The sequence below is a fragment of the Oncorhynchus kisutch genome, linkage group LG6, assembly GCF_002021735.2.
Source record: "Oncorhynchus kisutch isolate 150728-3 linkage group LG6, Okis_V2, whole genome shotgun sequence".
In the NCBI taxonomy this organism is placed as follows: domain Eukaryota; kingdom Metazoa; phylum Chordata; class Actinopteri; order Salmoniformes; family Salmonidae; genus Oncorhynchus; species Oncorhynchus kisutch.
This window is the reverse complement of record NC_034179.2, coordinates 15,303,922-15,592,279: the sequence shown is the minus strand read 5'-3', so window position 1 is coordinate 15,592,279 and position 288,358 is coordinate 15,303,922. Positions and strand designations below refer to the sequence as shown.

The 288,358-nt window shown below is 42.7% G+C and overlaps 1 protein-coding gene across 2 annotated transcripts; it reads right to left on the bottom strand.

Moving 5' to 3' along the window:
* Window positions 1–67,541: 67,541 nt before the first annotated feature.
* Window positions 67,542–284,071, bottom strand: cntnap3 (contactin associated protein family member 3). 2 transcript variants are annotated; one of them, XM_020484881.2, is made up of 24 exons: window positions 283,841–284,071; window positions 253,279–253,389; window positions 228,904–229,097; window positions 217,827–217,974; window positions 203,143–203,352; window positions 183,566–183,747; window positions 180,316–180,456; window positions 178,124–178,424; window positions 177,766–177,915; window positions 174,019–174,190; window positions 160,184–160,290; window positions 156,982–157,101; window positions 156,088–156,285; window positions 154,506–154,662; window positions 151,438–151,565; window positions 149,739–149,909; window positions 121,842–122,063; window positions 111,533–111,772; window positions 94,488–94,712; window positions 87,768–87,901; window positions 76,082–76,169; window positions 72,411–72,629; window positions 71,684–71,755; window positions 67,542–70,661 (listed from the first exon to the last, which is right to left on the bottom strand). In XM_020484881.2, exons 1-24 carry the CDS (start codon window positions 283,962–283,964, stop codon window positions 70,462–70,464), a joined length of 4,014 nt encoding a protein of 1,337 aa, XP_020340470.1. In that variant the 5' UTR covers window positions 283,965–284,071; the 3' UTR covers window positions 67,542–70,461. The 2 variants fall into 2 exon arrangements, with proteins under 2 accessions (XP_020340470.1, XP_031682127.1); XM_031826267.1 differs by lacking the exon at window positions 71,684–71,755.
* Between the last annotated feature and the right edge of the window lie 4,287 nt (window positions 284,072–288,358).

Genomic DNA, 288,358 nt, shown 5'->3' with positions numbered 1-288,358 from the left:
CCAAGTGACAAAGAACATAAAAAATAAATAGATTTAAATAGATTTTTCCTTGAATGAGTGTGATCCCCTCAGCAGCAGGACTCTCACAAGTGGGAGAACTTGCACAATTGGTGGCTGACTAAATACTTTTTTGCCCCACTGTAAATAAAGGTAAAAAATAAAATAATAATAATATTAATAATAAATAACTGACACACAGACAGACTTAAAGGTAGACTCAGTGACATGACGTTGCCATGAGCAGCACCGCAGATATTGAGATGAGCGAGATGTAAGAATTCGCTCTCACACAGTATCTGCACATGCGGAGGGATTCCCTTCACACTGTTAGTGTGGTAGGCATGGGACCAAAATAGCGGAGAATTTGAGCCTCATGCTTCAACGATCTTAGTTGTTGTGGAAATTTACCCACTATGCTGTTTACTTTCTGCATCTACATAATATTGCTGAGGTTAGGATTGAAGCTAGGGTTAGCTTTGCGGTTTAGAGTAAGGGTTGATGCTATTGTTAGGGTTGAGGGTTAGCGATGAGGGTTAAGGTTGAACCGGGAATTGGACATGAGGTTAGGGTTAGTGTTAGCATTAGGGTGAGCGTTAGCATAGGGCCAACTAGGGCTATTTTTATGATCAACAAGTTCTGGAGTGACCTGGCTGTTTATGGTGCAATACAGTACAGTACACATTATAGGTGCAATACCATTCACCCAGAGCTCCAGACCGTGGGCGTACAGTTTAATGGCTTCCTAACAGAGTATCTTTGGAATAAGAATGAAATGGCTGCTAGCAACTAGCAGGCCCGTCCCAGTTAACCAAACCTGCTACTATGGCACTGTGCTTTTGGCCAAATTAATAAGGCAAGGTGACTTTATTTTTTTACATCAAAATGATGATATATTGGCCCATGCAGTGCCACCTAATTTTCTGTGTCCTGGAGGCTTTGAACAATGATACAAAATGGTAAAGCAGTTAGCTTATGTAAATCCCTAATCTTAATGTTAGCCGCCTCAATACGTCTTGAGAAAATACACACACACACACACACTAGCAGCCAGTACACTGATTGATTAAAAATAATTTATTCCCTGCTATTTAGCTGAATAATGAGAGAGAGAGTGATTCCAATGATTACAGCGCTTTTGGAGATTGTGCTCATTTAACACGGTCAGAGATAGCAGATGCTATTTATTAGAGGTGTGCCTAGTAGTCAGACAAAACAAATATCATAACAGATATGGTCAATTTTCTAGATACGATTATGATTCAAGTATTTTTTGTAATTATCCGTGATCAGAGAAAATTATATTTTCAGGTGCCAGCAAGCATCTTTCTCATGTCAGTCAGTCAAGTGAGGTACTACGTGCTCTAAATAACTCAACTGGCTAGTTTGCCTGTCTGTAAAGAGAAGGGTGGGCTGTACGTTGATCCTGCTGCTCTGATTGGATATAGTGAAGCTGTATATCTCTATTCACTTCCTTCATAATTTCACCCAGTCACTTTCACTTCTCTGTTAAGGTCTTATCATTCAGACTGCTGCAGCCTCCTGTTAGCCTGCTACTATGATAAATCACATGGCAAGGATGTTTGCTGTCAAGCTATCAATGTACATAATATCAAACAAGCGGGGCGATGGTAGGGAAAAAATATGAAACGCAGACTCTGACTGATAACAAATTTGTCTGCCCACTGCAAGTTGAGGACACACAGACACAGGTCACACACACACAGACACAGGTCAGATGAATACACAGACACAGGTCAGACACACAGACACAGGGCAGAAACACACGGACACAGGTCAGATAAACACACCCCTCCATGGCTCCTAATCTGCAGTTTGTTGTGTCTATAAACATCTACTTAGGCATATTAAAACTTCTCAGTTTTTTCCCTTCACGAATGTCATCTGATCCGACAATCAACTGTCAATTTAGGGATACGATTACAAATATGAGTATGGCCATGTCGGCACACTCCTACTATTCATTCAAACATGAATTCATGAATTCATTCTCTGTCTGTGTATGTATGTATGTATGTATGTATGTATGTATGTATGTATGTATGTATGTATGTATGTATGTATGTATGTATGTATGTATGTGTGTGTGTGTGTGTGTGTGTGTGTGTGTGTGTGTGTGTGTGTGTGTGTGTGTTGGAATGCTTCAGGTTGGTTATCATCTTGTTTGATCAGTTTGTTATTTAAGTCTCTCTGGTCTGACTGTGAATGGTTCATCGCGACTGTTTGATCATGTCAGTGTACACGTTTCTGGGTATCTAGATGGCTTGATTTATTGTTAAAGTGTAAAACAGATAAGGTGTTGTGTTTCATCCCATGTAGCATCACATTGGTATAATCATTTGGGTAAATAGAAATATGAAATATTCAAAATCCTTAATTCCAAAGTGAAATGGGATGATTTTCTTGATCTGAGGACTTCAGAGCTCATATGAATGGAATATTATATTGCCTTAAATGTCTGTTTAATTTACAGAGATAACATAATGTTTGCTCATTCATGATTGTATCATTGCTCATTCCACCACACACACACTAATGCAGGCATGGACGCACACACACGCACATCCTCGTGGGGACCAAACATGTATTTCCATTTAAAATCCTATTTTCCCTAACACCTAACCCAACCCTAACCCTAACCGTAGCCCGTAAACCAAACCCTAAACCTAACTCATAAGCCTAAGCCTAAATCTAACCCCTAAACTTAAAATAATCTTTGTCTTTAATTGGGACTTGGGAGTTTTCCTTGTTTTACTATCCTTGTGGGGAATTTTGAGGATTTTAGGTCAAGAATAGAAGTACCCCCACACACACACACACACACACACACACACACACACACACACACACACACACACTCTCTCTCTCTCTCTCTCTCTTTCACCAACAAGATATCACAGTCTGACTTCATTCCCAAATGTCCTTGGACAAACATATATTTTTTTACAAATAAACTAATCTCTCGTGTTCCGACGTTCTGTGACAGTCATGTTAAATTTTGGCACACAGAAACTACTCTACAGTTAAGTTTTAATTCTGAATGAATCATTCAGATAATTATTAAGGTTTGGGTTAGGGTTCAAATAGAAAAACAATTGCATGGTTGAGTTTAGCCATTCATTCCGACTGGGCTTGCTAAATCATTGTGGACAGATAGTGAAGTGGTCTAAGCCGCTAGTTCCTGCACCGTAGACGCGTTCAAGGCCAGTGTGTGGCTGGTTTTGACAGCGTCTCCCAAAACGTTGAATTTCGCCTTCAATCTAGTGTGATCTCTCCCTCCACATTCTCCTCACACGCTCCAGAGGGTGCCATAATTGAATAAAAAATGTCTATATCGATCTATAAAGTTGCCAATGATGGTTTGCTGACACAAAGTGTCAGGAGAGTATTCACCTGGGCTTCACCCTGGGAGCGGGTGTCACATTACTGTAAAGTGTTCTCCAATTTCAGTACTGTGGGATCCTCTTACTGCTTAGAGGGAATGGGTGAGAATCAGTGAACTGGTGAAGCTTGAACGATCAAACCCTGATGATGCAGCTGACTGGCCTCTGTCCAGAGTCAGACCCATGCAACACACACACACACACACACACCTGACTAACTCAACACTGCCTTTCTGTCCAGGCATCTAGCCCATCTCTGTCAAGGCATCTAGCCCATTTCTGTCAAGGCATCTAGCCCATCTCTGTCAAGACATCTAGCCCATCTCTGTCAAGACATCTAGCCCATCTCTGTCAAGGCATCTAGCCCATCTCTGTCAAGGCATCTAGCCCATCTCTGTCAAGGCATCTAGCCCATCTCTGTAAGGCATCTAGCCCATCACTGTCCAGGCTTCTAGCTCATCACTGTCCAGGCATCTAGGCCATCTCTGCAGTGCAGTGAACCAATAAGTGAAAGTCAGCTCAGCAGCCAAGTAACCTGTGATTACAAGTCAGTATTCGACATCCATCCATGTCTGAGGACGTTGGGAGATGATGTGGAAACTGGCCACTAGGGGCAACAGTGAGCGCTGTTAACATCAATTAGGTACCTTACTAGGGTTTTGCATACAGGGATGGTGGATGGGTATAAGCATCTGCCTCTGATTCCAAAGATTGCAAGTTTGAGTCCAGCGATAGATAGTTGTTTTTGATATTTTTGTTTTCAGCCTATCCCAAACCTTAACTTTTACCTTCACCATTTGGAGTTAAGGCCCAACCTTAACATTTCGTAGTTAATGCCTAAACTTAACCCTAACCTTAAACATTCAGAGGTAATGCCTAAACTTAACCCTAACCTTAAACATTCAGAGTTAATGCCTAAACTTAACCCTAACCTTAAACATTCAGAGTTTATGCCTAAACTTAACCCTAACCTTAAACATTCAGAGTTAATTCCTAAACTTAACCCTAACCATAAACATTCAGAGTTAATGCCTAAACTTAACCCTAACCTTAAACATTCAGAGTTAATGCCTAAACTTAACCCTAACCATAAACATTCAGAGTTAATGCCTAAACTTAACCCTAACCATAAACATTCAGAGTTAATGCCTAAACTTAACCTTAAACACTTTGAAATCTGATGTTTGGAACAAACTGAAAATATGATGTTTTGATAAACATGGATGAATGTCTAACTATGAAGTGAGACTGTGAGAGCTAGATGACCTGGACCAAAGTTTTAAAACAAAGTTTTTTTCTCACCTCCACAAACAACAACAACAATGTAAAAAAACAAGTGTTTACTTTGTCCTCTGTCAAAAGACCAGAGACTGGGTATAGAGGATACGGAACAATAATTGTGCATCTCAACTTTCATTTGTCAAAGTATGTAGACATTAATTGACTCGTTTTCCATAATTTAGATATCCCTGAGTTCCAATAACAGTCACACGACACGGAAATGAACTACAGAGTATATCACAGACTTCCCAAAATGGTGGCTGTGAGCCCCAAAAAAGTGCCCCCAATGTATCAGACAGTAGTTTATTTGGCGTTGTTCTTAGCAGCATTGGCTTTACTTGGCTATTTGTGTAGATCATCATGTGTTCTTGAGTGAGTCATTTTTGCTTTTTGACGGCTTTGCTTTTGTTTGTAATGCAAGGTTAAAGTTGAATGAATAGAATAATTAATTGTTGTCCTTGGCCGCACCAGATGAGTGAATCACAGGATCCATCAATAATTCCCACTCCACACCTTCTGTTAATGTTGGAAAGCAATTAATTAGAACCAACTCAATATTACCTACTGTAATGTTCTGTACACTCAGTGTATATATCCATGTGCTTCGCTTGGCTAATGGGAAATTGTAATTATAAAATGCAAAGAGAGAGGGAGTGAGAAAGAAAAAGAAGCTTCCTTTTAGCCAGTGTCTTTTTTTCTATTCTTACCGACTTGACAGACAGACGGCGGGGCTGGAAGGTGTACTTGTTAAGAAGGACATAGATGGCCAGTCAGTCCACACAGTAGCCAGCCGTACAGATAAGGGGGAATTGGAAGGGATTCAGAAAGCCTGGGAAATAAGAAATGATATCAGCTTGAATGTTCTGTCGCGTGATAAGAGGTTCATCGTTCGGGCATTTTAAGGCTTTTTTTCCAAAGGTGATGGACAGGTGTGTCTCTTTACCTGAGGGGACTTTGTTTCTTCGGGGACAGTCCATCCCCAGCTCCTAATCGCCAGGCCAGAGGGAATGAAATGGCTTTTTATGGTATGGGAAAGCAGGAACAGGCTATTCTATAGCTATATCGTTCCTGGCGTGGACGTCTGTGATGGGTAATGTTTTGTAAGATTACAGATTTGGTCTGTCTGATTGCATTGCACCGTAAACAAGGGAAATGAAGAGTGGGAGAAAAAATTATAATTCAAAAACAAAGAGGATAAAGAAGGTATTGACTGAAATCGCACACACAAACACACATGCACACACGCACATGCAGACACGCACTTCCTCACAGACACTCACACACATTCACACAAACACACACAAACACACACACGGTTACGTCATTAAAGGCCTCACAGCACGTCTGCACATTAAAAACAAAGACCAGATAAATGATGGGGATAGAAAGCTGAATCCTTGGCGAGGAGATGGTAGCTGGATCAGAGAGCCTGTCAGTGAGCGAGCTACAGTACATGGACCAACTGCCTCCTGAAATCCTAGAAGCCTCAGGAGAACAAAGGAACTAGAAAGGAAATAAGCTCATAATTTCACCTTGAATGCATTTTATCAGGCTTCTTATCACGGGTCCTTCTCTCCCTCATCTCACCTTCTCTCTCGCTCTCTTCCTCTCTCTATTGCTTTCTCTCTCCATTCCTCTCTCCCTGTCTATCTCTCTCCCCCTTTCTTTCCCTCTCCCTCTCTGTGAGCAGCGCTGGCTGTTTGTCACTGAGGGGACAATGTGGGCTGTCACAGCGTGAGTGGTGCCCACTGGAGCCTGACTGTCTGATTGTCAATGCCTGTGGAAAAACAAAGCCCTTACACTGGAAAAACACTGGCCTGTCAGACATGCACTGTATGAAGCATCTACACAGCATTCCACAAGGACACTGGCGTAGTGGAAACCCCCACAGCCCCTGCAAGGCTCTGGGGGCCCATGCACCCGTAATCTACAATAACCCACCTTTTTCATGTCCACACATAGTAAGTGAAGTGTTTGTGTTGTCCAATCTACATGGTAGTAGGTGACTCAGACAGACGATGTACAGTATATAGTTGTCAAGCATCTAGTTAGCCCATTTCGTTCAGCCCGCCTCGGCCTACAAATTGGCTATCAAATTCCCAAAAGTTACGTGAATCAGGTCGGACTCGGATGGAATGAATGCATTGTTCAAGATGGATAAACAAAAGACAAGACCAAGTGGTACAAAAAAACACATCAAGAAAAGCTGTATCTGATCAAGCTCGTGCCAAATTACCGAAGATAACCACATGAGCAAAGCTACAACCTTGGCAGGTGGAAGCTAGTAGGCCTTATGCAGCAGGTAGCGCTAGCAGCCTCCTAGTCCCGACAGAGACATCACTGCCCCAGCCCAGCCATGACAGTTGCCTTGCTCCTCCTCTTCTTCCACCCCTCGAGAATTGTGACAGTTCCTCTAGTGAGTGTGCTGACCCTCCTTCTCTTCTCCTCCTCCTCTCCCAGAAAATCAAGCTGATGACTTCCAGAGACCCAGCGGCACTCATGAGAATGACCCCGCCTTCTGTGAACACTGGTAAGCTTACGAGTGACAAGACGGATAGCCCCAACAGCATGGAGTCCGAGTTCAAACGTTTAATATAAATACCAGCTAAATACTGTATACAGTGAGGGAAAAAAGTATTTGATCCCCTGCTGATTTTGATGTTGGTCCACTGACAAAGAAATGATCCGTCTATCATTTTAATGGTAGGTTTATTTGAACAGTGAGAGACAGAATAACAACAAAAAAATCCTGAAAAACGCATGTCAAAAATGGTATAAATTGATTTGCATTTTAATGAGGGAAATAAGTATTTGACCCCTCTGCAAAACATGACTTAGTACTTGGTGGCAAAACCCTTGTTGGCAATCACAGAGGTCAGACGTTTCTTGTAGTTGGCCACCAGGTTTGCACACATCTCAGGAGGTATTTTGTCCAACTCCTCTTTGCAGATCTTCTCCAAGTCATTAAGGTTTCGAGGCTAACGTTTGGCAACTCGAACCTTCAACTCCCTCCACAGATTTTCTATGGGATTAAGGTCTGGAGACTGGCTAGGCCACTCCAGGACCTTAATGTGCTTCTTCTTGAGCCACTCCTTTGTTGCCTTGGCCGTGTGTTTTGGGTCATTGTCATGCTGGAATACCCATCCATGACCCATTTTCAAAGCCCTGGCTGAGGGAAGGAGGTTCTCACCCAAGAATTGATGGTACATGGCCCCGTCCATCGTCCCTTTGAAGCTGTGAAGTTGTCCTGTCCCCTTAGCAGAAAAACACCCCCAAAGCATAATGTTTCCACCTCCATGTTTGACGGTGGGGATGGTAGTCATGGGGTCATAGGCAGCATTCCTCCTCTTCCAAACACGGCGAGTTGAGTTGATGCCAAAGAGCTCCATTTTGGTTTCATCTGACCACAACACTTTCACCCAGTTGTCCTATGAATCATTCAGATGTTCATTGGCAAACTTCAGACGGGCATGTATATGTGCTTTCTTGAGCAGGGGGACCTTGCGGGCGCTGCAGGATTTCAGTCCTTCACAGCGTAGTGTGTTACCAATTGTTTTCTTGGTGACTATGGTCCCAGCTGCCTTGAGATCATTGACAAGATCCTCCCTGGGCTGATTCCTCACCGTTCTCATGATCATTGCAACTCCAAGAGGTGAGATCTTGCATGGAGCCCCAGGACGAGGGAGATTGACAGTTCTTTTGTGTTTCTTCCATTTGCAAATAATCGCACCAACTGTTGTCACCTTCTCACCAAGCTGCTTGGCCATGGTCTTGTAGCCCATTCCAGCCTTGTGTAGGTCTGCAATCTTGTCCCTGACATCCTTGGAGAGCTCTTTGGTAATGGTCATGGTGGAGAGTTTGGAATCTGATTGATTGCTTCTGTGGACAGGTGTCTTTTATACAGGTAACAACTGAGATTAGGAGCACTCCCTTTAAGAGTGTGCTCCTAATCTCAGTTTGTTACCTGTATAAAAGACACCTGGGAGCCAGAAATCTTTCTGATTGAGAGGGGGTCAAATACTTATTTCCCTCATTAAAATGCAAATCAATTTATAACATTTTTGACATGCGTTTTTCTGGATTTTTGTTGTTGTTATTCTGTCTCTCACTGTTCAAATAAACCTACCATTAAAATTATAGACTGATCATTTCTTTGTCAGTGGGCAGACGTACAAAATCAGCAGGGGATCAAATACTTTTTTCCCTCACTAAATACAGTGCCTTGCGAAAGTATTCGGCCCCCTTGAACTTTGCGACCTTTTGCCACATTTCAGGCTTCAAACATAAAGATAAAAAACTGTATTTTTTTGTGAAGAATCAACAACAAGTGGGACACAATCATGAAGTGGAACGACATTTATTGGATATTTCAAACTTTTTTAACAAATCAAAAACTGAAAAAATTGGGCGTGCAAAATTATTCAGCCCCTTTACTTTCAGTGCAGCAAACTCTCTCCAGAAGTTCAGTGAGGATCTCTGAATGATCCAATGTTGACCTAAATGACTAATGATGATAACTACAATCCACCTGTGTGTAATCAAGTCTCCGTATAAATGCACCTGCACTGTGATAGTCTCAGAGGTCCGTTAAAAGCGCAGAGAGCATCATGAAGAACAAGGAACACACCAGGCAGGTCCGAGATACTGTTGTGAAGAAGTTTAAAGCCGGGAGCACTGTGCAAGCGATAATATTGAAATGGAAGGAGTATCAGACCACTGCAAATCTACCAAGACCTGGCCGTCCCTCTAAACTTTCAGCTCATACGAGGAGAAGACTGATCAGAGATGCAGCCAAGAGGCCCATGATCACTCTGGATGAACTGCAGAGATCTACAGCTGAGGTGGGAGACTCTGTCCATAGGACAACAATCAGTCGTATATTGCACAAATCTGGCCTTTATGGAAGAGTGGCAAGAAGAAAGCCATTTCTTAAAGATATCCATAAAAAGTGTCGTTTAAAGTTTGCCACAAGCCACCTGGGAGACACACCAAACATGTGGAAGAAGGTGCTCTGGTCAGATGAAACCAAAATTGAACTTTTTGGCAACAATGCAAAATGTTATGTTTGGCGTAAAAGCAACACAGCTCATCACCCTGAACACAACATCCCCACTGTCAAACATGGTGGTGGCAGCATCATGGTTTGGGCCTGCTTTTCTTCAGCAGGGACAGGGAAGATGGTTAAAATTGATGGGAAGATGGATGGAGCCAAATACAGGACCATTCTGGAAGAAAACCTGATGGAGTCTGCAAAAGACCTGAGACTGGGACGGATACTTGTCTTCCAACAAGACAATGATCCAAAACATAAAGCAAAATCTACAATGGAATGGTTCAAAAATAAACATATCCAGGTGTTAGAATGGCCAAGTCAAAGTCCAGACCTGAATCCAATCGAGAATCTGTGGAAAGAACTGAAAACTGCTGTTCTCAAATGCTCTCCATCCAACCTCACTGAGCTTGAGCTGTTTTGCAAGGAGGAATGGGAAAAAATGTCAGTCTCTCGATGTGCAAAACTGATGGAGACATACCCCAAGCGACTTACAGCTGTAATCGCAGCAAAAGGTGGCGCTACAAAGTATTAACTAAATGGGCCTGAATAATTTTGCACGCCCAATTTTTCTGTTTTTGATTTGTCGTTCCACTTCATGATTGTGTCCCACTTGTTGTTGATTCTTCACAAAAAAATACAGTTTTATATCTTTATGTTTGAAGCCTGAAATGTGGCAAAAGGTCGTAAAGTTCAAGGGGGCCGAATACTTTCGCAAGGCACTGTATATATATATATATATATATATATATATATTTCAGACTACAAAATAAAACGGGCTATCTTCTGTATACAAGTTAAATTGTTGTGACAAGGTACGGGTGGTATACAGAAGATAGCCCATTTTATTTTACAGTCTGAAATGTTTGAATTTCCCACTTTAATAACTGAACAAGTAAATACATTATTGCTGTAAGACAACATTTTAAATAGCAGCATTGCAACAGTTTAGGCCTATGGCTTCGTGAAACATAAATGTTAGACTTAACATGAGAAAATTACTATAAAAGCAAAGCTATAGGCTACTACAAGCATTAGCACTACATAATATGATATGCAGCCTCGTAGACATGGCAATTTCAGAACCATGGACAGCAATCGGTTGTCTATACTTGGCTGACGCATTAGATTCTTTAGGGAGGGGAGGGAGGTGGACCAAACACAGGAGTGTAGAAAGGATAGTAGTATGGTAATTTATGGACACTAAAGGAGTCAGAGGGGAGTGCTGATGATTTGACCAATCAATGTGCCTTATGGAACATGAGTTGAGACAGACTGGATAAAGTTCGACCTATCATATTCATGCCAGAGGATAGGAGTGTAGAGAGAATACTAATATATTTGATAGGTCAAATTTTAAAATAATAGCAGTGAGCAGCCAGATCGAGGAAATTCAACTAGTCAAGGCACTAAATTAAGCAGCAGAAAAGAGAAGAAAGTATCATCAATATAAGTGTGGTTCAACATAGTGAGTCACGAAGGCTTACAGCCCAAAACAAATGCATCTATATTCTTTCTGTATATTTATGTGAGACATTTTTTAAACACACATTTGTGTTTTGTGTGTGTTTTTGTGTGGGTGCGTGTGTGTGTATGGATGTTGTTAAGTATTCTTGTGGGGACCAACAGGAATAGTCTTGGGACATTTTGTTAGTCCCCACAATGTCAAATGCTATTTCTAGGGGGTTTAGGGTTGAGGTTAGAATTAGTGTTAGGGTTAAAATTACGTTAAGGGTTAGGGTGAGGAACTAGGGTTAGGAGCTAGGGTTAGGTTTTGTCACGTTCTGACCATAGTTCTTTTGTTATGTCTTTGTTTTAGTATGGTCAGGACGTGAGTTGGGTGGGTTGTCTATGTTCCTTTTTCTATGTTGTGTTTTGCGTTTGTTCTGGTATTTTTTTTTTTTTTTTTTTTTTTTTAACCTTTATTTAACCAGGCAAGTCAGTTAAGAACAAATTCTTATTTTCAATGACGGCCTAGGAACAGTGGGTTAACTGCCTGTTCAAGGGCAGAACGACAGATTTTGTACCTTGTCAGCTCGGGGATTTGAACTTGCAACCTTTCGGTTACTAGTCCAATGCTCTAACCACTAGGCTACACTGCCGCCCCGTATGGTTCTCAATCAGAGGCAGGTGTCTTTAGTTGTCTCTGATTGAGAATCATACTTAGGTAGCCTTTTCCCACTTGTGTTTCGTGGGTGATTATTTTCCGTTTCAGTGTTTGCACCATTCGGGACTGTTTCGGTTCTCATTTTGATTCTCTTGTTCTTTTGTATTTTGTATTCAGTCTCATTAAATTATATTATGGATACATACCACGCTGCATTTTGGTCCTCCGATCAGGTTTAGGGTTAGGGTAAGGTTAGGTTTTTTGGGTTAAGGTTAGGGTAAGAGTATGGGTTAGGTTAGCTGTACAAGACTCGTGTGTGTGCGTGTGTGTGGTAAAAGCAGACGTAAGGCTAATGAGCAGACAAATAGCTTAAGGGTATTGTATGGAGCACAAACCCAAGGCAACCAAAACTACTCTTTTACTACGATTTATGGATTAACACACGCTTAAGATAAACAAGTCGATACGTCACCAGCTACCTCTTTCTGCTGCGAAAATACATCTTGGAATTAATTAGGCATTCCACTCCTAATAAACCCACAAGAATAATCTCTTACTCAATACAAATGGGACGCTTTTACCTTGTAATTTTGCCACACATCAGATGGAAAGCCAAAACCAGAGAGAAAATGATGGAACACCGCAGACGAGGAAATAGACAAAAGTAGGAGGCAAACAGACATTGACAGGAGGCATGTAAACATAAACAGAACAGAACGGGATGAGCCTCAGGGCTAGCACAGAGAAGAGAGACAGAAACAAGGATCCAGCCATTCTTCCTCTACTCCTAAAGAAAGCCAGAAGCGGTTCTGGGATGCATCCCCCTATGGCACCCTATTCCCTATGGGCCCTGGTCAAAAGTAGTGCACTGTATAGAGAAGAGTGTACCATTTAGGATGCATACAAGATGTCTCCAGATTAATGTTTCCCATGGGGGTCTCAGTTTGAGCTTAGTTATAGCTGCATCTTTCTCAAAGTTCATTATGAAGATTACCCTGTGTTAGAGTAGTGTCTCCCTCTTGGAATTGAATTCCTTCCCCGTCACACTTAATCTTGAGCGAATCGATCAGACGTTTTCTAAAGAGCGATGGTATCAGTGCAATCAAGCTATCGCTAAATCTTTGGTTGCTCACTCAGTCATATGCCATGCTGCAGTGTCATATCCACTCTATAGCTCTTCTCCCTTCACCAACCACATGATATTGGATTAGGATTTTAGGATTAAAAGTTTCATTGAGGATTCAGGAGTATTCATTAGCCAGGTAATCAACGAGCATCAATGCTGTCCCATAGTACAGTGCAAATGAAGACACTATGCAGGGGCGGAATGAGACCAGAAATCAGCCCTGACAATCCACTCTTAGCCAGATAATAATAATTTTGTGCAAAAAACCCAAGTTAGACAGGCCCACTAGGCAACAAAACAACTGAACAAAAATATACATGCAACATGTGAAGTGTTGGTCCCCTTGTTTCATGAGCTGAAATAAAATAGCCCAGAAATGTTCAATACACATAAAAAGCTTATTTAAAAAAAATGGCTCTGTTAGTGAATATTTCCATCCACTTGACAGGCGTGGCATATCAAGCAGCTAATTAAACAGTATGATCATTACGCAGGTGCACCTGTTGCTGGGGACAATATTTCTCACACAACACAATGCCACAGATGTCTAAAGTTTTGAGGGAGCGTGCAATTGGCATGATGACTGCAGGAATGTCCACCAGAGCTGTTTCCAGAGAATTGAATGTTAATTTCCCTACCATAAGCCGCCTCCAATGTTGTTTTAAAGAATTTGGCAGTACGTCCAATCGGCCTCAGATCACGTGTAACCACGCCAGACCAGGACCTCCACATCTGGCTTCTTCACCTGCGGGATCATCTGAGACCAGCTACCCGGTCAGCTGATGAAACTGAGGAGTATTTATGTCTGTAATAAAGTCCTTTTGTGGGGAAAAGCTCATTCTGATTGGTTGGGCCTGGCTCCCCAGTGGGTTAGCCTGGCTCCCAAGTGATTGAGCCAGGCTCCCCAGTGGGTTAGCCTGGCTCCCAAGTGATTGAGCCTATTCCCTCCCAGGCCAACCCATGGCTGCGCCCCTGCCCAGTCATGTGAAATCAAAAGATTAGGGTGTAATGAATTTATTTCAATTGACAGATATCCTTATATGAACCGTAACAGTAAAATGGTTGGAATTGTTACATGTTGTGTTCATATTTTTGTTCAGTTACAATATTTCATTTTTTTAACCACTAAGCAGATTCAAATGAGGTTGCACACTCCCATCAGTGGCAGGCTGGAATGGGGGCATTTGTATTCATTATTGTGCATTAGCATGTATTTCAATATATTATTATTGAGTGCAGCGTTGCACGGAGGTGAAAGGGGACTGTAGTGGAACAACAGGAATGAACATGTTCCACACACAGCTTTTGGGCCTTAGTGGGTAACAGCATTGTAAACCAATGCAGTTCAGTGGAAAACACTTACAGGGACATAACTTTCAGGGCAATATCTAGTTATAACACTTCACAAATAACTAACAACAGGAACATACTTTACTACAGCCACTGGGCCTTAATGCATGACAGGGGGAACAAACACAGTTCAGTGGAAAACTCTGACAGGAATAGGATGCTGTGACTCGTTTCAGGAAACTAGGCAAATGTCACGCGTCACTACCTCACAGGAGAGCCATTTTAACGTAAAAAAAAATAATCTAAATAATTTTTTTGTCAGAAATGCCTTCTGGAACATGTGAACTTTCATGTGCTTTAATAACAAACTGTAAATATAAATGAAATTGTTAAATTATGAGTCTAGTTGGTTTAGCCACAGAAAAAGTCAGCAACCTTCCCGCTAGCCATGATTAGCTGATATAATGAGTGGGCTGGACATGCCAAGAGATGAGTTCAGATTGGTCTGCCATGTAGCGGGCTTCTGTCTATATGAGCTGCTCAGAATGTGTAGGTAATCCTTTCTAACGCAGCTTCTTTTTTTTAAAGACATTAAGTAGTAGAACTGCATAAGTGTTGCTTTCCACTTTCTGGAGAACCAAGTATGATATCTAAGGCGATGGAGAAAACACCTGTCTAAGGATTACATCTTCAAACTAAGGAAAACCATGGCATCCGTGACAGAAGCGTCCATCCATGTATACAATAGTCTAGCTAGCTACATTTTCAGATATTACACGTTTCTAATTTTGCCTTGATGACATCTTTGCACACGCTTGGCATTCTCTCAACCAGCTTCATGAGGTAGTCACCTGGAATACATTTCAATTAACAGGTGTATCTCAGAGCCATTTGCTTTGCAGAATCATGCAGGGTAGTAACGTCATGAGTTGAGATTATGGTTCAGTGTTTAGCTGGCTTGCTAGCTACATATCTTAACAATAGACTCCACTATGCAAGTAACCATTTCAATAGATTGTTTATGATGTCACTGCGACAACTGTTGATAGCCAGAGTGAATTTACTAGCTATGTCTATCTACTCCGATTTCAGAGCACTCTCGTCTGAGTGTGCCAGAGAGCAAAATAAATGATGAATTTACGAACGCACAACACCTGTTGAATATGGCCGGTGTCAGTAAACGTTGGCAAAAAAGCGTAATAAAGTTGTTGCCAGGAGCACAGTTGCAGTCACCAACGCTCTGGATAACATAAAAACAGCCTAATCAGCTCTGCTAGGGTGAGTACAATGGTCAGCGTGAGCTGTTCTCTCATTTGTGTCTGGAAGTAGCTAGCAAGCTAACCAATGTTCGCCAGTTAGCTTGGGTGCTTGACTGCTGTTGTTAGGTCAGCTACTGTAGCTGACCTAACAACAGCAGTGTATAATCTTTGTAGTAATATTATTCGTATCTCAGAGCCAATTGCTTTGCTAGTTATAACATAATGTTAGCTAGCTAACATTGAACCTGGTTGGTAGACTACCTGCAGATTCATGCAGGGCAGTAACATCGTGAGTTGGGATTATGGTTCATTGTGTAGGGTGCTTGACTGCTGTTGTTAGGACAGAATGCTCGGAACAACCCTACTCCTCGGCCAGAGCGTCCAGCGTGCGCTCTGAACGCTCCTTTAGCGAAATGCTCTGAATTTATGAACGGACAATCTGACAACGTTCTGAGTTTATGAATGACCAGAGCATTCATAAATGACAACACAATTTCAAAATTAGCTACATGGACAAAACGAGTCGGTCGGTCACTTATGGACAACATAGGATTAGAAAGCTACTGGTTATAAAAGCTTCATAAACATGTTATTACTATGTAATAACTATCACCTGATCAGTTTAGTAAAAACACTGACAGGAACAGGATTTGTTTTGATGGTAGCTAGTTCAGAGACCATTTCAGATAATAGCCTACTAGCACAATGCTACTACTATCCCATGACTACCATTACTATTGACAACTATAGGGCTTGTTAAGATAATGATAGCATATACAATTTATACCACAACTCAGTGGCAGATTGGAGTCCATTGGAGTGAATCATATAGTAAAATAACAATATATGTTTAAACAACTGATTGGCTACAGCAATGACAGGCTTTATTTCCCTGAGAACTAGAAGGGGCTAAGAAAAAAAAATAACTGTCAGGTATCTGGCTGATAACTGCCGTTGTCAGATAAAGATCATTGTTTACAGTCATATCTGCTTTAGATTGCCTCTAATTGCAACATTCTGCATGGATCCCAATCTGCTCCTTCTTGAAAACACTTCAATGAATTGATGAGGTGCACTTCAAGCCATTTCAGGTTAGTTTTCAGTCGTAATGCATAGAGGTAATCCATGTCTTTTGCAGCTGTAATGGACATAATTGGACACAAAACTATACTTAACTAAAGTGGATTGGTGTCACTCTCTCATTGCCGATGTGTGTTCAAATGATCCCTGTCTCCATGTCTTCTGTAGTTTCCAGACAAATATGTCAAGGTAAAAAGTCACTTGCTGAAATACCGGAGAAATACAAATGTATGTGAGATGATGCTTAAAAGACCATAATCCTAGCAACTAACACATGTTCATTCATAAAGACAGAGTATACAGAAAGAGCTGACAATTTGTCAGTTAATCCTTTCCTGGATTTGTACTGTGGCCATTTTAATGTATTGACAATACTTTATCGTATTGAGTTTGTATACTGTGGTTAGCTACCTCATCCACTATGCTTTTTCCAAAATGTAGAACAAAGAGAGCTTTATCTTTAAGCACATAAAAGGAAAGCGCTGTACTTTGTACACTGCAGGCTAGACCAGAGAGATATGGTTGGAGAGAGAATGAGGGAACATGGCCCATCCAACTTCAAACTCTTAAAACTTAAGACCCCTTTTTTAAACCCACTTACTTTCATGCACTAATTCAAAACGTTTATGTTAAACAACTATCATTAGGCCAATGAATTTCACCCGGAGCACTCTATTCCTGTCAAACTCAACACTCGTTGATTGGCAAGTGGTGCTTTCAATAAGGGAGTCTGCCAAATAGAAAAATAATGATGATATTAGCATTCATTGTGTGGTCTGATTGTGAGCAATTAATTAAGATTCAGGGTGGTAGTGTTGTGTTGTGTTAGGGGTCTCAGCCAGCAGGGCTTGGTGGAATCAAAGGCCTGATCATGACACTGGTGTTTACACAGCAACACTGGGAGATTACCCAGGAGGCAACAGAACGAGGCCACTGCAATCTGGCATGGCACTGAGCTGACAGAGCTAGCTGACACTGACAGAGCTCAGTAACAAGCTCTTTGCTGTGAACTGGAGACCTGCTGGGACCACAGACTCATAAAAGACTGAATTCGTAATGAGAAGCGAGGATTAGTGTGATAAGTGCTTTTAAACTTTTCACTAGGATGTGAATCCTTCTATGTGTTCATTTTATCAAGAAAAGGCTGAAAATTCTGATAGAAATGCCCAAATGCTAAATATTGGTTTGTTATATTGTTATTATTATTTTTTGGGTTTGTTCCATCATTTCTAAATGGTGTTGAACTGACTGAATAAAGTAAATCACTTGTATCCCTTTGCTATTCATAAATCATATACCGTAGTTATGTCAATGGTATTGCATCGGGACAAGTAAACCAAGATCTTGTATTTTCCTAGGATTCAAAGCCCATTTTGAGACTTGGCAGTGACCGCTGAAGTGACTCGTCAGTGTAGCCTAGTGACTGGCTGTTCTCAAATGAACGGCTCTTTTAGGTGAACGGAACCTAATCGCAACAGGTGCAGGTCCATGAAAGGACACAAAACATTCAGTCACTTCCGTATGAATGTCTTGGAATAAAAATGTGGTTATTTTTGTTATCTACTCCAAGAGATAAAGGCTATCAAGGTGATTACAGACAAAACTAATCAGAGACATTGATATGCTTCAAATTATGCTCAAATGAATATGTATTAGATGTGTAATGACTACAGGTGCCGTCTTTTAATGAAGAGTGAATTTCATGCCCCTAAAAATGTAGGTGTTAAATACATGACATGTACATGATGATATAGAGATGGATTTACTGTCAACCTGTTCTGCTTGCTGTTGTAGATCATGGGATGTAGGAACCAGGCTCTGCCTCCTGATCTGTCTCTCTTTAGTCTCTTCCCTCTGACGTCACACCAAGCCAGAGGAGGCAGAAATGTTCCTACTTTTGTTTGTATCTCTACAAACTGCCAGATCACATAGGATGATTAGACTACAGCCGGTAAAATCACAGGGTCCATTTTCAGGCCAACATATTGTCTTTGTATTAACTTATCAGACTATTGTGCACACTGTCAGAAAAATCCTGTCATTTCCACGGTAACTTACGGGCAGCCAGTTACCTGTAAGTTACTATAAAAAAGATACAGTACAGCTGTTACCATACTGGCTGTACTAAGGATTTTTTTAAATATTTTTTTTTACAGTGCACCACAACAATTTTACCATTCAAAATGCAGTGTCACAGAAGGGGTAATTCAGACCAAATCTAACATGCCATTGTCTGGAACATTGGGAAATTGTTGCTAACAGTGTTGAATAGAGTCTGTCTGGCCAAGGGAGGCATTTATTCATCAGTAAGAGAATATGCTAGGTAGGGGAACTAGACTTCCTTGATTGATAAGTCCTGGAACTTCACATATTTTACAGAAACACTGAGTCAGAGTGAATGCCCAGCGGTGCCACAGTGACCTTGGCTGAACTGTGTTGAGTTAACTACTGTACAAGTCAAACTCCAAACAAGTAAGCCAGGCCTAAATCTAGGGCAGGTCAGGATGGAATGTGAAAATAATAATTTAATCTAAATCTAAACTACCCAACCTAATCCATAACAATGCCAATATTGAAATCATAAGCATTTGCCAAGATATAAATAAGTTATATTATTATCTGAATAACCTTTAGTCCCTGAGAAAAATGGTTAATTGGAAAGACAGGTACAGTTTATGCTCCTCGTGAGCAGTGGTATCTCTTAATACGGCTTTCTCTTCCAAAGGCAAATAGACCAAACATATGCTTAATCAAATTCTCATGGTTTCTCCATGGCTATTGTATAATGTGTTTTCATGGAAATAACTTATATTAAGAATCAGGCCATCACAACATTTAGTTTTAGTTCTAACTATGGGTAAATGAGAAAATGGTTTCTAAATCAGAATCAGAAAAGATAGGGAAGCACTTGCACTTTTGAGTCACTTGCAATTAACTTGAGGTTGTTCTTTTCCTTGTCTTAGAACAGCTGCAGATTTGGAGTTTATGAAAAGGTAGGAGGATCAACAGTAATGTATAAGCTTATATGAGGTTTTCTGAATCTGGTACTTTTGATCCTAGCTCTGTGTTTAAAGTGCTGTAGGGAAGTCTTACCCAGAGGACCCATGACGTTTTCAAACTCAGAATGAGGCCCTTGAGAGTAGAGTTAAAAGAACCTCTCCAAAGCTGAGACATATCAGAGAGAGATAGTGGGTGTTGATTTAGCAAGCTCCTTGTATGTGTGTAGGTGGGTTTGTGGTGAACTGTGACTGAATGGATGCCCCACAGCAAACATTTCATTGAAGGTGAATCCCGAGAGATTACTCATGTCTTTTTGAAAGTTTGTAGCCCAAGAGAACAAAGTCTGATTGGTGTGACTGGTTTACTTTTTCTCTCTCTTTCTGTCTCTCTCTCGCTCTCTCTCAAACACGCATGCACCCACAAAGGAACACACAGACACACGTCGTACTGAAATGGCATCTGCATTTCAAAATGAGACATGAAACGACCATGAAATATCTCTTCATCTCCACCATGCTGTGTGACTGTCTTACGCCTCCTGATAACAGCCAGTCATTAACAGATGAGAATGGCTTAGTCTGCACAACACGTGTAAAAAACTAATTTATTACTGTAGTCTGCCTATCAGGAGAACACTTGGTACAGTCCCTAGTTGGAGAACTAGGGACTGTACCAATTCAAGGACACAATGTTTGGGCATGACAATTCCCCTCAAATTATTAAATGCTCAGGTTACAGACATTTTGAAATGATATAGGCTCTCATTGATTCCTTCTCCCAATAGAATGTTTGTGTGAATTCACTTTGGATTGTTACCCACTTGTTGCTACCAAGGTCATTATCACCACTTGGTCAGTTAGAGCTCTTAGCTCCCCTGCTTCATCATTCTCTGTAGTTGTGCATTGTTAACATATTTTAATGAATATAGTCATACACTTTATCTTCCTGTCACGCTCAACGAATTGACATTCCATGGAAGATACAATCATAGAAAGAGAATGAATCATTCTATTTCTATGGATACAACCACAATCAACTTAATTCAAAGGTTGATGAGAGTTGATTTTTTATTTTATTTTTTATTTCACCTTTATTTAACCAGGTAGGCTAGTTGAGAACAAGTTCTCATTTGCAACTGCGACCTGGCCAAGATAAAGCATAGCAGTGTGAGCAGACAACAAAGAGTTACACATGGAGTAAACAATTAACAAGTCAATAACACAGTAGAAAACAAAGGGGGAGTCTATATACAATGTGTGCAAAAGGCATGAGGAGGTAGGCAAATAATTACAATTTTGCAGATTAACACTGGAGTGATGAATGATCAGATGGTCATGTACAGGTAGAGATATTGGTGTGCAAAAGAGCAGAAAAGTAAATAAATAAAAACAGTATGGGGATGAGGTAGGTGAAAAAGGGTGGGCTATTTACCAATAGACTATGTACAGCTGCAGCGATCGGTTAGCTGCTCAGATAGCTGATGTTTGAAGTTGGTGAGGGAGATAAAAGTCTCCAACTTCAGCGATTTTTGCAATTCGTTCCAGTCACAGGCAGCAGAGTACTGGAACGAAAGGCGGCCAAATGAGGTGAGATACACCTGCTGGAGCGCGTGCTACGGATGGGTGTTGCCATCGTGACCAGTGAGCTGAGATAAGGCGGAGCTTTACCTAGCATGGACTTGTAGATGACCTGGAGCCAGTGGGTCTGGCGACGAATATGTAGCGAGGGCCAGCCGACTAGAGCATACAAGTCGCAGTGGTGGGTGGTATAAGGTGCTTTAGTGACAAAACGGATGGCACTGTGATAGACTGCATCCAGTTTGCTGAGTAGAGTGTTGGAAGCCATTTTGTAGATGACATCGCCGAAGTCGAGGATCGGTAGGATAGTCAGTTTTACTAGGGTAAGCTTGGCGGCGTGAGTGAAGGAGGCTTTGTTGCGGAATAGAAAGCCGACTCTTGATTTGATTTTCGATTGGAGATGTTTGATATGAGTCTGGAAGGAGAGTTTGCAGTCTAGCCAGACACCTAGGTACTTATAGATGTCCACATATTCTAGGTCGGAACCATCCAGGGTGGTGATGCTAGTCGGGCATGCGGGTGCAGGCAGCGACCGGTTGAAAAGCATGCATTTGGTTTTACTAGCGTTTAAGAGCAGTTGGAGGCCACGGAAGGAGTGTTGTATGGCATTGAAGCTTGTTTGGAGGTTAGATAGCACAGTGTCCAAAGACGGGCCGAAAGTATATAGAATGGTGTCGTCTGCGTAGAGGTGGATCAGGGAATCGCCCGCAGCAAGAGCAACATCATTGATATACACAGAGAAAAGAGTCGGCCCGAGAATTGAACCCTGTGGCACCCCCATAGAGACTGCCAGAGGACCAGACAGCATGCCCTCCGATTTGACGCACTGAACTGTGTCTGCAAAGTAATTGGTGAACCAGGCAAGGCAGTCATCCGAAAAACCGAGGCTCCTGAGTCTGCCGATAAGAATATGGTGATTGACAGAGTCGAAAGCCTTGGCAAGGTCGATGAAGACGGCTGCAAAGTACTGTCTTTTATCGATGGCGGTTATGATATCGTTGAGTACCTTGAGTGGCTGAGGTGCACCCATGACTGGCTCGGAAACCAGATTGCACAGCGGAGAAGGTACGGTGGGATTCGAGATGGTCAGTGACCTGTTTGTTGACTTGGCTTTCGAAGACCTTAGATAGGCAGGGCAGGATGGATATAGGTCTGTAACAGTTTGGGTCCAGGGTGTCTCCCCCTTTGAAGAGGGGGATGACTGCGGCAGCTTTCCAATCCTTGGGGATCTCAGACGATATGAAAGAGAGGTTGAACAGGCTGGTAATAGGGGTTGCGACAATGGTGGCAGATAGTTTCAGAAATAGAGGGTCCAGATTGTCAAGCCCAGCTGATTTGTACGGGTCCAGGTTTTGCAGCTCTTTCAGAACATCTGCTATCTGGATTTGGTTAAAGGAGAACCTGGAGAGGCTTGGGCGAGGAGCTGCGGGGGGGCGGAGCTGTTGGCCGAGGTTGAAGTAGCCAGGCGGAAGGCATGGCAGCCGTTGAGAAATGCTTATTGAAGTTTTCGATAATCATGGATTTATCAGTGGTGACCGTGTTACCTAGCCTCAGTGCAGTGGGCAGCTGGGAGGAGGTGCTCTTGTTCTCCATTGACTTCACGGTGTCCCAGAACTTTTTGGAGTTGGAGCTACAGGATGCAAACTTCTGCCTGAAGAAGCTGGCCTTAGCTTTCCTGACTGACTGCGTGTATTGGTTCCGGACTTCCCTGAACAGTTGCATATCACGGGGACTATTCGATGCTATTGCAGTCCGCCACAGGATGTTTTTGTGCTGGTCGAGGGCAGTCAGGTCTGGGGTGAACCAAGGGCTGTATCTGTTCTTAGTTCTGCATTTTTTGAACGGAGCATGCTTATCTAAAATGGTGAGGAAGTTACTTTTAAAGAATGACCAGGCATCCTCAACTGACGGGATGAGGTCAATGTCCTTCCAGGATACCCGGGCCAGGTCGATTAGAAAGGCCTGCTCACAGAAGTGTTTTAGGGAGCGTTTGACAGTGATGAGGGGTGGTCGTTTGACTGCGGCTCCGTAGCGGATACAGGCAATGAGGCAGTGATCGCTGAGATCCTGGTTGAAGACAGCAGAGGTGTATTTGGAGGGCCAGTTGGTCAGGATGACGTCTATGAGGGTGCCCTTGTTTACAGAGTTAGGGTTGTACCTGGTGGGTTCCTTGATGATTTGTGTGAGATTGAGGGCATCTAGCTTAGATTGTAGGACTGGCGGGGTGTTAAGCATATCCCAGTTTAGGGATCCATGTGGCTGACACGGGATCCATGTGACTACACAGCGAGCTGTGCATCACTGGTCTGGTAAGTCGGGCTTGTAAAAGGGGAGGTTAGCTCAAATTATGAGCGACTCTGAGCAACTTTTGTATTGGTTCTCATGTCAATCAATCAACTGTAAAGCCCTTTTTACATCAGCAATCAGAAAGTGCTTACAAAGAAACCCAGCCTAAAACCCCAAAGAGTAAGCAATGCAGATGCATAGTGGTTCGAAAAAACTCCATAGAAAGGCCGGAACCTAGGAAGAAACCTAGAGAGGAACCAGGCTCTGAGGGGTGGACAGTCCTCTTCTGGCTGTGCCGGGTGGAAATGATAAGAGTACATGTTGGCTTTTCATAGCCGAGCATTCAGTCGAGACAGCAGATGTGGAAGAGAGGGAGAGAGAGGGGGAGGGAGAGAGAGAGGGTCAAAAACAGCAGGTTCGGGACAAGGTAGCAGGTCCGGTGAACAGGTCAGGGTTCCACAGCCGCAGGCAGAACAGTTGAATCTGGAGCAGCAGCACGACCAGGTAGCATGTCCATTGAACAGGTCAGGCTTCCATAGGCACAGGCAAAATTCAGCAGAAACTGGATCCGCAGCACAACCAGGTGGACTGGGGATGAGGACAGCCAGGAGTCGTCAGGCCAGGTAATCCTGAGGCATGGCCCTAGTGCTCAGGTCTTCCGGGAGGGGGATAAGAAAGAGAGAGAGAGAGAGAGAGAGAGAGAGAGAAAGAGAGAGAGAGAGATCGGCGAATTTGAGGGAGCATACTTAAATTCACACAGGACACCAGATAAGACAAGAGACTTACACCAGATAGGACAGACTGACCCTAGCCCCCCAGCAAGTAGACTATTGCAGCATAGATACTGAAGACTGAGACAGGGGGAGTCTGGGGACAATGTGTCCCCGGCAATACTCCAGGACAGGGCCAACCAGGTGGGTTAACCCCACCCACTTTGCCAAAGCACAGCTCCCACACGACTAGAGGGATATCAACAGACCACCAACTTACAGTACTACCCTGAGACAAGGTTGAGTATAGCCCACAAAGATCTCTCCTATTGCACAAGCCCGAGGGGGCAAAAAACCGGACAGGAAGATCACGTCAGTGACTCAACCCACTCAAGTCGAGTATAGAAAAAAATATCCTGGCACGATGTGACGCACCCCTCCTAGGGACGGCATAGTAGAACACTAGTAAGCCAATGATTCAGCCCCAATAATAGGGTCAGAGGCAGAGAATCCCAGAGGAAGATGGGAGCCAGCCAGGCAGAGACAGTAAGGGCGATTCGTCACTCCAGTGCCTTGCCATTCAGCTTTGCACCACTGGGCCAGACTACATTCAATCATAGGACCTACTGAAGAGATGAGTCTTCAGTAAAGACTTAAAGGTCGAGACCGAGTCTGCGTCTCTCACATGGATAGGCAGACCATTCCTTAAAATGTATCTCTTTACGAGAAAGCCCTGCCTCCAGCTGCTTGCTTAGAAATTCTGTGGAAAAATAAGGAGGCTTGAGTCTTATGACCATAGCTTATGTATATATGGCAGGACCAAATCGGAGAGATAGGTAGGACAAGTCCATGTAATGCTTTGTAGGTTAGCAGTAAAACCTTGAAATCAGCGCTAAACTTTAACAGGAAGCCAGGTTAGGGAAACTAGCCCTGGAGTAATGTGATCACATTTTTGGGTTCTAGTCAAAATTCTGGAAGCAATATCAACACAAACTGAAGTTTATTTGGTGCCTTATCCTGGTAGCCAGAGAGTAGAGCATTGCAGTAGTCTAATCTAGAAGTGACAAAAGCATGGATTATCCTTTCTGCATAACAATAAAAATATAGGCCTATAGTAAAAAAAATTATAATCTGGGTCAAGGTTTGGCTTTTTCAGGAGAGGCTTTATTACTGTCACCTTATTGAGTTTAGTACACATCTGGAGGACAGGGAGATGTTTATTATATTCAACATAGGCGGGCCAAGTACAGGAAGTAGCTCTTTCAGTAGTTCAGTTGGAATAGGGTCCAGTACGCAGCTGAAAGGTTTAGAGGCCATGACTATTTTTGTGAATGTGTCAATAGATACACGATTAAAAAACGAAAGTGTCTCCATTGATCCTAGGTCTTGGCAGTTCTGTGCAGACTCAGGACAACTGAGTTTTGGAGAAATACGCATATTCAAAGAGGTAATTTGCTTTCTAATGATCATGATCATTTCGGCAAAGAAGTTCATGAATTCATCACTGCTGAAGTGAAGGCCATACTTCTTAGTTCACTTTGCAACAGTATAAAAAATCTATTTTGTATTGTTTTTATTCTCCTCAATCAGGTTGGGAAAGTAGGCTGATCAAGCAGCAGTGAGGGCTCTTCAATATTGCATAGTACTGTCTTTGTAAGCTAGCTGGAAGACTTCCAGTTTGTTGAAGCGCCATTTCCATTTGCTTCAGGGCTCAAGTATTTTCTGTGTACGAGGGAGCTAATTTCTTGTGACAAATATTTTGTGTTTTTAGAATTGCTAGTCCTGCGACTGCATCTAGGTGCATCTGCATCTATTACACAAGATTAAGTTTAGAACCTCAGTTAGGTGGTTAACTGATTTTTGTACTCCGACGTCCTTGGGTAGGTGGAGGGAGTCTGGAAGGGCATCTCGGAATCTTAGCAGATTATTTGTTGTGATTGTAAACGTAATCAGGTGGTGGTCCGATAGTCCAGGATTATGAGGAAAAACACTTAGATCCTGAATATGTATTCCATGGGACAAAACTAGATACAGCCTATGATTGGAAGTGATGTCCTATTTTGAGATGTGAGATACTATCATAATCTCTTTCAATAAGGACAGGAATGGAGGTCTTTATTCCAGTGAGATGGCAAAGGCGTACACCACTAGGTTAAGCAGACTCCACTAAGCTGGCAGGATGTCTAAGAGCCTGCTGCCTGGTCTGCAACATATCTCATTGTGGAGCTAGAGGAGTTAGACACCTGAGAGCACCCCTCCAGCTTGGATGGAGTCCATCATTCCTGAGCAGGCCAGGCTTGGTCCTGTTTGTGGGGGAATCCCAGAAAGAGGGCCAGTTCTCTACAAATTCTGTTGGGAAGGGCAGAAAACCGTTTTCAACTAGCGATTGAGTTGTGCGAGTCTGCTGTAGAACTCATCACTCCCCCTAACAGGGAGGGGGCCAGAGACAATCACTCAATGCCAACACATATTTCTAGTTAATGAGTTTCCATGGCCAAAGAGCCACACGCACACAAGCTTAAGATAACCATGTGCAATGCCAAGTGGCATTGGTGTAAGATTGCTGCCATTGGACTCCTGAGTGATGAATCACGCTTCACCATCTGGCAGTCCGATGGACTAATCTGGGTTTGGCAGATGCCAGGAGACTCTACCTGCCCCAATACATTGTGCCAACTGTAAAGTTTGGTGGATGAGGAATAATTACCTAGGGCTGTTTTTCATGATTCCGGTTGAGCCCCTTAGTTTGAGTGAAGGAAAATATTAGCTCTACAGGATATAAGGACATTCGAGATGATTCTGTGCTTCCAACTTTGTGGCAACAGTTTGGGGAATGCCCTTTCCTGTTTCAGCATTACAATGCCCACGTGCATAAAGCGAGGTCCATACAGAAATGGTTTGTTGAGATGGGTGTGGAAGAACTTGACTGGCCTGCGCAGAACCCTGACCTCAACTCCATCGAACACTTTTAGGATGAATTGGAATGCAGACTGCGGGTCTAATCGCCCAACACCAGTGTACGACCTCACTAATGCTCTTGTGGCTGAATGGAAGGAAGCCCCCGCAGCAATGTGCAAACATCTAGTGGAAAGACTTCCCAGAAGAGTGGAGGCTGTTTTAGCAGCAACGGTCGGACCAACTCCATAATTTTGAGATGAGATGTTCGACGAGCAAGTGTCCAAATACTTTTGTGGACATGTAGCGTACATCTTCACTGAATCTACATCTTCAAATTTCAGTCATTCCATGTTTGCGTCATGCATTATCTCATCCTGTAAAGTAAAGTACAGTGTGTACATGCTCTCTCTTTTCTTTATCTTTACATTAGTAATTGTTGCAGAGGATAGACAGGTTTACTTGGTTGACTTGATGAAAGCTGATTCATATCTTTTGTTTTTGTTGGTCATACTTGCTGTAGTTAATATTTAGGGTATTTCATGTTCATGTATTGCCAAAATAAGGGGGCATGCAGGAAACTTGCCAGAAGTGAGCATGGTTAATACAATAGCTAGCTAGCCATGGGCGATCGACATATTCACAGCTAGCTATGCTAGCTAACGTTAGTTGCTACTTGCCTAGCCACAAGATTGTAACTTTTAACAGGGTGCAGTTGTCTAGTATGTCACTCGGTTTAGTGTAGAAGGGTTGTTATAACATTAAATATACATGTCTGATAATCTATTCCCCCTATTCATGATGTTAGTGGCAAACGATGTCAGAACTCCACAGGTTTTACTAGCTAGCTAGTGTATCTGTTTGCTTATCTAGGAAAGGCTTGCTGGAAGAGGAAGGGCTGGGGCAGTCCTATGTAAAACAATCGATCATGATTCATTAAATTTTAAATGGGGATATCCAACCAGCGTAGAGTGCAGCCTGGAAGTCTGAGGGTACACCTTCTTCATTATCGATGCTTCATGCTGACACATGAAAGCAGCCGTTCCAGACTCTCAAGTCAGGAAGAGTTTGAGAGCTGGTGTCAGTAAGGAAACGCAGAGGGAATATTTCACCAACCATTCGAAAGGGTCTGACAGCATTCCAGTGAAAAGTTCATTTGCTTGATTTTTAAACACAACATTTTCAATGTTTAATCTCTATTTAATTCAATGTTCAATCTCTATTTTTCACTTTTTCCTTCTGTCTCTCTCTGTCTCTCTTTCTCAGTCTCTCTTTCTCAGTCTCACTTTCTCAGTCTCACTTTGCTAAGCACTGACCTTGGGCCAGTAAACAGTGTTAGTGATGTATTACAAGAGCAGAGGGTGAATAATTATCCTGAAGCGCGGTGGCCCCTCAACACAATGACTCTGAGCTGTAAATTTGGATTGTATTTATAAAATATGGATGCCATCTATCTCAATAAAGGTGTGATTTGAATATGGATATGATTATTAATGTGATTATATGGTTTAACATGGTGATCATGTACATACATTAGGGTCCGAAATTATTGACACCTTTGATAAAGATGAGCAGTAATGCCTGTATAAAATAAATAATTCAAATACTGAGCTACACTGAGAGTACAAAACATTAGGAACACCTGCTCTTTTCATGACATAGACTGACCAGGTGACTCAAGGTGAACACTATGATCCCTTATTGATGTCAAATGTTAAATCCACTCCAATCAGTGTAGATGAAGGAGGGGACACAGGTTAAATAATTATTTTTAAGCCTTGAAACAATTGAGACATGGATTGTGCATGTGTGCCATTTAGAGGGTGAATGGGCAAGACAAAATATGTAAGTGCCATTGTACGAGGTATGGTGTAGGTGCCTGGCACACCATTTTGTGTGTGTCAAGAACTGCAACACTGTTGGGTTTTTCACGCTCAACAGTTTCCCGTGTGTATCGAGAATGGTCCACCACCCAAAGGACATCCAGCCAACTTGACACAACTGTGGGAAGCATTGGAGACAACATGGGCCAGCATCCCTGTGGAACGCTTACGACACCTTGTGGAGTCCATGCCCTGACGAATTTAGGCTGTTCTGGAGCTGTGGAGTGGTTTGGGGGGTGGGGAGTGGAGGGGGAGTGGAACTGTGGGGGGATCTTGGATAGTTGGTGGCCTGGCAGTTGGGAGCTTGGGCCGGTGGCAAAGAGGTCGTTGGTTCGGGTCCCCAATTTAACTTGGGAGATCTGCTCGATGGGCGGGGCGTTTGACCCTGGTCGCTCCGGTGGGTCGCTCTGGATGGGACTGCTGCTAGATGACAATGTAATGTAAATGTTGAGCGGCTTCACTATATGTTTTAAAATGTAATAAATAAAAAATAATCATAATAAAATCCTACATCTGTGTGAGTTTCAAATACTTCTATGTTTTCAAAGATTGTTATACATGCAACCAACTAAATCGCTTCAATCAACCAATCGGTAGAGCCTAGGCCACAATTGATGATTTTCGATAGAGACCTCAATTTAAGACAGTGGTTGGTAGTGGCTGAAAACATACACACAAAATCTACAGGCACATTTAGAGAGTGTCTTCAATCAGCAAACTGAGATTCCTTGCTGAAACCTTTGTATTCTGAACACCTTGACAAGCTCAAAAGCAAGCTGCTGTAAAGGACAGATGTAATGCCAATCTATCGAAATGCAAATGCAACTGCCATATTCAAATACGTTTTACAGTCTCGGCTTTAACTGACTAATCCCAGGTTAGACATTAATCACAAGCCATCTTGCTTTTCATAATGGTTTATACAGAAAGGGGGAAATTGAACATTGTCTGCCATAATGGCTACAATGATTGCCATTTACTTTTCTTGCCTAGCAAGTCGCATTTCAATCATATGAAATCATCAAATATAGTGAAAGTTGAAAGAAAAAAAAAATTGAAGAGTCTAGATGGATAGAAGATATTGAAAGTGACAATTAAGTGAAGTTACGCCAGGCAAAATGCCAACAACGAGGGTTGGGTTTGCCCCCACTGTACTGCTGCCAGGTAGCAGATAACAACACATCTAAATCTCCATTCTAAATGTCAGGTTGCAGATGTGGCAATCTGTGTCGTGACATGAGGTAAATGAGAGGTTTAACAGTGAGAGCCAGGTAAGATCCACTACAATAGGACAGCTTAGCGCCAATCTACTGTTCCCTTTTGATAAATGGTGAGCTATCTATACGATAGCTCTGTGTAATTGATAACGTGTGTAATTGAAAACATGGCTCTTGGATGAGTTTCATCTCCAACACAGGAAGGAAGCACATTTGCCTGTGATAGCTATCATGATGATCACCTGTCCCAGACCTGCTGTTTTCAACTCTCTAGAGACAGCAGGAGATTAGAGATACTCTCAATGATCGGCTATGAAAAGCCAACTGACATTTACTCCTGAGGTGCTGACTTGCTGCACCCTCGACAACTACTGTGATTATTATTATTTGACCATGCTGGTCATTTATGAACATTTAAACATCTTGGCCACGTTCTGTTATAATCTCCACCCGGCACAGCCAGAAGAGGACTGGCCACCCCTCATAGCCTGGTTCCTCTCTGGGTTTCTTCCTAGGTTTTGGCCTTTCTAGGGAGTTTTTCCTAGCCACCGTGCTTCTACACCTGCATTGCTTGCTGTTTGGGGTTTTAGGCTGGGTTTCTGTACAGCACTTTGAGATATCAGCTGATCTAACAAGGGCTATATAAATACATTTGATGATTCGATTTGATGATGATCGTTATTAATCTCGGGCAGCGAAAAGCTAGAAGCCATCTCGTCTCCCCTGTGTCACCCAGGCAGGTGAAAATAGATCCTTTAAGATTCCAGGCACATTATTTTATTTAGCCTTAATTTAACTAGGCAAGTCAGTTAAAGAACAAATTCTTATTTACAATGACGGCCTACAAGGCCTATTGACAAACCTTTGAGGAGCAGAGGGTTCCCTGAGACATAAAGTTCACCTTATATAATGCCTGGCCTGGTTGCTATCAGTCCTCTCATCATCTTTTTACTAATTTGCGAAAACTTTTGTGGGTAAAAGGTAACTGGAAACATGTTTTATAACGCTCAAGTTTAAAACACCTTAGCATTCATTAAAGGCACTACAAAGGCGTTTCATATACAGTCAGCGTACGTCATCCTTCAAGGAATTGTGGGTTTGAAGCTGCCTACAGATGACGCATCAACCGACCCTCTGACATGGAAGGAAGTATGGACTCAAGGTGTTGTGGACATCAATAAAACATGAGGTGGAGGAACCTAACGTCTTTAAAAACCCTGTTATTTATAAATGTAGTCCGCTTCAGCATACTCTGAGATGTAATCTGGGGCATACAAAAGCCCATGATCTATGCCTTTAGACTTATCCGATCTCAGAGGGCTTAAGTCGGCGAAGGAGGAGAATGGGGGAGACGTTCGTAGTGTAGTTAATTAATTGCCCAGTTGTGTGGGAGCTACAACCATTTCCTGTACCCTCAGCCAAACCAGTGCCACTTCACTGAGCTATTCAAGGGTGAGGTGATATTGAACATTTTTTGGAAGAAATCCATTTATTATACGATTGCCAGGCCCAAGGTGGCTTAAAGGCCAGAAAATGTATATGTATTAGAAATACTAAACCCCTTTGTAAAGTCAGAGGGGGGGGGGGGGGGGGGGGGGGGGGTGTCTGGTCTGGCAACTCTTGAAAGGAGATGAAAGTAAGTAGGGAGCAGGACACTGTTTAAAGTCTCACTCTCATCTTCTGAGAAACCTGTTTCAAAAGTGTACAGATTAAGTGTGAATTCCTGTGTTATCGCACATTCATAAAAGATAAAAGATAAGGCTAGAAACATTCACAACAATTGACCTTAAGCCAAGGCCTACATAAGAGGCCAAGACTATTCCATCCCATAAGTATTCCTAGCTGACACTGTGCTTCCTTGCTTCTTTAAAACATTTATTCTGTTTCCCTTCATGTGTTTCAAGACTATTCCCATGGCAATCAAGAACGAGAGACACATTCACTGAAAGCATGCTTTTGTCAACTGATGTCTGCTGGGACTATACTGGGTGAGAAAACCGGAGCTTTCTCTTCTTTCAGCATAATGTACCCTGTACACTTCACACCAGTCAGATATTTATGAACAATATCTTTGGCTGGGCTTTAACAGCTTATCTGTATGCTATTTTGAACAGTTTAAAGTATTTGAAGGCTGTCTACGTAGGCTTACATTTGATCATACCAACAGTAATGGTAAGAGCAACAAATTCATCACACCCATATTACAGCTCTATTAATATGGAATTCAATAATATCTTAGATCCTGCAGCACAAGATGAGTCATTCCCTCCCATAGTGAAGCCTCTCTCAGCAGAGGCAGAGCCACAGGGAAGTTAACCAGTAGGAAGTAGTACAAGTCATTAAGTGAACTTTCTTTGAGGTACTGTTCAGTTTGAACATCTTGGCTCCTAACACCTGACCCCTGCCCACTGATCCCTGACAAACCCTCTCCCTGTTCTGTCACTGCATCCCAACTAACCCTGCACCAGCTAACACTCCAATGGACACGCCGACTGACACGCCGACTGACACGCCGACTGACACTCCGACTGACACTCCGACTGACACTCCGACTGACACTCCGACTGACACTCCGACTGACACTCAGCAAGGGGCCAAAAGCTCAAGAGAGAAGATGTCACGGCAGGACAGACAGCGTTGTGTTATTCAGCCTCTTTTTCATCAATAAACGTCACATTGATATTCCAGGCACATTGCGCAGCGTGATAATGATGGATACAAACTGACAACGGAGGTCTGTGGTGTCATTTGTAATTGGTCGGTGCGTGGAGATGTTTTCCGTTTACCGTTGGGTCCCACGAGATGGCTAATCAGATAGTGGACCAGCAGTAATTATGTCTGCCCACCTATGGTATGTAGAGAAACATGGCACTGAAGAATCAGCTCGCTCACTCTCTCTCTCATCTCATCTTACCAGAGAGGAGTGGAGATGCTGCTGTAATCAACTAACCTCATTCATATGTGACTCCCTTTATTCTGGGGCGCTTCGCCTTGACACCTGCCTTGACTGTGCTGCATATTAAATTCAATTACCATTCAACAGTGGTTACTGCAAAATCAAAGGTTGAGGAATATATGAATATATCAGTAAGTAAACACAAGTCTTAATGCTATTAGGGTATTAGGGTAATATCAATACCTGTAAGCTCAGCAATTATTGTTATACACGATAACAATGTCATGTTATTTTAAATAGGGAGAAGGGATATTACCATTTGGTCACTGAGAGGAAAACCAAGGACCATGTCTTTTGAAAGTAAAGTTATGTTATTAAAAACAGGGTAATCAATAAGCACACATTTTAAAGCAGCATTATGTAATATTTTTGCGTTGCCATTTCAAAAAAAGTCCTTAATATATCTGCAGTAATAGTGGAATAATAATGTTTCACAATATTGCATTCTGATGGTACAGCCTTCCAATTTGTCAACCAAAGACTGTCTGAATGGACAACTAAAATAGTGATATATCGCTGCTACTATTAAAGGGAAGGTGTACAGCACAGATACAGTTGTGAAGCTGCCTGCATGACAACCCTACACTGAGTATACCAAACATTACGAACATTTTGAGTTGCCTTCCACAAACTGTTTCCACAAAGATGGAAGCACAGAATTGTCTAGAATGTCATGTAGTTTCCCTTCAGGGGCCTAGCCAGAACCATGAAAAAAAGCCCCAGACCATTATTCCTCCTCCACCAAACTTTACAGTTGGCAATATGCATTGGGGCAGGTAGTGTTCTCCTGGCATCCGCCAAACCCAGATTCTTTCGTAGTACTGCCAGATGGTGAAGCGTGATTCATCACTCCAGGGAACGCGTTTCCACTGCTCCAGAGTCAAATGGCCGCGAGCTTTACACAACTCCAGCCAACCCTTGGCATTACGCATAGTGAACTTAGGCTTGTGTGTGGCTGCTCGGCCATGGAAACCTGACATGACAATGCTGATAAACAGTTCTTGTGCTGACGTTGCTTCCAGAGGCAGTTTGGAACTCGGTAGTGAGTGTTACACCCGAGGACAGATGTTTTTTTACGCGTTACATGCTTCAGCACTCGGCAGTCCTGTTCTGTGAGCTTTGGTGGCCTACCACTTCACGGCTGAGCCATTGTTGCTCCTAGACATTTCCACTTCACAATAACAGCACCTACAGTTGACCGGGGCAGCTCTAGCAGGGCAGAAACTTTGCATGGCTGTGTGCTCAATTTTATACACCTGTCAGCAACGGTTGTGGCTGAAACAGCGAATCAACTAATTTGAAGGGGTGTCCACATACTTTTGTATATATAGTAGCTCTCAACTGGATTCATCTGGTCATTCTATGTCATGGAAAGAGCAGGTGTCCTTAATGTTTTGTATACTCATTGTATAGTGCTGCTTTTCACATACAGTAATCTGATGGATCATTCTAAAAAGGTACTGTAGGCACATCACAGTATTGCTTGGTGCAGTAAGCACAGCAGCAGATGCCCAATTTTTGAAAAATATTCAACAAGAACAACCCATTAATGTTAGATTCATAGTGCACAGGCTTCCTTTCACATTTTCTGCTTGTTGTAGCAGAAAATACATTGGTATTAAAGCACCATTGGCACATTTACTCTCCATATGAAGGCACTTCAATGCCGCTCAGAGACCCATTTCATCAATTTTGTTCACAGTTTTACTGTGTAGGTTTCATTTTCCTGACACTTTGAATAGCCATTGCAGTAAATTTGATGCCTGGACTGAAATCAGTAAAGGTAGCAGATGTATTTGGTTCACTTTGCTAAATATTCTGATTGTAATTATTCTGCTTTTTAGGGGGGGCAGTGTTGATGTGGGGTTAGGATTACTCCTACTGGGTAAATTGTGCATCACAGACTCTCATCTGCATAATCTGACCGGTCTACTGGGAGAAGCTACTTTTCATGCGGATCACAGATGACCAAAAGTAATTCATGCAAAAAATATAGAGAGGGGGGGGGGGGGGGGGGAGCAAGGCAGAGAGAGAATTAGGGCTCCTTCTCACTGGGGTGGGTTTCTCTCACTCTAAATCAGTGATAAGTGGAGGAACATCAGAATGCATAGGAGGATGTTTCAGTCAGGGGGCCTCATATATTGAAATGATATATTCAACGAGTTTAAGAGTGTACAGTATGGGCCATCAGATTGCATTTAAAATGCAGGAGCAAAATATGCATTCCATAAAGCAGGTTTCCATCCAACCATTTTATGTGAGTAAAGTACGTCGGAGAGGCCTGATGGAAACAGGATATTCTTCAGTAAACTGTCCACAAAACAAAATACATTAGACAAGGTGGGGTCTTTTAGTGTCAGTAAAATGAATAATGCGAAAAATGGCAGTGGAAACGCTTTTTTGACATGTCTGGTCCTCCCACTAGTCCGGGAAAGCATGCAGTTTATTAGGCTACAGATGAGACAAGTTAGGAACTTCACAAGGTGGTGAAAGTGCAAGGTGATGAGCTTGACGCTCCTTTCCAATAAAAAAAATGGAGGCACTTATTCTGGTGACATGACCGTCGATGCTTGGCTGTCGTTAATAACCTCGTCATGTATGCTATACAGGCACTCTTGCCAACAGCATGGAAGAGGCCCTCGGCAGCGGTAGAGCCATGGCATCCGGGATGTTTACAGACTGCTTCTTGACCCCCCCCTTCCGGATCTTCTTCTGTAGCTAGCCAGGAAACAGTCCCGTCCAACAGCACTAGAGGCCTGCCTTTAAATGCCTCAGAGGCATGAGGGGAGAGGTGGTTCTGTAGATTGGCGGGATGGTGGAGGCCCCGAGCCGTCCATGCATGCAGAGAGGGAAGGCTGGTGAGCTCAGGCGTTCAGAAGATCGGCCTGGAGGCCAGCCACGGCATTCCGGTTCTTTGAGGCCTGGAATTGTGGCAGGGCACCAAGACAACAGACCGTAGACATCTGGTTAGAGTGGGTGTCCCCATGATAATGGTGAATCTGGGACTTGGTCTGAAAACATGGTGGAATCTAAGATGGTGAGATCAATCTCCATTGTAAACGAAGTAAGCTAGCTTAAGTAACTAAGTAAGCTTTTGCTACAGCAAGGCTTGTCACACTGTGTCTTGCATGCAACACAAAACAGAGAGGAGGAATGACTGTTTGATCAGGTTTAAGTAGGGTGGGAGTGCTGATTAAGGAGGGTGAGAACAGGTGTTAAGGCTGATTAGCAGTTAGTAGCAACTGCAGTTTGTTTTAGGTGTTCCGTTGAAGGCAAATAGTTAAGCGTTGCAAACAGTTGAGGCTGATTGGCAATGGTTAGCAGTTGGTGCTTGTTCAAGGCAACTAGTTAAATGTTACATTCAAATCTGGTCATTAACACCATTAATGGTGTTTTACTGTATTGCTGAGGGCATGAATATTACATTTGAGAGGTGATCTAAGCTTATCATTATCATTGGTCACATGCTTTGAGACCATATGAAGAGTCTATATGCTCTGTTTTTTGAGGGAAGTTCTGTTTAGCCTTTCCAGTGTTCCAAATGGCATCCTATTCACTTTATAGTGCACTACTTCTGACCATAGCCCTATAGTCCCTGGTCAAATGTAATGCACTATATAGGCAAAAGGGTTTAATTTGGGAAACACATGGAATCCACAGGGTGTGAACAACAAACAGATTCTTTATATAATATATCCAGCATTGTAAATCCTACTTATTTACTATGTAAATGTACTTTAGCTCGGCTCGTAATATGTTAGCTTAGGGAGAGTTATCACAAAGCTGCAGTATATCACGTGTGGAGATAGAGAGAGAGCGAATGATTAAGAACAATTGAGAATGATAGTGAAAGGAGAGAGGCAAGCACTCCACAAGAGTGAGAGAATCCCTTGACATGGGGTCCTGTCAGTCACTGGGGGTCTTTAGCAAACTACCTCATGAGTATTTGTATGAGTGGGGACTGCGGAGGAGAAAATAGAGGGTATGGGCCTCCAGATAGGTAACCTCCAGTTAAAATGTTTGCCATTTAACTGGTGTGGAAAAGTACAGTACTTACACTTAGCATACTCCTAGTTCATTAGCTGCAGGGACAAGGCAGGAAAGAGATGCCTGGCTTACTCACACATCATTATGATTGATGGGCCTTGCCTAGCGATTAGCCCTGATAGCGCTACAAGACTAAAGACATACCTGCTGCACTACATACTTACTGTACACGTTTTGTAGAACAACTGTAAGGTCACTTCTGGTAACTTTTTAAAAGGACGTTCTACTCCAAAATGCATAACAATTTAATGATGTTGACATCATCTGAAATATAACTGATGCTCGCCACTGAACTGTTGGGAAATGACGAGGAGCAAGCGGTGGCTGTGCGCTCGTGGCTCTCATTCAAGCCACTGTTCCCTCTGTTTGCAAAAAATATATGTTGTAACTTGCCACTCTGATCTTTAAGGGATAGTGCAAGATTTTGGCAATGAAACCCTTTTTCTACTTCAACAGTGTCAGATGAACTAACTAATGGATGCCATTTTTATGTCTCTGCATGCAGTTTGAAGGAAGTTGCGCCATTGCGAACTAGCGGTAGCGCTGATAGGTTTGGATTTCTGAACTTGAAATGTTATTAACTGGAAACACTTATCTCCCTCACTAGCTTTAAGCACCAACTGTCAGAGCAGCTCACAGATTACTGCACCTGTACATAGCCCACCTATAATTTAGCCCAAACAACTACCTCTTTCCCAACTGTATTTAATTTTTATTTATTTATTTATTTTGCTCCTTTGCACCCCATTATTTTTATTTCTACTTTGCACATTCTTCCATTGCAAAACTACCATTCCAGTATTTTACTTGCTATATTGTATTTACTTTGCCATCATGGCCTTTTTTGCCTTTACCTCCCTTCTCACCTCATTTGCTCACATTGTATATAGACTTGTTTATATTGCATTATTGACTGTATGTTTGTTTTTACTCCATGTGTAACTCTGTGTCGTTTTATCTGTCGAACTGCTTTGCTTTATCTTGGCCAGGTCGCAATTGTAAATGAGAACTTGTTCTCAACTTGCCTACCTGGTTAAATAAAGGTAAAATAAAATAAAAAAATAGAAAATTAATGATTAGCTGTAATAGAGACCTGAGGGGTGCCATAGCCGAGGGCTACACCAGACGTTAATGGTTATCTGTAGGAGGAAAGTATATAGTGGGTGCAATTAAGCATGGAATGTACTGAGTGTAGGGAAAGTGATCACGTAGCAGGCATTGATAAAGGGAGAGAGCCATGGATTAGTGATGAAAGGGGTCAAGGTCAGGTCAGGTCACGTTAAGGGAGAAAGAAACATTTATGGCCCGTATCACTTAGTTTTCTGCATAGCAATAAAGATGCAATGTTTGTTCAAATGTGTAGGAGGAGACTCAGCATAGAGAAAGGGTTAAATATCAGTGCTTGTGTGAATAATGTCTTTGTCTAATGCAGCTGTATTGATCCTCTGGGAAGAATAAACCTGGTTTGAGCTTTCATAGTGTCCGTTGAGTTTATTAGAACCTAACAGCACAATGACTGAAAGTGTTTGGTAATAGCTAGCATGCGTTGACTGGAAGTCTATGGGAACAGCAAGCATGCTAGGTGCTCCAATAGACTTCCAATCATTGCACTAGCTTCCTTTAAACTGCATTCAGAGATACAAATTGTATCCATTAGTTAATCTGACTCGAGGTAAGTAGAAAAAGGACTTCCCACTATCTCTTTAAAAACACATCTCGGGGGAGCACCGCTGGTAAATTCATCTAGGGGAAACACAACATGTTTGACTTAGTGTGGTCTAGGAAAAAGACCTATGTCAATAGCTTTATTCTGAAAATCCTGCTGTACTCTATCCTGAGTTAATGGCAATACGTACATTGTCAACATTGTGTTCTGGTAATTTAAGGCAGTGATTTATGTTTGCTAAATTACATAATGTTTTGGGATTTTTAAATATTTTTTCTTGTCCAGGACTTAACTTTTCAAGTTGTGGGGGAACCCTACATTATGGATTTCTTGGGAAGGCAAATAATAAAATATAATATTTTGTTTTTCTGTTGAAACAGATTGTTTTCTCAACAATGAATTGAATTAACATTAACATCTGTATTGTTGTTCCCTCTGCAATCATCCAGTCTCTATCTGAAAATTCTCCATATGCAGAATGACATTTTCATAGTCATTTATACGCAACAGTCTGTGGAGTCATGATAAAGTAACTGCCTATGCCTTGAAGCAGAGCACTGTGTGCCACAGGGACTCTAGACTGAAAACGGTTGACTAGTTTCCTGTGAAGACAGAAGTCACAGTCTCCTTCAGTTTGAAAAAGGAAATGCCAGTGATTACACAGCAATCTACTGCATGGCATAATCCCCTTCTGTGCTGAAATCAGTCGTGAAGTGGGGTCGAAGAAGTGACCAGAGAACTAGAAAATTAAATGAAACCATTTTCAGTGAGCGGAATGTGTTGTCTTTTACATTAATTGACACCAAAGTGTATTTATTGATTTGAATAAAGTTATTTCAACCAAATGTGAATTTTCAAAACATCCTTGCTAATTAGTATGGTTTATATGACTTATTCCGCATAAACATTTCAAGTCAGCCCTTCCTTCCTCATTTTTTTATCAAAACTTAACCTCTGACCTACAGGTAACTGCCAAAATAAAGTAAATACTTTAGCTACAAAGAATAATTAAAGCAGGTGCTTCCACACACAGGTGTGGTTCCTGAGTTAATTAAGCAATTAACATCCCATCATGCTTTGTGTCATGTATAAAAATGTCCAGTTGCCCATTATTTTGGCTACCATGGCTAGAAAAAGAGAGCTCTGTGACTTTGAAGAGGGATCTCAACGGAGCATAGGGGGTTTAAAGTGTGGGTGGGTGGGTGGGTGGGTGGGTGGTTGGTTGGGTGGGTCGGTCACCAGATCTCAACCCAATGGAACACTTACGGGAGACTCTGGAGCGTTTTCCACCACAATCAATAAAACACCAAATTATGGATATTCTCATGGAAGAATGGTGTTGCATCCTTCCAATAGAGTTCAAGACACTTGTAGAATATACAATAAATATATATATTTAAAAAAGTATGTGGACACCTCTTCAAATTTGTGGACTTGGCCATTTCAGCCACAACCGTTGACTCGAGTATAAAATCGAGCACACAGCCATGCAATCTCTATAGAGAAACACTGAATGGCCTTACTGAAGAGCTCAGTGACTTTCAACTTGGCACTGGCATAGGATGCCACCTTTCCAACAAGTCAGTTCGTCAAATTTCTGCCCTTCTAGAGCTGTGCTGTTATTGTGAAATGGAAACGCCTAAGAACAACAATGGCTCAGCCGCGAAGTGGTAGGCCACACAAGCTCACAGAATGGGACTGCCGAGTGCTGAAGAGTGTAGCGAGTAAAAATCGTCTGTCCTCGGTTGCAACTCTCACTACCGAGTTTCAAACTGCCTTTGGATGCAACGTCAGCACAAGAACTGTTCATTGGGAGTTTCATGAAATGGATTTCTATGGCCGAGCAACCGCACACAAGCCTAAGATCACCATGCGCAATGCAAAGCGTTAGCTGGAGTGGTGTGAAGCTTGCCACCATTGGACTCTGGAGCTGTGGAATGTGATGAATCACGCTTCACCATCTGGCAGACCGACAGATGTGTCTGGGTTTGACAGATGCCAGGAGAACGCTATCTGCCCCAATGCATAGTGCCAATTGTAATGTTTGGTGGAGGAGGAATAATGGTTTAGGGATGTTTTTCATGGTTCGGGCAAGGCCCCTTACTTCCAGTGAAGGAAAATCTTAACGCTACAGTGTGTGTGACATTGACATTCTGTGCTTCCAACTTTGTGGCAACAGTTTGAGGAAGGCCCTTTCCTGTCTCAGCATGACAATGCCCCTGTGCACAAAGTGAGGGTCCATACAGAAATGGTTTGTCAAATTCGGTGTGGAAGAACTTTACTGGCCTTCACAGAGCCCTGACCTCAAACCCATCGAACTCCTTTGGTATAATTTGGAACGCCGATTGTGAGCCAGGACTGATCAGCCAACATCAGTGCTGAGACCTCACTAATGCTTGTGTCTGAATGGAAGCAAGTCCCTGCATCAATGTTCTAATATCTAGTAGAAAGCCTTCTCAGAAGACTGGAGGCAACAAAGGAGGGACCAACTCCATATTAATGCCCATGATTTTGGAATGAGATTTTCCACATACTTTTGGTCATGTAGTGTATGCCAAGGCACACTGACAGAAGTTTACATACACTAAGTTGACTGTGCCTTTAAACAGCTTGGAAAATTCCAGAAAATTATGTCATGGCTTTAGAAGCTTCTGATAGGCTAATTTACATCATTTGAGTCAATTGGAGGTGTACCTGTGGATGTATTTCAAGGCCTACCTTTATACTCAGTGCCTCTTTGCTTGACATCATGGGAAAAATCTAAAGAAATCAGCCAAGACTTCAGACAAAAAAATTGTAGACCTTCAGAAGTCTGGTTTATCCTTGGGAGGAATTTCCAAACGCCTGAAGGTACCACGTTGTCACAAACGTCATAAGAACTGTAAATATACTCAGACCAACATGCAGCGTGATCTGGGTTCCACATCTTTTATTGGAAATAAGTGAACAACAAAACAATAACGCCTCAACGACACTTGATGACAATGGCGTGCTAACATGCAACTACACATAAAACAATATCCCACAAACACATGTGTTAAAAATGCTACTTAAATATGATCCCCAATTAGAGATGATTATCAGCTGCCTCTAATTGGGAGTCATACCAATCACCAACATAGAAAAACAAAACTAGAACCCCACATAGAAATAATAAATTAGACTAACCCCCAGTCACGCCCTGACCTACTCTACCATAGAAAATAAGGGCTCTCTATTGTCAGGACGTGACACACGTTCATCTGTACAAACAATAGTACGCAAGTATAAACACCATGGGACCACACAGCCATCATACCGCTCAGGAAGGAGGCGCGTTCTGTCTCCTAGAGATGAATTTAATTTGGTGTGAAAATTGCAAATAATCCCAGAACAACAGCAATGGACCTTGTGAAGATGCTGGAGGGAACAGGTACAAAAGTATCTATATCCACAGTAAAACGAGTCCTATATCGACATAACCTGAAAGGCCACTCAGCAAGGAAGAAGCCTCTGCTCCAAAACCGCCATAAAAAAGCCAGACTACGGTTTGCACTGCACATGAGGACAAAGATCATACTTTTTGGAGAAATGTCCTCTGGTCTGATGAAACAAAAATAGAACTGTTTGGCCATAATGACCATCATTATGTTTGGAGGGAAATGGGGAGGCTTGCAAGCCGAAGACCACCATTCCACGAGCACAAGGGTAGCAGCATCATGTTGTGGGGGTGCTTTGCTGCAGGAGGGACTGGTGCACTTCACAAAATAGATGGAATTATGAGGGAGGAAAATTGTGTGGATATATTGAACATCTGGAACAACATCTGAAGACATCAGTTAGGAAGTTAAAGCTTGGTCGCAAATGGGTCTTCCAAATGGACAATGACCCCAAGCATACTTCCAAAGTTGTGGCAAAATGACAACAAAGTCAAGCTATTGGAGTGGCCATCTCAAAGCCCTGACCTCAATACTATAGAGAATTTGTGGGCAGAACTGAAAAAGCGTGTGCCGAGAAAGAAGGTCTTCAACCTGACTCAGTTACACCAGCTCTGTCAGGAGGAATGGGCCAAAATTCACCCAACTTATTGTGGGAAGGTTGTGGAAGGCTACCCGAAATGTTTGACCCTAGTTAAACAATTTAAAGGCAATGCTACCAAATCCTAATTGAGTGTATGTAAACTTCTGACTCACTGGGAATGTGATGAAAGCTGAAATAAAAGCTGAAATAAATCATTCTCCCTACTATTATTCTGACATGTCACATTCTTAAAATATAGTGGTGATCCTGACTGACCTAATACAGGGAATGTTTACTTGGACTAAATGTCAGGAATTGTGAAATACTGAGTTTAAATGTATTTGGCTAAGGTGTATGTAATCTTCTGACTTCAACTGTACCTGTATATTGTCAAGTCCTAAATAAACTAAATTCACATAATGACTTTTACACAGCTCTTACTGCTGAACCTGAAAAGACTATGTGCCTGTGCTGTAAATGTCCAAGAAATACATGATCAACCAGCACAGACGAACAGTAACTTTTGCAATACAGTAACTTTCTTCCAAAGTCTTTCACAGTCTGGCAGATTGCTTGCCCATCACATTCTGTTGCCTATAAATACTGTAATGTATAATAATGTAATGTTGAGTAATGTTTTACATCTGCCATAGATTAAGTCTCGTTTAGCTGAGGTCAGTGACAGAGAAGAGTTCAACTGAGCTTGAAAGACGTAAAATGTCAAAGACATTGACAGTATGTTGAGAGGGGAAATAATGTGTGAATCATGAGAGAAGAAGGGGTGATGCTAGAACCCCCCCCCTCTCTCTCTCTTCATAAAGAGGTTTTCCAGAATGAGAAGTGGCATAATTATGCTATAATGGTCCCTTGGGGATTCCAGGGGTGACGTATAAGTGCCCTTATGGAAGAAATAGGGATAACACTGAGGAACACTTTGAATGAATTAACAATCAGTCATTATGCATACATTTCCTGAGGTGCACAGAAGCACACTACCCAGTTAACACACCATATTCTGAGAACCATACAGCATGTTTCTTAAAGCTTGGTGATAGTTTTGTTGTCTTGTGGTTATTTTGCATACATCCTTCACATAACTGTCTGGTAATGGTGCAGGATAGTTGCTTGACAAAAAAATGTATAAAAATCGTGTTATTTAATTACTTTAACAGAACGTTTACTAAAAGTCTTCCCAGCCTGGTGCAGGTCTACAATTTTTTTCTGGTGTCCTTTGACAGCTCTTTGGTCTTGGTCATACTGGAGTTTGGAGTGTGACTATTTGAGGTTGTGGACAGGTGTATTTTATACTGATAACAAGTTCAAACAGGTGCCATTAATACAGGTAATGAGTGGAGGACAGAGGAGCCTCTTAAAGAAGAAGTTACAGGTCTGTGAGAGCCAGAAATCTTTCTTTTTTTGTAGGTGATGAGTTGGAACACAGAATGAAGGAAAAGCAGCCAACAAGTGCCTAGCATATGTGGGAACTCATTCAAGATGGTTGGAAAAGCATTCCAGATGAAGCTGGTTGAGAGACTGCCAAGCTGTCATAAAGGCAAATGGTGGCTACTTCTTTATATGCTTTGGTAGGTTACTAATTAAACTTTCCACTGGCACACTGACTCACCCAATGATGAAGATTAAGCTATAGGCTATTCACCGGTGATGGCCAATGCACTCATTGTGGCAATAGCTGGTCTCAAGATAAACTACTTATTAAAACAGTGCTGCTGTTCACTCAAAATTGGGTGTTGTTGAGAAAATAAATATCTATCAATTCTCCACACAAATTTGTCTTTCCAAACTGTATGTTTATTTCCACAATTGTATTTTGAAATTTGCAAAAGGCAAACAGACAGCTGCAACAACCATAGAAATATAATCCATAAATGGCTGTTCCCGTTCAAGTCAGACTGGATGATGCTCTCTGGTGTATTTTGAACATTGAGAGTATTCTCCTGTGGTTCGATATTGATTTTGAATTACAAATGTTCCCACTTTTTTTTCTGTCTACAGGCATGGGCCCAGGGGCTTCAGCCATTGTAAGGCCCTACATTAATCAGTCCCTGAATACGACAATAATATAATATTCAAACTGACTCAATTTCCTTGTAAATGCTACAGACCCATGTAGGTTATATTTAATATTTTTATAATGTGATATATTCCCAGCATTAAATTATTGAGTTAACCTTCTCAGAGCTGCACAGTTAGAAGCCAAGCATATGCTATGTGTATTGTGAATAACATTTACCACTAGACCATACATCAAATAATAATTAAAGGAATATTACTCAGAAATATGAGAACTTGTCACGTTCTGACCATAGTTCTTTTATGTTTTCCTTGTTTTAGTGTTGGTCAGGACGTGAGCTGGGTGGGCATTCTATGTTGTGTGTCTAGTTTGTCCGTTTCTATGTATGGCCTGATATGGTTCTCAATCAGAGGCAGGTGTTAGTCATTGTCTCTGATTGGGAACCATATTTAGGTAGCTTGTTTTGTGTTGGGGTTTGTGGGTGGTGGTTTCCTGTCTTTGTGTTCTCTGCACCAGATAGGACTATTTCGGGTTTGGCCACGTTTGTTATTTTGTATTTGTGTAGTTGTTCACGTTATCGTCTTTTATTAAACATGTTGAACACGAACTACGCTGCATTTTGGTCCTCCGCTCCTTCGACGGAAGAAAACCGTTACAGAACTACTGTTCATATCCATTTAAAAGAAATCAGATGTATTACAGTTATGCAATAAGAATAGTATAGTATTTTATTAGGATGCCCAACTAGCCTCTGCCAAGGCAGTGGCTACTCTTCCTGGGGTCCAAACAGGAAACAATACAAAATACAGTACAATATACAGTACACAATACAATGCAAATTACAATACATAATACAATACACAATACACAATACAAATCAAATTTTAAAAATCGAAGCAAACTGTATTTGTCACATGCGCCGAATAGAACCTAACTGTGAAATACTTACTTAAAATGCAGTTTTAAGAAAATTGAGTTTCGGAAATAGCAGCAGTGTAAAAACTATCTTTCCACAGTCCCCGTCGTGCTGTAAGGTCTTCTTTTTTCTGGTTTTTGGATCTGGTTTTGTTGCTAGCTTTAGTTACCTGGAGTGGCATGTTCCATCCAGTATTCCATTTATGTAATACTGTGCATTTCACAGCCTCTGATCTGGGGACTGTGAAGAGACCTCTGGCTGCATAACCTTGTGTTGTACCGATGAATATCTTAACTGTGTGCCAACTGCTTGAACAGACAGTTCTGTACCTTCATCACATCAACACAGCCAGGAGAGATTGGCAGGCATACCACTGACATTAGTCCTCAGTGTACATCTAAATGCAATATGTGCTGCTCTGTTCTGAACCAACTACAATTTACCCATGTCCAATTATCAAATGGTACATACTGTACCAGAAGTCTTTAATGTCAAAGGATATAAAATATCCAACTACCTTTCACAGTCTTGCATCAGAATCAGAATCATCCATGTTTCTCAAATATCGAATTTAGAAGTTGTTGCAAATGTAAATTGTTGAAGTGTTTAAGGTAAGTTTAGGCATGAACTCCGAATGGTTAAGGTTTGGGATGGGCTTAAAGTACAAATCTCAAAAACACCTTTCTATTGCTGAATTTAAAATGGCAGACTTTGGAATCAGATGCTTATGCTCGTCCACAATGCCCTAGCAAATCCCAAACCTACTTGAACGTAACAGTGCTCACTGTTGCCCCTAGTGGCCGGTTTCTACATAATCTCCTGACGTCCTCAGACATGGGTGGATGTCCACTACCGACTTGTTTAGCTCTGTCCAGTACCTGTCTGTTTAGCTCTGTCCAGTACCTGTCTGTTTAGCTCTGTCCAGTACCTGACAGTTTAGCTGAGGTCCAGCAAATTGACAGGTGCTGGACAGAGCTAAACTAACAGGTACTGGATGCAGCTAAACTAACAGGTACTGGATGCAGCTAAACTAACAGGTACTGGATGCAGCTAAACTAACAAGTACTGGATGCAGCTAAACTAACAGGTACTGGACAGAGCTAAACTAACAGGTACTGGACAGAGCTAGACAGACAGGTACTGGACAGGGCTAAACAGACAGGAAAGTTCATAGTTACTAATGGGTAGGAGAAACATCACAGATTAATATCATTACTTCAGTATATTAGGAGCTAGTCACAACACCTCATAAGGAGCTGGAACTACACACCTGATAAAGTTATGGAACTACACACCCATAACCCTAACCGTAGCCCTTTTTAGCTAACCCTTCACATAACCCTAACCTTGACCTTAACTCTAACCCATAACCCTAACCCATAGCTAATGTTAGACACCTAGCCAACTAGCTAGATTTTGTAACATATCATACACTTAGCAATTCATAGCATATTGTACGTTTAGGAAATTCATGACATATAACGAATTGTAATTCGTTACATATCGTACGAAATGGGTGATGGACATCCACAAATTAATACATACAATACAAAACATAATACATCATACTAAATGGAGGGTCTCGGATTTAAGTACAGAATAATACGAAATGCTCTGAGACCAGATTCGATAAGGAGCTGGAACTACAAATCTGATAAGGAGCTGGAACTACACAGCTGATAAAGAGCTGGAACTACACACCTGATAAGTAGATTGAACTACACACCTGATAAGGAGCTGGAACTACACACCTGAAACTACAAACCTGATAAGAAGATGGAACTACACACCTGATAAGGAGTTGGAACTACACACCTGATAAGGAGCTGGAACTACACACCTGATAAGGATCTGGAACTAAACACCTGATAAGGAGCTGGAACTAAACACCTGATAAGGATCTGGAACTAAACACCTGATAAGGAGCTGGAACTAAACACCTGATAAGGATCTGGAACTAAACACCTGATAAGGAGCTGGAACTAAACACCTGATAAGGATCTGGAACTAAACACCTGATAAGGAGCTGGAACTAAACACCTGATAAGGAGCTGGAACTAAACACCTGATAAGGAGCTGGAACTAAACACCTGATAAGGAGCTGGAACTAAACACCTGATAAGGAGCTGGAACTAAACACCTGATAAGGAGCTGGAACTAAACACCTGATAAGGAGCTGGAACTACACACCTGATAAGGATCTGGAACTAAACACCTGATAAGGAGCTGGAACTAAACACCTGATAAGGAGCTGGAACTACACACCTGATAAGGATCTGGAACTAAACAACTGATAAGGAGCTGGAACTAAACACCTGATAAGGAGCTGTTCATCAAAAAAGTCTGCAAAGAAAACAATATGTCCCTTATTCAAAGACTGAAATCTGAACAAAACTCTTAAAATATTGATCAAAATGAATAAACTGTTTTTCTTCACTAAATGCTACAATGAATCACAAATATGTATACCCGTTGTATCTATAGCTACCTCATCCTTCAAGATGAAGTAATTAACCACCCCAAGAGCACAGAAATATGAATCCCAGCCCAGACAGGGCTGTGTCCCAAAGTGCACAACTTTTGATGGGTCTCTGGTCAAAACGAGTGCATTAAATAGGGAATATGGTGACATTTGGGACGTAGCCCTGATTAAGGGATTGGAATGTGTGACCAGGTAGAATTGGAGGAGGCATACATACGACTCTAATCAATAATTGGTCACAGTGTACTCTAACGGAAAATTGCTGTCTTGGAATGTGGAACGTAGCAGTCTTATCTGGCTCAAGGTAAACTGTGCTTAATTGCTGTTACACTTGATTATGCTCCAAATATTAGGCAGCCTAAGAAACCTGTAGTGTGGTGCATCTTAAGCAGTATGCTGTAACAGTGTATGCATAATATGCAGATTTCTGTTCACATTCCGGGATATCTCTGCTGACAATATACTATTTATATTCCAATAGCGCTCATCCATGCAAAGTCAATTTACTCATCTGAAATCATATTGTCTTTACACGCTTAATATGGGTTACTATGGTTATGAATTAAGGAATAAAACCACATATTTCTTTGTTTTGCATATGTGACCGACAGGCTCTATTCGCTCTTAAGTAGCAAAATTTGAAATAGTGTTTTTTACATTTTTACAAGCCATGAGGCCAAAGGAATTGTCTGCAGAGCTCCGATACAGGATTATGTCGAGGCACAGATCTGGGGAAGGGTACCAAAACGTTTCTGCAGCATTGAAGGTCCCAAAGAAGACTGTGGCCTCCATCATTCTTAAATGGAAGAAGTTTGGAAATACCAAGACTCTTCTTAGAGCTGGCTGCCCAGCAAAACAGAGCAATTAGGGGAGAAGGGCCTTGGTCAAGGAGGTGACCAAGAACCTGAGGGTCACTCTGAGAGAGCTCCAGAGTTCCTCTGTGGAGTTGGAAGAACCTCCCAGAAGGACAACCATCTCTGCAGCACTCCACCAATCAGGCCTGTATGGTAGAGTGGCCAGAAGGTCAAACACAAATCAAACATGTAACGTTAGCTAGCGATTCAGCCAGCTAATGTTAGCTTGCTAGCTAACAGTACGCTTTAACTTGAAAATAAAATGACTTCCTGACAAATTAGAAAAGTATAATATCTGAAAATCTAGCTAGCTAGACGATCTTACCCATATGCATGGATGGACGTTTCTCCCTCTCTGTCACGGATGCCATGGTTGCCCTTAGTTTGAAGGTAATACAGAGACAGGCATTTTATACGACATCCTTCTGTCTGTTCTCTTTTCGAGTCCCTCTACATATTTGCAATCAAATGCCATAATTTTCTCTTTCTCCTTAGCTATCGTACTCTAATTCCACTGGGCATCCCACTGATTTCAAAAGTCGGTCCTTTAGAAAGTAGAGAGCAACACTTTTGCAGTTCTACTACGTGACGTCTTTCAAACAAGAAGCTTCAGAAAGGATTACCTACACATACTGACCAGCTCATGTCATAGACAGAAGCGTGCTACATGGCAGACCAATCCCAACTCATCTCTCAACATCTCCAGTCCATCCATTATCTCAGCCAATCATGGCTAATGGAAATTAACTCTTGGAAGGAAGATAGTCGGGAGGACATATTCTTGGACGAATGTATACTGTATGTACCAAGGCTCAGACACAGACTGTGAATACTCGGCTAAAACTATTGCAATACAATTGGTTGATGCGAACAGATGTAACCACTGCTAAGTTAAATGCATTTAATAGTACAATTCCAGATATATGCTACAAGTGCAATCACTCTAAAGGGATTCTGTTTCATTGTCTGTGGGACTGTGAGAAAATGCACAATTTTTGGAAGGAGGTATCACATATGATATCCCAAATAGTATCAGTAAAATTGCCTCTCCATCCCAAAGTGTTTACCCTGGGGTTGTACCAAATCAATCCTCATCTAAAGAACCAAGAACAAACTCTTATAGATATGTGCTTGTTGCAAGCAAGAGGCTTGATAGCTCTTGCCTGGAAAAGTGTGAACAGACCTAGTATTGCCCAATGGCATAGGGAAATGTTGTCTTGCCCAACAATGGAAAAGATAACATACACGGTTAAGGGTAAACAAGACACCTTTGAAAAGGTTTGGGGACCATTTTGGGATTTTGTTGAGCAGCGTGATGTGGGTGAAATAATAAAGGAAAATCAGGGTAGTGTGTGCATGTGGTGTGGTGGGGAGAGATATCCAATTGGCTTCTGGCGCTGTGTTTCATCTTAAATTTGCACCAAATATGTTCTATCCTATTGGATCAGACCACTGTAATTGTGATGGTTTTATGCTTCTGTAACACTTTTGTTTCATCTGAGATGTTTCATTACATATCTAATCTAATAGATATCATATAATTTTTGCTGTTATATTTTTTTCATGTAATATTTCTTCTTATATATGTCTTGTTAAAGAATACAAATAAATAACTATATTGTTTAAAAATAAAATATAATGGCTAATGGGAAGGTTTAATTTTTTTCCGTGGCTAATCCAACTAGGCTCGTAATTTACCAATTTTATTCATATTTACATATGGTATACTAGTTTGTTATTAAGGCAAATGAAAGCTTAAAAAAACAACGTTCAATTGCCTGTCCTGTGAAGTAGTGATGCGTGACAGACAGTACCAGTCAAAAGTACTCATTCAAGAATTTCTCTTTATTTGACTATTTTCTACATTGTAGAATAATAGTGAAGAAATCAAAACTATGAAATAACATATGAAATCACGTTGTAACCAAAAAGGTGTTAAACAAATCAAAATAGATTTTATATATTAGATTCTTTAAAGTTGCCACCCTTTGCTTTGAAAAAGCCGGTGTGTGGAGGATATATTGGCACGGGTGTTGTTAGGCCCGAGACTAATATACAGGTTACCAACATATTCAAATAATTATATTTTCACAAAATTTTCATTTTGATGAATTTATTCATACTATTTCGTCCTTCCACAAGACATAGTCCCGATACTAATCTAGGGTTGCTACCAAAGCCGGCTGGCCTTTCGTTCTATGGGTTCAGTTGCTAGAGACGCCACCAAGTCGTTCAGTCTTTTTGTTCTGTATCTATCTATCTATGGACACAACCCAGTCGTTTGTTCTAAATGATCCATTTCCATACTGGCTGGCAACATTCTCATCCCTTGCTTGCTAGCTAACCAACTACAGCTAACTTAGTCAAGTAAAAAAAAAAGAAGTAGTTGCATTTGAATAAGTTGTTTTCTTCTGGGATTTATTTGGATACATCCAAAACAATGAGCTAATGAGGCGCAATTTTGCGTGGCATAGAAAATGTGCTTACTCGTCAGGACACGGCTAGCCAACCACACAGCTAACAAAATTACTTCAAATTGATGCTGTAAAAACTGAAAACTAGCTTCAGTTCGTTTGACCTTTTTTCCAATTTATATTTCTATGTATCCATAAAACTTTTGTCAGCTGATTCATGATTTAGACTGGCTGAGAAACGCTGCCCGTCACGTTCATTAGTATGGGACAGCTGGAGATCTAATTTTAATATTGAAACAATGTTGCAAATGTTGAAGAGACAGACAGCAAGGTTTATACAAATGTTTGCTGTTGAAAACAAAATGTTAGTCTTAAAGAAATGTGAGATAATGCCTTGATGCTTTTTATAGTGGAGATCAAGTTTTCACATTGCTTTGCTGATGAGACAGTGGATTGCGCAGTCAGATGGAACAGAGTAAATAGGCATTTTAACTTCATAGATTTAGCCGGTGGAATAGACACTGGTTGGAAGTCGATTTTAACCAATCAGCATTCAAGATTAGACTCAGCCGTTGTGTAATGATCAGATTACCAAGTTCTGATAAGTACAGGAATATACATTTGCTTAACAAGTCACATAATAAGAAGCATGGACTCACTCCGCATGCAATAATAGTGTTTAACATGATTTTTTAATGACTACCTCATCTCTCCACCCCACACGTACAACTATCTGTAAGGTCCCTCAGTCGAGCAGTGAATTTCAAACAGATTCAAGCACAAAGACCAGCGTGGTTTTCCAATGCCTCACAAAGAAGGGCACCTATCGGTAGACAAATAAACAACAGACAACGAATATCCCTTTGAACATGGTGAAGTTATTAATACACTTTGGATGGCCTATCAATACACCCTGTCACTACAAATATACAGGTATTCTTCCTTACTCAGTTGCCGGAGAGGAAGGAAACTTCTCTGGGATTTCACCATGAGGCCAATGGTGATTTAAAACAGTTACTGAGTTTAATGGCTGTGAAAACATCAAACTGAGGATGGATCAACAATGGGCTCCTGAGTGGCACAGTGGTGTAAGGCACTGCATCTCAGTGCAAGAGGTGTCACTACAGTACCTAGTTCTAATCCAGGCTGTATCACATCTGGCCATGATTGGGAGTCCCATAGGGCGGTGCACAATTGGCCCAGCTTCATCAGGGTTTGGCCAGGGTAAGCCGTAAATAAGAATTTGTTCTTACGTGACTTGCCTAGTTAAATAAAAATACATTGTAGTTAATCCACAATACTAACCTAGATGACAGAGTGAAAAGAAGGAACACCTTACAGAATACAAATATTCCAAAACATGCAGCATGTTTGCAATAAGGCACTAAAGTAATACTGCAAAAAAATGTGGCAAAGCAATTAACTTTTTGTCCTGAATACAACGTGTTATGTTTAGGGGCAAATCAAATACAGCACATTACTGAGTGATGGGTGATGGACATCCACAAATTAATACATACAATATGAAATGTAACATATCACTGAAAGTGTCTCAGATTTACATACAGAATAATACAAAATGCTCAGAGAACAGATGGGATTAGGAGCTGGAACTCACACCTGCAAGCTGTGCTCATCAAAACAGTCTGCAAAGGAAACATTGTACCACACACATGTCCCTTCTCCAAAAACTGAACAAACCTATTATGATATTGATCAACATTCTACACTAAATGCTTCAATGAATCACAAACATTCATATCCATTGTATCTATATCTACATCTTCCCTCAAGGTAAAGTAATTACCCACCCCAAGAGCACAGAAATATGAACGCCAGACCTGGACTGGGTCCCAAATGAATGTACTACTTAATGTACTACTTTTGATGGGTCTCTGGTCAAAACGAGTGCATAAAATAGGGAATATGGTGACATTTGGGACGTAACCCTGATTAAGGGATTGGAATATGTGACCAGGTAGAAATTGTAGGAGGCATACATACGACTCTAATCAATGATTGGTCACAGTGTACTCTAACGGAAAATTGCCTCCTCGGAATGTGGAACCTAGCAGTGTTATCTGGCTCAAGGTAGTCTTCGCTTAATTGCTGATACACTAGATTATGCTCCAAATATTAGGCAGCCTAAGCAACCTGAAGTGTGGTGCATCTTAAGCAGTAAGCTTTAACTGTGTATGCATAATACAGATTTCTGCTCACATTCCTGGTAATCACTGCTGCCAAAGCCAATATAACATTTATATTCCAATAGCTCTCATCCATCCGTTTTACATATATTCATGTGAAATCACCTTGTCTTCAAACGCTTAATGGTGTTAAGAATTTACTAAAATTCAGAAGAGAGGACCAGACTTGAATGCAACACTTAACTGGTTACCTTGAACGCAGCTCCCTACTAACTCAACAAGCACCAGCTGCTACTAACTTCCAATCAGCTTCCACACCTGATGCAACACTTTAACTAGTTGCCCTGAACGCAGCTCCTCAACAGCATCAGCTGCAACTCATTGCTAATCAGCCTCCATACCTGTCCTGACTCTCCTTAATCACCACTGCCACCCTATGTAAACCTTACCAAACTAACATTCCTCCTGTGAGGGGATACAGGAAATGGGTTTAATATTAAGGGGCATATTGAGTAGACCATGATTAGATTTGGTTTCAAATACTTAGTTGTCTTTTTATTTTTAAGAGAAACTGGGCTGGCAGGTAAGATGTAGTTTCTCACGGTCTCTGGCCCTCACTCCAGAACAGTCAGTGATGGTAATGCACCATAACGTTGGATGCCATCCACCAATAATCCCCACCGAAGATGCATTACTCCTGTGTTCCACAGTGCGTGTTGTAGAACACTGGCGTTACTAGCCTTGTCAAGTTCTGCTGAGCAAGTTTGCTGCACAGCAGGTTAATTGTAATATTTTGTTGAATCTCGCACCAGCTCCTCTCAGTTCTTGTTTCTCTAACCTTGTACTGTTTCTGTCTTTAACCTTGCTGATGAAGTCAGTTGGCCCTTGCTGCTTAATGCTTTAGTTTTATTTAGTTGTCAATTGCAATTTCTATCCCTTGTTCCTCTCATATTATGGCCCAATAAGCTGCCTGCTTTCCCAACGTTTCCTCCCCGACAAGCTGGCCAAGTCCGTGGTCCATTTCCATGTGCTGTTCCGAGTGCATTTCCCAAAGATCCTTGACCCTGCTTCACTGAACGTACCAGCACATCTTCTGGCCACATGCCCCGCTCCTCTGTGTACCTATTTACCATATTGGCCTCATCCATATCCTGCAGACTGACCTTCTCACTCTAGAAATGCCATCTTCATCTCACTGCATGGTCCAGCCATGATTGTTCTCACTTATGTTGCTACCTCCCTCATGCCCCCACTAAACTAATTCTCCCTCTCTCTGTTTGGTTGACTATGGCTGCCAATCCTGGTGGGACCACAACCAACTCCACCCATGTTGCTACGGCATGAGGACACCACGCATCCAAGGGCCACCATGTTAACATCCCCACACCACCAACTTGGTTTCCAAGTCTCAGATCAGGCCTCAAAGACTTCGACCCAGGCCCCCAAACCTGCTCCGGACCTGGCTTTTCCCTCAGCCTCAGATAACGACTTGACATTGGACACAGCCTAAGTCAAACAGCAGCTACCCCCAACAGCTCAGCAGGCCCATATTCCTTCCCGCCCTTTTTCTAATACCTGACACAGGTACACATCCCTCTCCCTTATCTCCTCCACTCTCCAGGCCGGCAGTGTACTACCTGCATCCAATGGCTTCTTTGGCCCCCAGACTCCCTTGCTTCTTGCAACTACTTTTTACTCTGGCCCAACTGATCGCTGCTCCGGAAGTGGCTCACCTTACCCACTCTGCCAGCGACAGCCGATCTCTCTCAGCATACTGCTTCCTCTACCCCCCCCCCCCCCCCCCACATATGCTCCGTCTCTGCCGCTGGTGCAACTTTTCCAGTTGCCCGCTCTGGCCTCCCGGCTCCCTTGCCAGCTCGATCTTCACAGCCTTTGGATCCTCTTGACCCCAGGTCTCACTTGTGCTTCTCTGGCAGCAGCTCACCCTCTTTCTCTGTCAGTGTTGACCGCTTTCCCTCAGGTCTCGCTGACCTCCTGGCTTCCTTGCCTGCTCCTTCTTCACAGCCTCTGGCTCCCCTCCCCCATGCCCAGGTCCTGCTGGCCCCATCTCAATCCAGTGATTCACCCTCTATCTGCCAGTGTTGACCACTTTCACTCAGGACCCGCTGCAACCACTGCAATGCCTCCTCTGCTCTCTGCCAACAACGAATCCTCACATCCCCCACCTACTCAGCCAGTTATGTGCCCACTGCCGTCTGGCCCTGGCTACAGCCACCAGAAACTCTTCCCCCCCTCAGGACCCGCTGGCCCATGACGGTGACACACAGTGGTGGATCATCCCCTCTGCCAGTGACGACTTCTCTTTTCATCGCTGGTCCCATAACTGCAATCTGTGCAGTGCATCACCTTCCATCCCTACCAGCCATGAAATCCCAGACAGTTATGTGCCAACTAATCCTGCAGCGGTTTGGCCCCTGGTTTTACCAGCTGAGACCCTCTCCTCGATCAGTGAACCGTCTGCCTCTGTTAAAGTCTTCAACTGCCCGCCACAGCCCAGCCGTGCCAATATTCCCCAATCTCCTTTTTCATCCTCTCTGTATGCATCCAGATGCTGAGGTTATATCTCCATCGCAGTCTCTATGCTGGGATTTGTTTATTTTGGTGTTCTTTGGCTTCCTGCAATGTTCTGAGTTTATATTCTCATTTTCTACCTAACATCCCTTCTCAGCATATCAGACAGACATCACCATCCTCGACAAAGATACCTTCACCATCACACAGGAAACTGACCAGTTTGGCAGAACCTCAAGTTTACCTGTTCTAGCTAACATCTGCCCTTACCAACCACTCACCTACTTCCTACAGCTCAGAGAATTTCAATATCTGATCCACCAAATGTGATTTCATCGCCTCCCCACATTCCCATCTGAGACAAATACGATCACTGTATGGCTATCCTGTTGATCAATTCTGCGGACACTACTTCCACATTGGCGCTGCATCCATGGAATCTCGACACAGCATCCCAGACCATACTATACAATTCCTTGCACGCTGGTCCTCTCAAGCTTATCATCCAATAGAGCACAAAGTGTTCTTCAATGGAAGCTTTGAGAACCTTTTCACGAGTGAGTTCCAAATCAAACATTTTATTTTATTTATGCAGAACATTTCAAACAGCGAATGCAATGCAGTGTGCTTAACAGGAAAAAACTATGAAAGTAAAAGCTGAAATATTTACTACACAACAAACATAAGATAAAATAATGGCAAATTGTACAACTTAAAAGCACCCAAAGGAAAAGCAAAGCTACAAATCTTAAGATTTTTTGTAAATATGTCCAGTTTCGGCCCCACTCGGGTTCTCTGGCTGGGGGCATAATAACTAAAGGCTGCCTCTTGGTCCTAGGCTGTGGGGTAGTTAAAAGGCCAGTGCCAGATGACCTGAGAGAACAGTAGCAGACCCAAAATGTAACCTTGTGGAAGGCCACATGATATGTATTTTCTGAGGTCCTAAAGCAATCTTAAAACTGGACCGGCGATGCCAACCCACCTCTCCAGTTTGTCCAGAAGGACATGATGGTCAACAGTGTTAAATGCAGCACTTTTTAAATCTGAAGACAAGGACAGAGAGCTGTTTGGTATCTAAGAACATTTACCACTTTAAGTAAGGCTGTCGCTTGGCTGTGATGGGCACAGAAATCAGATTGGAATTTTTCTGAAATACAGTTGGCACTTAAATCGTTTAGCTGTTTGAACCCCGGTTTCTCCAGACTTGTGCTTAAGAATGGAAGTTTGGCGATTATTCAGCTCTAAGCAATTTTCGACCAATCTAGATGACTTTTCTTCAGAAGGGATTTCACCATAGCAATTTCTTGTGCAGTGGGGAAAGTGCCTGTGAACAGGGAATGATAAACAATATTTTGCACTTCAGATATGTAATTAACCCCTTTGAAGGTGGTGGGGATATGATTGAGAAGGCAGGTAGAAGGCTTAAGTCGTGATGCCACTTTCCTGAGCATGTCTGTGTCAACCAGGGAAAATTAAATCCATAGTGCCTGTGTGGTAGACTAGGGCACATAGCAAACCTTTCATCAGGTCTTGCTTGACTGATACCCAGCCTAATGTTGGTTATCTCATCTATGAAATATGCAGCAAACTCATCATATTTAGATGTGGAGGAAAGTTCACAGGTTTGTGTGGGTAGGCTTTATCAGGCCATCCATGGTTGAGAAGAGCACTCTTGAATTAGTCTGATTAATAATGATCAAGTTAGACATCAACATCAGGAGAGCACACATGCTCATCTCTCAGAACCTGCATTAACTCAAGCAGTGTCCTCTAGTCCCTGCCTCCTATCACGGACATCATTTACCTCATGCACTGAATCCTACCCATCCAGCCAAAAGAGGATTGGCTTCCTAGCTGAACCTGGTTCCTCAAGGTTTTCTTCCTTCAAGGGAGTTTTTTTTCTTGCCACAGTCACTTCTTCTTGCTCTCCTGGGGTCTACACGCTATACTACCTCGACTATATTGCCAACCATTCAGCACCTGCAGTCCAGAATGGCTCACTTCCTCTCCAGGGTCAGAGTAACTTGGCCTTCTCTTCTTGGGGATTGGCACCGCATCTGCCTCATGCACAAATTCATGTTGGTCCTATGACCAGAAAATGTGAAATATTCCTCTATTAAAATGGACAAGACACCCTGTTAATAATAATAAAAATGCAGGGCTATCGATCGACTTGGCTACTCGTTCATTGCAACTGCAGCGCGAGTGGAAGCAGGGCGAAGTGTTTCTAATGTTGTAAGACTCTTGAATAAAAACTGTGACAATGCTGAATAAAAACGTAGACATGAACTCAATAAACACAGCAGCTGTTTGCTGTATTCTATTAGTCTCTTTCTCTGGTCATGGTTTTAAAAGTTACGAAATCTCACATAGGCTAGGGGTTGTGGAAGCTGTAGGAACAGTGATATGAGCTATCCGAGTAGGCACACTAGATGTCATTTATGTAGAAAAGCCTGGTCAATCTTCTATGAATGGTTTAGAGATTGACCAGTCAGTTGGTGACCACTGGATTAGTGTCCGCACTGAGATTAAAAGGTTGGGAGTAAGATCCCCAACTGAGTCATACCAAAGGCTGTAAAAATGGGACCTGGTGCTCCTCTGCTTGGCACTCAGTATTACGGAGATAGATTGGGGGTAGGGCCCTGCAATAGACTAGCGTCCTGTCCAGGGGCTGTACTTGTGCAGCAAGCTGCATCACACTACAGAAACACTAGATATGCTCCTGCTCCTATTAGCTCTTCCGATTGCACAAGCTAAGGCTCGTGCAAGGCTACTTAGTATACCTATTCTAGCCTTTGTCTTCAATTCAGTGCCTTTGAACATTGAATTAACTACTGTAGAATATTCTTTGTGTTCACAGTTAGCAATGCATATAGTAGTTGGTCCTACCAATAGAAGTCTTAATGCCATAGAGAAATTCATGTAGAGCATCAAAGAGTACTATTAAATATTTGTAGCCATAGAAATGCTGGGTAACTATTCTGTGATGTTGATGACAGATCATTTAAAGAGGGTTGTATTCTGGGAAATGAGTCCTCGGGGGAGGGTTGATCCCATGGGTTCAAAATTGTATATATAATTCAGATGCAAATCTCATATCAATTGGCTGTTCAATAACAGTACATACCGGTGGCTTAGTAATATTTTTGTAGGGGAGAGAGCAATTTTTCTCTCAGTTTGACAGATGTAGCCAATTGAATAGCCTATTATTATAGAAATCCAATCCAATTTTAATTGTCACGCTTCGTAAACAGGTGTAGACTAACAACAAAATGCTTACCTTTGGGTCCTTTTCCAACAATGCAGAATTAAGACGAAGATTTTTTTAAATATATAGGAATATGCATAAAAACATCCTCCAATTGCAACTTCTGACCATGCCTCCACATATTGTCTAAAAAAATGGTTTATATACGTTTAATACCCTCAAACACCAAGTTAGATATAGGCTAACTAATTTCAAAATAGGCTATCATCAATGCCAATCGTGAATTATAATTATAATTTTTACCGGTGAAATACTTATTTTCCACCATAATTTGCAAATTAATTAATAAAAAATCCTACAATGTGATTTTCTGGATTTTTTTTCTAATTTTGTCTGTCATAGTTGAAGTGTACCTATGATGAAAATCACAGGCCTCTCTCATCTTTTTAAGTGGGAGAACTTGCACAATTGGTGGCTGACTAAATACTTTTTGGCCCCACTCTGTATCAGTTGTTTTGCATGGGCTATGTCTCAATTGATCCACCGATGTCAGCCAGATGTCAGCCATCTGCATCTGTGGTGAAAAGGTAGCAAAGCTACAGCGGTGTGTCAAACCATGAGACATGCAAAAATAATTAGTCTTATCGCGAAAACGTCTATCGTTTCTGAGCAGAAAGATGAGACGCTCACGAACATGGTGGTGTTCTCCGTTTTGCTCTACACGCTGCAGACTCCCTAACTCTTCGCCATTGTACACGATGGCCCATTGCTCTGAGACTTCATTTGACCATTCTAACGCCCGCATGGGGCATCCTTGCCTTAATGGTGCTGACTTTCTGGTCTAACTCTTCGACTGACATATCAGATTAGCATTCCCTGACAGACATATGATCTATTTCCATCCTTATGAAAAAAGGCTAACGGTTACACTGTCATGAAATATGATTATATATTGACTATGAAACAAATAGGACATGGCCTGCTTATGAGTTGCCATGAAATAAAGTTTGTTTAATTCAACTGAAAATGACAAGAACAGGCATTTGTAGCTAAATGCTTTTGGTAAGCTTGAGAATAAAAATGGCATGATTTATCATTCTACGGTGTTTATGTGTGTAATATAGTAGAATGTTATGAACCGACACTGAATCGTAGGAGCTAACTACCTACTATGTAAAAGTTGGATGGAAGAACGCCCAGTGCTGCTTACCTGAGATGCCATCATCACGCAGTCCTTCTTCGTAGGTGTCCGCTATGACTTCCTTTGTGTTGGAAAAAAATTGCTTTCAGAAAAATTATTTTGGATTGAAAATAAAGAAGTTTGGCTCTCGACAAAAACACACAAATGTACCTCCATAGCATATAACAATTTGCCTGTGATTAACCAGACTGTCATACAAACTTGCTCTGCTGAATTCTGGACGCATAACTGAAGGTGCTTTCATAACCTGCCACCACACCCACAAGCGAGCCACTCAGGCACAGAATGACGTGTGGAAGAGGGCGAAGAACGAGTTGGGAGTAACAACAGTTTGTTGCAAGTTGGGGAGGGGGGCTAATAGCCGAACAATAGACTATTCAACCTTCAGTAGAGACCAGTCTCAACGTCAACAGTGAAGAGCCCTGTGCAACTGGGTACTGGACTTCCTGACGGGCCGCCCCCAGGTGGTGAGGGTAGGCAACAACATCTCCTCCCCGCTGATCCTCAACACTGGGGCCCCACAAGGGTGCGTTCTGAGCCCTCTCCTGTACTCCCTGTTCACCCACGACTGCGTGGCCACGCACGCCTCCAACTCAATCATCAAGTTTGCGGACGACACAACAGTGGTAGGCTTGATTACCAACAACGACGAGACGGCCTACAGGGAGGAGGTGAGGGCCCTCGGAGTGTGGTGTCAGGAAAATAACCTCACACTCAACGTCAACAAAACTAAGGAGATGATTGTGGACTTCAGGAAACAGCAGAGGGAACACCCCCCCATCCACATCGATGGAACAGTAGTGGAGAGGGTAGCAAGTTTTAAGTTCCTCGGCATACACATCACAGACAAACTGAATTGGTCCACTCACACAGACAGCATCGTGAAGAAGGCGCAGCAGCGCCTCTTCAACCTCAGGAGGCTGAAGAAATTCGGCTTGTCACCAAAAGCACTCACAAACTTCTACAGATGCACAATCGAGAGCATCCTGGCGGGCTGTATCACCGCCTGGTATGGCAACTGCACCGCCCTCAACCGTAAGGCTCTCCAGAGGGTAGTGAGGTCTGCACAACGCATCACCGGGGGCAAACTACCTGCCCTCCAGGACACCTACACCACCCGATGCTACAGGAAGGCCATAAAGATCATCAAGGACATCAACCACCCGAGCCACTGCCTGTTCACCCCGCTGTCATCCAGAAGGTGAGGTCAGTACAGGTGCATCAAAGCTGGGACCGAGAGACTGAAAAACAGCTTCTATCTCAAGGCCATCAGACTGTTAAACAGCCACCACTAACATTGAGTGGCTACTGCCAACACACTGTCAATGCCACTGACTCTACTCCAGCCACTTTAATCATGGGAATTGATGGGAAATGATGTAAATATATCACTAGCCACTTTAAACAATGCTACCTTATATAATGTTACTTACCCTACATTATTCATCTCATATGCATACGTAGATACTGTACTCTATATCATCGACTGCATCCTTATGTAATACATGTATCACTAGCCACTTTAACTATGCCACTTGGTTTACATACTCATCTCATATGTATATACTGTACTCGATATCATCTACTGTATCTTGCCTATGCTGCTCTGTACCATCACTCATTCATATATCCTTATGTACATATTCCTTATCCCCTTACACTGTGTATAAGACAGTAGTTTTTTGGGGGAATTGTTAGTTAGATTACTTGTTCGTTATTACTGCATTGTCGGAACTAGAAGCACAAGCATTTCGCTACACTCGCATTAACATCTGCTAACCATGTGTATGTGACAAATAAATTTGATTTGATTTGATTTGATTTGATTTGATTTGATTTGAGGCAACTGGCCTTCTAGGCAGAGTTGCAAAGAAAAATACATATCTCAGACTGGCCAATAAAAAGACAAGATTAAGATGGGCAAAAGAACACAGACACTGGACATAGGAACCCTGCCTAGAAGGCCATCATCCTGGAGTCGCCTCTTCACTGTTGACGTTGAGACGAGTGTTTTGCGGGTACTATTTAACCTGTTGCGTCGAGCCATCCCGGATCCGGGATCGTGAATACAGCCTCAAGCTCATTACCATAACGCAACGTTAACTATTCATGAAAATCGCAAATGAAATGAAATTAATATGCTAGCTCTCAAGCTTAGCCTTTTGTTAACAACACTGTCATCTCATAACAGTAGCTAGCTAGCGTAGCATTTAGCGTTAGCATTAGCGTTAGCATTCAGCAGACAACATTTTCACAAAAACCAGAAAAGCATTCAAATAAAATTATTTACCTTTGAAGAACTTCAGCTGTTTTCAATGAGGAGACTCTGTTAGATAGCAAATGTTCAGTTTTTCCTGAAAGGTTATTTGTTTAGGAGAAATCGCTCCGTTTGGTGCGTCACGTTTGACTACCAATAAAAAAACGAAAATCCAGTCATAAAAACACCTAACTTTTTTCCAAATGAACTCCATAATATCGACTAAAACATGGCAAACGTTGTTTAGAACCAATCCTCAAGGTGTTTTCCACATATCTCTTCGATGATACATCGTTTGTGGAAGTGTGCTTTCTGTCCTGAATCCCAGGAGAAAATGCCCGCAACTGAAGATTACGCACCAATTTAGAGAAAGGGCACCGGGCGGACCCCTGGAAAATGTAGTCTCTTATGGCCAATCTTCCAATGATATGCCTACAAATACGTCACAATGCTGCAGACATCTTGAAGAAACGACAGAAAGCGCAGGCTCGTTCCTGGTGCATTCACAGCCATATAAGGAGACATTGGAAAACAGAGCTTCAAAAATTCTACCCATTTCCTGGTAGAAGTTTCATCTTGGTTTCGCCTGTAGCATGAGTCCTGTGGCACTCACAGATAATATCTTTGCAGTTTTGGAAACCTTAGAGTGTTTTCTTTCCAGAGCTGCCAATTATATGCATAGTCGAGCATCTTTTTGTGACAAAATATTGCACTTAAAACGGGCATGTTTTCTTATCCACAAATTAAAAGAGCGCCCCCTATATCCAAGAAGTTAATGAAGCTGCCAGTTGAGGACTTGTGAGGCATCTGTTTGTCAAACTAGACACTTTAATGTACTTGTCCTCTTGCTCAGTTGTGCACCAGGGCCTCCCACTCCTCTTTCTATTCTGGTTAGGGCCAGTTTGCGCTGTTCTGTGAAGAGAGTAGTACACAGCGGTGTACGAGATCTTCAGTTTCTGGGAAATTTCTTGAATGGAATAACCTTCATTACTCAGAACAAGAATAGACTGACATGTTTCAGAAGAAATGTCTTTGTTTCCTGCCATTTTGAGCCTGTAATCAAACCCACAAATGCTGATGCTCCAGATACTCAACTAGTCTAAAGAAGGCCAGTTATATTGCTTCTTTAATCAGGACAACAGTTTTCAGATGTGCTAACATAAGAGTTTTCTAATGATCAATTAGCCTTTCAAAATCATAAACTTGGATCAGCTAACACAACATGCTATTGGAACACAGGAGTTGTGGTTGCTTATAATGGGCCTCTGTACACCTATGTAGATATTCTATAAAGAATCTGCCATTTTCAGTTACAATAGTCATTCACAACATTAACGATAAATACACTGTACAGTGGCTTGCGAAAGTATTCATCCCCCTTGGCATTTTTAGTATTTTGTTGCCTTACAACCTGGAATGAAAATTGTTTTTTGGGGGAGTTATCATTTGATTTACACTCCATGCTTACCACTGTGAAGATGCAATTTTTTTTTATTGTGAAACAAACAAGAAATAAGGAAAAAAAAGGAACACTTGAGCGTGCATAAGTATTCACCCCCCCAAAGGCAATACTTTGTAGAGCCACCTTTTGCAGCAATTACAGCTGCAAGTCTCTTGGGGTATGTCTCTATAAGCTTGGCACATCTAGCCACTGGGATTTTTGCGCATTCTTCAAGGCAAAACTGCTCCAGCTCCTTCAAGTTGGATGGGTTCAGCTGGTGTTCAGAATTCTTTAAGTCATACCACAGATTCTCAATTGGATTGAGGTCTGGGCTTTGACTAGGGCCATCCAAGACCTTTAAATGTTTCTCCTTAAACCACTCGAGTGTTTCTTTAGCAGTAGGGTCATTATCCTGCTGGAAGGTGAACCTCCGTCCCAGTCTCAAATCTCTGGAAGACTGAAACAGGTTTCCCTCAAGAATTTCCATGTATTTAGCACCATCCATCATTCCTTCAATTCTGACCAGTTTCCCAGTCCCTGCCGAAGAAAAACATCCCCAAAGCATGATGCTGCCACCATCATGCTTCACTGTGGGTATAGGGTCTCGGGGGGGATGAGAGGTGTTGGGTTTGCGCCAGACATAGCATTTTCCATGATGGCCAAAAAGCTCTCATCACCCCGAGAGTCTCCCACATGTCTTTTGGCAAACACCAAATGTGTTTGCTTATTTTTTTCTTGAAGCAATGGCTTTTTTCTGGCCACTTCCATTAAGCCTAGCTGTGTGGAGTGTACTGCTTAAAGTGGTCCTATGGACAGATACTCCAATCTCCGCTGTGGAGCTTTACAGCTCCTTTGTTATTGATCTTTGGTCTCTTTGTTGCTTCTCTGATTAATGCTCTCCTTGCCCGGTCTGTGCGTTTTGGTGGCTCTCTTGGCAGGTTTGTTGTGGTGCCATATTCTATCCATTTTTTAATAATGGATTTAATGATGCTCCTTGGGATGATCAAAGTTTCTGATATTTCTTTTATAACCCAACCCTGATCTGTACTTCTCCACAACTTTGTCCCTGACCTGTTTGGAGAGCTCCTCGGTCTTCATGGTGCTTGGTGGTGCCCCTTGCTCAGTTGTGTTGCAGACTCTGGGGCCTTACAGAACAGGTGTGTGTGTGTGTATGTATATGTGTGTATATATATATATATATATATATATATATATATATATATATATATATATATATATATATACTGAAATCATGTGACACTTACATTGCACACAGGTGGACTTTATTTAACTAATTATTTGACTTCTGAAGGTAATTGGTAGCACCAGATCGTATTTAGGGGCTTCATAGCAAAGGGGGTGAATACGTATGCATGCACCACTTTTCCGTTTGTAATTTTTTTGAATTTGTTTTTAAATAAGTAATTTTTTTCATTTCACTTCACCAATTTGGACTGTTTTGTGTATGTCCATTACATGAAACACAAATACAAATCCATTTAAATTACAGGTTGTAATGTAACAAAATAGGAAGAATGCCAAGGGGATGAATACTTTTGCAAGACACTGTATTTCTGATCAATTAGATGTTATTTTATGGACAAAAAATGTGCTTTTCTTTCAAAAACAAGGACATTTCTAAGTGACCTCATACTTTTGAACGATAGTGCATATATATAAATAAATATATATATAAATATAAAACAATTTGCTAATTAAAATAAACTGAATAGCAACTATAAGGCGTTAGCAATAGGCTAATATGATAAACATAGCACACAATATATACAGGGCCAACTAGGTAATAAGTTAGCATGCTAGACTAGCAGGCTGGAAAAGGCCATGGGAGCCGTTATCTTAGATTGCATAACAACAACACTGGCCGGCTGCTATCTTAGGCCGATGGCAGGAATGGCAATCAGATAGTTACATACTAGCTTACAGTACAACCAGACATAAAGTTCCCAGAGTGCTCCTCACTCTGCCACTCCTTGCTGAAGACTGTCCTGCCACCCCAATGATGGAACCAGCTTCCCCCTGAAGCTAGAACAGCAGAGTCCCTGCCCATCTTCGCAAAAACTTGTGAAGCCCTACCTCTTCAAAGGGTATCTTAAATAATCCCCCTCTTCACCTTGACCCCCCCCCCCCCCCCAATACATAAAAAAAATGAACCTCCCCCACCCCTTCTAGTTCTGACTTTGCTGATAGCTACTTTGAGGAAATGTATACTTACTATGTGGTGTACCTACTATGTTGTCCCACCTAGCTAGAAGATGAAGGCACTAACTGTAAGTCGCTTTGGATAAGAGCGTCTGCTAAATGACTAAAATGTAAAATGTATCAATGAGATTTATTCAATTGAGCACTTTCCATGTTTGATGAAAACCCAGAGATAAATATTGCCCCTCAAATACAATATTTTTTTTCGAGAACCACACTGACTGAAGATTGGGCATGATTGATTTACTGTGAATTGGGGTCTGTAATTTCCAATAGGATTTGAGTGTGCCCTGGTGATTGTGTGCCCGATGTGGTGGTGGTCAGCATAATGAGCAGATAAGGAAGTTCTAAAGGTCTGACTATGGCTCTGAGGGAATTGGTGACAGAGACCAAACAGAGACCTCATTTTATCAATGAGCTGCTTCCTTTGGCACACAGTTTCTTGCATATCAATAAAAAAGCTGATTTTCCTGCAATTGTAAAGATCAGCGCTATACATGAGGAACATATGCCAACACTATCTGTGTTTTCCTCTGAACAGACCCATCTGACTGGCCCTCAGTTTGTTCCCGGAGTCTAGCTCTCAGCATGTGGACTGGGTGACAAAGTCAAGCATTTAGCCATCTGTTCTTGGTTATTGTCTGCAGTGGCAGGCCAATAACCCAGCATTCAGCAGCAGATGTATGGGCGGGCCACAAGGCCTGGGAAATGTAATCTCACTGCTCAAAAGTGTGAATTGTTACAGAATGGATAAGAAAAAAGCTGTGAGGAGAATGAAGCCAAGATTTTTCCATCTGTGTGACACACCAGACATGTATATGGGCAGAGCTAAAGTAGCGGGTCAAATTTAGAAGGATAATTCCTTGAACAATGAGAGATACTGTTGAAATGCTTCTCAGAATAATGTTGCATTGTCATATATTTTCTTGCATGGACATATACATTTTTTGGAATCGATTTTACATACATAAAGACAAACACCAACATAAACAAATCCTTAAGCCTTGTGCCATAGGTTTCTCAATATTTAATTCAATGCATCTCGCCATAAAGTTACACAGAATGAGTTCTTCCATTACGGACAGTGGACAGGAGTTTGATATTGAATGGAAGCATTAGTAGTGACAGAAGTGGTGGATGGTTTCAATTGTCAACACTTCCTTACAATCCTTTACACATATATGGTGTATCATGATTTGTCTATAGTGCATCAAAAACATGTTTCTCATTCAACACTATTCAATAACTGATCAATTTGAATTTTATTGAACAGGATATACTTGTTAATCAAAACAACCTGAATATAATGAAAACAGTCACTGACGTTATACTGTTAATCACCAATAAGCATCATTCCATTATAGTTACATTGAGTAGTGTTCAGTTCAATCCCAACCATGTGTAATGTAAAAAAAAAGTGAAACTAAAGACCTCCAAAAAGATTAACCTTTAATACCCCTTAAACTTCAGTTATGCCAACATGCCCATTACTGTATAGTTAGCACTTCGTTTCTTCAAAATGACGGTATACACAGCGTGTCCCAGAAAGCAAAATGAATGCCTTCACACCTCCGATTGGATCTATTCCAAGGCATATTGACACTCTGCTTTGCATGACAAAATACCACAGGGATGTGAAGAGTAGGTAGTATAGGTTTTTATACTCATTAGGCAGACTCAATATGCTGTTTCTGTCCATAGGTGTTTTAGATTGGACTCTCTGTGGTCCTATAATCCATGAAATTGTCTAGTATCCTGCCCTAAAACATACCAACATGGGAGTGTGAGGGTTTTTAAACTGAATAAAGGGATACTAGGCGGAGACTCAATATCAGCTATCCATTTGTTTCTGTCCATGGGTATTTTAGACTGCACTCTCTGTGGGCTTATTATCATAGAATGTGTCCCAAATGGTACCCTAATCCCTATATAGTGTACTACTTTTTTTTACTGGTCAAGGGCTCCAGAGTGGCGCAGCGGTCTAAGGCACTGCATCTCAGTGCTAGAGGTGTCACTACAAAACCTGGTTCGATACCAGGCTGTATCACAACCGTCTGTGATTGGGAGTCCCAAAAGTAAGCGCACAATTGGCCCAGCGTCGTCCAGGTTAGGGAAGGGTTTGGCTGGGTAGGCCGTCATTGTAAATAAGAATTTGTTCTTAACTGACTTGCCTAGTTAAATATTGTGCAGCGGCATTACTGTGACTGTGAGGGCTGTAGAAAAACCTCTCTGTGGTCACCTGTCTCCAACCAACATATAGTAGATCCATACAATGATTCATACAATGTTTAATGCTTGGGAACATCTATTCTGACCAGGAAAAAAAGCACTGTGGAAGAAAAGAATTTCGTAGAAATGGTCAAAAGTCTTCCATTTAAAGTACTAGCTATGTTCTCCACGGTTCCAACTAACACAGAGAGCAGAGCAGTGTTTGTGTGATGAACAGCAACTGATGATGACAATCCTCTCCTCTTTACCTTCCTGATCTAGTCTGTACCGCTGTTTGAACCGAATGAAGACACGTATGCTGACAGATAGACAGGTTGGCATTCATCAGATCCATCTCCTCTTCTCTGACTCTGTCAGCGTGTCTCAGATGAACTTCCTCTGATTATCATTCTGCTTCCTATGAATCACCAATCCCACCAAACCTGTCTGTCTGTCTGACAAAGCAAACTGTGTATTCTCATAAAGATTAGCACCTTGTGAAAGGAAGGTTGTGATTAGCCAGAGTGTTTTAGAGAGAGCCTAATGTTGTGAGTTCCGTTCAAAGCTTTTCGGAGAATTCGGTCCGTCAAAGTGTTCTAGCTGTGGGTGGTAAGGAAGCAGTGTTTCAAAGAAAACCGTTAAATGGCTATGCTTTTATTTTTTATCAAGGATAATGCAGAGCAAGCACACAAAATTACAGGTTATGCTTGCCACGGAACTTTCTGAAGTACAGTGAAGTAAAAAAACGAAAAAAACATTTGGAACATAATACTGTATTTACATACGTTTTGTCAGTGGGATGTTCGATTCGATATGTTTGTTCAATACATGTTCTCATGTATTTTGGTCAACAGACTTTGAGATGTTATTACTGTAATACACAGTACAGTATATACTGTGTGTGCTGTAGAGGTAATCTCTATGGCTAAGACATCTAAATATCTCAATAAAGCAATTGCATCATCATAATACCAAAATACTTTCAACTCAATAATCCAAACATGTATTGTATCATCTTCATAACCGTACTGCAAGTACATACAGTATAAATCCATCCAGGCATTATTATTATATTTTCAGTACTTTTCCACCGGAGAGGAATATTAGACAGCGATTGTTATAAAGACATGAATTAATTCAACATTTACATTTTCAAAGAATATTTACACTCTCATGAATGACAGTATCAACACCTTTCAAAGTCTATCATCTACACTCGTGTCATATTACCAGTACAAACAGTGTGTACAAAAAACAGTAAACAATATGTGGTCATCACTAGTTACCACAGCCACAAAGACATAAACCCAGTCTATTGCTACAATTTCTCTAAAATATGATTTCAAACCTAACCCTAACCTTAACCCAATCCTTAACTACACTGCTAACCTTATGCCTAAACCTAACCTTAAATTAAGACCAAAAAGCAAACTTTAGTTTCCATTATTGTTTACGATATATCCCATTTTGGTTTTGTGGCTGTGGTAACTACTTGAAACCACAATACATGGATGCATTTACAGATTATTTGTTGTCCTCTTCAAATCTTGGTCAGCCATCTTGTTGACAGTTGCTGATGGTCTTTTACTGCATGTACTGTGTGTGTAATGTACTGTGAACGTAATTAACGTCTCTAGGGCTTGGCAAGGCTTGTCCTTCCTTAATCAGATTCATTGGATTAGTCCAACATCGAGAAGGTCGAGATGTGGATAGTTGGACTTATATGAAATACTCCTTTTGGTTTTCACTTAGTATGTTCTGTGAGTTGGGCTCGCTGTGGAAAGGGTATTCAGGACTGTCGGCCTCAGGTTTGATTCCCTGGGGTTCTTGGGTGTGGAATGTCTCTTTCCGTCGATACAGGAACCTTGCCATTATTGCCAACGCACACAGAATCACAAATATCACCACAGCAATCACACCTGCAAAGGAGTACAAAACATGAAGTCAGGAAACAACAAAACAGCACTCATTTGAAAACAGAAAGAAACTTTAACAGAGTGCTTTTTTAAGACGGAAAACACTGAAGACTTCTAACGTGAAACCAATTAACATCATTTCACATTGTGACATCTCTATGGGTTTCCTTTTTCAGAAGCAAAAATAGAGAAAGCACAGTGGCTTTCAGAACACATTAACTCCTTTCTCAGCATTCTCAAGTTTAGTTCTGCAACGTTTTGTCTACGGCATAGAAGCCTTAAGATAAATAATATGCCAATTTCTCTTGTGGGTATTTCATTGCTATTACCGGCCTGCCTAATTTCCGTTGCTAATCTAAACTCTAAAAGGCATTACACAAGCTTCTAAAAGCTGTAAATTCATCTCTGTACAAGGCACAGCACAAAGATCTCCAGTTCAATTCTCACAAACGTAGCAGGCATTCATTTCATAAACCTTAGCTACAGTCCTTGTACACTGCAATGCTATGTATGGTGCATTTCATTATCAAGAGAAAAGGATACATCTTATTGGGAAACCAGAACATACCCAGACTCAATTTAATGGTAAATTACAATGGTTCTAAAATGAAAATATATCTGAAGATAGCTGTAAAACTTCCTTAATCAGCAAATAATTTCTTTAAACGTTGAATTAGTTTTGGTGTCCTTTGTGCATTTGGCACTGAGTAAGCCTGTATAAGGAGGACTTTAAACTACTTTCTATATTCCAGCAACTGTACCAACTGGAACCTAATCAACCACCGCTTCAAAGCTTTGTGATGTGATGCTGCAAACATGCCATATCTTATGTTGAAATATTGTATATATTTATTTAACTTTTATTTATCCAGGTTTGTCTCATTCAGAAAAACATATATTTTGCAAGTGAGAAGTTTTGAACAGGATCATTTCTTGTCTGACATGTTGTTTTACTGAATACAATATAAGTATGGTTTATTATGACACTATAAGAGTGAAACACAGGAGAAACATGTTCCCGTTACCTCCAATCAATGCAGAGTCACTCTTGATTGCATTGACTATAAGCTCACCAGTACCTACTGTACCTAAATGATCTACAGTGGAGAGAGACAGAGATTGAGAGAGAGACAGAAAGACAGAGAGCGAGCAAGAGAAACACAGACAGAAAGAGAGAGATACACAGAGAGAGAGAGAAAGAGAGAGACACAGAAAGAGAGAGACCGAAAGACAGAGAAGATGGAGGGAAACAGACAGAAAGAGAGAGAGGCAGCAGAAAGAGAAATATAGACAGAGGAGTAGAAAGAGAAAGAGAGAAGAGAAAAGAAAGGGACAGAAGAGAGAGAGAGAGAGAGTCAGTAACATCAAGGGTTATCAGTCCATGCAGGATTCATTTAACACTACACCCTCAGTCCTAAACCGCATGAGGAGGACCACAGAAGTAATATTATGCAAATGAGAAATGCCTCTCATCCAAATGAATGAACTAATCTGTCACAATGTAATCACTTTCATTCTCATCTAATTAACAAGGAAGATGGTGTATGTATTAAATGGGCCCTTGATAAAGTTTGAAAAAGCAGTTTGGAAAAAAGTGTAGATTCTCAAGTGGAATTAAAGAAAAACAAAAGGCACTCAAGCAGAGGAGAGAGCGAGAGAGAGAGAGAAAGAGATGGAAAAGGGGTGACCATAAGTCCCCGCTATTACCACAGACTCCGCCCATCATGGGGAACTTGACACCTCCCCTCTTACCTGATAGGGAGTGTGTAGTTTCAGCTGGGTAGGGATTGACTGGAGATGAGGAGCCACAGGTGGACTCTGCTAGAGATCCAATCACTATAACTGGGCTGGTGTTGGGGTAAAGCAGCGCTGCCTTCAGTGGGGCTACGGAGTTAAACTGGACCACCGACAGACAGCCACTGAAACCTTGGGAGTTCAGCCTGGCAATCTCTGGATCCAGCTCACCAGACTCTAAACACAAACGCACACACACACCCATGCACACATCCAAAAATGCAGAAACAGTCAGTGAGATCAGAGGTAAGTCAGATCATTACGTACTGTAATGGATAATGGTATAGATTAAAATAGATCCCCTACATCAGGGGTGTCAAACTCAATCCATGGATGACCCTATTGTCTGCTGGTTTTTGTTTTTTCCCTTTCAATAAAGACCTAGTCAACCAGGTGAGGGGAGTGCTTACTAATTAGTGATCTTACTTCATCAATCAAGTACAAGGGAGGAGCAAAAACCCACAGATACTCGGTCCCCCACTAATGTGCAGTATACTGATCAGTCTAAGGTAAAATAAGTGGGATTCATTGCTCTCGGAGTAATATTGATTGATTAGGCAGAAAGTTCATCAACAGCTCACAATAAACAAAGTAGATAATGAGAGACCCCAGTAACACTGCTTCCATTTAAAAGTAGATAATGAGAGACCCCAGTAACACTGCTTCCATTTGAAAGTAGATAATGAGAGGCCCAGTAACACTGCTTCCATTTGGAAGTAGATAATGAGAGACCCCAGTAACACTGCTTCCATTTGGAAGTAGATAATGAGTGACCCCAGTAACACTGCTTCCATTTGGAAGTAGATAATGAGAGACCCCAGTAACACTGCTTCCATTTGGAAGTAGATAATGAGAGACCCCAGTAACACTGCTTCCATTTGGAAGTAGATAATGAGAGACCCCAGTAACACTGCTTCCATTTGACTGGCTAATATCCAGTAAAACCCTACATTTGCCAGGGTATCTGCCTCACTGGCTCTTCAGAATGACTAAGTGACTATGCATTTAATGGTATGAATTTGCATGGTTATCAGTACTCTTGAGCAAGGCAGTTAACCCACTGTTCCCCGAGCGCCCGAAGACATGGATGTCGATTAAGGCAGCCACACTTCAGTTGAAGGCATTCAGATGTACAACTGACTAGGTATCCCCCTTTCCCCTTTCCCTTTCTTAAAGAAGTTAGTGAGCCGATGGCATTGTACTGCATCACACAAGCTACTGTATCCTGACTGTAACTTTCCCTTCTTACAACAGGGGAGCTATTCCTCCTCAGTCAGGCCTCATCTCTCTGTCTCTCTCGGTCTCTCTCTTCAATTTTAATTTACAGGCTTTATTGGAATGGGAAACATATGTTAACATTGCCAAAGCAAGTGAACTAGATAATAAACAATAAAAATGAACATTAAACATTACTCACAAAAGTTCCAAAAGAATAAAGGCATTTCAAATGTCATTTTGTTTGCAAATAGTTCAAGTACAAAGGGGAAAATAAATAAACATAAATATGGGTTGCATTTACAATGGTGTTCGTTCTTCACTGGTTGCCCTTTTCTTGTGGCAACAGGTCACAAATATTGCTACTGTGACGGCACACTGTGGTATTTCACCCAGTAGATGTGGGAGTTTATCAACATTGGGTTTGTTTTTAAATCCTTTGTGGAATATTTGTGTAATCTGAGGAAAGAAATATGTGTCTCTAATATGGTCATACATTTGGCAGGAGGTGCAGCTCAGTTTCCACCTCATTTTGTGGGCATTGTGCACATAGCCTGTCTTTTGAGAGCCAGGCCTGCCTACGGCGGCCTTTTCAATAGCAAGTCTCACTCTCACACACACACACACACACACACACACACACACACACACACACACACACACACACACACACACACACACACACACACACACACACACACACACACACACACACACACACACACACACACACACACACACACACACACACACACATTATATTTCAATTTGTTAGCGTGATTGATGACAGGCGTCGCTGGGAATGACACATAATCCACTTTCATGCCAGCTCTTTGATCCTGATATGACACACATACTGTGGCGGGGTTAGAAAAGAGAGTATGGGGAGGACCCGGTCATGCTTTAACATGGTCCGTGGCATCTGAGATTACACAGAGCAGTTTGTTTGTGTGTATGTGCCGGATGACCGGAGAGCCAGAGGGCAGACCCCTTAGCCCCACAAGTCATTATACCCTACAGCTACTGGATTAGTCTGACTTTATACTAATGGAGCTTTTGGATTAGTCTGACTTTATACTAATGGAGCTTTTAGATTAGTCTGACTTTATACCAATGGAGCTGTTGGATTAGTTTGACTTTAGACCAATGGAGCTGTTGGATTAGTCTGACTTTAGACCAATAGAGCTGTTGGATTAGTCTGACTTTAGACCAATGGAGCTGTTGGATTAGTCTGACTTTAGACCAATAGAGCTGTTGTATTAGTCTGACTTTATACCAATGGAGCTGTTGGATTAGTCTGACTTTATACCAATGGAGCTGTTGGATTAGTCTGACTTTAGACCAATGGAGCTGTTGGATTAGTCTGACTTTAGACCAATAGAGCTGTTGTATTAGTCTGACTTTAGACCAATAGAGCTGTTGTATTAGTCTGACTTTAGACCAATGGAGCTGATGGATTAGTCTGACTTTAGACCAATGGAGCTGTTGGATTAGTCTGACTTTAGACCAATAGAGCTGTTGTATTAGTCTGACTTTAGACCAATGGAGCTGATGGATTAGTCTGACTTTAGACCAATGGAGCTTTGACTTTAGACCTATGGAGCTTTTGGGTTCGTCTGACTTTAAACTATTGGAGTTTTTTGAAAGTTCCTGAATAAGTCAATAACAATATCACAGTAGCTACTGTTTAACTTGTTATTGTGACATTCTTGACATTGTTACATATGGATAGAAATTAATTTGCATCTGAAATGAGTAGCAGTGCATTGTGTATTTTTGTATACAGGCATAGTATGGGAGTATTATTTCCACTTGACATGGAATATTTTGTTAATTATATTGTATCAGAATGTACTGTACGACTGTAACTGCTGTATTTTATGTGTCTGTTTCCTTTAATCATTCCTCATTACAACTGAAAGCAGGCCTCCTATTTTAAAACAAAGACATTAGCAATAGGCCTTCATAAAGTGGCCTATTTCCAAAGCAGGGGATAGACAATAATTACACATAAAGACGATATTATTCAGATTTTAAGTAAACAGACACACAACAACGCTCCGATGATAACATGTCATGTCGAACTGTGATTACCTGAGTGAACAAAAAAATAAACATAATAATTGATAATTATTACATACGTATGGGAGCAATTCTATCTCTATTTGAGCTAAAGAAGCCCTGTCATCATATTTTCATTTGAATAATCTTTATATCATTTTAACAAGCTTTATGTTATTTTAACAAGCTTTATGTAAAAGCTTCAGACAGGAGGGATCCTCACAAGCTCTCCAGTTCTGTGATTGAAACATACAGCGGAACACCTCTGAGCTCTATATTAAATCACAATTTCTTTGCAAGTTTTAACTTAAACGGCCCTCTTCGTCATTTGAATGCAGTCTTCTATAACTCACCATGCACTTTCCCCAGGACAACTGACTTGATAGCATTGAATTCTGCATCAGATGTGAGATTGAAGTCTTCCCTTTCGTGCTGGTCAATCTGAAACAAATTGCAGAACAGGACCTGTAAACACTTTGTCGAAAGTTCAAATTGGGGATTTAAAAAAAGACCATTAACACTTTCAGATGATGGAGAATGTACTCTTTCATGTAGACTGTTTAATTAAATCCTACTCTTCAAAGTACTTTAAACACATTATCACTTGGCTGTTTAGTATCTGTCATTCAACTAAAAAAGGAAAGTAGTGAAATAGCTTGGAAAGGTTTTCTCGTTCAAATCAAATCAAAGTTTATATGTCACGTGCGCCGAATACAACAGGTGTAAATCTTACAGTGAAATGCTTACTTACAGGCTCTAACTAATGGTGTGAAAAAAAGGTGTGTGTGTGTGCGTGTGTGTAGGTAAGTAAAGAAATAAAACAACAGTAAAAATACATTTGAAAAAAGAGTAGCAGGACTATATACAGACACCGGTTAGTCAGGCTGATTGAGGTAGTATGTACATGTAGGTATCGTTAAAGTGACTATGCATATATGATGAACAGAGAGTAGCAGAAGCGTAAAACGAGGGGTTGGCGGGTGGTGGGACACAATGCAGATAGCCCGGTAAGCCAATGTGCGGGAGCACTGGTTTGTCGGGCCAATCTAGGTAGTATGTACATGAATGCATAGTTAAAGTGACTATGCAAATAAGACAAACAGAGAGTAGCAGTAGCGTAAAAGAGGGCTTGGGGGGTGGGGGGTTACACAATGCAAATAGTCCGGGTAACCATTTGGTTACCTGTTCAGGAGTCTTATGGCTTCGGGGGTAAAAACTGTTGAGAAGCCTTTTTGTCCTAGACTTAGCACTCCGGTACCGCTTGCCATGCGGTGGTAGAGGGAACAGTCTATGACTGGGGTGGCTGGGGTCTTTAACAATTTTTAGGGCCTTCCTCTGACCTCTGTGTAGAGGTCCTGGATGGCAGGCAGCTTTGCCCCAGTGATGTACTGGGCCGTACCCTCTACTCTCTGAAGTGCCTTGCCGTACCAGGCAGTGATGCAACTGGTCAGGATGCTCTCGATGTTGCAGCTGTAGAACCTTTTGAGGATCTCAGTTTAGTTTCCTGAGGGGGAATAGGCTTTGTCGTGCCCTATTCACGACTGTCTTGGTATGTTTGGACCAATCTAGTTTGTTGTTGATGTGGATACCAAGGAATTTGAAGCTCTCAACCTGCTCCACTCCAGCCCCGTCGATGAGAATGGGGACGTGCTCGGTGCTCCTTTTCCTGTAGTCCACAATCATCTCCTTAGTCTTGGTTACGTTGAGTGATAGGTTGTTATTCTGGCACCACCCGGCCAGGTCTCTGACCTCCTCCCTATAGGCTGTCTCGTTGTTGTCGGTGATCAGGCCTACCACTGTTGTGTCGTCAGCAACCTGAATTATGGTGTTGGAGTCGTGACTGGCCATGTAGTCGTGGGTGAAGAGGGAGTACAGGAGGGGACTGAGCACGCACTCCTGGGGAGCTCCAGTGTTGAGGATCAGCGTGGCAGATGTGTTGCTACCTATCCTCACCACCTGGGGGCGGCCTGTCAAGAAGTCCAGGATCCAGTTGCAGAGGGAGGTGTTTAGTGCCAGGATCCTTAGCTTGGTGATGAGCTTTGAGGGTACTATGGTGTTGAACGCTGAGCTGTAGTCAATGAACAGCATTCTCACATAGGTGTTCCTTTTGTCCAGGTGGGAAAGGGAAGTGTGGAGTGCAATAGAGATTGCATCATCTGTGGATCTGATTGGGCAGTATGCAAATTGGAGTGGGTCTAGGGTTTCTGGGATAATGGTGTTGATGTGAGCCATTACCAGCCTTTCAAAGCACTTCATGGCTACAGACGTGAGTGCTACGGGTCTGTAGTCATTTTGGCAGGTTGCCTTTGTGTTCTTGGACACAGGGACTATGGTGGTCTGCTTGAAGCATGTTGGTATTACAGACTCAATCAGGGATATGTTGAAAATGTCAGTGAAGACACCTGCCAGTTGGTCAGCACATGCCCGGAGCACACATCCTGGTAATCCGTCTAGTCCCGCAGAGTTGTGTATGTTGACCTGTTTAAAGGTCTTACTCACGTCAGCTATGGAGAGCGTGATCACACAGCCGTCTGGAACAGCTGATGCTCTCATGCATGCCTCAGTGTTGCTTGCCTCGAAGCGAGCATAGAAGTGATTTAGCTCGTCTGGTATGCTCGTGTCACTGGGCAGCTCGCGGCTGTGCTTCCCTTTGTAGTCTGTAATAGTTTACAAGCCCTGCCACATCCGACAAGCGTCGGAGCCGGTGTAGTATGATTCAATCTTAGCCCTGTGTTGACGATTTGCCTGTTTGATGATTCGTCGCAGGGCATATTGGGATTTCTTGTAAGCTTCCGGGTTAGAGTCCCGCACCTTGAAAGCGGCAGCTCTACCCTTTAGCTCAGTGCGAATGTTGCCTGTTATCCATGGCTTCTGGTTGGGGTATGTACGTACAGTCACTGTGGGGACGACGTCCTCAATGCACTTATTGATAAAGCCAGTGACTGATGTGGTGTATTCCTCAATGTCATCGTAAGAATCCCGGAACATGTTCCAGTCTGTGATAGCAAAGCAGTCCTGTAGTTTAGCATCTGCTTCATCTGACCATTTTTTGTATAGGCCGAGTCACTGGTGCTTCCTGCTTTAATTTTTGCTTGTAAGCAGGAATCAGGAGGATAGAGTTGTGGTTGGATTTACCAAATGGAGGGCGAGGGAGAGCTTTGTACGAGTCTCTGTGTGTGGAGTACAGGTGATCTAGATTTTTTTCCCTCTGGTTGCACGTTTAACATGTTGATGGAGATTTGGTTTAACTGATTTAAGTTTCCCTGCGTTAAAGTCTCCGGCCACTAGGAACGCCACCTCTGGGTGAGTGGTTTCCTGTTTGCTTATTTCCTTATACAGCTGACTGAGAGTGGTCTTAGTGCCAGCATCTGTCTGTGGTGGTATATAAACAGCCATGAAAAGTATAGCTGAGAACTAGTGTGTGGCCTGCAGTTTATCACAATATACTCACATTCAGGCGAGCAAAATTTAGAGACTTCCTTAGATTTCGTGAACCAGCTGTTGTTTACAAATATGCACAGACCCCCCGTCCGTCCGTCCGTCTTACCGGAGTGTGCTGTTCTATCCTTGCCGGTGCAGTGTGTATCCCGCTAGCTGAATATCCATGTCGTCATTCAGGCACGATTCCGTGAAGCATAGGATATTACAGTATTTGATGTTGGTAGGATATTCGTGATCATGCCTAGTCTAGTTTATTGTCCAATGATTGCACGTTGGCGAGTAATATTGACGGTAACGGCAGCTTTCCTAGTTGTCTTCTGCGGGTCCGGACGAGGCAACCGGCTCTTCGTCCTCTGCGTCGCTTCATTTTGCGAATAATTAGAATGTCTGCCCTGTGGGGTGTTTGGAGAATATCGTGTGAGTCCTGCTTGTTGTTGTGGTTGTTGTTGTTGAAGAAGAATTCTTTGTCTAATCCGAGATGAATGATCGCTGTCCTGATATCCAGAAGCTCTTTTCTTCCATAAGATACGGTTGCAGAAACAATATGTACCAAATAATTTACAAATATCGCGAGAAAACCCCCACATAATAGCACAATTGCTTAGGAAAAAGTACTCAATTCTCATACTCAAGTAAAGATGACTTGAGTAAAAGTCATGAAGTAAAATACTAGTTGCGTAACAGTCTTAAAGTATATGGTTTTAAATGTACTCAAGTACAGCGATAGAAAAAGTACTCAATTGTCATACTTGAATAAAAGTAAAAAGTAATTGTTATATGTCAAATTCCATATATTAAGCAAACTAGTCAGCATGCTTATTATTATTTGTTTATTTATGGACAGACAGGGGCACACTCCAACACTCTATTTGTGTTTAGTGAGTCCACCAGATCAGAGGCAGTTGGGATGACTGTGTTATATTGATAAGTGCGCAAATTTAACCATATTGGAAGGGAAAGGGAGATACCTAGTCAGTTGTACAACTGAATCACATCAACTGAAAAGTGTCTTCTGCATTTAACCCAATCCCTCTGAATCATATTGCTGTCCTGTCTGAGCATTCGAAATGTAACAAGTACTCTTGGAAGTCAGGGAAAATGTATGGAGTAAAAAGTACATGTTTTCTTTCGGAATGTAGTGAAGTAAAAGGAAAAATTGTCAAAAATATAGATACCCCAAAAAACTACTTAAGTAATATTTCAGATAGCCTAATGGTTAGAGCGTTGGGCCAGTAACCGAAAGGTTGCTGGATAGAATCCCCGAGCTGACAAGGTAAAAATCTGTCGTTCAACCCTGAGCAAGGCAGTTAACCTAATGTTCCCTGGGTACTGTGGATGTCTGTCATGTATTGTCATATTATGTCTTGTTCCTGTTCTTTCTCTTCACTCCGTTTCCCTCTGCTGGTCGTATTAGGTTACCTTCTCTTCCTCTCCTTCCCCCAGCTGTTCCTCATCTTCTCTAACTACCTCGTTCACCCTTTTCCCACCTGTTCCCTTTTTCCCTCTGATTAGGTCTCTATTTCTCTCTCTGTTCCTGCTTCTTTCTTTGTCAGATTCTCGTTTGAGTTTCTCATGCCAGAACCAAACTATCGTCTCGTTTGCTTCACCCTTGTCCCATCCTGTCGGAATCTGCCTGTTCTTCTGATGCTACGTGTGATCAGGTACCTCTGTCCGCTACGACCCGCGCCTACCCAGAGAGACCAGCAGTCTGTCGCCGCAACCCAGCTATTCTCCTCTGCTGCTAAGAAGGGGACTCTTTTGTAAATATCAGAAGGACTTTCTGTTTCATTTGTCGCCCTCTCTGAGGGTTGTCTATTTTTGCCATTTTCTACATCTGAAGAGGATCTATGTCTTCCCTGTGTTTTTACATTAAAGGACTCTGTTTTTGCTAAACCGCTTTTGGGTCCTCACTCAAGTGCACAACAGAAGAATCTGACCAAGAATGGACCCAGCGATTTCAGATCCTTTCCACTCAGCCGTCGAGATCCAGGGAGCGATGCTAGGCAGACACGAGCAGGAATTGTCTGTTGCTCGACATGCCGTTGAGACCCTGACCGCCCAAGTCTCCGACCTCACAAGACAGGTTCACCATCTCCGCCTCGATCCACCGGCCACTTCCAGGGCTTCCGAATATCCGTAGCCCAGAATCAATAACCCGCCGTGTTACTCTGGGGAGGACACTGAATGCCGCTCGTTCCTCACCCAGTGTGATATTGTGTTTTCTCTCCAGCCCAACACTTACTCCAGGAGCACAGCTCGTATCGCCTACGTCATATCTCTCCTTACTGGACGGGCTCGTGAGTGGGGCACGGCTATCTGGGAGGCGAGGGCTGAGTGTACTAACCAGTATCAGGACTTTAAGGAGGAGATGATACGGGTTTTTGATCGTTCTGTTTTTGTGGAGGAGGCTTCCAGGGTCCTGTCTTCCCTATGTCAAGGTAATCGATCCATAACAGATTACTCTATTGAGTTTCGCACTCTTGCTGCCTCCAGTGACTGGAACGAGCCGGCTTTGCTCGCTCGTTTTCTGGAGGGTCTCCGCGCGGAGGTAAAGGATGAGATTCTCTCCCGGGAGGTTCCCTCCAGCGTGGATTCCTTGATTGAACTCGCTATTCGCATAGAGCGACGGGTTGATCTTCGTCACCGAGCTCGGGGAAAGGAGCTCGCGTTCTCCGTTGCCCCCCTCTCCGCATCACTACCATCTTCCTCCGCCGGCTCGGGTGCTGAGCCTATGCAGCTGGGGGGTATCCGCATCTCGACTAAGGAGAGGGAACGGAGAATCACCAACCGCCTCTGTCTCTATTGCGGTTCCGCTGGTCATTTTGTCAATGCATGTCCAGTAAAAGCCAGAGCTCATCAGTAAGAGGAGGGCTACTGGTGAGCGCTACTACTCTGGTCTCTCCTTCAAGATCCTGCACTACCTTGTCGGCCCATCTACGCTGGACCGGTTCGTCAGCTTCCTGCAGCGCCTTGATAGACTCTGGGGCGGAGGGCTGTTTTATGGACGAGACCTGGGCTTGGGAACATGACATTCCTCTCAGACAGTTAAAGGAGCCCACGGCCTTGTTCGCTCTGGATGGGAGTTCTCTCCCCAGGATTCAGCGTGAAACGCTACCTTTAACCCTCACTGTCTCTGGTAATCATAGCGAAACCATTTCTTTTTTAATTTTTCATTCACCTTTTACACCTGTTGTTTTGGGTCATCCCTGGCTAGTTTGTCATAATCCTTCTATTAATTGGTCTAGTAATTCTATCCTCTCCTGGAACGTCTCTTGTCATGTGAAATGTTTAATGTCTGCTATCCCTCCTGTTTCCTCTGTCTCTTCTTCACAGGAGGAGCCTGGTGATTTGACGAGGGTGCCGGAGGAATATCACGATCTGCGCACGGTGTTCAGTCGGTCCAGGGCCACCTCTCTTCCTCCGCACCGGTCGTATGATTGTAGTATTGATCTCCTTCCAGGAACCACCCCCCCCCCCCCCCCCGGGGTAGACTATACTCTCTGTCGGCTCCCGAACGTAAGGCTCTCGAAGATTAATTGTCTGTAGCTCTCGACGCCGGTACCATAGTCCCCTCCTCCTCTCCCGCCGGAGCGGGGTTTTTTTTTGTTAAGAAGGACGGGTCCCTGCGCCCCTGCATAGATTATCGAGGGCTGAATGACATAACAGTTAAGAATCGTTATCCGCTTCCTCTTATGTCTTCAGCCTTCGAGATCCTGCAGGGAGCCAGGTTTTTCACTAAGTTGGACCTTCGTAACGCTTACCATCTCGTGCGCGTCAGGGAGGGGGACGAGTCGAAAACGGCGTTTAACACTCCGTTAGGGCACTTTGAATACCGGGTTCTTCCTTTCGGCCTCGCAAACGCTCCAGCTGTCTTTCAGGCATTAGTATATGACGTCCTGAGAGACATGCTGAACATCTTTGTTTTCGTTTACCTTGACGATATCCAGATTATTATTTTTTTTCACCGTCACTCCAGATTCATGTTCAGCACGTTCGACGTGTCCTCCAGCGCCTTTTAGAGAATTGTCTTTATGTGAAGGCTGAGAAGTGCACTTTTCATGCCTCCTCCGTCACATTTCTCGGTTCTGTTATTTCCGCTGAAGGCATTAAGATGGATCCCGCTAAGGTCCAAGCTGTCATTGATTGGCCCATTCCTAAGTCACGCGTCGAGCTGCAGCGCTTTCTCGGCTTCGCGAATTTCTATCGTCGTTTCATCCGTAATTTCGGTCAGGTGGCAGCTCCCCTCACAGCCCTTACTTCTGTCAAGACGTGCTTTAAGTGGTCCGATTCCGCCCAGGGAGCTTTTGATCTTCTCAAGAATCGTTTTACATCCGCACCTATCCTTGTTACACCTGACGTCTCTAGACAGTTCGTTGTCGAGGTTGACGCGTCAGAGGTGGGCGTGGGAGCCATTCTTTCTCAGCGCTCCCTCTCTGACGACAAGGTCCATCCTTGCGCGTATTTTTCTCATCGCCTGTCGCCGTCGGAACGTAACTATGATGTGGGAAACCGCGAACTGCTCGCCATCCGCTTAGCCCTAGGCGAATGGCGACAGTGGTTGGAGGGGGCGACCGTTCCTTTTGTCGTTTGGACAGACCATAGGAACCATGAGTACATCCGTTCTGCCAAACGACTTAATGCGCGTCAGGCTCGCTGGGCGCTGTTTTTCGCTCGTTTCGAGTTCGGAATTTCTTATCGTCCGGGCTCTAAGAACACCAAGCCTGATGCTTTATCTCGTCTCTTCAGTTCTTCAGTAGTCTCCACCGACCCCGAGGGGATTCTCCCTGAGGGGCGTGTTGTCGGGTTGACTGTCTGGGGAATTGAGAGGCAGGTAAAGCAAGCACTCACTCACACTCCGTCGCCGCGCGCTTGTCCTAGGAACCTTCTTTTCGTTCCCGTTCCTACTCGTCTGGCCGTTCTTCAGTGGGCTCACTCTGCCAAGTTAGCCGGCCACCCCGGCGTTCGGGGTACGCTTGCTTCCATTCGCCAGCGTTTTTGGTGGCCCACTCGGGAGCGTGACACGCGTTGTTTCGTGGCTGCTTGTTCGGTCTGCGCGCAGACTAAGTCCGGTAACTCCCCTCCTGCCGGCCATCTCAGACCGCTTCCCATTCCCTCTCGACCGTGGTCTCACATCGCCTTAGATTTTATCACCGGACTGCCTTCGTCAGCGGGGAAGACTGTTATTCTTACGGTTGTCGATAGGTTCTCTAAGGCGGCTCATTTTATTCCCCTCGCTAAGCTCCCTTCTGCTAAAGAAACGGCACAAATCATCATCGAGAATGTTTTCAGAATTCATGGCCTTCCGTCAGACGTCGTTTCGGACAGGGGTCTGCAATTCACGTCTCAATTTTGGAGGGAGTTTTGCCGTTTGATTGGAGCTTCCGTCAGTCTCTCTTCCGGCTTTCACCCTCAGTCTAACGGTCAAGCAGAACGGGCCAATCAGACTATTGGTCGCATCTTACTCAGTCTTTCTTTTCGTAACCCTGCGTCTTGGTCAGAACAGCTCCCCTGGGCAGAATACGCCCACAACTCGCTTCCTTCGTCTGCGACCGGTCTATCTCCTTTTCAGAGTAGCCTCGGCTACCAGCCTCCGCTGTTCTCGTCTCAGCTCGCCGAGTCCTGCGTCCCCTCCGCTCAGGCTTTTGTCCAACGTTGTGAGCGCACCTGGAAGAGGGTCAGGTCTGCACTTTGCCGTTATAGGGCGCAGACTGTGAGAGCCGCTAATAAGCGTAGAACTAAGAGTCCTAGATATTGTCGCGGTCAGAGAGTATGGCTCTCCACTCTCAACCTTCCCCTTAAGACAGCTTCTCACAAGTTGACCCCGCGGTTCATTGGTCCGTTCCGTATTTCTCAGATCATTAATCCTGTCGCGCCCCCGCTCGTCTCCCACCCCCCCATCCTTGTCGAGGGCGCACCTATCTACAGGGTCCGTAAGATTTTGGACATGCGTCCTCGGGGCCGTGGTCATCAGTACCTAGTAGATTGGGAGGGGTACGGTCCTGAGGAAAGGAGTTAGGTTCCCTCTCGGGACGTGCTGGACCGTTCGCTGATCGATGATTTCCTCCGTTGCCGCCAGGTTTCCTCCTCGAGTGCGCCAGGAGGCGCTCTGTGAGTGGGGGGGTACTGTCATGTATTGTCATATTATGTCTTGTTCCTGTTCTTTCTCTTCACTCCGTTTCCCTCTGCTGGTCGTATTAGGTTACCTTCTCTTCCTCTCCTTCCCCCAGCTGTTCCTCATCTTCTCTAACTACCTCGTTCACCCTTTTCCCACCTGTTCCCTTTTTCCCTCTGATTAGGTCTCTATTTCTCTCTCTGTTCCTGCTTCTTTCTTTGTCAGATTCTCGTTTGAGTTTCTCATGCCAGAACCAAACTATCGTCTCATTTGCTTCACCCTTGTCCCATCCTGTCGGAATCTGCCTGTTCTTCTGATGCTACGTGTGATCAGGTACCTCTGTCCGCTACGACCCGCGCCTACCCAGAGAGACCAGCAGTCTGTCGCCGCAACCCAGCTATTCTCCTCTGCTGCTAAGAAGGGGACTCTTTTGTAAATATCAGAAGGACTTTCTGTTTCATTTGTCGCCCTCTCTGAGGGTTGTCTATTTTTGCCATTTTCTACATCTGAAGAGGATCTATGTCTTCCCTGTGTTTTTACATTAAAGGACTCTGTTTTTGCTAAACCGCTTTTGGGTCCTCACTCAAGTGCACAACAATGTCAATTTAGGGCAGCCCCCCCAACCTCTCTGATTCAGAGGGGTTGGGTTAAATGCGGAAGACACATTTCAGTTGAAGGCATTCAGTTGTACAACTGACTAGGTATCCCTTTTGATGTATTTTACTTAGTTACTCTACACCACTGGGTGTGCGTTATCATATTCCTTTTACTAGACTAGTCAGACTAGTACATGTTGGGTGGTCGGAAACATGGAAGTAAACACCTCGAAGTGTGCGGTCCTCTAAGTGATTACTATGGAAGGGAAGTGCATTAAAATTGTCCAACATATTGGACTCGCCCCCTTCTCTAAGAGGTTCATAAATGGGGTGTCTAAATGTGGGCTTTTGTATGGCCTTGCTGTTATAGTTGGGTTGCTGTACTGTAGTTCAAATTCTCAAAGAAGGGTTAATACAGGATGATCCCAGGCGAAATAGACTTTACCTTGCTTCAGCAAATACCCAGCAAGCCATGACCTTCCATTTGTATTGCAGAGCACTTAGTTAAGAACATTACACTGTAATTAAAAATAGCTAAGGGTGATGCGGTGGGGTTAATATCATGTTAACTAGTGGCAGTGTCAGATCACATCAGGGCAATGCTAAACAGGAATTCAGAATGATCTAAATAATAGATTTTACTATATGGGGTAAAAAACGCAACTTGCTTTCCATGTGTCTGTCGAAGAATGGCTGAAAAGAAGAATGTCGACCACCTTTGTTGTTACAATTCTTGAAATATGTGTTCAGTCTCCTCACAGATTTCAGTCCCTTACGCTAAAACTTTATCGATTTCTCTCTACTGTTCTCTTGTTTGCCATCCTATTCCTTTAATTATTTAGAATCATTCATGTTGCCTGAAATGTCTCTGAATTGTGAATGAGTGGGCCTACTTAACGACTGAGAGTTGGAATGTGTCTGTGCATTCTGAGTAAGTACAGCTCTGGAGCAAGGCCTGGGTTTGTGTCCTGCTGAGTAAAGGGCTTGGACTTGATGATAGATACATATGTAGGATCTTAATTTGATGACCCTGTTGCAGGAGAACATTCCTGCAATGCAGGGAAAACGTGTAGTGTATTTGAGGTTTAAAAAGTATCCTGATGTTTTTCATCAATGACCATTACACATAATCTGAATAATTATTTCCTGTTGCTGTAGGATTATTTCCCTGATGTCGCAAACTGGCTCAAATTAAGATCCAACATCTGTAGGGTTGGCTTCTCATGTGAGGTTAGCAAAGAACTTGGACTCCATGATATATACAGAGTCCCAAGAGGTAGAACTACACTATAGAAAGAACCTGCATCACTCTTTATCCACTATCCTCAAGTGGTATCACATCTCACTGTATATTTAAATCTGTTGGGAGTAATGTTATTTTCCTTTTGAATTAGTTTTACTCACCATGATAAATATCCCACAGCAGGTTAGTTACATTACATATAGGCCTACTTGACTTTAAATACCCCTTGCTGACATTCAAGGCAGTGATTCTCAATATTTTTACGTTATGCTACACCCAATTACGTTTTTTTTCTGCCTGCAGAACCTCCTCATGTGCAACCAATTTTTAGGCCTATGTTTTTATTAATATTCCCAAGTACCCCTTGTGGATAGGCCAGGTACCCCCAGGGGTACTAGTACCTAAGGAAGAGATCCACTGCACCAAGGTAACTGCTCAGCTTTACTTAATTTTGAATGAGAATAAGTTACCTGAATAGTGACAGAATAAATGACATGAACAGTGGCAGAATAAATTACCTGCACAGTGACAGAAAAAGTTACCTGAGCAGTGACAGAATAAGTTACCTGAATGCTGACAGAATAAGTTAAATAAGTTACCTGAACAGTGACATAATAAATTCCCTGAACGGTGAGGGAATAAATTACCTGAACACTGACAGTCTCTGAAAGCCTTCTGATGGAGACTCTGTGAAGTTGTCCGTTGGCCAGGTTCCTAACGCTGGTCCTGAACACCTCAGCATCTCTACTGTTCTGCAGCTTGTATTTAACATCCAGGTAACCTTTGAGAGATATAGAGACAACTTTAATACCAGGTAACTTTCAGACACATTATGGGACAGTTGTCCAGAAACAGATTAAACAGACTCCTGCACTGAAAACATTCTTAACTGATATTCTCATTTGAAATACCCTTTTAGTCCAGGACTAAAGTTAACTGAAACTCCCATAGAGATGAAACTTGAACAATAATCAACACCATTTAAATGCAGACAGCCACTGAACAAACTCACTTCTACATGTGCAGCATTCACAATGAACCCAGAAAATCTTTTATTTTTTATTTTTTTACAGCAGTACAGATGTAGGATCTTAAATTGAGCCAATTTGTACATCAGGAGAATAATCCTGCAGCAACAGGGTATGGGAATTATTATGTTGATTATAATTACTGACATTTTATGCTAGGGCAAAAACTAAAATGTGCAGCCTTGGGGTCCCCAGGACCGAGTTTTGAAAACCCTGTACTAAGCGGATTAATCTTTAATTCCCTATCAATAACAGAGATAATAAATCAAATTAATTTTCATAATTTGCAGGGAATTATGTATCTGAGGGGCTCTGAGTAATACACGGTTGTGTTTGTATTGTCAGTCAGCACCAAACTAATCATTCACATTCAGATGAATGGACAAATTGGAAATGTATTACATCGCTTAAAAAACACATTCTCACTGATGCTGCAGCACACAAATTATCACTTCATACAAAGGTGTCTTTTTTATCATTAAGCCAACATGAAAGCCCTTCATGATAATTACAATAACATAATTAGAATTCTTCATGGAGGGATTGGGGGTACAAATAATATACTGAATGAAAATACAAATGCAACATGTAAAGTTCATTTCTCTACCATAAGACACCTCTAATGCTGTTTTAGAGAATTTGGCAATATGTCCAACCGGCCTCCCAAGCACAGACCATGTGTAACCATGACAGCCCAGGACCTCCACATCTGGCCTCTTCACCTGCGAGATCGTCTGAGACCGGCCACCCGGACAGCTGATGAAACTGTGGGTTTACAGACAGTGACTGACAAGACCCTGGTGAGGACAACGAACAAATGCTCTCCATCCAACCTCACTGAGCTCGAGCTGTTTTGCAAGGAGGAATGGGAAAACATTTCAGTCTCTCGATGTGCAAAACTGATAGAGACATACCCCAAGCGACTTACAGCTTTAATCGCAGCAAAAATTGGCGCTACAAAGTATTAACTTAAGGGGGCTGAATAATTTTGCACGCCCAATTTTTCTGTTTTTGATTTGTTAAAAAAGTTAGAAAAAAAAGTTAGTTCCACTTCATGATTGTGTCCCACTTGTTGTTGATTCTTCACAAAAAAATACAGTTTTATATCTTTATGTTTGAAGCCTGAAATGTGGCAAAAGGTCGCAAAGTTCAAGGGGGCCGAATACTTTCGCAAGGCACTGTAAATAGTGTTGGTTATTGTTGAAGTTGACCTGACTGCAGATCGGCATTTTAACTGACTTCGGTGGGCAAATGCTCACCTTTGATGGCCACTGGCAGGCTGGAGAAGTGTAAAAGGTTGGCACGCTCTTCACGGATGAATCCCTGTTTCAACTGTACCGAGCAGATGGCAGACAGCGTTTATGGCGTTGTGTGGGCGAGTGGTTTGGTGATGTCAACGTTGTGAACAGAGTGCCCCTTGGTGGGGGTCGGTTATGATATAGGCAGGCATAAGCTATGCACAACGAACACAATTGCATTTTATCAATGGCAATTTGAATGCACAGAGATACCGTGGCAAGGCCCATTGTAGTGCCATTCATCCGCCGCATCACCTCATGTTTCAGCATGGTAATGCCCGGCCCCATGTCGCAAGGATCTGTACACAATTCCTGGAAGCTAAAAATGTCCCAGTTCTTCCATGGCCTGCATACTCACCACTGAGCTTGTTTGGGATGCTCTGGATCGACGTGTACGACAACGTGTTCCAGATCCCACCAATATCAAGTAACTTTGCACAGCCATTGAAGAGGAGTGGGACAACATTCCACAGGCCACAATCAGCAGCCTGTTCAACTCTATGCGAAGGGGATGTGTCGCGCTGCATGCGGTAAATGGTGGTCACAGCAGATACTGACTGATTTCCATATATGAACTGTAACTCAATAAAATCTTTGACATTGTTGCATGCTACATTTATATTTTTGTTCAGTGTTAACAAAACATGAACTAGTTACACACATCCAGGTGAAAGAAAATAATATTTGAGAGGGTAAGAGTGTTAAATAGACATTAAAATGATTTGTGCCATAGGACAAATTAAACAACTATTTTATAAATGAGGGAGAGGGCCCATTCTTCGATTAAAGCAGAGGGCCATCATATCAGAAAGTCTACAATTACTGAGGCACTGTAAGGTACAGGAGTATTTGAGCCATTTTATGATTTGTGCCCTAGGTAAAAGAAACTCTTATGTAAGTCGAAAGGGCCCATTCCTATATTCAAGTAGAGGACCATCACATTAGATAGGCCACAATTACTGTCACACATTGACATGGGCAGAGTGTAGACTGTCTGCCAGTGGGGCGTCGCTGACCACTCGGAGAAGAAGCTATCCAGGGTTTCCGAGAGCAACCACTCACTGAGCTCTAATTGGACGATCGTTCAGGAAGAAGTGCGTTAACTAACTGGATGACTGTACACTCCACAGTAACACACTTGACAGTCCATCACAATTCTCAGGACCATCAAAAAAAATGATCAGAAGCAACCTTTTTGAATTGCATATTCGTTAGACATACAGCATAGCAGTGGAGGCTGGTGAGGGGAGGCCGCCTTATATCGATGGCTGGAATGAAGTGAGCCGCCCCCTCCCTCACCAGCCTCCACTGCAGTACAGTACATGGTAATGTAGAGGCAGTCTTACTGCAACTTCTATACAGTAGAGAATATCAAACTTCTTAAACACCCACTACACTTTGAGTTTCTTTAACCTCTGCAGTTAGTTTTTGAACATGTTGTAGCTAACAGTATCTACTTAACCCTTGCATGGTGTTCATGTTTTTGTTATTCACACAATGTTCACGGTTTATTTTTGATAAAATTAGATTTTTGTAAACAAAAATATATTATAATCAAGACACGGGTGGAATAAATCATGTTCATCTCGAACAAATATAAATAAAACAAGGTTTTCATCACTATTGATGTTTATTGTTTTGAGCTGAACAAATTGGAAGAACAAATTTTACATTCAGTATTTTATGGAAATGATAAATGAGCCCCCGGTCTACAAAACACATGAGGGACAGAGTTTTACTGTGTGTGTGTTGTAAATATATTTCTTGCACTTGATGCATGTGTCCTTGTTTTCCTGTCCTTCTTGAGTACACACAACGCTTCTTCTTGTTGGTACCGGCTGCAATCTAGAATGATAAAAACACTTAGTTCAGGAATTTTACTAACATCTCACTCACATATATAGTTATAGCAGGCCAAGGTAGGAGAATCAGACACACACATGCAACAACATCACTTACACTTTCTTCCGGTATTGAAGTTGTTGGTCCTGTGGGTCGGGCAGATGGGGCACCAGCATCCCCCTCACAATGGCTGCAGAAGCTGGGGTCCTTGGGATATGTTGCCTCATCTGGATTTAAGGTCTTACCAATGCATTGCCCAGCTCCTCAAGAAAGAGCCGTCTCCTCTAGAGCTTCCCTCTGTTCCAATCTGGGTTCAATGCCATCCAGTTGACATATGCGTTGTACGCCGAGATGTCCAAGATGTTGAAGAATATCACAAGTGGCCAGCATAGGGTTCTTCTTTTGCAGCTGTAGCCAGTCACCAGCTTTTTGAAATTGTCCACCCCTCCTTTTGTGGCATTATGATTTCTGATTTTATGTTCCTGGCCACAGATTCTCCCATCGATATGCAGCGTACTCATGAATACCAAATTTTTGCCTTTCTTTGGCATGTAGGACACTAGGGACGTGTCCGCCGTGAACACAAACTTAGAGGAATTGATAGGCCTGTTACGTATATGCAGCCGCTGAGGTGGGAGCTCTGACTTGTTTTTTCGTACTGTTCCTACCATCGTCAGCTTCCTCGAGGAGCTCCTGTCCCAGCTTGTGCGAAGTAAAAAAGTTATTGCATGTAATGTTGTGGCCACGGAGTCCCTGTTACGTCCAGGACAAACTGCATCCCTTGGTTCTTCTCAGGGGCTCCTACATCTGGCTTCCCTGTTCTTAACTGACTTGCCTAGTTAAATAAAGGTCAAATAAAAACTGTATAAAACAATACACTTGCAAGTTCCACGATTGTGAGGAAGCAGCATCACAGGCAGCCCAGATCTTGAATCCATATTTTCCGGGTTTAAACAGTTTGCACTGCCTGAAGGGGCAGCGGCCTCTAAATGGCATAAGCTGCTCATCAACAGTAACGTTGGGCCCAGGGTTGTAAAACAGGGGAAGGCAGTCCACCCACTTGTCCCACACTGACCTGATTGCATCTATCTTGTCTCTCTGCCGCCGAGCTGGTCTGGTGTCTTGATTATCGAAGCGCATAATCCTGGAAATAATGTGGAAGTTTTCCAGAGACATTGTTGCATGGAAAGGTTCTGTGCCAGTTTCTGCATCCCGCAGGGATTCTGTGGATTCCCCATTGGATCTGAAAACACCAGCAAGGATAAGAACCCCAAAGTATGCATGTAAATGAGTTTGGTCCATCTCCTTCTATTTCTCTCCAAAAACACCAGTCCAGAATGATTTTCTGGATGGTGTCTGGGATGAACAGTTCAAAAGAAGACTTTATGTCCTGCACATTTGTAACCACCATCCATGTCGGTCCTGGTTGCATCCTTATCACATTGGAAGCCATGCGGGGTGGCTCACTCCTTAGGCAGGCAGACTATTCAATTTCACAATTTTTTGACATCCATATTTCTCCTCTGCAGGCTGTTGATGAGCTGGTTGCTGACGGGCTGGTCCTGGGGCTGGCTGAGGGTCAATCTCATCCTCTTCTTCAAGCTCACTGTCAGACTCCGAATTGACAGGGACGTTAGCTTCTCTCTCCGCAAAAAAATTCTAAGGCCTCTCTGAGTAGAGATTCTTTTTTCCATACTGATTGATTGTTGTAAGGAGCCACACATGCAAAGCTATTTATTTTTTGTGTCCCTCCCCCAATTTGCACCTGGCTGGGGTAGTGTGGGAAAATACTTTTTTTTAAAGTATTGAAATAATGTATTGAAATAACATTGTGCAGGTTCCCACACTACAAAGGGTACAGAGTCCGAGAAAAGCGGCAGACAGGCAGACAGGCAGGGAGACAGGCAGGGAGCCACCATGCTTCTACACCTGCATTGCTTGCTGTTTGGGGTTTTAGGCTGGGTTTCTGTACAGCACTTTGAGATATCAGCTGATGTACGAAGGGCTATATAAATACATTTGATTTGATTTGATTTGATTTTGAGACAGACAGGTTCTTGGTGCTATGTTGAAACAGCAGGGCCAGGGAGGAGGACGACAAAGTGAAGGCACACAGCAAACCTTTGTTTCATTTTTACTTGCTTTCACCTACACACACTTTTCTACACTTTTATTACGAACACCACATACGTAATATAAATGTGTAGGGGCGTGCACAGTATGCACTTAATGAAAATGTGTTCTTCACAGAAAATGAGCCAAGGCCAATGAGTCTCAAGTCTCAAATAATGAATTGTGTCATTTTTATTTGAGTAAACATTGAAAATGGGTCCCACAGACCCGAACACCAGACAAGGGTTAAAGGAATTTACTGTGTAGCTGGAGACACTAGTAGTAGCCTAGCTACCAGGCAAAATATATTCATTTTATATTCAAACGCTCCTCATTAATATCACATCTAACACAGGACAAACAGAAGATCTAAATCAAATCAAAAAGAGGCCTGGCAAGTTGATAAACTGTCCCTTTGTATTTAGATATGTTGACTATATTTACTATCAAGAAAGACATATTTTGCACTTTCTTACTCTTACTGAGATATCTTGCATGTGCTCTCTTAGAACAACCGACAATGCCACACATGTTACTGTGGATGAATTAAGAGGCAGTGGTGTCTGACAAGCCTGGTGTCTACAGGGACTTGGAGACTCATATTAATCCAAATGAATCTGCTAGTGGAGGAAAATGAGCAGCGAGATGAGGACCTGCTCAGTTCAGCAGCTGTTTCCAACCATGCTCTCTCTATCCCCCCCTCTCTTCCCCATCCCCCCTCTTTCTACCCCCCCCCTCTCCCAACCCTCTTCAGCCCACCCCCCTCTCTCTCCTCTCCCAACCCTCTCCCCACCCTCCATCTCTCTATCTCCTCTCTCACTCCCCAAACCCTCTCCCCACCCCTCTCTTCCCCAACCCTCTTCCCCCCACCCCTCTCTATCTCCTACCTTTCTATCCCAAACCTCTCCCCACCCCCTCACCATCTCCCCCTCTCCCAAACCTCTTCCCCCCACCCCCTCTCTCTATCTCCTCCCTCTCTCTCCCCCAACACCCCTCCCCCTCGCTCTCACTTACAGTCATTGACCTTTCTAAATGTAGTAATACAACATAACTAATATCACAGGTTTGAAATCCCTCCGCCTCTTACCATTCCTATTGAGCAGCACAGCCAGGTACTCTCTATAGTAGGAGCTGACGTAGAGGAGCAGCGCCGGACTCTGGGAGCTACGGAAGCTGAATGACACGTTCTCTCCCCGCAGCTTGAGGTCAGAGTAAATGGAGGAGGACTGGGTGCTGATGTTCCTGTTCAGCTCATACGGCTCCTTGAATGTGTACTGGACCGATGTCCCAGGTTTGAAGTCAGCCGAGACCTCTGGAGGACAAGGAAGTAAAATAGGGGGGGGGGGGTGGTTTTGCTGTTACTCTTATGTGGATGATGTAAAAAAATACTTGGTGGTCTGATGTGATTAACAAGGAGCATCCAAACGATGCACTTAATGAATTTATGAAATTGCTTCTTCCAAGTATTGATAAACATGCACCTGTTAAGAAACTGACTGTTAGAACTGTTAGGCCTCCATGGATTGATGAGGAATTGAACAACTGTATGGTTGAAAGAGATGGAGCAAAAGGAGTGGCTAATGGGTCTGGCTGCACATCTGACTGTCTAACTTACTGAAATTGAGAAATGATGTAACTAAACTCAACAAAAAGAAGAAACTGTATTATGAAGCAAAGATCAATGATATAATGAATGATGGAGAAAAAAAAACTTGAGTACTTTAAATTTAATTATGGGCAGAAAGACAAATTGAACTCCATCTTTCATCGAATCAGATGACTTATTAATCAAAAAAACATTTGATAGAGCCAATTATTGTAATGGTTACTTCATTAGCAACATGGGCAAACTCAGGAAGGAAATGCCAACAACGAACAGTGAGCCATTCTACTCATGAATAAAAAAATATATAATGAAAGAAAAGCATTGCAAGTTAGAATTTTGTAAGGTTAGGTGGACAGGTGGAAAAATATTGTTATCGATCAATAATGACAAACCTCCTGCCATTGACAACTTTGATGGAAAGCTACTGCGAATGGTAGATGACTCTATAGCCACTCCTATTTGTCATATCTTTCATCTGAGCCTAGAGGAAAGTATTTTTCCTCAGGTCTGGAAGGAAGCCAAAGTCATGACGCTACCCAAGAGTGGTAAAACGACCTTGATTGGTTCTAACAGCAGACCTATCACCTTGCTGCCAGCTATTAGCAAATTGTTGGGTAAATTAGTGTTTGATCAAATACAATGCTACTTCTCTGGAAACAAGTTAACAACAGACTTCTAGCATGCTTATAGAGAAGGGCACTCAACATGTACTGCACTGACACAAATGACTGATGATTGGCTGAAAGAAATTGATAATAATACGATTTTGGGAGCTGTACTGTTCGATTTCAGTGCAGCCTTTGATATTATTGACCATAACCTGCGATGAGAAAACTTGTGTTATGTATTTTCAACATCATGCCATATCATGGATTCAGAGCTACAGTTGAGTCGAAAGTTTACATACATTTAAGTTACTCATTAAAACTAATTTTTCAACCACTCCACAAATTTCTTGTCAATAAACTATAGTTCTGGCAAGGACATCTACTTTGTGCATGACAAATAATTTTTCCAACAATTGTTTACAGACAGATTATTTCTCTTATAATTCACTGTATCACAATATTTCCAGTGGGTCAGAAGTTTACATACACTAAGTTAACTTTGTCTTTAAACAGCTTGGAAAACCCCAGAAAATTGTGTCATGGCTTTAGACGCTTCTGATAGGCTAATTGACATAATTTGAGTCAATTGGATGTGTACCTGTGGATGTATTTCAAGGCCTACCTTCAAACTCAGTGCCTCTTTGCTTGCGGCAGGGTAGCCTAGTGGTTAGAGCGTTGGACTCGTAACCGGAAGGTTGCAAGTTCAAATCCCAAGCTGACAAGGTACAAATCTGTCGTTCTGCCCCTGAACAGGCAGTTAACCCACTGTTCCTTGTTCTTAACTGACTTGCCTAGTTAAATAAAGGTAACATTTTTTTTATTTTTTTTATTCGGGGAAAAAGCAAAAGAAATCAGCCAAGACCTCAGAAAAAGAATTGTAAGTCTGTTTCATCCTTGGGAGCAATTTCTAAACACCTGAAGGTACCATGTTCATCTGTACAAACAATAGTATGCAAGTATAAACACCATGGGACCTCGCAGCCGGCATACCGCTCAGGAAGGAGACACGATCTGTCTCCTAGAGATTAATGTACTTTGGTGTGAAAAGTGAAAATCAATCCCAGAACAACAGCAAAGGACCTTGTGAAGATGCTGGAGGAAACAGGTACAAAATGCACTTCACAAAATAGATGGAGTCATGAGGGAGGAAAATTATGTGCATATATAGAAGCAACATCTCGAGACATCAGTCACGAAGTTAAAGCTTGGTCGCAAATGGGTCTTCCAAATGGACAATGACCCCAAGCATTCTTCCAAAGATGTGGCAAAATGGCTTAAGGACAACAAAGTCAAGGTATTGGAGTGGCCATTACAAAGCCCTGACCTCAATCCTATAGAAAATGTGTGGTCAGCACTGAAAAAGAGTGTGCGAGCAAAGAGGCCTACAACAAACCTGAGTCAGTTACACCAGCTCTGTCAGGAGGAATGGGCCAAAATTCACCCAAATTATTGTGGGAAGCTTGTGGAAGGCTACCCTAAATTTTTGACCCAAGTTAAGCAATTGAAAAGCAATGCTACCAAATACTAATTGAGTATATGTAAACTTCTGACCCACTGGGAATGTGATGAAATAAATAAAAGCTATCCTTTTCTTTTTGTACCAATGACCTGCCACTGGCATTAAACAAAGCATGTATGTCCATGTATGCTGACAGGTTTGGATTTATGAACTTTAAATCCTTATTAATCATTACTTGTAATAGGGTAATGAGGGGTGCCATAGCCAAGTGGCTACACCAGAGGTTAATAGTTATCTATAGGAGGAAAGTATATATATATATTTTTTAAATTATTTCACCTTTATTTAACCAGGTAAACTAGTTGAGAACAAGTTCTCATTTACAACTGCGACCTGGCCAAGATAAAGCAAAGCAGTGCGACACAAGAACAACACAGAGTTACACATGGAATAAACAAGCATACAGTCAATAACACAAGAGAAAAAGTCTATATACAGTGTGTGCAAATGGCATGAGGAGGTAAGGCAATAAATAGGCCATAATAGCGAAGTAATTATAGTTTGGCAAATTAACACTGGAGTGATAAATAGCAGATGATGATGTGCAAGTAGAAATACAGGTGTGCAAAAGAGCAGAAAAGTATATAAAAAACAACATGGTGATGAGGTAGGTAGATTGGGTGGGCTATTTACAGCTGCAGCAATCAGATAGCTGCTGAGATACCTAATGTTTAAAGTTAGTGAGGGAAATATAAGTCTCCAGCTTCAGCGATATTTGCAATTAATTCCAGTCATTGGCTCAGCAGAGAACTGGAAGGAAAGGGCAGCCAAAGGAGGTGTTGGCTTTGAGGATGACCAGTGAGATATACCTGCTGGAGCGCCTGCTTCGGGTGGGTGTTGTTATCATGACCAGTGAGCTGAGATAAGACGGAGCTTTACCTAGCATAGACTTTGATGACCTGGAGCCAGTGGGTCTGGCGACGAATATATAGCGAGGGCCAGCCGACTAGAGCATACAGGTTGCAGTGGTGGGTGGTATAAGGGGCTTTGGTGACAAAACAGATGGCACTGTGATAGACTACATCCAATTTGCTGAGTAGAGTATTGGAAGCTATTTTGTAAATGACGTCGCCGAAGTAGAGGATAGGTAAGGATAGTCAGTTTTACGAGGGTATGTTTGGCGGCGTGAGTGAAGGAGGCTTTGTTGCGAAATAGGAAGCAAATTCTAGATTTAATTTTGGATTGGAGATGTTTAATATGAGTCTGGAAGGAGAGTTTACAGTCTAGCCAGACACCTAGGTATTTGTAGTTGTCCACATATTCTAAGTCAGAACCGTCCAGAGTAGTGATGCTAGTCGGGCGGGCAGGTGCGGGCAGCGAACGGTTGAAAAGCATGCATTTGGTTTAACTAGCCTTTAAGAGCAGTTGGAGGCCACGGAAGGAGTGTTATATGGCATTGAAGCTCTATTTGAGGTTACTTAACTTCTTTGGGGTACCCCACCTTTTTCTCAATTTCCACCTAAAGACATACCCTAATCTAACTGCCTGTAGCTCAGGCCGAGAGGCAGGGATATGCATATTCTTGGTATCATTTGAAAGGAAGCACTCTGAATTTTGTGGAAATGTGAATTGACTGTAGGAGAATATAACACAATAGATCTGGTAGAAGAAAATACAAGGAAATAATATGTTTTCTGTTTTTTATTGTTGCTGCATCATCTTTCAAATTACCAAGAACAGCCAAACATACAGATAGGATGCTGTGGATGATTTGAATGAAGAACATAAGATGGCAACAATAGTTGAGCAAAGTTTTGGACAGAACTTCAAAAATGAGCTACATGACATTGAGCATGAAGTCACCCAGGTGTCCAAATGTACCCAAATGTACCCAAGTGGCTTAATTGGTACAGTGATACATTTTGAAGGAAATAACTATATACAAAATACATAAATGCTATTCTAACACAACTCCCACCAAAAAATATATATATAAAAAATAATAATAAAACAAACAATTAGCAAGGGTAACTATTTACATATTTTCTATTTACAATATTGCGAAGACCCTCAGTCCTCTACACAATGTTGTGCTGCTGGTGCCATGGCCCATAGCAGTCTCTTTCTGCTGTAAAGCAGAGGCTTACTGAACAGGTGGTGCAGGTGATGGGGCATTTCCTGTGACAAAGGGCACAACGACATCTCCCTACTGTGCCCTTTTTGCCCGAGGCACATTCATGCCTGCAGAGATGAATCTGGGCAGGTGAACACCACTGGTTGGAGCAGAAGGGACAGAAGGTGCTGCAGTGGACTTTCTGTAGGTAGCAAGCTCCTGGATGAGCAGCTCCCTGAAGGCTAGCTGTGAGATGGGGGGCTGTCCACAGCTCTTGGCCATTTCCTTCTGGAGAATGAAGGAATTCACCACAGCAATGTCAATGAAATGATAGAAAAACGTCTTGTACCATTTCACGGTCTTGTGGAGAACATTGTAGTATCCTATCAGCGCATCTGACAGGCCCACACCTCCCATGCTCTTGTTGTAGTCCTTCACAGCAGCTGGAATGGGGCCATTTTTTTGTGGTCCATGCCCCAGCACCATCCTTCACACGCCTGATGACGTGATCTCCACTGAAGGACTTGTTGATACTGGAGCACATGACCTCCTCTCTGGTATCCATCCACTTCACATAGATCAGGCCATCTTCACGGATCCATCGCATGGTACCCCGCTCAGCCCGCTTCACCTTTGTCTTTGGAAAGCCCACTCTGTTGGTCTGAATGGTGCCACAAACAGTTTGTAGCCCTTCCCCAGCAGTTGAAAATCCATGTATTGTTTGAGGCTGATTCTCGCCTTTGAGGCTACCATCCTCTCATCGATGGACAGGTTCTGGGTGGGCTGAAAATAGGTCTTGCAGGCCTCAACGATGTTGGGGTAGAGAGGTTTGATTTTGCACAGCCTATCAAACCTTGGTGTGCCTCTCTTCTTGTCATTCTCTCCATCAACTTCTGGGTCACTGAAGCGCCCGTGAGATAGTCAGAAACATTTTACAAGACATGACAGTCATGGGGAAAGGCAGTTGATAGAGAGCTGACGTTGCCAGTAGCCCCTTAGAGTTTTCAACTTCACCAGCCCCATGTAAATGACCAGTGAAAAGTAGCAGAAAAGGTCTGACATGGAAATAGTCTTCCATGCCTCTTTCTTTCCTGCCTGCTTCTTAGCACCGTACTTATTGGCGTTCGACATCAGAGAATCAACAACTGACGGGGTGAAAAACAGTTGAAAAAGTTGAAGGGGGCTGCACTTTGCAGTCATGGTTAGTTGAGGTCCTGGCTGCCTTTTGGGTCTAAAAACTGGTAGATTTGGTTCCACATAATCTTCTAACACAGAGTGCCAACGACCCTCTGGCCCTCTGTCTGCAGGTTTCTCTCTTCCCTACCTTTGCTTCTTTGTCTCTGACTTCACATCTCTAGATGGCCAGGTAGGTGTGGAGCCAGAGACAGCGGGGGTCCGGCTGGATGAACCAGCTTCAGAGGGAGATGGACACCTAGACATTGGCGGCTCATAATCAGAATCACTGCCACTGTGAAAGATTTAGAAAAAAATCAGTAACAATACTTTCACGTATGAGCTCTGTATCAACATGTAAAATAAACAGATATATATAGAGTACATGGAACATAATCACTATGGTGGTGGTGAAGGGTTGTTCCATCCAATGTTTCCAATGTTTACACACACACACACACACACAGTATAGCCAATGTGTACTTTACACATTTCATTACAGATGATATATTTATATATTGCAAATAAAATAAAATGTAAAAAAATCTCAAATGAATAATATTTGATATTATTAATTTCAAACAATGACATTAGCATTAGAACTTACCAATCCAGCATGGCATCCTCGCCATGCAGAAACACGTCTTCTGCCTGGGAGTCAAAACTAGCTTCGCTGAAAGATTCATATTCCTGAAGCAACTTGGTCTCGCTGTATCTATCCATTTCCTCTATAATTTGGGTTAAATCTGTATACCTAGACTTTGTTTTAGCTTTTCCTGATTTATTCGCCATAATTTAAATATATAAACTTGTTGAAAATGCTATTGAATATGTACTGCTATGCGTAACACCCGTGGCTCCGTCAAGTAGGATTTGCAATTGCGAATGAACCTATTTTACGCCAGAGTTTACGAAAAAGGCTGGTCTTCAAGCGTATAACCATTCCATATTGCCGTTTCCCTCAGCACATTGGCTATCTTGCCAGCTAGATTTCAAGATGATCAGTGGTCATTGGGCCAAAATACAGTCAATCAACGATAGACCACCATTGGTGCGCAATGAAGTCATTGATAGGCGTCTTCAAATCGGTTTGTTTCGGTCAATACGTCCTGGGAAAAGAACCATCAAGTATGGTTGTGTTAGTAACAACCAGAGGATTGCAACCATGACTGGATAAACGTTTGTTTAGTGTGTGTAATTACCACGAACGCATCGTCCAAAGTTGGATGAGATGGAAATCACGACGCAAGCGGTTTACAAATGTTTTGTGTTAGGCTATAAAAATGGACTTTCATGACGCTAATGCTTGGTTGGTAAATGCTAGTAATACTTGTGTGTGCGTGGCGCCGTCCCCAGAGAATAGCATGTTTGCTTTTGCAGTAACGGCTTTTTGAAATCTGACACCGCGGCTGGATTAATAAGACGTTCAACTTTTAAATGATGTAAGATTCATGTATTTACAAGAATGTTTACTATAACAAATGGTGTATTTAGAATGTTAGCTCTCTGCAGTTTCACCGGATATTGGCCTGGTGGGACGTTAGCGTCTCACCTACCCTAGAGAGGTTAACACAGTGTCCAAAGGGCCAGATGTATACAGAAAGGTGTCGTCTGCGTAGAGGTGGATCCGGGAATCACCCACAGCATGAGCGACATCGTTCATATATACAGAGAAGAGAGTCGGCCTGAGAATTGAACCTTGTGGTACCCCCATAGAGAATGCCAGAGGTCCGGACAACAAGCCCTCCGATTTGCACACTGAACTCTGTCTGAGAAGTAGTTGGTGAACCAAGCGAGGCAGTCATTTGAGAAACCAAGGCTGTTTAGTCTGCCGATAAGAATACGGTGATTCACTAGGTCGAAAGCCTTGGCCAGGTCAATGAAGATGGCTGCACAATACTGTCTTTTATCGATGGCGGTTATGATATCGTTTAGTACCTTGAGCAAGGCTGAGGTGCACTCGTGAGCAGCTCGGAAACCGGATTGCACACCGGAGAAGGTATGGTGGGATTCGAAATGGTCAATGATCTGTTTATTAATGTGGCTTTCGAAGACTTTAGAAAGGCAGGGCAGGATGGATATAGGTCTATAACAGTTTGGGTCTAGTGTCACCCCCTTTGAAGAGGGGGATGACCGCAGCAGCTTTCCAAACTTTAGGGATCTCGGACGATACAAAAGATAGGTTGAACATACTGGTAATAGGGGTTGCAACAATGGCGGCAGATTATTTTAGAAAGAGACGGTCTAGATTGTCTAGCCCAGCTGATTTGTATGGGTCTCAGAGGTTGTATCTCTGGACGGGCTAGTTATGCTGGGTGAGGTCACCACATGTGTGGGAGATGGGACAAAGGAGGTATCTGAGGCATGTTGAGTGGGACTAGGGGCTCCGCAGTAAACTGAGACAACAATAACTATCCTAAACAACAGTGTACAAGGCATACTGACATTTGAGAGAGACATAAAGCGAGGCATAAAGCAATCACAGGTGTTGATTGGGAGAGCTAGTTAAGGCAACAATGGGTGTTACGAATCCCTTTTGGCCCGACAGTCTAGGGGGGATGGTAATGAGACCCGTAACATAACTCATGCAAATTATTATTGTGACAAAGTAAAAGTGTGAACGAAATAACCACGACAACAGAAATCTACCGTCAAACTCCAGGTTTATTTATAAACACACGGTAATGGGGGGGAAGCAGGAAAAGGGGCTGAGCTGGACCCAAGGAAAGAAACAATAAATATACAAAACACCCCTAAGCTAGACTAGCCTACTTTAACAACAGCTAACTAACTAACCAAAATTACAGTGGGTGGTCCGCCCAGTTCTAAATAGTGTATTTAACAAAGTTCACCTACGGGTAGTGTATGCCCATGGGCGACTTGTCTTGGTTTCCCCCTTTTCCCACCAGCAACAAACAAACACCATAACCAAAAAACAATACTCACAGGTGATGATAAAGTGCTATGGAGGTGCTCAAACAAAAGGTTAAGGTTAAGAGGTTAAGACACAAAGTGAGAGTGAAACACAGAGACCTACAGACATGGCATTTACAGAGAGATTGAGCTCTAGAGCAAACAGATGATGGGGTTTTTAAACCATGGGGAAGGAACTGTGATAGGGTAGGAAATAGGAGGAGGTGTGTCTTCTGATTGATGATTGATTGTTGACTGATTGGGGAGTGACGATTTTCACCTGTGAGGGGAGAAGGAGAGAAAAGAAACATACACACAGGATACACACACACACAGGATAACTGTATCCGTAACAATGGGTAAGACAACAGCTGATCAGCTAAGACAACAACAACAGGTAAAATGGCGATGAATGGGCAGAGAGGGTCGGTTAACTACACACAGGGCCTGAGTTAGGGCTGACAGATTAACAAAAAATTAACAAAATGAAGTACCGTGATTAATGAACAGTCCAGCAGGCATCAGCTATGTAGCCAAGTGATCATAGGGTCCAGTGAACAGCAATAGATGGAACAGGGAAGCCGTGGGGTAGTCGTTACTACACTAGAACGCTGGACACACAGAGTTTAAAGTTAGCAGGCTTGGATAAGTAGAAGAGTCTGCTCTGACATCCGGCAAAGGCCGGTTGAGGGTACAGCGGATGGAGTTAAGTCGGCGGACCAGTCGTGGTGGTACGGCGGGGTGCCGTGTCGATAAAGGGTCCTGACCAGATGGCGAAAGAGGTAATTGAAGTTGTAGTAATTTAGTTTGCTAGCCGGGAGATGCGCCTGGCTCGCGGCTAATTGGTGCTAGCTTTGGGGCAGGGGCGTTAGCCACTATAGCCACTTGGTAGCAGCTAGCTAGCAGTGATGATCCGATGCAAAGGTCCAGAGCTTACGGCAAGGATCCAGTGGAGTGGTGAATTCTAGCCATGTTGGGATAGAGTCCGGAAGGCATCGGCTGAGTAGCTGGGTGATCGCAAAGTAGGCCGGGAGGTGGGCCTGGCTCAGGGCTAGCTTCGGGGCTGGGTCACTCGGTGGCAGCTAGCTAGCTGTGATGATCAAGAGTAATGCTCCAGGGTTTACGGCAGGAATCCGGCATTGTTGTGGAGAAAACAGTCTGATGCTGGCAAGTATTATCCTGGCAACAAAAAAAAAACAGCTGGTGTCTGTGCAGAAGGAAAGGCCGCTAGCAGTGGCTAACAATGGCTAAAATAGCTATTAGCTAATGGCTAGTCTCTGATGGAGGTTCTGGCTATTAGGTCTAAAACAATAGCGGATCCGTGTCACATTGGGTGAGGCGGGTTACCGGAAGGTATATTTAATTTAAAAATGGAAAAGAGATTGAAAAGAGATTGAAATATATACAAAAAACTAAAAATACAAAAGTCCACGAGAGGACAACAAACCACGTCTGCACTGCTATGCCATCTTGGATTTAAAATCCCCCATATGGTGGGAGCAATTAAGTTTGGAATGTACTGAATGTTGGGAAAGCAATCACGTGGCAGGCATTGATAAGGGGAGAGAGCCATGGATTAGTGATGAAGGGGGTCGAGGTCAGGTCAGGTCACGTTAAGGGGGAAAGAAAAGTTTATGGCCAAACATTGTATCATTACTTATCTTGACTAAGTGATACACTTAGTGTCCTGCCTAGCAGTAATGATACAATGTTTGTTCAGATGGTAGGAGGAGACTCAGCCTAGGAGAAAATGTTAAATATCAGTACTTGTGTGAACATTTCTTTGTCTAATGCAGCTGTATTGATCCTCTGGGAAGAATAAAATTGGTTTAAGCTTTCATAGTGTCCATCGGGTTTTTACTCTGAGAATTAGAACCATGTGGATGATTCAACCATACATGCATCTGCAATCACAGCTGATGAAGTCACTGAATCATTAACAAACAGTTGCAGTCTGTTTTGGAATGGGTGGCCAGTAATAAACTGGATCTGAACATCTTTAAAACTAAGATAATTGTATTTGGTACAAATAGTTCCCTAAGTTCTTGACCTTAGCTGAATCTGGTAATGCATGGTATGGCTAAACAAGTTGAGGAGACTAAATTACTTGGTGTCACCATAGATTGTAAACTTCCATGGACAAAACATATAGATTCAATGGTTGTAAAGATAGGGAGTGTACCGCCCTGACCTTAGAGAGCCTTTTTAATTCTCTACTGGCCAGTGACGATCCATGGCCCGGAGCCTCCAGTGATGATCCATGGCCCGGAGACTCCAGTGATGATCCATGGCCCGGAGCCTCCAGTGATGATCCATGGCCCGGAGCCTCCAGTGATGATCCATGGCCCGGAGCCTCCAGTGATGATCCATGGCCCGGAGACTCCAGTGATGATCCATGGCCCGGAGCCTCCAGTGATGATCCATGTCCCGGAGCCTCCAGTGATGATCCAAGGTCCAGAGTCTCCAGCGACGGTCGGCAGTCCAGAGCCTCCAATGACGGTCGGCAGTCCAGAGCCTCCAGCGATGGTCCCCAGTACGGAGCCTCAAGCGACGGTCTCCAGTCCGGAGCCTCCAGAGATGATCTACGGTCCTGAGTTCCCGGCGACGATCCCCGCACCAGAGGCGCCACCGAAGTGTCACGCCCTGACCTTAGAGAGCCTTTTTTATTCTCTATTTGGTTAGGTCAGGGTGTGACTTGGGTGGGCAAATCTATGTTTCTATTTCTTTGTTGGCCTAGCATGGTTCCCAAACAGAGGCAGCTATTTGTCGTTGTCTCTGATTGGGGATCATACTTAGGCAGCCCTTTTTCCCATCTTAGATTGTGGGATCTTGTTTTTGTGTAGCTGCCTGTGAGCAGCCCAGAATGTCACATTTCACTTTTCCTCTGTATTTGTTTTGGTGAGTTTCATTGATTAAAAGATGTGGTACTCAAAGTACACTGCGCCTTGGTCCACTCATTTCAACGCACGTGACAGGGAGAGGTCTTTTCGTAATAAAGAGATGCTCTGCTTTATTGATACCATACTCCACAAAACAAATCCTGCAGGCTCTAGTTTTATCTTATCTTGATTATATTATCCAGTATTCCTGTATGGTCAAATGCAGCAAGGAAATACCTAGTTAAGCTACAGCTGACCCAGAACAGAGTGACACATCTTGCTCTTTATTGTAATCAGTGGGCTAATATTAATACAATGCATGCCCGTTTGTCTTGGCTAAGAGTTGAGGAAAGACTGACTGCGTCACTTTTATGAGAAACATTAATGTGCTGGAAATTCAACTTACACACAGCACTGACACACACACCCAACCAGACATACCACCAGGGATCTTTTCACAGTCTCCAGGTCCAGAACAAATTCAAGGAAACGTACAGTATTAAATAACCAAGAGTGCATGTAACCCCCTTCTTATATAGCACAAGTGAAACGCAAACCTGGCTTCAAAAACAAAGAAAGCAACACTTCGTGGCACAACACCTCTCCCCTTGTGACCTACTTGTGTGTACAGTGGGGCAAAAAAGTATTTAGTCAGCCACCAATTGTGCAATTTCTCCCACTTAAAAAGATGAGAGAGGCCTGTCATTTTCATCATAGGTACACTTCAACTATGATAGACAAAACATCACTGCTCTAGAGGAGATCTGCATGGAGGAATGGGCCAAAATACCAGCAACATTGTGTGAAAACCTTGTGAGGACTTACAGAATACGCTTGACCTCTGTCATTGCCAACAAAGGGTCTATAACAAAGTATTGAGATAAACTTTTGTTATTGACCAAATACTTATTTTCCACCATAATTTGCAAATACATTCATTAAAAATCCTACAATGTGATTTTCTGGATTTTTTTTCTTCTCATTTTGTCTGTCATAGTTGAAGTGTACCTATGATGACATTTTTTTAAGTGGGAGAACTTGCACAATTGGTGGCTGACTAAGTACTTTTTGCCCCACTGTATGTACTGACATGTACAGTATCAGTCAAAACTTTGGACACCTAATCATTCATGCATTTTTCTTTATTTATACTATTTTCTATAGTATATTATACTATAGTATTTTTTATACTATACAATTTTTGTAGAATAATAGCGAAGATATCAAAACCATGAAATAACACATATGGAATCATGTAGTAAGTGTTAAACAAATCCAAATATATTTATATTTTAGATTCTTCAAAGTAGCCACCCTTTGCCTTGATGACAGCTTTGCACACTCTTGGCATTCTCTGAACCAGCTTCACGAGGAATGCTTTTTCAACAGTCTTGAAGGAGTTCCCACATACGCTGAGCACCTGTTGGCTGCTTTCCCTGCACTCTGCAGTCCAACTCATCCCAAACCATCTCAATTGGGTTGAGGTCGTGTGATTGTGGAGGCCAGGTCATCTGGTGCAGCACTCCATCACTGTCCTTGGTCAAATAGCCCTTACATAGCCTGGAGGTGTGTTTTGGGTCATTGTCCTGTTGAAATACACATGATAGTCCCATTAAGTGCAAACCAGATGGGATGGGGTATTGCTGCCAAATGCTGTGGTGTGCCTTGAATTCTAAATAAATCAGTGTCACCAGCAAAGCACCCCCACACCATCAACCTCCTCCTCCATGCTTCACGGTGGGAACAATACATGCAGAGGTCATCCGTTCACCTACTCTACGTCTTACAAAGACACGGCAGTTGGAACCAAAAATCTCAAATTTGGACTCATCAAACCAAAGGACAGATTTCTACCGGTCTAATGTCCATTGCTCGTGTTTCTTGGCCCAATCAAGTCTTTCTTATTGGTGTCCTTTAGTTTTGCAGCAATTCAACCATGAAGGCCTGATTCACGCAGTCCCCTCTGAACAGTTCATGTTGAGATATGTCTGTTACTTGAACCCTGTGAAGTATTTATTTGGGCTGCCATCTGAGGTGCAGTTAACTCTAATGAACTTATTGTGTACAGCTGAGCTAACTGCTTAGATTTGTTTAACAATTGTTGGTTACTACATGATTCCATATGTCTTATTTCATAATTTTTTAATCTTCACTTATTATTCTACAAAGTAGAAAATAGTAAAATAAAGAAAAACCCTGGAATGAGAAGGTGTGTCCAAACTCTTGATTGATACTGTATGTAAATTGTAAATTATTTGGTCTGTAATGCATTTTTTGTTATATGTCGGACCCCAGTAAGACTAGCTGTCTGCATTGGCATCAGCTAATGAGGATCCTACTAAAGCAAATCAAATAGCAATCAATGGTATTGTGTCTTTCACTTTGCTTTGTATTCTTTACAAAGATTTTGTCAACTCTGTTAACATTCTGTCCTTGCGTTAACTATTATTAAGCCAATGCAGAGTTTTGAACATGTATTTAAAACGTCAATATATTTAATAACCCACTTTGTTCTTCTATAAAATGTTCTTCCTACAGACATAATTAACAGTATTATGACCTTGTTACTTACAGAACAATACACTCTTTAACTGACAAGAGCTAGACTGTGGGGTAGTAGAGCATCTATAACAAGAACACTAATTAAGAACAGTCTTCAAGTGTTGTGACCAGCGGCTTGGCATGCGGTAAAGAGGTCAATGGAACTCGACCCCAAAATGTGTAAATGCCATGGAAATGTGTGGGGGAAAGGGCCATGAGGGAAATATCACTTATCTCCTCATTGCCTCCCAGTAAAATCTGCTTACATTTAGGCTATTGTTTATATGTCTATTTCACGCTATGTTGAGGTAGAAATCGGAGTACAATGCCTGTATGGGTATCAACCCCAATACATGTTCATGCAATCGTTACCAATCAACTGCATAATAGTTAAAAACGACTTTGACTACCATCAATGATTTCCGTATGCTAGCTTTACTAACCAGCTTATGAGAACAGGTTTTAGCATTTAGCAGTCACTTCTTTTAAACCTGAAAAAGGGACAACTTCTAAATGCTATGCAGTGAAAACAGCCAAATATATCCAAATTGGACTTACACTACATGGCTAAAAGTATGTGGACACCCCTTCAAATGAGTGGATTCAGCTATTTCAGCCATACCTGTTTCTGACAGGTGTATAAAATCTAGCACACTTCCATGCAATCTCCATAGACAAACATTGGAAGTAGAATGGCCCTTACTGAAGAGCTCAGTTACATTCAACGTGGCACCGTCATAGGTCACCACCTTTCCAACAAGTCAGTTCGTCAAATTTATGCCCTGTTTGAGCTGCCCTGGTCAATTGTAAGTTTTGTTATTGTGAAGTGGAAGTGTCTAGGAGCCACAACGTCTCAGCCGTGGAGTGGTAGCCCACACAAGCTTACAGAACGGGATGAGTGCAGCACGTGTAGCACGTAAAAATCATCTGTCCTCGGTTGCAACACTCACTACCGAGTTCCAAACTGCCTCTGGAAGCAACTACAGCACAAAAACTGTTAGTCTGGTTCTTCATGAAATGGGTTTCCATGACCGAGCAGCCACACAGAGGCCTAAGATCACTATGCGCAATGCCAAGTGTCGGGTGGAACGGTGTGAAGCTCGCCGCCATTGGACTCGGGAGCAGTGGAAACATGTTCTCTGGAGTGATGAATCACGCTTCAACATCCGGCAGTCTGGTTGACCAATCTGCCACAATGGATAGTGACAACTGTAAAGTTTGGTTGAGGAGGAATAATGGTCTGGGGCAGTTTGCATGGTTCGGGCTAGGCCCTTTAATTCCAGTGAAGGGAAATCGTAACGCTACAGCATACAATGACATTCTAGACAATTCTCTGCTTCCAACTTTGTGGCAACAGTTTGGGGGCGGCCCTTTTCGGTTTCAGCATGATAATGCCACTGAGCACATAGCGATGTCCATAAAGAAATGGTTTGTTGAGATGGTGTGGAAGAACTTGACTGGCCTTCACAGAGCCCTGACCTCAACTCCCTCGAACACCTTTGTGACGAATTGGAACGCTGACAGCGAACCAGGCCTAATCGCCCAACATTGATGGCTGAAGCAAGTCCCTGCAGCAATGTTCTAACATCTAGTGAAAAGCATTCCCAGAAGAGTAGAGGCTTTTATAGCAGCAAACTGCATACGCCCATGATTTTGGAATGAGATGTTCGATGAGCAGGTGTCCACATACTTTTGGCTATGTAGTGTAAGTAACCACATTGTTGGCCTGTTACAATGCATACATCATGACAGATTTGACGAATATCGTCTTTGTTAGAAGAGATTTGAATGTGCTCAAGTCTGGTCAATGGAACCTCTGTATTCCGTTGACTACGTTACCACATCTACTGTGTCAGTCAGCACTGCCACCATAACTACTGACCGCTTCTACCAGGAAGTGGTCCAAGTCATTCTTATTAATTATTCAACAAATCCAATTTTCCAGCCTGCGTCATACAGTTGACCTGCTGATGGCGATGACTCAGAGACATCAAAAGGTGTACAGAAAACACTCCTATATTATTAAGCTCTTGATGTAGCTAACTCACACAGCTGGTAAGTGCATGTTAAGTCGTGTTTTAACTCAAGCTCGCTAAGAGGGTCCTCAGAAATAATATGGATTCTTCACTTTTTGATAGTCATCGTTTAATATGTAACAATTCTAAATGGCTGTTCTGGAAAGAATTGGAGCCTCTAGAGCATTTCAGACAGTTGCTAGGGGACGTTTTTACCAAATAATGTGTTTTTTATGATTGTGTTTTGCTTTTCGTGTACTGTTGTGTATAATAACGTGCTATCTTATTGTGTATGTGAATGTATGTGTTTATTGTGTTTATTGTGTTTATTGTGTTTATTGTATTTTGATGTGTATTGTGGTGCTATACAAGGCTCATCTGGAAAAGAGACCTTGGTCTCAGCATGGACTCCCTGTCAAAATAAAGGTTAAATAAAATGCCCACTCCTTGGTAGGAAGCTACTAATGGTCAAAATCAAATGACTACAAAAAAAATAAAAATAAAAATATATATATAAATATGTTCTGTAGAGCTAACCGTATGTTACAATAAAGGAATTAAAAAGAGTAGGCTAAACCTCATTAGTTTAATACGGTCATATTTTTCAAATTTTTATTTAACTTTTATTTGACTAGGCATGTCAGTTAAGATACTGTAACCATGGCGATGGTTTAGAATAGATTGTAGTGTAATAACATATAAACATGTCCTCTGGTGTTGTGTTGACTGCATCAACATGAACACCACATCCTCTCATGTGGCTGATGAGATGATCACCAGAACCTCAGAGCTTAGAGGTCGATGTGATGCTCATGGTCTATTTACCTCTCTGGCAGAAGGGGCCTGCATAGGCTGAGAGGCCACAGTCGCAGGAGAAGCCGTTGTACATCTCCACGCACCTCCCTTGGTTCTGGCACAGCTCCCCGTAGCTGCTGCAGTGTCCCGGGCAGCCCGGCCTCACCCCGGGCGTGATCTTGGCCCTCTCCTCCAGGTCCAGTGTCCTCCCGTTCAGCTGCAGCGAGCGGATACACCCCAGGAAGCCTTTCATTCTGGAGGCTGTGCCACCTGTCAACACCCAACACAGCACACAGTAAAAACCCATTGTTCCTGTTTCTCTATCTGAAATTCCAAGGGTAGTGGATAAGTAAGATCTCCTATAGGTTATGTACAGTACATGTCCTGCCAACACACAAAGCAGAGCAGTCAACCGCTTTGTTCCCGTTTCTTTATGCTACTTTCTCTATTTCTTCTTAGTCTGTGTGACGGGGCACGTACCAGAGCTATGTGACACGTCACCCAGCCGCCCTGTGACGGGGCACGTACCAGAGCTATGTGACACATCACCCAGCCGCCATGTGACGGGGCACGTACCAGAGCTATGTGACACATCACCCAGCCGCCCTGTGACGGGGCACGTACCAGAGCTATGTGACACGTCACCCAACCGCCCTGTGACGGGGCATGTACCAGAGCTATGTGACACGTCACCCAGCCGCCCTGTGACGGGGCACGTACCAGAGCTATGTGACACATCACCCAACCGCCCTGTGACGGGGCACGTACCAGAGCTATGTGACACATCACCCAGCCGCCCTGTGACGGGGCACGTACCAGAGCTATGTGACACATCACCCAGCCGCCCTGTGACGGGGCACGTACCAGAAAATACATTCAGAGAGCTGACTTTTATCAGCTGTCTGTCTGTTGCTACTGCTCTGGCTGCTAACCTCCCTCTCCTCCTTGTCTTTTCTTTCTCTTCTCTGGAATCTCCCCATACTTCAGAGCTGGCAGTTCATATTGTTCTTGGAGTTCAGGCAAGGCTTTTCACAACAAAGAATCAATGAGCCTCTCCCCCTGCAAAGCAAGACTCTGGGTCTGTCGGAGTTCTCTTCGAACTGAAAAACGTTTTTTTGTTTTGTTTACAAAGCAGTAACACAATGTTGAAGCATTTCCTAGGCAGGCTGTCAAATCTTTAGTCAAATATAATGTAAGAAATCTTTCCTTTCAGGGACCGTTGAATAAAATGTCACTTTCTCATTGTAGACTAACTGATGCTGCAACTGAAAAACATTTTTTTAAACAAAGAAACCTTACAAAGAAAAATAATATTTACCCAGATGAGTCATTTAAGAACAAATTCTTATTTACAATGACAGCCTGGCAAGTGTGCTACAATGTTAAAGCATTTCTTATGTATGTGTCAAATAAAATATTATTGAATACTCTTATGCTACAGTAGTAACTGTTGAGTTGGAATAAACTGTAATTTGGTCATTGCAGAGCGGACTTTGGGTAACTGCCCGATGGGATATAATCACGTTTGGGTAATTGTACATCAGAATGGGCTCATGATTCTGAAGTACTGAAGTGTAGAGAGTGTCGAGAGAGAGAGTGTAGAGAGAGTGTAGAGAGAGTAGGGAGAGAGTAGGGAGAGTGTAGAGAGAGCGAGAGAGAGAGAGAGAGAGCGTGCTAGAGAGCGAGAGAGAGAGAGAGAGAGAATGATCAAATATACAGACAACAAATTCCAATTGTCTATACTAAAACTCTTCAACATCAGCCTTAGCACTATCATCTTCCCCAATATTTGGAACCAAGGACTGATCACCACAATCCACAAAATTGGAGACAAATTTGACCCCAATAACTACCGTGGGATATGCGTCAACAGCAACCTTGGCAAAATCCTCTGCATTATCATTAACAGCAGACTCGTACATTTCCTCAATGAAAACAACGTACTGAGCAAATGTCAAATTGGCTTTTTACCAAATTACCGTACAACAGACCATGTATTCACCCTGCACACCCTAATTGACAACAAAACAAAACAAAGGAAAAGTCTTCTAATGCTTTGTTGATTTCAAAAATTTGGCATGAGGGTCTGCTATACAAATTGATGGAAAGTGGGTTTTTTTGCACAACAAGTGTGCAGTTAAAGTTGGCAAAAAACACACACATTTCTTCCCACAGGGCTGTGGGGTGAGACAGGGATGCAGCTTAAGCCTCACCCTCTTCAACATATATATCAACGAATTGGCGTGGGCACTAGAAAGGTCTGCAGCACCCGGCCTCACCCTACTAGAATCTGAAGTCAAATGTCTATTGTTTGCTGATGATCTGGTGCTTCTGTTACCAACCAAGGAGGGCCTACAGCAGCACCTAGATATTCTGCACAGATTCTGCCAGACCTGGGCCCTGACAGTAAATCTCAGTAAAACCAAAATAATGGTGTTCCAAAACAGGTCCAGTCGCCAGGACCACAAATACAAATTCCATCTAGACACCATTGTCATAGAGCACACAAAACAACTATACATAGTTTGGCCTAAACATCAGCGCCACAGGTAACTTCCACAAAGCTGAGAACGATCTGAGAGACAAGGGAAGAAGGGCATTCTATGCCATCAAAAGGAACATAAAATTCAACCAACCAATTAGGATCTGGCTAAAAATACTTGAATCAGTCATAGAGCCCATTGCCCTTTATGGTTGTGTGGTCTGGGGTCCGCTCACCAACCAAGATTTCACAAAATGGGACAAACACCAAATTGAGACTCTGCATGCATGGAGACTTTTATCTCCCTCACCAACTTCAAACATCAGCTATCTGAGCAGCTAACCGATCGCTGCAGCTGTACATAGTCTATTGGTAAATAGCCCACCCTTTTCACCTACCTCATCCCCATACTGTTTTTATTTATTTACTTTTCTGCTCTTCTGCACACCAATATCTCTACCTGTACATGACCATCTGATCATTTATCACTCCAGTGTTAATCTGCAAAATTGTAATTATTTGCCTACCTCCTCATGCCTTTTGCACACATTGTATATAGACCCCCCCTTTGTTTTCTACTGTGTTATTGACTTGTTAATTGTTTACTCCATGTGTAGCTCTTTGTTGTATGCTCACACTGCTATGCTTTATCTTGGCCAGGTCGCAGTTGCAAATGAGAACTTGTTCTCAACTAGCCTACCTGGTTAAATAAAGGTGAAATAAAAAAATAAAAATAAAAATAAATGCAGAATTCTGCAAAAATATCCTCCGTGGACAACGTAGAACACCAAATAATGCATGCAAAGCAGAATTAGGCCGATACCCACTAATTATCAAAATCAAGAAAAGAGCCGTTAAATTCTACAACCACCTAAAAGGAAGCGATTCCCAAACCTTCCATAACAAAGCACCTACAGAGATGAACCTGGAGAAGAGTCCCCTAAGCAAGCTGGTCCTGGGGCTCTGTTCATAAACACAAACACACCCCACAGAGCCCCAGGAGAGCAGCACAATTAGACCCAATAAAATCATGAGAAAACAAAAAGATAATTACTTGACACATTGGAAAGAATTAACAAAAAAACAGAGCAAACTAGAATGCTATTTGGCCCTAAACAGAGAGTACACAGTGGCAGAATACCTGACCACTGTGACTGACCCAAACTTAAGGAAAGCTTTGACTATATATATAGACTCAGTGAGCATAGCCTCGCCATTGAGAGAGGCCGCCGTAGGCAGACATGGCTCTCAAGAGAAGACAGGCTATGTGCACACTGCCCACAAAATGAGGTGGAAACTGGGCTGCACTTCCTAACCTCCTGTCCAATGTATGACCGTATTAGAGACACATATTTCCCTCAGATTACACAGATCCACAAAGAATTCGAAAACAAGCCCAATTTGGATAAACTACCATATCTACTGGGTGGAATTACACAGTGTGCCATCACAGTAGCAAGATTTGTGACTTGTTGCCACAAGAAAAAGGCAACCAGTGAAGAACAAACACCATTGTAAATACAACCCATAAATACAACCCAATCCCTTGTGTACATCGTTGCAACACTGTATATATACGTAATATGACATTTGTAATGTCTTTATTGTTTTGAAACTTCTGTATGTGTAATGTTTACTGTTCATTTCTATTGTTTATTTCACTTTTGTATATTATCTACCTCACTTGCTTTGGCAATGTTAACACATGTTTCCCGTGGCAATAAAGCCCCTTGAATTTAATTGAATTGAGAGTGTGTAGAGAGAGAGAGAGAGCGAGAGAGAGAGAGAGAGTAGAGAGAGAGTAGAGAGAGAGAGAGAGAGAGTAGAGAGAGAGTAGAGAGAGTGTGTAGAGAGAGAGAGAGTGTAGAGAGAGAGAGAGAGTGTGGAGAGAGTGTGTAGAGAGAGTGTAGATAGAGAGAGAGAGAGTAGAGAGAGAGTGTGTAGAGAGAGAGTGTAGAGAGAGAGAGAGAGAGAGAGAGAGAGAGAGTGTGTAGAGAGAGAGAGTGTAGAGATAGAGAGAGAGAGAGATATGAGGGAAATTAGAAATGAGAGAAATTAGGGAAATTAGAAATGAGAGAAATTAGGAAAATTGGAGAGAGATAGAGACATGATCAGATGAGCTCCTGCATTTTTCAGCATTTTCTTAAAAAAAGACAGATTTAGAGTTAGATAAACTTTGATTTTTTTTGTCAGGAACATATACAGGATGCTACCCTCGACAACATAACCTTCACTTCACTTCAAATCAAAACTCAAAACCTACAACCTGATTTTGGATGGAATTACGGAATCACCTGGAAGATTTACAAATACCAATGATTATTATTCTATACATCAAATTCTCTGGAAAACAACAGAAACCTGAAAACACCATTCAACCTCGAATTGAGTGGGTAATGTTTAGTCTGAAACTGTTTTTTATTTCAAAAAGCCAATAAGAAAAATACACTACATTACTTTATAAGGACAGAATGCTAAATGAAGACTACCAAACTTGATACAACTTCAACTAGCACTGACGCGTCAAGTGAGAGGTGTCAAAGACCTTTAGCACAACAATGGCAGGGGGGTCAAGCAGTCTACTCCAACCAAATGGAGAGGCCTTAGAAGCTGCCTCCTTCTGTTCAGAGGTAATTAAAATACAGTACCCTGTGTATGTAAAGAATGATAAGGCAAGAAAATATTAGAAAATGAAGCTCCTTATGAAAAATCAAGCAACATTTTTTGCTGACTATTACAAAAATGGGAACATCAGCAACCTTATCTTCCACACAAACATCCCCTGGCATGGCACAGTGCTACATAAGCACACTACCCTTTTGTTAAGAGAGGGGGGGTTATAGAGGCATGGAAACTCAGGGTACTTGACAACGAGGACTCTGAGTCAGCTAATATAAATCTCTATAAGTCTGGAACAGTAATGGTACAGGGTAAACCCAAACTGTCACCTAATCAAAGAATTAGCCCAGCAGGAGAAGCTCTCCCTTGAGAAAGATACCCCCTCTCCGAGCGGGTCAGACCAGACCTCTTCATTATATAACCCCACAGACGAGCCAACCCCAGCGGAAAGTCAACCTCCCAGCACAGAGTACTACCCTCTCATTGAAATGAAGGATACATTTACCCAGCTGGAGGTAAGGCAGGTGAAGCTGGAACAGCAGGTGATTACACGCCAGTCAGCACAGACCCAGACAACAGTCCAGCACAACAACACTCTCCTAACCAGACCCGGAGTGCTGGAGGTGGAGAGAGACATATCTGCACTCTGGACAGTGGTGAGACAACTTCAACAGGAGAAAGAGCAGGAGCAGGAGAAGAACAGAGCACTAGAGGAGAGGATGAGACTGCTGGAGGAGATGTTGAGGGGGGGGCGGGTGACAGAGAACAACCCACTAGAGAGGTGGCCACCCCAGCAGAGAAGCCAGCAGAACAGCCCACCTCAGCACCCGACAAAAGTCTCAACACCACAGCAGAACAGTCCACACCAGACCCTGACCATAGCGTCGACATCACAGCAGAACAGACAAATGAAGAACCACAAGCCCAGCGGCTCTCACCCCCTCTGAGCACCCCCCCTGGCAGCCACCCTGATAGCCCTTCTGACCCCCCCCCCCCCCCCCCCCACACACACCCACTGAGGACATACACAAGACACAGATTGTTCTCCTTATAGACTCAAATGGGAAATATATACATGAAAAAAATGTTTTTCCCCAAACACAATGTGTCTAAACTCTGGTGTCCAAACACCCAGCGCACCCTAGACCTTCTGTCTGAGGACCAACTAGCCACATAATAATACACACAGGCACAAACGACCCGAGAGCACAGCAGGAAAGGGTGGCCACAGCACTTAAGGGAGTGATTGAAAAATCTTCTTCTACTTTCCCCAACGCACAAGTGGTTATCTCCACCCTGCTACCATGAAAATACTTCCACCCTGCCACAATACAGCGGGTAAACACAAGTATTTCCCTTGACTGGCCCACCACTCCACCCTGGACTTGAACAGCCTTTATGACCAGGTCCACATATACAAGGCAGCATTGCCCACCACTCCACCCTGGACTTGAACAGCCTTTATGATCAGGTCCACCTATACAAGGCAGCAGTGCCCACCACTCCATCCTGGACTTGAACAGCCTTTATGACCAGGTCCACCTATACAAGGCAGCAGTGCCCACCACTCCACCCTGGACTTGAACAGCCTTTATGACCAGGTCCACCTCTACAAGGCAGCAGTGCCCACCACTCCACCCTGGACTTGACCAGCCTTTATGACCAGGTCCACCTATACAAGGCAGCAGTGCCCACCACTCCACCCTGGACTTGAACAGCCTTTATGACAAGGTCCACCTATACAAGGCAGCAGTGCCCACCTTTCACCTTTATTTAACCAGGTAGGCTAGTTGAGAACAAGTTCTCATTTACAACTGCGACCTGTCCAAGATGTGTGTGAACAGACTGCAACACAGAGTTACACATGGAGTAAACAATAAACAAGTCAATAACACAGTAGGAAAAAAAAGAAAGAGTCTATATACATTGTGTGCAAAAGGCATGAGGAGGTAGGCGAATAATTACAATTTAGCAGAATAACACTGGAGTGATAAATGGTCAGATGGTCATGTGCAGGTAGAGATACTGGTGTGCAAAAGAGCAGAAAAGTAAATAAATAAAAACTGTATGGGGATGAGGTAGGTAAATCGGTGGGCTATTTACCGATGGACTAAAGGACATCGCTCTCAAATGTAGCCCCAACACTTCACACAGGAGCAACAGATCAATAGACACAACACCCAGACCAGCGAGATACCCTCCCAGACCTGCGGGACCCCCCCCCCCCTGGACCTACACATAGAGGACCCACACCAAGAGGACTTACATCCAGACCACAGCACCACCAGCCACATCCCACCCCAACCAATCAACGCCCCCCCACGTCAACCATGCCCACACCCCATTTAGGCCCCCTCAGATCAGACCTATACCCCGCCTGCCCACCCCATGCACCCCACCCCCGCAAAGAGGGCCTCAACATGGAAGTCACACATGCGCCCAGGCAGTGAGCGGGCAAACAGGCCCAACCCCCACTCTTACACTCGCCCAAGCCAATGGCATGTACCAGATGCTCAGCAGGCTTTGCTCATACTTACTGGCCTGAGGCCAAACCACAAGACCAACAACATTTTTACACGTCATGGAACACAAAGCCTTCACTATATCATCCTGGAATATCCAAGGCCTGAGGTCATCTGACTTTGGCCTAAAGAGCAGGAACCCAGACTTCACCAAAGAAATCGGTAATACAGACATTGTCATCCTGCAAGCAACCTGGTATAGAGGAGACGGACCCACTGGTTGCCCTCTAGGTTACAGAGAGCTGGTAGTCCCATCCACCAAACTACCAGGTGTGAAACAGGGAAGGGACTCAGGGGGTATGCTAATTTGGTATAGAGCAGACCTTACTCACTCCATTAAATTAATCAAAACAGGAACATTTTACATTTGGCTAGAAATTCAAAAGGAAATTATCTCATTAGAGAAAAATTTTCTCCTGTGTGCTACCTATATCCCCCACTAGAATCCCCATACTTTAATGAAGACAGCTTCTCCATCCTGGAGGGGCAAATCAATCATTTCCAAGCCCTGGGACATAAAATGCTAATTAATTACTTAAAAATCATACAATGTGATTTTCTGGATTTTTGTTTTAGATTCCGTCTCTTGCAGTTGAAGTGTACCTATGATAAAAATTACAGACCTCCACATGTTTTGTAAGTAGAAAAACCTGCAAAAACGGCAGTGTATCAAATACTTGTTCTCCCCACTGTATATACAATAGCAGCTATAAAGGTGTTAGCAATAGGAAAATAAGATAAACATAGCACAAAATATATACAGGGTCAACTAGCATAGGTAATAAGTTAGCATGCTAGGTTAGGCTAGGCTAGCAGGTTGGATCAAGCCATGGGGGCTGACATCTTAAGGCCTATGGCATGAATGGCTGTCAAATAGTTACATAAAAGCTTACAGTTCAACCAGACATAAAGTGCCCTATCCCAGTGCAGTTCACATAGGTCAGAGACGCACTAACACTACAGTGTGTTGGGAGAGTCCAGGGCTGCAGGATAATTGGTCCGTGGGTTGTGGCCCAGATGTAGGGCAGAGATTTATGAGAGAGCTCCTCACTCTGCCACTGCTTGCTGAAGACTATCCTGGCACCCCAATGGTGGAACTAGCTTCCCCCTGAAGCGAAGGCTGCAGAGTCCCTACACCCCCAGCTCTGACTTTGATGATAACTACTTTGAGGAAAAGTGTACTTACTATGCCTGTGATATGGTTGTCCCACCTAGCTATGTTAAGACGAAGGCACCAAGTGTATGTTACTCTGGATAAGAGTGTCTTCTAAATGACTAAAATGTCAAATGTAAAAAAGTAAGACTGAGCCCAGACTGGGTTGGACTGTGCTTTTATACATGTCCCGGTCCCACCTGCCTATTGGATAGATGCCCTGAGGTCACTGCATGTGGCATGTAACTAAAGAGCCCCAGAGGGGGACACAGAGTAGCCTGTAAACAATGGGGATCCTTCCCCACCTCTGCGCTCTGCAGGGTCAGGGAGTCAGGCTCAAGGTGTCCGCATGCTTCCCAACCGAAACGGTTTGGTAGAGTTTGTGCATATATTATGACAAAAAAATGATGTTTTTGTTTGTTTTGGACTCCCATGAGGGTTTTTGAGACTGTTCAGACACACCCATTTTTTCTGGAGGCAAGACGGACTTCAGAGCCGAAGTCTATGCACCTTTGTCGGAGATTGGTCAACAGTAAGGATTTTTCATTCAAGTCTTTGTTGTCATTCAACGAGAGAAGACTCGTTTTAATGCATGTTTTTTAATCAAAAAATACTGCGCAAAACATCTTAGTTAGATGTAAAAAAAAAAACGTCAAAATGAATGACAGATTTCTTGAGTTATCTTAGAAAAATTTTGACTATTTTGAGGAAGTGTATACTGGCTACGACACACTAGCCTAACTTAACCATGCTGACACCTTGTTGGGGGTAGGTAGGCTACTTGTTTTAAGAGTTAGAGAGGGCTGGAAGTGTTCAGGAGAGGGGCTGAAAGCGTTTTCTACATATCTGAAAATAAATCATAAAATGTGTATTTATCAAACCGTGACACATAATACCAATAGAGGCCAACTTCCTATGAACCCCATGACAATCTATAGGTTTTACATAGAGTATGGTCCCTCACAAGCACTGTAAGGGATTACTGGCTAAAGACATCCAACATATCAATATTCATTCTCTCATTCTGACTCTGCCTGCAACCACTGTTTGTTTGTTTTTCCAGCAAAGTGGATGTTTGTGGATATAACAGACCGAAAGAAGCATCCTCAATATTTGCTTGTAGATAAAGTGTTATACAACAGCCTGTTTTTCCTAGTGTTTTTCCTAGTGTTTTTCCTAGTGTTTTTCCTAGTGTTTTTCCTAGTGTTTTTCCTAGTGTTTTCCTAGTGTTTTTCCTAGTGTTTTTCCTAGTGTTTTCCTGTCTTTAAATCATTGGAATAGTCTGGGGCAAAAACAAACTGAAAACCAGCACAATGGTACTGATAGGCTCTATATGGCAAAGAATTTTCCCAATATAGATGTCTGACGTAGGTGCAGAATAGATTTATTAAACCTAGCTTCAAGCAAATGCATATCAATGGACAGATGGCCGGAGAGCAAGGTTGTTTGAGAATGCATGAGCAGGAAAACACTGCTGCAATAGTATTTGAACCCGGTTCTGGTTTAGATCTGTCTCGAATGAGGGAGGGATAGGTAGTGGTTGAAGCAGCAATGTTTTCCTACCTACAAATAACTGGCTGTTGAGCTGCAGATGGATGTGACCATCGGCAGGGGCCTTCTGTGTGGCGTTGGGGAAAGCGTCCACACGCAGCGAAGCCTCTTTTACATTCCGCTCCGCTCGAACACGGTGCCACCTGTCGTCGTTTAGTGCCACATCGCCTGTCTCCACCCGCACTTCAAAGGGGCCGTTGCCCACGTCAAACGAGAAGACCACCTCTGTCGGCGCTGTAGGGGGAGGGAAGGAGGAAAGGAGGAGGGCGGATTGCGGAGGGAAGGAGGGATGGAAGGAAGGAGAAAGAGATGGTTATACACACCAGATAAGTAGCATTTGGATAGGCAGGTAAATATCCCAAAATGCAGAGTGCCAAATATTTTTTTTTTACCTCCAGACATCTAGATAATTTTCCTCCCCTTGTCTTGACATTTTCTTTCCAATCTTGTCTATAAAAACACTCATCTGACCCATGTAACTTTCACTGCTCGGACAAAATCACATTTACACTTTTTCAGTTGTATATCTGCCACAACTGTGAAGCTTTTTTGATGGTTGCTGTGACCTTGAGTATCAACAGGAATAGAGATAGATGAGGGGTTGTCATGCCGATACCAGTACAAAGTGGCCTGACAACATTGTGTTCCAGTTATTTTCCCCCAGATCTATCTCACACACTACATCAAAAACGTCCACTGCTGGCCTGGCACTAAACTCCACTATATAGTAGCTAGCTACAGGTAACTGCCAAAATAAAGGATAGACCAAAGTCTTAAAAGGGAGTTGGGCCACCATGAGCCAGAACAGCTGCAATGCCCCTTGACATAGATTCTACAAGTGTCTGGAACTCTATCGGAGGGATGCGACACCATTCTTCCACAACAATTTCCATCATTTGGTGTTTTGTTGATGTTGGTGGAAAACACCGTCTCAGGTGCCGCTCCAGAATCTCCCATAAGTGTTCAGTTGAGTTGAAATCTAATGACAGACGGCCATGGCGTATGATTTACATTGCTTTCATGCTCATCAAACCATTCAATGACCACATCAAATCAAATCAAAAATCAAATCAAATTTATTTATATAGCCCTTCGTACATCAGCTGATATCTCAAAGTGCTGTACAGAAACCCAGCCTAAAACCCCAAACAGCAAGCAATGCAGGTGTAGAAGCACGGTGGCTAGGAAAAACTCCCTAGAAAGGCCAAAACCTAGGAAGAAACCTAGAGAGGAACCAGGCTATGTGGGGTGGCCAGTCCTCTTCTGGCTGTGCCGGGTGGAGATTATAACAGAACATGGCCAAGATGTTCAAATGTTCATAAATGACCAGCATGGTCGTATAATAATAAGGCAGAACAGTTGAAACTGGAGCAGCAGCACGGTCAGATGGACTGGGGACAGCAAGGAGTCATCATGTCAGGTAGTCCTGGGGCATGGTCCTAGGGCTCAGGTCCTCAGAGAGAGAGAAAAAAAAGAGAGAATTAGAGAGAGCATATGTGGGGTGGCCAGTCCTCTTCTGGCTGTGCCGGGTGGAGATTATAACAGAACATGGCCAAGATGTTCAAATGTTCATAAATGACCAGCATGTTCGAATAATAAGAAGGCAGAAGAGTTGAAACTGGAGCAGCAGCACGGCCAGGTGGACTGGGGACCACATGTCATTGTCATCCTATGGGGGCATAGCCATGGTAGCCAAAATAATGGCCTGCCCAGCATTTTTATATATGAACCTAAGCATGATGGGATGTTAAAGACGCACCATGCAGAAATCGCTCTGCCATTTCCTGGTTGCAAAAATTCTAAATGTTTGCCTAATTTCAGTGTATGTGACAAAACAAGCAAGTGTAGTGTAGATGTAACAGTATAACTTTAGACCGTCCCCTCGGCCATACCCGGGCACGAACCAGGGGACCCTCTGCACACATCAACAACTGACACCCACGAAGCATCGTTACCCATCGCTCCACAAAAGCTGCAGCCCTTGCAGAGCAAGGGGAACCACTACTTCAAGGTCTCAGAGCAAGTGACGTCACCGATTGAAACGCTAAATAGCCGTTTCACATCCGTTACATAGAGAATCATTGTACCATCTAAACCGCTGTGAAATATATTTTCCATAACAAAATATTATATTTTCAGCTGTTTGAAGCTAGTGTACAAAAACAGGAAGCATAGAAATAACACATAGAACAGATCTTACGCTTCTAAGACTTCCTTTCAATGAGAATGACAGATCTATAACTCACATTTCTATGTGAATTTGGTCAGGTTCCACATAGTTACATATTGCCGCTTTAATTGATTTTAACTCAGGGATCACACCTATGTGGAAGCACCTGCTTTCAATATACATTTTATCCCTCATTTACTCAAGTGTTTCCATCATTTTGGCAGTTACCTGTATGTACAGTATTTTATTCCCTGAAAATATTTTTCTCTTTCATTTTGTCACGCCCTGACCAAAGAAAGCTTTTATTTTCTATGGTGGAGTAGGTCGGGGTGTGACTGGGGGGTGTTCTAGTTTATTATTTCTATGTGTAGTCTAGTTTTGTATTTCTATGTTGGCCTGATATGGTTCCCAATCAGAGGCAGCTGTCTATTGTTGTCTCTGATTGGGGATCATATTTAGGTAGCCTTTTGTTGTTTGTGGGATCTTGTTTTTGTATTGTTGCTTTTGATCCCTACAAGGCTGTACGTTTGTTTGTTTCTCTTTATTATTTGTGTTGCTGGTTCACATTCTAATACATTTTGATCAACCCAAATCACGCTGCGCCTTGGTCTACCCATTTCAACGAACTTTAAAACATTTTTTATTTCACCTTTATTTAACCAGGTAGGCTAGTTGAGAACAAGTTCTCATTTGCAACTGCGACCTGGCCAAGATAAAGCATAGCAGTGTGAACAGACAACACAGAGTTACACATGGAGTAAACAATTAACAAGTCAATAACACAGTAGAAAAAAAGAGAGTCTATATACATTGTGTGCAAAAGGCATGAGGAGGTAGGCAAATAATTAAAATTAAATGATCAGATGGTCATGTACAGGTAGAGATATTGGTGTGCAAAAGAGCAGAAAAGTAAATAAATATAAACAGTATGGGGATGAGGTAGGTAAAATTGGGTGGGCTATTTACCGATAGACTATGTACAGCTGCAGCGATCGGTTAGCTGCTCAGATAGCAGATGTTTGAAGTTGGTGAGGGAGATAAAAGTCTCCAACTTCAGCGATTTTTGCAATTCGTTCCAGTCACAGGCAGCAGAGAACTGGAACGAAAGGCGGCCAAATGAGGTGTTGGCTTTAGGGATGATCAGTGAGATACACCTGCTGGAGCGCGTGCTACGGGTGGGTGTTGCCATCATGACCAGTGAACTGAGATAAGGCGGAGCTTTACCTAGCATGGACTTGTATATGACCTGGAGCCAGTGGGTCTGGCGACGAATATGTAGCGAGGGCCAGCCGACTAGAGCATACAGGTCGCAGTGGTGGGTGGTATAAGGTGCTTTAGTAACAAAACGGATGGCACTGTGATAAACTGCATCCAATTTGCTGAGTAGAGTATTGGAAGCTATTTTGTAGATGACATCGCCGAAGTCGAGGATCGGTAGGATAGTCAGTTTTACTAGGGTAAATATGGCGGCGTGAGTGAAGGAGGCTTTGTTGCGGAATAAGAAAAAAAGCTGACTCTAGATTTGATTTTAGATTGGAGATGTTTGATATGAGTCTGGAAGGAGAGTTTACAGTCTAGCGAGACACCTAGGTACTTATAGATGTCCACATATTCTAGGTCGGAACCATCCAGGGTGGTGATGCTAGTCGGGCGTGCGGGTGCAGGCAGCGAACGGTTGAAAAACATGCATTTGGTTTTACTAGCGTTTAAGAGCAGTTGGAGGCCACGGAAGGAGTGTTGTATGGCATTGAAGCTCGTTTGGAGGTTAGATAGCACAGTGTCCAAGGATGGGCCGGAAGTATACAGAATGGTGTCATCTGCATAGAACATTACACATTTAGTGTATATGTTTATACAAAGGTCTTCCTAACTGCCCATCTTGTCTGAATGGATCATTTTAATTAATTAAAGTTGTAAAGTTGTGGGGCGCTTGCTTTAGCTCTTTAAAAATATTTTTGAGGTAGTGGAAGAAGTTTAAAAAGTTGTACTTTACTATTTAAAGCAAAACAATTACATATGGTCAAAGTTATATTTCCTAAAATAATTGGTCTGATTATTTTGATATACTATTTGTCTACATGTAGTCAGGTGTGCAACTTTGGGCACTTTGGCCCTGCAAGCTTTCAGAAATGAAAACTTATTGAAACACCATTTTACCAGTATAATTGTTTTTGATAATGGCTGCGATCGTTAAGGAATGTAAATATTTTAGAAAATTTTCTCAGACAGCCATAGCCATAGACAAATTCCCATCTCATCATTTTAGTTGAAAATGAAATATCATACAATTTATTTATAACACTTTTCGAATACATTTGTACATGAACTTGTATTGAATATTATTTTAAGTGATTTTTAAGGTTTTCCTAATCGTAATAATTCAACACAACGCCTGAATGTATAAACTTGCCTTTGTGACAGCTGAAAACATGTATTCATCATAAAAACTAGATTTTTCCAAAGGGAGCAGTCCATGTACATGCACTCTTTCTTCAGGTTCTCACAGCACAAAACTCAATAAGGTTCTCAATGTTGCTGCAGCTGATCACTTTGTGATACCGTAGTTTGTCCGCCATGGACTGGAGGTTGGTGCGGGTTTTGCAGAGGCGTGTGTCCCTATCCTGGCCAGTTGGCTTGACTCAAAAAGGACATATTTAGCAGAATTCAGTGTAGGACATTTTAATCTCTGAATATTCCCTCTTAAAATTCTGATAAAGGTTCTGAATTGTGCCATTCAAGAGGCACTTCTGCTTTTTCTTCTTGTTCCTCATTAGTGTGTTCTTTTTCCCTGTTGGTGCTCTACTGTTGGCATCACGTTCATAGAATCTAGTGATTTTCTCTTCTGTGGCTGTGCTAATTATGTGACACTGCTTTTTCCTGGGGTATTGAAGACTTGTTAGCCTGTTTTCATTTGCCCTTTGACCAGACCATACTTTCTCAGGATGTTGCCTCTGAGCATTTTTGAAGCTACTTGTTTGTCCAGTTGAATTGCTAGGGTTAGAGATTCCAAAACCCTTCTATGGATTATATGGCAACAACACAACAAACCAAATGTTATTTGTCACATGCGCCGGATACAACAGGTGTACATTAGAACTTAAAGTGAAATGTTTACTTACAAGCCCTTAACCAACAATGCAGTTAAGAAAATATGAAAGAAAAAATAAATGGCGAGGTAATTGAGGTAATGTACATGTTGGTGGAGTTATTAAAGTGACTATGCATAGATAATAATAAAGAGGAGCAATGCAACTGTTCTGGTTAGCCATTTGATTAGATGTTCAGGAGTCCTATGGCTTGGGGGCAGAAGCTGTTTAGAAGCCTCTTGGACCTAGACTTGGCGCTCCGGTACCGCTTGCCATGCAATAGCAAAGAGAACAGTCTATGACTAGGGTGGCTGGAGTCTTTGACAATTTTTAGGGCCTTCCTCTGACACCGCCTGGTATAGAGGTCCTGGATGGCAGGAAGCTCGGCCCGCTGATGTACTGCGCACTACCCTCTGTAGTGCCTTGCCATCGGAGGCCGAGCAGGTGCTATACCAGGCAGTGATGCAACCAGTCAGGATGCTCTCGATGGTGCAGCTGTAGAAACTTTTGAGGATCTGAGTACCCATGCCAAATCTTTTCAGTCTCCTGAGGGGAAATAGGTTTTGTTGTGCCCTCTTCATGACTGGCTTTGTTGTGCTTGGACCATGTTAGTTTGTTGGTGATGTGAACACCAAGGAACTTGAAGCTCTCAACCTGCTCCACTACAGCAACGTCGATGAGAATGGGGACGTGCTCGGTCCTCCTTTTCCTGTAGTCCACAATGATCTCCTTTGTCTTGATCACATTGAGGGAGAGGTTGTTGTCCTTGCACCACATGGTCAGGTCTCTGACCTACTCCTTATAGGCTGTCTCATCATTGTTGGTGATCAGGCCTACCACTTGTGTCATCAGCAAACATAATGATGGTGTTGGAGCCGTGCCTGCAGTCATGAGTGAACAGGGAGTACAGTAGGGGACTGAGCACGCACCCCTGAGGAGCCCCTGTGTAGAGGATCAGCATGGCAGATGTGTTGTTACCTACCCTTACCACAGCCCATCAGGAAGTCCAGGATACAGTTGCAGGGGGAGGTGTTTAGACCCAGGGTCCTTAGCTTAGTGATGAGCGTTGAGGGCACTATGGTGTTTAATTTCATGGCTACAGGCATGAGTGCCAGGGGTCTGTAGTCATTTCAGCAGGTTAACTTAGTGTTCTTGGGCACAGGGACCATGGTGTTCTACTTGAAACATGTTGGTATTACAGACTCAGACAGGGAGAGGTTGAAACTGTCAGTGAAGACACTTGCCAGTTGGTCAGCGTATGCTCAGAGTACACGTCCTGGTAATCTGCCTGGCCATGCGGCCTTGTGAATGTTGATCTGTTTAAAGGTCTTACTCACATCGGCTGCATAGAGCATGATCACACTGTCATCCGGAAAAGCTGATAGTCTCATGCATGTTTCAGTGTTACTTGCCTCAAAGTGAGCATGGAAGTTAGTAGGCTCATGTCACTGGGCAGCTCTCAGCTGTGCTTCTCTTTGTAGTCAGTAATGGTTTGCAAGCCTGCTACATCCGACGAGCGTCGAAGCCGGTGTAGTACGATTCGATCTTAGTCCTGTATTGACGCTTTGCGCTATTGACGCCATGTCTAACCAGAGTCTAACAAATTCTTTGTCCAATTCGAGGTGAATAATCGCTGTTCTGATGTCCAGAAGCTCTTTGAAGTCATAAGAGATGGTAGCAGCAACATGATGTACAAAATGAGTTAAAAACAATGCGAAAAAACAAACAAAATGGCACGGTTGGTTAAGAGCCAATGAAACAGCAGCCATCTTTCACAACAAGCTGTTCAGAAGGAGTGATAGGAGTGGGGAAAATGTGCTCATGCAGTAATAAAATAAAAACGTCACTTCTCAAAGCCTACTTCTTAACTCTTAACTCTTCTTTTATTTTGATTTCGACACAAATGAAAATGTGCCCATTTATTGATGTTTCAGCATTCTCTCAATTAAGAGTTCAGTGGATGAGTAATATCTACCATCTTAGTATGGATGAAGCCTGACCTGAAATATGAACCTAACTGAAGCTGGCTAGCTGTATAATATCCTGAGTAGATTTAGCTTGCTTCATAGTATACCACTCTGATCTTGTCCACATTCTGACTCTGCCCACATTTTCCCGAAATATGTCTACACATGGTATTATTAAAATGTGTCTCATACTCATACTCCACTGTGTCCGCATTGTGACCAGATTTCCTGGTCCATCCCTGTATGCAAATTATTTTGATATTCTTTTAAAATAAATAAATAAATATTAAGACACATATTGATTCCATCAGTCAATTGTGCCACCTGTCAGTGATTTTAGAAAGTGGAATACCAGAGAAGTAGACCATGATTTCATACCCTTTAAATTGATGTCTAAAGTGCTGGAAAAGTGGTCAAAATTGCAGTTGTTTGTAAAAGGTTTGGGGGGAAAAAATGTTAATGCGGTTACTTAAACAGCTGTATCGTTAGATTAGAAGCAGATATTGTTGTTCTGATTCGAATAGCAGATAATAAAAGGAATATTTCATACGCTCTAACTTTTTGTCTAATTTGTTGGGAAATTGGTAAAAATGTCAGTTATTTATAAAAAGAGAGAAAATTATGCGATAAAACCGCAATATTTTGATTCGTATGTGTTATTTTTGTGCAGATTTGATTATCAGAGACATAGAGGACCTTCCTATACTTTTTGTCTAACTGCTTGGGAAAGTGGTCAAAGTAGCTGATTCGTCTCAAATTTTGCATTGTTCACAGGGAATGGGAGTTGATGTCACAATGGGACCTTTAGAACGTTGAGGAAATCCCATGAAAGAGAATGAAGATGTACAAAAAAAGGACAAAAAGCTTAGGAATAAAATATATAAAAAAGTTGTATCAAGCACTCTGGTCCTGACCACTCTGCACGTTTTAAAGTTTGAATGATTTATCTAGCTTAAACAGTGTAAGAGGTGTAGTGTTCCAAATAATAACAATAAGAAGTATTCGACATGGGAAGAGCTTGATGCACCACACACACACACACACACAAAGCTGAGGGTAGAGTCAGCGAACACTTCTCTGTTCAAGCAGCAAAAAGAAAATGCTGATCATCTGTTCTTATTTCTTTAGTATTCAGTGCACAGATTCCCCCCTCCTGTCTCTTATAACACACACACACACACACACACACACACACGCTCGCATGCACACAAACAACTTCACTGTGCATGGGGCCCTGTCTGAGTAGGGATAAGCATTTGACATTTTTTAATAGCATGATTTGTTTTGAATGGCCAGCACTGTAAAAATAATACGTGTGAATTTATCTATATGCCAACAGATATGCCTAATTTATCATAACCATTACAGATAACACATCTTAATAGCTAAATTGCCCCATATACACTACCGGTCAAAAGTTTTAGAACACCTTTTCATTCAATGGTTTTCTTTAGTTTTGCTATTACATTGTAGAATAATAGTGAAGACTTCAAAACTATGTTATAACACATATGGAATCATGCAGTAACCAAAAAGCATATGTGGGAAATCCTTTAAGAATGTTGGAAAAGCATTCCAGGTGAAGCTGGTTGAGAGAATGCCAAGAGTGTGCAAAGCTGTCATCAAGGCAAAGTGTGGCTATTTGAAGAATCTCAAATACAAAATTAATTTTTATTTGTTTAACACTATTTTGGTTACCACATGATTCCATATGTGTTATTTCATAGTTTTGATGTCTTCACTATTAATCTACTATGTAGAAAATAGTAAAAAATAAAGAAAAACCCTTGAATGATTAGGTGTTCTAAAATTTTTGACCAGTAGTGTATAATGATATATATATATAAAACAAGCAAGTGCCATTCCTTCTAGAGGTCGACCGATTATGATTTTTCAACGCCGATACCGATTATTGGAGGACCAAAAAAGCAGATACCGATTAATCGGCCGATTTAAAAAATGTTTTGTAATAATGACATTAACAACAACACTGAATGAACACTTATTTTAACTTAATATAATACATCAATAAAATCAATTAGCATCAAGTAAATAATGAAACATGTTCAATTTGGTTTAAATCATGCAAAAACAAAGTGTTGGAGAAGAAAGTAAAAGTGCAATATGTGCTATGTAAGAAAGCTAACGTTTCAGTTCCTTGCTCAGAACATGAGGACATATGAAAGCTGGTGGTTCCTTTTAACATGAGTCTTCAATATTCCCAGGTAAGAAGTTTTAGGATGAAGTTATTATAGGAATTATAGGACTATTTCCCTCTATACCATTTGTATTTCATTAACCTTTGACTATTGGATGTTCTTACAGGCACTTTAGTATTGCCAGTGTAACAGTATAGCTTCCATCCCTCTAGTTAGCGTGCGCTAACTAGCTAGCCATTTCACTTCGGTTACACCAGCCTCATCTCGGGAGTTGATAGGCTTGAAGTCGTAAACAGTGCAATGCTTGACGCACAACGAAGAGCTGCTGGCAAAACGCACGAAAGTGCTGTTTTAATTCATGTTTACGTGCCTGCTTCTGCCTACCACCGCTCAGTCAGCTTGTATGCTCAGTCAGATTATATGCAACGCAGGACACGCTAGATAATATCTAGTAATATCATCAACCATGTGTAGTTAACTAGTGATTATGATTGATTATGTTTTTTATAAGATCAGTTTAATGCTAGCTAGCAACTTACTTTGGCTTACTGCATTCGCGTAATAGGCAGTCTCCTTGTGGAGTGCAACGAGAAAGAGGCAGGTCGTTATTGCGTTGGACTAGTTAACTGTAAGGTTGCAAGATTGGATCCCCCGAGCTGACAAGGTGAAAATCTGTCGTTCTGCCAATAAACAAGGCAGTTAACCCACTGTTCCTAGGCCGTCATTGAAAATAAGAATGTGTTCTTAACTGACTTGCATTAAATAAAGGTATAAAAAAGATATATATATTTTTTGTTTGTTTTTATTTTAAATCGCCCAAAAATACTGATTTCCGATTGTTATGAAAACTTGAAATCGCTCTAATTAAATCGGCCATTCCGATTAATCGGTCGACGTCTAATTCCTTCCACCTACCCAAGGATGTCAGTGTACAAACATTGGTTTACAACCTAACTGAGGAACTAAATTAAACCTTGTGTAAAACCCTAGATGCAGTTGAACCCATAAAAACTAAAAACATTTGTCATAAGAAACTAAACTATACAGAAAATACCTGATGCCCGAAGCAACCTTCCAGAAAATTGGAACGGAATTGGCACTACAGTAATCTGGAAGTCTTCCAACTAGCTTGGAAAGAGAGTACCGTGCAGTATCAAAGAGCCCTCCCTCACTGCTGCTCGGTCATCCTATTTTTACAACTTAATTGAGGAGAATAAGAACAATCCAAAATGTATTTTTGATACTGTCGCAAGGCTTTCACCTCAGCAGTGATAAAATCATGAACTTCTTTGACGAAAAGATCATGATCATTAGAAAGCAAATTATCCTCTTTAACCTCCCTGCGCACGGAACCCGCTAGCGGGCTGAAATTCCACAACATACGGCGATCGCTACATAAATAGTCATATTAAACATTCATGAAAATACAAGTGTCTCACATGTATCGAAAGCCTAGAATCTTGCTAATCCAACTGCGTTGTCAGATTCAAAAAAGGGATTTACTGCGAAAGAATACAATGCGATTATCTGAGCATAGAGCCCCATAAAAAACAACTATTTCAACCAGCACAGGCGCAACAAAATCACAAACTGCAATAAAATAAATCGGTTACCTTTGACGTTCTTCGTCTGTTTGCAATTCCAATGCTCATTGTTACACAATGAATTATCTTTTGTTTGATCAAATCCGTTATAGCCTAACACAAAACATTTTGTGAACCGCTTGTGTAGTGAATTCCGTCTCATTCCATTTTCGACGACACATTCCAGGTAAATCACCCACACAGAACGTGACTTTTCCAGTCATGTTTGGTTTCACTGCAATCAACTGGTTTGTTTGTAACACAATCAAACCTGATGGGCCATTTCGCGGAATGTATTGACTGAAAGAAACCGATTTGAAGACAACAAGTAATGACATCATTGTGCACCAATGATTTGCCCGCTGTTTCGTTGATTGACTGTCTTTTAACCCAATACCCACTGATCGTCTTGAAATCTAGCTGGGTAGATAGCCCATGAGCTGAGCTAAACGGCAATACGCCATGTTTATGTGTTGCAAGACCAACCCATGTAGTAAGCTCCAGCGTAAAGACAGTCATGCGCTATTGAATTTTCATACCGGAAGGGGAAACACATTACGCATTGCATTGTTTGGTGAACTCGCAGATTCAGCTGTTTATATTTCAATCATTATGGCGACTAAGTCAAGTCTAGATATACAGATGTACACACAACTTTAGAATAAATTGATTGGGAAGGTGAGACAGAGATTGTTGTAGGACGCTTCATTTAGCGATTGTGGAGGAATATTTTTTGAACGGGAGAGGACATCGTTTTGGACTGGTAAGTTCTTATCATGCTCATGCCCTTGTTTGAAATTAATAATATAAAATATTATTTGTGATTTTTTATTTATTTTAGAAGCAATATATAAACATTTAATGTCATGAAATGTGAGATGCGTTTGTCTGCCGCCCCACCCCAACCCACATGAAATAGCCTATTTGAGGCTGTTGAGGAGAGGGCAGGACCACATCAATGGCCAAAGTGAAATGGAGACAGTGGATACAGCTGGTCTGTTGTAATATAATAAAGAGAGTATATCTAGCTGGTCTGTCATAATATAAAAGAGACAGTCGATCTAGCAGGTAATAATAATATAATAATATATTCAACCTTCAACTCTCTATATACTGTATATCTGTTTATTATACCTGTTGATACAGGGCTCATATGTGAAACTATTCTAACTGAACATTTTCTTTCACAGTGACACTGACTCCGAATGGGAGTCTTATCCGGTGTCCTGTGTGAATTTAAGTATGCTCTCTCTAATTCTCTCTTTCTCTCTCTCGGAGGACCTGAGCCCTAGGACCATGCGTCAGGACTACCTGGCATGATGACCCTTTGCTGAATAGCGTGCCCAGAGTGAACTGCCTCCTACTCTGCCCCAGATGCTAATATATGCATATTATTATTAGTATTGGATAGGAAACACTCTGAATTTTCGAAAACTTTTTTAATGATGCCTGTGAGTATAACAGAACTCATATGGCAGGCGAAAACCTGAGAAAAATCCAACCAGGAAGTGGGACATCTGAGGTTTGTAGTTTTTCAAAGCTTGGCCTACCGAATACACATTGAGATATGGATAAAGTTGCACTTCCTACGGCTTCCACTAGATGTCAACCGTCTTTAGAAACTTGAAAGAGGATTCTACTATAAAGGAGGGGCTCATGAGACCTCTGAGGCAGTGATCTGGCAGAGTGCCTTGGTCTCATGACGTTCGCTCCCGACAGAGTTACCTCTCATTCCAGTGCATTTCTTCAGACAAAGGAATTCTCCGGTTGGAACATTATTGATGTTTACTGTTAAAAACATCCTAAAGATTGATTCCATACATCGTTTGACATGTTTCTAAAGGACTGTAACAGAACATTTTGTCTGGACGAAGTGCATCATGAAGATGGATTACTGGGCTGAACACACGTACAACAATTGGCTATTTGGACAAAAATTATGGACTTTATGGAACACATCAGTCATTTATTGTCGAACTGGGATTCCTGGGAGTGCCTTCTGATGAAGATCATCAAAGGTAAGTGAAAATGTATGGTGTTGTTTCTAACTTCTGTTGATTCTAAAATTGTGGATATTCCTCTGGCTGTTTTGGGTTCTGAGAGCCGTTCTCAGATTATGTTTTCCCGTAAAGTTTATTTGAAATCTGACACAGCGGTTGCATTAAGGAGAAGTCTATCTTTAATTATGTGAATAACAATTGTATATTTTATCAATGTTATTATGAGTATTTCTGCAAAATCACTGGATGTTTTGGAATCAAAACATTACTCCACATAACGCGCCAATGTAAACTGAGATTTTTGGATATAAATATGCACATTATCGAACAAAACATACATGTATTATGTAACTGGGGATTTTAACAAGGCTAATCTGAAAACAAGACTCCCTAAATTTTATCAGCATATCGATTGCACAACCAGGGGTGGAAAGACCTTGGATCATTGTTACTCTAACTTCCGCGACGCATATAAGGCCCTGCCCCGCCCCCCTTTTGGAAAAGCTGACCACGACTCCATTTTGTTGATCCCTGCCTACAGACAGAAACTAAAACAAGAGGCTCCCACGCTGAGGTCTGTCCAACGCTGGTCCGACCAAGCTGACTCCACACTCCAAGACTGCTTCCATCACGTGGACTGGGAGATGTTTCGTATTGCGTCAGATAACAACATTGACGAATACGCTGATTCGGTGTGCGAGTTCATTAGAACGTGCGTTGAAGATGTCGTTCCCATAGCAACGATTAAAACATTCCCTAACCAGAAACCGTGGATTGATGGCAGCATTCGTGTGAAACTGAAAGCGCAAACCACTGCTTTTAATCAGGGCAAGGTGTCTGGTAACATGACCGAATACAAACAGTGCAGCTATTCCCTCCGCAAGGCTATCAAACAAGCTAAGCGCCAGTACAGAGACAAAGTAGAATCTCAATTCAACGGCTCAGACACAAGAGGCATGTGGCAGGGTCTACAGTCAATCACGGACTACAGGAAGAAATCCAGCCCAGTCACGGACCAGGATGTCTTGCTCCCAGGCAGACTAAATAACTTTTTTGCCCGCTTTGAGGACAATACTGTGCCGCTGACACGGCCTGCAACGAAAACATGCGGTCTCTCCTTCACTGCAGCCGAGGTGAGTAAGACATTTAAACGTGTTAACCCTCGCAAGGCTGCAGGCCCAGACGGCATCCCCAGCCGCGCCCTCAGAGCATGCGCAGACCAGCTGGCCGGTGTGTTTACGGACATATTCAATCAATCCCTATACCAGTCTGCTGTTCCCACATGCTTCAAGAGGGCCACCATTGTTCCTGTTCCCAAGAAAGCTAAGGTAACTGAGCTAAACGACTACCGCCCCGTAGCACTCACATCCGTCATCATGAAGTGCTTTGAGAGACTAGTCAAGGACCATATCACCTCCACCCTACCTGACACCCTAGACCCACTCCAATTTGCTTACCGCCCAAATAGGTCCACAGACGATGCAATCTCAACCACACTGCACACTGCCCTAACCCATCTGGACAAGAGGAATACCTATGTGAGAATGCTGTTCATCGACTACAGCTCGGCATTCAACACCATAGTACCCTCAAAGCTCGTCATCAAGCTCGAGACCCTGGGTCTCGACCCCGCCCTGTGCAACTGGGTACTGGACTTCCTGACGGGCCGCCCCCAGGTGGTGAGGGTAGGCAACAACATCTCCACCCCTCTGATCCTCAACACTGGGGCCCCACAAGGGTGCGTTCTGAGCCCTCTCCTGTACTCCCTGTTTACCCACGACTGTGTGGCCACGCATGCCTCCAACTCAATCATCAAGTTTGCGGACGACACAACAGTGGTAGGCTTGATTACCAACAATGACGAGACGGCCTACAGGGAGGAGGTGAGGGCCCTCGGAGTGTGGTGTCAGGAAAATAACCTCACACTCAACGTCAACAAAACTAAGGAGATGATTGTGGACTTCAGGAAACAGCAGAGGGAACACCCCCCTATCCACATCGATGGAACAGTAGTGGAGAGGGTAGCAAGTTTTAAGTTCCTTGGCATACACATCACAGACAAAATTGGTCCACTCACACAGACAGCATCGTGAAGAAGGCGCAGCAGCGCCTCTTCAACCTCAGGAGGCTGAAGAAATGCGGCTTGTCACCAAAAGCACTCACAAACTTCTACAGATGCACAATCGAGAGCATCCTGGCGGGGTGTATCACCGCCTGGTATGGCAACTGCACCGCCCTCAACCGTAAGGCTATCCAGAGGGTAGTGAGGTCTGCACAACGCATCACCGGGGGCAAACTACCTGCCCTCCAGGACACCTACACCACCCGATGCTACAGGAAGGCCATAAAGATCATCAAGGACATCAACCACCCGAGCCACTGCCTGTTCACCCCGCTGTCATCCAGAAGGCGAGGTCAGTACAGGTGCATCAAAGCTGGGACCGAGAGACTGAAAAACAGCTTCTATCTCAAGGCCATCAGACTGTTAAACAGCCACCACTAACATTGAGTGGCTGCTGCCAACACACTGTCAATGACACTGACTCAACTCCAGCCACTTTAATAATGGGAATTGATGGGAAATTATGTAAATATATCACTAGCCACTTTAAACAATGCTACCTTATATAATGTTACTTACCCTACATTATTCATCTCATATGCATATGTATATACTGTACTCTATATCATCGACTGCATCCTTATGTAATACATGTATCACTAGCCACTTTAACTATGCCACTTTGTTTACATACTCATCTCATATGTTATACTGTACTCGATATCATCTACTGTATCTTGCCTATGCTGCTTTGTACCATCACTCATTCATATATCCTTATGTACATATTCCTTATCCCCTTACACTGTGTATAAAACAGTAGTTTTTTTGGAATTGTTAGTTAGATTACTTGTTCGTTATTACTGCATTGTCGGAACTAGAAGCACAAGCATTTCGCTACACTCGCATTAACATCTGCTAACCATGTGTATGTGACAATTTTTTTTTGATTTGATTTGATTTAACATGATGTCCTATGAGTGTCATCTGGTGAAGATAATCAAAGGTTAGTGATTAACTTGATCTATATTTCTGCTTTTTGTGACTCCTCTTTGGCTGGAAAAATTGCAGTTTTTTTTCACATAAACAAGATGTTTATCTTTCATTTGCTGTATTGGACTTGTTAATGTGTGAAAGTTACATATTTCTAAAAAATATTTTTGAATTTTGCGCGCTGCCTTTTCAGTGGAATGTTGTGGAGGGGTTCCGCTAGCAGATCGCCTGCCCTAGAAAGGTTAATGGAGTCAGACCAAGGCTCTGCATCTGTCCTCCTTCTCCTAGACCTTAGTGCTGCTTTTGATACCATCGATCATCCACATTCTTTTGAAGAGATTGTAATTCCAAATTGGTCTACACGGACAAGTTCTTGCCTGGTTTAGATCTTATCTGTTGGAAAGATATCGGTTTGTCTCTGTGGATGGTTTGTCCTCTGACAGATAAACTGTACATTTGTGTTCCTCAAGGTTTCCGTTTTAGGACCACTGTTGTTTTCACTATATATTTTACTTCTTGGTGATGTCATTCGGAAACATAATGTTAACTGCTATGCGGATGACACACAGCTGTACATTTCGATGAAACATGGTAAAGCCCCAAAATTGGGGACCCAAAATTGTTTCAGACATAAGGAAGTGGATGGCGGCATTGCTTTGACTTTTAAACTCGGACAAAACAGAGATGCTAGTTCTAGGTCCCAAGAAACAAAGAAATCTTCTGTTGGATCTGACAATTAATCTAGATGGTTGTGCAGTTGTCTCAAATAAAACTGTGAAGGACCTCAGCGTTACTCTGGACCCTGATCTTTCTTTTGACAAACGTATCAAGTCTGTTTCAAGGACAGCTTTTTTCCATCTACGTGACATGGCAAAAATCTGAGACTTTCTGTCCAAAAATGATGCAGAAAAATGTATCCATTCTTTTGTCACTTCTAGATTAGACTACCGCAATGCTCTACATTCCGGCTACCCGGATAAATCACTAAATCAACTTCAGTTAGTGCTAAACATGGCTGCTAGAATCATGACTAGAACCAAAAATGTGATTATATTTCTCCAGTGCTAGCCTCTCTACACTGGCTTCCTGTTAAGGCTAAGGCTGATTTCAAGGTTTTACAACTAACCTACAAAGCATTACATGGGCTTGCTCCTACCTATCTTTCAGATTTCGTCCTGCCATACATACCTACACATACGCTACCGTCACAAGATGTAGGCCTCCTAATTGTCCCTAAGCAAACAGCTGGAGGCAGGGCTTTCTCCTATAGAGCTCCATTTTTATGGAATGGTCTCCCTATCCATGTGAGAGACGCAGACTCGGTCTCGACCTTTAAGTCTTTATTGAAGACTCATCTCTTCAGTAGGTCCTATGACTGGGTGTAGTCTGGCCCAGGGGTGTGAAGGTGAGGCACTGAAAGGCATTGGAGCGAGGAACCGCCCTTGCTGTCTCTGCCTGGAAAACGGCACTGGAAAACTAACCCTAACCCTAACCCTCTCTCCACTGGGATTCTCTGCCACTAACCCTATTACGGGGGCTGAGTCACTGGCTTACTGGTGCTCTTCCATGCTGAATCTAGGAGGGGTGCATCACTTGAGTGAGTTGAGTCACTGACGTGATCTTCCTGTCCAGGTTGGCGCCCCCCTCAGGTTTGTACGGTGGAGGAGATATTCGTGAGCTATACTTGGCCTTGTCTCTGGGTAGTAAGTTGGTGGTTTGAAGATATCCCTGTAATGGTGTGGGGGCTGTGCTTTGGAAAAGTGGGTGGGGTTATATCTGCCTGGTTAGCCCTATCCGGGGGTATCGTCGGACGGGGCCACAGTGTCTCCTGACCCCTCCTGTCTCAGCCTCCAGTATTTATGCTGCAATAGTTTTTGTCGGGGGCTAGGATCAGTCTGTTATATCTGGAGTATTTCTCCTGTCTTATCCGGTATCCTGGGTGAATTTAAGTATGCTCCCTCTAACTCTTTTCTCTCTCTCTTCTCTCAGAGGACATGAGACCTAGGACCATGCCTCAGGACTACCTGGCCTGATGACTCATTGCTGTTCCCAGTCCACCTGGTCGTGCTGCTGCTCCAGTTTCAACTGTTCTGCCGGCGGCTATGGAACCCTGACCTGTTCACCGGACATGCTGCCTTGTCCCGAACCTGCAGTTTTTGACTCTCTCTCTCTACTGCAGCTGCTTTCTCTAACTCTGAATGAAAAGCCAACTGACAAAAGCCAACTGACATTTATTCCTGAGGTGCACCCTCTACAACCACTGTCATTATTATTATTTGACCCTGCTGGTCATCTATGAACATTTGAACATCTTGGCCATGTACTGTTATAATCTCCACAGGGGACAGCCAGAAGAGGACTGGCCATCCCTCAGAGCCTGGTTCCTCTCTAGGTTTCTTCCTAGGTTCCTGCCTTTCTAGGGAGTTTTTCCTAGCTACCATGCTTCTACATCTGCATTGCTTGCTGTTCGGGGATTTAGGCTGGGTATCTGTACAGCACTTTGTAACATCAGCTGATGTAAAAAGGGCTTTATAAATACATTTGAATGATTTAAAACGTATTTATTGATACCGTAATATCAATTTGTTATATTATATACTGGAACACAAACGTCAAAATCTTCCACTCTATTACAGCTGACTTCATCCATTCTTTTACAAATGAAATCATCCACTTACAACTGAAAAACTCATATGAAAGCCCCCAGGGGCTCTGGGAGAGTGAGAAAATGTGTAAAGTCTGGTATGATGAAAGCATATAAAATTGAAATTAGCAATAAAGCCATAGAAGGAATTATTGGTTTGCACTTTGAACATACGGTGTCAGATTATTGTTTTGTTGTGTTTTCATGCTATTTTCCACCTGAACAGGGGTAGATATGTATCCTCCTTCTATTGTAATTTGTTAACTCAAGTATACCTACATACAGAAGCAGATGCTATTTACATATGTGGGGATCTTAACAGTCGAATTGGGAGGTTACATGACTATATACAGTTGAAGTCGGAAGTTTAAAAAATGTGTAGACCTCCACAAGTCTGGTTCATCCTTGGGAGCAATTTCCAAATGCCTGAAGGTACCACGTTCATGTGTACAAACAATAGTACCCAAGTATAAACACCATGGGACCACGCAGCCGTCGTACCGCTCAGGAAGGAGACACGATATGTCTCTTAGAGATGAACGTACTCTGGTGCAAAAAGTGCAAATCAATCCCAGAACAGCAAAGGACCTTGTGAAGGTGCTGGAGGAAACAGGTACAAAAGTATCTATATCCACAGTAAAACGAGTCCTATATCAATATAACCTGAAAGGCCGCTCAGCAAGGAAGAAGCCACTGCTCCAAAACCACCATAAGAAAGTACATTTTGCAACTGCACATAGGGACACATATCGTGCATTTTGGAGAAATGTCCTCTTGTCTGATGAAACAAAAATGAAACTGTTTGGCCATAATGACCATCGTTATGGTTGGAGGAAAAAGGGGGAGGCTTGCAAGCCGAAGAACACCCCCAACCGTGAAGCACGGGGGGGGCAGCATCATGTTGTGGGGGTGCTTTGCTGCAGGAGGGACTGGTGCACTTCACAAAATAGATGGCATCATGAGGGCGGAAAATTATGTGGATATATGAAAGCAACATTTCAAGACAGTCAGGAAATTAAAGCTTGGTCGCAAATGGGTTTTCCAAATGAACAATGACCCCAAGCATACTTCCAAAGTTGTGGCAAAATGGCTTAAGGACAACAAAGTCAAGGTATTAGAGTGGTCATTACAAAGCCCTGACCTCAATCCTATAGAACATTTGTGGGCAGACCTGAAAAAACGTGTGTGAGCAAGGAGGCCTACAAACCTGACTCAGTTATACCAGCTCTGTTAGGAGGACTGGGCCAGAATTCACTCAACTTATTGTGGGAAGCTTGTGGAAGGCTACCCAAAATGTTTGACCCAAGTTAAACAAGTTGAAGGCAATGCTACCAAATACTAATTGAGTGTATGTAAACTTCTGACCCACTGGGAATGTGATGAAAGAAATAAAAAATGAAATAAATCATTCTCTCTATTATTCTGACATTTCACATTCTTACAATAAAGTGGTGATCCTAACTGACCTAAGACAGACCTAAGACAGACCTAAGACAGGGAATTTTTAATAGGATTAAATGTCAGGAATTGTGAAATACTGAGTTCAAATGTATTTGGCTAAGGTGTATGTAAACTTCTGACTTCAACTGTACATGATATTGATGATATTACATCGAGTGTTTCTTTGGATGACTCTGTTAATCATCATGGGGAAACCCTATTAGAATTCCTTCAGGACTCTAAAATGTATATCATTAATGGAAGGATAATCCCCTTAAGAGATAACTTTACATCCATATCTGGCAAAGGAAAAGCTGTGGTGGACGATATTAGTTACCTCCACAACTCTCTAGAAACTTGTTTGGATTTTAAGGTGTTACCCTCTAAACAAATGGTGGAAACTAAATTGGAGAAAAATGTACACTTCCTGATAATTCCCTTTTATTTATGATCTTTTCTGTTGGCCACAAACTTTCTCAACCAAATATAACTGTGCATCACTCCACCACAGCTTTTCCTTTGCCAGATATGGATGTAAAGTTATCTCTTAATAGGCCTAAATTTAAGAAAACAAATGTGCCAAATGACCTCCTGTGTCCTGAAATGGCATGTAGAGCTCTGGTGGAACTCTGCAAAGATGCCAAGAAACCAAATTTGATTTAGATGTGTGGTATGAAAAATGTTGTGATGTCATATATTCTGAAATGGGAAAACAATTCTGAAAATAGAAATACATCGCCAAGCCCAGGACATTTTACAAGCTGAATAAGGCTTGTTGGAATGATGAGTTAAGGGACCTATGGTCTATAATGTACTTATATTTACAGTGTAAAGGTAGGAATACAAGAGAACCGTGTAGGAAGGAGTTTTAGAACAAACAGCATGTGTTTGATAAATGACTGCACCTATTCAAACTGAGATATCAGAGAAGGCAGTTATTACGCCATGAGGAGATACAGACAAGAAATCCTCAACTGTTTTGGAGGGAAAATAAACAAGGTAGGACAAAAACTACATAAGAAAATTATAATGGAAGTCAGGGAAGAGCTAGAGGGGGCTGAACTCTGATCTTACACAGGTACTTAAAGGGGTTTGGTAGTTTGTTCTCAGGTAACAAAAAGTTAAGGTGATTGACGCTGCAAAGTTTTAAAATACTCAAAATTAATTTACATCCTATATGATTTGCTCCAAATGAGTTTTGAGCACAGTATACTACCATCAACTTGGTATAAGTCTATAGTGAATCCCATTCCCAAATATTCAAAAAATTACCTGAGAGTACCACTGAACTATAGAGGCATATTTTATTAAGTTCGGTCTATAAATTATATTCATTCGTCCTCAACAATAGGCCTTTTTAGAGGATCAAAACATTCTGGTGTATGAACAAAATGTATTTCGTAAATCTGGAGCCTGTATAGATCATATCTTCTCAGTCTGTACAATAATCAGAAATAGATTACACAAAGAGAAGCCTACTTTTGCATGTTTCACTGATTTCCAGAAAGCTTTTGATTTTGTAAATAGGAATATTTTAGCCTATAGTTTGTTTAAGACAGGGGTTGATGGGAAATATCATCTTACAAAGTAACAATTGTGTCACGCCCTGGTCAAAGTATTTTGTGTTTATCTTTATGTATTTGGTCAGGCCAGGGTGTGGCATGGGGTTTTTGTAATTGTGGTGTGTTTGTCTTGGGGTTTTGGTGGTGGTATTGGAATTGTTGCTTAGTGGGTTATCTAGCAAAGTCTATGGTTGTCTGGAGTGGTTCTGAATCAGAGGCAGGTGCTTATCGTTGTCTCTGATTGGGAACCATATTTAGGCAGCCATATTCTTTGAGTTTGTCGTGGGTGATTGTCCTTAGTGTCCTATGTGTACTCTTTGTTAGTTTGCACCAGATAGGCTGTTTCGGTTTTGTTTATTGTTTTTGTAAGTTCGTGTTTCTTTGTTGTATTAAACATGGATCGCAATCGACACGCTGCAGTTTGGTCCGACTCTCCTTCATCACCACTAGAAAGCCATAACAAATTGCTTGTATGTGTGTTAATGAATATCTTACAGATCATCACAGACTTTGTTTGCTTTGTTTATAAATTATTTGGCAAAATAAATGAAACAGTTAAATATTGGAGTAAGATATGATGAAATGCCAAGTACATTTGTATATGCTGGTTATATTATTTTGATGGCAGAAACTGAACAAGACCTGCAGAGCATGTTATTATGTGCCATCAATTGGTGTAAAAGATGGAGATTTTCATCCACTCTATTTCAGCTTACTTTGTCCACCCTATTACAGTTGACTTCATCCACCCTATTACAGCTGATATCATCCACCCTATTACAGCTGATATCATCCACCCTATTACAGCTGACTTCATCCACTCTATTACAGCCAACTTCATCCATTCTATTACAACTGACCTTCCAGAGGTTACTCAGTTATCTATAGAGTCATTTCCGGTCACAACTTGCAGGCTTGTTTTCGAGTTGCTGTGCGTTTTGTTGCTAACCTGTTTTGCTACCTGACAACTTTACGGTTTTCACTTTTTAATTACCGTTCATATATTTATTTATTTTTTCCTCAACTTTTTCACTCCGGACGCTTTATCTGGACACGATTCGTCAGGACCTCCAACAGCCGAAGCTAAGTAGTAACATTAACATGATGCCTTCTAATTGCAGCCGCTGTACTCGCCTTACGGCGAGGATAGCTGTGCTGCAAGCCCAGCTTCAGACGCAATCGTTAGGCAAGGGTAATTTCAGTGTAGGAAAGGATGAAACAGCGTCTGTGGCACCAGTAAGTACAGATAGTAGTGTAAATCCCCTGGCACAGTCCCCGCAGCCGGACAACTTTCTCACGGTTTCTGGAAGGAAATGCTGTAGGAACGCTCAACCGGTGTCGCTCATTCAGCCGACAGAAACTTTCAACCGGTTTTCCCCATTAAGCAGCGGGTCGGAGTCAGAGGCCGATTCTTCTCTGGTCTCTACTCCTCCCGTTACGGGGTCTGAGACGCCGAAGCTTCCCACCATTAGCTCTGACAAATTGAAAACTCTAGTCATTGGCGACTCCATTACCCGCAGTATTAGACTTAAAGCGAATCATCCAGCGATCATACACTGTTTACCCGGGGGCAGGGCTACCGACGTTAAGGCTAATCTGAAGATGGTGCTGGCTAAAGCTAAAACTGGCGAGTGTAGAGAGTATAGAGATATTGTTATCCACGTCGGCACCAACGATGTTAGGATGAAACAGTCAGAAATCACTAAGCGCAACATAGCTTCTGCGTGCATATCAGCTAGAAAGATGTGTCGGCATCGAGTAATTGTCTCTGGCCCCCTCCCAGTTAGGGGGAGTGATGAGCTCTACAGCAGAGTCTCACAACTCAATCGCTGGTTGAAAACTGTTTTCTGCCCCTCCCAAAAGTTAGAATTTGTAGATAATTGGCCCTCTTTCTGGGACTCACCCACAAACAGGACCAAGCCTGACCTGCTGAGGAGTGACGGACTCCATCCTAGCTGGAGGGGTGCTCTCATCTTATCTACCAACATAGACAGGGCTCTAACTCCTCTAGCTCCACAATGAAATAGGGTGCAGGCCAGGCAGCAGGCTGTTAGCCAGCCTGCCAGCATAGTGGAGTCTGCCATTAGCACAGTCAGTGTAGTCAGCTCAGCTATCACCATTGAGACCGTGTCTGTGCCTCGACCTAGGTTGGGCAAAACTAAACATGGCGGTGTTCGCCTTAGCAATCTCACTAGGATAAAGACCACCTCCATTCCTGTCATTACTGAAAGAGATCATGATACCTCACATCTCAAAATAGGGCTACTTAATGTTAGATCCCTTACTTCAAAGGCAATTATAGTCAATGAACTAATCACTGATCATAATCTTGATGTGATTGGCCTGACTGAAACATGGCTTAAGCCTGATGAATTTACTGTTTTAAATGAGGCCTCACCTCCTGGCTACACTAGTGACCATATCCCCCGTGCATCCCGCAAAGGCGGAGGTGTTGCTAACATTTACGATAGCAAATTTCAATTTACAAAAAAAAAAATGACATTTTCGTCTTTTGAGCTTCTAGTCATGAAATCTATGCAGCCTGCTCAATCACTTTTTATAGCTACTGTTTACAGGCCTCCTGGGCCATATACAGCGTTTCTCACTGAGTTCCCTGAATTCCTATCGGACCTTGTAGTCATAGCAGATAATATTCTAATCTTTGGTGACTTTAATATTCACATGGAAAAGTCCACAGACCCACTCCAAAAGGCTTTCGGAGCCATCATCGACTCAGTGGGTTTTGTCCAACATGTCTCTGGACCCACTCACTGTCACAGTCATACGCTGGACCTAGTTTTGTCCCATGGAATAAATGTGGTGGATCTTAATGTTTTTCCTCATAATCCTGGACTATCGGACCACCATTTTATTACGTTTGCAATTGCAACAAATAATCTGCTTAGACCCCAACCAAGGAACATCAAAAGTCGTGCTATAAATTCACAGACAACACAAAGATTCCTTGATGCCCTTCCAGACTCCCTCTGCCTACCCAAGGACGCCAGAGGACAAAAATCAGTTAACCACCTAACTGAGGATCTCAATCTAACCTTGCGCAATACCCTAGATGCAGTTGCACCCCTAAAAACAAAAAAAATGTCTCATAAGAAACTAGCTCCCTGGTACACAGAAAATACCCGAGTTCTGAAGCAAGCTTCCAGAAAATTGGAACGGAAATGGCGCCACACCAAACTGGAAGTCTTCCGACTAGCTTGGAAGGACGGTACCGTGCAGTACCGTAGAGCCCTTACTGCTGCTCGATCATCCTATTTTTCTAACTTAATTGAGGAAAATAAGAACAATCCGAAATTCCTTTTTAATACTGTCGCAAAGCTAACTAAAAAGCAGCATTCCCCAAGAGAGGATGACTTTCACTTTAGCAGTGATAAATTCATGAACTTCTTTGAGGAAAAGATTATGATTATTAGAAAGCAAATTACGGACTCCTCTTTAAACCTGCGTATTCCTCCAAACCTCAGTTGTCCTGAGTCTGCACAACTCTGCCAGGACCTAGGATCAAGAGAGACGCTCAAGTGTTTTAGTACTATATCTCTTGACACAATGATGAAAATAATCATGGCCTCTAAACCTTCAAGCTGCATACTGGACCCTATTCCAACTAAACTACTGAAAGAGCTGCTTCCTGTGCTTGGCCCTCCTATGTTGAACATAATAAACGGCTCTCTATCCACTGGATGTGTACCAAACTCACTAAAAGTGGCAGTAATAAAGCCTCTCTTGAAAAAGCCAAACCTTGACCCAGAAAATATAAAAAACTATCGGCCTATATCGAATCTTCCATTCCTCTCAAAAATTTTAGAGAAGGCTGTTGCGCAGCAACTCACTGCCTTCCTGAAGACAAACAATGTATACGAAATGCTTCAGTCTGGTTTTAGACCCCATCATAGCACTGAGACGGCACTTGTGAAGGTGGTAAATGACATTTTAATGGCATCGGACCGAGGCTCTGCATCTGTCCTCGTGCTCCTAGACCTTAGTGCTGCTTTTGATACCATCGATCACCACATTCTTTTGGAGAGATTGGAAACCCAAATTGGTCTACACGGACATGTTCTGGCCTGGTTTAGATCTTATCTGTCGGAAAGATATCAGTTTGTCTCTGTGAATGGTTTGTCCTCTGACAAATCAACTGTAAATTTCGGTGTTCCTCAAGGTTCCGTTTTAGGACCACTATTGTTTTCACTATATATTTTACCTCTTGGGGATGTTATTCGAAAACATAATGTAAACTTTCACTGCTATGCGGATGACACACAGCTGTACATTTCAATGAAACATGGTGAAGCCCCAAAATTGCCCTCGCTAGAAGCATGTGTTTCAGACATAAGGAAGTGGATGGCTGCAAACTTTCTACTATTAAACTCGGACAAAACAGAGATGCTTGTTCTAGGTCCCAAGAAACAAAGAGATCTTCTGTTGAATCTGACAATTAATCTTAATGGTTGTACAGTCGTCTCAAATAAAACTGTGAAGGACCTCGGCGTTACTCTGGACCCTGATCTCTCTTTTGAAGAACATATCAAGACCATTTCGAGGACAGCTTTTTTCCATCTACGTAACATTGCAAAAATCAGAAACTTTCTGTCCAAAAATGATGCAGAAAAATTAATCCATGCTTTTGTCACTTCTAGGTTAGACTACTGCAATGCTCTATTTTCCGGCTACCCGGATAAAGCACTAAATAAACTTCAGTTAGTGCTAAATACGGCTGCTAGAATCCTGACTAGAACCAAAAAATTTGATCATATTACTCCAGTGCTAGCCTCTCTACACTGGCTTCCTGTCAAAGCAAGGGCTGATTTCAAGGTTTTACTGCTAACCTACAAAGCATTATATGGGCTTGCTCCTACCTATCTCTCTGATTTGGTCCTGCCGTACATACCTACACGTACGCTACGGTCACAAGACGCAGGCCTCCTAATTGTCCCTAGAATTTCTAAGCAAACAGCTGGAGGCAGGGCTTTCTCCTATAGAGCTCCATTTTTATGGAAGGGTCTGCCTACCCATGTCAGAGACGCAAACTCGGTCTCAACCTTTAAGTCTTTACTGAAGACTCATCTCTTCAGTGGGTCATATGATTGAGTGTAGTCTGGCCCAGGAGTGGGAAGGTGAACGGAAAGGCTCTGGAGCAACGAACCGCCCTTGCTGTCTCTGCCTGGCCGGTTCCCCTCTTTCCACTGGGATTCTCTGCCTCTAACCCTATTACAGGGGCTGAGTCACTGGCTTGCTGGGGCTCTCTCATGCCGTCCCTGGAGGGGGTGCGTCACCTGAGTGGGTTGATTCACTGTTGTGGTCATCCTGTCTGGGTTGGCGCCCCCCCCTTGGGTTGTGCCGTGGCGGAGATCTTTGTGGGCTATATCCCTCTAGTGGTGTGGGGGCTGTGCTTTGGCAAAGTGGGTGGGGTTATATCCTTCCTGTTTGGCCCTGTCCGGGGGTGTCCTCGGATGGGGCCACAGTGTCTCCTGACCCCTCCTGTCTCAGCCTCCTGTATTTATGCTGCAGTAGTTTATGTGTCGGGGGGCTGGGGTCAGTTTGTTATATCTGGAGTACTTCTCCTGTCCTATTCGGTGTCCTGTGTGAATCTAAGTGTGCGTTCTCTAATTCTCTCTTTCTTTCTCTCTCTCGGAGGACCTGAGCCCTAGGACCATGCCCCAGGACTACCTGACATGATGACTCCTTGCTGTCCCCAGTCCACCTGGCCATGCTGCTGTTCCAGTTTCAACTGACCTGAGCCCTAGGACCATGACCCAGGACTACCTGACATGATGACTCCTTGCTGTCCCCAGTCCACCTGGCCATGCTGCTGCTCCAGTTTCAACTTCCACCTGACTGTGCTGCTGCTCCAGTTTCAACTGTTCTGCCTTATTATTATTCGACCATGCTGGTCATTTATGAACATTTGAACATCTTGGCCATGTTCTGTTATAATCTCCACCCGGCACAGCCAGAAGAGGACTGGCCACCCCACATAGCCTGGTTCCTCTCTAGGTTTCTTCCTAGGTATTGGCCTTTCTAGGGAGTTTTTCCTAGCCACCGTGCTTCTACACCTGCATTGCTTGCTGTTTGGGGTTTTAGGCTGGGTTTCTGTACAGCACTTTGAGATATCAGCTGATGTACGAAGGGCTATATAAATAAATTTGATTTGATTTGATTTGATCCACTCTAATTACAGCTGACTTTATCGACTCTATTACAGCCGACTTCATCCATTCTACTTACAGCTGAGTTCAACCCGTATGAAGTCCTTGATGCCCAGGTTTTCCAGGAAGACTCCTGAAGCAGCGGTGGTTTTGAACAGGAAGGAGATGTCTGCACTCAGCTCTCCGTGGAACGTGGGGAAGTGCAGATATGATGTCTCTTTGTTGAAGAACGCTGCGTTCCAGAAGTTCTCTGAGGAAATTATGGAAATCAATACATTTACCATTTACATGTACATACATTTTGGTCGTTTAGCATACTCTTATCCAGAATGACTTAGTCAGTCCATTCAGCTAAGGTAAGTAAGACAACCACAAATCACATAGGTGCAACAACCATAACAAGGTGCTGATTGAGAAAAAGGGTGCTTATTGTAAACTAAGGTTCTAAATAGACTGAGAACAAAATAAGATGTGGCTTCGAGAGTATGTCCTCAACTTGTTTCATTCTCAGTTGATAATAATGATCTGTTGATGAGACTGTCAGGCACATGAACAGGCCAACTGTTTCTTCTAATTCATCTTAATTATATTCCACCTCTGTTTCCCCCGTTTATGTCTAATTTACTAAGATAAATATTTCAGGTAACCAAGGATGCAATTAGGAATAAAAAAAGAGATTGGGACTCTTGATTCATTATTGCCTGATTAACAACTACCTACCACCATCAGCATAAGTGCATAAAAGAGAGAACATTGTTTTTGTAACCATTCTGCTAATGTGGTACAGATAATTAGGTTATGTGCATAATCAGAGTGATTAACATGATGATTGATGGAGAGGAAGAGAATGTTGCATTAGCATCAAACAGGTATGGGAAAAGAAATGACTGTGCTGAGGACTCAGAGTGTAACACTCGTCTTCTTCCGACGAGGAGTAAGAGATATCGGACCAATTTGCAGCGTGGTAAGTGTCCATTTTAATACTGTATGTAAAACTGAACACTACAAAATACAAAATAACAAAGTGAAAGAACAAACGAAAATCGAAACAAACTAAACAGTCCCGTGTGGCACAAACACTAACACGGAAAAGAATCACCCACAACTCAAAAGTGAAACCAGGCTACCTAAGTATGGTTCTCAATCAGGGACAATGATATACAGCTGCCTCTGATTGAGAACCATAGCAGGCCAAACACAGAAATCCCAAATCATAGAAAAAGGAACATAGACAAACCACCCAACTAACGTCCTGACCATACTAAACAAAGACATAACCAAAGAACTAAGGTTAGAAAGTGACACAGTGTAGGAGTAGCTTGTAAAGTCTACAGTGCTCAGGTCATTTATCTGCATTTGTTTGAATCACAGCCTGTGTGCATTGTAAATACTCCATGTCCATAAAGAAATAATGGAGTGATAGATTGACTGATATATCAAAGCGAGCACATAGTACTCAGTAAAACCTAGTCAGTTTATTGAAGGAGGGTCATTAATGGATTAAATAATGGACTGATTTAGTTGAACGATTAATTGACTTGATCCTTACTTTCTAACCCAGAGTAAGGCACTGTGTGCCAAAACTTTGGTGATACCCAATAAATAATTGGGAATATAAAGGGTTCCAAAGGGTTCTTCGGCTGTACACATTGGTTTCAGGTAGAACCGTTTTGGGTTCCATATAGAAGCCTCTGTGGAAAGGGTGAATAAGCTGAATACAGTAGCACTTGTAGATCGAGTGTGAGACTATCTTTACAATGTCATAATTTGATACTTACTGTCGCCATGACACTTGAGTGGTCCGACTTTATAGGCTGCCTCTGATCCAGGTCTCTGTATATCCCCAACAACCACCCATCTGACCGGCAGATTCTCCTTATGGGTGAGCAGACCAGAGTCAGTCGCCCTGGGTTACATAAAACAGAGGAGAGATGCATTAAAACAACAGAGGAACAAAGGACCAGATCAAAATCTGTGTATATTGGCCTATGTTGCTTTCTTCAATTGATCCTAATTAACAGCCATCCTGAGTATTTGATTTTTGGTTAGTTTATGAAGCACAGTAACGGTAGGTTGTCTTTGTGTCTGGATTCACAGTGTGACAGTAATAGCAGGCAGCTGGTCTGGTTGCTCTCGATAATCTCTCTAATATGTATAGCTATCGATGAGAAACATGGTATAGGGTGGAGGTGTATAGCTTCGGTTCTCCAGAGCTAACAGGATACACCATTTGTTGCATTTCAATGGCAAGTTGATTACTTGGGCTACCAGGTGTGTGGAATCTATAGCCAATCAATATGAGAGAGAGTGAAAGCGAGAAGCAGGATGGGAGCCTTCGAGAACTGGAGTTGTGCACTGCTGGTGTTGTAAGAAATACACATACAGAGATGTAGGATGAATGTTATTTTTATACAATAGAGTTGTAAGTACAGTATACTTCTGCTGCATCTTTGGAGACGTAGGCATTTGACTCATACTCCTAGAATTAGAACCATTCCTTCTGGCCAGCTACTTCCTGTTCTGATTATTGCTTAATCAAATACCACTAGGGCACAAACAATCACAACAGGAAATAGAAAAGAAAATTGTGCCGATTTTAACAACCTCCATCCAGATGATGTTTACTCTCGCTGATGTTTATGTTCTTGTAGTCTTATTACTGTTGTGGGGGCTATAAAAATTTCATGAAAACAAATACAAATGCCGGTGAGAGAACAAGGCCCTTTCTGAATATGATAAAAAATTGAAAGGTGAATCTCAGTCAGTAGAGAATCACACTGAGGTTTGAGTACAGCAGATGGTATACTATAGCATGTTGGGGCAGAGATCCAGACATTACATAGGGAAGGGTGGACAAAAAGGAGTTGAAGAGTAGTGGGGATTGTTGTTCAGAAGATGAGGAAGAAAGAAGAAGTAAATATAGAGAGAGATTTTTAACCTTTATTTAACCAGGCAAGTCAGTTAAAGAACAAATTCTTAATTTCAATGACAGCCTAGGAACAGTGGGTTAACTGCCTGTTCAGGGGCAGAATGGCAGATTTGTACCTTGTCAGCTCAGAGGTTTGAACTTGTAACCTTCCAGTTACTAGTCCAACACTCTAACCACTAGGCTACCCTGCCACTCTTTATAAAGAAAGAGGGAAACAGACAGAGAAAGAGAGTGAGAGAAAGAGGAGAGCAGATACAGTGGGGAGAACAAATATTTGATACACTGTCAATTTTGCAGGTTTTCCTACCTACAAAGCTTGTAGAGGTCTGTAATTTTTTATCATAGGTACACTTCAACTGTGAGAGACGGAATCTAAAACAAAAATCCAGAAACTCACATTGTATGATTTTTCAGTAATTCATTTGCATTTTATTGCATGACATAAGTATTTGATCATCTACCAACCAGTACGAATTCTGGCTCTCACAGACCTGTTAGTTTTTCTTTAAGAAGCCCTCCTGTTCTCCACTCATTACCTGTATTAACTGCACCTGTGTGAACTCGTTACCTGTATAAAAGACACCTGTCCACACACTTAATCAAACAGACTCCAACCTCTCCACAATGGCCAAGACCAGAGAGCTGTGTAAGGACATCAGGGATAAAATTGTAGACCTGCACAAGGCTGGGATGGGCTACAGGACAATAGGCAAGCAGCTTGGTGAGAAGGCAACAACTGTTGGCGCAATTATCAGAAAATGGAAGAAGTTCAAGATGACGGTCAATCACCCTCGGTCTGGGGCTCCATGCAAGATCTCACCTCGTGGAGCATCAATGATCATGAGGAAGGTGAAGGATCAGCCCAGAACTACACGGCAGGACCTGGTCAATGACCTGAAGAGAGCTGGGACCACAGTCTCAAAGAAAACCATTAGTAACACACTACGCCGTCATGGATTAAAATCCTGCAGCGCACACAAGGTCCCCCTGCTCAAGCCAGCGCATGTCCAGGCCCGTCTGAAGTTTGCCAATGACCATCTGGATGATCCAGAGGAGGAATGGGAGAAGGTCATGTGGTCTGATGAGACAAAAATAGTGCTTTTTGGTCTAAACTCCACTCGCCGTGTTTGGAAGAAGAGGATGAGTACAACCCCAAGAACACCATCGCAACCGTGAAGCATGGAGGAGGAAACATCATTCTTCGGGGATGCTTTTCTGCAAAGGGGAGAGGACAACTGCACTGTATTGAGATCTTGGCCAACAAACTCCTTCCCTCCGTAAGAGCATTGAAGATGGGTCGTGGCTGGGTCTTCCAGCATCACAACGAACCGAAACACACGGCCAGGTCAACTAAGGAATGGCTCCGTAAGAAGCCTCTCAAGGTCCTGGAGTGGCCTAGCCAGTCTCCAGACCTGAACCCAATAGAAAATCTATGGAGGGAGCTGAAAGTCCGTATTGCACAGCCCCGAAACCTGAAGGATCTGGAGAAGGTCTGTATGGAGGAGTGGGCCAAAATCCCTGCTGCAGTGTGTGCAAACCTGGTCAGGAACTACAGGAAACGTATGATCTCTGTGATTGCAAACAAAGGTTTCTGTACCAAATATTAAGTTCTGCTTTTCTGATGTATCAAATACGTATGTCATGCAATAAAATGCAAATTAATTACTTAACAATCATACAATGTGATTTCTGGTTTTTTGTTTTAGATTCTGTCTCTCACAGTGTACCTATGATAAATATTACAGACCTCTACATGCTTTGTAAGTAGGAAAATCTGCAAAACCATCAGTGTATCAAATACTTGTTCTCCCCATGGTATATATATAGAGAGGAGCAGATATATAGCGAGAGAGAAAGAGGGGAGCAGATAGAGAAAGAGATTGAGGGAAATATATAGAGAATGTGATGGTATTGTACCATTCTTTGCGGTCAGCGTCACAGTTGCAGTAGTGGTCTGAGTCGATGCAGTTCCCCTGAAGACCGCAGCCACACTGCTGGCTCCCTGGTACCGCCCCGCCCCAATACGTCTGGGGCTCATCTGTACGACCTACCCACCAGGTGAATGGAGATCCATCTGAGATAAAGACACAGACACACACACTTTGAAGGTGTCGGATTCTGGAGTAAACTTTGAACATTGTTATACTCAGAGAATAGGAACATTAGTTACACAAGAGACATGAGGGGTGCCATAATGAGGGGCTGAGTGCAGGGAAAACAATTGCATGTGACAGTACTGATAAGGGGAGAAACCGTTGAAGGCTCAGATCACTTAGCTCCCTGCTTAGCAGGAAGGATGCAATGTTTAGAGATAAGGAGGAGACTCCACCCAAAGTGGGGTATGAATACCACCACAGGGGAAGCTATCTATTTGTCTGAATACAGTTGTGTCGACCCTTTGGGAAGAATAAAACTTGGTCAAGCTTCTCTAGTGTCCGTGAGTTATTTACTCTGATAAATGTTAACCTAACAAAGGGGTGTGTTCAAAAATACTACAGACTCCCAAACTCCTGTTCATTTATTTACTATGTAGGGCATGAGATGTTTGGGTAAAAATGTAAAAACAGATCAGACAAGATGTGTTTTACCTAAAGATCAATTTGGTGCTATTTGCAATGAGGACACTAATGACATATAACAGAGACACGCTCCACAAAAAGACTGTAACAAGAGGAGAGAGAGTGCTTAATTGAGAATGGTTTCAGTCACCACTTTCCCCCCAAAAACAGGCCAGACTCCAGAGTGCTGCCTTGAAAGAGAAAAGAAAGTCATTCTCATTGATTATTTCTTCCATCACTCGTCTGATCACGTTCCCCCACCTGAAGCAGGCTGTCTGGTTTTAAACAGAAACCTAAAACCATACTCTATCCCTCATTATTCTTCATTTGACATTTTCCAGCATTATTTATTTAGCTTTGACATTGTTTTCCTCTTCCCTCAGTCAGCCTCTACAGTAACGAGACAGCTAATGGACAGCAATTACACTGTGAAGCTGTGAGTTGCCTTGTTTCATGTTCATTTGCAGGTTTAAAAGAGTCATTACAAATTAATATCATATGGCAAACACCAACGACACACCAATCAACGCAAAAACGAATCACCTAAATGCTAACTCACTCAGTGCATGTACCATAACACATCCAGAAATGATGAATATTCTAGCATAACAATATGACGGGTAGGCCTACATAGAACAATCCCCCCCCCTAAAACATAAATGAATTTGCAACAATGAGCACAATAATCAATTTGTGACATCTGCTTAAGCTCTGCGGGTGGAGAGCAGCACTCCCTCTCACAGGGTGTCTCCCAAATGATACCCTATTCCCTAAATAGTTCACTACTTTTGCCGGCTCTGGTCAAAAGTAGTACACTATATAGGGAATAGGGTGCCATTTGGGATGCGTACACTGACTCACAGTTGACTGAGTGAGCAGGTTTTTAATCATCCTGACCTTTATGGCTGGCTGGGATCAATACTGTTAATAAAATGATTCACCTGGTGTGTTTAAGAGGAGTGACTTTCTGCAGTGGTAGAGGACTTCCTGCTCGCAGTGCTCTGCCTGGGTAATTATGGCCCAGAGCTGTTCCGCGTCGGCAGAATAGTTAAAATAGGCTAAATGCTGATTTATCCCAGATGAGGCCTTTAATTTGGTTAGCTCCGTGTTATTGTGTTGGATCACCAGCCATGTTTTATCTGGAGGAGAAGAGAGAGAGAACAGAGGGAAATCCTAGGATCATTCTAAATAATTATGAAAATGTTAATGATAGCAGAGACAGTGTGAAAATGGGGATGGGGTGGGTGGGAAGACGAGATGTTTCCGATAGCAGCTGGTGCCAGCCCTGAAGGATGGAAATCCTGTCAGAAGATCTGGGATCTCAGCCACAGCTCACAGCTCAGTTACTTACCGAGAGCCATCAACAGCCCCCTAAACGAGGTGTCTATCTGTTTCCGTCAGTGAGAGAAATAACTAAACTGCCACTGGCGGGCAATAAGGAAGTACCATATGCCAGATTGTTGGTGGCACTTTAACTGAACCCTACTTCTCTGTCATAACAGATTTGCATTAGGCAATAGTAAAAACTAAGTGGAGATTATTTGTCACACTGCCACCAGTGGTTATGTATGCAGGGAAACCCTAACTATCCATGCAGTGGTATAATGTATATATAATGTAACAGGGAAACCACATAGTCATCCAGTGGTTTAATTAGCTTGTGTGTGTGTGTGTGTGTGTGTGTGTGTGTGTGTGTGTGTGTGTGTGTGTGTGTGTGTGTGTGTGTGTGTGTGTGTGTGTGTGTGTGTGTGTGTGTGTGTGTGTGTGTGTGTGTGTGTGTGTGTGTGTCTGTGTGTCTGTGTGTGTGTGTGCGCGTGCATGTGTGTGTGGTTTACCTGTCATGTTGCAGTAGATCAGCTGTGACTTTATCGGACCACTTCCGTCCACATCTATGTAATACAGGCCTGATGTGTTACCCTGGTGTTTATACGCTTCACATGACTTCTCATAGACAGCTGAGTAGGAGAAAATATACACAAGCACTTAGGTTACCTACTGCCAGTGTGAAGTACTTATGTAAAAATGCTTTAAACTACACCTTAAGTCGTTTTTGGGGGTATCTGTACTTTACTTTACTATTGATATTTTTTTACAACTTTTGCTTTTATTTCACTACATTCCTAAAGAAAATAATCTACTTTTTACACAATTTTCCCTGACACCCAAAAGTACTCGTTACATTTTCAATGATAAGCAGGACAGGAAAATGATCTAATTCACATACTTATCAAGAAAACATCCCTAGTCATCCCTACTGCCTCTGATCTGGTGGACTCACTAAACACAAATGCTTAATTTGTAAAAATGTCTGAGTGTTGGAGTGTGCCCCTGGCTATCCTTAGAATAAAATAAAATAAATAACATGGTGCCGTGTAGTTTGCTTAATATAAAGAACTTGAAATGATTTATACATTTACTTTTGATACTTGAGTATATTTTAGCAATTACATTTACTTTTTCTACTTGTAAGTATATTTAAACCCAAATAGTTTTACTCAAGTAGTATTTTACTGGGTGACTTTACTTTTACTCAAGAATAACATTCGCTGCTTTTCCCCCACTGCTGAAATTAGTACTGACTGAAATTATGAACTGAAACAAATACAACCACCAACAGACACATGCGCAAGAATTCCAATTAAATGTACATTACACAGGAACAACTTTTAGAGCAAACACTGCCATGTTTCCACTAGATGTGAAAGTAAGTATGATAAGTTAAGAACTTGAGACCTGGCATGTGGTCTATATGTAAATTTCCAAATCAAGTCTTTAACACCACTTCCTGAAAGAAAACAATTGTTTATAATTTATACTGTTTATGAAGATTTTGACATCTAGGATTGCTTTGGAGGAAAATATTTAAATGTTTCAGCTGAGGAGCATACTTAATGCCTTTGGGTGGCAAGGGCTGTCCAATGATACTTTATAATGTATTCACATTTCTAAATGAATAACTCACAGAATATACGTATACCAAACACAAAATGCATCTTTTGTAAATAATGTCTGAGTATTGGAGTGTGCCCCTGGCTATCCGCAAATTATTATTTTTTAAACAAGGCAAATGTGCTGTCTGCTTTGCTAAATAATAGGAATTTTAAATGAATCATACTTTTACTATTGATACTTAAGTGTATTTAAAACCTAAAACTTTTGGACTTTACTCAAGTAGTAATTCACTGCCTGACTTTCACTTTTACTTGAGTAACTTTCTATTTATGTAGCTATACTTTTACTCAAGTGTGACAATTGGGTACTTCTTCCACCACTGGGTGTTCTTAATGTTTTGTATACTCAGTGTACATAACATGTACATACAGTACTAAAAGCAAATCAAATGAACGTTCATATTCTAATCTATGACACCAAGGCACATTGGGTGTGCAAACAGAACACACACATACACAAAGCAAACAACACAAACTTTTATATTCCAAGACACTAAGCCATGTTGGGGTGTGCCAGACAACAAGGCTCCACTGACGCAGAGCAGCGAAAGGCGTTCTTTGTTTTGGGCACTCAACTCTCTCCACTCTGATTTACAGTAGCTTGTGTGCCAACAGCCTGTTCTGTTGATGTAATGTGTGTGTTTGAGCCAGCAGTCTGTTCTGTTGTTGCGGAGGTTGTTACATTATTGATGTGCTAACCATCATTATTTGAAAGGAGACGCACAGAAAACCATTGCATTCTAGATTAAAGGGTGCTAGCTGGTGTCCCTAAGGAATGCAAGCCCCATCACTGCAGATGTTGCCATTTCTTTGACTCTGTCCGTAATGGCTAACTATTCCCTGTATAGTACACTACTTTTGACCAGAGCCTTTGGAGCCCTGGTCAAAAGAAGTGCACTTTATAGGGAATAGGATGCCATTTCAGATGCACACCGTGTGTATACCAGTCTATATTATTCTGAATAGCCATTGGTTAATGGCTAGTGGGCATGTCTGACTGATAAATAATTAATACATGGCCATATCAATAACAACATTAACAGGAGGTTGTATTCAGTGTATTCCCTTTCACTGTTACCCTGAGCAGGGTTCCTCAGTTAATTCTTTGTTCCTGCCAAGAACAGACACACCTGCAGCTAATCAAGGGCGTGTTAATCGGGTGTATAAGTGCTGGGCAGGAACAAAAATGTGTACCTCTGTGGGTTCCCCTGAACATGACTATGAAACCCTGCTATAACTAGAACACATTGACCTGGCATAATACAAAACCCTCATGAAATAAAGAATAGGTACAATGATGAATGCTCCTGTTTTTTTTTGTGCACCATTTTGACTCGAAAGTCATCGTCTGGCAATTTGTACTGAGCACCATGCAAGTCATTGGATGTGCGTTCACAACGTATGAAACAATACAAACCCTCCCCTCTTGTCAGAAAATAATAACTAACAACCTCTAACAGTTTAGTCACACAGTATATCTCCATTCTCGTAAATATCTTATTTCCTCCTCACCTGAAACACTTCCTTAATTCCAATTTAATTATAGAGACAAAGAAAATCACCAGTCCTTTTCCGGTCTCCACCAGCACTTCAATTTCAACGCAACTCAAGTGTGAATGTGTTAAATGGTGAGGCGATTATGTTTGACTGACAAGTCGCTTAATTTAACGTTCAAATCTTCCATACAATTTATGATGACTCTGAGCGGACTTAGAGAGACAGAGCGAGAGAAGCTCTCACATCATTAAAGGCTTTGTCCTAATCCTTATCAATGGTGAGGCTTTGTCAAACGGGTCAGGCACTGCAGCAGGCTATTGCTGCATCAGAGATAAGACGCTTGACCTTGAATCCAACTGGCTGTGTCTCTGTGCATGTTTAAGGAACAAACACAATATCTTCTCGACAGTATGTTTGTTTAGTCTGTTTAGTTCTGCGCTAGCTTTACAGTTTGGATATACACCTTCTGCTTCGAGCGGTTACTAATCGCATGCAAGCAAGCACACACACAGGTTTTGAAAGAATTCTTCAGTTCTAAAAACAACACTGTGGTTTTAAGATTTTTAAGAAACACACAAGGTCTCCTTACAGCTGTGACATGTTGCTCCACTGTAGCCCGTGTTCGAACAGTTGCAATGGAAGGTACTCCAAGACTGGGTGCATCTCCCCCCGTGTTCACAATGGCTTGGAGAGCATCTGAAAAGAGAAGAGATTTATCCCCCACAGGTTTCTGAAGGTCAGAAATCTTTCTGTTCCTTTTTATACCTCTGAAATATACATTTAGCTCAATTTTAAATTACTTCACCAATCAGTGAGGATAGAGTGAATGCTCTATCTGAACTCCCGAGTGGCGCAGCAGTCTAAGGCACTGCATCTCAGTGCAAGAGATACAGTCCCTGATTCAAATCCAGGCTGTATCACATCTGGCCTTGAATGGGAGTCCCATGGGGCGGTGCACAATTGGCCCAGCGTCATCCAGGTTTGGCCGGTGTAGGCCGTCATTGTAAGTAAGAATGAGTTTTTAACTGACTTGCCTAGTTAAATAAAGGTTACATTCAAATGGAGAAGCTTGCTGTGGAGCGGGTAAGTGATTTAATCTGTACAGGAAAGTCATTAAGAGCAACTTGTATTTTGCCGTAATAGCATGGTTTAATCATACTGAAAGACAAACACACACACACACACTGTGCTGCCAGTCACAGTGTAGGGCGTGAGATGTAACTGAAAATATGATGGTGAGGAGAGAGTGAAAGAGGATGGAGGAAGCTTGCCTTGAGGCACTGGGCATCTTGTTTTAACATGCATTATCAGAATTCGTCCCCAAAAATTATACCTACGGAGGAGCGGCTTCTATGGAGGAACTCTGAATATGTTTGAACTTCCGAGTTGGTTTAACGTTGGACCAGCTCACAAGGTTGTGTGTGCAGGACTAGCTAACAATGTTGTGTGTGCAGAGCAGCACTAAAATTAAAAACACATCTAACCTGTTTATAGTTAATAAATCCAATGGGAAATGTGACTAGTATTGACTTGTATTAACTAGTATTGAAAAAGTATTCTGTAATTAAACCTCTCTCCCTAATTTCTTAATTATGTTTGTAATGTCAGTACGCTACAGTAGGCTAACCAATGCTTCAGAGGGGAGGGGAGGGGCAGGTAGCCTACACACCCACTGGCAAAGATTTCCAGCTGGCAGGCAGATGCTGGAATACGTTTCTGAGTGACAGAGTGAGTGCTTTTGCATAGGCTGTTGCGATTTTTGTTGGACTAGAAAAAAATGCCCAGAACGTACAATAACGAAACTAACTGATTCCCACACTTTTAAAATAACGTTTTTGCTCCGGGAACAGTATAGATCACTTTAGTTTTCCGTTCTGTTCCTCAAATAATTTAATTATTTTCAATTTTTGGGTTCTGTTCCATGAATTGGTTCCAACCCCTGGCGCATAGTCAAACTATTTTCTCAGAGAGACATATCTCACAAAATCATTTTTTTTGGCATCCTGTGAATGCCTAAAATAAATACATCTCTTTATGTTTTATAATACTGTCTTTAATATCAATTCATCTGCTTTTGGTTCAAGGCCCAGTGTTCTTTCGATTTTCTACACCTTTCTCAAGTTTTTTCAAGACCTGTAAAGGTAGGCATTCTCAGAATGTCCTCTGAAATGGTCAGCTCTGAGAACTAATAATGGGCACCATTACAATTACACTACTGTTCAAAAGTTTGGGGTCACTTAGAAATGTCCTTCTTTTTAAAAAGAAAAAAAAGAAAAGCACATCTTTCGTCCATTAAAATAACATCAAATTGATCAGAAATAGTGTTGTGACGTTGTATTAGTTAATGTGACGACTGTCAAGCAAATCAAGCAATTAATAACTCATTAACCTGGGGCACCATTTCCCAAATTAACGAATATCAATTTTACAACAGTCGCTAATTAATCAGTTTCCTCTACAGTCTCATTCTGAACGTCGCATAAACCGGGAATCTGCACAGACCCGGGTCCCACCAATGAGTTCGTACCACACCAATCTTAGTTGATTATTTATTTACTAGAAAGCTAAAATGATGATAAAAGATCCACATGCACAAAAACACAGTCTAGGCTATTGATTAGAACTTAGTATAACGGGCCAACACACTATGGCGCGTGTCACCCAAAATGGGGATTTAAAAGAGAGAGAAAAAGAGAAAGTACACAAGAGAAATATACATTTGGGTGCATTTGTCAGCTATGCTTATTTTAACCCTAGCCTTGCCCCGAACTGCCGCTCTTATGGGTCAGAATATAATGATGTAATTACGTGTGGGAGGTCTCAGATGGGAAGCTCCACGTGGGTCGTTTACGCTTTTCAATGACGCACTTCTCCGGCGCAACTCTCTGGTTGTCCTCACGATGTCAGTGTCCTTTTGGTCTGATTCCTCGCCCTTGGTCTGGGAGGGGTCTTCTGAAGACAGACAGCTCTGTAGCTCAGAGCTCACAGTGTAGGAATGAAACAGTGTAGATACCACGATTCGATGGAGAGTGGAGGTTAGGTGGACCGGCTTAAATTCACCCGCTTAGACACAGCTACTCATCAGTAGCATGGGTAGAAAAAGGTCTTCAACCTTGGGTTGAGTTTTGGGTTCATTTACTTTTTAGACCTTGGCTGCAGCTCGGGTCACTTAGTCTGATATGTTTATTCTTCACTCACATGTCTTATACCCTCGGGTCAGAAGTGGGCGCAACCGCCTTTAGGGCAATTCTCTGGGCATACCAAGTTAAGAGACAAGGTCTAGATTTGACTCAAATCCAGTTTTAGACAACTAACTTCACATTTCATCTTTAGCAAAATATTCTCTTTGATTTGGACATTTTCCACACAACGTACAATGTATAAACATCAAACATATACTGGGAAAACTCTTAAAGTTAATGTTTTCGTAATAACGTAATCTATTAACCTTTAATAACAGAACAAAAATGACATACATTTTCATATTCCATCTATCGTCATGAACACCATTGTGGCTGACGGAAACCATTGTTCCAAAGTCCCTTTATTGCATGTTTAATGTTCTGAGGTTGGTTCTCCATAGTGAGAGGACAAAGGAATGTTGTCTGGGGCCTAAGATTTACCATGGGCGTGAGGGGTCATAAAAAACCCACATCTTCAGACCCCTAGATCTCTCCTCCTATGTTGGGGGTGAGAGATAATCTGTAGGGTTGTGGTCTCCGGTATCCTGACCTGATCAGGACAGTCATGACAACAGTGTAGACATTGTTAATGTTGTAAATTACTATTGTAGCTGGAAACGGCTGATATTGTATCGAATATATACATAGGCGTACAGAGGCCCATTATCTGCAAACATCACTCCTGTGTTTCAATTTCAAATTGTGTTAGCTAATCCAAGTTTATCATTTAAAATGATAATGGATCATTAGATAGCCATTTTGCAATTATGTTAGCACAGCTGAAAACTGTTTTCCTGATTAAACAGTGAAGAGGCGACTCTGGCGACTCTGGATGCTGGCCTTCTAGGCAGAGTTGCAAAGAAAAAAACATATCTCAGACTGGCCAATAAAAATAAAAGATTAAGATGGGCAAAAAAACACAGACACTGGACAGAGGAACTCTGCCTAGAAGGTCAGCATGCCGGAGTCGCCTCTTCACTGTTGACGTTGAGACTGGTGTTTTGCAGGTACTATTTAATGAAGCTGTCAGTTGAGGACTTCTGAGGCGTCTGATTCTCAAACTAGACACTAATGTACTTGTCCTCTTGCTCAGTTGTGCACCAGGGCCTCCTACTCCTCTTTCTATTCTGGTTAAAGCCAGTTTGTGCTGTTCTGTGAAGGGAGTCGTACACAGTGTTGTACGAGATCTTCAATTTTTTGGCAATTGCTCGCATGGAATAGCCTTCATTTCTCAGAAAAATAATCGACTGACGAGCTTCAGGAGAAAGTTCTTTGTTTCTGGCCATTTTGAGACTGTAATCGAATCCACCAATGCTGATGTTCTAGATACTCATCTAGTCTAAAGATGGCCAATTTTATTGTTTATTTAAATCAGCACAACCATTTTCAGCTGTGCTAACATAATTGCAAAAGGGCTTACTGTCACGACGACCGCCGGTCTACTAGCTGCCACCAATCACCTTTTCCTTTTCTGTTTGTTACGTCTTATTGGTTGCACCTGTTTCTTGTTTGAGTTTTGGTTCAGGACTATATAAGCCTGTTAGGCCCGCCTGCTTTTGTGCGGCCTTGTTTTCTGTTAGTCTAGGTTGGTTGCGTGTTGTGTTCCCTGTCTGTTTGTGCCCAGTTTTGGGTTGGACACTTTGTCTTCGCCTGTTGTTTTTGGCGTTAATTGTGGATTCCGCAATAAAGTTCAGTTTCCCACATTTTCTTCTGCTCTCTGCACTTGACTCCACACCCACCACTCCAGGCTGTGTGACACTTTCTAATGATCAATTAGCCTTTTAACTTTTTTATGGCTGGGGGCAGTATTGAGTAGGAGTACTCCGGTTGGAACTTTATTGAAGCTATATGTTAAAAACATCCTAATGATTGATTCTGTACTTAGTTTGAAATGTTTCTTCGACCTGTAATATCACGTTTTGAAGTATCTGTCCGATATAACGCTGACCAGAATTAGCGTTTGGATATGTATACCAAACGCGCTAACAAAAGAAGGTATTTTCGAACAAAACAAACACTTATTGTGGGGACACAAAATAATCCCGCACAAGCCTAGGCAGGCCTAACCGGCTTAAATAGACACAAATCATACCATCGGTATGGGAGGTGGACATGAAGCTGGGAGGAGACATGAAGCTGGGAGGATGGGAGTCGACTCGATGGACCTCTCCTCGGTATCACAGAGGCGGGACAGCGTGTCGGCCTTAGTATTTTGGGAGCCTGGCCGATATGAAATCGTGAACCGGAAACGGGTAAAGAACATGGCACACCTAGCATGACGCGGATTCAATCTCCTCGCTACCCGGTTATACTCGAGATTACGATGGTCAGTCCAGATGAGGAAAGGGTGCTTAGCCCCCTCAAGCCAATGTCTCCACACCTTCAGAGCCTTGACTAAAGCTAACAACTCCCGGTTCCCCACGTCATAGTTCCGCTCCGCCGGACCGAGCTTCTTCGAAAAAAAAGCGCAGGGGCGGAGCTTTGGTAGCGTGCCCAAGCGCTGTGATAGCACGGTTCCCACCCCAGCACGGCTCCCACCCCAGCCTCGGACGCGTCCACCTCCACTATGAACGCCAAAGAGGGGTCCGGATGCGCCAGCACGGGTGAGTCAGTGAATAGCCCCTTCAGATGAGTGAAATCTTTGCCCGCCACTGCTGACCACCGCAAACGTGCCGGTTCCACCTTCAGCAGTGAGGTAATGGGAGCAGCCACCTGACCAAAACCCCGGATTAACCTCCGGTAGTAATTGGCAAACCCTAAAAAACGCTGCACCTCCTTTACCATGGTTGGAGTCGGCCAATTACGCACGGCTGTAACGCGGTCACACTCCATCACCACCCCAGAGGTGGAAATGCGATAACCCAGGAAGGAAACAGCTTGTTTGGAGAACACACATCTCAGCCTTGACGTACAGGTCATGCTCCAGCAGTCGCCTAAGTACCTTACGCACCAGAGACACGTGCGCGGCGCAGGTGGCGGAATAGATCAGTATGTCATCGATGTACACTACCACCCCCTGCCCGTGCAGGTCTCTGAAAACTGCTGGAGCATTCTTCAACCCATACGGCATGATGAGGTACTCATAATGGCCAGATGTGGTACTAAATGTGGTCTTCCACTCATCCCCTCCCCGGATACGCACCAGGTTATATGCGCTCCTAAAGTCCAGTTTTGTGAAGAAACGCGCCCCGTGAAATGTCTCCACCGGCGTGGCGATGAGAGGTAGCGGGTAATTAAACCCCACTGTGATTAAATTTAGACCTCTATAATCAATGCACGGACGCAGACCTCCCTCCTTCTTCACAAAAAATAAACTCAAGGAGACGGGTGACGTATTTGGGTGATAGCCAAATCGGCATATTCAGAGGGAATGCGCACAGTGGAATCCTGGTCTGGACTCTCCACCGTTGTCACACCGATGGAAACTCCTTTGCACCTGCCTGAACACTCCTCTGACCACCCTCGAAGAGCCCCCTGTCTCCGTGAAATCGCCGGATTGTGATGAGCCAGCCAGGGAATTCCCAGCACCACTGGAAACGCAAGTGAATCAAAAAGGAAGAGACTAATCCGCTCCATATGATTCCCCTGAGTTACCATGTCCAGTGGAACCGTGGCCTCTCTGACCAGCCCTGACCCTAATGGGCGGCTATCTAAGGCGTGCACAGGAAAAGGTTGGTCTAACGACACCAGGGGAATCCCTAGCCTTCACACGAGCCCACGATCCATGAAGTTCACAGCTGCGCCTGAATCGACTAGCGCCTTATGCTGTAGAGAGGAAGAAAACACAGAAAAATAAATTAGCAAAAACATATGGTCGACAGAAAGCTCTGGGTGAGTCTGGTGCTGACTCGCCTGGGGTGAACGAGGAGTGCTCTGCCTGCCATCCCGACTCCCAGACGAGCTCCTCCAATCGGCAGTGTGTCCTCTCCGACCACACCCGGTGCAGGAGGAACCTCCTCCTCCGGTCCCCTTCGATGCGGCCCCCCCTAACTCCATGGGGATTGGAGCAGGAGGGCCTGGAGGTGGAATCTACAGGGCCCGTTCTGGATGCCCGCGGGCAGCCAGCAGGTTGTCTAGTTGAATGGACATGTCGATCAGTTCATTGAGGGTGGTGTCCCGTCACGCCATGCGGATGTCCTCCCGGAGGCTACAACGATAGTGGTCCATCGTTCCACCCCGCTCCTGCAGCTAAGGTCCGGAACTCCAGTGCAAAGTCCTGCGCGCTCCTCGTCTCCTGTCTCAGGTGGAACAGCCATTCACCTGCCGCTTGGTCCTCTGGTGGGTGGTCGAACATGGCCCGGAAACGGTGGGTGAACTCGCCGAGTCTGGGCCATTCCACACTGCGTTGGCCCACTCCAGGGCTCGACCGGTCAGACAGGAGACGAGGACGCTCATGCTCTCCTCCCCCGAGGGAGTCAGACGAACGGTAGCCAGGTATAGCTCCAGTTGTAGTAAGAACCCCTGGCATCCAGCCATCCCCCCATCGTACTCCCTGGGGAGCGCCAGACGCAGGGCAACGGATCCGGACGCTGAAGGAGGGGTAGGTGGTGCTGGTGTAAGAGGCGCTGGAGGTGAGGTAGGGAGGCCACTCCTCTCCCATCGGTCCATCCTCTCCATCATCTGGTCCATAGCCGACCCAATCCGGTGGAGAATGGTTGTATGATGGAGGACCCTCTCCTCCATCGATGGGTGAGGAGGTGCGGCTGCTCCTGCTGACTCCATGAAAAGGTGCGGGATTCTGTCACGAGTTACTAGGAGTGGAAGGTAGGAGTCAGGCACAGAGAGCAGAGGGTTCAATATTTTTTATTTAATTATCAGGAGAAAACGGTCACACCAAGCACAGGGCGCATACACACTGACCAACCCAAAACACAGGGTAAACGATCCAGAAAACAAAACCACATCCACAATCAACAGTGAACACAAAATAATCCAACACAAACCTAAGCGGGCCTAACCGGCTTAAATAGACAAAAATCAAGAAACACAAAAGGAACAGGTGCAACTAATAAGACTAAACTAACAGAAAAAGGAAAAAGGGATCGGTGGCGGCTAGTAGACCCGTGATGGCGACCGCCGAGCACCGCCCGAACAGGCAGGGGAGCCACCTTCGGTGGGAGTCGTATTGTAAAAATGTATGAAAACAAAAATGTTAAGGTTAGGGTTAGGCATTAGGGTTAGCAGTGTAGTTAAGGTTAGGATTAAGGTTAAAAATCTGGTTTAATGTCTTTGTGGCTGTGCCAGCTAGTGATCACTCTGCAGAGCTGCCTCCAGAACAAGATTCATTACGAAAACAGTAACCTGCTCCCCATCATCCCCAGCCCAACCTGAGACAAATCCAGTCCAACCTGAGACACATCCAGCCCAGCCTGAGACACATCCGTCTGCCTGACCTGCTGGCACTGATCCCAGAACAGCCACTGAGCTGAATCACAGGATTTCACAGGCTGCCTCACACACTCTCACTGCTGCCTCATACACAGAGAAACACTCTCTTTCTCAATCTCTCTCAAACACTTTCTCTTTCACTGCAGCCTGATGTTCACATGGGCAGCTTTCTTCTCATTCAATATCTCCCTCCAAGAGAGCAGAGGATGGAAAGCTAAGCCTGCCATGAGTCATGTAAAGATGGACCTGACAACTTCATACACCTGCTAGCAGGTTCACATATAACAAACAGAATGCACTGAGCTAGAAACTCTTATTACGTACCTTGATCCTGTTCAACACACACACACACTAAAACAGAGGTTCAGGTGCATGCATTTCAGGACATTCTCTCTCACACACACACACACACACACACACACACACACACACACACACACACACACACACACACACACACACACACACACACACACACACACACACACACACACACACACACACACACACACACTATCCCTTTCTTTTCTCCACACTATTGTATCACATTCTATGGATCATAGAGATCATATTAGTATTCTAATTCCTAATTATGTTATGGATGGCCTTGGTCCCATAATCTTCCACACAGTGCAACTCCATTTTGTAAATACTGGAATGGGATCAATCCAACGAGACACCACTGCTGTGTATCACCGAACTGGATATCACCGCACTGTATATCATCACAGTGTTTCCATCCAATTCTACTCAACATGACTCCAAGTCATTACAGTTCACCGCCAAGTCACTGAACCCCCCGGTAAAGACTATTACCGAGAAAAGCTAGCTAGAATGTCCTAAAAAGAGCATCAAAGAGCTACAAAGTAAATAACCTCATTCCCCTGAACAGCATGATGGGACAGAGAGTAAACTTTGTTTTTCTCGTGGTAGTGTCTGCAGTGTGTGTGTGAGTGTGAGTGTGAGTGAGAGTGAGAGTGAGAGTGAGAGTGAGAGTGAGAGTGAGAGAGAGAGAGAGACGCAAAAACTTCTGACCCACTGGGAATGTGATGAAAGAAATAAAAGCTGAAATAAATAATTCTCTACTATTTTTCTGACATTACACATTTTTTATATAAAGTGGTGATCCTAACTGACCTAAAACGGAATTTTTACTAGGATTAAATGTCAGGAATTGTGAAACACGAAGTTTAAATGTATTTGCCTAAGGTGTATGTAAACTTCCGACTTATTTTTTTCATACACCTTTTTTTGCCAATAAAGCCAGTTTTAAATTGAGATTGAGAGAGCACCTGCTTGAGAACACCTGCGTGTTTGCACCTGCGTGAGAGCACCTGCATGAGAGCACCTGCTCCAGGGCTGTATGCCACAGCTCACAGACAGGGTGACAGAAGGCTGGGGCAGCTAGGTACCCTCAGCTACCCATAACCCCCCTCTCTCTCTGGGCCCTGATGCCGCCTCCCGCCCAACCCTTGGCAGGCTAAGCCACGTGCATCGTGATCCCAATTACAGAGGGGTGATAAATATAGCCGTGTCACGACGCGGGAAAGTCACAGGCTGAGAGACAGGCAAAGCAGGCCCGGAGAAACAATGGTGAAGGTTACAGTGTTGTTTTCTTAGTTACCATTCACTGGTGTTGTCTGAACTGTAGTGTTTTCAAGGGTTGGCTGAGCCTGACAGGGGCCCTGCAGGAGACAGGTGAGACAGGTCTTCAGGTCCTCTCCCCTAAGCCTGGAGACCAAAGGTGGCCCAACGTCACATTATGAGAGACGGACCCCATGTCATCAACGCGACCTCAGGAAGAGATACTGGTGCATCCTGGTGGTGGGGTGTGTGTGTGTGTGTGGGGGGGGGGGGATCACTGCAGGCTGACAGAGGCTAAACTCACTGGTCCAACACTCCTCACTGCAGCAAAATACATCCAGATCTGGGTTCAAATCCTATTCGCTAACTTTCAAATACTATAGCTGCCCTTTATGAAGAGTGCCAGGTGAAAGAAAATAACAAAACTATTTAAACCCAGGTTTGGATAGGATACAGCAAATGTCTTACAAAACTCACTGCTGCAGCCATAGATAGCCTGGATATACAATGCTGTAGCCTACAGTACATGGGTGTGCTGCAGAGCCAAGGGGAAAACAAGGTATTGTTGCAGCACAGCACAGCCAGGAGCTTAAATGCAGGGTGTGAATTACTGTACATGAATGGCAGTAAGAGCGAATGCTATGGTGGATTATACGTAATTAGCTAGACATCAGTAAGAGTGGTAAAACTACACATTAGAATGGAAGTAGTTGTCACTACATTGTAAATATAGTTAAGTGTGACAATTATAGGGTGGAAATCTCAAGTGATTAATATGGAGCAGAATGTTAATCCTAATGTTGATTACGATCTAAAGATAATCATTCTGTTCGCATTGTATAGGAGCGGCATAATCATATCTCTGTTTCTTATTGTCTAAGGTGAGGTGGCTATGCACCTGATTGACCTGGTTATTTTCTCTGTTCCTGAGCTACTTGGCCTCTCGATAAATTCCAGTAGCTAGCTAACAGAGAGAGAGAGAGTGGACTAAAATCACTCCATTATAAATGATTCAATTCCCCACTCCAGGGCTAAGCTACCAGCTTTGTGCTATTGCCTTACTCCCTTTGTCATGCACACACACACAAACACGTGTCTTGAGGTAATGGAGTGTGCAGGTAGCCTGCCTGATGTGCACTGGCACTGTAACTTCATTTATACAAAATGCCCCGTTTATTTATCACAAGATCAACACCCCTGCCTGAAGCTGAGGTTCCACACAGAGCATAGGGCCATTGAGGGAGCTAAAAGCAGTGTTTTCCCTCCAGCTTCCACAAACGCACAAAGGCAGGCGTGAGCAGGCAGACACACACACACACAAGCCTCAAAAATTAACTCGCTCTCTCCCCCTGTCTCTAGCTCTCAAACACTCTGTCACACACACCTCGCCAAGGGAGAGACTTTTTACTTTTCACTTTCTTCATCCCCCGATAGCAGCAGAGCAACAGCACCACACACACAGGTATTCATATTCACAGAGTGGAAGATTGAAGTGATGTAACAGCGGGGGGCGATTGAATAGAACCCCAAGATGTGGTTGATTAGAATATTACCTAGTCAACAGGCTTGTCAAACACCATTTTCCTCTGTATTCGGTCAACCACATCTTGGGGCCAGGTTTCTGGCCCGAGATGAAGCTTTCCCCTGGAATGATAAACACGCTGAAAATGTCCATTAAAAACCCATAGAGTTGATTGACACACTGGAGATCCCTATCAGGTTATACGAGAGATATGTGACAGAGCTACAGTCCAGCGGTGTTTGTCAGAACATGAGACTTCCCGAAAATCGGTCTTCGCATGAAAACGTCCGAACGGTTTCACCTATAAACTACCATTCAATAAAAAGGGGAGACTCTCACGAACACAACCTCCTTTTTTGCTCACGGGACTTGTCTGAAGGTAACAAGTACTGCTTTATTTAACCCTTAGATTTTTTTTTTTTGTGGGTTTGAAATTGACTCAACCATTTTTTGGGGGGTTGGTTGACTCATTTTTTTTCTGGGTCTCTCTCTCTCTCTCTCTCTCCAACTGACACGCGTGCATACAAACACCACAATAACATTGGAAATGGAGTCACAAGATGAAACTGTTATTTCCGCTAGCTGTGAATGTTTTAGCTATGCGATTCTGTCCAGTTAAAAACTGAAAATGAATAACCCCAAATCCTCTTCTTTTTACCTTTAACTAAGAACAAATTCTTATTTACAATGACAGCAGGTTAACAGACTTGTTCAGGGGCAGGGGAACAGATTTTTAGCTTGTCAGCTCAGGGATTTTATCAAGCAACCTTTGGGTTACCGGCCCAACACACTAACAACCAGGCTAACGGCTGCACCTCTATGGCTACCTGTGGCGTGTAACTAAGCCGATAAGGAATCCTGTAGCAAACACACCACTATATCAGGTTTTCATTTGGAGTGGTACATGACAATAAACAGTGTATTGTCCTCTTTGCATTGTGTTTTGATCCCATTCTGGTCCCATGTGGATCAGTTGGTAGAGCATGGATTCGATTCCCATGGAGGACCAGTACGAATGAAAATGTATGCACTCACTACTGTAAATCTCTCTGGATAAGAAAGTCTGTTAAATGACTCAAATGTAGATGTATAATTAATTTTTGCATCACCACCAAGGGTTGGTGGCTATAAGGACAGTGATATGGCTTGTTTGCAGTGCAGGCAGCGCATTCTTTCCAATACAACACAATCTGAATACGCCAATCAACTATACAACTAAACTCATTTTAAAAGGGAATCTCAAAGTTCAAAGTATCTGCTTCAAGTGAGCCATAAAGTCTCCAGACCATCAGAGACAGAAGCAGATCCAAATTAAATAATAGGATCAGGTCCAGATATTCAATTAAAACCAGTGAAGCAGGAGAAATGTGTCTCTCTGACGACAAGCTACAACCAGTACAGACAGATTGTTTGCTGAGACTGTGTGAATTTGTATGTGCGTGTGCTTGTGCGCGTGTGGTCACAAGGAGAGTTGATAATTGTCACAATAATAGTGTTCCTATTTGAGCGTGGAGAAAGCCGACAGTAAAACATTAGCTCCGCTCCTCATGAGTGGCTTTGACTCGCTGTCTCTCACATATCAGATACAATCTGAAAAAGATGGCCGGCAAGAACTATGGCGAAGATAAAGATTACAATGTCTCCATCCCAAATGGCACCCCATTCCCCATATAGTGCCTGGTCAAAAGTAGTTTACTACAGAATATAGGGGAAAGGGAGCCATTTGGAATGCACCCCCAATAACAATACTGATAGATGGTGATGACAGTGGTGATGATAAGTGAAAATGGAAGATGAAAGTGATGATGACTTTGATGATAATGGCCATAACAAAGATGACAATATAAGAGAAATGCGATGGGAGACCAAACAGTGAGCCATTTAAAATCAAGGAGAAACGAGAGAAGAGAGTGGCATTAGAAAAACAAACCATGCCCTCTAAACTAAAAACTACAGCATAGAGTTGACAGGGCAGCAGCAGCAATGCAGCAGCAATAATAGAATTGTAACAAATCAGTCTCTGCAGGGAACATCATATTGGTTATTTCCAAACCACGGCCTCCACTGAACAATACGTCTACATTTCATATAGGACCAATCTTTCTGCCGCTGATTCCTCATCTCTGGGACTCCACAGGGTGGTGTAATATCCCCCTTTCACTTCACAATGTTGTATTGTCAAAATAGCACACCTTACCTCAGAAATGTTTTCACTTCATATAAAAGGTAGATGTGAAAACAATCAAGAAAAGTGTCGGGGAAGATCTTCTCTCTACCAGGTAACGCAGTGGATAAGGGCATTGGGCCAGTAACTGAAAGGTTGCTGTTTCAAATGCCTGAGCAGACTAGGTGACTAAAATCTGCTGATATGGCCTTGAGAATGACATGTAACCCTAATTGCTCCAGCTCTGTATGTTGCTCTTGTTAAGAAAGTCTGCTAAAGGACTTCAATGTAAAATGTACTCAACACTGCATTACATGAAGTTACACAGGCAGTTGGTAGCCTAGTGGTCAAGAGGTAGGTCCAGTAACCGAAAAGTTGCTGGTTTGAATCTCCGAGCAAGGCACTTAACCCTAATTCCTCCTGTAAGTTGCTCTGGATAAGAGTGTCTCCTAAAAATGACTCAAAATTAAGTTAAATCGGGAGCTTTCATAATACCATTAGTTCATCCAATAGTCCACACACCCAGGTTGTCCTTGTACCAGTTATATCTGGCTAGGTTTGTGTGTGAACTGTTTTGTACTGACCTGTCAATGATTCCACACATGTCGATTTGAAGATCGCTGTAGTTTCCTATCAGCATCTGTTGTACCTTGATGAGATCCACAGCATTGTTATCCACATGGATGTGTCTCATACAGCCTTGGAACACGTTGAAGGGGTTTCTGCACTCCTGGTTATTCTCACTGTCCGGGCAACCTGTATTAGACCAAACGACAGCCATAAATCAACGCCCATTTACAAGTAGGCATTACAAAAGACAGGTGGTCAATAAAAACAGGCCAAAGCCATTACCCCATGATCAAGGATTACAAAGATATGTTGTATCTCATACAGTAGCGAAGAAGAGTACAGCTTGTATATTCAGAGGACAGCTTGTATATTCAGGGTATACAATATAAGAAGAATATTCAGAGTATAGCTTGTATATTCAGAGGTCAGCTTGTATATTCAGAGATCAGCTTGTATATTCAGAGGTCAGCTTGTATATTCAGAGATCAGCTTGTATATTCAGAGGTCAGCTTGTATATTCAGAGATCAGCTTGTATATTCTGTGTATAGCTTGTATAGTCATCTGACAGCTTGTATAGTCAGAGTATAGCTTGATTATTCAGAGTATAGCTTGTATTTTCAGAGTATAGCTTGTACAGTATATACACTGAGTAAACAAAATATCAAGCATTAGGAACACCTTCCTAATATTGAGTTGTACCTCCCCCTTTTCCCCTCAGAACAGCCTCAATTTGTCGGGGCATGGACTCTACAAGGTGTCGAAAGCGTTCCACAGGGATCTTCCCCATGTTGACTCCAATGCTTCCCACAGTTGTGTCAAGTTGTCTGGATGTCCTTTTTTGGTGGACCATTCTTGATACACATGGGAAACTGTTGAGTGTGAAAAACCCAGCAGCGTTGCAGTTCTTAACAGAAACCGGTGCACTTGACACCTACTGCCGTTCAAAGGCATTTCAAATTTTTGTCTTGCCCATTTACCCTCTGAATGGGAAAAACATATGCTCCCAAGTGGCGCAGTTGTCTAAGGCATTGCATCTCAGTGCTAGAGGTGTCACTGCAGACCCTGGTTCGATCCCAGGCTGTATCACAACTGGTAGTGATAGGGCGTCCCATAGGGTGGTGCACAATTGCCCCACTGTCGCCCAGGTTGTGGAAGGGGTAGGCCGTCATTGTAAAATAAGAATTTCTTCTTAACTGACTTGCCTAGTTAAATATAAATACAATTAATTCTCAAAGCTTACAAAGACTTCTTTAACCTCTCTCCTCCCTTTCATCTATAGGTGAGATCAATAAGAGATAATAGTTTTCACCTATGCCAGCGAAAGTGTAAAAAATTTGGCAAAAGTCAATGGGTCTTGTGCAAGACACGTAACCCTAATTGCTCCTGCTCTGTATGTTGCTCTGGTTAAGAAAGTCTGCTAAAGGACTTCACTGTATAATGTACCAAACTCAACACCGAAGTTGAATGAAGTTACACAGGCAGCAGGTAGCCTAGCGGTCAAGAGGTAGGTCCAGTAACTGAAAAGTTGCTGGTTCGAATCTCCGAGCAAGGCACTTAACCCTAATTGCTCCTGTAAGTCGCCCTGGATAAGAGAATTTCCTAAAAATGACTCAAAATTAGGTTAAATCAGGAGCTTTCATAATACCATTAGTTCATCAGTGTCTCCTGACCCCTCCTGTCTCAGCCTCCAGTATTTATGCTGCAGTAGTTTATGTGTCAGGGGGCTGGGGTCAGTTTGTTATATCTGGAGTACTTCTCCTGTCCTATTCGGTGTCCTGTGTGAATCTAAGTGTGCGTTCTCTAATTCTCTCCTTCTCTCTTTCTTTCTCTCTCCCGAGAGAGACCATGCCCCAGGACTACCTGACATGATGACTCCTTGCTGTCCCCAGTCCACCTGGCCATGCTGCTGTTCCAGTTTCAACTGACCTGAGCCCTAGGACCATGCCCCAGGACTACCTGACATGATGACTCCTTGCTGTCCCCAGTCCACCTGGCCATGCTGCTGCTCCAGTTTCAACTTCCACCTGACTGTGCTGCTGCTCCAGTTTCAACTGTTCTGCCTTATTATTATTCGACCATGCTGGTCATTTATGAACATTTGAACATCTTGGCCATGTTCTGTTATAATCTCCACCCGGCACAGCCAGAAGAGGACTGGCCACCCCACATAGCCTGGTTCCTCTCTAGGTTTCTTCCTAGGTATTGGCCTTTCTAGGGAGTTTTTCCTAGCCACCGTGCTTCTACACCTGCATTGCTTGCTGTTTGGGGTTTTAGGCTGGGTTTCTGTACAGCACTTTGAGATATCAGCTGATGTACGAAGGACTATATAAATACATTTGATTTGATTTGATTTGATTCATCCAATAGTCCACACACCCATGTTGTCCTTGTACCAGTTATATCTGGCTAAGTTTGTGTGTGAACTGAGGAGGATATAGCATTAGTGACACTGACACTCGGTTATCCAGAAATTCCTGTTACAAGATTCCTGGAATCAGGAGGGAATAAACAGGAATCTGAGAATTCTTAAACCAGGATTTCTGTAAAACATGGGAATTCTGGGAATGTTGTGCAACCCTAGTAACAATCCTATCAGGGAATGGTGTTTTGTACTGACCTGTCGATGATTCCATGCATGTCGATTTGGAGCTCGCTGTAGTATCGATCTCCAAATCGATATACAGTTCCGAATGCATTGTATATTCAGAGTATAGGTTGTATATTCCAGAGTGAAGGCCAAGTGTTGAACACGGGAGATTTTCTAAGCATAACTGTTATTCTGCTTGATTTCCAGTGTGTGTGGGCTGTGGACACAGAGCTGGTGCTGCCTGGCTCTCTGCTAAAGGTAGTTAAATGATGTGACAAGCCTTCCAAAAAGATTTTGCTGAGGGGAAGAAGGGAGAGGGGGACAGAGAGACAAACACAGAATCCAAACAGAGAAACAATGCTCTGAGGGAAGCTAAAGTGGAGGAGGAGGAGAGTTCCCGCAGTCTGGTTAAGAAGCTCTATGCTTCTCTGCACTAAGCCCTGAGATCAAACACTACTGGTCCAAAACAAATCTTGATACACATATGCACCAACAGTTACCCTTGCCTATCTAACTGAAATTAGGATTAGTCTCTGGAAAGCCAAGTAGTATTTATGATTAGGGCGAAGAGTTTTTCCTGGTCATGTGACACAGTCAGAAAAAAACCTGAGGTCCAATGTACACAAAACATTAGGAACACCTGCTCTTTCCATGACATAGACTGACCAGGTGAATCCAGGTGAAAGCTATGGTCCCTTATTGATGTGACCTGTTAAATGCACTTCAACCAGTGTCGATGAAGGAGAGGAGACATGTTAAAGAAGGTTTCTTAAGCCTTGAGACAATTGAGACATTATTTGTGTATGTGTGCCATTCAGAGGGTGAATGGACAAGACAAAATATTTAAGTGCCTTTGAACGGGGTATGGTAGTAGGTGCCAGGCACACCGGTTTGTGTGTGTCAAGAACTGTAACGCTGCTGGGTTTTTCACACTCAACAGTTTCCTTTGTGTATCAAGAATGGTCCACGACTCAAAGAATAACTTGACACAACTGTGGGAGACATTGGAGTCAACATGGGCCAGCATCCCTGTGGAACGCTTTCGACACCTTGTAGTCCATGGCCAGACAAATTGAGGCTGTTCTGAGGGCAAAAGAGGGTGCAACTCAATATTAGGAAGGTGTTCCTAATGTTTTGTACACTCAGTGTATGATGCATGTTGTTTTCTCTCACCTCCAAAGAAGAGGTTGTTTCCTGATACCACGGGGAAAGATGGGCTGGCATGAGCCGTGGAGTCTTCCTCTTTATCCACAGTGATGGTCAGATGACCTCTCCTTGCAATTAGGTCTACTGAATGCCACTGGCCATCGTTCAGACCAAATCCTATGGACAGAAAGGAAACAAGAGTGTATTAGCTACCTATAATATAGGACATTATCCTGCTCAATTCAATATTTTGCATAACAGTCTTAGGGTGCAATAAGGATGTTTTTGTTTTTCCAGTGATTAGCTATTTAGGGTAATGAGATTGTGTTATTCTCAGAGATCAAAACTTCACAAAACAGCAACCATATGTTACTGTTGATCTGACCTGCAGTTACGTCCACTAGGATTGTGTATCTTCCAGCCTTGTGTATCTGCAGCCTGACTCTGGCCTCACTCAGGTAGAGCCACAGGCTTCCCGCCTGCTGCTGGAGGTCAAAGGTTAACAGAAGGCCCGCTCTATTCCAGGTCCGGAACTGCAGGCTGATCGCCACGCCAACCACCGCCACGGCAACCCCGCCGCCATCTCTCTGCTGCTGCGCTGCCCCTGGCAACTGGAGAAAACTCTGCGCGCCGGCGAACGTCACGGGGACAGAGACTGGCTCAGCACATGTAAAGGTCACATTGCCCTAAAAAAAAGTGTGTATATATATATATACGTATATAGATATGTGTAATGTAATGGGAAAAACCTAAATATTAATTAGTCCTCAGCAAGACGGTGAAATCAAGCTAAGGGACATCTGACCTGAGTCTATTGCAAATGGCATTAGAAGAGATTAATCTAATCAGCAAGATGTCCAGCAGGAGGACATTCATAATACATATCATAATGAGAGTCCTCAACCTTATAGGGATCTGAAGTATATGATCTCAGGACATTAGCAGAGCAAACAAAGACGATCGCTGTCATGCTAGCCAGGTTAAACCAGACTGAATTCTGCACTCAACCATTGTTTTGCTTCAATGAAACAATGGTGAGCCCAGCATTCAGTCTGGTTTAAGCTAGTAATAACATGGACCATCTTAATCAGGCTAGTCAAATGCAACTTTGTGAAGTTATGACTGAAATCATACTGTGTGTCTGTCTGGGAGTAGGGTCTAGCCATCTAATGTGTTGACCATTGTTGTTGGATGGTGGTTGTATAGTAATGATGGTTTCATGGTCTGCTGCTGGGCGAAAATGGTGTATTACAGTACTGTCTAGCTCAAAGTGATATCACAGCAGTATCTTTAGTATGACTAGTATGACTGTCACGCCCTGACCTTAGAGATCTTTATTTATTCTCTATGTTTGGTTAGGTCACGGTGTTACTCAGGTGGGAGAATCAATTTTTTCTATTTCTTTGTTGTTTTTGCCGAGTGTGGTTATAAATCAGAGGCAGCTGTCTATTGTTGTCTCTGATTGGGGATCGTATATAAGTTGTCATTTTCCGTTTGGGTTTTATGGGGTGTTGTTTTCCGTTTAGTATAATGTGCCTGACGGAACTGTTCGCTTTTGTTTTTGGTAGTCGTTATTTTTGTTTGAGTGATTCTTGACAAAGATCATGAACACTTTCCATGCTGCGCTTTGGTCCACTCTTCCTTACGACGACGAGCGTTACAATGACATTGTTGTACAGTAACTACTACAACAGCAGCAGTGAATGTGATATACTGCAACAGTGTGCTTACAGTATGCTACTGTAGTGAGCAGAATATTTTACCACTGAAAAAGAACAAAGAAATATGTCCTCAAAGTATACTCCAGAGACTGACGTCACTTTCATTTCCCTAGCATATTTATTACATTTAAACAAGTGGTCATATCTCATTTCTGGCTACTGGTATTCTCTGTGTTAGATGTGTGGGTGTTTATTAATTTCAGTTTTCCCGCATGAATTATTTCTGCTTATTCCTCCATTCGCTACTTCATTTTGGAGCAGTTAAGGTAATCATTTACAAGACGGTAAAATGTGTTTAGGAGAGAGCTAAACACCATCTAGAGGGATTCAGACTCTCTGTTCAATGAATGGACCAATCAACAGAAAAATAACCCATTTGTATTGAGGTGATTCTGTTACATAGAGGAGCAGCTAGATGCAGGGAGGTCTGATTTTCCAGCAGTTCACACACAAGGGGCGCTATGGGATTTATAGTATCTCTGTTTCCTTTTAAATACTTTTGTACTTTTGCGACTATTCCACCTGTTCAATTTTGCTCAATCAAGCTCAGCTAATGTATTTGAAAGAAAACAAATACTATTTGAATCCAGGTTAGCAGATAAATCCCAGATAATTCCAGGTTAGCCTAGTTAAATAAAGGTTAAATAAACCTATCACCAACCACCTACAGTTCAACAGGCTGAGGTAGCAAACCCGGAGGATGGCTTAAGGGCTGAAACAAGTTGGTTTTATAAATTTTTTATCAACCTCCAAGAGTTGTTACATTTTCTATTCAATTCAGTTTGCTACTTAATTCATGCACTTTGGATGGAGAGTGATATAGAGGTGATGTGTTCCCTCCTCTTTGCAAACGTACCGTGATGGAGACCTGCTGTTGCTGTTTGGCCAGATCTATCACGTTCACATCATTCCAGAGCAGGTTCTCAAGGCACCCATGGAAGTTCCTCCTGGACATAACCCTCTGACTTCCATGGCACTGGACGCCACCATAGCTAATCTTGTGAAAGAACATCAAGCCAAAGTTAATATTCCAACATGTTCTTACCTACAGTATATTATCATTATATGGGAATTTGATATAGTAACACCTTCAACAAGTGGTGATAGACCAAATGAGATTGGAAATCATTCATTGATGGCATATGTTTAGGAAGGAATAAAAAGGTAAAGTAAAGTAGAGTAGAGCAGGACAGAGCAGAGTTGAGTAGACGAGAAGAGCAGAGCAGAGTAGAGCAGGACAGAGTGGAGTAGAGAAGAGTAGAGCAGAGTAGAGTAGAAGAAAAGAGCAGAGTTGAGCAGAGTAGTGTAGTGTAGAAGAAAAGTGCAGAGAAGAGCAGAGTAGGTTAGATGAAAAGTGCAGAGTAGAAGAGAAGAGCAGAGTAGAAGAGAAGAGCAGAGTCGAACAGTCGAGCAGAGTAGAGTAGAGTAGAGTAGAGTAGAGTAGAGTAGAGTAGAGTAGAGTAGAGTAGAAGAGCAGAGTGGAGTAGAAGAGAATCGCCGAGTAGAAGAGCAGTGTAGAGTAGGGTAGAGTAGAAGAAAAGAGCAGAGTAGAAGAGAAAAGTAGAAGAGTTGAGCAAGGTTGAGAGGAAGAGTAGAGGAGAAGAGCAGAATAGAGCAGGGTAGAGTAGAAGAAAGGAGCAGAGTAGAGCAGAAGAGAAGGGCAGAGAAGAGTAGAAGAGCAGAGTAGAGTAGACCAGAGTAGAGTACAAAAAGAGCAGAGTAGAGTAGGGCACAGTAGAAGACCAGAATAGAGTTGAGGAAAAGATCAGAAGAAAAGAGCAGAGTAGAGTAGAACAGAGGAGTAGAGTAGACAGAAGAGTAGAGCAGGGCAGAAGAGAAGAGTAGAGCAGAGCAGAGAAGAAGTAAAGAGCAGAGTAGAACAAAAGAGAAGGGCAGAGCAGAGTAGAAGAGCAGAGTAGAGTAGAGTAGACCAGTGTAGAGTAAAAAAAGAGCAGAGTAGAGTAGGGCACAGTAGAAGACCAGAATAGAGTTGAGGAAAAGATCAGAAGAAAAGAGCAGAGCAGAGTAGAGCAGAAGAGTAGAGCAGAGCAGAGAAGAAGAAAAGAGCAGAGTAGAGTAGAAGAGCAGAGTAGAGTAGAGAAGAAGAAAAAAGAACAGAGTAGAGTAGAGTAGAGTAGAAGAGTAGAGCAGAGTAGAAGAGCAGAATGGAAGAGTAGAGTAGAATAGAAGAGCAGAGCAGAGCAGAGTAGAGTAGAGTAGAGTAGAGTAGAGTAGAGTAGAGTAGAGTAGAGTAGAGCAGGACAGAGTACATTAGAGGAAAAGAGCAGAGTAGAGTAGAGAAAAAGAAAAGAGTAGAGTAGAAGATTAGAGCAAAATTGATTAGAACAGAAGAGTAGAGGAGAAGAGCAGAGTAGAGCAGGTTAGAGTAGAAGAAAATAGCAGAGCAGAGTAGAAGAGCGAAGTAGAGCAGAGCAGAGCAGAGCAGAGTAGAGTAGAGCAGAGCAGAAGAGTAGAGTAGAAAAGCAGAGTAGAAGGGCAGAGTTAAAGAAAAGAGCAGAGTAGAGTAGAGCAGAATAGTAGAGTAGAGCAGAGTAAAGTAGAAGAGTAGAGCAGAGTAGAAGAGCAGAATGGAAGAGTAGAGTAGAATAGAAGAGCAGAGCAGAGCAGAGTAGAGTAGAGTAGAGTAGAGTAGAGTAGAGTAGAGTAGAGTAGAGCAGGACAGAGTACATTAGAGGAAAAGAGCAGAGTAGAGTAGAGAAAAAGAAAAGAGTAGAGTAGAAGATTAGAGCAAAATTGATTAGAACAGAAGAGTAGAGGAGAAGAGCAGAGTAGAGCAGGTTAGAGTAGAAGAAAATAGCAGAGCAGAGTAGAAGAGCGAAGTAGAGCAGAGCAGAGCAGAGCAGAGTAGAGTAGAGCAGAGCAGAAGAGTAGAGTAGAAAAGCAGAGTAGAAGGGCAGAGTTAAAGAAAAGAGCAGAGTAGAGTAGAGCAGAATAGTAGAGTAGAGCAGAGTAAAGTAGAAGAAAAGAGCAGAGTAGAGTAGAAAAGAAGAGCAGAGCAGAGAAGGATAGAAGTGCAGATTAGAAGAGAAGAGTAGATTAGAATAGGACAGAGTATAGTTGAGTGGAACAGCAGAGTAGAGTAGAGTGCGGTTTTTAATTAAACCAGGTAAATTGACTGAGAACATATTATCATTGACAGCAACAATCTGGAGAATAGTTACAGAGGAGAGGGCATGAATGAGCCAATTGAAAACTGGGGATGATTAGGTGGCCATGACGGTATGAGGGCCAGATTGGGAATTTAGCCAGGTCAACGGGTTAACACCCCTACCATAAGTGTCATGAGATCTTCAGTGACCTCAGAAAGTCAGGACACACATTTAACGTCCCATCTGAAAGACAGCACCCTACACAGGGCAATGTCCCCAATCACTGCCCTGGGGAATTGGGATATTTTTTCAGACCAGAGGAAAGGTTGCCTCCTACAGGCCATCCAACAAATTCTGGTATCCCATCCAGGACCGACCCTGCTTAGCTTCAGAAGCAAGTCAGCAGTGGGATGCAGGGTGGTATGCTGCTGGCTATGAAGTAGAGCAGAGCAGAAGAGAAGAGTAGAGCAGAAGAGACGAGACGAGTAGTGTAGAGTAGAAGAGTAAAGCAGAGCAGAACAGAATAGAGCAGAGTAGCATAGAGCAGAGCGCAGAAGAGTAGATTAAATAAATTATCCCAATCTGTGTATTCAGGTAGGGACTACAATGGCAATGTACATAAATGTCTCAATAGGACTCATGTAGATTATGATCAGTAGCTCAACTGTGTTTCAATTTCAATAGAAAAGTATTTCTATAGGCCATTTATTAAAACCGTCTAGAAATATTGTATGGAGGTTGGGTTAATCTTATTCATTAGCGGCCTTTAATGAATCCCTCTTGGAGAGAATTCAATGGCATAATCAAGACCCGTGCTACAAAGCTATATTTATTTGGAGTGTGTGTCTTCTATGTGTTTAATTCGTACAGTATCTATGAATGCATCGGTTAGAGACAAATGGAGGGTAATATTTGAAAGAACAAGCATGCAGGAATGGTTTTTGTGTGTGTGTGCGTGTGTGGAATTATTTGAGAAACAGGTCACAGACAACACACCTTGTTTATCTCGGAAGGACTGAGTTCTGCAGGAACCTGGATTTGCTGAGAGCTTTTGTCCACAGTGAAGTTGAGGTGGCCACTAAAGCGCTCGATGGCTACGTGGTGCCAGTGCTGGTCATCTAGAAGACTACCCAGTGACACAACCATGTGGCTCTCAGGACCAGGAGTGACACTTTTATCTGGAATACAACAGAGACACAGAAAGAAAACCATACATTAATCACAGAGGAAAACGTGTTCTGGTAATAGTCTGATATAAGTGTTTTCCTTTCTTGGACAGGCAATGCTAGAATAAGGAAATGCTGTACGTTTCAAGCAGTGGAGACTGGTGAGTCGAGGATGGCTCATAGACTACATTTAAAAAAATCTAATTCCAAAATCATGGGCATTAATATGGAGTTGGTCCCCGTTTGCTGTGATAACACCCTCCTCTCTTCTGGGAAGGCTTTCCTCTAGATGTTGGAACATTGCTGCGGGGAATTTCTTCCGTTCAGCCATGAGAGCATTAGTGAGGTTGGGCACTGATGTTGGGCGGTTAGGCCTGGCTCGCAGGCTCCATTATTCCTCATCCAGCAAACTTTACAGATGGCACTATGCATTCGGGCAGGTAGTGTTCTCCTGGCATCCGCCAAACCCAGATTCGCAGACGAATCACGCTTCACCTGACAGATCAGGTCCCCCAGATGGTGAAGCGTGATTCATCACTTCAGAGAATGCATTTCCACTGAGTCCAATGGCAGCAAGCTTTACACCACTCCAGCCAATGCTTTGCATTGCGCATGGTGATCTTAGGCTTGTGTGCGGCTGCTAGGCCATGGAAACCCATTTCATGAAGCTCCTGATAAACAGTTATTGTGCTGAAGTTGCTTCCAGAGGCAGTTTGGAACTCGGCAGTGAGTGTTGTAATCGACACACGCTTCAGCACTCGGCGGTCCCGTTCTGTGAGCTTGTGTGGCCTACCACTTCACGGCTGAGCGGTTATCGCTCCTAGACATTTCCACTTCACAACAACAGCACTTACAGTTGACCGGGGCAGCTCTAGCAGGGCAGATATTTGACGAACTGAGCTCTTCAGTAAGACCATTCTCCTGCCTGTAATTGTCTTTGGAGATTGCATGGCTGTGTGCTAAATTGTATACACCTGTCAGCAAAGGGTGTTGCTGAAATATCTGCTTCGACTCATTTGAAGTGGTGTCCACATACATTTGTATATATACATATATAGTGTAGTTATGACTGGAGTGGAATGGTATATTATACATGGAAACCATGTTTTTTTATGTGTTTGATACCATTCCATTAATTCCATTCCAACCATTACTGTGAGACCGCCACCACTGGTTTCCAGTGTTTATGTCACCACATACTAAATCATTCAAGAGACACAAACATCAGTAAGAGAGATGCCAGTCAACTACTCAATATATTAATCCACATGGCTTCATCTGTGCAATCAACCGAAAATGCTGACAAAACCGGCTCAGCACCTGATTCTGCGTCTGCAATCACGCGCGTGTTGATTTTGTTTATCCCCACCAGATGCGTTCATGACACGTAAGTTAAAATACCAAAACCAACTGTGAACCAAACATACTGAACAAAAATATAAATGCAATATGAAACAGTTAATGATTTTACTGAGTTAAAGTTCACATAAGGAAATCAGTCAATTGAAATAAATTCATTAGGCCCTAATCTATGGGCTTCACATGACTGTGTATACAGCTATGCATCTGTTGGTCACAGATACCTTTAAAAAAAAGGTAAGGCTGTGGATCGGAAAATCAGTCACTAGTCACTTTAGCAGGGGTGCAGCCTTGGAGGGCATAGGCCCACCCATGGCAGAGCCAGGCCCAGCCAATCAGAAGTAGTTTTTTCCTACAAAAGGGCTTTATTACAGACATAAATACTCCTCAGTTTCATCAGCTGTCTGGATGGCTGGTCTCAGACGATCCTGCAGGTGAAGAAGCCGGATGTGGAGGTCCTGGATTGCTGTGGTTACATGTGGTCTGCTGTTATGAGGCTGGTTGGACGAACTGCCAAATTTTCTAAAACAATGTTGGAGGCAGCTTTTGGTAGAGAAATTAACATTCAATTATATGGCAAAAGCTCTGGTCGACATTCCTGCAGTCAGGATTTCAATTGCACCCTCCCTCCCTTTAGACATCTGCGGCACTCTCTTGTGTGACAAAACTGCACATTTTAGAGTGGCCTTTTATTGTCCCCAGCACAAGGTGCACCTATGTAATGATCATGCTGTTTAATCTGCTTCTTGAAATGCCACACCTGTCAGGTGGATGGATTATTTTGGAAAAGGAGAAATGCTCACTAACAGGGATGTAAACAGATTTGTGTACAACATTTTTGAGAAATAAGCTTCTTGTGCGTATGATACATGGGACCAACACAACATGTTGCATTTACATTTTTGTTCACTATTGCTAGCAAATTTGTCCTGGAAAATAAACATTATGTTGTTGTTTTACCTGAAATGCATATGGTCCTTTTTTTTATGTTGCTGGATCTTTGTATAATTTTGACCCATGTTGAGTCATACAAAATCCTGTGTTCTCCACTCTGACAATTAATCCACAGATAAAAAGGGGAAACCTAGTGCATTCTTCTTCTTCTTCTTCTGATTTTATATGGCAGTTGGCAACCAACTATAAGGAGCATTACCACAATGAAATTGCCTGGAGTGTGACACTCGTTCATCTTTCAATCACCCACGTGGGTATATTCTCCTAAAAAACAATGAGGAGATGGCAGAGGCGGGACTTGCAGCACGCCAAACATGTCAAATAGAACCAAGTTCTTTTTCAGCACCTGGCTAGGCAGAAGCCCATTGATGGCATCAGAAGTTTCGACGAAATGATTGAATAGCAGATACAGTATTTGTACATTTATTTTGCAACGCTTGCACACGCAACGCGTGCGGTGTGGTAGGCGTGTAAGTGACTTAGTGAAAAAAACTTTATCACAATCCATGACTTAATGGCCCATACCAAAAAGATAAAATGAAGATACATGAGTGTGCTGCCTTTGAGAAGACAGACGTCATAAGGTTGAACAGGGTTGGTGTCTTGAAGGCTCAGTGTTTTAAACTACAGTAGCTTTTTAACTGTTTTTCTGGCATGAGACTCGGGATATCTGGCAATCTATTCCCTACATAGTGCACTACCTTTGAAGTAGAGCACTATATAGCAAATAGGGTGCCACATGGGAGACACACAGCCACATTGAGAAACCATGAACTTCACAGTCATTTAATACTTGTTGGGGACTTTCTTGTACAGTATACCATACCAACCATACTGGCTAAAGAAAGAAGCCCAATAAGTAATTATGCATCATTTAAAAAACTGCAGCTTGTAAAAGATAGCAGGACATAATTCATGATATAGTATGAACTCTAGCAGGTCCAACTTTACAGTCCGCAACCTCACAACATGTTGGGTGAATGTTTTTGTCTTACAGTAAATAACAAACCTGGGTTCAAATACAATTTTAAATATTTCAAATACTTTAAGCATTTGCTTTAGCCTGTCTGTAGTGCTAGATGGGTGGGGTTCTGATGTTTTGGGACTACTATTGGTTCCATTGTACCAGGCAAGCTCAAGTAAGCTTCAAATAGTATTTGAACCCAGGTCTGGAAAAGAAGCAGTGCAGTACTGTGGTGCCAGGGGTGAAGGAATGAGTGAAGCAAATGCACTCCATAATTAAATATGTATTAGACATTCTTCGGAGAAGCTGGTTATAGCGGAGAGGTCTGCATCCCAAATGGCACCCTAATCCCTACATAGTGCACTACTTTTGATTAGAATTTTAAAGGGCCCTGGTCAAAAGTAGTGAACTATATAGGGAATAGTCATTTGGGACGTACATAGAGGCTACAACATCATTAAGAGAGAGAGACTTCTGCAAATGATGAATGTGTGTCACTTTAACACATCAATTATGTAGAGGTTATTTGTATGATGTCAGATTAGTTGAGAAGAGAGATGGAATGAGACACGATTAAGAGGCCTTGAGGTCGAGCTTCACAAACAAATAAATATCCATTGGTATTGATTAACTGAGCTCTCTTCGTGGCAGAGGCAGTTTGGCCCATACCTAATGCGTTCCAAATGGCACCCTATTCCACAGGGTCAAGGGTCAAAATTAGGGACAGTATACAGGTGTAGGATCTCACCTAATTTCAGTTTGTGACAAAACAAGCAATGTGTAGAGAATTATTGTACCATCTAAACCGCTGTTAAATATCTTTTCAATAATAAAAACATATTTTTTTCAGCTGTTTAAGCTAGTGTACACGGAAGTAAAGGACTGAAAAACAAAACTGGACGCATAGAAATTGCACACATAGAACGTATCTAGAATTGCTTTCAATGAGCATGACAGATCTATAACTCACATTTCTATGTGAATTTGGTCAGATCACCCCCCCAAAATTACATATTGCAGCTTTAATTATAATCTGCATAATAATTCACATTTCCCGTTGCTGCAGCATTATTTTACTGCTGTAGCAAACCGGCCCAAATTAAGATCCTACATCTTTAGGGAATATGGTGCCACTTGAGAAGCAGACCTAATCCCCATGGGCAGATGTGAGGGACAAGTCTCATGGCAGAGTTCGAGTCTCAGAGAGACATTATTTGCGCTAGTGTCAAACTTTCAGAACTCTCCGTTTGATCAACCTTTTTCAATCAAAGTTTTTTTTTTTTGAGGGGGGCAGTAGATCAGCTTTAGTATTAGAAATAGATTGTGGTTTCCATCAATGTAATTGTCTGCATAATTTATAATCTGCCATACATCCTTCAGGTACACTCAACCTCTCTCATATATCTCTGAAGACCATCCAGTTTTTCTATTTGCCATATATTTTTAACTGTGCTGTACCAAAAAAGTTCTGAACCTATATACTTTTTACGGACACAGTATATTTTACATTAGTTTTTAGTCCCATCCAGTTTTTCTATTTGCCATATATTTTTCAACGGTACTGTGATGTTTAAAAACATTTCTGAACCTTTCTATTCTCAGTTTCTACAGATTGTAAATTAAAGATTAAACATGTTTGTGTTATATATTATTCTTCACATCAAAATCTGCAGAGCTGGGATGGTTGTATCCCCCATATATAGTATAATAATTTAAATTCAGAAACTCAAAGGTGTTTTGGTGTATCAGTTCATAAACCATGTGTCATGGAATCAGTACATCAAAAATATTTTCACAACTATTTTGCAATCTATATGGCACAGCTGTAAATTTTTTGTTCCTTAAATGAAACTTGTATACTTTTTTTTATCACATTTTTATTTTATTTTTTACCAATTTTGGTCTTTACTGTTCTATACATTATAATAAAATAACCCAAAGTGAGTGGTTGTAATCTGAATAAAGGGAAAAAGGCCATTCTTGAACATGGGGTGAGACATTTTTACTAATCTGCTAGAGAATCCGTTTGGATTTATGTATAACTTTTGTATGACTGATGCCTTTAGTGAGAGTTCTATTGCTTTAATATTTAATCATTTCTGTGCTATTCATTATATAAATAGGCCTGTTTAATCCTGTCTGGATTACAGTCCCAAATAAAAGTGAATGTTTTGCTCATATCTTTAAAAAAGCAATTCACTAGGTGTAGGCAAGGCTGTAAGTAAATAGGTAAACTGGGATATGACTTAATATGGGTGATTTTTCCACAAATATTTCCCTTTCCATGGTAGCAAGATCTTATCTATTTTTTGCTAACTTTCGATTAAAATATATTGCAGTGAGATAGTATTCATATCCGGAAAAAAGAAATGGACTATTTCCACTTCACCGTCAGACCATTTTATTGGTAAACTATGCGGTAATGTAAAAGTTATGTTTTTTTGTGATCCAATACGTAATATTTGATGGCCCTCAAATCCACTTATCATAATTTAGTTTAATCCAGAGGTTAGAAAATGATCTATATTCTCTATGAGGCTGTGGAGGTATTCTAATTGTGGATTTAAAAGGAAACAAATGACCAGGGTACAATGACACCTTTCGCAGTTGCATTCGGAAAGTACTCAGACCCCTACACCTTTGTTATGTTACAGCCTTATTCTAAAACTGATCAATCTACAACAATACCCCATAATTACAAAGCAAAAATACGTTTAGAAATCTTTACTAATTTATTAAAAATAAAACCTGAAATATCACATTTACATTCTCCTCTGCAGATCCTCTCAAACTCTGTCAGATTGGATGTGGAGCGTCGCTGCACAGCTATGTCCAGGTCTCCCCACAGATGTTCGGTCGGGTTCAAGTCCGGGCTCTGGCTGGACCACTCAAGGACATTCAGCGACTGTTGGATTGGCTGTGTGCTTAGGGTCGTTGTCTTGTTGGAAGGTGAACCTTCACCCCGGTCTGAAGTCCTGAGTGCTCTGGAGCAAGTTATCATGAAGGATCTCTCTGTATTTTACTCCGTTCATCTTTCACTCAATCCTGACTAGTCTTCCAGTCCTGGCCGCTGAAAAATATCCCCACAGCATGATGCCGCCACCACCATGCTTCACCGTAGGGATGGTATTGGCCAGGTGATTAGCGGTGCCTGGTTTCCTCCAGATGCTTGGCATTCAGGCCAAAGAGTTCAATCTTGAGAATCTTGTTTCTCATGGTCTAATAGTCCTTTAGGTGCCTATTGGAAAACTCCAAGTGGGCTGTCATGTGCCTTTTACTGAGGAGTGGCTTCCGTCTGGCCACTCTACCATAAAGGCCTGATTGGTAGAGAGCTGCAGAGATGGTGTCCTTCTGGAAGGTTCTCTGATCTCCACAGAGGAACTCTGGAGCCTGAAATGTGGCAAAAGGTCGCAAAGTTCAAGGGGGCTGAATACTTTTGCAAGGCACTGTAAGATTGGGTAGTGAATGCCTTGTGTCTCTGCACAATCTGTCTCATATAATCTCACTATATTTGATGGAGAATAAACTGGAGTACTCATGGGGACAATCTGAAAACAGCATAACTTAATTGTATAGCACATGTTACTGTCGTTTGCTGCAACTTTAAATCAGATTACCAATTATGGCAAAAAAATTCTTATCTAGATACAGGCCGTTTAAATTATTTCAACATGTCATACTCAAATTGCTGTGATCGTAAACACTTGCTCTAAAACACTGCATATACATAACCTACAATCAATTGTGCAAAAAAAGCTGGAGAAAAGAACTGCTATCCAGCTACAGTACATGGCAAGGAATACACCTTGTGCTTAGTTCAGTGAACCATAAACATGTAATAGGTCAACATATAATCATTGACAAACTTAAAGTCATTAACATGTTGAAATGTTCTGACTGATACTTTGACTGTGATATTATGACTGTACTTTCAGAGGAAAACTAATCACATGTTATATTGATTAAACGTCTGGTTCGAACCCTGATTGGCTGACAGCTGTGGTATATCAGACATTATAATCTGGGTTGGTCGAGCCCTGAATGATGTAAGATGGAGCCGGAGAGGATGGCTGCAGTTACAAGGCGACAGGGCCAGACTGATTACCAGGACGTGTGCTCCGAGAATGCACTGACCAACTGGCAAGTGTCTTCAATTATATTTTCAACCTCACCCTGTCTGAGTCTGTAATACCAACATGTTCCAAGCAGACCACCATAGTCTCTGTGCCCAAGAACACTAAGGTAACCTGCCTAAATTAATACCGACCCATAGCACTCCCGTCTGTAGCCATGAAGTTTTTTGAAAGGTTGGTTATGGCTCACATCAACACCATTATCCAGAAACCCTAGACCCACTCCAATTTGCATACCGGACCAAACAGCTCCACAGATGATGCAATCTCTATTGCACTGTACACTGCCCATTCCCACCTGGACAAAAGTAACACCTATGTGAGAATGCTATTCATTGACTACAGCTCAGCGTTCAACACCATAGTGCCCTCAAAGCTCATCACTAAGCTAAGGACCCTGGGACTAAACACCTCCCTCTGCAACTAGATCCTGGACTTCCTGACGGGCCACCCCCAGATGGTAAGGGTAGGTAACAACACATCTGCCACTCTGATCCTTAACACAGGGGCCCCTCAGGGGTGCGTGCTCAGTCCCCTCCTGTACTCCCTGTTCACTCATGACTACACGGCCAGGCATGACTCCCACACATAACAGTTTACATAACAGTGGTAGGCCTGAACATCAACAACGACGAGACAGCATATAGGGAGGAGGCCAGAGACCTGACCATGTGGTGCTAGGACAACAACCTCTCCCTCAATGTGATCAAGACTAAGGAGATGATTGTGTACTACAGGAAAAGGAGGACCGAGCACGCCCCCATTCTCATCGACGTGGCTGTAGTGGAGCTGTAGTGGCTGTAGTGGAGCTGTAGAGCTGTAGTGGTTCCTTGGTGTCCACATCACCAACGAACTCACATGGTCCAAGCACACCAAGACAGCCGTGAAGAAGGTACCTCAAAACCTATTCCCCTTAGGAGACTGAAAAGATTTGTCATTGGTCCTCAGATCCTCAAAAGGTTCTTCAGTTGCACCATCGAGAGTATCCTGACTAGAGGTCGACCGATTATGATTTTTCAACGCCGATACCGATACCGATTATTGGAGGACTAAAAAAGCTGGTGCCGATTAAAATCGCCCATTTTTATTTATTTATTTGCAATAATGACAATTACAATACTGAATGAACATTTTATTTTAACTTAATATAATACATCAATCAAATCAATTTAGACTCAAATAAATAATGAAACATGCTCAATTTGGTTTAAATAAAGCAAAAACCAAGTTTTGCAGAAGAAAGTAAAAGTGCAATATGTGCCATGTAAAAAAGCTAACGTTTAAGTTCCTTGCTCAGAACATGAGAACATTTGAAAGCTGGTGGTTCCTTTTAAAATGAGTCTGCAATATACCCAGTTAAGACGTTTTAGGTTGAGGTTATTATAAGACTATTTCTCTCTATACCATTTGTATTTCATATAACTTTGACTATTGGATGTTCTTATAGGCACTTCAGTATTGCCAGTGTAACGTATAGTTTCCGTCCCTCTCCTCGCCCCTACCTGGGCTTGAACCAGGAACACATTGACAACAGCCACCCTCGAAGCGTTGTTACCCATCGCTCCACAAAAGCCGCAGCCCTTGCAGAGCAACGACTCCAAGACTCAGAGTGAGTGACGTTTGAAACGCTATTAGTGTGCAACACGCTAACTAGCTAGCCATTTCACATCGGTTACACCAGCCTAATATCGGGAGTTGATAGGCTTGAAGTCATAAACAGCACAATGTTCGAAGCATTGCGAAGAGCTGCTGGCAAACGCACGAAAGTGCTGTTTGAATGAATGCTTATGAGCCTGCTGCTGCCTACCACCGCTCAGTCAGACTGCTCTATCAAATATCAAATCAGACTTAATTATAACATAATAGCACACAGAAATACGAGCCTCAGGTCATTAATATGGTCAAATCTGGAAACTATAATTTAGAAAATAAATGGTTTATTCTTTCAGTGAAATACGGAACCGTTCCGTATTTTATCTAACGGGTGGCATTCATAAGTTTAAATATTCCTGTTACATTGCACAACCTTCAATGTTATATCATAATTACGTAAAATTCAGGCAAATTAGTTCGCAATGAGCCAGGCGGCCCAAACTGTTTCATATATCCTGACTCTGCGTGATATGAACGCAAGAGAAGTGACACAATTTCCCTAGTTTAATATTGCCTGCTAACATGAATTTCTTTTAACTAAATATGCAGGTTTAAAAATGTATACTTCTGTGTATTGATTTTAAGAAAGGCAAGGCATTGATGTTTATGGTTAGGTACATTCGTGCAACGATTGTGCTTTTTTCGCAAATGCGCTTTTGTTAAATCATCCCCCTTTTGGCGAAGTTGGCTGTCTTTGTAAGGAAGAAATAGTCTTCACAGTGCTTTTATGCTAATGCACTTGTTAAATCACTCATTTGGCAAAGTAGGCTATGATTCAATGATAAATTAACAGGCATCGATTATATGCAACGTAGGACAAGCTAGATAAACTAGTAATATCATCAACCATGTGTAGTTAACTAGTGATTATGTTAAGATTGATTGTTTTTTATAAGATACGTTTAATGCTAGCTAGCACCTTACCTTGGCTCCTTGCTGCAGTCGCATAATAGGTAGTCAGCCTGCCGTGGAGGCAGTCTCCTCGTGGAGTGCAATATAATCAGCTATGATCAGTGTCCAAAAATGCCGATTACCGATTGTTATGAAAACTTGAAATCGGCCCTAATTAATCTGCCATTCCGATTAGTCGGTCGACCTCCAATGGTTGCATCACTGCCTGATATGGCAACTGCTCGGCCTCCGACCGCAAGGCACTACAGAGGGTAGTGCGTACGGCCCAGTACATCACTGGGGCCAAGCTTCCTGCCATCCAGGACCTCTTTACCATGTCAGAGGAAGGCCCTAAAAAAGACACTTGCCAGCTGGTCAAACTAGCCACCCTAGTCTGTTCTCTCTGCTACCGCATGGCAAGTGGTACCAGAGCGCCAAGTCTAGGTCCAAGAGGCTTCTAAACAGCTTCTACCCCGAATCCATAAGACTACTGAACATCTAATCAAATAGCTACCCAGACTACTTGGGTTAACTGCCTGTTCAGAGACAGAACGACAGATGTTGTACCTTGTCAGCGCGGGGATTTGAACTTGAAACCTTTCGGTTACTAGTCCAATGCTCTAACCACTAGGCTACCCTGCCGCCTCATGTATTTGCATCCAATAAATATTACAGTTGACAGTTAAGAATTGGAGTGAAATATGAGCCAATGGTTCACAATATAAACAGGCATTTTGATTAATGTAAACTACAGAGGGAATGGAATGGTTTTGGATACCGGAAATACATCTTGGCAATCCATTTATTTCATTCATTTCCACATACAGGCAGCAAAGTTGCTGAAAACAGCTTGTGTCTGTCTGTCTGCTCCTTGGAGGGTGAACAGCCTATGTTTTTCAATGTGAGCACTGCAGCCATATTGATTGCACAGGCTTGGCTCATGAAAAGCCTTGGACCAAAGCTTTGTTGTGACTGTGTGTACATACAGTATGGCTGTGCATGTACATATACTGTATTTGCGTGTTTGGATAGATGTATGGGCAATAATGGTGTATGTGGAAGAATGGTATTGTGGTTTTCCTCAACAATAGGTGTATAGGTTATGTGTGGAGAATTCAATATTTATCCATTTTCACAACAAAGCTATATGTATTTGTTTGTGTGCGTACTTGTTGTTTACGTATGCGTGTGAGTTTGTGAGCATGCACATGCATACATGTTTGAATGTAACTGACAGAGCAGATACAGGGGGGTGGCATTTGCATAGTGCTATGGCAGTTCTCCATGTTCTCTATAGAGGGTTCCTGCCAGAGCTTGTATAGTCACAGCTTTAAAGTACAGTGTGCCCCTATAGCAACGTAAATCTGTTCTTTCCCCAATCCTCAGAGAAGCAGAGGAAGAATGGCCTGCCACCCCTCCCTCCCTCACACAGCCATTACAAGACCCTGCCACCCTCCCTCACTCTCCCTCACACAGCCGTGATAAGGCCCTCTTACAAATGGAACTCACTGATTACCTCAAAGAGGAAGACCAGGATTGCGTCCCAAATAGCACCCTATTCTCTATATACTATATTGTACTACTTGGTCTAAATAAGTGCACTACATTTTTTATTTTTATTTTTTATTTCACCTTTATTTAACCAGGTAGGCTAGTTGAGAACAAGTTCTCATTTGCAACTGCGACCTGGCCAAGATAAAGCATAGCAGTGTGAGCATACAACAAAGAGTTACACATGGAGTAAACAATTAACAAGTCAATAACACAGTAGAAAACGAAGGGGGGGTCTATATACAATGTGTGCAAAAGGCATGAGGAGGTAGGCAAATAATTACAATTTTGCAGATTAACACTGGAGTGATAAAAGATCAGATGGTCATGTACAGGTAGAGATATTGGTGTGCAGAAGAGCAGAAAAGTAAATAAATAGAAACAGTACGGGGATGAGGTAGGTGAAAAGGGTGGGCTATTTACCAATAGACTATGTACAGCTGCAGCGATCGGTTAGCTGCTCAGATAGCTGATGTTTGAAGTTGGTGAGGGAGATAAAAGTCTCCAACTTCAGCGATTTTTGCAATTCGTTCCAGTCACAGGCAGCAGAGTACTGGAACGAAAGGCGGCCAAATGAGGTGTTGGCTTTAGGGATGATCAGTGAGATACACCTGCTGGAGCGCGTGCTACGGATGGGTGTTGCCATCGTGACCAGTGAGCTGAGATAAGGCGGAGCTTTACCTAGCATAGACTTGTAGATGACCTGGAGCCAGTGGGTCTGGCGACGAATATGTAGCGAGGGCCAGCCGACTATAGCATACAAGTCGCAGTGGTGGGTAGTATAAGGTGCTTTAGTGACAAAACGGATGGCACTGTGATAGACTGCATCCAGTTTGCTGAGTAGAGTGTTGGAAGCCATTTTGTAGATGACATCGCCGAAGTCGAGGATCGGTAGGATAGTCAGTTTTACTAGGGTAAGCTTGGCGGCTTGAGTGAAGGAGGCTTTGTTGCGGAATAGAAAGCCGACTCTTGATTTGATTTTCGATTGGAGATGTTTGATATGAGTCTGGAAGGAGAGTTTGCAGTCTAGCCAGACACCTAGGTACTTATAGACGTCCACATATTCTAGGTCGGAACCATCCAGGGTGGTGATGCTAGTCGGGCATGCGGGTGCAGGCAGCGACCGGTTGAAAAGCATGCATTTGGTTTTACTAGCGTTTAAGAGCAGTTGGAGGCCACGGAAGGAGTGTTGTATGGCATTGAAGCTTGTTTGGAGGTTAGATAGCACAGTGTCCAAAGACGGGAATAGGGTGCCATCTAGGATGCACCAAGGAGAATAGCGTTTAATTTAAGGCTAGCCATCACAGTAACACAAACTGCACAGAGAAAGCTTCTTGACAGGGGAATGACAAGAGTTACAAGGCAATAGTAAACTGCAGAGAGGTCAATCCCCCCAGATAACCATCTCTGTCTACTCTACATTGTTATGGTCATATTGTGACATCCATCAACGTTGAAGGTACGAGAGGTACAGTATGCTGGTTACTGTTGCTTTCCAGGCACTTTTACTATCCTGTATAGAGGACTCAATGTCAATGCTGTCCTGTATTGGGACTGTTTCTTATCAGGATTTGACTTGATTCTTGAGTAAATGGCTGCTTAATTATAGCTTCAGGTCTAATACACAGTCAGAGAGGTACTGACCTAAATTATGCAGATAATTCAACCTTGCATTATAACTGAGGAAGAGTCACACTAATTCAATAGACACAACATTACATTCATGTGAGAGAGAAGAGAAAGACTGAGTGAAAGAGACAGACAGAGCTTACATTGGTAAATTACAGCATGAAACAAATTGGAAAGAGAGGGGGAGGGGGAGAGGGGGAAGGAGAGAGGGGGGAAGAGGGGGAAGGAGAGAGAGGATAGATGTAAAAAATAAGAAAAAAACGGATAAATAATACACGCTATTTAGCAGACACTTTTATCCAAAGTGACTTACAATCATGCATGCATACATTTTATGTATGGGCCTTCTTGGGAATTGAACCCACTATCCTTATGTTGCAAGGGCCATGCTCTACCAACTGAGCTACAGATTATAAATAACAAGGTAACCAACTGAAATCCATTTTACCTCATTTCAACCAGCATATGTGCACCTAAAAAAAAACTCTGGACAACCTTCACTCCACACACAAAGCTCTCTGTTGCCCTTTATTTGGCAAATCTGACCATAACTCTATTTTCCTGATTCCTTCTTCCAAGCAAAAACTCAAACAGGAAGTACCAGTGACACAATCAATTTGGAAGTGGTCAGATGACGCGGATGCTAAGCTACATGACTGTTTCGTTACCACAGACTGGAATACTGTATGTTCCAAGATTAATCCAATGGCATTGAGGAGTTTAACACATCAGTCAAAGTTCATTAATAAGTGCATCGATGACGTCTTCCCCACAGTGACGCTACGTACATATCCAACCAGAATCCATGGATTACGGGCAACATCTGCACTGAGTTAAAAGCTAGAGCTGCTGCTTTCAAGGAGCGGGACACCAATCCGGACATTTATAAGAAATCCCGCTATGCCCTCCAACAAACCATCAAACATGAAAAGCATCAACACAGGACTAAAATCGAATCCTACTACACTGGCTCTGATGCTTGCCGGATGTGGCAGGGCTTGCAAACTATCATGGATTACAAAGGGAAACCCAGCTGAAAGCCTACCAGACAACTTAAAGCCTACCAGACAACTTAAATACCTTCTACGCTCGCTTCGAGACAAGCAACACTGAACTATGCGTGACAGCACCAGCTGTTCCGGACAACAGTATGATCACACTCTCCATTGCAGATGTGAGTAAAACCTTTAAACAGCTTAACATTCATAAGACCGCAGAGCCAGACAGGTTACCAGGACGCGTACTCAAAACATGCGTTGACCAGCTGGCAAGTGTCTTCAATGACATTTTCAATCTTTCCCTGACCCAGTCTGTAATACCTACAAGTTTCAAGCATGAAACCATGAAATGCTTCAAACGGCTGGTCATATCTGAGATCAACACCATGATCCCAGAAACCCTGCACCCACTCCAATTCGCATACTGCCCCAACAGGTCCACAGATGAAGCAATCTCAATCGCACTCCACACTGCCCTTTCCCACCTGGACAAAAGGAACACCTAGGTGAGAATGATGTTCATTGACTACAGCTCAGCGTTCAAAACCATAGTGCTCTCCATGCTCATCATTAAGCTAAGGACCCTGGAACAATTCGCTCTGCAACTGGATCCTGGACTTCTTGACGGGCTGCCCCCAGGTGTTGAGGTTATGCAACAACACATCCACCATGCTGACCCACAACATGGGAGCACCTCAGGGGTGTGTGCTCTGTCCCCTCCTGTACTCCCTGTTCACCCACGACTGTGTGGCCCGCACAAATCCAACACCATCATTAAGTTTGCAGATGACACGACGGTGGTAGGCCTAATCTCCAATGACGATGAGACAGCTTATAAGGAAGAGGTCAAAGATCTGGCAGTGTAGTGCCGGTACAACATCCTCTCCCTCAATATCGGCCAGACAAAGGAGCTGATCTGGACTACAGGAAATGGAGAGCGAACACGCCCCTATTCACATCGACAGTGCTGTAGTGGAGTGGGTCGAGAGTTTCAAATTCCTCGGTGTCCACATCACTAAGGTCCTATCATGGTCCAGTCATACCAACACAGTCGTGAAGAGGTACGCATCTTCCCCCTCAGGAGAAAGAAAAGATTTTGCGTGGGCCCTAAGATCCTAAAAATTTTCTACAGCTGCACCATTGAGAGCATCTTGACTGGCTGCATCACCACTTGGTATAGCAACTGCTCTGCATCCAACCGGAAGGTGCTACAGAGGGCAGTACCTCACTGAGGCCGAACTCCCTGCCTTCCAGGACCTCTATACCAGGCATTGTCAGAGGAAGGGGTTAAAATTTGTCAAAGACTCCAGCCATCCAAGTAATAGACTGTTCTTTCTGCTACCGCAGGGCAAGTGGTACCAGAGTGCCATAAGACTGCTGAACAGTTCATCAAAAGGCTACTATTTACATTGACGCCCTTTATTATTACATTTTTCATGCAGTATGTACACTCACTAGACTTCACCCACACACTCACACATACTATTCTGACACTCCAACACACATACATTAAATATGATCACTCACACAACACATGCATATTGACGCCACACACTCACACTCTTCACACACGCTGATGCTACTTTGTAAATTAATTATCCTGATTGCCTAGTTACTTTTACCACTACAGTACCTACATGTACATACTTTATTACCTCAATGACCTCAACTACCTGGTACCCCGGCACATTGACTCTGTACTGGTACCCCTGCACATTGACTCTGTACTGGTACCCCTGCACATTGACTCTGTACTGGTACCCCGGCACATTGACTCTGTACTGGTACCCCGGCACATTGACTCTGTACTGGTACCCCGGCACATTGACTCTGTACTGGTACCCCGGCACATTGACTCTGTACTGGTACCCCTGCACATTGACTCTGTACTGGTACCCCGGCACATTGACTCTGTACTGGTACCCCTGCACATTGACTCTGTACTGGTACCCCGGCACATTGACTCTGTACTGGTACCCCTGCACATTGACTCTGTACTGGTACCCCGGCACATTGACTCTGTACTGGTACCCCTGCACATTGACTCTGTACTGGTACCCCGGCACATTGACTCTGTACTGGTACCCCGGCACATTGACTCTGTACTGGTACCCCGGCACATTGACTCTGTACTGGTACCCCGGCACATTGACTCTGTACTGGTACCCCTGCACATTGACTCTGTACTGGTACCCCGGCACATTGACTCTGTACTGGTACCCCTGCACATTGACTCTGTACTGGTACCCCGGCACATTGACTCTGTACTGGTACCCCGGCACATTGACTCTGTACTGGTACCCCGGCACATTGACTCTGTACTGGTACCCTGCACATTGACTCTGTACTGGTACCCCGGCACATTGACTCTGTACTGGTACCCCTGCACATTGACTCTGTACTGGTACCCCGGCACATTGACTCTGTACTGGTACCCCGGCAACATTGACTCTGTACTGGTACCCCTGCACATTGACTCTGTACTGGTACCCCGGCACATTGACTCTGTACTGGTACCCCTGCACATTGACTCTGTACTGGTACCCCGGCACATTGACTCTGTACTGGTACCCCGGCACATTGACTCTGTACTGGTACCCCGGCACATTGACTCTGTACTGGTACCCCGGCACATGACTCTGTACTGGTACCCCTGCACATTGACTCTGTACTGGTACCCCGGCACATTGACTCTGTACTGGTACCCCTGCACATTGACTCTGTACTGGTACCCCGGCACATTGACTCTGTACTGGTACCCCGGCACATTGACTCTGTACTGGTACCCCGGCACATTGACTCTGTACTGGTACCCCGGCACATTGACTCTGTACTGGTACCCCTGCACATTGACTCTGTACTGGTACCCCGGCACATTGACTCTGTACTGGTACCCCTGCACATTGACTCTGTACTGGTACCCCGGCACATTGACTCTGTACTGGTACCCCGGCACATTGACTCTGTACTGGTACCCCGGCACATTGACTCTGTACTGGTACCCCCTGCACATTGACTCTGTACTGGTACCCCGGCACATTGACTCTGTACTGGTACCCCTGCACATTGACTCTGTACTGGTACCCCGGCACATTGACTCTGTACTGGTACCCCGGCACATTGACTCTGTACTGGTACCCCGGCACATTGACTCTGTACTGGTACCCCGGCACATTGACTCTGTACTGGTACCCCTGCACATTGACTCTGTACTGGTACCCCGGCACATTGACTCTGTACTGGTACCCCGGCACATTGACTCTGTACTGGTACCCCGGCACATTGACTCTGTACTGGTACCCCGGCACATTGACTCTGTACTGGTACCCCGGCACATTGACTCTGTACTGGTACCCCGGCACATTGACTCTGTACTGGTACCCCGGCACATTGACTCTGTACTGGTACCCCGGCACATTGACTCTGTACTGGTACCCCGGCACATTGACTCTGTACTGGTACCCCTTGTATATAGCCTCATTATTGTTTTTATTGTGTTAACATTTCCTTTTTATTTGTCAAATATTTGTCTTACTATTTAACTCTGCACTGTTGGGAAGGGGCTTGTAAGTTAGCATTTCACAGTAAAGTCTACACCTGTTGTATTCGGCGCATGTGACCAACAACATTTGATTTTGATTTGAAGAGGGAAAGAGAAATAAAGAGGCAGACGGAAGGAGAGAAAGGGTGATGTAAAATACGGAGAGAGGGAGAGCGTCCCGACAAACGCTTTGATTGAGGCAGAGCCACAGTTCTTTTGTCAGCGCCAGTCCATATCAAGATAAACAGAATGACATAATCTCTCGTCCATCATAACAATGGATGGTTTTCATTTTCTCCCTCTGAGCATTCCTTTAAAAATGACAGCACTAACGATGGTTTACTGTCGGCTAGTTGACTATCAGCATCATTCAATCACATTGTGTAGAAGAGAACAACTATTGCAGGGAAAACTGGAGCTGCTGTTGAGTAAATTCAGTGTATTGGAGAGTTCTAGCCAGAGCCATGCATGTGGCATGGCTCTAAGGTAGACAGAAATGGCAGTGCCTAGACTCTAGGCCCTAGAGAGAAAACCTAACCTGCCTAGCGAATTGCCTATAAGCGTTATGATTGGAATTTCTATACATGTAGAAACCCCAGTTCTTGCCATCAATGGAAAAACCTGGTTAAATATATAAATGTTAAATAAAAAATGGATTTAAACTCTCATAAACTGAGTTTTTGAAATATGCAGAAGATGATCAGACAAGGAGACCGGTCTATCCAGGTTCATCACTACTTCAACCAAAAACTAAATGTTTAAACCCGGCCACTCAAATAGTTTGTGTACTCACAAGTTACAACCCTCTTCAGTATGACCTTACTCATCATGTAGTGTAAAATGTTGTACTGTAGCCTATGGCCATTTGGATTGATTAAGTGCAGCAGACAATTTTGATCCCTTCAACTAGTTTGATAAACTATGATTGTTTTTTGCCTTTTATTCTGTTTTGGCACAGGTCCAGTCTGTCACCTGCTGTTTTAATTTCCTCTTCTTATTATGTTGACAATCACGTTATTCCAGTGACAAATTGTGGGGTTTTCATTTTATTCAACTAATAATGAATAGCAGAGCATCCCACAGTAAAGACCCTTTATTGGGTTTTGGATTGGATAACCTAAGTAACCAACTACAGTAAACAGCAAACTGCAGATTGCAGCAATAAGGTATCCTTAAATCATTCAGTAGTTGCAGAATTTATTATGGTCCTAAGTTATCGTAAGGGTCTCAATAATTATGTGTAGGTCTGCTGTGTATTAGACATGTTTAGTGTGCTGATAGTACAGTGTATGTGTGTGTGTGTGTGTGTTTGGGTGTGGGTGTGCTCCGTGTGCTGATAGTGCTTAGTGGATATCTACTGTACTAACCTCCCTGTGAAGATAGAGAGGTGTCTCTCTCTCAACCCTAGTGGTATGCAACAGACAGATGGTCCTGCTAAGAGGTGCACCATATGTTGATGCCTTGGACAGTCTGACAAGCTGAGAACATAACACCACCTGAAGTTTAGCCCCACTTATGCCTGGTAAACATGAAACTTTCTTTCCCTGTCTGCTGTGCATCGTAGTAAGTATAGTAGTTGATGTAACATACTATGGTAGGCTATTCCCCTAAAACACTGGGTCAGCTCCAAACACATTCTATACTGTGAAAACTATTTATCATAAAAAAAGTATAGTGAACGTCGTAAAGGACATGCGAGATAAATGGATTTTATTGTACTAGAGGCCACTGTACCTTTTCTGAGATGGAGTAAAAGTTTTCCTTTGTGTAACTCCAGCGTGATGGTGTGATCATCTTGTCCCTCTGTGTGTATCAAGGTCCCAGAGTTCTGCAGGGTTTTGAACTTCAGAGAGATGGTGTCTTTGGCTGTTTGACTTGATGTTGGGTTAGGGCTGAACCTGTAGAGCAAGCAGCTGCTGCCGTCAAACCTTGCCACATCAGACTCTGCAAACAACACATTTACAAGTAAAGATTATACAGTAGAGTATAGTAGTACTGTACAACACATTCACAAGTAAAGATTGTACAGTAGACTATAGTAGTACTGTACAACAAACACATTCACAAGTAAAGATTATACTGCAGAGTATAGTAGTACAACCAACACATTTACAAGTAAAGATTATACAGTAGAGGATGGTAGTACAATTCAACACTGCAAACTTGACATTTAATTGTTTATATTTTAGCAGATGCTCTTATCTAGAGCGACTTACAGTACTGGGTCCATACATTTTCATAGTGGTCCCCCTTAGGACTCAAACCCACAACCCTGGCATTGCAAGCGCCATTCTCTACCAACTGAGCTATAAGGGACTACATTACGAACCTGTGATAGTAGAAGTTAAAATCACAACCCTCATCTTCAGCAGGAAAACAAATGCATACATTCTATTCAGAAACCCAGTGGGAAACACTTGTTGAAATAACATCAGCTGTAATGCTGGTTGTAATGAGCCAATTTCAACCAGATTTGACCACTGGGATACTGAAGAGAATAGTAGAGACGTTATTCACACTCAGTGGCAGCCATTCATTGCGTTCAGTGTTTTTATTAGCAATTAGATGTGCATTATAGGCTCCAGTGTGTGCTGGTTGAGTGAGATTTAGAGCCGAAGCTAATTTCTCCTTACTTAACTGCCTCTAATGAGGCAGGGTAGCCTTGGTCCGTCACACATCAAACCACTTCAATCACTAGATCAGTCTTTTTCATGATTATGATTGAAGAGCTGTGGTTAAAGACTAAAGAAGACTTTAATGTGAGAGTACTGACCTTTTATCTTATGCTTTTACCTTATTGATATTGTTTGCAATGCATTGTAAGTTGAATATGACATACTTAAACATATGTCATTTTGGGATTACAGGCCTATTTCCCTGGCATTTACTTTCACGGTTACAAATTACATTGTTAAATGGTCATTACAGAATAATAATACCTATAGCACAGGTAGCAGTCACTGAGGGTTAAAACATAAACCCTTCAGAATGCTGTTCCATAGCCAAAAGCCAGTTAAATAAGTATAAACAAACCGTGGGCAATAATCGTTTTAAGAGTAAAACTGTCTGCTCTTATGTATAATCATTCAAAACACAATATAAAATATCAAAACAAATCCACTCTGTCCTCGCTTTATCCACAATTTAATACATCTCCTCCCAATAGTGCTGCATACAAAAAGAACACAAAACTATTCATATATTTGTTTAATATACATCATAAATCACCGCTCTACAATGGAGGACTGATTAAAAAACAAACAATCCAGGGACAGGTTGTTGGACTGAGGGAGAAACAGAGCCACAGTGTGAGACATAACAGATATGGATGTCTGTGTGAGACATGCTCGCTGTAAACAGAAATGACAACAGTGATGAAAAAGAAAATAAATGGATATTTTGCATATTGTTTGTTGGCTCATCCACAGAAAAGAGCATGCAGTTAGTACACGTACAGTCCTTCCCTAGCATTGTTTAATACTGGACATATGCAACAACGTCAATACAACCAGATTACAGTATTCTCATTGTAATAATGCAAAGATGGAAAACTTTGATGTGGGTGGGGACCATGAAAAATCTGAACTCATCATGAGGGGCCGCTGTGGCTGATGAGGGGCCGCAGTCAGAGCCGGCCCTAGCCTTTTAGGTGCCCTAAGTATTTTTTGGGTTTGTTTCAGAGTTTAATTCCTGCTAATCTGCACATTTTGCTATTGGGCATAGAGAAAATGTTGCAGTTTTAAAATAAGTTTGGTGCAATTATACACATTTTGCCATGGGGCAGAGAGAAGATTTTGCACTTGTCTAACTAATGTCATGCAATTATAATTTTTTTACATTCAAAGGGGCAGAAAGAAAATGGTGCAGTTTTACAGCTAATGTTCTGCAATTCCACACATTTTACCATAGGGTGGAGAGAAAGGTTTCCAGTTTTTAATATGATATCTGAGTGAAAAAGTCTAACAAAATAATGTACACACACACAATATTCGGAAAGTATTCAGAACCTTATTACAGCCTTATTCTAAAATGCATAAAAGTGTTTGTTTTCGTCATCAATCTACATACAATACCCCATAATGAAAAACAGGTTTAGAATTTTTGCAAATGAAAAAAAGAATAATAATGAAATAAATCACATTGTTGAATCAATTTTGGCAGCGATTACAGCCTCAAGTCTTCTTGGGTATGACGCTATAAGCTTGGCACACCTGTATTTGGGGAGGTTCTCCCATTCTTCTCTGCAGATCCTCTCAAACTCTGTCAGGTTGGATAGGGAGCGTCCCTGCACAGTTATTTTCAGGTCTCTTCAGAGATGTTCGATCGGGTTCAAGTCCAGGCTCTAGCTGGGCCACTCAAGGATATTCAGAGACTTGTTTCGAAGCCACTCCTGCGTTGCCTTGGCTTGGCTTAGGGTCATTTTCCTGTTGGAAATTGAACCTTCGCCCCAGTCTGAGGTCCAGAGCGCTCTGGAGCAGGTTATCATCAAGGGTATCTTTACTTTGCTGTGTTCATCTTTCCCTCAATCCTGACTAGTCTCCACATCATGATGCTGCCACCACCGTGCTACAGCGCAGGAACGATGCCAGGTTTCCTCCAGACTTGGCATTCAGGGCAAATCTTGTTTCCCATTATCTGAGAGTCCTTTAGGTGCCTATTGGCAAACTCCAAGTAGGCTGTAATGTACCTTTTACTGAGAAGTGGCTTCTATCTGGCCACTCTACAATAAAGGCCCGACTGGTGGAGTGCTGCAGAGATGGTTATCCTTCTGGAAGTTTCTCTCGTCTCCACAGAGGAACTCTGGAGCTCTGTCAACCCTGATGCCTTCCATTTCCCCAGATTGCTCAGTTTGGATGAGCGGACAGCTCTAGGAAGAGTCTTGGTGGTTCCAAACTTTTTCCATTTAAGAATGATGGAGGTCACTGTGTTCTTGGGGACCTTAAATGCTGCAGAAATGTTTTGGTACCCTTCCCCAGATCTGTGGTTAGACACAATCCTGTTTCGGAGCTATATGGACAGTTCCTTCATCCTCATGGTTTGGTTTTTGCTCTGACATTCACTGTCAACTGTGGGACCTTAGGTGTGTCCCTTTCCAAATAATGTCCAATCAATTGAATTTACCACAGGTGGACTCCACAATCAAGTTGTAGAAACATCTGAAGGATGATCAATTGAAACAGGATGCACCTTAGCTCAATTTTCGAGTCTCATAGTGTACAAAGGCTGTAAAGTATTTCGTAGATAATCATATCAGAGCTGTAGCTACGCCAGGCTGTTACGGACAGCAGCTTCTCTTCTCCACTTGAGCAGAGAACCCTTTTCATCATTTATGTAAGGGGCTAGAGTTTTTTGTTATTAGTGGTTATACCTAGCCAAATCCTCTGTTGATGGAGCGGCTAAACACCCCTGCACATCTCGTATCATGTCTGTTAGGTCTGGGTAAGATATGTATGCAAGAGAGAGTTAAGATAGTCAAGTTAAGTATTGAGACTTTCTTAGGAGTGAATTAACATAGTGAATTCAGGGGTGGCAGTAGAAAAGTCTGAAGTATTTGTAGTTAATCATTTCAATAATGTTAGTTCATCATATCAGAGCTGGAGCTCCGCCCACCAGTGAAGTGGAGCAGAGCATACTGTGTTATCTCCAGCTCAGAGAAGGTCAGCTCGTGAGTAGTCAAGTGAGAGAAAGTTCCAGCCATCCTTGTGTTTTCCCACTAGTTAGCTTTCATTGTGTTAGCCATGTTAGTACATATTTCATATCTTGTCTGAAGATGCACTCTGTGAAGATAATGTCATATTTATGGTTATGCTAATTAGTTTCAACTGCGAGCTAGCAATTGTGAGCTGGCTACCTCTGTTTTGGTTATTATATCATTAACCCTATATTGGTATAGGATAATGTCCCCCAGTGCATTGCCATATCTCGGACTGGCCAATAAAAATAAAAGATTAGGATGGGCAAAAGAACACAGAAACTGGACAGAGTTATGGCTTTTTCTTTGCAACTCTGACTAGAAGGCCAGCATCCGTAGTCGCCTCTTCACTGTTGACGTTGAGACTGGTGTTTTGCGGATACTATTTAATGAAGCTGCCAGTTGAGGACCTGTGAGGCATCTGTTTCTCAAACTATACACTTTAATGTACTTGTCCTCTTTCTCAGTTGTGCACTGGGGCCTCCCACTCCTCTTTCTATTCTGGTTAGAGCCGGTTTGTGCTGTTCTGTGAAGGGAGTGGTACACCGCGTTGTACGAGATCTTCAGTTTCTTTGCAATGTCTCGCATGGAATAGCCTTCATTTCTCAGAACAAGAATAGACTGATGAGTTTCAGAAGAAAGTACTTTGTTTCAGGCATTTTCAATCAAATCCACAAATGCTGATGCTCCAGATACTCAACTAGTCTAAAGAAGGCCAGTTTTTATTGCTTATTTAGTCAGAACAACAATTTCCAGCTCAAAAAGTACTACACCGGCTCCAACGCTCGTCGGATGTGGCAGGGCTTGCAAACTATTACAGACTTCAAAGGGAAGCACAGGCGAACCCTGCTAAGTGACACAAGCCAACCAGACAAGCTAAATTACTTATATGCTTGCTTCGAGGCAAGTAACACAAACATCCATGAGAGCATCAGCTGTTCCGGAAGACTGTGTGATCAAGCTCTCTGCAGCCGATGTGAGTAAGACCTTTAAAAACTAAACACCTCCCTCTGCAGCTGGATCCTGGACATCCTGACGTGCCGCCCCCAGGTGGTAAGGGTAGGTAACAACACATCCCCCACTCTGATCCTCAACACGGTGGTCACTCAGGGGTGCGGGCTCCATCCCCTCCTGTACTCCCTGTTCACTCATGACTGCACGGCCAGGCATGAATCCAATACCATCATTAAGTTTGCCAACGACACAACAGTGGTAGGCCTGATCACAGACAACGACGAGACATCCTACAGGGAGAACATCAGAGACTGGCCGTGTGGTGCCAGGACAACAAACACTCCCTCAATGTGATCAAAACAAAGGAGATGATTGTGGACTACAGGAAAAGGAGGACTGAGCACATCCCCATTCTCATCGACTGGGCGGCAGTGGAGCAGGTTGAGAGCTTCAAGTTCCTTGGTGTCCACAGCACACCAAGATATTCGTGATGAGGGCACGACAAAACCTATTCCCCCTCAGGAGACTGAAAAGATTTGGCATGGGTCCTCAGATCCTCAAAAGGCTCTACAACTGCACCATCGAGAGCATCACTGCCTGGTATGGCAACTGCTCGGCCTCCGATCGCAAGGAACTACAGAAGGTAGTGTGTATGGCCCAGTACATCACTGGGGCCAAGCTTCCTGCCATCCCAGACCTCTATACCACGCGGTGTCAGAGGAAGGCCCTAGAAATTGTCTAAGAAAAACTCTTCTCTCTGATACCGTATGGCAAGTGGTACCGGAGCGCCAAGTCTAGGTACAAGAAGCTTCTAAACAGCTTCTATCCCCAAGCCATTAGACTCCTCAACATCTAATCAAATGTCTTCCGAGGACAATTTGCATTGCCCCCCCTTTACACAATCTGTACCGGTGCCCCCTGTTTATAGCATCGCTATTGTTATTTTACTGCTGCTCTTTAACCTTTTTGGGACAGCGGTCAGCATTTTCGCTTTTGGATGAATAGCGTGCCCAGAGTGAACTGCCTCCTACTCTGTCCCAGATGCTAATATATGCATATTATTAGTAGTATTGGCTAGAAAACACTCCGAAGTTTCAAAAACTGTTTGAAAGATGTCTGAGTATAACACAACTCATATGGCAGGCGAAAACCCGAGACAAATCCACCAGGAAGTGGGAACTCTGAGGTTTGTAGTTTTTCAAAGCTTGGCCTACCGAATACACAGTGTCTAAGGAGTCAAGTTGCACTTCCTACAGCTTCCACTAGATGTCAACCGTCTTTAGAAACTTGTTTGAGGATTCTACTATAAAGGAGGGGCTCATGAGACCTGTTTGAATCAGTGGTCTGGCAGAGTGCCTTGGTCTCATGACGCGCGGTCACGAGAGTGTTATCTCTCGTTCCAGTGCTTTTCAGTCATTTATTGTCGAACTGGGATTCCTGGGAGTGCCTTCTGATGAAGATCATCAAGGTAAGTGAATATTTATAGTGTTATTTCTAACTTCTGTTGACTCCAACATAGCGGATATATCTCTGGCTGGATTGGGCTCTGAGCGCCGTTATGCTTTTTTAAAAATCGGACACAGCGGTTGCATTAAGGAGAAGTCTATCTTTAATTATGTGAATAACACTTGTATCTTTTATCAATGTTATGAGTATTTCTTCAAAATCACAGGATGTTTTGGAATCAAAACATTACTGCACGTAACGCGCCAATGTAAACTAAGATTTTTGGATATAAATATGCACATTATCAAACAAAACATACATGTATTGTGTAACATGATGTCCTATGAGGGTCATCTGATGAAGATCATCAAAGGTTAGTGATTAATTTTGTCGATATTTCTGCTTTTTGTGACTATCTTTGCATGGAAAAATGGCTGTGTGTTTTTTTGACTTGCGGTGATCTAACAATCATATGTTGTGCTTTCGCTGTAAAGCATTTTTTAAATCGGACACGATGGGTAGATTAACAAGAAGTTTCTTTCATTTGCTATATTGGATTTGTTAATGCGTGAAAGTTACATATTAAAAAAAAATATTTGTGAATTTCGCGCGCTGCCTTTTCAGCGGAATGTTGTCGAGGGGTTCCGCTACCGGAACGCCTGCCCTAGAAAGGGCACAGTCAACCTAATGTATGTAAACTTCTGACCCACTGGAAAAGTGATAAAGTGAATTATAAATGAAATAATCTGTCAAAAATGTTGTGAGAAATTACTTGTGTCATGCACAAAGTAGATGTCCTAACCAATTTTCCAAAAGTATAGTTTGTTAAAACAAGAAATTTGTGGAGTGGTTGAAAAACGAGTTTTAATGACTCCAACCTAAGTGTATGTAAACTTCCGACTTCAACTGTATGACTGCACTGCTGGTTAGGGCTTGTAAGTAATAATTTCACTGTAAGGTCTACATCTGTTGTATTCAGCGCAAGTGATACATAAAATGATTTGATTACACTGTATTTCACTATTTAGAGGTATTCAAGTTAATTGTGCCATTTTAGCCTGTACTGAAGATGGTGATATACACGTGCGGCAGCACCCCTTTATTCTCAAACTAGTGCAGTCACAGTCACGTTGTATTGCGCTATATGGTCCTGTATACAGTGGGGAGAACAAGTATTTGATACACTGCCGATTTTGCAGGTTTTCCTACTTACAAAGCATGTAGAGGTCTGTAATTTTTATCATAGGTACACTTCAACTGTGAGAGCCAGAATCTAAAACAAAAATCCAGAAAATCACATTGTATGATTTGTAAGTAATTCATTTGCATTTTATTGCATGACATAAGTATTTGGTACATTAGAAAAGCAGAACTTAATATTTGGTACAGAAACGTTTGTTTGCAATTACAAGGATCATACATTTCCTGTAGTTCTTGACCAGGTTTGCACACATTGCAGCAGGGATTTTGGCCCACTCCTTCATACAGACCTTCTCCAGATCCTTCAGGTTTCGGGGCTGTCGCTGGGCAATACGGACTTTCAGCTCCCTCCAAAGAGTTTCTATTGGGTTTAGGTCTGGAGACTGGCTAGGCCACTCTAGGACCTTGAGATGCTTCTTACGGAGCCACTCCTTAGTTGCCCTGGCTGTGTGTTTCGGGTCGTTGTCATGCTGGAAGACCCAGCCACGACCCATCTTCAATGCTCTTACTGAGGGAAGGAGGTTGTTGGCCAAGATCTCGCGATACATGGCCCCATCCATCCTCCCCTCAATACGGTGCAGTCGTCCTGACCCCTTTGCAGAAAAGCATCCCCAAAGAATGATGTTTCCACCTCCATGCTTCACGGTTGGGATGGTGTTCTTGGGGTTGTACTCATCCTTCTTTTTCCTCCAAACACGGCGAGTGGAGTTTAGACCAAAAAGCTCAATTTTTGTCTCATCATACCACATGACCTCTGGATCATCCAGATGGTCATTGGCAAACTTCAGACGGGCCTGGACATGCGCTGGCTTGAGCAGGGGGACCTTGCATGCGCTGCAGGATTTTAATCCATGACGGCGTAGTGTGTTACTAATGGTTTTCTTTGAGACTGTGGTCCCAGCTCTCTTCAGGTCATTGACCAGGTCCTGCCGTGTAGTTCTGGGCTGATCCCTCACCTTCCTCATGATCATTGATGCCCCACGAGGTGAGATCTTGCATGGAGCCCCAGACCGAGGGTGATTGACTGTCATCTTGAACTTCTTCCATTTTCTAATAATTGTGCCAACAGTTGTTACCTTCTCACCAAGCTGCTTGCCTATTGTCCTGTAGCCCATCCCAGCCTTCTGCAGGTCTACAATTTTATCCCTGATGTCCTTACACAGCTCACTGGTCTTGGCCGTTGTGGAGAGGTTGGAGTCTGTTTGATTGAGTGTATGGACAGGTGTCTTTTATACAGGTAACGAATTCAAACAGGTGCAGTTAATACAGGTAATGAGTGGAGAACAGGAGGGCTTCTTAAAGAAAAACTAACAGGTCTGTGAGAGCCGGAAGTCTTACTGGTTGGTAGGTGATCAAATACTTATGTCATGCAAATTCATTACTTAAAAATCATACAATGTGATTTTCTGTGTTTTTGTTTTAGATTCCGTCTCTCACAGTTGAAGTGTACCTATGATAAAAATTACAGACCTGTTCATGTTTTGTAAGTAGGAAAACCTGCAAAATCGGCAGTGTATCAAATACTTGTTCTCCCCACTGTAGCATTACGTCATCATAGTCATGTTATATCCATGCATATTGTTTATAAGAGATGTGAATTGGAAATTGTAGTCTGTCATTCACTAATGTATCTTTATGAATCTCTGTACTTGCAGATCACACACACACACACTTTGGTTGAAGCAAGTTGCCTAACCACTAAGTGCCTTAGTCCATCCACACTACATAAACTGTGCGGTGCTGTTCCGTGCCTGTGCATCTTCAGCGTTATTAAACCACCACAACTGGAATCCTACCTGTTTGTCATCTGTGCCCTTAACAGCACACGGGAGCAAACACATCAAGTAAAACCTAAAGAATATAGTCTACCAAATCCTCACCTACACATAGCAACGGGTCTGAATACTTAAGAAAATAAGGTATTTCTGTTTTTTATTTTTAGACATTTGCAAAAATTGTCACGCCCTGATCTGTGTCACCTGTCCTTGTGATTGTCTCCACCCCCTCCAGGTTCTGATTATTTTCTCCAGTGTAATTAATCCGGTGATTCCTGTCTCTCTGTGCCAGTTCGTCTTGTCTTTTTCAAGTCAACCAGTGTGTTTTTCCCGTGCTCCTGCTTTGCTATTCTCGCTTTTGCTAGTCCTCCCGGTTTGACCATTGCCTGTTTTCTGGACTCCGTACCCGCCTGCCTGACCAGTCTGCCTGCCCTGACCTCGAGCCTGCCTGTCCCTCTGTACCTCCTGATCTGGTTTTGACCTTTTGCCTGTCCATGACCATTCTCTTGCCTACGATTTTTGGAACTAATAAATATAAAATACTCAAACCATCTTCCTCCCGTGTCTGCATCTGGGTCTGGCCCTGAGCCCTTATAGTACGAACTGGCCATGACAGACCCAGCAGACCTGGACCAGCTCCGCCACGCTGTCTCCCTGCAGGGAGCCACCACTGGGAGGCATGAGGAGCTACTTCAGGAAGGGCTTCGTTCCCTGACGGAACGCTACGACCAGGGGTTTAAGGCTATAATGGAGCAAATCAGGGAGTTAGCTCATAGGCAGGCTACCACCTCTGATAACCCCAAACCACCCAATAACTTTTTCTCTATGAGTGCTGAGTTTGTACAGCCTACTTCGGCTCCCCGCAAACCCCGCTTACCTCCTCCGGAGCCTTACTTTGGGGATCCTGGTACCTGCCAGGGTTCTCATTCTCAATGCTCCCTTATTTTTGAGCTACAGTCATCTTCGTTCCCTTCGGACCGATCTAAGATAGCATATATTATTACATTAATGTCGGGAAGGGCGCTCTCCTGGGCGATGGCTGTTTGGGAGCAACAATCCGTCATTTGTCATCATCTGGAGGATTTCATGGCGGAGGTGAGGAAGGTGTTCAATTCTCCGGTATCCGGGAGAGAGGTGGCCCCTAAACGTCTTGAATTACATCAAAATTCCCATCGTGTGGCAGACTACGCTGTTGATTTTTGCACATTGGCCCCGAGAGTGCCTGGAATCCTGAGTCCCTTTTTCGATACCTTCCTTCACGGACTATCTGAGGTGATAAAGGATGAGCTAGCTGCTCGGGAATTGCCGGTGGACTATGATTCCCTCATTGCCCTCACCATTAGAATTGATGGGCGGCTAAGGGAATGCAGGAGTGAGAGGAGGTCTGGCCTGGGTCACACTCGTTCATCCACAGTGGCTCGCTCATTGTCGAAGGTATCTGGAAGTCCTCAAAGGATATTTTTCAGAGAGGATCTGAAGCCACCCGAGCCTCCTCGAGAATCATCGATGACGGGTGAGTCTGACACACCAGAACCTAGGCAACTGGGAAGGACTAGGTTATCACCTAGGGAACATTCCCGCAGGCTAAGCTCCAATTGCTGTCTGTATTGTGGAGCTGTAGGACATTATATAGCCACCTGCCCAGTTAAGAGACCAGACACCTTAGTAGGTACAAGCACTCTGGTGAGTCAGAGGGTTCCCAGTAAAAGTCCCATTACCCATACTCCTTTTTCTGTGAGCTTGCTGTGGGGAGACCAGTCTAAGGGTGCTTATTGACTCTGGGGCAGATTAGGGTTTTATGGACGCTACCCTTGTATCAGAACTGGGTATCAATACTCAACTCCTCTCTGTTCCCATGGATGCCAGGGCACTGGATCGGTCGCGCCATTGGTAGAGTCACGCACAGCAGAATTCCCCTAAATATGCGGGTATCTAGAAACCACAGCGAGTCAATTCAGCTCCTCCTCATTGAGTCTCCCCACATACCTGTTGTTTTCGTTTTTTCTTGGCTCCAAAAACACAACCCAGATATTGACTGGACTATGGGATCCATTCTGTTGGGTTGGAGCCCATTTTGCCATTCAAAGGCGGCGCACCCATCCTCGAAACGTCTGTCTCCAATATTAAGTACGGCGTCGGATCTCTCTGCCGTGCCCGGAGAGTATCATGACCTCCTGGAGGTTTTCAGCAAAGCTCGTGCTACCTCCTTTCCTCCACATCATCCCTATGATTGTGCTATTGACCTCCTTCTGGGCACCACACCACCTCGAGGCCAGCTCTATTCCCTGTCCGGATCTGAGACTAAGGCCATGGAGGAGTACATTGAAGACTCACTGGCTGTTGGGAGCATTCGTCCTTCTGCCTATCCTGCGCCGCAGGATTCTTCTTTGTGGGGAAAAAGGACAAGACCCTGCATCCATGTAAAGATTACCAGGGTCTCAACAATATATATATATATTTTTTAATCGGTACCCTCTACCACTCCTCTCCTCAGCTTTTGAACCTCTACAGGGAAGTGTGAGTTCCACCGCTCCACTATCTCCTTTCTAGGATACATTAGAGCTGAGGGGAATGCACAGATGGATCCAGAGAAGGTGAGGGTGGTGGTGGATTGGCCACAGCCCACGTCCAGGGTGCAGCTCCAATGGTTACTGGGTTTTGTTCATTTCTATTGCAGTTTCATTCGGGGCCACAGCAACCTGGCGGCTCCCCTCTCTGCACTCACCTCTCCCAAGGTACCGTTCACATGGTCTCCAGCAGCGGACAAGGCCTTTGGGGATCTTTAAGCAGCAATTCACTACTGCTTCTATCCTCATCCATCCAGACCCAACTTGTCAGTTTGTGGTGGAAGTTGATGCTTCTGACGTGGGAGTAGGGGCCGTTCTTTCCCAGCTATCCGTCCAGGACCAAAAGCTTCTTCCCTGTGCCTTCATGTCCCATCATTTCAATTCTGCGGAAAGGAACGATGATGTTGAAAACCGGGAACTCCTAGCTGTGAAGATGGCTCTGGAGGAGTGGAGACACTGGCAGGAAGGGGCGGAACATCCATTCCTGGTATGGACGGATCATTAAAATGTAGAATACCTTTGTAATGCCAAGCTCAACCCAAGGCAAGCTCGTTGGGCTCTGCTATTTACCAGGTTCAATTTCACCATCTCCTCCCGACCAATGTCAAAGAACGTGAAGCCGGGCGCTCTATCCCGTCTATACAGTTCCACTGCCACTCCCTCTGAATTTGAGACAATCCTCCCTGCCTCTTGTTTGGCGGCTTCTGTTGTTTCGGGAATTGAGGCTCTGGTTCGCAGGGCACAGTGTTCCCAGACGGACCCTGGGGGGAGGTCCAACTAACTGGCTGTTTGCTCCTGATTCGGTCCGGTCTCAGGTCCTGGAATGGGCTCACTCCTCCAGGCTTACCTGTCATCCTGGTACTCGTCGAACAAGGGCTTTCCTCCATCAACGGTTCTGGTGGCCCACCATGGTTCCTGATGTCTCGGCCTTTGTCGCCGCATGCATGGTGCGCACAAAGCAAGACTCCGCGGCAAGCTCTCTCTGGCCCCCTACAGCCACTCCCTGTCCCTCATCGCTCCTGGTCCCATATTTCCCTGGATTTTGTCACTGGGCTTTCCCCGTCAGATGGCAACACCACCATCCTGACGGTGGTTGACAGATTCTCCAAGGCCACCTATTTCCATCCCTCTTCCGAAGTTAACTTCAGCCAAGGAGACGGTCCAGCTTATGGTGCAGCATGTCTTCCGAATCCATGGCTCCCGGATGACATTGTCTCAGACCAAGGTCCTCAGTTCTCGTCCCAATTCTGGAAGACGTTCTGCATTCTTATCGGGTCGTCAGCCAGCCTGTCCTCTGGGTCTCATCCCCAATCTAACGGCCAGTCGGAGCGAGAAAATCAAGATATGGAGATGGCACTCCGGTGTCTTGTTGCCAGTATCCCCACCACCTGGAGTTGGCAACTGGTCTGGGTGGAATATGCCAGGAACACTCTCCCCTGCTCCACCACTGGACTATCCCCCTTCGAATGCTCCATAGGGTATCAGCCCCCGCTCTTTCCAGAGCAAGAAGTGGAGGTCAACATACATTCAGCAGAGATGTTCGTCCGCCGCAATCGGTGTACCTGGAAAAGAGCTTGGGCGGTTCTTCTCAAGACTACCTCCAGGTATCGTTGACAAGCGGAACACCACCGGACTCTGGATCCTCACTATTGGGTCAGGCAGAGGGTATGGTTGTCCACTCGGGACCTACCCCTCCGGGTAGAATCCCATAAACTTTCCCACCGTTTCATTGGTCCTTTCCCCATTTCTAGAGTCATTAGTCCCACTTCTGTCCATATGTTGTTGCCCCGTACCCTTTGTGTTCACCCTACTTTTCATGTTTCCAGGATTAAGCCCTTGTCTCACAGTCCTCTGTCTTCTGTTTCTAGGCCCATCCTTCCCCACCGGGTATTCGATGGCCAGCCAGTGTATACGGTGAGACGCATCCTGAGGGTTCGACCACAGGGCAGGGGTTTCCAGTACCTGGTTGACTGGGAGGGTTATGGCCCGGAGGAGAGGTGCTTGGTTCCTGCTAAAGACATCCCTGACCCAGTTCTCATCACCAATTTTCACCGCCGGTACCTCGGTCAGCCAGGTATGCGCCCAGGTAGGACACCAAGTGGTGCCCCTAAGGGGGGTTACTGTCACGCCCTGATCTGTGTCACCTGTCCTTGTGATTGTCTCCACCCCTCCAGGTTCTGATTATTTTCCCCAGTGTAATTAACCCGGTGATTCCTGTCTCTCTGTGCCAGTTCGTCTTGTCTTTTTCAAGTCAACCAGCACGTTTTTCCCGTGCTCCTGCTTTGCTATTCTCTCTTTTGCTAGTCCTCCCGGTTTTGACACTTGCCTGTTTTCTGGACTCCGTACCCGCCTGCCTGCCCTGACCTCGAGCTTGCCTGCCACTCTATACCTCCTGGACTCTGATCCGGTTTTCACCCTTGGCCTGTCCATGACCATTCTCTTGCCTACCCTTTTTGGAACTTACACATATCAAATACTCAAACCATCTGCCTCCCGTGTCTGCATCTGCGTCTGGCCCTGAGCCCTCAAACATTTCTAAAAATCACTTTTCATTTTGTCATTATGGGGCATTGTGTGTAGATTGATAGTTTTTTTTCCTTAATTCAATCAATTTTAGAATAAGGCTGTAACGTAACAAAATGTGGAAAAAGTCAAGGGGTCTGAATACTGAATGCATTATATATACTTTATATAGGGGGGAAATTGATCTGGGGGACGTTAGGGAGTTGCCCATATCTGTTAAGGGGTAATGATGTCCTGTCAAACTCCACTGGTTGTACTTACTGTAAGGGCATCCATAGGCTTCCAGTCTCAGACCTATCCTCCCGTTGGGGTTCCAATCTAGGGGAAGTAACCGCAGGAACCTGGCGAAGACTGGCTGCTGCAGTTTAAACTGCACCACACTGTCTGCATTACTGTTCCCTGTGAACGCCTGGAACACACAGAGGGGACAGTATAATTATCTGCCTGATTTACACATTATACTCACATTATTTGGATGTTACACATCAATGGAGTCTACCTAGAGGCGAACTCCTCATAATAATGCTTGGAGCGGAGCAAATGGAATGGCATCAAAAACACATGGAAACCATTTGTTTGATGTATTTGATATCATTCCCCCAATTCCGGTCCAGCCATTACCACGAGCCCGTCCATCCCAATGAAGAGGTCACCAACCTCCTGTGCTGCACATCTATTAGCCATATATACTCCTATATCCTCCACACACTCCTTCCGTGGCCTACAACTGCTCTTATATGCTAGTAAAACTAAATGCATGCTCTTCAACCGATTGCAGCCCGCACCTGCCAGCCCGCCTAGCATCACTACTCTGGACGGTTCTGACTTAGAATATGTGGACAACTACAAATACCTAGGTGTCTGGTTAGACTGTAAACTCTCCTTCCAGACTCACATTAAGCATCTCCAATACAAAATTAAATCTAGAATCGACTTCCGATTTCGCAACAAAGCCTCCTTCACTCATGCTGCCAAACATACCCTGATAAAACTGACTATCCTACCAATCCTTGACTTTGGCAATGTCATTTACAAAATAGCCTCCAACACTCTACTCAGCAAATTGGATGTAGTCTATCACAGTGCCATCCGCTTTGTCAACAAAGCCACATATACTACCCACCACTGCGACCTGTATGCTCTTGTTGGCTGACCCTCGCTACATATTCGTGGCGAAACCCACTGGCTCCAGGTCTATAAAGTCTTTGCTAGGTAAAGCCCCGCCTGATCTAGGCTCACTGGTAACCATAGCAACATCCACACATACACATTACCTCATCCCCATACTGTTATTTCTTTTTTTGCTCTTTTGCACCTCAGTATCTCTACTTGCACAGCATCATCTGCACATGTATCACTCCAGTGTTAATGCTAAATTGTAATTACTTCGCCACTATGGCCTATTTTTTGCCTTACCTCCCTAACCTTACTACATTTGCACACACTGCACATAGATTTTTCTATTGTGTTATTGACTATACGTTTGTTTATCCCATGTGTAACTCTGTTGTTATTTTTGTCGCACTGCTTTGCTTTATCTTGGCCAGTTCTCAGTTGTAAATGAGAACTTGTTCTCAACTGGCCTACCTGGTTAAATAAAGGTAAAATAAAAAATAATAAAAAAATACAATCCTGTTGTGTAGATTATAGAGGTACATTTGGGAAACCCACTGTTCAACTTGTTTCTGTGTATTACAGCCAAGCCAGTACTTTCCTCGCAGGAGCATACAGTTGAAGTCGGAAGTTTACATACACCTAATAGATTTAAATTCAGTTATTCACAATTCCTGACATTTAATCCTAAAATTCCCTGTTTTAGGTCAGTTAGGATCATCACTTTATTTTAAGAATGTGAAATGTCAGAATTATAGTAGAGAGAATGATTTATTTCAGCTTTTATTCATTTCATAACTGAGTAATGTTTGTAGGCCTCTTTGCTCGCACTCACTTTTTCAGTTCTGCCCACAAATTTTCTATAGGATTGAGGTCAGAGTTTTGTGATGGCCACTCCAATACCTTGACTTTGTTGTCCGTAAGCCATTTTGCCACAACTTTGGAAGTATGTGTCACGACTCCTTCCGAAGGTGGCTCCCCTTCCTGTTCGGGTGGCGCTCGGCGGTCGTCGTCACCGGCCTACTAGCTGCCACTGATCCTTTTTCCCCTTTCTGTTTATTGGTTTCACCTGTTTGTGTTTTAGGCTGATTAGTTGGGCTTTATTTACCAGTAGACCCGCCTGCTCTTTGTGCGGGATTGTTTTGTGTAACTTGTGTGCACGGCTGTGGGTTGTGCGTTTCCCATTTCGTGGGTTTTGCTGGACAGTTTAAGTCCCCGTGTTTGGGGCATTTGTTTTGTTGTGCACCCTGTGTTTTCGTGGGGTTGGCTTATGTTCGTCGTTTTGTGCATTAAATATAGCTCTACCCTGAACTTTCTGCGCCTGACTTCTCACCCACTACACCCAGTACGTTACAGTATGCTTGGGGTCATTGTCCATTTGGAAGACCCATTTGCGACCAAGCTTTAACTTCCTGACTGATGTCTTGAGATGTTGCTTCAATATATCCACATCATTTTCCTTCCTCATGACGCCATCTATTTATTGAAGTGCATCAGTCCCTCCTGCAGCAAAGCACCCCCACAACGTGATGCTGCCACCCCCGTGCTTCACGGTTGGGATGGTGTTCTTTGGCTTGCAAGCTTCCCCCTTCTTCCTCCAAACATAACGACGGTCATTATGGCCAAACAGTTATATTTTTGTTTCATCAGACCAGAGGACATTTCTCCAAAAACTACGATCTTTGTCCCATGTGCAGTTGCAAACCGTAGTCTGGCTTTTTTTTGAGGTTTTGGAGCAGTGGCTTCTTACTTGCTGAGTGGCCTTTCAGGTTATGTTGATATAGGACTCGTTTTACTGTGGATATAGATACTTTTGTAACTATTTCCTCCAGCATCTTCACAAGGTATGTCGCTGTTGTTCTGGGATTGATTTGCACTTTTCGCATCGAAGTACGTTCATCTCTAGGAGACAGAAAGCGTCTCCTTCCTGAGCGGTATGACGGCTGCGTTGTCCCTTGGTGTTTATACTTGCATACTATTGTTTGTATAGATGAACGTGGTACCTTCAGGTGTTGGGAAATTGCTCCCAAGGATGAACCAGACAAAGAGGCACTGAGGTTGAAGGGAGGCCTTGAAATACATCCACATGTACACCTCCAATTGACTCAAATTATGTCAATTAGCCTATGAGAAGATTCTAAAGCCATGACATCATTTTTTTTATTAACTAAGCTGTTTAACTTAAGGCTAGATGGCAGTATTCTGAAGTTCGGATGACTGACGTGCCCAAAGTAAACTGCCTGTTACTCAGGCCCAGAAGCTAGGATATGCATATGGTAGCATTGGATAGTGAACATTCAGAAGTTTCTAAAACTATTAAAATATTGTTTGTGAGCATAACAGAATTGATACGGCAGGCAACAACCCGAGGAGAATCCACCCGGAATATTTTTTGGGGAGGTCACAGTCCATTCAAATACTTGTCTATGGGATATTCAAAGTAATTCCTCCCAGATTGCAGTTCCTATGGCTTCCACTAGATGTCAAGTCTTTAGAAACGGTTTCAGGCTTGTTTTTTGAAAAATTAGTTAGAAGTTGTAGTTTTTCAAGGTGGCTCTCATTTGGACTGTAGTCTTGTGGCGCTCGTGGATGAGGGCGCGTACTATGTCCGGAATTGAACATACTACATTCTGTCTTAAATTTTATCGTTGATTTACATAGTGTACCTGAGGCTTGATTAGAAACGTTGTTTGACTTGTTAGGACGAAGTTTATTGCTAACCTTTTGGATTCCTTTGTCTGCATGATCAACGAGTGGAACGGGTGGATTACTGAAAAAAACCGCACCAACTAAAATGACTTTTTTGGGATATAAAGAAAGACTTTATCGAACAAAACGCCAATTTGTTGTGTAGCTGGCACCCTTGGGATTGCAAACAGAGGAAGATCTTCAAAGGTAAGTGATTTATTTTATCGCTATTTCAGATTTTTGTGACGCCTCTGTGGTTTGGAAGATGTTTTTAATGCTGGCGGAAGGGGGCGCTGTCTTCAGGTAATCTTATGGTATGCTTTCGCCATAAAGCCTTTTTGAAATATTACAAAGATTAACAAGAAGTTAAGCTTTTAAACGATGTAAGACACTTGTATTTTCATGAATGTTCAATATTACAAATTTTGTATTTAGAATTTCGCACTCTGCAATTTCACTGTATGTTGTCGAGGTGGGTCGCTAGCGTCCCACTTAGCCCAAAGAGGTTTTAAAGGAACAGTGAACTTTGTGTATGTAAACTTCTGACCCACTGGAATTACGATACAGTGAATTATAAGTGAAATAATCTGTCTGTAAACAATTGTTGGAAAAATTACTTGTATCATGCACAAAGTAGATGTTCTAACCGACTTTCCAAAACTATAGTTTGTTAACAAGAAATGTGTGGAGTGGTTGAAAAATGAGTTTTAATGACTCCAACCTAAGTGTATGTAAACTTCCGACTTCAACTGTATCTGGAATGGAATGCCCCCCTCTGGTGTTGTGCCCATCCCTCTCCCCTCCTTGAAATGAAATATAGCGAGCAACAAGCACGTCGCAAACAATGTTCCGCTAAGGTAGATATTCGATGTGACATTTTTTCTTTACGTTTCTCTTAGCGACCAATGACCATGCATTGCATTGCATTAAGCTGGCCCAATGAAACAAGCTAGTTAAAGTAGATTATTTTGCAGAGACAACTAGGATATTTTGCAGAATTTATCAGTAGCTAGGTTTCCATCTAATTGGCGACAGATTTTCACGCGAATATTCTAGAATCTGCATGAAGAAAATGTGCATTTTCCCACCAGTGGTGTTTCCACCAAATGAACTTGTTGAGGATAACATAATCAGTGCGTGAGTAAGTAGTGCACACAACATGTACTTTTCCACTTATGCTTTCATGTACCAAATACAAATCTAAAGTTCAATGTGCTTCCATCGCATTTACAACTCTACCAATAGTTTTGCCACAACAACTGTTGCATTGAATAGCAAATGTGCCTAATCTCGTTCTGGCACCTGCACTCTTGCCAACATCTTGCAGATACAGTGCATGTAGGCTGTGCAGGTTGGCTAATCTCCATGAGATTATTATGGATAAGAACGAGAACATTTTTAATTGTCAAATGGCAATCAAGCATCAATCATCTTGTCACCAGAATAAGACACTTAATATTTATTGGAAAGCATCATCAAGCTCATCACTGTGCACTTTCACCACCCTGTGAAGTTCGTAATTTATTTCATCTGTAGCCTAATAAACTGCACAGTTTCATGAGTTGTAGTGGGAGAAGAACGCACCATATCACATGACTCCAAGTTTACTTTGATATGATGGTTGTTATATCAATATTTGCACATACAGACGTTTTCACCACCAATTCCTGCATCTCCTTCCACCCGCCATGTGGAACAGACAAATTATGTTGGCATTTATAAAATTACACCGTTTCCATCACCTGTCGTGATTTTATTTTATACGATATGACTTTACACGCATAAAAACTGTGAATGGAAATGTGGTTAATGCTGTGCACACTTCATATAAATGGTGCACTGTGCAATGTCTGCATCATCGAACAAACAGTTGCTAGCATTGACCTTTAACTCACCATTGTAAAAACGTTTTTAAAAATACATTTAAAAAAGTTGGTGTATTAGTGACATGGCATTGCATTAAACTGGCCAAACGAAACAAGCAAGTTGAATAGATTTCACCTAAATAACTATGATATATTGCTGAATACCTCAACAGCTATATGCACCAGTGTATATGCACGCTATTCATTCATTGGTGTGCATCAGTGAAAAATCAGAGTAGCTTGCATTTCAATTGAACCTCAACTGCCCCCTTGAAGTAAAATAAAAATCATAATATGGAAATAGAGCTACTAAGGTTTTGTTGTGGTGGTGTGATGTAATCCATGCACTCATTGGAATCTACATCATATTTAACTGGTTGACTCAATGAACAAGCTAGATCTGGCTAGATCTAGTTACTTGATACTGTAATGAACACAAGGGGAGACAGAGAGCTGGTTTCAAGCGCAGGGCGCAGAAGGTGTTTATTGCAAAGAACCACAGGAGGAGGCAGGAAGCTGGGTCCAGGGGCAGGCAGAAGGTCATACATAGGGGGTCCAAAAGGGCAACAGTACAGGCAAGGAAAAGGCTAGTAATGTAGTCTGGGAGATCAGGCAATAGGTAGATAACAGGAAATCTGATAGGCTAAAGTACAGGCAGGGAATAGGCATCGTTAGTGAGGCAGGCAAAAACTATCATACATGGGAGGAGTAATTCACAGGAAACCCAGCACTCTGAAAGCAATGTGTCACCTAACAAACAATACCTCACAATGATGGGTGCAAATAACTGAACTAAATAGTGTGTGATAGTGACATACAGGTGTGTGAACAGGTGATTAGAATGCAGGTGATTAGGATCTGGAGTGAGCTGCATTCAGGGGATCTTGGTGTCTGAGAGTGTGAGCTAGAAAGTGGGCTGGAAAGTGAGCTGCGTCCAGGGGGTGTGAGTTGGAAGCAGACATTACAGCTACGTAATCTCTCCTACCAGCCAGCTTGCTCTCGGTCTGGATGTTTGGTTTCAGAGCGCATCAGAACAGGATTTGGTAGTCTATGGCAGGCGCAGAGAAAATAGACACTAGACACCACTTTTAATGGGCTGATCTCTGTCCATCACCAGGCATGTAGCACCTCCCCTCTTTGTGGATTTCAATGCGCAAGCATTGCAAGTAATGGGCCAAGCAAAGAAGTGAGTTTGGGAAATCGGAAAGTATGCGTCAGAATCAATTGGGCTCTCGACAAAATAATGTGGTCGCTGTGATAGAACATTTACTTTGATTGGCGATCTCAGCTATTTTTCAATGTCCCATCTCATACAGTTGTAGCAGGCTTTCTCCCTCTCCATTTTAAATGTAGGCTCAGTGAAATGACATTGCCACAAGCAGCACCGGAGATATTGAGATGAACTAGATGCAACACAGTCACACACATTAACACTCTTCTTGTTGTGGAAATTGACCCACTAAGCTGTTTACTTTCGGCTTCTATGTCATATCGCTGAGCCTACCTTTAACCACACACCTTTCAAGTCTCACTTTGAGGCACAGTGTTAGCAGGCTCTATGCGGCAGAAATTCGAGCCTGGGAGGTGACTTGCTACGTGCACAATCATATTCACAGTGTGAGGGAGTGAGTAGTGAGTCTCAGCCTAGTCTGTCTCCACATGCCACCGCCAGGTAAAATAAATGGTCCAGATATTCACCTTTTTTTTGGGCATCATCTTAAAAGAAAAGTAAGTTAGTAGCACGCACATCGCCCCTAGGAACTTCTGTCCCACTGAGCTGAAACTTCTGTCCCACTGAGCTATGGACACTGCACAGCTCAGGCTGAGTGGAAGACAGTAGATCAGAGGGGGGATGGAAACTGTCATTCTATACAGCAGGCCAGGTATAGCACTTATTTGGTCATGTCATTTAAAATCTTGAAAGAATCATGTAGGGAAAGGGGGATACCTAGTCAGTTCAACTGAAATGTGTCTTCCGCATTTAACCTAACCCCTCTGCAACAGAGAGCTTTCGGTTACTGGTCTAACACTCCTACCCGCCAGGTTACCTGCCACCCCATGTAGACCGAGTTAAGTGTGATTGCTGAGCAACTCAGCTATAAATGTGCCCTTTCAAAGTAAACTTCGTAGATTATCCAAAAACACAGGACATTGTTCACTGTCTCAAGTGTCCTTGTCTGCTGTGATTGGATGTGAGAGAGGCAAGAGACTGTGAGGAGAGGGAAGTCAATGCTGGCAAGGGCAGCAGCAGTGTTGATCTACAGGTGAGAGAGTGAGTGACTAAGATTACTTATCCTGTAATGTGAAAATAAACAGTCACAAAACTGTGTGTTCCCTGTCAAGGGAATATATCTATATATATTTGTATATATACTTTACTGATGTTGATAGTGGTAAAAAAAATACAAATTTGGCTTCCTTTGGAAACCAGTCATGTACAGCATACACATAACATCAACCTGTGCACTCTCTGACTTCAGTGATCATCACATACTTTTACCTGGGTTAAAATAGATTCAATGGAACTAGGCCCTGCATTTTCAATGTACATAGCTTGATTGAATCACGTAGATTTGGACAAATGTGATTTTTAATAGAGCAACTGACTGTAAATGTGTCTTTTAAAGTACACTTTATAGGTTATCCAGTAACACAGGACATTGTTCACTGTCTCTGTCTAGCTCACCGTATGTCCTTGCCTGCTGTGATTGGGTGCTAGAGAGGCAAGCAACCGTAAGAAGGGGTCAGTGCATGCAGGAGCAGCGGCAGGGTTGGTATAGAGGTGAGTGAGAGGAGAGTTATTCTCAAAAAGTGGAAAAAAGGAGTCTCACAAAACTGGAGTCCCTTTCAAGGTGTATATACAGTATTGTACTGATGTATGACGGTGGCAAAATGTTGGCATATGATGATCAACCTCTCCACAACTCCAATCACATCTACAAATCATATTTGTTTTACCCTGCATCATTATAATAAAACTGTCTTCATCTTCTGTGTCTTCTTAATATTTGCAGTGAATTACCTTCATTAATGATGGTGACGACTTACCCTTTCACTTATCCTTCCACTTAGTGTTTTCAGAATACCCTTACATATACCCCTCAAAATGCCCCTGAAGAGAAGCATAATAAGTCATGTCAAACTGTGTTTCCTGGGGAGGATCCATGGACCCCCCTCTAACCGCCCCACCACCACAATCGTGTCCCTAGTGTAGTCATTTCTAAAATACTTTATTGCTACAGTATGTTGAAAAATTCATTTGTATTGCCAAGAGTAGTATAGTAAAGTTATTATATAACTAACTTTGCCTCATATGACTGAGGAGAACACATAGCCGCATTGATGAAGTGGGTTCTGAAGAATGGTTTCAGTAAAAGATAAACAGATTAATAAGAAATGTAATACTGAAGCTCTCTTTCTCATGTTTTGCTGGCAAACACTTAGATCTACTCTATGAATAATGAGCGTAGTTAACCTCTCTGATCCTAACTTATGTGGCTAATAAGACATGGAAATATTACTGTGTCCTATTATTGGTCCTCTCTTCCAGCTCTCTGTCTGCGTCCCAAATGTATGGGTGTGGGCCCTGGCCAAAAGTAGTGCACTAAATAGGGAATAGGGTGGTATTTGGGACAAATACCCTAATGGGGTCATCACCCTGGAAGTGCCCTACTCACGATTCCATCCTCCCATTAAAGTTGACAATCTGGTTGGCGGTTCAAACTCCAAAATAATGGTGAAATACCTAATTAACATAGAATTTGCTAACTATTATTGTGGGATCGATAGGAGCCAGTCCAGTAGTTGGGTTGACATGAGAGGTATGGTTGCACACTGTATAGATAGAAGCCAGCTCCCTTTTACACTGGCTAGCATCAGTTGGCCCTAAATATGCGGTTACAGCAATGTGTGTGGCCAGCAGCAATCGATAACCACATGACTTATTCAGTACCCATCCTGAGCCTTTCTCATAAGAGTAATGGGGACTGTTTCCCCCTCCAGTCACCTGCCTATTGTAAAGGAAATCAATGGAACCCACTTCAACTGAAACTTAAAATGAAAAGTGAGGTCTGAGGTCTGAGGTGGCATTGGAATTTTCAAAAATGAAGAGCTGTGTGCGATACTACAGTGATTTAAAAATATATATTTTTTGACCTAAGTTTATACTATAGCATTTTACGTCTGTCTTGGAGTGAAATGTACTTTCTTATCATTCTTGCATAATTTGAAAGGGTGAGAAGCATCTTCAGTGTCTTTAAAGCAGGTTGACGTTTATTGGAATGAGTGTTGTCCTGGAGGCAGAACTGAGATTCCTCTAGATAGGCCAACTGCAAAGGCAAAATTTGCTATATTGTCAAAATTCCTGAAAAGAAAAATGTGCTTTTTGGTCTTAATTTAAGTTTAGGGTTTGGCATTAGGGTTAGCAGTGAGGTTAAGGTTAGGGTTAAGGTTAAGGTTAGGTTTAAAATCTGATTTTATGACTTTGTGGCTATGCCAGCTAGTGACCACGCTGCAGAGCTGTCTCTAGAACAAGATTCATAATGAAAAATGCTAACTTGCGTCTTTAAAGAGGGAGGATGAGCCATGCGTCTGGTGAAGTAGAGCATTAAGCCCAACAAATTGCACTGCCTCCCTGCTGAGGAAGCTCAGTATGCTGCATCTCATTTGTGTGTGTGTGTGTGTGTGTGTGTGTGTGTGTGTGTGTGTGTATGATAAAGCTCATGAAGCAGCATCTCATTTGTGTGTGTGTGTGTGTGTGTGTATGATAAAGCTCATGAAGCAGCATCTCATTTGTGTGTGTGTGTGTGTGTGTGTGTATGATAAAGCTCATGAAGCAGCATCTCATTTGCTCCTGGAGTGAGGTATCCCTTTGAAATATACCCAGAGTCAAGGAGCACATCTCTCCATTGCATGCCCCCTGTCTGAAAAGCCTTTGCTCCTGGAGAGAGAAAGAGAGTGAACAACACTCATCCCTAAAACTTCAACTTACTAAACCCTGTCTGAGGAAACAAAAAAAACACACTAGGACTTTTGACCGATACTGATGCTAGACTGCTGCTGTCATCGACTGTCATCGACTAACTGGGAAGACTAGCATCTGGAGTTTAAAAATCCTTAAAAAGGGTTTTCGGATTTATCAGAATATGTGCAGACACTTTTTGCTTAGTACTTTTTATAATATGCATAGTCAAACTGCGAGTACATGAGAGTACTGTAGTTGTTAAATACATTAATTTAATTGACAATCTTTCAAATTTTCTCCTCCTCACGTCAGCTAAAATTATCCGAATGTAATTTAGTACAGAAAGCAAGAAACAAGGATGGTAACACTAAAAAGCAGCTACATCTAATAATTACCTCAGTCAACAGTACAGAGCTAAGCTGAGCTGTTCCTGCCTTCCGGTGTTTCATCTATTATTCATTGATAGTGAAAGGACTCTTATGAGTCGGCTACATGGTGTACTGGTCTGCATCTGAAATGGCTCCCTATATAGTGTGCTACATTTGACCAGGGCCCTTGTCTAGGCTCTGCCACAAGCTTCCACCTCGCCACAACGTGAGCCTGGGAGCCGAGGGTAGCCCTGGTAAAACGTAGCACACTATACAGTGAAAAGGGTGCCAATATGTGCCATTTTATACACAGCCATCATGGTCTTGTCCCACGGACTTACCCGGATGTTGTCCTCCTGGCGGTACTGTTTCCAGTTGCAGCCCGTGTCGCTGAACATGAGGAGGAAGGAGGAGACCCAGTCTGAGCTGCCATAGCGACCCTGCGTGGCCACGGCTGTGATCTCTGTCCGCTCCCCCAGGTCCACCTCCAACCATTGGTACTTATTAGACTCCACAGGAGCCCAGCCTCCAGCACCTGCAGGAAAAACCGCACAGAGATACCACATATTATAACTCTTTGGGAAGGTTTCTCTGACACAGATTAAGCCTAATAGTGAACTAAAGAGCATTTTCAATGGAGATTATCCAAGATGTAATTTATTGTTAATAATAATAATAATAATCTATTAATAGATTGTTGCGCAGCATTGTGCCTCTCAAAATAAAGTGTTAACGTGAACCATTTAAGAGGAGCACATGCGTAAGACATAATCAGTGTACACATACAGTACAGTGTACAGTACATGATCAGTACAGTGTATATGCTCAGTGGGAATGAAGCAGTACAGTGTATATCCTCAGTGGGAATGAAGCAGTACAGTGTATATCCTCAGTGGGAATGAATCAGTACAGTGTATATGCTCAGTGGGAATGAAGCAGTACAGTGTATATCCTCAGTGGGAATGAACCAGTACAGTGTATATCCTCAGTAGGGATGAAGCAGTACAGTGCATATCCTCAGTGGGAATGAAGCAGTACAGTGTATATCCTCAGTAGGGATGAAGCAGTACAGTGTATATCCTCAGTAGGGATGAAGCAGTACAGTGCATATCTTCAGTGGGAATGAAGCAGTACAGTGTATATCCTCAGTAGGGATGAAGCAGTACAGTGCATATCTTCAGTGGGAATGAAGCAGTACAGTGCATATCCTCAGTAGGGATGAAGCAGTACAGTGCATATCTTCAGTGGGAATGAAGCAGTACAGTGTATATCCTCAGTAGGGATGAAGCAGTACAGTGTACATCCTCAGTGGGAATGAAGCAGTACAGTGTATATCCTCAGTGGGAATGAAGCAGTACAGTGTATATCCTCAGTGGGAATGAAGCAGTACAGTGTATATCTTCAGTGGGATTGAAGCAGTACAGTGCATATCCTCAGTGGGATTGAAGCAGTACAGTGCATATCCTCAGTGGGAATGAAGCAGTACAGTGTATATCCTCAGTGGGAATGAAGCAGTACAGTGCATATCCTCAGTGGGAATGAAGCAGTACAGTGCATATCCTCAGTGGGAATGAAGCAGTACAGTGTATATCCTCAGTGGGAATGAAGCAGTACAGTGCATATCCTCAGTGGGAATGAAGCAGTACAATGTACATCCTCAGTGGGAATGAAGCAGTACAGTGTATATCATCAGTGGGAATGAAGCAGTACAGTGCATATCCTCAGTAGGGATGAAGCAGTACAGTGTATATCCTCAGTGGGAATGAAGCAGTACAGTGCATATCCTCAGTGGGAATGAACCAGTACAGTGTATATCCTCAGTAGGGATGAAGCAGTACAGTGCATATCCTCAGTGGGAATGAAGCAGTACAGTGTATATCCTCAGTGGGAATGAAGCAGTACAGTGCATATCCTCAGTGGGAATGAAGCAGTACAGTGTATATCATCAGTTGGAATGAAGCAGTACAGTGCATATCCTCAGTGGGAATGAAGCAGTACAGTGTATATCCTCAGTGGGAATGAAGCAGTACAGTGTATATCCTCAGTGGGAATGAAGCAGTACAGTGCATATCCTCCGTGGGAATGAACCAGTACAGTGTATATCCTCAGTAGGGATGAAGCAGTACAGTGTATATCCTCAGTGGGAATGAAGCAGTACAGTGTATATCCTCAGTGGGAATGAAGCAGTACAGTGTATATCTTCAGTGGGATTGAAGCAGTACAGTGCATATCCTCAGTGGGACTGAAGCAGTACAGTGCATATCCTCAGTGGGAATGAAGCAGTACAGTGTATATCCTCAGTGGGAATGAAGCAGTACAGTGCATATCCTCAGTGGGAATGAAGCAGTACAGTGCATATCCTCAGTGGGAATGAAGCAGTACAGTGTATATCCTCAGTGGGAATGAAGCAGTACAATGTACATCCTCAGTGGGAATGAAGCAGTACAGTGTATATCCTCAGTAGGGATGAAGCAGTACAGTGTATATCCTCAGTGGGAATGAAGCAGTACAATGTACATCCTCAGTGGGAATGAAGCAGTACAGTGTATATCATCAGTGGGAATGAAGCAGTACAGTGTATAATCTCAGTGGGAATGAAGCAGTACAGTGTATATCCTCAGTGGGAATGAAGCAGTACAATGTACATCCTCAGTGGGAATGAAGCAGTACAGTGTATATCCTCAGTAGGGATGAAGCAGTACAGTGTACATCCTCAGTGGGAATGAAGCAGTACAATGTACATCCTCAGTGGGAATGAAGCAGTACAGTGTATATCCTCATTGGGAATGAAGCAGTACAGTGTATTTCATCAGTGGGAATGAAGCAGTACAGTGTACATCCTCAGTGGGAATGAAGCAGTACAGTGTATATCCTCAGTGGGAATGAAGCAGTACAGTGTATATCCTCAGTAGGGATGAAGCAGTACAGTGTACATCCTCAGTGGGAATGAAGCAGTACAGTGTATATCATCAGTGGGAATGAAGCAGTACAGTGTACATCCTCAGTGGGAATGAAGCAGTACAATGTACATCCTCAGTGGGAATGAAGCAGTACAGTGCATATCCTCAGTGGGAATGAAGGAGTGCAGTGTATATCCTCAGTGGGAATGAAGCAGTACAGTGTATATCCTCAGTGTGAATGAAGCAGTACAATGTACATCCTCAGTGGGAATGAAGCAGTACAGTGTATATCCTCAGTAGGGATGAAGCAGTACAGTGTATATCCTCAGTGGGAATGAAGCAGTACAGTGCATATCCTCAGTGGGACTGAAGCAGTACAGTGCATATCCTCAGTGGGAATGAAGCAGTACAGTGTATATCCTCAGTGGGAATGAAGCAGTACAGTGCATATCCTCAGTGGGAATGAAGCAGTACAGTGCATATCCTCAGTGGGAATGAAGCAGTACAGTGTATATCCTCAGTGGGAATGAAGCAGTACAATGTACATCCTCAGTGGGAATGAAGCAGTACAGTGTATATCCTCAGTAGGGATGAAGCAGTACAGTGTATATCCTCAGTGGGAATGAAGCAGTACAATGTACATCCTCAGTGGGAATGAAGCAGTACAGTGTATATCATCAGTGGGAATGAAGCAGTACAGTGTATATCCTCAGTGGGAATGAAGCAGTACAGTGTATATCCTCAGTAGGGATGAAGCAGTACAGTGCATATCCTCAGTGGGAATGAACCAGTACAGTGTATATCCTCAGTAGGGATGAAGCAGTACAGTGTACATCCTCAGTGGAATGAAGCAGTACAGTGTATATCCTCAGTGGGAATGAAGCAGTACAGTGTATATCCTCAGTGGGAATGAAGCAGTACAGTGTATATCTTCAGTGGGATTGAAGCAGTACAGTGCATATCCTCAGTGGGATTGAAGCAGTACAGTGCATATCCTCAGTGGGAATGAAGCAGTACAGTGTATATCCTCAGTGGGAATGAAGCAGTACAGTGCATATCCTCAGTGGGAATGAAGCAGTACAGTGCATATCCTCAGTGGGAATGAAGCAGTACAGTGTATATCCTCAGTGGGAATGAAGCAGTACAGTGCATATCCTCAGTGGGAATGAAGCAGTACAATGTACATCCTCAGTGGGAATGAAGCAGTACAGTGTATATCATCAGTGGGAATGAAGCAGTACAGTGCATATCCTCAGTAGGGATGAAGCAGTACAGTGTATATCCTCAGTGGGAATGAAGCAGTACAGTGCATATCCTCAGTGGGAATGAACCAGTACAGTGTATATCCTCAGTAGGGATGAAGCAGTACAGTGCATATCCTCAGTGGGAATGAAGCAGTACAGTGTATATCCTCAGTGGGAATGAAGCAGTACAGTGCATATCCTCAGTGGGAATGAAGCAGTACAGTGTATATCATCAGTGGGAATGAAGCAGTACAGTGCATATCCTCAGTGGGAATGAAGCAGTACAGTGTATATCCTCAGTGGGAATGAAGCAGTACAGTGTATATCCTCAGTGGGAATGAAGCAGTACAGTGCATATCCTCCGTGGGAATGAACCAGTACAGTGTATATCCTCATTAGGGATGAAGCAGTACAGTGTATATCCTCAGTGGGAATGAAGCAGTACAGTGTATATCCTCAGTGGGAATGAAGCAGTACAGTGTATATCTTCAGTGGGATTGAAGCAGTACAGTGCATATCCTCAGTGGGACTGAAGCAGTACAGTGCATATCCTCAGTGGGAATGAAGCAGTACAGTGTATATCCTCAGTGGGAATGAAGCAGTACAGTGCATATCCTCAGTGGGAATGAAGCAGTACAGTGCATATCCTCAGTGGGAATGAAGCAGTACAGTGTATATCCTCAGTGGGAATGAAGCAGTACAATGTACATCCTCAGTGGGAATGAAGCAGTACAGTGTATATCCTCAGTAAGGATGAAGCAGTACGTGTATATCCTCAGTGGTAATGAAGCAGTACAATGTACATCCTCAGTGGGAATGAAGCAGTACAGTGTATATCATCAGTGGGAATGAAGCAGTACAGTGTATATCCTCAGTGGGAATGAAGCATTACAGTGTATATCCTCAGTGGGAATGAAGCAGTACAATGTACATCCTCAGTGGGAATGAAGCAGTACAGTGTATATCCTCAGTGGGAATGAAGCAGTACAGTGCATATCCTCAGTAGGGATGAAGCAGTACAGTGTACATCCTCAGTGGGAATGAAGCAGTACAATGTACATCCTCAGTGGGAAGAAGCAGTACAGTGTATATCCTCAGTGGGAATGAAGCAGTACAGTGTATATCATCAGTGGGAATGAAGCAGTACAGTGTACATCCTCAGTGGGAATGAAGCAGTACAGTGTATATCCTCAGTGGGAATGAAGCAGTACAGTGTATATCCTCAGTAGGGATGAAGCAGTACAGTGTACATCCTCAGTGGGAATGAAGCAGTACAGTGTATATCATCAGTGGGAATGAAGCAGTACAGTGTACATCCTCAGTGGGAATGAAGCAGTACAATGTACATCCTCAGTGGGAATGAAGCAGTACAGTGCATATCCTCAGTGGGAATGAAGCAGTACAGTGTATATCCTCAGTGGGAATGAAGCAGTACAGTGTATATCCTCAGTGTGAATGAAGCAGTACAATGTACATCCTCAGTGGGAATGAAGCAGTACAGTGCATATCCTCAGTGGGAATGAAGCAGTACAATGTACATCCTCAGTGGGAATGAAGCAGTACAGTGTATATCCTCAGTAGGGATGAAGCAGTACAGTGTACATCCTCAGTGGGAATGAAGCAGCACAATGTACATCCTCAGTGGGAATGAAGCAGTACAGTGTATATCCTCAGTAGGGATGAAGCAGTACAGTGTACATCCTCAGTGGGAATGAAGCAGTACAGTGTATATCATCAGTGGGAATGAAGCAGTACAGTGTACATCCTCAGTGGGAATGAAGCAGTACAATGTACATCCTCAGTGGGAATGAAGCAGTACAGTGCATATCCTCAGTGGGAATGAAGCAGTACAGTGTATATCCTCAGTGGGAATGAAGCAGTACAGTGTATATCCTCAGTGTGAATGAAGCAGTACAATGTACATCCTCAGTGGGAATGAAGCAGTACAGTGTATATCCTCAGTAGGGATGAAGCAGTACAGTGTATATCCTCAGTGGGAATGAAGCAGTACAGTGTATATCCTCAGTAGGGATGAAGCAGTACAGTGCATATCCTCAGTGGGAATGAACCAGTACAGTGTATATCCTCAGTGGGAATGAACCAGTACAGTGTATATCCTCAGTAGGGATGAAGTAGTACAGTGCATATCCTCAGTGGGAATGAAGCAGTACAGTGTATATCCTCAGTGGGAATGAAGCAGTACACTGCATATCCTCAGTGGGAATGAACCAGTACAGTGTATATCCTCAGTAGGGATGAAGCAGTACAGTGTATATCATCAGTGGGATTGAAGCAGCCTTGCACTGCGAGACCTAACCTGAAAACATCTACATCCATTACAGAGCTGGTGGCAAAACGAGGATGCATGATCCGCCAGCAGGTACTGTGCACACAGTAATACTTGAGAAATGTGTCATTGACATTCAGGGCCATTTTGTGAGCAGGAGTCACTCTCCGTTGTATGATGGAAGAAGAGCAGTTTCGATCATGCAACTAGTTAAAATGTGCAGAAAGTGTCCAAGTCTCTCACATTAAAGTAACCACTCAAACTGGAGCTCTGCATGGTCATGACTGCAGTAGTTTATATAGTCAATCCCCTAAAAAGACACTTGTCAAGTGCAGTACCATTAGCTGCTTTTTGCGGGGAAGATTTTACTTGCAATGACTATGATATATGATGGTTGTCTTACCTACCTTAGTTGAATGTACCGACTAAGTGGCTTTAGAAAAGAGCGTCTGGTAAATGACCAAACGTTCATGTTAATGTAGATAGAAGAAAAATAGAGCAATCTGATCAACAGAGAAACATGAAACATGAAACATCACAACAGGTTGTGGAACAGGAACAGGCATTTGGCTTCTGCAAGAGCCAGGAGGAGGGAGAGAGGGAAGCCAGCCGGATAGAGACATGAGGAGGAGGGAGAGAGGAAAGCCAGTCGGATAGAGACATGAGGAGAAGTGATGAAATGGCACTCTGTAGAATGGAGACGCCGCCGTGAGAAAGGAGGTACGACAGGATGAGAAGTGTGCTAATGTCTGTGAGAGAAGGGAAGCATAAAGTGCTGAGTCGGGCCAAAGTGCAGCCTCAGAGCCCCGGACGCCAGATGGACAGAACGGGAGCAGAGCTGTCTAGAGGAGGTGCCCAGGCTTCCAGCAGGGTCGGCACAAAGACAGAACACAAGACAGCTAGAGGGCCTAGCACAGAAATGACTCATACCGCAGCTGCCAATAGAAATGCCCCAATAAGCTGCAGCATGCCTTACTCTATACAGAGAGAGAACACACATAGCCTTTTAAGCACCCAACACAAAGACACCGAGGTTAAAGACTATTTAACATTTGGTACCAAGTTGATGTCATCTAACTAAGCTGACGCAAATAGTCTCCAGGAACCCCACAGGGACTTAGGGACCAGATTCCACTGATTATCCACCCTTAATATTCCTACTTTACCGTTTATATAACCGTCTGTTGGTTGTACTCACACTACTGTCTGGTCCGGGTTAAGGCAACAAGCTGCCTGTATAGGTTGGTATTTAGGACATGAGGCAGTGAAAGGCCTGGTTTAATAAGTACTTAACTTTAGTAGCAGACAGACATTGCCATTGACACAGCGATGAGAGGGAGAGCGAACACTTTGACCTTTGTTCATTACTGGTGATGGAATAGAGAGCAGAGAGAGCATGTAGGGGAGATAAAGAGGAGCAGAATTCACAATACCAGGAGGGTATCCAGCTATGAAGACTCTGGCCCTGGTCAAAAGTAGTGCACTACATAGGGGAAAAGTAAAGCACTATAATAACCGGGTGCCATTTGGGACGCAAACCAGAGACAGAATAAAGGGGTGTTTTTTTTTCAAGCAATTAACACATTCATATTTTTATTCTGTCTTGAAAATGGGCAATTATTAGCTACCACGGGAAGGCTAATGGCTCCTAATGGTTGCTGGGAAGGCCTGTATGGGGTTGCGTTCCAAATGAAACCCTATTCCATATTTAGTGCAATCAATGGACCAGGGCTCAAAAGTAGTGCACTAGATAGGGAATATGATGCCATTTGGGACATATCCCTGGATTCCCATTGTGTTCTCCCTCTGTCTGCAGTGCTGTCTGTTCAAATCAAGGAAATCTCCCCTGATTTTCTCTTTAGTCCCTGACTGGAACGGACAGGGCTGCTGCTTTTCCCACTGTGCATGGTTATTAGGGTTAATGTAGGGTCAGGAACGTGGTCATTATACCACCGCTGTGCTGCTGCCCATTCAAAGAAACACATCATATACAGTGTATTCAGACATTCATATTCCTTCACTTATTCCACATTTGTTGGTGTTACAGCATGAATTCAAAATGGATTAAAAAATAAATAATAATTTAAATCACCCGCCTACACACAATACCCCATAATGACAAAGTGAAAACATGTTTTTAGAAACTTTTGCAAATGTATTTAAAATGAAATAGAGAGATCTCATTTCCATAATTATCCACACCCAATGTTGAAATTGGGAAATTGGGAAATCATTGGGAAATTGAAAAAAATATGGAACTACCCAGATTCTGCCTAGAGCTGGCTGTCCGACCAAACTGAGCAACCGGGCAAGAAGGACCTTGGCCAGGGAGGTGACTAAAAACCTAATGACCACTTTGACAGAACTACAGAGTTCCTTGGTTGAGATGGGAGAACCTGCCACAAGGACAACAGCACTTCACCAATCTGGGCTTTAAGGGAGAGTGGCCAGATGGAAGCCTATCCTGAGAAAAAGGCACATGACAGCAAGCCTGGAAAAAGAAACATGAAAGACCCTGAGATAAGGCAAAATATTCTGTGGTCTGATGAGACAAATGTAACTCTTTGGCATGAATGTAAAACACTGTCTGGAGAAAACCAGGGACAGCTCTTCACCCATCTAACACCATCCCTACCGTGAAGCATAAGGGTGGCAGCATCATGCTATGGGGATGCTTTTCAGCGGCAGGGACTGGGAGACTGGTAAGGATAGAGGGAACAATGACTGGAGCCAGATACAGGCAAATCCTTGATCAGAACCTGCTTCAGAGGCAAATTACCTTAGACTGGTGCAAAGGTTACTGTTCCAACAGCACAATGACCCCAAGCATACAGCCAAAGCAACGCTGGAATGGCTTCAGAACAACAATGGGAAAGTACTTGAGTGGCACAGCCAAAGCCAGACTTAAATCCCATTGAAAATCTGTGGATAGACTTGAACATCACTGTTAACCACCACCCCACATCTAACTTAACAATGCTTCAGTAAATCTGCATAAAAGAATGGGAGAAAAAACCCAAATCCAGATGTGCAAAGCTGATACAGACATACCCAAGACGACTCAAAGCTGCAATCACCGCCAAAGTATTGATTCAGGGGTGTGAACACTTATTTACATTTGATATTTCTGCATTTGATTTTCAATAAATTTGCAAAAATGTTTTCATGTTTTCACTTTGTTATTAGGGGATATTGTGTGTAGATGGGTGAGAAAACAAATATATTTAAACAATTTTTAATTCAGGCTGTAACAGAACATTTGGAATAAGTCAAGGGGTATGAATATTTTCTGAAGGCACTGTATCTGACTAAAGGTCTGAAAATATAAACATTATCAGTGGCATCTAATAATTTGTCCATAATCAACACTGACTATGAGTTTTTCGTAGGCAACAGTTTTTTTTGTTGTGTTTTTTTCAGTGACAAATTGTGGTACATTTCTCTAATGCCATATCTACTACCCAGCGGAAAAAACTTGTTGAAATAATGTCATCACAACCTTGTAAACTGGTTAAAATGATGTTATGATTTCAACCAGCTTTGCCTTGTCAGAAGTACCCCACAGAGAGAGCCATGGTTGGTTACCACACTGAGTGGAATCACACAGTACTGCAAACACTTTCATTTTCTAAGGTTCTACAAAATACAACTTTTCTTTTCTTCACAGATCAGTGGTGAATTCCATCACGAGTCACCAATGTAGCTGTAAGGTTTCTAAATTGAATAATCCCTTTACTCTCTGTTCCAATAAATCTCTACCATCTGTCTTTAGATTTGGTCATATTGTGTATGACAGGCCTTCCAACCAGGAAGATAAAATCACTCAGACTTTTCTCCTCTTCCTGTCATGGGGTGCATCCAAAATGGCACCCTATTTCAGGTATCATCCACTAGATTGGGCCGCAGGACCATTTTCTTCTTGAGCGGATGGACAGGAGGCTGGAACATAATTATAACATCATTTGTAGACTGTACATGTATCCACAAGAAGCCCAAACAGATGTAATACTTGACTAAAACACAATTTCAACCTTACTTACATGTATTTTTTCTAACTGTTATTTAACTAGGCAAGTCAGTTAAGAAGAATTTCTTATTTTCAATGACGGCCTGGGAACAGTGGGATAACTGCCTTGTTCAGGGGCAGAACAACAGATTTTTACCTTGTCAGCTCAGGGATTTGATCTTGCAATCTTTCGGTTTTTAGTCAAACGCTCTAACCTCTAGGCTACCTGCCGTCCTGTATATGACCACAAATATATTTATTAATACGTTGGAACATGTTTCTGGTGTTTATACAGTCTTATGTCCAACAATTAATTAATAAATAAATATATTTTGGTTAACAAATATATACATATTTTAAATATTATTGGCACCTAGTTTTCAATATTTTGTCCACCCTCCCCTTGCGTGGGTAAAGGCACTTTTATCATGTTTAATGAGATTGGAGAACACATTGGGAGGGATCTTAGACCATTCCTCCACACAGAATCTTTCCAGATCCTTGATGTCCTTCGGTCTGTGCTTGTGGACTGCCCTGTTCAATTCAAACCACTGGTTACCAATGAGGGTCAAGTCTCGAGACTGAGATGGCCATTGCTAATGTTGATTTTGTGGTCAATAAACCATTTTCTTTGTGGATTTTGATGTGTGCTTGGGGTCATTGACTTGCTGGAAGATCCACTCGGGGTGAGATCTTGCATGGAGCCCCAGATCAAGGGAGATTATCAGTGGTCTTGTATGTCTTCCATTTCCTAATAATTGCTCCCACAGTTGATTTCTTCAAACCAAGCTGCTTACCTATTGCAGATTCAGTCTTCCTAGCCTGGTGCAGGTCTACAATTTTGTTTCTGGTGTCCTTTGACAGCTCTTTGGTCTTGGCCATAGTGTAGTTTGGAGTGTGACTGTTTGAGGTTGTGGACAGGTGTCTTTTATACTGATAACAAGTTCAAACAGGTGCCATTAATACAGGTAACAAGTAGAGGACAGAGGAGCCTCTTAAAGAAGTTACAGGTCTGTGAAGGCCAGAAATCTTGCTTGTTTGTAGGTGACCAAATACTTATTTTCCACCATAATTTGCAAATAAATTCATAAAGAATGCTACAATGTGATTTTCTGGATTTCTCATTTTGTATGTCATAGTTAAAGTGTACCTAGGATGAAAATTACAGGCCTCTCTCATCTTTTAAGTGGGAGAACTTGCACAATTGGTGGCTGACTAAATACTTTTTTGCCCCACTGTATATTCTATTTAAAACAAAATATAAAACACCATTACATATCTACAATACAAAATGTATAATACCACCATAGAACAATATTACAATGTACGTGTGTGTAGTGTGCGTATGCTAGCGTGTGTGTACGTATGCATGTCTGTACCTGTGTGTGTGTGTGTGTCTCTTCACAGTCCTCGCTGTTCCATAAGATATTTGTAACTATTTTTTAAAGAGATTCTACTGTTTGCATCAGTTACCTGATGTAGAATAGAGTTCCATGTAGTCATGGATCTACACTATGTAGCACTGAGCACCATAGTCTGTTCTGGACTTGGGGATTGTGAAGGGAACTCTAGTGACATGTCTTGTATGGTATGCATGGGTGTCCAAGCTGTGTGCTAGTAGTTTAAAACCTCTTAAGGATCCACCCCTTTTTTTAAATTTTCGCCTAAAATGACATACCCAAATCTATCTGCCTGTAGCTCAGGCGTTGAAGCAAAGACATGCATATTCTTGATACATTTTAAAGGAAACACTTTGAAGTTTGTGGAAATGTGAAATGAATGTAAGAGAATATAACACATTCAATCTGGTAAAAGAAAATCCAAAGAAAAAAAACAACAGTTTAAAAATAAAATAAAAATTGTACAAACATCTTTGAAATGCAAGAGAAATGCCATCATATATTATTCCAGCCTAGGCGCAATTTTGGCCACTAGATGGCAGCAGTGTATGTGCAAAGTTTTAGACTGAGCCAATGAACCATTGCATGTGTATTCAATTTTGTATCAAGACTGCCCAAATGTACCTAATTGGTTTATTAATAACTTTTCAAGTTCATAACTGTGCATAACTCCTGAAACAATAGCATGGTATTCTTTCACTGTAATAGCTACTGTAAATTGGACATTAACAAGAATTTAAGCTTTCTGCCAATATCAGATATATTCTATGTCCTGGGAAATGTTCTTGTTACTTACAACCTCATGCTAATCTCATTAGCCTATGTTAGCTCAACGGTCCCTTGAGAGACCCACCGATCCTGAAGAAGTTTAAAACAGACAGCTCAGTGCATTCAGCTTGTCAACACTTCTTACAAAAACAAGTAGTGATGAAGTAAATCTCTCCTCCACTTTGAGCCATGAGAGATTGACATGCATATCATTAATGTTAGGTACTGTACCCGTGTACATTTAAGGGCCAGCTGTGCTGCTCTGTTCTCAGCCAGTTGTAATTTTCCTACATCCTTTGTGGCACCTGACCACACGACTGGAAAGTAGTCCAGGTGAGACAAAACTAGGGCCCGTAGGACCTGCCTTGTTGATAGTGTTGTTAAGAAGGCAGAGCAGCGCTTTATTGTGGACAGACTTCTCCCCATCTTAGCTAATGTTGTATCTACATGTTTTGACCATGATAGTTTACAATCCAGGGTTACTGCAGGCAGTTTAGTCACCTCAATTTGCTCAATTTTCACATTATTCATTATACAATTTAGTTGAGGTTTAGGGATTAGTGAATTATTTGTCCCAAATAAAATGCTTTTAGTTTTTCAAATATTTAGGACTAACTTATTCCTTGGCACCCATTCTGAAACTAACTTTGTTAATTGTTGCAGTCATTTCAGTCGCTGTAGTAGTTGACATGTATCGTGTTAAACAGATAAGATGACGCTGACAGAAAGGGCTGCCTCGCTTCTAGTCCTTAGGAAACTCTGCAGTATTTCGTTTTTTTTGGTATTATTTCTTATATTGTTAACCCAGAAAATCTTAAGTGTTATTACACACAGCTGGAAAGAACTATTGAATATCAGAGCAACAGGGTAGCCTAGGGCGCAGGGTAGCCTAGTTAGAGCGGTGGACTAGTAACCGGAAGGTTGCAAGTTCAAACCCCCGAGCTGACAAGGTACAAATCTGTCGTTCTGCCCCTGAACAGGCAGTTAACCCACTAGGCCGTCATTGAAAATAAGGATTTGTTCTTAACTGACTTGCCTGGTTAAATAAAAGGTCAAATAAAATAAATAAAAACGTCAACTTATCAGCATTACGACTAGGAATACAACTTTCCCGAAGCGGATCCTTTGTCCAAACCACCCAGGGCATTTGAACAGATTCCAGGGGCTGACCAAAAACAACGCCGCTGGAGAAGATGTAGACTGAGCGGTCTTCTGGTCAGACTTCGGAGGCCACACCACCCACCGCTTCCAAGTATATTCGCTAGATAACAAGGTAGACAAAATTAGGGCAAAGGTTGCTTTCCGGAGAGACATCTTACTCTGTTTCATGGAAACATGGCTCTTTCTGGATATGCTGTCGTAGTCGGTACAGCCACCAACTACTAAACATCTCTCCGGGGAGAATAGGGGCGGGGCAGTATGTTTCATGATTAACGACTCATGGTGTAATTGTAACAACATACTGGAACTCAAGTCCTTTGTTCACCTGACCTAGAATTCCTCAATCAAATGCTCACTGTATTATCCCCCAAGGGAATTCTCCTTGGTTATTGTCACAGCCGTGTATATCCCCCCTCAAACAGAAACCACAACAGCCCTCAAGGAACTTCACTGGGATTCATGCAAACTGGAAACCATAAATCCAGAGGCTGCATTTATTGTAGCTGGCGATTTAAACAAAGCAAATTTGAGAACAAGGCTACCTAAATTCTATCAGCATATTGAGAGTAGCACTTGCGCTGGAAAAACACTGGATCTGTCACACCCTGATCTGTTTCACCTGTCCTTGTGATTGTCTCCACCCCCTTCAGGTGTTACTTATTTTCCCTGGTGTATTTACCCCTGTGTTTCCTGTCTCTCTGTGCCAGTTCATCTTGTATGTTCAAGTCAACCAGCGTGTTTTTCCTGTGCTGCTGCTTTTCTATTCTCGTTTACTAGTCCTCACGGTTTCGACTCCATTCCCGTCTGCCTGACCATTCTGCCTGCCCTGACCTCGAGCCTGCATGCCATTCTGTACCTCTGGAATTCTGAATTGGTTTTGACCTTTTGCCTGTCTATGACCAATCTCTTGCCTACCCCTTTAAGATTGTTAATAAACATCTTGGACTCTAACCATCTGCCTCCTGTGTCAGCATCTGGGTCTCGCCTTGAGCCCTTATAGGATCACTGCTACTCTAACTTTCACGATGCAAAAAAGGCCCTCCCCCGCCCTCCTTTCGGAAAATCTGACCACGTCTCCATTTTGCTCCTCCCTTCCTATGGCAGACACTCAAAAGGATGTAACCGTGCTAAGGACTATTCATTGCAGGACTGACCAATCGGAATCCACGCTTCAAGAATGTTTTGATCACACGGACTGGGACATATACTGGCTAGCCTCAGAGAATAATATTGACGTATACGCTGATTTGGTGAGTGAGTTTATAAGGAAGTGTATAGGAGATGTTGTACCTACTACGACTATTCAAACCTACCCTAACCAAAAACTGTGGATAGATGGCGGCATTCGTGCAAAACTGAAAGTGCAAACCACTGCATTTAACCATGGAAAGGTGACTGGGGATATGGCCGAATACAAACGGTGTAGTTATTCCTTCCGCAAGGCAAACAAACAAGCGAAATGTCAGAATAGCGACAAAGTGATGTCGCAATTCAATGAGACGGACATGAGACATATGTGGCAGGGTCTATAGACAATCACGGACTACAAAATGAAAATCAGACACGTCACGGACACCGACGTCTTGATTCTAGACAAACTAAACACTTTCTTTGCCCGCTTTGTGGATAATACAGTGCCACCAACGTGACCCGCTAACAAGAACTGTGGGCTCTCCTTCTCCGTGGCCTATGTAAATAAGACATTGAAGCGTGTTAACCCTCGCAAGGCTGCCGGCCTAGACGGCATCCCTAGCCGCGTCCTCAGAGCATGTGCAGACCAGCTGGCTGGTGTGTTTTTACAAACATATTCAATCTCTCCCTATCCCAGTCTGCTGTCCCCACATGCTTCAAGATGGCCACCATTGTTCCTGTACCCAAGAAGGCAAAGGTAACTGAACTAAATTACTATCGCACCGCAGCACTCACTTCTGTCATCATGAAGTGCTTTGAGAGGCTAGTCAAGGATCATATAACCTCCACCTTACCGGTCACCCTGGACCCACTGTCTCAGCCTCCAGTATTTATGCTGCAGTAGTTTATGTGTCGGGGGGCTAGGGTCAGTTTGTTATATCTGGAGTACTTCTCCTGTCCTATTCGGTGTCCTGTGTGAATCTACGTGTGCGTTCTCTAATTCTCTCCTTCTCTCTTTCTTTCTCTCTCTCGGAGGACCTGAGCCCTAGGACCATGCCCCAGGATTACCTGACATGATGACTCCTTGCTGTCCCCAGTCCACCTGGCCGTGCTGCTGCTCCAGTTTCAACTGTTCTGCCTTCTTATTATTCGAACATGCTGGTCATTTATGAACATTTGAACATCTTGGCCATGTTCTGTTATAATCTCCACCCGGCACAGCCAGAAGAGGACTGGCCACCCCACATATGCTCTCTCTAATTCTCTATTTTTTTCTCTCTCTCAGAGGACCAGAGCCCTAGGACCATGCCCCAGGACTACCTGACATGATGACTCCTTGCTGTCCCCAGTCCATCTGACCGTGCTGCTGCTCCAGTTTCAACTGTTCTGTCTTATTATTATACGACCATGCTGGTCATTTATGAACATTTGAACATCTTGGCCATGTTCTGTTATAATCTCCACCCGGCACAGCCAGAAGAGGACTGGCCACCCCACATAGCCTGGTTCCTCTCTAGGTTTCTTCCTAGGTTTTGGCCTTTCTAGGGAGTTTTTCCTAGCCACCGTGCTTCTACACCTGCATTGCTTGCTGTTTGGGGTTTTAGGCTGGGTTTCTGTACAGCACTTTGAGATATCAGCTGATGTACAAAGGGCTATATACATAAATTTGATTTGATTTGATTTGATTTGACTTCAATTTGCTTACCGCCACAATAGGTCCACAGATGATACAATCACCATCACACTGCACACTGCCCTATCCCATCTGGACAAGAGAAATACCCATGTAAGAATGCTGTTTATTGACTATAGCTCAGGATGCAACACCATAGTACCCTCCAAGCTCATCATTCAGTCTGAGGCCCTGGGTTTCAACCCCGCCCTGCGCAATTGGGTCCTGGACTTCCTGACGGGCTGCCCCCAGGTGGTGAAGGTAGGAAACAACACCTCCACTTTTCTGATCTTCAACACGGTGGCCCCACAAGGGTGCATGCTCAGCCCCCTCCTGTACTGCCTGTTCACCATGACTGCGTGGCCATGCACGCTTCCAACTCAATCATCAAGTTTGCAGATGACACAACAGTAGTAGGCTTGATTACCAATAACAAGACAGCCTACAAGGAGGTGGTGAGGGTACTCAGAGTATGGTGTCAGGAAAACAACCTCACTCAATGTCAACAAAACAAAGGAGGTGATCGTGGACTTCAGGAAACAGCAGAGGGAGCACTCCCCTATCCACATCAACAGGACAGCAGAGGAGAAGTTTTAATTTCCTCTATGTAAATATCACAGACAAACTGAAATGGTCCACCTTCACAGACAAGCTGGTGAAGAAGGCTCAACAGCGCCTCTTCAACCTCAGGAGGCTGAAGAAACTTCTACAGATGCACACTTGAGAGGAACCTGTCGGGCTGCATCACCGCCTGGTATGGCAACTGCACCACCCAAGACCTCAAGGCTCTCCAAAGGGTGGTGCTGTCTGCACAACACATCACCAGGGGCAAACTACCTGCCCATCAGGACACCTACAGCACTTGAAGGCCAAAAAGATCATCAAGGACAACAACACCAGAGCCACTGCCTGTTCACCCTGCTACCATCCAGAAGACGAAGTCAGTACAGGTGCATCAAAGCTGGGACCGAGAGACTGAAAAACACCTTCTATCTCAAGGCCATCAGACTGTCAAACAGCCAACACAAACAGAGAGGCTGCTGCCTACACAGACTGAAATTATTCCCTGTCCAAGGTCAGTTAGGATTACCACTTTATTTTAAGAATGTGAAATGTCAGAATAATAGTAGAGAGAATGATTTATTTAAGCTTTTATTTCTTTAATCACATTCCCAGTGGGTCAGAAGTTTACATACATTCAATCAGTATTTGTAGCATTACCTTTAAATTGTTTTACTTGGATCAAACGTTTTGGGTAGCCTTCCACAATAAGTTAGGTGAATTTTGGCCCATTCCTCTTGACAGAGCTGGTGTAACTGGGTCAGGTTTGAAGGCCTCCTTGCTCGCACACACTTTCAATTCTGCCCACACATTTTCTATAGGATTGAGGTCAGGGCTTAGTGATGGCCACTCCAATACCTTGACTTTGTTGCCCTTAAGCCATTTTGCCACAACTTTGGAAGTATGCTTGGGGTCATTATCCATGTGGAAGACCCATGTGTGACCAAGCTTTAACTTTGACTAATGTCTTGAGATGTTTCTTAAATATATCCACATAATTTCCCTCCTCATGATGCCATCTATTTTGTGAAGTGCACCAGTCCCTCCTGCAGCAAAGCACCCCCACAAGATGATGCTGCCACCCCCGTGCTTCACGGTTGGGATGGTGTTCTTCGGCTTGCAAGCGTCCCCCCTTTTTTCCTCCAAACATAACGATGGTCATTATGGCCAAACAGTTCTAGTTTTGTTTCATCAGACCAGAGGACACTACTCCAAAAAGTTCGTCTTTGTCCCCATGTGCATTTGCAAACCATAGTCTGGCTTTTTTATGGTGGTTTTTGGAGCAGTGGCTTCTTCCTTGCTGAGTGGCCTTTCAGGTTATGTCGATATAGGACTTGTTTTACTGTGGATATAGATATGTTTGTACCTGTTTCCTCCAGCATCTTCACAAGGTCCTTTGCTGTTGTTCTGGGATTGATTTGCACTTTTCGCACCAAAGACCAATTTTTTTTTAACCATAATTCATCTTTCTTTCTTTCATAGTGTAGTTTCTTGTTTTATTCAGTTTAGTCACATGGTCTCTCAATTTGCTGTATGTTTGCCAATCGGTTATGCTGCCAGACTATTTGCCATACCTTTTGTCTCATACCTCTAAAGCATAACATTTTTCAATTCCTCATTAATCCAAGGAGATTTAACCGTTTTTACAGTCATTTTCTTAATGAGTGCATGCTTATTAGTAACTGGAATAAGCAATGTCATAAATGTGTCAAGAGCAGTGTCTGGTTTCTCTTCAATTCACACCACAGAGCAGCAAATATTCTTTACATCATCTAAATAAGAATCACTATAGAACTATACTGTATGACCTCTTATACAGTATATTAGGCCCAGCCTTTGGCACTTTGGTTTTCCTAGACATGGCTAATATATTGTGATCACTACATACGATGATTTGGATACTACTTTAAAGCAATTTCTGCCGCATTAGTAAAGACGTGATCAATACATGTTGATGATTTCATTCTTGTGCTGTTTGTAACTACCCTGGTAGGTTGACTAATAACCTGAACCAGGTTTCATGCACTGGTTACAGTTTGAAGCTTTTTCTTGAGTGGGCAGCTTGATGAAAGCACCCAGAAAATATACCACCCTGTTGATATCACATACCTTATCAAGCATTTCACACATATTATTCAGATACTGACTGTTAGCACTTGGTGGTCTATAGCAGTTTCCCACAAGAATGGGGTTTAGGTGAGGCAGATGAACCTGTAGACATATTTATTTAACTAGGCAAGTCATTTAAGAACAAATTCTTATTTTCAATGATGGCCTAGGAACAGTGGGTTAACTGCCTTGTTCAGGGGCAGAACAACAGATTTGTAACTTGTCAGCTCAGGGATTTGATCTTGCAACCTTTCGGTTTACTAGTCCAACACTCTAACCACTAGGCTACACTGCCGCCACAGTATTTAACACTATTTAACAAGGGTGCCAATAATTCTGGATGTAACTGTAAATCATTCTTGCCTGGACTGCCACGTGTTGCCCTGTCTATTTTAGAGGGGAGATTGGGAAATTGTGGCCGACACGACTTTGGCGAGTCATACCAGATTTCCAGACAAGAGCAGATGCGTGTCTAATGAACGGACTACTCACTCATCAATAGTGTACTGTTTTTCCACTTGCTAGTGAATGAATAAGGAATAGAGACCTGTTTAGAGTGTGGGGCCTTGAGTGACACCAACCGTCTAATAATGGCCATATGAATAACATGGCAGATCATCAGAGGGAATGCACCGGAATTTGGGAGGACTTTCTGATAGGACATTCTAAGCTGGCATCTGGCAGAGCTGCCAGTTCAGGTAAATGTTCACTAGACCAAAATGGCCACCAGTTCTCTCCAAAAGACATGGAGAGACAAATCAGACCATGAAACCGGAGGACAGTGGATCGCTGATTGAACAAATAGATCAATATGTGATTAGCCAGTAGTTCTTTATAGAGTTCATTTCAATGAATGGTCTCCACTTAGTTGAATTTCACTTCAAGAAAAGGAATTAGCCAGCCAAAATGTAATTTCAAAGCATATTTCAATATAATTGTATAACTGTCAGTATCACAAAAATGAAAAAAGAAACCATTTAAATGTAAAATACTGATATTAACATTTAGCAAAGGGATGAATGGAAGTTGTCCGAATTGCTCCTCCACAATCAAAAATGAGACGGAGTAACTCATAATTAGAATCAAACACAGTTTTGTGTATTCAAAGGGATACCTCAGTGTCAGAGACAGTAAATGGTGATAGAGGGTGGGAATAAGAAAGTGAAAAAGAGAAAGATAGATAATTAGAAAGAAGAGGGTGTAATAGGCTATTAAAAAGAAGGGGGATAGTGAAAGAAGGAGTGAGAGAGAGAGAGAAACGGGGTTGAATTAAGTACTCTCATTTTGTTTTATTGGAGGATAGTAATGCTTCACAACCCGGCCTACCATAATGCTTCACAACCCGGCCTACCATAATGCTTCACAACCCGGCCTACCATAATGCTTCACAACCCGGCCTACCATAATGCTTCACAACCCGGCCTACCATAATGCTTCACAACCCGGCCTACCATAATGCTTCACAACCCGGCCTACCATAATGCTTCACAACCCGGCCTACCATAATGCTTCACAACCCGGCCTACCATAATGCTTCACAACCCGGCCTACCATAATGCTTCACAACCCGGCCTACCATAATGCTTCACAACCCGGCCTACCATAATGCTTCACAACCCGGCCTACCATAATGCTTCACAACCCGGCCTACCATAATGCTTCACAACCCGGCCTACCATAATGCTTCACAACCCGGCCTACCATAATGCTTCACAACCCGGCCTACCATAATGCTTCACAACCCGGCCTACCATAATGCTTCACAACCCGGCCTACCATAATGCTCCACAACCCGGCCTACCATAATGCTTCACAACCCGGCCTACCATAATGCTTCACAACCCGGCCTACCATAATGCTTCACAACCCGGCCTACCATAATGCCTCACAACCCGGCCTACCATAATGCTTCAAACCCGGCCTACCATAATGCTTCAGAACCTGGGCTACCATAATGCTTCAAAAACCGGGCTACCATAATGCTTCAGAATCTGGCCTACCATAATGGTTCAAAACCTGGTTTTCCATAATGCATTATTGTACCCCTAGGCAGGTGGTTTAACCAGATCTTGACTGGATCTCAATGGGTCTTTCATGTTTCTCCACATTGGATTACATGGACATGGTCACATATCTGATCACAGCATGTGTAGATAGAATGTGTAGAATGGTGGGGTCTGAAAAGCATTCTAATTCCAGACTGACTAGAGGGGTGAACCCATAGAATTACATAATAGGATCTCTGTGGATGACCATCTAACTCTGCGGACAGTCTGAGGACAAACAATATAACTTGCAAGGATCAGACAACGTGCCATTTTGATATGTTCTTATACAATGACTTTACTGACTATACATTGTATACAATCATATTACCACCTGTATCACCTGTTCTCATGTTGCTGCTTTCTGACTACAATCGATAAACAGGAATATTTAATTCACTATTTCAATCAACAATCAACAAGCCTGGTGAGAAGATACAATACCAGCAGGACTGAACAGATCTTAATTTGAACTAGTTTGCTACAGCAGGAAAATAATCATGCAGCAACAGCAAATGTGAATTACTATGTGGATTATAATGAATTAACATTTTTGTAGTGGTTGATACATTTTTCGATAGAGCATATCAAGTCTGAAATTTCAAAGTGGAAATTACTATCTTTAGAAGCTTAAAAGAGTGATCAAGTTAAGATTCTACATCTGTATGAAAGCTTTGATAGTTACCACTGTTCATTTTGTCAGTAAATTGAATCAGTAATGTGAATATCCTCTGAGAAACACTAGCTAGAGGATGCTAAGTGTTAACATGTGCAGGCAGATTTGTAAATTAGATGGTTTCATTCATTTATTCATAGATTTCTTCATAGAACAGCTGGGATTATGTCGTCTCGTGCCCTGCCATGTTAAAAAAAAGCAATTTGAGAGTCACTGTATTCTCGTCTTCGTAGGATAAATTATGCAGCATCACCGTTTCAACCCTGTGGGATGCCATGTTGTTAGATCCTCTTCCATTCACAGAAAGGACAGAGAGTGAGCTTGAAATCAGTCAAAGGTCAAATAGAAGAGAGGTTATTGAGAGGCATCTTTGCAGTGTCTTGTAAACAATCGATTACAGTTCTGTACTCCATCACTAGAAATGTTCACCCACAGAGCAAAGCTGGTTGCAATTACATCATTACAGCCAGAAATCTGGTTCCAATTATGGAGATTTCTGATTGTAATGTAATTTAATCCTATACACTCGTACCTGTACACAGGTTGAAAATATCTCATTTGGTCAGTGATAAATGGCTAAATTGGTATGCAGTGGCTGTACAGTAACATGCTAAACATGACCTCTGAGCTCTGGCTCTGTACTTCACAACTCTGTATGGGTTTTGACTGACAGCCGTTCTGAACTTGAGCTCCTTGCATGACAAGAAGTTTCCCAAATCCCTCCTGCTAATTGGGCAATTTTTGCAAATTTGATGTTGTCTGAGTGAGGTAAAAGCTGTAAATTAAGAGAGAATGTTGCTGAGGCACACACACCTGAATGCACTCATTACTTAATTATATATGAAACCAAAATGATCTGTTTCTCTGAATTGCCTTGTGAAAGCCTAACACTGTAATATCATATTTTATATCTTAGCTAGTAATGTTGGCAACAGAACAAGCTTTCAAATGATGCTCACCTCACCCAGATTGCCTTTTATGTGGGACAATTTTTTGGATTGCGTAAACAACAACAGTAATTGTGTGATGCAGGGCTGTGTTCCAACCAAAACAACTACAATTGTGTTTGCTCTAGTTTCTCAACGGCACAGCTAGAAGAGCTAAAAGAAAAAAACACCTTATACAGTAGTTGAATCTTTCTTTGAGTCATAAAAGTGCATTGAAATTACTTAGGAACTGTGCACACTTTGGAGAAGTGTGTGGCCACTTGGAGATACCCGTTAGTCCTTTGACTCAAACTTGTTTTGTCATATGTTGCACGTACGCTACATGTTCTAGGAATATTCTTATCATGTTACCGAATGTATCCGGAGTATTTTAAGATTTCATTATCAACCAATGCGGCAAAAAGTACAGTAAATGTAAAACACACTAAATCAACAGTGTAATGTATGGATTCAGTCTTGTGTCAGGTGAACTGTTGTGTCCTCATATTTGGCCTAGTAATTTCCCCATAATCTCCAAACTGTTCCCTTTTTAATTGCTACCATGGTTATGCATATGCTTTATACATATTTCTTCTGTAAGAAACACATTTGAATTTAGCCCAATCCATATAGGCCAAATCCCACATGTGTAACGAGTTTTAAGCAATCTTCTACCTCTGGTGCAGACATGAACTGATATCTAAAACAAGTAACCTGACTGACACTGCTTCATCATGATCAAACACAGGGAAATATACCAAACAGATGATACCATAGAGTTTTAGACACCTATCGATCCACCCAGATCAATTCAGATGGGAATAGTGAAAAACCTGTGTGCTTACTGCTACAGCCATCAAAGACAGCACGGAAGCAGCATCCAACAAGCTTAGTTTGCTTTGGTCTCACAGTCCAAAAAAAAATCATTCACACAGACCCTCTTATGTGGCTGCTAAAAATCCCTGCTTTTCCCAAATGATTTTCTGCTTTCAAACTAGAAACAAAATAAATAAACCCTCCCCGTTTTACAACATTCAAACAAAGAACCACCGTGATAGCATTTCCCCCTGTTAGCAAGGCAAGCAAACCCTATATCAGCATCCAGCATACCATCCAATCCCCTCTTGATTTTCTTTGTTTGGATGAATCGCCATTCAGATGGTAATGGTGGGCGACCTTGCATTGGAGCTTGTGATGTAGTACTCCAATATCTACCTACAGTAGGTGACCAGCTGGGTACGCTACTCTGAAGGGATGTGGTAACAACAGCATCTCTCTCTCTCTCAAAGTAAATCATCTGGATCCTGCGCTACTGCTTCTGAATCCTGCCTATGATGTTCTTTATGCACAGTCCTGTGGGGAACCCAACCCTATTCTCCCTCTCCGCAATAATCAGCTGAGCCTCAACACCACAGTGTACGGCTGGAACACAGCCTCCCAATAACAGTGGGGGATAGTACAATCAATACAGTGTCCATATCAGACTCTCAAGCCAAACAATGCCTTATTATTTTTCCCATCCTTTACTCCAACTTGAAATGGGGAATGGATGAGGTCAATGTGTGTGAAGCATTGCAAAAAGCCATTGGGACTACACAACCTGTTTCCTCAGAACTACCGCAGCAGAATGGTACACTCTTAGCACCTTTTTTTCTATCTAGAACCTAAAATGGTTCTTCCATGAAGAACAATTTTCCACAGAGGGCTCTACTTGGAACCCACAAGGTTTCTACCTGAAATCAAAAAGGGTTCTCCTATGGGGACAGCTGAAGAACCCTTTTGGAACCATTTCTTTTTCAATAGTGTATGTATCAAAGGTCCAGTACTCACCATCTCTCCTGTTGACTTTAGCAAAGCCGGGCCCATGGCTGTTGGATAACTGAGAGGAGCTTCTGAAGGAAGACTGGGGCAGGTTGGACACTAGTGGGCCATCACAGCTGTCTATCAAGCAAACATGAAACACAAAGCAAAGGATTAGTCTTTGAGCTCTGGACTAGTAGTAACTCAGCATAGTACCCCCAAAAACATTATCAAGGAGGAATAATGCTTAAAGTGAGTTGACACAATATTGTAAGCCACGATAGAAACACCATCGACACCATTGTGGTGACATCACAGGATGTCATCACCATTCTAATGACATCACTGTAAAATAACTACATAATGCTTATTAAAATAGCTACACTGTTATGTTCCAACACCACTAATGTGTGCTCTGACTTTATTGGAAGAGATCAAAACACCAAGACCAAAACAATATCACAAAACATGTTACAGAGTGACTTGAACTCAACTGTAATATGTTGTAAAACCAAAGTATTGATAAACCTAATTAGGAAAATATTTCAACCATACGAGATCAACTCAAAATAGTCAAACACTGCAAAAGTAGGGTGTTCTTGGGCTTCTTCAATGTGACATGGTGTCAATAATTACCACAAAGGACCATGCCATACTATTCAAATAGGAGCTGCACTTTGCAGTACTTTCACTAGATGAGAAGAGAAGATAATCATTGACCACCTCTAACATGGCCCCCATGTGATCAAGCATTTTTGCCCTGATGATGTCAGATTGGGTATTGTATTGCAGTTATATATGTTAGAACCACCTCAGTAATAAAACAAGCTGGTGACTCATGTTGTTTAGATCCAGAGCCTCTCTGAGACCTGTTCATGCTCCACACACTTTTATGATTATGACTGTTGTGACTGGAGGTTTAGATTGCAATAAAACCCACACACACACATTGGCATGCACGTACGCATATGACCAAATGCTCACACACATGCTGGGGGTGCGGGATTACATGCACAAGCAAACAAATGCACACACACACAGATAAAATTGGCTTATCTCTTATGACATTAAAAACAGAACATTAAGAAACAAATATTACAGAACCGTGCTAGGGGCAAATAAGCTTTAATGCTTGTTTTAGGCATGTTTTAAATTGGTCATACCATGGATCATTTAGCTATTTTATTTAGAATTGTAGGACACCTGTAGGTATCCCCAAAAATAATGAAAACATTATTTGATAACATACTGAATTTTGGCCTTTACTACTATAGCCCATAGAAATGCATTGAATAACACATTCATGAATGGCAAATCAGACAGTCAAAAAAGAAATCATGAGGAATAAGGTTTTAAAGCGTCTGTCCTATATCTAGAAGAGATCACAGGGAATAAGGTTTTAAAGCGTCTGTCCTATATCTAGAAGAGATCACAGGGAATAAGGTTTTGAAGTGTCTGCCCTATATTTAGGAGAAATCACAAGGAATACGGTTTTGAAGCGTCTGTCCCATATCTAGGAGAAATCACAAGGAATTCGGTTTTGAAACGCCTGTCCTATATCTAGGAGAAAGCACACGGAATAAGGTTTTAAAGCGTCTGTCCTATATCTAGGAGAAATCACAATGAATACAGTTTTGAAGTGTCTGTCCTATATCTAGGAGATATAAGAAAGCTCAGAAAGAGTTTGTTGGCACAAAATGACCTCAATACCTCCAGCACGCACCCCTGAGCCCCATGCAAAAAGAGATATCTAAACTGACTAACTTTGATGGGGATTTTTGTATTATTAATCATACAGCTTGCAAACCTCTCATTAGTAGTTCGCACACACTCTCATCGTGACCAACCTGCAATCACTATCTCTCAATGAGTGTACATGAGGTTGTTTGTTGAGTATTCAGTGTGAAAAGCATTTCAATTATAGTGTTTGAGGGTGAGAAGTGCACTCCAAAAAGAGAGCAGAGGAGTAAAAGCTGAGTTGATCATCACTAATGAGATGAGACTCGTTGAAAACTACTTGACAGAAAGAACAGAGTTTGAAAAAACTATTTAAAAAATGGTGTTCAGAGTTAGGCATTTCACTGCCTTTAGCCACATCTCTGACTGACACTGTGTTCAGTCATGCACAGACATCATGGTGCGTTGGAGGAAACTGGAGGTTAATGCTGAATAGCTGTGCGGCACACATCCACTGAACCTCGACAATAAACTCACCTTTCCTCGTGTTAGAGCCACCTTTGCAAAACAGGCTTACAGGTACCATAGCTCATTTCTCTATCTCTAAACCAGGGGTGTCAAACGTATTCCAAGGAGGTCATAGTGTCTGCAGGTTTTTTGATTTTCCTTTCAATTAAGACCTAGACATCCAGGTGTTTGGAGTTCCGTACGAATTAGTGACCTTAATTCATCAGTCAAGTACATGAGCCCCGCAGACACTCAGCCCTCCATGGAATGAGTTTAACACCTGCGCTCTAAACCATAGAAATCCCACAAAAAAAAAAACAATACTTACATCCCAAGGTAATGCTTTATTTATTTTTTTAGAGACATAATATATGTACTAAAAGCTAGATTCTCTACTTAACATGTTGCTACATAATAGTACTTTTTAAAAATATTTGTATTGAATTATAAAACATACAATACACCTGCAGTGTATTCTCCTTCGCTCAACATTTACATGACATTTTTGACATTTAGCAGATGTTCCCATCCAGAATGACCCACAGGAGCAACCCGGGTCAAGCGCCCCGCTCAAGGGCACATCGACAAATCAAATAAATACAAAATTGTCAAATGGCAAAATACATCCGGTGTAGACTTTATTGTGAAATGCTTTGTTTTACAATGCAGTGTTGAAAAATACAAACAAAATCGCAACACAAGTGGAATCAAAGTAAATACACAAGAATAGATCTATATACAGGGAGTACCACAGCAATGTGCAGAGGTACCAGATATTTGAGGTAGATATGTACATGGAGGCAGGGTAAAGTGAGGCATCAGGATAACCTCCCACTCATCTCCAGTTACACATTCCAACCCTCACCTATCTCTGCTGACCACCCCTTTTGGATTTCATATATATTCCATATATCTTTGAACTATGCTGTGATGTTTAACATATCATTTAAATCTATCTTATCAAATTTAATCCACCGATTGTGAGTTGAAGATAAATACTTTTGCTAAGAGTAATAATATATTAGCGATTGACTTACCAGATCTCTCCAGATCTCCCAACAACACTATTTCTAGTCAATTTTAGATTAATGGTATGCTTTTTCAGCCACTCCTGAACCTGAGACCAGAAGCTACCCGAGGGCAATACCAATAGTACTATCTTAGAAAATGATGATATATTGTGTATGTCCCGAATGGCCCATAGGGCTTTGGTCAAAATTAGTGCACTAAATAGGGAATAGAGTTGGGATGAAATCATTAACTCATTCCAAAGTATTCTTCTCAAGGAGGGTCAGTGGCCTCAGAACCCATCAGAAGTGTTTAATCAGTATTGATAAAAGACAGATCCTTGGCAGGAGCTACAGGCAATAGAGTGAGACAGGCCACCCTCTCCTCTCCTCTCCTCTCCTCTCCTCTCCTCTCCTCTCCTCTCCTCTCCTCTCCTCTCCTCTCCTCTCCTCTCCTCTCCTCTCCTCTCCTCTCCTCTCCTCTCCTCTCCTCTCCTCTCCTCTCCTCTCCTCTCCTCTCCTCTCCTCTCCTACTCTGCTTCCCTCCCCTCCCCTCCCTTCCCTTCCCCTCCCCTCTACTGTGTCCCATTTCACATTTTGCTGAAATAAGTCCAGATGATGGAAGTGGAGAATGAATGCATCACCTTCACAAACAACAACTAGAAATAGAGTATGGATAAGGTGCTGGACTGAACTCCAAGACTGAGTTCAATACAATTCACTATATGTCTTTTGGATGTATTAAAAAATTCAGACCATGCTGCATTCAGCAGAAATAATAGTCTAACGAGGCCAATAACATGCTTGTTTGTGAACTGGAACTATGGCATGGAACACTAACAGTCATCCTCAATCCAAACTAAACACCAGTGTTCTGTTCTTGTGTTCCATTCTACACAACTTGGTTCCACAGCATATTGACCCATGGGGCCTATAGTCTTTCAGCTCTCCAGACAGATTGAAGAGCAGAACTGTAGCAGCACACCCAACCTAATGTGCTAACTCCATGTAGTGACATTGTAGGGGTGCTTCAGTCCCTGTTTTAATTAGCTTGTTCCTCTGGCAGGGAATTAATTGGCCAGATTGAGAGAGAGGGAGAGACAGATTGGGCTTGTGGCCAGCTAGCACAATGTAGTTGACTATGGGTGCTTCCTAAATGGCATTCTATTACCTATATAGTGCCCCATAGGCTCTGGTCAAAAGTAGCGCACTATATAGGGAATAGGATGCCATTTGGGACACATCCTATAACATTTACACCAACTGCCACAGGAAGTAGAGCAGCTAGAAGCTTCTGTAGAGTTAAACACGTGCAGCACCAACCTCCACAGGGAAAGACGTGTCCCAAATAATAAACTAACGTACTAGAGCTTGTTTTCCGTGTTTCATATTGGCCCCAAAAGATAATGTGCCCATCTACTGGTGGATCTACAATAATACAAAATGCCAGAAGTTAATTCCTAATAAAATACGGCTGAATATGAACCAAACTCGATGGAGAAACTTTGTGAAAGACCAAAGTGAATCAAGAATATGAACAAATAACTTTGGTCCAGTGTCACGACTTCTGCCGAAGTCGAAGCCTCTCCTTGTTCGGGCAGTGCTCGGCGGTCGACGTCACTGGTCTTCTAGCCATCATTGATCCATTTTTCATTTTCCATTGGTTTTGTCTTCCTACACACCTGGGTTCAATCCCATTCATTACCTGTTGTGTATTTAACCCTCTGTTTCCCCTCATGTCTTTGTCAGAGATTGATTGTATTTCAGTGTTGTATATAGTTTTGTATTTAGTGCGCGTCGGGTCCTCGTACACTTATTTGTTACATTTAGTGTTTGGAGTATATTTCGTTCATTGTTATTAAATAACTCCATTACACTCAGTTTGATTCTGCTGCGCCTGACTTCCCTGCCACCTATACACAACTCTGACATCCAGTCTAGGTCTGACCTAAGTGAATCAAGAATATGGATAGATAACTTGGGCTCATCTAGGGCTATTGAAGACAAATTGTGTGTATCTTTTGAAGAAGAAAGAACTGAATGACTTGTATCTTCCTTCGCAGCATGTGAGACCAGGATGTGAGTGAGCATTATGTAATGTACTACAGGGCCTGCAAACTGCCTTGTAGCTTGATCTGATCTGTGATTGACTGCTATTACCCAAAAGAAAGTCCTGGCTCGCCAGAGCAACACTATCCAATCATTGAGTTATTGTGATGGTATGATAGGTGAAGCCCTCATAGGGCATCATGCTGTTTCTGTCTGTGGCTACGGAACCCTGACCTGTTTCACTCTCTCGGCCTGCGGCTACGGAACCCTGACATCTCTCTGTCGCTGTCTCCCTGTTTCTGTCTGTCTGTCTCAAACTCTGAATGCTCGACTATGAAAAGCCAACTGACATTTACTCCTGAGGTGTTGAACCCTCTATAACCACTGTGGTTAATTATTTGACCCTGCTGGTCATCTATGAATGTTTGAACGTCTTGAACGATCTGGCTTTCATGCTCATTTACTCTTGCATTGCTTGCTCTTTGGGGTTTTAGACTGTGTGACAATTGCTGTGTGACAATTGCTGATGTACAGTACCAATCAATTTTTTTAAATATATTTTTTTACTTTTTTCAACATTGTATAATAATAGTGAAGACATCAACTATGAAATAACACATGGGAATCATGTAGTAACCAAAAAAGTGTTAAACAAATCAAAATATATGTTTTCTTCAAAGTAGCCACCCTTTGCATTTGATGACAGCTTTGAACACTCTTGGCATTCTCTCAACCAGCTTCGCCTGGAATGCTTTTCCAACAGACTTGAAGGACTTCCCACATGTGCTGAGCACTTGTTGGCTGCTTTGCCTTCACTCTGCGGTCCAACTCATCCCAAACCATCTCAATTGGGTTGAGGTCAGGTGATTGTGGAGGCCAGGTCATTTGATGCAGCACTCCATCACTCTCCTTCTTGGTCAAATAGTCCTCACACAGCCTGGAGCTGTGTTGGGTCATTGTCCTGTTGAAAAACAAATGACAGTCCACTAAGGGCAAACCAGATGGGCAAACTGCAGAATGCTGTGGTAGCCATGCTGGTTAAGTGTGCCTTGAATTCTAAATAAATTACCGACAGTGTCACCAGCAAAGCAGCCCCACACCACAAATGCAGAGATCATCCTTTCACCTACTCTGCGTCTCACAAAGAAACAGTGGTTGGAACCAAATATCTCAAATTTGGACCAATCAGAACAAAGGACAGATTTCCACCGGTCTAATGACCGTTGCTCGTGTTCCTTGGCCCAAGCAAGTCTCTTCTTCTTATTGGTGTCCTTTAGTAACAATTTGACCACGAAGGTCTAATTCACACAGTCTCCTCCGAACAGTTGATGTTGAGTTGTGTCTGTTACTTGAACTCTGTGAAGCATGGACAAAAGGAACACCTACATACGTGAGAGTACTATTCATTGATTACAGATCAGTGTTTAACACCATAGTGCCCTCAAAGCTCATCACTAAGCTAAGAACCCTGAGACTAAACATCCCCCTCTGCAGCTGGATCCTGGACTTCCTGATAGGCCATCCACCGGTGGTAAGGGTAGGTAACAACACATCTGCCACGCTGATCCTCAACATGGGGGCCCCTCAGGGGTGCGTAATCAGTCCCCTCCTGTACTCCCTGTTCACTCATGACTGCATGGCCAGGCACGACTCCAACACCATCATTAAGTTTGCTGACGACACAACAGCCTGATCACAGACAACAATGAGTGTGGTGCCAAGATAACAACCTCTCCCTCAAAGTGATCAAGACAAACGAGATAATTGTGGACTACAGGAAAAGGAGGACCGAGCATGCCCCAATTCTTAATGACAGAGCTGTAGTGGAGAAGGTTGAGAGCTACAAGTTCCTTGGTGTCTACATCAACACCAAACTATCATGGTCCAAACACACCAAGTCAGTCATGAAGAGGGCATGACAAAGTCTATCAGGACTTTGTCATTGTCAGTCTCGGGAGACTGAAAAGATTTGGCATGGGTCCTCAGATCCTCAAACAGTTTGACAACTGCACCATTGAGCGCATCCTGACTGGTTGCATCACTGCCTGGTATGGTAACTGCTCGGCCTCTGACTGCAAGGCATTACAGAGGGTAATGCGTACGGCCCAATACATCACTGGGATCAAGCCTCCTGCCATCCAGGACCCCTATACCAGGCGGTGTCAGAGGAAGGCCCAAAAATAGTCGTAGACTGTTCTCCCTGCTAATGCACCGCAGCAGTACTTGAGCTCCAAGTCTATGTCCAAAAGGCTTCTTAACAGCTTCTAAGCCCAAGCCATAAGACTCCTGAACAGCAAATCAAATGGCTACCCAGACTATTTGCATTGACTCTGTACCGGTACCCCCTGTATATAGCCTCCACATTGACTCTGTACCGGTACCCCCTGTATATAGCCTCCACATTGACTCTGTACCGGTACCCCCTGTATATAACCTCGCTACTGTTATTTTACTGCTGCTCTGTAACTACTTGATTTAGGGGGGGGGGGGGGGGTTCAGGTTTTTCTCTTTTCTTTTTTTTAAAACTTATTTGGAATGCAATTTCTGAGGCTGGTAACTCTAATGAACAGCAGAGGTAACTCTGAGTCTTCCTTTCCTCTGGCAGTTCTCATGAGAGATAGTCACCTATTTTTCTTAAAACTGTATTGTTGTTTAAGGGCTTGTAAGTAAGCATTCCTGAACAGCGAATCAAATGGCTACCCAGACTATTTTCACTGTAAGGTCTACACACCTGTTGTATTCGGCACATGTGACAAATCAAATTTGATTTGATTTAATTTCGCTACTGCACTCGAAGAAACTTTCAAACTTATGGAAATTTTCCAGATGACGGACTATCGTTTATCTTTGCTTATTTGAGCTGTTCTTGCCATAATATAGACTTGGTATTTTACTAAATAGGGCAATCTTCTGTATACCACACCTACCTTGTCACAACACAACTGATTGTCTCAAACACATTAACAAGGATAGAAATTCCACAAAATAACTTTTAACAAGGTACACCTGTTCATTGAAATGCATTCCAGGGGACTACTTCATGAAGCTGGTTGAGAGAATGCAAAGAATGTGCAGAGCTGTCATCATGGCAAAGGGTGGCTACTTTGAAGAAAACATATATTTTGATTTGTTTAACACTTTTTAGGTTACTACATGATTCCATACGTGTTATTTCATAGTTTTGATGTCTTCACCATTATTCTACAATGTCGAAAATAGTCCAAATAAAGAAAAACCTTGGAATGAGTAGCGTTGTCCAAACTTTTGACTGCTACTGTAAAAAGGGCTTTAAAAATACATTTGATTGATTGATCGATCATTCCCCACTTCTCCAATCTATAGTGGAACATGCTGTGTTGAATAGGAACTATGTTATGCAGCAGTCACAGGCGGGTATTGAATGAACATGTGCTCACAGCCCAAGGTTATTATATAAAACTAAAACTGAAATAAAACTAAATGTGGTTTTCAAACTTTTTTTCTAATGGGGTTTTCAAGCTTCTGAATCTGGTGGGTCACATTGAGGTTGACTTTAATTTAACGGTACACTCGGCGAGATGACGTTGTCATGAGCAGCACTGCTGATCTAGTTAAACAATGCAGCAAGACAATAGCTGATTACGCCAGTAAGAAAAACAATGTATCAATTGGATAACTAACGCTCAGCTAGCCAGACAAACTATCCCCATCTCTAAAATTACCTGACAACAATCAACCCTCTCTTTTGTGCTTTACATTAAAACCATAGCACCCTGGGTTGACTGCAGCCAAGATAAATGCAATCAGTGATGACAATGATCAAAGGGAGGACGCTGTGGCAATGTAGCCGTTAAAGACTCTTTATCCTGAATCTGTCAGTCTGCCAGTCTTAACTTCTCTTTACAATAACACACAGACACAGAGTTGAGACAAGCTGACGGCAAAGCTGCAAGGCTGTCACTCCCGTGACTGGGTTCAAACACGTTTATTACTAGAGCAAAGGCACCACTAGGAACAGTCACTGACTCCAACACTTTCACATGCGACCATGCTAATGCAGATTTCATCTAGAATCCTTCAGGCCACTTCACTTATGCTAATAGCTCCCAAGACTGTTGTGAACACAAGCAAGTAATTAATGGGTAATCTAATGCTGCTTGAAAAACATAAACTAAGATGATCTATAACCCAGAAACGAGACTAAGGATTTGTCCCAAATGACACCCTGTTCCCTATAGTGCACTAGGCCCGGGTCAAACGCAGTGCACTATAAACAGAATACGGTGCCATTAGGGACAGACCCTAAGATGTTTTCAACCATTGCTGCAGCCAGCTGGGTCCTCTCCTCCTCTCTCCTCCCCTCTCCTCTCCTATTCACTACTCACCTCTCCTCTCCTATTCTCTACTCCCCTTTCGCCTCCTATTCAGTCCCCTCCTCACCTATTCTGTCCTCTCCTCACCTATTCTGTCCTCTCCTCACCTATTCTGACCTTTCCTCCCCTATTATGTCCTCTCCTGTCCTCTCCTGTCCTCTCCTCTCCTCCTCTGTGACGGGCCTGGACATGAAGAAAACTGAAAGATAAACCTGTAAAATGGACGTGTTCTATGCATTCACTTCTCCAACTACAGCTCTAAGGCCTAAATTTTACATAGGCCTGGAGCGTCCACGGGACTATGGTGTGTGGGTGGATAGTGTACTTTCACCACAATGGGCATAAAAGTGACTGATTTATCGCCACCCAGCCCTGTTCCAGGGGATAGGCATACTGTAAGTCTATCCATCAAGACACACTAAGCACGCCTGCTTTAAAAAGTCCTCCTATGATAATTACATTCTCTCTGTGTTTTCTCCCACGTGGCTGATACAAAAATCCTTCTGCAGGTTTGGAGAAAAACGCAATTAGCAGACCTGGGTTCAAATACTATTTCACATAATTTCAAATACTATATGCTAGCTGTGCTTGTTTGAGCTTGCCTGGTGCAACGGAACCAATAAAAAAGTCCTAAAACGTGTCACTCCAAACCCCGCCCAACTGACACTCCAGGCAGGCTGAAGCCAAACAGTCAATGTTTTTGAAAGATTTCAAGTACTATTTTAACCCAGGTGTGCCAATGAGGGGCTCTTTCAACCGTCAAGCCTCATAACACGAAACAGTCAATGCACACTCCATATCAGGTGTGGAACCGAACATTCAGTACAATAAAGGGGAAAATGCCATTACTTTCCAACAACATTTGTCACGTTTATTCCTGGAGGTGTCATAATTCACTCAAGCTACACTTTTTAAAGTGTTTTTTTCTAAGTGTCGCTAATGCACTTTACAGTCATCCATTTGACTTTATGTGTTGTAACTACGTCGTGTCAATGTGTGTGTGTTTTTTCAGTGTTGAGATATGCCTGTGTACTTACTGATAATCACCAGAGACGCAGACAGACACAGACGCTGCTGCTACACTTCTGGACCCCTTCACACATAACGGATGACTATCTTCTCTGAGTTACTCAGCACTCAGCAGCAACATCAATACACACACACGTTGTAAATACAGCTTGTTTTAACAGTACTAAATTAGGCTTTGTCGAAAAATATAATATGTGAAATATGACTGACAGTCAGAGTGTCAGCCTGTACTCCATTAAATCATAACGGGGCCCCAAATGGCACCCTTTTCTTTGTATATAGTGCACTACTTTTATCCAAAGCCCTATGGGCCCTGGTCAAAAAGAGTGCACTATAGTTGGTAACAGGGTGCCATTTGGGATGCAAACATATTATTCTACTGCTAAGGAGGAGTAAAATGGAGTGAGTAAATAGGTTCGTAGCTAGAAAAATTATGATTATTATTTATTTTAGAAGACCCGGTCCCCTGGCTGTGCTATTCCCATAGACATATGGCTATTCCACTCTGTACAGGTGTACTAGCACACAGCTAATGGGGAACGGAGAGGGCATGTGTTGAGGAGGTTTCGGGGTCTCTGGGAGTGAACGCAGGTAGTAATACAATTATAGACTACACTCAATTATAGACTACACTCAAATACAAACACCTATGAATACACGTACATGCACATTGAACACACACACACATACACACACACAAGCTTCTAACCTGCCAATAAGCTTGTGGGTGACTGTCAATCAATAGGTGATGGTCTACCAATCTACCCTTGGTATAGTACTGTAGCCCTCTTCCCCTTACATCTGGTTTCTTTGTAGTCAGGGGATAGAGAGGTAACTGAGTCTCTGTTGAACCAACGCACTGCTTCCATCTGTAGCCTTGATCACTGCTTAGCTTTGAGCTTATGAAGATGCCGATGGAAAACCTCTTCAGAAGGTCAGACTAACTCTTCCTCCCAGTCATGTTAACAAAGTAAGTATTTTGGTGAGCCTAACTTATAAATTATTGAGGTGCCTGCCCTCCTAGCTTGGCTTGGAGTGTTCAGATACTGTATGGAATACTCAGAGTTGAACAGCTGAGGGGAGAAGAGAAGAGAACAGAGCTGAAAGAAGAGGGTTACTTCAGTTCTGACCCACATTTGTCACTGGTTCAGCCTCTCTGACTGGCCTACCCAAAGGGAACCACTGGGGAGTGAAATGGAAGAGCTCAGAATGTCCCAGAAGAGCTGGGAGTTGGAGGGTGTCAACAAGACAAGATTATCCTAATATCTCTTCCCCTGTAACCGACTCTCCTAATATATCTTCCCCTCTGACCGATTCTTCGAATATCTCCTCGATCTAACCGATTATCGTAATATCTTTTCCCCTCTGACCGATTTTCGTAGCATCTCCTCCCCTCTGACCGATTATCCCATTACCAACTTCCTCACTCACCAACTACCTCGCCCTCCAACTACAACCTCACTCTCCAACTACTACCTTACTCTCCAACTACAACCTCACTCTCCAACTACTACCTCACTCTCCATATACTACCTCACGCTCCAACTACCTCACGCTCCAACTACCTCACTCTCCAACTACCGCAGGCTCCAACTACCTCACACTCCAACTACCTCACGCTCCAACTACCTCACGTTCCAACTACCTCACGTTCCAACTACCTCAGACCTCCAACTACCTCAGGCCTCAAACTACCTCAGACCTCCAACTACCTCAGGTCTCCAACTAGCCCTCTCTCTCCAACTACCTCATGCTTCCAACTACCTCATGCTTCCAACTACCTCACTCTCCCAACTACCTCATGCTTCCAACTACCTCAGGCCTCCAACTACCTCACTCTCCAACTACCTCACTCTCCAACTACCTCAGGCTCCAACTACCTCAGGTTCCAACTACCTCACTATCCAACTATCTCATGCATCCAACTACCTCACTCTCCAACTACCTCACTCTCCAACTACCTCAGCCTCCAACTAAGGTTTATGAAATGCAATAAGGAAACATTTCTATGGTTCTCCTATATTGCTACTTTTCTTCCACTACACCTCTCCTGACTGTAGCCATTATAAACTAAAGCCTGAATAAAAATGATTGAAAACAGATAGCAGGAACCTGCGATTCTTATCATGATGATTTGATGTTGCAGTTGGCTCAGATGACATGCATTGTCAATGCTGTAATCATTGCCAACAGTGGACAACAACAACAAAAACAACAGCTAACAACAGCCCTGTTTTTGTTGAACACATGTAGATTGATTCAGATTGACAGATTATTCAGAGCACTGCTCCACAGGTCTGTTATAGTGTTACAAAGGTTATTTTTAGAAACTACATCAACTGCTGCAACTGTCGTACTATAAGCTAGTACTGGACAGCTGTTGGGTGCATGGTAGCCAACGGCTGAATGGTAGCACACCTGTGCTATTTCCTTGTAAGCGTCCAAAATGGCACCCTATACCCTTCAGTGAACTATTTTTGACCAGAGCCCTCCTATGGGCCCTGTCCCTGGTCAAAAAATAATGGACTGAATAGGAAATAGGGAATAGGGTGCCATTTGGGATGCATACCCTGTCAAATGTCACAGCTGTGATTTGACCTGACAAACATGAGACGAAATTGAAAAGAATATTGCATATTGAGAAATAAATGCAAGTGTTGTTGTGAATGATGACTGTATGAATGTTAAACAACTGCAGCCTAATCTGTATCAGCAAGGTTGACTATTCTAGTTATTACAGCAAAGTAGGACTGAAGCTAAAAGAGGCTGAGAGAACAATTGGGCAACCTATAAAGAGAACCACCATGACAGATTTCTGGTCCAGTACCAACTCATCTACGATGATGACAGGGCTGTGTGATGAATGCGTCCATTTTGAAGGTGCCAGGCTTTTGAAGAATTTGGCCTTGAGCTAATACAGAATGGCCTGGGTCAGAACCAAAGTTAGATGAACTGCCGTTTTCTGTCAATTTCCTACTTAAATACTGCTCTCTGGATTAATAAATCTAGATTCATAACTGCCAGAGCCAGACTCAAGTTCACACAGTAAACATTTTTTTTTTTTAAATACGACCAGCGCTACCCGCCGCTACCTTTGTGTAACCTTGACTTCATAAGATCTCATTCATGGCTCGACTTCCCCAACACACATTTCATAAATGACAGTAAAGAAGAAATATGAGGGTGATTTATCCTCTCCTCGCTATCTGCTTTCCCCTTCCCTCATGCAGCCTCTGTGAGACGCCACCCTTCTCATGAATCATGATGGACAGTGGGCTTTGCAGGGAAATACCTACGCCACACAGACAGTTGCACCAAATTGATTTTATTCACTGGTTTATGTTCTTCACAAAACAAACAACCAGCTCATTGAAAAGTAATACATTCCGAAGAGGCAGGGAGCTGTGTGCTGCATATGAAGCACTGAAGCACCCGGTCAGTCAGTTTACTGGCCAAATATACATAATTTCCAAACCAGGAACATTTTTTTACTTGATTATTAATCTTATTGTCTGTGGAAATAGTGGAGGAGGGAGGTCATTGTCTGACTCTGAAGTCTAAGGTTCCAAATTGAACCCTACTCCATATTTTTGCCCAGAGCCCTACACTCTTAGATAAAAAGGTGCTATCTGGAATCTAAAATGGTTATTTGGCTGTCCACATAGGATAACCCTTTGAAGAACTATTTTGGTTGCAGGTAGAACCTTTTGGGGTTCAATGAAGAACCCTTTCCACAGAGGGTTCTACATGGAACCAAAAAGGTTGGGTTTTTTGGAACCCTTTTTTCTGAGAGTGTATGGGCAAAAGATCCGCATTATATAGGGGATAGAGTAGTATTTGGGATGTGGACAAAGTCTAATTTAGAGGCATAAAACGTTTCCCCACAGCCTCAATCACCAGCCAAACTCTCTGCTTGTTCCTAAACACCTTTGGGACACATACAGCTGACTCACAGCCAAAGAGGTCATCTCTTTCCACTGTTCCCTCCTGCCCCAGCTAGTTAACTGTATTTGATTCTTTATAGTCTTACTAAAAAGCCTACTGAAATCACACAGTAATGACTTATAGGAGAATACTGCATATTGTCAGTGTGAGTGTAGTCTGTACCCACAGGCGCTGTGTCTCTTTGGGCCCTGGTCATAAGTAGTGCACTACATAAGGATTAGGGCTCTGGTCAAAAGTAGTGCACTACATAAGGATTAGGGCTCTGGTCTAAAGTAGTGCACTACATAAGGAATAGGGCTCTGGTCTAAAGTAGTGCACTACATAAGGAATAAGGTGTCAATAGGCGCCATCATTCTAGCAAGACTAGTGTGTGTGACTCACTATCTGTGTACACACCCAGGGTAGGGGACTGAGGTGTCATGGTGTTATCTGCCATTAGGCCATGATTAGAAGGAGCGCTCCACTGACTCCAGATCAGCTGTGAGAGAAGATAAAAGCCCTGAGAGGACTGGTAATATGCCGAGTACCTCAGAAGAGAGAGAGAGAGAGAGAGAGAGAGAGAGAGAGAGAGAGAGAGAGAGAGAGAGAGAGAGAGAGAGAGAGAGAGAGAGAGAGAACAGAACAGCCTCAGTTCTTTGGGGCATGGACTCTACAATTTGTCAAAAGCATTCCACAGGGATGCTGGCCCATGTTGACTTCAATGCTTCCCACAGTTGTGTCAAGTTGGCTGGATGTCCTATGGATTGTGAACCATACTTGATTCACACGGGAAACTGTTGAGCATGAAAAACCCAGCAGTGTTGCAGTTATAGACACACACTGGTGCGCCTGGCACCTACTACTATAACCCATTCAAAGGCACTTAAATATGTTGTCTTTCCCATTCACCCTCTAAATGGAACACATACACAATCCATGTCTCAATTGTATCAAGGCTTAAGTCTCCTCCCCTTCATCTACACTGATTGATGTAGAATTGCGCCGGAGGGGATTGCTGATGTTTTACGTGCTCCTAATTAACCGCTAGTTTGTTCGTTTTTTTGGATTGTTTGTAACTTATTTTTTTACTTAACTTCTCTAGGGTAGGGGGCAGCATTTGGAATTTTGGATGAAAAGCATGCCCAAATTAAACTGCCTTCTACTCGGGCCCAGAAGATAGGATATGCATATAATTAGTAGATTTGGATAGAAAACACTAAAGTTTCCAAAACTGTTAAAATAATGTCTGTAAGCATAACAGAACTGATTTGGCAGGCAAAAACCTGAGAAAAATCCATTCAGGAAGTCCAAACACACCAAGACAGTCATTAAGAGGGCACGACAGCACCTTTTCCCCCTCAGGAGAAAGATTTGGCCCCAGATCCTCAAAAAGTTCTACATCTCCATCATTGAGAGTACTGGTTGCATCACTGCCTGGTATGGCAACTGCACAGCATGTGCACAGTAAGGCGTTACAGAGGGTAGTGTGTTCAGCCCAGTACCTAACTCGGGCCAAGCGTCCTGCCATCCAGGAATCTATATACTAGGAGGAAAGCCCAAACATTTTTCAGAGACTCCAGTCACCCAAGTCATAGACTGTTTTCTCTGCTACTGCACGGCAAGCGGTACCGGAGTGCAAAGTCCAAAAGGCCGACAAATGGACCAAAAGGCTCCTTAACAGCTTCTACCCCCAAGCCATAAGACTGCTGAACTCATCAAATGGCCACCAGACTATTTACATTAATACCCAACCCCATTTGTTTTGTACACTGTTACTACTCACTGTTTATTATCTGTGCATAGTCACTTCACCCCTACCTACATGTACAAATTACCTTGACTAACCTGTAGCCCGGCACATTGACTCAGTATCGGTACACCCTGTATATAGACTCGTTATTGTTATTATATTGTGTTACTTTTTATTATTTTTTACTTTAGTTTCTTTGGTAAATGTTTTCTTAACTCTTTCTTGAACTGCACTGTTGGTTAAGGGCTTGGAAGTAAGCATTTCACGGTAAGGTCTGCACGTTGTATTCGACACGTGATAAATAAAGGTTCATTTGATTTGATTTAACATGTGACATCAATAAGGGATCATATCTTTTATCTGGATTCACCTGGTCAGTCTATGTCATGGAAAGATTCAGTGGGGGAAAAAAGTATTTACTCAGCCACCAATTGTGCAAGTTCTCCCACTTAAAAAGATGAGAGAGGCCTGTAATTTTCATCATAGGTACATTTCAACTATGACAGACAAAATTAGGGAAAACAGTTTTGAAGTTTGCTAGAGAGCATGTGGATGATCCAGAAGAAGATTGGGAGAATGTCATATGGTCAGATGAAACCAAAATATAACTTTTTGGTAAAAACTCAAATCGTCGTGTTTGGAGGACAAAGAATGCTGAGTTGCATCCAAAGAACACCATACCTACTGTGAAGCATGGGGGTGGAAACATCATGCTTTGGGGCTGTTTTTCTGCAAAGGGACCAGGACGACTGATCCGTGTAAAGGAAAGAATGAATGGGGCCATGTATCGTGAGATTTTGAGTGAAAACCTCCTTCCATCAGCAAGGGCATTGAAGATGAAACGTGGCTGGGTCTTTCAGCATGACAATGATCCCAAACACACCGCCCGGGCAACGAAGGAGTGGCTTTCTAAGAAGCATTTCAAGGTCCTGGAGTGGCCTAGCCAGTCTCCAGATTTCAACCCCATATAAAATCTTTGGAGGGAGTTGAAAGTCTGTGTTGCCCAGCAACAGCCCCAAAACATCACTGCTTAGGGGAGATCTGCATAGAGGAATGGGCCAAAATACCAGCAACAGTGTGTGAAAACCTTGTGAAGACTTACAGAAAATGTTTGACCTCTGTCATTGCCAACAAAGGGTATAAAACAAAGTATTGAGATAAACTTTTGTTATTGACCAAATACTTATTTTCCACCATAATTTGCAAATAAATTCATTACAAATCCTACAATGTGATTTTCTGGATTTTTTTTCTCATTTTGTCTGTCATAGTTGAAGTGTACCTATGATGAAAATTACAGGCCACTCTCATCTTTTTAAGTGGGAGAACTTGCAGAATTGGTGGCTGATTAAATACTTTTTTGCCCCACTGTATACACGGGGTCATATTCAAATAACCAACTGAATTTGTGCATCAACCTAATTCAGTTTTCATGCCGTTTGAAAAAGAAACAATTCACGTAGCTGTGTGTTGGGCTCTTAATTGTAAAGGACTCTGTGTACACACATATAAAACAAGTTCAAATGAGTCACTAGGAGCGATCTATAAACAGTCAACTGTAGGTCTCCAGCTGAAAACTACTAAGGTTCTTCCTCCGGCTACAGTGACTACGGTGGCTGCCTCTCTCTCTCTCTCTCGTCTTGAGAGTTGGACCAAAGCGCTGCATAGCTCCGATTAAGCCTGATGCTCTCAGACCCTCAACCGATAAGAGGATAGCCTTGGAATAATTCAGGGATACTCTAATCTTTATACAATACACAGTATACTGTACAGTACCCCCCCCCCCCCCCCCCTCCTCCCCGTAAGGAGTATAGCCAGGGAAACCTTCAACTGATATTGGCGGTCAAGGTAAGATGCTCTCATGAGATGGACTCAGAATATTTTATAGATAGGCATCTACGCATGTAGGATGTTAATTTGAGCCAGTTTGCTACAGCAGGAAAATAGTCCTGCATTAATAGTAAATGTGAATTATCATGTGGATTATAATGAATTGAAATTTTTGTAGGGGTTGATACATTTCACATAGGGGAAAACCGAGTATTAAATGTCAAAGTTCTCCTGCAACAGGATGATCAAATTAAGATCCTACATCTGTATTTTTTCATCCAACCATGAGCAACATAAACAAGGAGACCTTAACCTGACTGTGGAGGGTAAGGGTGAGGGCAGACACTCTCATGAAATAGCCTCAGAATATATTAGGGATACGCATACTTACACAGCACGCAGGACAGCACAGCCTCACACACCACATAACTAGGTAGACCATAACCTGACATTGGAGGTCGAGGGCACACCCTCATCGAAAGTACAATATGCGATACCTACAAGAATGTAACCCACAATCTTGGCATTACCGGCACCATACTCTTACCAACGGAGCCGCAACGGACCGGAACCTGACATTGGAGGGCAGGCAGACCCTCTCATGAAAAGTACTACACTGACTTTGCAGACAAGCAGTTAGTGTTTGATGAGTCAGCAAGTTGTTTGATTATACATGCTGCCAACTGGCCAACAAATCAAATATCAAGTCCTGTTCTCCAAAGATACAGATGCATTGAAGCAGCTTGGAATACAGTGAACTGCACCAGCCAAGCATGATGTGAAAGGAGGAAACATATACTGCCGTGTTAGAATAGAAAAATGCAGTTATGTAATTGAGGTTTGACTTCTTAATAGGCTTAAATCAAAGTATTGAAAGATTATAATCACATTAAGTAAAAACAAAAATGTTTTTGGTGAAAAACAACTCAAAGTCAGCTAGGCAGCATCTGCAGATTTTAAAATATATACCCTTTGGTTTGCTGTCATTTGGTAACATATACATTATGAATAGTAGGTGGCAGGTAGCCTAGCGTTTAGAGCATTGGGCCAGTAATTGAAAGGTCACTGGTTTGAATACCTGAGCTGACAAGGTGAAACATCTGTTGATGTGGCAGTTAACCCTAATTTGCTCCAGAGGTGAGGGTACCACTATGGCTGACCATTTAAAAAAATATATGTATTTTCTCCAATGAGACTGTCTTGTCTCAACGCTACAACTCCCGTACAGGCTCAGGAGAGATGAAGGTCGAGAGCCATGCGTCCTACGAAACACAACCCAACCAAGCCGCACTGCTTCTTAACACAGCGCGCATCCAACCCGAAAGGCAGCCGCTGTCGGAGGAAACACCGTACACCTAGCGACCTGGTCACCGTGCACTGTGCTCAGCCAGCCACAGGAGTCACTATGAGACAAGGATATCCCTACTGGCAAAACCCTCCCTAACCCGGACGACGCTAGGCTGTGACAGAGCCTGGGCTCGAACCCAGAGTCTCTGGTGGCACAGCTAGCAATGTGATGCAGTGCCTTAGACTACTGTGCCACCCGGGAGGCTGTAAAACACATTTCACTACACCTATCTTGTAAATGTGACAATAAAAAAAAAACTGGAAAATGTCCCTTGACAATGCGTCTGAAACTCACACAGGACAGCCATTGTCTCTTTAAATGTGCTGTATATGTATTTATGTCACAGTTGTTCACCCTGACAGTGATGGTCTGTGTGTTTGCGTGTATGCGTGTATGCGTGTGTGTATGCGTGTGTGTGTGTGTGTGTGTGTGTGTGTGTGTGTGTGTGTGTGTGTGTGTGTGTGTGTGTGTGTGTGTGTGTGTGTGTGTGTGTGTATGCGTGTATGCGTGTGTGTATGCGTGTGTGTGTGTGTGTGTGTGTGTGTGTGTGTGTGTGTGTGTGTGTTTGTGTGTGTGTGTGTGTGTGTGTGTGTGTGTGTGTGTGTGTGTGTGTGTGTGTGTGTGTGTGTGTGTGTGTGTGTGTGTCTGGATAGAGAGAATCAGGCAGGGTCTTTGACACTGTGGCTCTAACCGTATCCCCGAACGGCACCTTGTTCCCTATATAATGCATTACTCTTGACCGGAGTCCTATGAGCCCTGGTCAAAAGTAGTGCACATTATATAGGGAATAGGGTGCCTTTTGGGATGCAAAGGACTCTGACTCAGGGATGCACTCAGAGTGGCAAGCAGCCAGGGGCGGACTGGCCATCTGGTATTTTGGGCATCAATGAAAAAATGGGCGGATGTTATAAATGCCAGGGCTGATTTCTGGTCCCAGTCCACCCCTGCAAGCAGTAAAGCAGTGGAGGGCCAGGGGCTTGCAAAATGTAAAGCCATCTGCTCAAATTACAATACATATGTATCTCATTACCAACCACCATACCCTTCTCTCTCTCAATGCTTATCTGTAGCTCTCTCTCTCTCTCTCTCTGCTTATCTGCAGCTCTCTACCTCTATATATCTCTCTCCCTACATCTCTCTCTTTACACTTTTATGTCTCTCTCCCTCTCTCTCTCTCTCTTTCTACCTCTGTCTCTCTTTCTCTCTCTATCTCTATATCTTTCTTTCTATCTCTCTTTAGCTCTCTCTTTCTCTCTTTCTACCTCTGTCTCTCTTTCTCTCTCTACATCTGTATCTTTCTTTCTCTCTCATCTCTCTCTCTATGTCTCACTCTCTCTCTCTCTCTCTCTCTCTCAATTCAATTCAATTTCAATTCAATTTAAGGGCTTTATTGACATGAGAAACATATGTTATCATTGCAAAAGCAAGTGAAGTAGATAATAAACAAAAGTGAAATAAACAAAACAAATAACAGTAAACATTACACTCACAGATGTTCCAAAATAATAAAGATATTTCAAATGTCATATTATGTGCAAATACTACAAAATATGGGTTGTATTTACAATGGTGTTTGCTCTTCACTGGTTGCCCTTTTCTTTTGGCAACAGGTCACAAATCTTGTTGCTGTGATGGCACACTGTGGTTTTTCACCCGATAGATATGGGAGTTTACCAAAATGTTGATTGTTTTCGAATTCTTTGTGGATCTGTGTAATCTGGGGCAAATATGTGTCTCTAATATCTAATACATTTGGCAGGAGATTAGGAAGTGCAGCTCAGTTTCCACTTATTTTTGTGCACAGTGAGCACAAAGCCTGTCATCTCATGAGAGCCAAGTCTGCCTATGGTGGCCTTTCTCAATAGCAAGGCTATGCTCACTGAGTCTGTACATATTCAAAGCTTTTCTTAAGTTTGGGTCAGTGACAGTGGTCAGGTATTCTACCACTGTGTACTCTCTGTTTAGGGCCAAAAAGCATTCTAGTTTGTACAGTTTTTTTATTAATTATTTCCAATGTGACAAGTAATTATCTTTTTGTTTTCTTGTGACTTGGTTGGGTCTAATTGTGAAATAAAATTGTAGACCTCCACAAGTATGATTCATCCTTTGGAGGAATTTCCAAATGCCTGAATGTACATCGTTCATCTGTACAAACAATAGTACGCAAGTATAAACACCATGGGACCACGCAGCCGTCATAGGAAGGAGACGCGTTCTGTCTCCTAGAGATGAACGTACTTTGGTGTGAAACGTGCAAATCAATTCCAGAACAACAGCAAAGGACCTTGTGACGATACTGGAGGAAACAGGTACAAAAGTATCTATATCCACAGTAAAACGAGTCCTATATCGACATAACCTGAAAGGCCGCTCAGCAAGGAGGAAGCCACTGCTCCAAAACTGCCATTAAAAAGCCAGACTACGGTTTGCAACTGCACATGGGGACAAAGATCGTACTTTTTGGAGAAATGTCCTCTGGTCTGATGAATCAAAAATAGAACTGTTTGGCCATAATGACCATAGTTATGTTTGGAGGAGAAATGGGGAAGCTTGCAGGCTGAAGAACATCATCCCAACCATGAATGCCTACAAACCTGACTCAGTTACACCAGCTCTGTCGGGAGGAATGGGCCAAACTTGTTGTGGGAAGCTTGTGGAAGGCTACCCGAAACATTTCACCCAAGTTAAACTATTTAAAGGCAATGCTACTACATACTAATTGAGTGTATGTTAACTTGTGACCCACTGGGAATGTGATGAAAGAAATAAAAGTTTAAATAAATCATTCTTCTACTATTATTCTGACATTTTGCATTCTTAAAATATAGTGGTGATGACATAAGACAGGGAGATTTTACCAGAATTAAATGTCAGGAATTGTGAAAACCTGAGTTTAAATGTATTTGGCTAAGGTGTATTTAAACTTCAGACTTCAACTGAATATATGTTGAAGAGGTTGGGGCTTAAGCTGCACCCCTGTCGCACCCCACGGACCTTTGGAATTTTTTTAAACGTTTTTTTACAATTTTAACCGCACTTTTGTTGTTTGTGTTCATGGATTTTATAATGTTGTATGTTTTTCCCCCAACACCATTTTCCATCAATTTGTATAGCAGATCCTCATTTTTTTTTAAATCAACAAAGCATGAGAACACTTTCCCTTTTTTTTCTTTTTTTTGTCAGTTAGGGTGTGCAGGGTGAATACATGGTCTGTCATATGATAATTTAGTAAAAAGCCAATTTGACATTTGCTCAGTACATTGTTTTCACTGAGGAAATGTATGAGTCTGCTGTTAATGATATTGCAGAGGATTTTCCCAGGGTTGCTGTTGAAGCATATCCCACGGTAGTTTTTTTAATTCAAATTTGTCTCCACTTCTGTGGATTGGGGTGATCAGTCCTTGGTTCTAAATATTGGGGACGATGCCAGAGCTAAGGATGATGTTAAAGTTTTTAAGTATAGCCAATTGGAATTTGTGGTCTGCATATTTTATAATTTCATTGAGGATACCATCAACACCACATGCATTTTGGGGTTGGAGGGTTTGTATTTTGTCCTGTAGTTCATTCAATGTAATTGGAGAATCCAGTGGGTTCTGGTATTCCTTAATAGATGATTCTAAGATTTGTATTTGATCAGGTATATGTTTTTGCTGTTTGAACTTTGTTATAGGGCCAAAAAGATTGGAGAAGTGGTTTACTCATACATTTCCATTTTGGATAGATAACTCTTGGTGTTGTTGTTTGTTTGGTGTTTTCCAATGTTCCCAGAAGAAGTTAGAGTCTATGGATTCTTCAATTACATTGAGCGGATTTCTGACGTGCTGTTTCTTCTTTTTCCATAGTGCATTTCTGTAATGTTTTAGTAATTCACAATAGTGAAGGCGTAGACTCAAGTTTTCTGGGTCTTCATGTTTTTGGTTGGATAGGTTTCTCAATTTCTTTCATAGGCTTTTTGCATTCTTCATCAAACCATTTGTCATTGTTGTTCATTTTCTTCGGTTTTCTGTTTGAAATGTTTAGATTAGCTAGGGAAGCTGAGCGGTCAAATATACTGTTTAGGTTTTCTACTGCCAAGTTTACACCTTCACTCTTACAATGTTTTGTCCAGGAAGTTGTCTAAAAAGGGATTGAATTTGTTGTGCATAATTGTTTTTTGGTATGTTTCCACACTACTTTCCTTCCATCTATCGCATTTGTTAATATTATTCAGTTCCTTTGGCTTTGATGCCTCATGATTGAGAATTGCTCTGTTCAAGGAGACTGTGATTATGCTGTGATCTGATAAGGGTGTCATTGGGCTGACTGTGAACGCTCTGAGAGACTATGGGTTGAGGTCAGTGATAAAGTAGTCTACAGTACTACTGACAAGAGATGAGCTATAGTAGGAGTCCACTCAAAGCCTACCATGGAGAAATGTCACATGAACAAGTGTACAATAATGCTTTGTTACTGATCCGATATGGTGATTTATCTGAACTGAACACACTGTCCTCTCTCATCAAATCATGTTGCAGTGTTCTGCTCCTCTAAACAAGAGCGTCATTTATTTACAGCGGCTCCTAAGAACACTAGAATGCTGGAAGCAACTCTTGTTCCTTCCAGGTTTATAACTTCTGACCCTGACTCTGGGGGGTGAAATCAACCATAGTGTCACGCCCTGGTCTTAGTATTTTGTGTTTTCTTTATTATTTTGGTCAGGCCAGGGTGTGACATGGGTTATTTATGTGGTGTGTTTTGTCTAGGTTTTTTTTGTAGGTTATGGATTGTGGTTAGTGGGGTTGTCTAGAAAAGTCTATGGTTGTCTGGAGTGGTTCTAAATCAGAGGCAGGTGTTTATCGTTGTCTCTGATTGGGAACCATATTTAGGCAGCCATATTCTTTGAGTGTTCTGTGTTTGTTTGCACCAGATAGGGCTGTTTCGGTTTGTCACGTTACGTTTAGTGTTTTTTATTGTTCGTGTTTATCTTTAATTAAAGATGTATCGAAATAACCACGCTGCAGTTTGGTCCTCCTCTCTTTCGACACAAGAAAACCGTAACACATAGGCGTTCTCCTTTCCTCTCTCCTTGTGTTAAATATGAAAAAGAGAGCTATTGAATGAATGACGAATTTTTAAAAAAAATGGTGTAAAATTGCCAGTTGGCAACCCATCCCTTATGGGATTAATTGACACACATTACAATAGTTCACTGATAATTTAGTGATAATTCTTCTTCCAGTGTTCTCTGCAGTGCGTATCGCATAAAGAGGGAAAAGTATATATTAATAGTAAATAATCTATAATTAATATAATATAATATAAACTAATTATATCCCTGGAGCAGTAAACATATATATATATATATATATATACAGTCGTGGCCAAAAGTTTTGAGAATGACACAAATATTCATTTTCACAAAGTCTGCTGCCTCAGTTTAAATTATGGCAATTTGCATATACTCCAGAATGTTATGACGAGTGATCAGATGAATTGCAATTAATTGCAAAGTCCCTCTTTGCCATGCAAATGAACTGAATCTCCAAAAAACATTTCCACTGCATTTCAGCCCTGCCACAAAAGGACCAGCTGACATCATGTCAGTGATTCTCTCGTTAACACAGGTGTGAGTGTTGACGAGAACAAGGCTGGAGATCACTCTGTCATGCTGATTGAGTTTGAATAACAGACTGGAAGCTTAAAAGGAGGGTGGTGCTTGGAATCATTGTTCTTCCTCTGTCAACCATGGTTACCTGCAAGGAAACACGTGCCTTCATCATTGCTTTGCACAAAAAGGGCTTCACAGGCAAGGATATTGCTGCCAGTAAGATTGCACCTAAATCAACAATTTATTGGATCATCAAGAATTTCAAGGAGAGCGGTTCATTTGTTGTGAAGAAGACTTCAGGGCGCCCAAGAAAGTCCAGCAAGCGCCAGGACCGCCTCCTAAAGTTGATTCAACTGCAGGATCAGGACACCACCAGTACAGAGCTTGCTCAGGAATGGCAGCAGGCAGGTGTGAGTGCATCTGCATGCACAGTGATGTGCATGCACAGTATTGTGAAGACTTTTGGAGGATGGCCTGGTGTCAAGAAGGGCAGCAAAGAAGCCACTTCTCTCCAGGAAAACCATCAGGGACAGACTGATATTCTGCAAAAGGTACAGGGATTGGATTGCTGACGACTGGGGTAAAGTCATTTTCTCTGATGAATCCCCTTTCCGATTGTTTGGGGCATCCGGAAAAAAGCTTGTCCAGAGAAGACACGGTGAGCACTACCATCAGTCCTGTGTCTTGCCAACAGTAAAGCATCCTGAGACCATTCATGTGTGGGGTTGCTTCTCAGGCAAGGGAGTGGGCTCACTCACAATTTTGCCTAAGAACACAGCCATGAATAAAGAATGGTACCAACACATCCTCCGAGAGCAACTTCTCCCAACCATCCAGGAGCAGTTTGGTGACAAACAATGCCTTTTCCAGCATGATGGAGCACCTTGCCAAAAGGCAAAAGTGATAACTAAGTGGCTTGGGGAACAAAACATCGATATGTTGGGTCCATGGCCAGGAAACCTCCCAGACCTCAATCCCATTGAGAACTTGTGGTCAATCCTCAAGAGGCGGGTGGACAAACAAAACCCCACACATTCTGAAAAACTCCAAGCATTGAAAGTAATATTTCTGTCATTCTCAAAACTTTTGGCCACGACTGTACATATGCAGCATGTGACAGAGCTGCAGGAATTGTGACCCGTTTTGTTGGTTATATTGTCATAGTTAGTGGGGCATATGGGGGAGGGAATTCTGTCACCTCCAGGTAGGTGTTTGTCCCCCTGTGTGCTGAGGGTGTCAGGTTCTTGTCCAGTTCTGGCATGTAGGTAGCCACAGACTAGTACATGTCCCTGGGCCTGGAAATGATTGATTTCCCCCTCCAGGATGGGGAAGCTGTCTTCATTAAAGTATGGGGATTCCAGTGGGGGGGATATAGGTAGCACGCAGGATGACATTTTTCTCTGTTGAAATAATTTCCTTTTGAATTTCTAGCCAAATGTAAAACGTTCCTGCTTTGATCAATTTAATAGAGTTGAGTCTGCTGTATACCAAATTAAAAATTAGTCTATTCCCTGTTTCACACCTGGTAGTTTGGTGGATGGGACTACCAGCTCTCTATAACCTAGAGGGAAACCAGTGGGTCCATCTCCTCTATACCTCCCTCTCTCTACCTCTATATATATGTTTCTCTTTCTCTCTCTCTACCTCTGTCTCTATCTCTATGTCTCTCTCTCCCTCCATGTCTCTCGCTCTCTCTCTCTCTCCCTCTGTCTCTCTCGCTCTCTCTCCCTACATCTTTCTCTCTCCCTCTGCCTCTTTATCTCTCTCTCTCTACCTCTCTCTACCTCTCTGACTCTCTCTCAATCTACCTCTGTCTCTTCCTCTCTGTATCTTCCTTTCTGTCTCTTCCCCTCTGTCTCTCTCTCCACCTCTATCTCTCGCTACCTCTATGACTCTCTAAAAGGTCCTCAGTGATGTCACCATTGCCCTTGATTCTAAGCAATGTTGTGCTGCTATTTTTATTGACAAGCCCAAAGCTTTTGATACAGCAGACCATTCCATTCTTGTGAGCCGGCTAAGGAGTATTGATGTCTCTGAGGGGTCTTTGGCTGGTTTGCTAACTATCTCTCTCAAAGAGCACAGTGTATAATGTCAGAACATCTGCTATCTCAGCCACTATCTGTCACCAAGGGTGTACCTCAAGGCTCGATCCTAGGCCCCACGCTCTTTTCAATTTACATCTACAACATAGCTCAGGCAGTAGGAAGCTCTCTCATCCATTTATATGCAGATGATACAGTCAGCTGGCCCCTCCCTGGATGTTGTGTTAAACACTCTACAACAAAGCTTTCTTAGTGTCCAACAAGCTTTCTCTGCCCTTAACCTTGTTCTGAACACCTCCAAAACAAAGGTCATATGGTTTGGTAAGAAGAATGCCCCTCTCCCCACAGGTGTGATTACTACCTCTGAGGGTTTAGAGCTTGAGGTAGTCACCTCATATAAGTACTTGGGAGTATGGCTAGACGGTACACTGTCTTTCTCTCAGCACATATCAAAGCTGCAGGTCACCCATCTTTTCAGTTCGCCTCTTTATCTCTCTCTCTCTACCTCTCTCTACCTCTCTGACTCTCTCTCAATCTACCTCTGTCTCTTCCTCTCTGTATCTTCCTTTCTGTCTCTTCCCCTCTGTCTCTCTCTCCACCTCTATCTCTCGCTACCTCTATGACTCTCTAAAAGGTCCTCAGTGATGTCACCATTGCCCTTGATTCTAAGCAATGTTGTGCTGCTATTTTTATTGACAAGCCCAAAGCTTTTGATACAGCAGACCATTCCATTCTTGTGAGCCGGCTAAGGAGTATTGATGTCTCTGAGGGGTCTTTGGCTGGTTTGCTAACTATCTCTCTCAAAGAGCACAGTGTATAATGTCAGAACATCTGCTATCTCAGCCACTATCTGTCACCAAGGGTGTACCTCAAGGCTCGATCCTAGGCCCCACGCTCTTTTCAATTTACATCTACAACATAGCTCAGGCAGTAGGAAGCTCTCTCATCCATTTATATGCAGATGATACAGTCAGCTGGCCCCTCCCTGGATGTTGTGTTAAACACTCTACAACAAAGCTTTCTTAGTGTCCAACAAGCTTTCTCTGCCCTTAACCTTGTTCTGAACACCTCCAAAACAAAGGTCATATGGTTTGGTAAGAAGAATGCCCCTCTCCCCACAGGTGTGATTACTACCTCTGAGGGTTTAGAGCTTGAGGTAGTCACCTCATATAAGTACTTGGGAGTATGGCTAGACGGTACACTGTCTTTCTCTCAGCACATATCAAAGCTGCAGGTCACCCATCTTTTCAGTTCGCTGCAGCTAGCGACTGGAACGAGCTGCAACAAACACAGGACAGTTTTATCTCAATCTCTTCATTCAAAGACTCAATCATGGACACTCTTACTGACAGTTGTGGCTGCTTTGCATTATGTATTGTTGTGTCTACCTTCTTGCCCTTAGTGCTGTTGTCTGTGCCCAATAATGTTTGTACAATGTTTTGTGCTGCTACCATGTTGTGCTGCTGCCATGTTGTGTTGCTACCATGTTGTGTTGTCATGTGTTGCTGCCTGTCACGCCCTGGTCTTAGTATTTTGTGTTTTCTTTATTATTTGTTCAGGCCAGGGTGTGACATGGGTTATTGTGTTGTCGTATTGGGGGTGTTTGTAGTATTTGGGATCGCAGCTGATTAGGGGTGTTGTATAGGCTTGGCTGCCTGAGGCGGTTCTCAATCAGCTGTCAGGTGATTCTCGTTGCCTCTGATTGGGAACCGTATTTAGGTAGCCTGAGTTTCGCTTTGTCTTGTGTGGGTGATTGTTCCTGTCTCTGTGTAGTTTCACCAGATAGGCTGTAATTAGGTTTCACGTTGCGTTTGTTGTTTTTGTATTTATTAGTTATTTTCATGTATCGCACTTTTCTTCATTAAAGACATGAGTAACCACCACGCTGCATTTCGGTCCGACTCTCTCTCAACAAACGAAGAACGCCATTACACTGCCATGCTATGTTGTTGTCTTAGGTCTCTCTTTATGTAATGTTGTGTTGTTACTCTTGTCATGATGTGTGTTGTGTCCTATATTTTATTTTATTTATTTTTATTTTTAATCCCAGCCCCTGTCCCCGCAGGCCTTTTGCCTTTTGGGAAGCCTTCATTGTAAATACAAATGTGTTCTTAACTCACTTGCCTAGTTAAATAAAGGTTAAATAAAAATATATTTAAATGTTTCTCTCTACCTCTCTCTACCTCTACAACTCTCTCTCTCTCTACATCTCTCTCTACCTCTCGCTCTCTCTTTCAGCCTCTTCCTCTCTGGCTCTCTCTATATATACACTTCTGTCTCTCTCTTCATGTTGTACACACACACACGCTCACGCACATACAAACACACACACACGCACACGCACACATACACACACACACCATAAATAGACAGGTGCCATGTTAGTTGAAGAGAGATCACATGGTGTTGCCTGTAGGCACAGCATGCAAAATGACTTTGAATTAAAACTTGTTTTACATTTATTTCTCTAAATTTACAGTAACTGAGAGACCATTCCATTACCCCACCTTTCATCTACAATTATCTGTGAAATTGTAATATTGTGTTTTCTTGCCATTTGCCAGCTGTAACCTATGTCCATTGGTCCTGTAATGCATTATGATTGCCTGCAAAACGTACCTGCAGAATCGAAGCATCAACCATGGCTACACTGATGATCAGTGGGGTTAATTTACACACACACACACACACACACACACACACATATATATACACACACATACCATTCCGTGGGAACCCGATGAAATTAAGCTTGTTCAGGAGATTACGCAGTATGTGGGAAATTAAGAAAAGAACACATGCATTGTCCTTTTGAACATTGGTTAATGCAACCTATGATCGACTATATACGCAGTGGCCAAGCTTCTAATAGGCTACTCTTTATAATACTGTATCTTCAAGTGCATAATTGTATCATTTGTCGAATTTGGTGTAGCAAATACATATTTGCGGGGACAAGCACTGATACCATAACCATTACACTTAACCGCAGGGTTATAACCTAATAATAACAGCTGCTAAAAATATATTACACTGATTTTCCGTGCACTGCAAACTCTGACAGCTCAATGCATGTTTCCTTTTGACACGCTGGATGGGCTTGCTGCGCATTTCTGTCAAGTCAGAACATCATCATGCATGGCGGGTGTCCACATGGCTAAAGGGAAAGCTCTGTTTAATCCATAACAGGCAAAATAATACTCTGAAAAACATATTCAACCACTCGGCGCAAAAGGTTTAACACATTAACTTCAACGCCCAAACGAATACACATCAATAATGTCACCGCTGACTGTGGTAATTTGTCAACAAAAAGTTGCCTAAAGGTTTATATCCCCATACTACAAGTAACAAATAAACCACTCTATTAAATCACTCAGATTATATAGAAAGCAGAGAAAAAAACTTGTTTTAATAAACGCAATACAGCAAATTCCACGCCATCCCTCTCCGCTTAAGTTGCAGGAATCTTGTTGTGTGTGCTCACCTTTACCAATTGCCCCATGTGAACACCAGAGAAGGACGGCGAGCTGTAAAATCATTCCACTGTGTCTTCTGGTCCTCAAATCCATGTTCAAAACGAAATGATGCTGCCGGAGGAGAGCGACCATTCCTGTCCTCCTCTAGCTCGGTAAATAATGTGCCTCTCTCTGTGCTGCCTGCCTGTGCGTCCGCTCTGTGAAGCGCTCTGCTCACGCCATGCGACTGGTTCCGACTCGAGGAGGAACAGTTGAGAGAGAGCTGAGAGAGAAATAGACACACCTCTACAGCCCAGCCTCTGATCAGTATCACATATTTTAAAGTGCTCATTATTAAGCACAGACTTCAAAACCAATAAACTATACAAATTCTTGGACTTAATGTTGTCTGCTATCAACTAACATTTTTTAACATTTAGTCTGTTTCATGATTAGTTTAACTCTATATAGTTATTTGTGAGAAGGGTAGGCCGTCACGGTGGCAGTGAGGAGCGAAGAAGACTGATATATCATCGAATAAATTAATATTGGCCCCAATTTTACAATACTTACAAAATAACAAACCGGACGATGACCTTGCATGGGATAGCACCTACCCAGCCAACCACTTACTGTACCTGTTTAGCCTGTGGCGACAAGAGAAAACGATGGGTTTGAAGTAACTGTCCAGTGAAAATGGCACTTTTAAAAGCTCATAATCTGTTAACTCATACCCAAATAATGATGTTGACTCATCACATAATTGTATTTGTGTCCAAAGTATACATTTGAGGGGGGAAACACTTAAAATAATACTTGCTATTTCCTCAAAATAAGCTGCTTTTTAATGTACTTAATTACAATAGTATACTAAATTTTGTAAGGAAAACTATTTAACTCGTATTGTAATTAATTACAGATCATATTTCATAGAAATGTGGAAACACTGGACAGCTCTTTTAAATCACTGGTTTAAACACCTACACCAGTAGAAATGTACTTTTTCGAGATTTAAGTCCATGGACAGAGCTTCACTAGAGGTTTATGTCAATTAAGTCGTTGTTTAGTTCAAACTTGAAGTGGCATATCCACGTAATGTCTATTCTATTATACACATTCTTTTCAACCTACTTTTTGTTTCAGGGCTGGGTTTTATTTGAATGCTACCCCCCCATCAGCATGACATTGTTTATTCATCAGAAACAGATGCACAGTTATTCCTCTTCATGACCGAGATGAGCCAAACAGCCTGGCGTCAACTAGGCCACCTGTGCCATTGAGCAAATCAAAATAGGGGTGCAAACTTGTGTTACAAACTTTTACTAGACAATTATCGTAATCCATTGAATACTTTTTCAATTGTCACTTATTTTTTAACTAGTCTGTATACATTTTGTTTATGCATGACCAAATTATAAATCGTATAAATACGTCATATGATAGCATTTTGCAAACCCGTTCCCCTTTTGCCCCAAGATGAATGGTTTTGACCACAAGTTTTGCCTCACTACACACTCCACTGCTTTGGTAGGTGTAACGTTAGCTAAAACTACAAGTGTCTATACATATAATGGAAAGGCAGCCGCAAAATAAAATTCAAGCAACTTATAGTTACATGTCATTTGCGGTGTCCTTGATCATGAGCACGCCTGTCATTTCACTTCCTGTGTGAGAACCATGGGCACTGACTGATTTGGCTTTGCCGTATTGAAACCAAAGCCTCCAAGCAGCCTACCTACCAAAGGCTTCACCGTGTACATTACGATGTAGAAAAACACATATCATTCCTTAGTTATCCATGTTACTGTAGCTTCAAGTAGTTATCCATGTTACTGTAGATTCAAGTAGTTATCCATGTTACTGTAGCTTCATCTTATTCTTTCAAACTATATATATATGGTGGATTCGTGGCCGCAATTTTTGGAAGACGGCAAAACTTTGGAGATAACAATAAATGTCAAGTCAAAGATTGGCTCTGTGCCATGATGCATGGTCTGCAGCCTAAAACCAACATGCTAGCTGAGCCATTCAGGATGCCCCCACGCTAGCATTTAACAGTTTTTTTTTTTACAAAGACTGCCAATACTTGAGGCGCACGCACGCACACACACACACACACACACACACACACACACACACACTCTTAAAAAAAAAACACACAAAAAATCACAAGTTTATTTTTCACCACTTCCAGCCGCATTGAGAAAAAACAGCAGAGAAATGTAGGATGCTATGTTGCTGGAATGGATGTGCCAAAACTTCGATAGCAAAGGCCAGGGTAACATAACCAAAGATAGGGAAAATTGCAGGAAAGAGGAAGGCATTTTATTTAATCATGATATCTCCCCAAAAAATGTTGTTCTTCACTTCAGAAGTTTTTCTTGATATTAATGGCACAAAAGTAACTCATTCACTAGAGGATTGCACCATGTAATAACACTATTACTTGATTAAAGGATTTTTAAGTGCCAATCCTTAATTGAGCAATTAACAAAGTGTGCTCCCTGCCACAGTTTCAGTAAAAAGTTGAGGGATTGGGCTGGAGAAATGCAACCACTCTCAAATCCTTAGTCTACAGTATGCTATGGATGCAAGGACTGACCATCCATCATATCAAAAACATGTTTTTAGACTATACAGTGGTTGTTTACATTTACTTTGTGAACAAACACTGGAGTAAAACAAGTTTATATTTTAAATTCTGAGGGGTACAACAGTTGAACTAAGCTCACAAGGTATTTAAATACATTATATTCTTCAAGAATCAATGGGTTCATATCACACAAAATAAATGCATTAAGGTCAACATAATCACTCTCATCTGCTAAACCCGCTGGTGTGAGAGATGTTATCATGTTGCATTTATATGGTAATAACTGTTGTTAGGTTCCCCAATAAGAAACCAAAAATCGTTGCTCAATAGAAAAAGGGAATTAACAAATGAGCCACTGACAACCAAAATGAAACAGGTGGGGTTTTAAAATGGGTTCTGAAAGGCATCCACAGGGGGCCTACTGAGTGGTGGCCAAGCAACCTGCCACATACAGTGCATAGAAGACCTCTGGAGCTCTGTCAGAGTGACCATTGGGTTCTTGGTCACCTCCCTGACCAAGGCCCTTCTCCCCTGATTGCTCAGATTGGATGGGCGGCCAGCTCTAGGAAGAGCCTCGGTGGTTCCAAACCTCTTCCATTTAAGAATGATGGAGGCCACTGTGTTATTGGGGACCTTCAATGCTGCAGACATTTTTTGGTACCATCCCCAGATCTGTGCCTCGACACAATCGAGAGAGAATCCTAAGCCCGTAATAATGTTAAAGTCACTGTCTTGCTGCTACATAGCTCATCCCTCATTGGACAAAGACCTCCAGTACATACTGCTGTAGAAGGTACGCCAGAAGAGAATGTGTGGGCTATATTGTAGCTGTGGGAATCTGCCTTTGAGCCAACCGCCAAGGACACATACAGTACATAGGCCTTAGACCAACAGACACAACAACAACACGCTGGTTTGTTGGCATGAAAGCAATTTGAAATTTGTAGTATTGCATGTTCCTTCACCCATGGAACCATTTAGAGATATCCTTCACATGATCCACAGCTCATTTGTGAAAAGGGTAAAAGAGCTTGCATCCGAAACATTTGATTTCAAAATACACAAAGGAGTAACACTGACTCATAACGCTTTTATAGACTAGCTAATTATTAACCGATATGGTGAGAGAGCACTAAGACAAAGACAACAAGGAATTGTAGACCTTTTGTACTGAGGGCACTGCCCGTGAGAAGGATTTCACACAAGCACGCGCGCACGCACTAACCATAAGGATCACACCCCAGTGCACACTGCTGACAGACTACACTTAGATGAACCACTGGGCTATTTAATGGCCGTATCAGATGTCCTGTCAGGTAAAAAGGCTTTTAAACACAAGAGTCTGACTGACTGACAGGGAGAACCTGAGCTTCAAAGGGTTTCCAGCCATTTGCTGCACACACTACGGACTGTATTCTGTCAATGGAAACGTATCACTGTGTGTTGAGTGACATGTGCCTCCACAATACCCAAAAGCCTTTATATTGACCAGCTTTATAAATTCAAGGACAAAGCTTTCCTTTTACTATTTTGTGAGAAATCACACTCATCTCTTCTTTAGAAATGTAGCTCCATCCATTTATTTGGGACTAGTACTTTCATGTTTAGATAGATGCATCTTGAAAATGTCCTAAATTCCACTCTTTTGAGTGAACCCCTTGTTTCCCCATAGTTGCATCCAAAATGGCACCCTCTTCCCTACATAGTGCACTACTTCTGACCAGAGCCTGTTAAAAGTAGTGCATTTTAGGGAAGAGGGTACCATTTTGGACACACACACTATTTCTAAAGCTGGGTAACCCAAAAGGTTTGATTTTTCCAGCAACATATTGTAGCTGTCTTGGGAAAACCTCTCTACTCAAGTGTAGACTTATTTATTTACAGCTCAATACACATTTAATTTTCTATTTCTCACCCCAGATTAAATCCAAACCTATACTAGTCTCCTGTGTTG

What these genes read in the sequence shown, in the direction of transcription:
- cntnap3 (XM_020484881.2), bottom strand. Translation starts at nt 283,964, where the DNA reads ATGGTCGCTCTCCTCCGGCAGCATCATTTCGTTTTGAACATGGATTTG. An exon ending in TGTCCTGGGGAAAGTGCATG is followed by an intron (nt 72,630 to 76,081) that starts GTGAGTTATAGA and finishes GTTTGTGTTTAG; the next exon opens with AGTCTGGTGAGCTGGATCCA. An exon ending in AACTACACACTCCCTATCAG is followed by an intron (nt 71,756 to 72,410) that starts GTAAGAGGGGAG and finishes TCTCCACTGTAG; the next exon opens with ATCATTTAGGTACAGTAGGT.